This window comes from Giraffa tippelskirchi, chromosome 13 (genome assembly GCF_054371585.1).
Source record: "Giraffa tippelskirchi isolate mGirTip1 chromosome 13, T2T-mGirTip1v1.2.pri, whole genome shotgun sequence".
Classification (NCBI taxonomy): domain Eukaryota; kingdom Metazoa; phylum Chordata; class Mammalia; order Artiodactyla; family Giraffidae; genus Giraffa; species Giraffa tippelskirchi.
In genome coordinates, this window is record NC_137287.1 from 102,220,728 (window position 1) to 102,506,809 (window position 286,082).

General features: G+C 49.1%; 6 protein-coding genes and 3 long non-coding RNA genes across 17 annotated transcripts; 6 read left to right on the plus strand and 3 right to left on the minus strand.

Moving 5' to 3' along the window:
- The first annotated feature begins 3,936 nt into the window (after positions 1-3,936).
- On the plus strand, positions 3,937-50,585 carry ANGPT4 (angiopoietin 4). Of its 2 annotated transcripts, XM_081560628.1 has the most exons (9): positions 3,937-4,333; positions 27,192-27,347; positions 28,741-28,862; positions 31,611-31,843; positions 35,900-36,015; positions 37,967-38,068; positions 39,542-39,708; positions 45,153-45,283; positions 46,233-50,585. In XM_081560628.1, the coding sequence occupies exons 1-9, from the start codon at positions 4,025-4,027 to the stop codon at positions 46,391-46,393; spliced, it is 1,497 nt and encodes a 498-aa protein (XP_081416754.1). In that variant the 5' UTR covers positions 3,937-4,024; the 3' UTR covers positions 46,394-50,585. The 2 variants fall into 2 exon arrangements, with proteins under 2 accessions (XP_081416754.1, XP_081416756.1); XM_081560630.1 differs by lacking the exon at positions 45,153-45,283 and having other exon boundaries at positions 46,233-48,411.
- Positions 50,586-72,783: 22,198 nt separating this feature from the next.
- FAM110A (family with sequence similarity 110 member A) lies at positions 72,784-84,428 on the minus strand. 2 transcript variants are annotated; one of them, XM_081560634.1, is made up of 2 exons: positions 84,233-84,428; positions 72,784-74,240 (listed from the first exon to the last, which is right to left on the minus strand). In XM_081560634.1, exon 2 carries the CDS (start codon positions 74,201-74,203, stop codon positions 73,316-73,318), a length of 888 nt encoding a protein of 295 aa, XP_081416760.1. In that variant the 5' UTR covers positions 74,204-74,240; positions 84,233-84,428; the 3' UTR covers positions 72,784-73,315. The 2 variants fall into 2 exon arrangements, with proteins under 2 accessions (XP_081416760.1, XP_081416759.1); XM_081560633.1 differs by having other exon boundaries at positions 72,784-74,299.
- Positions 84,429-85,021: 593 nt separating this feature from the next.
- Positions 85,022-101,804, minus strand: LOC145533391 (uncharacterized). The gene is made up of 3 exons (XR_014074046.1): positions 100,528-101,804; positions 89,632-89,746; positions 85,022-88,041 (listed from the first exon to the last, which is right to left on the minus strand). It is a non-coding gene; the product is annotated as an uncharacterized LOC145533391 (long non-coding RNA).
- Positions 101,805-102,021: 217 nt separating this feature from the next.
- Positions 102,022-117,748, plus strand: SLC52A3 (solute carrier family 52 member 3). Of its 2 annotated transcripts, XM_081560632.1 has the most exons (6): positions 102,022-102,074; positions 104,188-104,247; positions 111,384-111,996; positions 113,678-114,177; positions 115,890-116,013; positions 116,861-117,748. In XM_081560632.1, exons 3-6 carry the CDS (start codon positions 111,430-111,432, stop codon positions 117,071-117,073), a joined length of 1,404 nt encoding a protein of 467 aa, XP_081416758.1. In that variant the 5' UTR covers positions 102,022-102,074; positions 104,188-104,247; positions 111,384-111,429; the 3' UTR covers positions 117,074-117,748. The 2 variants fall into 2 exon arrangements, with proteins under 2 accessions (XP_081416758.1, XP_081416757.1); XM_081560631.1 differs by lacking the exon at positions 104,188-104,247.
- A 1,015-nt stretch (positions 117,749-118,763) lies between these two features.
- Positions 118,764-211,580, minus strand: LOC145533390 (uncharacterized). Of its 6 annotated transcripts, none has more exons than XR_014074042.1 (4): positions 211,353-211,571; positions 210,678-210,720; positions 120,400-120,508; positions 118,764-120,051 (listed from the first exon to the last, which is right to left on the minus strand). It is a non-coding gene; the product is annotated as an uncharacterized LOC145533390 (long non-coding RNA). The 6 variants fall into 6 exon arrangements; XR_014074041.1 differs by lacking the exon at positions 211,353-211,571 and adding an exon at positions 211,243-211,345; XR_014074040.1 differs by lacking the exons at positions 118,764-120,051; positions 120,400-120,508 and adding an exon at positions 138,993-140,508 and having other exon boundaries at positions 211,353-211,580.
- LOC145532960 (uncharacterized) lies at positions 156,977-166,152 on the plus strand. Its single transcript, XR_014073727.1, has 4 exons — positions 156,977-159,993; positions 160,708-160,831; positions 162,445-162,711; positions 165,990-166,152. It is a non-coding gene; the product is annotated as an uncharacterized LOC145532960 (long non-coding RNA).
- Positions 187,793-199,786, plus strand: SCRT2 (scratch family transcriptional repressor 2). Its single transcript, XM_081554405.1, has 2 exons — positions 187,793-187,925; positions 199,002-199,786. The coding sequence occupies exons 1-2, from the start codon at positions 187,793-187,795 to the stop codon at positions 199,784-199,786; spliced, it is 918 nt and encodes a 305-aa protein (XP_081410531.1).
- Positions 211,581-211,625: 45 nt separating the features above from the next.
- On the plus strand, positions 211,626-218,528 carry SRXN1 (sulfiredoxin 1). Its single transcript, XM_081560635.1, has 2 exons — positions 211,626-211,872; positions 216,214-218,528. The coding sequence occupies exons 1-2, from the start codon at positions 211,660-211,662 to the stop codon at positions 216,415-216,417; spliced, it is 417 nt and encodes a 138-aa protein (XP_081416761.1). The 5' UTR covers positions 211,626-211,659; the 3' UTR covers positions 216,418-218,528.
- Positions 218,529-257,738: 39,210 nt separating this feature from the next.
- Positions 257,739-263,729, plus strand: TCF15 (transcription factor 15). Its single transcript, XM_081560637.1, has 2 exons — positions 257,739-258,326; positions 263,285-263,729. Exons 1-2 carry the CDS (start codon positions 257,808-257,810, stop codon positions 263,357-263,359), a joined length of 594 nt encoding a protein of 197 aa, XP_081416763.1. The 5' UTR covers positions 257,739-257,807; the 3' UTR covers positions 263,360-263,729.
- Positions 263,730-286,082: the final 22,353 nt, after the last annotated feature.

Below are 286,082 nucleotides of genomic sequence, written 5' to 3' on the forward strand. Positions count from 1 at the left end.
ATAAAGGGGTGCGGCTCCAAGAAGAGCGATTCTGGTTTGGACAGAGCTGAGCCGCCTAAGTGTCAGTTCTCTGACCTGTAGCTTTTCCCAGAGGCGGCTACTTCAGTGCACTTTCCTGTCCTGCAAGCTCATCGTATGACAATGATACTCCTCCATTGAGGGATGAGGTCCTGCCCTGAACCTGGGCAGACCCTGATCATATGGTAGAGCTTCCACTGAATGACTTCCCAGGCTAGGTCGTAAAAGGCGATGTAGGGACTTCCCTGGTGGTTCAGTGGTTAAGACTCCGGGCTCCCAATGCAGGGTGCACAGGTTCAATCTCTGGTCAGTGAACTAGATTCCGCATGCTGTGTTGTGGCCAAAAAAAAAAAAAAGTGATGTAACTTCCAACTGGCTCTCTGGGGACACGTGCCTTTGTAGCCTTGAGGGACTAGAAAGGAAGGCCAGCTGCCCGAAGTCACCGTGCTGGAGACATCATTGCAGGGAGGGGGGTGCTCACTCAGGTGCTGACAGGTGAGCGAAGCCTTCAAGATGACCCTGATTCAGCCAACAGTGAGGAACCGACTCATTGGAAAAGACCGTGATGCCAGGAAAGATAGAAGGAAGGAGGCGAAGGGGGTGACAGAGGATGAGATGGTTGGATGGCATCATTGACTCAATGGACATGAGCTTGAGCAATCTCCAGGAGATAGTGAAAGACGGGGAAGCCTGGTGTGCCTCAGTTCATGGGGTTGCAAAGAGCTGGACACGACTGAGCAACTGAACAACAACAGCCACCATCTAACTTCAACCTCATCAGAGACTGGAGCAGACTGCCCAGCTGAGATGCTGCTGAATTCCTGACCCACGGAAACCCTAAGATAATACATGGTTATTTTTTATTTAAACCACTAAGTGTTGAGGCCCTTTCCTGGCAGCCACAGTAACCGGAATGCTGATGAAAGGTGGAAGAGGTGAAGACATGTGGACAGTAGTTTCTGGACAGAGGAAGCAGCACATGCAAAAGACCTGATGTAAGAAGGAGGTGCTGAAATGAAGGTGTGAAGGCTGGCAAGCTTTCCAAAGCTCTTCTTTTGATTCTACCTGCATTTCTCCTGTGAATAGGTAATCCTATTTCCTCTCTGTGCAGAGCGCCATTCTGTGTTCGTGCAATTATGGAGCCCATGTCTACTTAATTAAGTTGGGGGGGGGTAGTTAACATTCATTCATTCTTTTAACCAATAAGATTAAATGCATTACCTGTGCCAGGAGCTTCCCTTCTCATCTCGATGCCTGTGTCTGTGTGTGCTAAGTCGTTTCAGTCGTGTCCAGCTCTTTGCGACCCTACGGACTATAGCCCGCCAGGCTCCTCTGTCCATGTGATTCTCCAGGTGAGAATACTGGAGTGGGTTGCCATGTGCTCCTCCAGGGGATCTTCACTACCAGCGATCAAACCCGTGTCTCTTAGGTCTCCTGCATTGGCAGGTGGGTTTTTTACCACTAGTGTCTCCTGGGAAGGTGTTAATGCTCCCTCCAGTGTGCAGATGAGGAGGCCGAGGCTGAGAGGCAGTGTCCTCATGCACTGCGTTGACAGGTAAGTGGAAGGAAGTGGAATGGGTCCTGGAGCCAGCGTGGCTGGCCATTTCCTAGTTGCCGGTCAAGTCCCTCCAGAGTTTTTTCGTTTGTTTTAGGGTTTTGTTGTTTTGTTTTTTTAATTGGGGTATAATTGCTTTACAATATTGTGTTAGTTTCTTCTGTCCAATGAAGTGAATCAGCTCTGTGTATACATATGTTCCCTCCCTCTTGAATCTCCCCTCTAAGCCCCCATCCCACTCCTCTACGTCAACACAGAGCACTGAGCTGAGCTCCCTGTGCTGTACAGCAGCTTCCCATAGCTATCTATTTTACCCAAGGTAGTGTGTGTATGTCAATCCTACTCTCTCAATTCCTCCTACCCTCTCCTTCTGCTGTTGTGTCTGTAAGTCCACTCTCTACATCCGTGTCTCTATTCCTGCCCTGCAAATAGGTTCATCTGTACCATTTTTCTAGATTCCATGTCTTGTGTGACTTTGGACAAATCACTTTCTTCTCTGGGTTTCAGTTTTCTCCTCTGTAAAATGGGGAGGATAATACTGCTGGCCTCATTGAGATTATCTCGAGTCTCAGCTGGCACAATCCTAACAGAAGTTGCCTTTACTCTGGGCTCATCTGTACAGGGCTCTGTGATAAACTCCTGAGATTTGAGTTAACACACTTCTTCCTTGCAAGGTCAGAGGTGGTGTGACCCCATTTACAGTGGAGACAGCGGAGGCAGTGGAGGCAGAAGTGGGCGAGCAGGGCTCTGTGAATGCTGGTGGCTGATGACCAGCTGCCTTGCCTTTTCCTGCCAAAGGAAATCACCCACCTGGTTTCATGTTCTTAGTCCCCCGGATGAGCCCCTAGTTTGCTGCCGTCCCAAGCTAGTCCAGTTCAAAATTCCGTCAGGATTTGGGAAAACAAAGGGGAAAAAAAAACAATACCAAACAGCCGGATAGGCCCCCACTCTGGGAAAACAGCAGAGAAAGGCAGCCCACACAGGAGGGGCCCAACCAACTCCTGGGCATCTTCTGCCCAGCGACCAGGTCTCCCAAGGACAAATCTTTGCCTTAGTTTATATTCCAGTAGGTTGGAGAAAGGGAGATACATAGTAACTATGACACTGACAACAACCAAAACATGTATTCTGTGCTCACCTTTTGCCAGCACTGCTTTGACTTATAATTTTCACACCCTGTGAAGTGGATGGTATTAATATTTCTCGGTTCAGCAAGAGGAAACAGAGGCACAGAGAGGTTAAGTGACTTGCCCAAACTCACACAGCTGATGAGTGGTGGAGCCTGGATTTGAATCAGTAAACAGGTAAACAAGTAAATCAAAAATTCCTCTGTCCCCATGCCAAGAACTCCTATACATTCCTCATGCATGAGATGAGGTTTCCGCTTCAGGGTATGGAGGTCGAGAGAGGTGAAGCTGCCCATACAAGGTCTCAGGGTCAGCAGCTGGGGAGTAGGATTTAGAGCCCACTGCCTCTAACTTGGGGGTTGGTCAAGACACTCACTGCTGTACCTCAAGCTCTTCTCCCCAAAATCTACTTGCCCACTCCAGCCAAAGGCAGCCCCAGCACAATCGGCCTCAAGACAAGAACACGCTCTCATTACTGTCACAGCACCAGAGCCAGGGCCACCCTAAGGTCCAACACCCCTCCAGGCCCCAAGGGAGAAGGGAGGATGGGAGCCTGGCGGGGGCGCCCACTTCCCTGGCCTTGCAAGGATTTTCTCTGTCTCTAGAAACAGATTGAACTGGCTGCCTCCTCCCCAGCCTCACCCCTCTACCCCCCTCCCTGTTGCTCTAAGGTCACTCCGCTATGTTCCAAGGCTAACACAAAATCAGAAGGGGTAGGTGGAGGGGGAGAAGGAGAAGGCGCTGGGGGCTGAAATTTGAGATCCAAGCCTTGCGAGGAGAGGTTGGAGAGAGACACGGAAAGACAGAGACAGAAAGAGAGAATTCAGTTGCCTTTGGTTTTCCGAAGCGGGCAGCTTGCGGGTTTGGTGTGTGTATGTGTGTGTGCGCGCGCGCGTGTGTGTGTGTTTGTGTGTGTCTTGTTTTCTTTCCTCCCCTCTGGCAGGGAGGCCAGGCCTCCACTGGATCATAAAAGGACTCAGAGGCGAGGCAGGCAGAGCAAGCCAGTGCAGGGACATGGCAGCAGTGTGTGGACACGCGTGAGGAGGCAGGAAGGGAAAGGGGGAAGAATAGAGGTGAGGGGGTGTCTGGGGGCGGGAGCGTGAGGCGGTGGGAGGAAGCAGAACAGCTGCGGTATTTGGAGCAATTATAAATAGCCGCCTGGCCGGAGCTTGGCCAAACAGGGCTTTGCAGCTGCGGCGGCTGTGCAGGCAAGCCTGGCCACTGTTGGCCAACAGCGGGTGCAAACAGAGCACGGAGATAGGTGGTGGACAGGCCCAGCCTCAGGGCTCTGACTTGGTACCCCTCACCATCGCCACATCTCTGGATGCCCTCCCGACCAGCCATGCTGCTGGGTGGCCTCCTTCTCATTGTGGCCACTACAACTGTGGCCCAGCGGAGGGGGCAGGAGGCCGCAGGCCGCCGCCGGGCCCACCGAGTCCAGCACGGCCAATGCAGCTACACCTTCGTGCTGCCAGAGCCTGAGCCCTGCCCGCCCGAGCCCGAGGCCTTCGGGGGCTCTAACAGTCTCCAGAGGGACTCCCCGGCGGCCGCACTGAACCTAGGAGACTGGCCGAGCCAACGGATGCGACAGATGGAAAAAATGTTGGAGAACAACACGCAGTGGCTGCAGAAGGTAAGGGCTGGGTCTGCAGGGGGTGAGGGCAGCGAACAGCAGGTGGAGCATCTACCCCAGAGCCCTGCCCTGGACACAGATGGCCAGGCTAACAGGGCCCTTGTCTCTGAATTGTACATATTGGAATGATAAGGCCCAGAGAAGGGCAGAGATGAGCCTGAGGCCACACAACAAGACTGGGAGAAGTCAGAACTGGAAACTTGACTCCCCAACTGCTATTCATTCATCCATTGTGGACCAGTTCCGTCCTAGGAACAGCAAATACAACAGGAAGCGGAAGAGTACATTCCCTTCTGGACCAGTGGAGGAAAGAGACAATAAAGGGATGAGCAATGTGTACCCTGTCAGAGGTAAAGCAAAATGAGAAAGGGAAAAAGGCAAGGAGGGACAAGAGGTGGCTACTTGAGGTCAGATAATCAGAGAGGATTTCTCAGAGGAGGTGACATTTGAGACCAGAGAACAAGCGAAGTGATGGAGCAACCTGGGAAGGTTTCTGGGGGGAGGCTATTTCCAGCCAAGGTGACCAGCAAGTGCAAAGGCTGTGTGGTGGGAATGTAGTTGGGGTACCTGGGGAACAGCAGCGTGGCTGGAGCAGAGAAGGAGGGTGACAGAGGGTTGAGGGACAAACTCCAAGAGGAGAGGGGAGGGCAGACCATGTCAGGCCTTGAGGGCCACTGGAAGAACTTTGGCTCTTGCTCTGAGCTTCACAGGAGCCATTGCAGGGTTTTGAGCAGGTGAGACACACCTGAGTTAGTTTTAACAGAATAGACTATAAGGGACAGATTTGATGCTGGGAGCCCAAGGAGGAGACCACTGTAGCCACCAGGCAAGAAGTGATGGAGGCGTGAAGCAGGACAGGACAGCAGGAGGGGGTGTGGCCAGTCAGATTCTGGTATATTCTGAAGCGGAAGCTAATGGGCTCTGCTGATGATATGGATATCATCTGGATATGGGGTGGCAGAGATGAGGGGGCTGAGGACCCCACTGCCATTTTGGCCCAATGCCAGGGCCACTCTAGGGTCCCCTGTCCTCATTCTTTCAGCAGATATTCTGAGCATCTGCTGTGTGCCAGGCCCTAGGCAAGAAACCGAGGTGAACAGAGCAGGTTGAGCCCTGGGTGGGGTGAAGAAAGCATCCTATGATGTCCAAGATGGGGAGAAGTCCCTCTTTGTCCTGTGGTTCAAATTGTTCAAATCGTTTGCCTGGTCAGCAAACAATGTTTTGCTACCCCAGTACATGCGTATTTATTTAGTATTTGTGCACCCTATTAATATAATATGTACAGGGTATGACACAAATGAAAATTTTAAGAAGATAACATGAAATCACATAAATTAGAGTTCTGGTGGCTTCCTCCTGTTTTCTAAAGGATGGCCTTCTGCATACCTTGGGTTGACCATCTCCCAGGTGGAGAGTTACACTTTTCTAACCAAGCTGATTTGTACACATACTCGAATACACAGTTAAACTCCTGTTTCATTCCTGCCCTGACCATCTATCTCCTCAGCCTCCTATTCACCATCTTCCCATAGTCCCTGTCTACTTGCCCCTCCTACCTTGCAACACTTACAGCCGCCACCATCTCACTCTTAGGTCCCCCCTCAAGGGAGCTCTTGGCCTCATACACTGGATCCCAGAGGGCTCCATGCTGCCTTGAAATCTGTGTGTCTTCAGGCAGCTGTTTCCAGTCCTGTAAGGGTCATGCCAAGCTGCGTCTCCTCCTCAGCCTCCATTTTCACCTTGTGCCCATCCTCTCACCAGACCATGGATCTCCTACTTCAAGGAGATGTGGGGCCTACCCGACACTTGCAGATTCACCTATGCACCCACTAGTCCCCAGGGCCTTTCTCTGGCTCAAAGGAAGGGTTCCTCCATGGACCAAAGTCACTCTTTCACACCTGTGGGTTGCATCCCCTGCAATCCCTGAAACTCCTCAAACCAACCATTCCTCCTGTGTCTTTAACAACTCCTCCCTCTAGGCTGTTCCTTCCCCTCAGTCTTGAATTGCATTTCCCATGTTAAAGAAAGAAAGAAAGAGGAAGAGGAGAAGGAGGAGGAGAGAGAACAAGATCCTTCTCCAGCCTATACCTACCGACTTCTGGCCTGGCTCTCAGAAGTCTACAAGCTCTGCCTCTACTTCCTCCTCCATCCCATCCTTTCCCTAAGTAGCCTCCCACTTCCCATTTCCTGTATCCAATGGCCACAATTCAGTCTTCATCTTACTTGACCTCTTGGCAAATTTAGTGTCGCTAACCAATATCATCCTTCCAGAAACGGTCTCCATCAGCCAGTCCTGATCTACCACTCTGACTGCTTTCCCTACCTCCATCCTGGACCAGCCACCTCCATCTCCTACTTGGATGGTCATCACAGCAGCTGCCTAGGCTCCATTTCCACCCAGACTCCAATAGTCCATTCTGTATTCAGCAGACAGAGGGGTCCTGTTAAAACCTAAACTAGGTTAGTTTCTCCTCAAAACCCTCCTGGGGCTCCCATTCTTTTTAGTTATTCTCTTATTAAGCAAAAATCCTTGCTAGCTGCAACACCCCTCACCCAGACATGTATGCGGCTCACTCCTGACCCACCTCAGGTCTGCTACTTAAACGTCACCTCCTCAGAAAGGCCCTTCCTGGCCACCACATTTAGAATAGCCACCCTCCTTATGGTCCATTTGCCCAGCTTTGGTTTTTTCCCTTAGCACCTACCACCACCTCTTCTTAAAAACATTCCTTTCGGTCTGTGAGCTCCAAGAAGATCGGGGCCAAGTCTGTTTTGTTTGCTACTGGGTTCTCAGGGCCTAGAACAATGCCTGGCACATAGTAGGCACTCAATACATGTCTGTTGAACGGATGGATGCACGATGATCCTCCCATCTCTCAGGCCATTCCTGCCCCTCCTCTTCTCCTGAAATGTTGCTGTTTCCCAGGGCAGAGTCTCTATTTATTATTTCCTCTCACACTTTGTGGCACAACCCCTAGGGCTGCCCCCCCCACCCAGCACTCCCGTAGCACCATCTCCTCCCGCCCCATGATGACACCAAACCAACATCTGAGGGGCTCCCGACCTCCCTTCTGAGGGCTCACAGTTTCTCAACTCCAAAGCTGCCTGAAACTAAGATCTTCCCTCCCACCACCACCTATTCCGCTGAAGGTAGTACCACCCAGCCAGCAGGTCATCTGTGGCCCTGGGGTGTCCTTAACCCCACCCCACTCCCAGGCAGCAGGTCCCATCCATCCTGTCCCCTCAGCTTCTCAGCTTATCCTCCTGTCTTCCTCACTGCCCTGACTCTTGTCACCTCTCTCCCGGACACTGCTCTGACCTTCCACCTGCTTTCTCTACCCCAAGCCTCACCCTCTCATCCATCTTCAACTCCCCTGGGTGCCTGGTGCTTGGATAACATTGGTTGAGCCAGATGATGGATTTAAACCAGTGGGTTTCAGGTTAGGAGGTCACCCAGCTCACCTCTTTATCTGGCAGTGGAGTGTCCTCTCTAGATATGTGTCCACATAGCCTGATAATCCCAGGCAGGGCTCACCATGGAGCACTATGGGGCTAAAGAGTTCCCATGTGGGAATCAGGTGGATCTGAGTTTACATCCCAGCCCCAGAACTTACTTGCCACGTGGCTGTGGATGAGCAAGGTTCAGTTTTCCCTTCCTCAAAGTGGAGACAACAACAGTATGGTAGAGGGTTGGCTGCGAGGATCAGTGAGACCGCTAACTCACCCTTCTCTGCTGCATGGGTAACTCACCTGGGCAAGGATACAGTAGCTCAACCGGCTATTACTTAATTCAGCACCATCTCTATAGGAGCCCTGCACCACTGGTCCTGGTAAAGTCAATCCAAGGGTGGCAGGTGACTTGGGGCAGGGAGTGTCACTTGTCTATGCTGATGTTCTCTGCAGGCCCCAGTCCTACCCGATCTCTACTGGGGTCCAAGAAGAGGTTTGTCCTGCCGTCTCCTGAGTATGCTTGGGTTGAGTGTTTCATTCAGGCCCTTTGGTCTTTGGGTTACTGCCAGGTCACCCTGTGCCAGCGGAGCCTGCCCCAAGGTCAGACCCCATCAGCAGTCACTTTTCTCTGGGTTCTGTCACCTCTTTAGAGAGCAGCATAGCCTGGAAGGTGAGAGCCCCAACTCTGGAGCCCAACTTTTTGAATTTGAGACTCATTCTGCTCTTTTCTGACTGTGTAACCTATGGCAAGTTGCTTCACCTCTCTGAATCGCCATTTCCTCACTGATAAAATACAGTGACAACACTACCTACCTCTATGAAGGTTTAATGAGATAATGCATATGAAGTCCTTGGCCCAGCACCTGTCATACAGTAAATTCTCAATCAATGTCGGCTGTTTCCATGAGGAACTCTCCCTGGAAAGAAATGCAAATCCTGCAATTCTTGAGTCCTCCCTTCCCCAGATAAGACACGGAGCCCCTGGTTCAGGGGTATGAGGCACCTGAACAGTCATCTCTCTCCCTCCAGTCGGGAGTATGTGCTCCCTTCTGTGACCGTGACCTTCCTCTGGCTCTTCTCTCATGCATTCTCTTGGTCTGGGCTTATCTGAGAGTCTTTGAAACTTGAGGGCCTCTTTTTGGCTTCTGCTACAATCTCTCAGAAGAGAAAAAAAAAGTGAGTTTTAAAATAGTCTCATCACCATTACCATTGGGGATGACTGGGGAAGACTGGCCTCCCAGACCGAGCTCTCAGCAAGTTTCATTCAGCTGGGAAGTTGCAGAGAAGAGCTTCGCTCCCTCATGCCCCAACCCCTCTCCCTGTTCCCTGTCTAGTGTACAGATGAGCAAACTGAGAGGCCAGAGAGGGGAAGGAACTTGCCAGAATGGCACAGCAGGGACACCCAAAGTCCACTTCTCCAAAGTCTGGGCTCCTCCTACAACTCTGGAGGGTGTGAAGGAGGTGGGGGAGGCCAGGTCTGAGACAATGGGGTGCTCCCTTCCAGAATCCCTAGTTCTCTAATACCCACTCTGTTCTTCCAGCTCTTCTGCCTGTGCTCAGGGTGCATGGGGGTGCCCCATCGCTGCTCCCTCTCCCCCTTCCTCACTCCCCTCCACACACCCCTCCCCTTCCCTTCCTCCCACTGGTCTTCTTTTCCTCCCCCTCCCCCTCCTCCTGGAAGCTTCTGCCCCAATGACTCATGTCTGGAGCCATCAGCTTGGGGGGCTGCACATCAGCTCTTGGCTCTGCTCCACTCCTTCATCTGGGTGAAGAGCTGCAGCAGGAATGTTGAGGGGAACAGGGAGTAGGGGGGTAGAGCCAGCTGGAGAGCAGGCATCCCTCGCTGGGTTGTGCAGCCCAGTGGTTAGTGCCTGGCTCCTGAGTCCACTGCAGACTCAGGAATACTTGCTGTGTGTGTGAGACAAGAGAGTGAAAACACCTACTCCTGAAATTTGATGTGGGGATAAGAGAGGCAGAGCCCGGAAAGCATCCGCCCAGAGCAGGTGCTTAATAAAGATCCACTCTTGTCCTGTCACCCCCCAGCGCCCCGGGCCTCTCAACCAGGAAGTGCCACACTTAGCCCTCGTTGCATGAGAAGGGGGCTCCTCTCCCACCCTCAGCGCCTGAGGGCAGCAGAGCTTCTGCTGAGTCTCCAGGGTCCCAGGAGCGGTGCAGACTCTGAACCCCCAAACCTGGGGGCCCTCTACTTTCTTGTCTGTACCAAGAACAGCTAGCCCTCTCTGCTTGTCTTCCTGTGCATCTCCGCCTCTCTCTTTTTGTCTCTGTGTCTCTCTGTCTCTCACGGTAGCCTGACTCACCTTCTCTAAGTCTGCGGGTGCCTGTCACTCGCATTCTCTCTCCTGTCTGGCTGGCGTCTCCCTAGCTTTCTCCCTGTCTCGCACTCAGGCTCCCCCTGGCCCGCCCACTTCTATGCCGTCCGTCTCTCCTGCCTTTACCTCCCAGGGTGTCTGCATGCTCCGTCCACAATGGAGGACATACCGTTGCTATAGCCAGGACCCCACTCCCAGCTAGGCTCAGCTGGGGCCTCCTTCTCTTCCCCTTCTGTGCCCAAAGCCAAGCAGGGAAGGGTCAGGGGCTGGACAGGAGCCCCCCAGCCTCTGCTGTTCTCTCTGGGACCCTGACGTCAAACCTCAGAATAACTCGGCCCCTCGGCCCAGTGGTCGTAAGGCCTTGCCTAGCTGGATGTGGGTCAGAAGCGTGTCCAGCGGGAGCACAGCGTGGGGTCCTGGCCCAGCCCAAGATCCTCCCAAACTGGCCAGGACTCCCAACTGCCCTGGCCTCCCCAGGCTGCCCGTAAATTCTTGGCATTTTCGGCCTTTGGTTATCCAAACAAGAAATGGATCTCGGTTGCCGAACAAAATGTCTTGGGGTTTGATTTCCTAACCTCATTGCTGGCTCCTCTAGACAGTTCGGGGCTGGGGATGGGGGTGGGGAGAACAGCATCTGCTTCTTGGAAGAATGTTTCTTCCTTTTCCAAGAAGGGAGCCTAGAAACAGCTGGCACCGATGCCCTGGGCCTAGGGATGACCAGGGAGCAGCGGCAGCACGGCCCCTCACACAGGATTCCCCAGAGGAACCAGCTGGCCCTGTATTTCTGACCCTCTCCTCCCGGTCCCCAGAGCTCAGCCGGGCTGGAAGATACACAGATCCTCTCTCCCCTTCACTCCTTGAGCGGGAAATGTGAGAAAACAGGCCCCAAGTCTGCCCTTAAGCCTGTACCTCTGCCTAGACTCTGGCCTCTGAGCATTTGCTTACCCCTGGAGCTGGGTCTGAAATGCCTGGAATGGAGCCTGAATCAGGGGCCACGTCCCAGGGAGCTGCCGACCAGCTGTGGGCCCTGGGGAAGCCACCTGCCTCAAGCAGTGCCTCTGCAAAGTGGAATTTAAAATACTGCCTCCCAGCCAGAGGGTAGGATAAGGAAACAGACCAGGAGTTATGGCTGGCATTTATGAAGCCCTTCCTGTGTGCCAGACACTGTCCTTTGTGCCTTGTGAGAATGATTGCATTGAATTCTCACAATGAGTCTATATAGGAAGATTGCTTGCCCATTCGCAGATGAAAAAACTGAGGTACCAAGAGGGTGACTTGCCCAAGGTCCCACGACCAGGAAAGGTGGGTCATGTTCACACTTAGACTGTCTAATGCCAGAAACCACAATCTCAGCACTTAGACCGGTTCCTGGCTAATTGACAAGACCCTCATTGTGTCCTGGTCCCTGGGTACCCAGCTGGGGCCTGGGGAGCAGAGGCCCCTGGCCGCCAGATGGGAAACTCACAGGGGCTAGATTTTCCCCTTCCCCCAGGAGGCCCTCAGCCAAGGGGAACTTCTGCCAGAGAAGATTCACATAGCACCTCAGTCTTCAGGGACAGCCCTTGAGAACTGAGTGAACTCCAAACCTCCATCTAGGCGTCCTCACTGTTACAACCTCCCTCCTTGTACCAGGGCCTGGGGTAAATCCGAGAGAAACTGAATGTGACCCTTGGGGTCCCACTGACTCAATCTGAATCCCATCTCTGCTGCTTGCTGGCTGTGTGTTCTCATTTTGCCAGTTTGTGCCTCAATTTTCTTGCCTGTGAAACAGGGATAATAGTAGAAGCCACTTTGCAGGTTGTCATGGAGATTAAATGAATTAATATACATGCAGGGCTGAAGACAGTGCCTGACAGAGCCCAGGAAAGCCAGCTGTTGTAAACACACTCGGGGAACTTCCCCAGCAGTCCAGTGGTTAAGACTTCGCCTTTCAGTGCCAGGGGTTCGGGTTCAATCCCTGGTCAGGAAACTAAAATCCCAGGTGTCTCGCTGCCAAAACACCACAACATAAAACAGAAACTATATTGCAACAAATTCAATAAAGACTTTAAAAATGGTCCACAATTTTTTTTTTTTTAATCTTTAAAAAGAAAGGAAGAAAGAAAGGAAAACATACTGAGGATGCTCGGCCCAGGAAAGGAATCCATCTTGGAATCAGCACAGGAATGCCAACTTTTCTGCATCCTGCCTATGCAATCTTGGGAAAGTCCCTTTTTATGTTCCCTGAGCCTCGGTTTCTTCTTCTTCAAAGTGGCGGGGGGGCATGAAACCAAGCATCTCAGGTGAGGACAAAATGAAGTAAAGCATGGAGAGACCTGGTGGGGTAGGCAGTCAGGTGAGGAGATGACTGGGGCTTGAGGCTGGTGCTGTCCCTTGGACAGAGGAACAGAGCCTCAGAAGCTTAGAATGGCGGAGACTTGTGGCCCTTTGCTCCTGACTCCAGTCCAGCCCTTGTTGGTCTGCTAAATGAGGCTGAAGGAAGGAAGGTGATTCCCAGGCAGCTGAGGGGAACCCCCACAGGAAAGCTCTGCAAAAGCTGTAAGTGGGCCCCCCAGGCAAAGAGATGAGCTGGAGAGAGGCTGCAGATGAGGGGCTGGGGCCTCTTCCTCCAGAGTCACACTGACCTGGGGTTCAATCCCAGCTCTACCTCTTGCCAACAGCCCTAGTTGCTTTCCTCAGCTTTTGACTAATTTTCAGCATGCAAAAATTGAGAAATATGGAATTGTGAGAAGACGCAGAGGGAAAAAAGAATCATTGTCATCACTATCCCCTGGTTATTTCCTTGCTGCTCATTCTGCACATTTTAAACGGTTACTGAAATGTTTCAGATGGAAGAAAAGGTAGAGAGAAAGATCAGATGAAATTTCTTGTCCCTACAACCCAGCTTACGTAACAAAACCTTACCAATCCCTTTAAGCCCCTACCCCGCTCCTGCCTCCCTCCCCCACCAGAGATAGCTGCTGTGAATTCTGTGTTGCTGATCCCTTACTCCAGGTCCCTCCCACATCCTGTATAAGTGGTCACACTGTCCATCTCTTTCTACAATTTGCTTTTGTTTGCTCAACCTTGATCTGTGAGATTTATAGCTCTGCAAATGCAGGAAAAGCCTGAGTCTCAGTTTTTCCATCTGTGAACTGGGGACAATGGGAAGCACGTGCCTGAGTTTGGTGTGAGGCCCAATAACCAGTGCCTGCTGAGGTCTGAGAGCGTGTCTGGCACCGCATATTCTTGTAGGGAAATCAGAAATTATGTTATCACCTCTTCTGTCTTCTGGAGCCACTGCATTGTTGTAGCGACTCCACACACTGTACTGTCTCTATGCCAGGCACTAGTACACGTGTTTTACAAACATGACTCATTAAACCTCATGATATCCTGAAAGGTGAGGATTGTTATGATCCCCACTTATTGTGGGGAAACTGAGGCCCAGAGAGTTTATACATCTGGGAAGTGAGGGAGGTGGGCTTGAACCCAGGCAAGCTGGTTCCAGACCTCACACTCTCAATCACTACACAGACTGTCTCTCCCTGCTGCACATTTTACAGATGGGTACACTCCCCTGGGTGGGGGGAGTGACTTGACTACATTCACCCCAGGGTCATTGTCAAGGACAACTTTGCTTCTCCTCCCTAGTGGTGAGAGGACACACAGCATGTCAGGAAACTCATGAAAAAGCCCTGTGTCCTTACAGTTAGGAAACTCTGGGATTGTGTGCATGCGCATGTGTGCACAGTTCTGAACTCAATTTGCCAGGTGGAGTGTTCATTCCTCCATGTGCTTAATCACCCCCTCCATTGATGTTAGGGCTTCGCTGGTGGCTCAGACAGTAAAGAATTAGCCTGCAATGCAGGAGACCTGGGTTCTAACCCTGGGTTGGGAAGATCCCCCGGAGGAGGGCATGGCAACCCACTCCAGTATTCTTGCCCGGAGCATCCCATGGACAGAGGAGCCTGACGGGCTACAGTCCATGGGATCGCAAAGAGTCAGACATGACTGTGCCACTAAGCATAAGCAGCAGCCATTGATGTTTAACACGAGCTTACACGCTAGTCACTGTGCAGATGATGAAAATTCAACAGTAAGCAAGGAAGACTTGGTCTTTTGCCTCCAGGAGCAGCGGAAGAGACACTAACCTGGTAATTTCTCATGTGTACTGATCAACCATGATATTAATACATGCTGTGAAGAAGGGGCTCACCTGTTCTAGGAGTAATAATAAGGGGCCCAACCTTGGAGAAATGGCTCCAGGAAGAAGGACAGAGCTGAGATCTAAAGTGTAGATTAGGGGTTCTTAGGCAAGGAAAAGAAGGGAAAAACATTTCAAGCACAGGGACCAGCAAGTGCAAAGGCCCTGAGGTGGAACAGAACAAAGGGATTTCGAGGAAGTGAAAAATGTTCACAGTGGCTGGAATGCAGAGAGTTAGGAGAATGTGGCCCAGATGAGACCAACCTCCCCAGATCTTACCCTGCTCTTGAGGCTCTGGGGTGCTGGAAACTGACATGGCCACTTTTCTGTCCCACCCCCAGTGATGGGCAGTGGCTATGGACATCTGGACCTGCTCTTCTCCTCCTTGCCTGACCTTGGTCCTATCCCTGTCACCCTGTCTTCAGGGTCAGCCTCGCCAACCAGTGATGAGTGAGTAGAAAGAGCTTAGCCATTGGATTCAGTTCCTTACTTACCAGCTGTGGATAATGCTTGGCCTCTCTGAGTCTCGGTTTAAATTCATTGTCAAGTGGGGAGCAATCGCTCTTTTCCTCCAGGCTGCAGAGGAGGAAGACCAGATGAGAGCAGAGTTACCCACCAGAGTTCCTCAGACAGGAAAGCCTGGTGCTACCTAGGGGAGATACTCCAGCAAGGCTTCCCTCCATCTTGAGCACGCTTGACTCCATTCCCCCAGGGGGAGCTGGGGCGATGGTAGAGGGGAAGTGCTGTCACGTGATCACTTCAGTCACGCCAGCTTTGAAGTATAGCCTAAGAGAATCATTCCCAGAGAGCCAGGACTTGCCCTGGTGAGCTGTTTGTCCTTGGACAAGTTGTTTAATCTCTCTGTGCCTCATCTGTAAAATAGGCTGATAGTATCTCCTACCACAGAGGGTGGCAACAGGCATTTAACACACATAGTGGCTAGAACAGTATCCAGCACATAATAAGCACTAAGTAGACATATGCCAAGCAAAATGGACACACCATCCCACTCCAGGTAAGGGCTGATGCCCAAGTGGCGGGGAGGTAAGCAACTGCAAGAAACATCACCCTGTTGTTTAAACTCCCGGCTCCTACACTTGGGAGAGTAAGAAGGACTCATCTGCTGGGCCTCATTGTTGACAGTCCTCCCAAGATCAAGGTTTGGACACAGACAACCATACAGGGACAGCTGAGACCTAGGCCCTGGCTGCCCTGCCCCAGCTGACGAGAAGCACCGACATCCAGGCGGCAGAGGGGCCCACGCCAGCCCCTCTGTGAAGAGGAATCAGTGAGCCCCATTTTCTGATGAGGCCACTGAGGCTCAGAGAAGCTCCGTCACTGGTCCAGAAAGGACACGGCAAAGCAGTGATGGAACCAGCGCCTGACTCTCAGTGCCGTGCGCCAGGCCCACACTAGACTCAATGCTGCAGCTGGAAGCTTGGCGGAGCCAGGCCTGTGCCGGGAATCCGGGAATTGCAACTTAAGCTAAGAGCTGAAAAGCGCATCCCTCCTCTACAGGCTGTTGGTCCATGATACTCTCCAGCCCTGGCTCCCTGCCCACTTGCTCCGCTGAGCCCTGACCCAGAAGGAAAGCAACAGAATCTTTTGCAGGGAAGAAAACAGCCGAGGAAGGCTGGGCCTGGCTGCTTGAAAAAAACAAGACAAATCCCCTCTGCCTTGAGCTCTGGGGTCAGAGCCTGTGTGGGCCCAAGGGGATGGGAGGGGCTGGAGATGGGCAGAGGAGGGGCCAACCTTGGCCGTCAAGCCCACAGATACAACGTTAGTTCCATTGGGAAAATGAAACTAGTTAGTTCCATTGGGAAACTGTAGCCTGGAGGTGACAGGGTGGGATGCGATGTGCCAGGCAAGGGGGCTGGGCCACCTGTGAGCAAGAGTGTCTGACCTCTGTGACCTCTGCAAAAGCAGTACAGTACTTATCTAGCATGGCATAACAAGTCACCCTAAGGTATTCAGCAAGTTGGGCTTCCCAGGTGGCTTGGGTAAAGAATCTGCCCGCAATGCAGGAGATCCAGGTTCGATCCCTGGGTTGGGAAGATCCCCTGGAGAAGGAAATGGCAACCCACTCCAGTATTCTTGCCTGGAGAATCCCATGGACAGAAGAGCCTGGCGGGCTACAGTCCATGGGGTTGCAAAGAGTCAGACACAACCAAACAACTAACACTTTCACTTTCACACTTTCATTCAGCAAGTTAATTGAACCCACAAACATCTATTATCTCTCACAGTCAGGAATCAGGAGCAGCTTAATAAGGTAGTTCTGACTTGGGTCTTTTTTCTAGGCAGCTATACTCGAGTGTCAGCTGGGGCTGTGGTCATCTGAAGGCTCGACTGGGACCGGAGGCTCAGCCTCTAAGGTGGCCCCAGCACAGGGCTGGGAGGGCAGTACTGGCCCGTGGTGGGAGGCCTCTGTTCCTCTCCAGATGGGTTCTCAGGGCTGCTTGAAGGTCCTCAGGACATGGTGGCCAACTTCCTCCAGAGCAAAAGATTCAGGAGGGACAAAGCAGAGGCCACGATGTGATGATGTCAGCACGGCTCACCACCACCATGTCTACAGTATCCTGCTGTTCACACTGGCCCGTCTGATGACACGCGGGCATGAGAACTGAGAGGGGAGGAGACCACTGGGGCTGCCTTGGAGTCCGGAGGCCACAAGCAGCCTACTGAAGTGGTGACAGCTGTGGTCTCGGGAGCCCGAAGGCCTGGTCCCGAGCCGGCCTCTGCCACTCACAAGCTGTGAGACTTGGGCAACAGGCTCGTCTTCCCTGTGCTCCTTTTCCTTGGCTGTGAAATGGGGGTGATGAGACAGCCAAGATCTAAACAGACCAAATAAGGCCCTCGGGGCCATGCCTGGCACCACCTCTGAAGCAGGAACGAGACTTCTCTGGTCACTGCTCTCCCCCCAGTGTCCCGCACGGGTCCCAGAGCTTCTGAATGAGTTTGCTCAACAGACAAATGAGCCCCAAGACTGTGTCAGGTTTCTGGAACTTTCTCCTTCAGATGCCCCAAGCTGGCTCTCTCCCTTACTATGAGCCTCCCTCTGCTCTTCCCCCCTCCCTCCAGCTTCCCCTTTTCTTCCTACCCTTGGACTAGTGGTCTCTCCAAACTCTCTGACCCCTCTGGCCAGCGTCTCACAGGGATCCAGGAGGCAGCTGGGGCTGAGTTAGTGTCCAAACTTACTTCTAGCACCCAAAATATTATTCCATGGAAATCTGGTGCCCTTTACATAGAACAGACCCATTTGTTTTTTTTTTTTAACAAATAGTTACTGAGCCCCTCTTATTTGTTACTGAGTTGGTATAGCTACTGGCACTGTTTGAAGCACAGAGGGTGTAGCCATGAACAGGGCACCCCCTGTGTTCCTGCAGCTGACATTCCTGTGGGGGGAGAGAAGCAAATAGGAAACGACTGCAGTGATTTCAGACATGTGACATGCTGTGACGAAACCACAGTCATGGCAGGTGTAGTAGGGCTGGGGGTGCACTTACCTTTCATGGGGTGACCATCAGAGGAGGTGACACTTGTGGGCAGACCTGAAAGTCAGAAGGGAGCTGACAGGAGAAGCTCTGGAAGCTCCTAAGGTTGGGGCATGTGGATGTGTGTTGGAGGATTTGAGTAGGTAACACCCTGGCTCCGTGGCCAGACCCCAGCATCCCTCTTCCAAACGCAGTGTGAGAACCACAGACACAACCCTCTGCCCAGAGCAGTTTGTCCAAATCTCAAATATCCTTATCCTTTAAAGCAGCTGCTATGGTTTGAGGGATTTATCCCCAAGCAGCCTTGCAGAAGGATTAGTGACAAGTGGGCAGGATGTTCCCAGCAGCCCTGATGTGATGGCAAAAGCCTGCAAATGACCTGCAGACCCAGCGATAGGGGACCAGAGGAGCAAACAGTGGGGCACTTCAAACAGCAAGGCAAGTTCCTCTGGATGAACGTAGAGCAATCTCCAAATTACATTAAGAAAAAAAGATGCAGGGTATGGAATGGTGAGCTGACATTGTTATAGACTAGAAGCAGGGGGTTAAGAGCATATTCATTGCTGGTATATGCTTAGAGTTTCTCTCTTGCCCACTGGACCTGACCCCCTGGCCTCCCAAATCAGCAGACCTGGATATGAATCCAGCAGCTGCCAACTTGATGGGTGACCTCGGGGAAGTGACTCTGTGTGTCTGAGCCTCCATTCATTCAGGCCCTTTTCTATGAGGTCCACATCTTCCCTCTTCACTCCAACCCCACGTAGTGGTACTGTTACCACCCCATCTACTGATGGCGAAATGGAGGCACAAAGGTGAAAAGCAGCAAGCCATGAGGCAGCTCAGGCTGGGGTTCCGTGGTTTTATAAAAGCACTTCTCTCCTTTCCTGTTGTTCTGTTTGCCAGTGGCTATACCGCAGATCTACATGTGGTAGTTTATTTCAGAGCTAATTCTTCCAGGAGGGGAGATGTCCAATCCATCCATTCACTCAGCTTAACAAATATTCATGGAACACCTAGAAACTGCCAGATATCCTTCCAGGCACCAGAAGAATTGCTAGCAAAGGCCCTGCCCCCAGAGTTAGTGGCCCACTGAGTGTCCACTCGTGCAGAGATGTGTGTGAGATGTGTGTGGGAGGGGTTTTCAGAGTCTCAGCCTTTCCTGTGCCCTGGGCACCTCTGGCATCTGGTAAAGATCTATAGCCTCTCTCAGAAGAATGTCTTTAAACATATATAATTATATGCTTCAGGATTTCCCTGGTTGTCCAGGTATTAAGAATCTGCCTGCCAATGCAGGGGACTTGGGTTTGAGCCCTGGTTCAGGAAGATTCCACATGCCTTGGAGCAGCGAAGCCCTTGTGCCATAACTACTGAAGCCTGTGAGCCTAGAGCCTGTGTTGCACAAGAGAAGCCACTGCAATGAGAAGCCCACACACCGCAACTAGAGAGTAGCCCCTACTCACCGCAGCTAGAGAAAGCCCGCAAGCAGTAATGAAGATAGCGCAGCCAAAAAAAAAAAAATTAACTGTGTATGCATAGATTTACAAAGGAAACAAATTGCCTTGAGATACAGATATCAAATATTTTTCAGAACTGACGTGTGATGAGAGAGTAGCACACACCACCGTGTGTAAAATAGATAGCTAGTGGGAAGCTGCTATACAGCACAGGGAGCTCAGCTCGGTGCTCTGTGACGACCTAATGGGCTGGAATGCAGGGGCGGAAGGGAGAGTAAGGAGGGAAGGGATATATGTATACATAGAGCTGATCTACATTGTTGTACAGCAGAAATTAACACAACATTCTAAAGCAATTATACTCCAATTAACAACTAAATTAAAAGAAAAAAGAGCAGATGTGTGATACAGTCATATAGTACGTCAGTATTAGTCTATTAAATAACAAGACCTCTGGTGGGTCTAGTACTTGCTGTTTTTATTTTGGCTGTGTTGGGTCTTGAGGCATGCAGGATCTGCATTGCAGCATTTGGGCTTCTCTAGTTGTGGTTTCCGGAGAAGGCAATGGCACCCCACTCCAGTATTCTTGCCTGGAGAATCCCATGGACGGAGGAGCCTGGTAGGCTACAGTCCATGGGGTCGCGAAGAGTCGGACATGACTGAGCGACTTCACTTTCATTTTTCACTTTCATGCATTGGAGAAGGAAATGGCAACCCACTCCAGTGTTCTTGTCTGGAGAATCCCAGGGACGGGAGAGCCTGGTGGGCTGCCGTCTATGGGGTCACACAGAGTCGGACACGACTGAAGCCACTTAGCAGTTGTGGTTCCAGAGCACGTGAGTTCAGAGGTTACCCTGTGAAGGCTTAGTTGCCCCGTGGCATGTGGGATCTTAGTTCCCTGACCACGGATCGAATCCACAGCCCCTGTCTTGGAAGATGGATTCTTAACCACTGGACTGCCAGGGAAGTCCCCCTTCCATCATTTTGAAGTTGTAATAAGTATAAACAGTATGTCGTAAATGCCCACAACTGCTGGAGTGAGACACGGGATTATCTGTGATGTCTACTGGTGACAGTCACACGCACTACCACCGCTGCAGTAATTTGTGGCCTACATTCATCACTGTAGGAAAAGCTCCTTTCAGTTAGAGATTAGCAAAATAAAAAAACAAACTGAACAAAACTATTTCCCATCCAAGTCCACAGATTTCCTGAATTCTAGTCACAGATCCCTCAGGGATCCAGGAATAGCTGTTAAGAACGCCTGGCTGACATACTGGCTTTTCAATATTATAGTAATTATATCTGTACAGGCAGACCTTGAAAATATTGAGAGTTTGGTTCCAAACTGCTGAAAATAAAGTGAATATTGCAATGAAGAGAATCACATGAATATTTTAGTTTCCCAGTGCACTGCAAAAGTTATTTTTACACTATATTGTAGTTCATTATGTGTACAATAGCATTATGTCTTTTTTTTTTAAGTACAGGCCTTAATTAAAATATACTTCATTGCTAAAAAATGCTAACCATCAGTGAGTCGTAATCTTTCATAGTAATTACATCAAAGATGACTGATCACAGATCACTATAAAAATATAATAGTAATGAAAAAGAAATACTGTGAGAATATGACACGGAGGCATGAAGTTAGTTAATGCTGTTGGGAAAATGAAACCAACAAACTTGCTTGGCACAGAGTTGCCACAAACCTTCAATTTGTTAAAAAAAAAAAAAAGGCAATATCTGCAAAGCATGATAAAATGAAGCATGCCTGTACACAATCTCATTCTGTTTTTTTAGAATCCAAACAATTTAGAGATACAGAATATAAAAAACAAAAACAAAACATTACCATCACTACCATTGTAATCGCCTTCCCTGAAGCAAAGCACCACGGTTACCAGTTTGTGTCTCCTAGACCTTTATCTGAGTACACATAAAAACACATTATCTGGGATTTCCTACTCACAAATGGGTCCATGCTGTAGGTAATGTTCTGTATCTTGCTTTTTTCTCTCAAGAGTATATCTGGGACATCTTTTCACGTCTGCTCCTGATGAAGGTCGACCTTGTTCTTTTCAACAGCTATTTGGTAACCCTTCATACAGACTTACAGACATACCAGAATTTTTCATGTGTCAATTATGTAATTGTGCTCTAGGCCCTTTAAATGGATCATGTCTGGAATCTTCCCTATCATCTGGAGATAGCAGCTACGATTATCTGCATTCTGGAGAAGTGGCCCAAACAGGTAGAGGTCACATAGCCCAAGGTCACAGAGCCATTAAGCTAAAGAGCTGTGATTCAAACCCACGCTCATCATATATAAGGCACTACTCTTTCTTTCTGCCTTGGCTTTTATCTGTAGTTGACGAAATGCTTTTCCCAAATCTGAACCGTTTCTACAAAAGAGACAGGCAGGACATATCGTTGTAATTGATCTTTTTGATTATCTGACACACCAGACACATTCCCACCTTAAGACCTTTGCACTGCCTTTCCCTCCTGGAATTCCCTTCCTCCTGACTTTTCCACAGCTGGCTTCTTCACGTTGGCTCAGCTCAGATGGCCCCCTCTGCTGAGCATTTCCCTGCCATTGTGGCTAAACATGCCCCTGACTCCACTCACTACCCCGTCTTATTTTCTTTGTAGCACTCATCACTATTGGAATTAACTGATAAAGTCAATGGAAGTGTCCTGGAATCAGAAAGCTTGCCAGTTTTGTTCATTCCTTATTCTTGAGTACCTAATACAGGATCTAGCATATAGTAGGTGCTCAGGAAATAATTTCTTGACTACATAAATGAAACTCAGAACGTGAGGGATTAGTTTGAGAAAACACGTTTATAACATACATTTCCCATGGACTGTATGCTGCCAGGCTCCTCTGTCCATGAGATTCTCCGGCAAGAATACTGGAGTGGGTTGCCCCGCCCTCTTTCAATGAATCTTTCCAACCCAGGGATGGAACCCAGGTCTCCTGCATTGCAGGCAGATTCTTTACCATCTGCGCCACCAGGGAAGCCCATATTTACATATAACACATATTATAACACATATTTTATATGGGACATTTTATAGAACCTTGTGTTGGTGGATTTGTTTTATATTGCGATATAGTTCACATACAGTAAAATCACCCTTTTAATGTACAGCTCTATGAGTTTTGACAAATGTATATCATCATACAACCACCGTCACACAATACAAAATATTGCCAACACCCCCAAAAAGTTCCCCTGTGTCCGTTTGCTGTGAATCCCCACCCCTGGGCCTCGGCCTCTAGCAACGATTCTGACTTTTCCAGAAAGTCATATGAATGGAATCCTAGTCTGTAGCCTTTAAAGTCTGGCTTTTTTCAATGCAGTCTAATTGGAGGTGCCTCCATGCTGTTGAATGCATCAGTAATTCATTCCTTTTTATTGCTGAGTAGAGTTTATTGGATGAGTGGGCCACAATTGCTTATCCATTTACCAGATGAAGTCTTTTTCATTTAGATAATGCAGGAAAAGAGCAGACTTCAGCAGATCTCCTTGGCCACTGAGACTCTCATGCCTATGTGCTCAGCTGTATTCTATCCAGAGTCCCCTCCTTCCTCCCCTAGGCTCTGCCTATCAAAACTCTTTCCTTTCCTTCAAGGCCCTGTTCAAACACTCCCTCCCACAAAAGAAGCAGGGTTTACTGTCTCTGTGTCATAGGTTGGTAAAGTGAAGCTCAGGGAAAGGCAGCCCTCAACTGCTAGAGGCCCACGCTAGAGCACAGCAGAGCCAGAACCACCAAGGGGAGAAGGGGGCAACTCAAGGGCCAAAGATCAGCCTCTTTGCAGGCTGGGGGCAGTGGGTGGGTGTAGGAGGGAGATGCAGGCCCCCTCCTTCCCATCTCAGCCCTAAGAGTTTACTAGCAGGAGGGTGACAGAGAATGGGCAGGTCCAGTCCTGAGTGGGGCTGGGGGGCCAGGGCAGATCCCATCCGGGGTCTGCCGCTCCATGAGGACTTTTCCCTTCCCACACTTCCAGCTGGTGCCTGAGCCCTGGGCTGGACCCAACCCCCACACACAGGCTGACATTACTCATCAGAGCTGCAGGCTGGCTGAACTGGGGCCCTACTTGCCCAGATTACCATCCTAGAGCCCACGAGTGGGCATGACAAGTTGGGTGATGGGCCCCAGGTGTGGGTGGCCTTTGCCTCACCCAGCCATTTGCAGCCACAGAACAAATAGGGAACTAATAAGAGTGCTTAGGGGGTTCCCATCACTAGAGAGGACCGCAAGCTACCCTGAGGCCCCAGCCCTGCTGTGCAGACCTGAGGAGCCCCCTGGGCAGGGAGTCTTAGAACCCAGGCCACCAGCTGGTGACCTTGGGCAAGTTTTCTAGGTCTCAGTTTGGGGACTTTGGCCTCTGGTCCTGGGTGGAGCTTATGGATACTTTTTCAGAATATTACGTAAAAAAAAATTTTTTTTTTAATGTATTTTTTTGGTTGCACTGTGTCTTCATGGCTGCCTGCAGGCTTTTTTTCTCTAGTTATGGAGAGCAGGAGCTACTTTCTAGTTGCAGTGTGTGGGCTTCTCATTATGGTAGCTTTTCTTGTTGCAGAGCACGGGCTCTAGATGCACAGGCTTCAGTAGTTGCAGCATGAGGGCTCAGTACTTGTGGCTTGTGGACGCTAGAGCTTGCAGGCTCAGTAGTTGTGGGACACGGGCTTAGTTGCTCCACAGCATGTGGAATCTTCCTGGGCCAGGGATCGAACCCGTGTTCCCTTTATTGGCAGGCGGATTCTTATCCACTCTACCACCAGAGAAGTCCAGAATATTGCTTTCAAATGCATAAAATAAGAATCCCTAGTGACACTGTGATTACAATGCGCTGTAGTTGTAACATTACCCAGTGGTGGGTTTGAGAATGTCCATTATTCTGAAGTTGTGATCGGTATTTTATGACACTGTAATATCTATGCTGTGATAGGAAATATTTGTGATTTCTGTTGGTAATGAAGTTGCAGGATCAGCTAACAGTGTTATGATTTGCAATCTCTGCTCATAATTGAAAGTGAAAGCCGCTCAGTTGTGTCCAACTTTTTGCGACCTCATGGACTACACAGTTCTTGGAATTCTCCAGGCCAGAATACTGGAGTGGGTAGCCTTTCCCTTCTCCAGGGGATCTTCCCAACCCAGGGATCGAACCCAGGTCTCCCACATTGCAGGTGGACTCTTACCATCTGAGCTACCATGGAAACCCAAGAATACTGAAGTGAGTAGCCTATTCCTTCTCCAGCAGATTTCCCAACCCAGGAATTGAACTGGGGTCTCCTGCATTGTAGGCAGATTCTTTACCAACTGAGCTACGGGGAAGCCCAGTTGCAGGATCAGCTAACAGTGTTATGATTTGGGACCTTGGCTCATAATTGAAGGAAATGCCAAATTTTTATTACAGGTTAGTGAACAAAAAAGAAAAATGTAATTATTCTTTCACCCAAGTTCATGGACCCCCTGAATTCTCTTCACAGGCCCTGTGGTCCTCCATTAGGCACCTGTGACCTACAGAGAGAATGCCCAGGACTAGGGCATGAGAGCCCCCTAAGAAGCCTGAAAAAGGAATCAGATAGGGGGTGATGGGAGGGGAGGGGGAAGGAATACAGAGGGGAGAAGGAAAACTAGGGGAGGGTATACCTGGGAAGTACTTCCAGAAAAAGGGAGTGGCCATATGGGTGACTGCTGCTGAGATGGAGGGTAAGCTGAGGACACAGAAGTGTCTGCTAACCACCCTTGTCAAAGACGGTTACAACAAGGTGTGTTAAAGAGTCTCTCCAGGGCTGAGGACAGGTCAGTGGTGCACAGGATTTAACCATATGGGTTGTATTTTTTTCTTTAGTGTAGTAAATACACAGATTTTATTATACTATTATTTATGCTGTGTGAATAATAATAATATTATTTTTTTAAAGGTAAGCATGGAGAGGGAGGAAAAAATGAAGATAATTTGTTCAAGAAGTTGTTTGGGGGTGAGCAGAGAAATTAGAGACACAGATAGAGGGAATCTGTGGAGTCAAGGATATTTTTTTCTTTAATTTTTAGCTAGGGACCCTTGGACACATTTGCCTGTTGCAGAGGTTGGGGCAGGAGAGGAAAGAAGGGGTCAAAGGGACAAAGGCTTGAGAAGTTCAGACACACTTATGTCCCTTTGTGACCTCTCCACTTGAGCGAGCATCAGTCTGCTGAGTCTCCCCCCAGAATTTCTGATTCTGTAGGTCTGGATCTGGGACCTAGACACTTGCATTTCTCACAAGCTTCCTGGTGATGCTTGCCCCAAGGACGCACTTTAAGAAGCACGGCTCTGATCGACAACATTTGCGCCCCTTCAGGATTTGACATTGCACTACAACGAACCATGCCCCTTGGCACAGAGGTGAGGGAGGCATGGGAGCAGACAGTTGAGATGGAAGAGAGGTGAAGAGACTAAGGAAGAAGCAGCTGAATCCTGACCCCCAGCCAAGGTCACCCCCTCTCCCTGGGAAGCACCAGTCTTCCCAGGGACCCTGGGAGCTGCCCTGTTGGACCTCCTGGAGGGCTGAGTGACAGGGGGTGGGAAGGAGCCAGAGCTGGGGGATCGAGATGGTGGCGAGAGGCCAGCAAATATGCCCAATGGAGAGCGAGTGGAGGAGGGGCACTGGCTGTCTGTCCTCAGGCACTGAGCCCTGAGAACACGCGGTTCACCTTTGCAATTTGATCCTGGTCTCATGCCAGACCAGCTTCTCCTGCTCTTGGGAAAAAGAGCAGCCCTGTCAAAGAAATGAACATTAGCTTGTCAGATCCCAAGATATCTGAGCTGGGAGGACCCTTGGAGACTGGCCAGTTCATCTCCATTTCACAGACAGAGGGGGCCAGAAAATAAAAGTCCGGTTTGATGGATGGACTTGCAAACTCCAGTGTAGGGAAAGATGTATCCCCTCTTCCCACTGTTGGCTCAGTCCTAGGAAACTGGGTCATGGGCATGATGTTGGGGACTATGATGACAATTGCTGCTTCCCCTCTTAGCGACTCATTAAACACATGTTTTGTTTTTTGTTTTTGGTTTTTTAATATTTATTTATTTATTTGACTGCACCAGCTCTTAGTTGCAAGCATGTGGGATTAGTTCCCTGACCCGAGATTGAACCCAGGCCCTCTGCATTGGGAGTGTGGAGTCTTAGCCACTGTACCACCAGGGAAATCCCTTTTTTTTTATTTTGAACACCCACTGTATGCTAAGCATTGTGCTAGATATGGAGATAAAGTGGAGAGCAAGACCAAGCTCCTGGCTTCATCGCATTGACATGTCAAGGGCAAGTTTTAAAAGGCAATAAACAAATAAATATGTAATACAAAGTTGGGGCGTGATAAGGGGTTGGAAGAGAACTGAAATGACATGAGGGAGTGAGCCTTGTAGATGGTGTGGGGTGGTAGGATCCAGGAGAGGGGAATAGCATGTGCAAAGGCCCTGAAGTAGGTGCATGCTTGCTGTGTTGGAAGGATGTCACAGAGGCAAGGTGTCTGGAGTGGAGTGAGGGAGACTAGGAGAGGAAACCAGAGTGGTAGCAGGAGGCCAGGTCATAAAAGCACCTGCAGTCAGGGAGGACTTTGGCTTTTCCTCCCTGACTTTTTCAGCAGGACTTTGGTGAGATAGGAACCCTGGGAGGGTTCTGAACTGAGAAGAAGTATGATCTGACTTCAGTTTACCAGGATCCCTCTGGCTGTGGAGTGGAGAATGGGCTGTGTGTAGGACAAGGATGGAGGCAGAGAGGTTGAGGAGAAAGCAACAAATAGAGTAGGCAAGAGGTGATGGCAGCCTGACCTGGCATCAAGTCCTCCCCCAGTTGCTCTATGTCCTTCCAGTGGACACATGGAAGGGACAGGAAGCTTCCCCTAGCCCTTACCCATGACCCCAGCACACCATCTATCTCCTCACAGCTGGAAAGGTACATCCAGATGAACCTGAGGTTGGAGCTGGCACAGGCCCAGCAGCACATGGTCCAGAACCAGACAGCCACCATGCTGGAGCTGGGCACTAGTCTCCTGACCCAGACCACCGCCCAGACCCGCAAGCTGACCGACGTGGAGGCTCAGGTACTAGAGGGTGAGGGGGTGGTACTGAGGGCACTGTTGCTGGCCAGGCTGGCTCATAGCCCTAGTCATTTTGCTTTGACCGTTGTCCTTGGAGAAGGTCAGAGCCACCTCTGACCTTGCAGCCCCTGATGACCCCATCACAGAACTGTCTCCCACCAGGCCATGAACCCAGGGTAGGAAGAGGGGGGACGGTAGACACTGGGTTTGGCTCTTCTGCCTCAGTGATTCCAGTGTCTGGTCCGAGCTGAGATACAGCAGCACACACACACCTGCCCTCAGGGGGCTCACAGCGCTTCAGGGAAATGTGGATAACAAATTACACCTATTTATTAGGCCTCAGGGGGACAACAACTCTGAAAGAGGAGGCCACAGGGAGCAGCAGAGAGGGAGGAAGGAAAGGGACAGGAATATAAGTGAGATCGTGAGTACATGAATGGCTGAAAAGACAGCTGACAAAAGGTCACATGTTTCTTAAACCTTACTATGTGCCAAGCACTGTTGGCGATGCCTGATTCTAGCTTACAGCAGTAAATAAAATAGGTATGCCTCCGTACCCCCCTGGAGTTTCCTTCTAATGAGCGCCAAGAAAACAAACAGGATAAATAACATGTGTATGAGACAGTGATAGTGCTAGGGAGAAAGTAGCAAGGACGAAATGACCGGTGGAGAGTATGTGCCAGGAGTGGCGAGAGGGACAAAGTTGCAAGCTTGCAATACAGCCAGGAAGGCACTACTGGGAAGGTAGGGTTGGGGCCAGGCTTACTGGAACAGCCTAACCAACAGGCAGAGCAGTACGTGCAAAGGCCTGGAGGTGGAACAGAGCTGGCAAGCTCCAGGAACATCAAGGAGGCCAGTATGGCTGGAGTGACCCAGGGAGACTGGTGGGCCAGCGTCAGAGGTGATGGGGGCAAATGGCATTACAGGATTTTGCTGGCCACCACCATGTGAGGTGGGAGCCACAGGAGGATTTTTGCAGAGGGTCCGCATTTTAAAAGTCTACCCCAGACTACCAAGCAGACAGTGGCCTATAGAAGACAAGGTCAGGGACAGGGAGCCCTATGAAGAGGCCAGTACAGGACACAGGGTGAGAGATGGAAGAATGGAACTGCCATGTACAGGAATGGGGAAGAGCAAGTTTAAGATAATCACAAGCCTAGTTAGGTGTCATGGTCTGTGTATGGGTTGGGAAACAATTTCCAGACACAAGGCAGAATGAAAGAAAGGACCACGATATTAGGGTCTATGAGTGAGTGAGTGAATGAAATACTTAGAGGGTGTAAATAGATCAGCAAGTTTCTAGAATGGCAGGGCCTGAGGTCATGTGTGTGGCTGCTGGGCAGGGCTCCTGCATGGCTTACAAAGCCCCCTATCCCCACCTCCTTTGTCGGGGTAGGTCCTGAACCAGACATCGCGAATGGAGATCCAGCTGCTAGAGACCTCACTGTCCACCAACAAGCTGGAGAAGCAGCTGCTGCTGCAGGGCCATGAGCTCCACCGGCTGCAGGGCCACAACAGGTGGGCATTGGCACCCTGACACAGGGCTGGGGCAGGGACCAGGGCTGAGGTCCAGGGCTGGGCTGAGACCCAAGTGGGCTGGGGATCCGGGGTGAGCACCAGCAGCAGCCTGAGCTGGGCTCTGGCAGGAGGGCAGGGGGCAAAATTAAAAGGTGGACTTGAGCTAGTGCCCAGGATGGGGGCTAGGGCCAGAGTTAGAGGCCTGAAGACTGGAGCGAGGGGGCACTAGTGCTGGAGCTAGAGCTGGGACGTGGCCAGGGCTAGGGCAAGGCCTGAAACCAGGGTAGGAAATCAGACTAAAGTTGAGAGTGAAGGTGGACACTGGGGCTGGGCTGAGGCTGAGGCTAGGGGCTAGGCAGGCATGGGGCCTGGCCACCCTGTCCTGAGTGGGGATAGGAGACAGGCATTTTCCTGGGACTTGGGACACCCTGATTCTTCCTCTCTTCTTTCTCTCTCTCTCTCTTTCTTTCCTTCTTTTTTATCTTCCTTTATTTATTTTCTAGATTTTAACTGCTTTTCTGAACCACCACTTACATACCATAAAATTCACCCTGTACATCTTAATTTTATTCACTTATCTGTAAATAAATAAATATAATCCCACCTACCAACTCCTGTCCTTCCCAGAAACAACCACAGTGATATGTTTCTTGTCTGTATTAGCAGAGAGTCTCAGCATTTATAAGCAAATAAACACAAAGGGAACACCCTTTAAATTACAAAGAAAGAGTCCTGGGGTACAGATAAGGCAGAGACATGGACCTCTGAAGCTGATTTCATCTCAGTTTCAAGCTGAGTGGAGAAAAAACTGCCAAGCTCAGGCTGGTGGAGAAAGCAAAAGACGCACAGGTAAGCAGCCACAGGCCTGTGTACAGAACGAGATGTTATTGTTGCTCATATGCTGAGTCAAGATAAGGACACAAGGATCCTCAAGCTCCCTGTGATCTGGGACCATTAATGATAGTTTCTGTACCTCCTTATTCTTACTCCCCACCCCAAGGGAAGGGGGAAGCACTGGGACACTACCAATCACTCTCAACTGAATTAAAGTGCCTAGAAACCAGTGAGCCACCAGTGGGCTTCCCTGGTGGCTCAAATTGTAAAGAGTTTGCCCACAATGCGGGAGACCCGGGTTCAACCCCTGGGTTGGGAAGATCCCCTGGAGAAGGAAATGGCAACCCACTCCAGTATTCTTGCCTGGAAAATCCCATGGATGGAGAAGCCTGACAGGCTACAGTCCATAGGGTCACAAAGAATTGGACACAACTAAGCGACCACCACACACAGAAACCAGTGAAGATGGAGGGTGTCACCAATACGCACTTGGCCCATGGAGACAGCTAAAATTCTAGAATCCAGGTGTGCCCAAATCCTCTCTCTTCCTGAGGCATAATCTGGGGTCCAGGGAAATTCCTCCAGCCCTGGCTGGACTCATTTTCTTACACTGGAGAATGGTTGGCATAGCCTTGTGCATAAGAAAATATCTCCCTCCTGCCTCATCTCTCAGCTACCCACCCACTGGCAGCAGAGGCAAATATGTATGCATAGTCCCCTTTTTAACCCTTTTTAAACCCAAGTGGAACATACTATTCTTTGGCATGATGGTATTTTCTTTTTTTTTTCCAGTTATCCTGGAGATGGTTCCATAACCACATGACACATTTGTGCATTCTTTTCTCCAGCTGCATAATGTTCCACTGGACGCCTGTCCCCAGATATATTTCCCAGTGCCCAATTAATGGGTATTGAGGTTGTTCCAGTCTCTTATGATTCCAACACGTGGTGCTATGAATAACGTTCCCATACCTTATTGAACACACATGTGAACACATCTGTAGGATAAAATGCCAGAAGTGCAAAAGCTGAGTAAAAAGTTTCTTTCTTTTTAAAAAAACTCATTACAAAAATGCCTCATGCTTATTATATCCTCAGACAATAGACACTTGTACAAAATGAAAGGGAAAGTTGGCCCCCTCCGCCCACCCCTTCCTTTTCATTTCCATCCGCTCAAACCTGCTCTGCAGAAGTACCAGCACTTAAGAGTATTTTCTTTCACATTCTCTATAAACACTGGTACCACCATGCCCTTCCATGTGTCTATCCACGCCTCTTCCTATAAGCTCCTGAGTATCCTTCTACATTTACATTAATACCTTTTTCTTTCTCTTTTAATTTCTCACATGCAGGGTTAGACTAGAGGCAGTGATGTGCCACTCCAAGTCCCTGGCCTCTTTTCCCTTCTGCACAACTCTGCTCAGCCTCCTTGCTCTTCAGAACCACTCCAGATCATTTCCAGGGAAACCAGAACAGAACAGCCTCAGCCACTCCTGGCTGTTGTGCATTTTGGCTGTTTTGTTTTTCCCTGTTACAACCGACTCCCCCAAAGGACATTCTTGCCCATGACCCCCGGAGGTTGTCTGTGGTGAGTGGACTGCTAGGTCAAAGGACACACATATTTGGGATTTGATCACGGCTACCTGGTTGCTGGTGTGTCCCTCCCACCCCACCCGTTTCCTCTACTGGACCCTAAGGCATTTTACTCCAGGGCCAGGTCTCTCTTTCCTCCCCTCCTCACTCTGCTCTCCGTGGGCACGGACCTCCCGGCTTTGGAACCCTAGGCAGGACTCTACCTCTCGGAGCCTCGGTATGATCTGAGCCTCACCCGAGGACCTAGGGGAAAGCCCTTGAGTGTGACTGCACGGTGGGAGCGGCGGGTTCACCCCTGTGCGCCCCCTCCCCTCCCCGCAGCGCGCTGGAGACTCGGGTGCAAGCCCTGGAGACACAGCAGCAGGCGGAGCTGGCCAGCCTCCGCGGGGAGAAGGAGCGGCTGAGGCGCCTGCTGGGCCGCCAGAGCGGCGCCCTCGCCGGCCTCGAGCGCACCCTGCGAGCCGCCAGCAGCAACTCCAGCCTCCTGCAGCGCCAGCAGCGCCAGCTGCTCGAGTCAGTGCAGCGCCTGGTGCGCGTCATGGCCCAGGGCCCGGGTGAGCGACGGGGCGCCCGGGGTGCGGGAAGAGGGCAGCAGAGGGGAGGGAGATCCTGCTTACCCTCCTGCCCTTTCACTGCTTGTTCTGGCAGCCACTGCAGGAAGGACCATCCCTGCTCCCACCCATGAGACAGAAACAACAAAGAGTAGTCATCATGGTGACAACAACCACAGTCCTAAGAGGAACCAATCCAGACTCTTTCTCCTGACTCCATGAGTGACCCTGAGCATGCCCCATCCCTCTCTTGGTCTCCCTCTCCCCATCTGTTCAATGGGGCTAAGAAGGACACCACCAGCCCAGACTGACAAGTTAGGGATTCCAGGATCCACCCTCCATCCCCGCATGCTTGGGCTTGCCCCCTCATCCCCAGGCCTCAGTTTGCCTGTCTACAGGATGGAGAGGTTGAATTCAGCCCCACCTCACCCCTCAAGGACTTCTCTCACCCCCTAACCCAAGAGGGCAAAACAGAAGTGGAGACCCATCTCTGGACCAGTTTCCTAAGAAAGGACAATAGCTGGGCCTGCTCCCCAGCCCCCTCTTCTAATGGGGCCGACTTCAATCACTCAGTTCCAGAGTCAGTCACTCAGTCAACAAGCACTTACTGAGCCAGCCCAGTGCTGGGTGCTGAGGGTACAGCAGTGAACAGCATAGTTCCACAACTGTCTCTTGCCCAAAAAAATAGCTAGCCTGCCTCTGTGGGTCTCTGAAGGAAGGAGGAGGAAATGCATATTTGTTAACTGCCTGGATGTGCTTAGGTGCCCTACTAGCAGTGTTCCTGAAGCTTCCAGACTTGTTTAGTCATTCAACTGTGTCTGATTCTTTGCCACACCATGGATTGCAGCACACCAGGCTTCCCTGTCCTTCACCATCCCTTGGAGTTTGCTCAAGCGCATATCCATTGAGTTGCTGATGCCATCCAACCATCTCATCCTCTGTCATCCCTTCTCCTCCTGCCTTCAATCTTTCCCAGCTTCAGGGTCTTTTCCAGACAATGGAAGGCCTAAAAGGCTGTGCAAAGGAGAGGAGACTTTAATCTGAGGGCTGCAGGGAGTCACAGGAGGCTTTTGAACAGGGTGGGACTAACTCATTTTCTAGGGATTAACTTTTAGGAAGCCTGATTGGAATCAGGGAGGGGAGAATGGCTTGGTGAGATAAAGACAGGGAAAGAGTTCCTACTGCTTCTGGGTCACCATAGGTGGAAGCTGGAAAGCCTTTAAGGCACAGGAGTTGAACAAGAGTGATGGATTCCAGATGCTGTGGCTGGCAGCAATGTGGAGACAGAAGACGGCACCATAGCGCCATCTAAGCTGGGCACCCCCACGAGGTGGAGGTTTGAAAAGGTCTGAGGTAGCCACAGGCAAGAGAGGTAGATACCGTCCATACCATGAGATTAAGAGTGACCCGAACTCATCACTGGCTTGTGCATAGAGCCGTGGCAATGAGGCTGCCTAAATTCATCCTGTAGCTCAGCCAAAGGCACAGGGCCTGGGGCCAACACCTCACCCCACAGGCTCACCGCCAACCCAGTCTCCAGTTGTGGCCCAATGTCTGCTTCCCTTCCCCAGGGACCAGGGGCCTAGCCAGTGAGACCATGGTGATTCTGTCCAGGGAATGTTTTTGCACAGACTGGGATGGATTGGGGGCTTTTGTCTCTTCATTTGCAATCTGGGAGTAATAGCCTCCTTTCAACAAGGCCTCAACTCCAAGATCCAGGATCCAGGTTCAAGTATGAAGCCAAAAACAGGAAGTCACACACTTAGTAGCTTCCTGGTTCATCCCTAGTCAGGATACCTACTCATCTGGAACTTTAGCCCTATCCTTGGATACCCACCTTAAACTTAATGTCTCAGACATTAAAGAGTCTCGCCGCAATGTGGGAGACCCGAGTTAGATCCCTGGGTCAGGAAGATCCCCCAGAGAAGGGAATGGCTACCCACTCCAATATTCTTGCCTGGAGAATTCCGTGGACGGAAGAGCCTGACAGGCTACAGTCCTTGGGGTCGCAAAGAGTCAGACAAGACTGAGCGACTACCATTATTAATTATTGGATACCCACCTACCCAAAGATTGGATTCTGGTGGATTTATAGCCCAAAGCTCTAACTGAATTCCACAAAAGAAGCCAGAGAGAGGATTTGAATAGTTTATTTACCAATAGTCCCTTTATTCATGCTAAGCCTGGAGGCCCCCAGAGCCCTGGTGGAATTTGGCCATTATGTTAATATTCTCCCTTAAGGCCAGTGGTCAGCTCCCAGGGAAAGCATAATGTGGGGGAAGGGCCCACCTAGGAGATGTGGGGAGAATGGACTGTGGAGGGGACCCTGGGCCACCTACCCCAAGGGAGCTCTAAGGACAGCTCCCCAATAAGACCCAGAGAGAAGGCAAGCCCTTCCAACCCCTTCGTACCCAACCAAGCTGTGTGCCCTTGCATCAGCTACCTCACTCTTGGGCCTCAGTTTTCTGGTCTGTGAAATGGAGAAGTACCTCAGTGGATTGGAGCCCCATTTACCTGTCCTGGAAGACTGTAACAGCCTCATCTCTGGCCTCCCTACTTTGAGTCTCACCCCTCCCCGTTTCTGTCCTACACGCTGGCCAGAGCACCCTTCCTTGCCGCAGTCTGGGCTCCTCAGCCCCGCATTTAAGACTTAAATCTCAGACTCATCTCTACTTCCTTGATGACAGTCTGTAATTCATCAAATAGCCAGAGGTCCGTCTGGCCTCAGGTCTGAGATCAGGGTGTGAGTCATCTCCTCTCCGTGGCCTCAGGCAAATTCCCCTTGTGTGTGTGTGTGTGTGTGTGTGTGTGTGTGTGTGTGTGCGCGCGCGCGCGCGTGCACGCTAAGTCAGTTCACTACTGTCCAACGCTTTGTAACCCCATGGACTGTAGCCTGCCAAGCTTCTCTGTCCATGGGATTCTTCAGGCAAGAATACTGGAGATCTTCCCACTCAGAGATTGAACCCACGTCTCTTATGTCTCCTGCATTGGCGGGCAGGTTCTTTACCACTAGTGCCATCTGGGAAGCCCCAAATTCCCCTCACCACACCCCAACCCCAGCACACACCAGTCCTGTTCCCATGCTGGAGCCTGTGCCTGTGCTATCCCCTCTGCCTGAGACAATCCTCCCTTCTACACCTGGGCAGTCCTTGCTCCTCGTCCAGGTCCCAGCTAACTGTCAGCTCCTCTAGGAAACCTTCCCGGACCCGATACATTCTGTGTCCCCAACATCTCCCAGCCCAGAACCTGGCACAGAGCAGACAGGAGTGCCCACCTGGCCCCTTCCCTCTCACCTTGTTATTTAATTGATCAGTCATGTCTGACTCTTTGCAACCCCATGGACTGTAGCCCGCCAGGCTCTTCTGTCCATGAGATTTTCCAGGCAGGAATACTGGAATGGGTTACCATAGCCTTCTTTTTTTAAAAAAATTTAATGTATATATTTTATTGAAGTATAGTTGACTTACAGTGTTTTAGGTATACAGCAAGAGGATTCAGTTATACGTATACACATATATAATTTTTCAGATTATTTCCCATTATAGATTATTACAAGATATTGATTATAGTTCCCTGTGCTATACAGTAAACCTTTGCTGCTCGTTGTGTGTCTATTTTCTTTTAAATTAGAAATATACCATTCTATTCATACTAAGTCAAATAAGTAGAATCAAAATTTGTCATAAATTTTTAGCTAGGCAAAATTTCATAAGTTTTCTAAAGGGATCTTCCTGATCCAAGGATTGAACCCACATATCCTGCATTGGCAGGTGAATTATTTATCACTAAGGCACACCCACCTTCATCAATGTACTTTCGTGCTCAGTCGTGTCCGACTCTTTGAGACATCATGGACTAATAGTCTGTAGGCTCCTCTGCCCATGGGATTTTCCAGACAAGAATACTGGAGTGGGTTGCCATTCTCCAGGGAATTTTCCCAGCCCAGGGATCGAACCTGAATCTCCTGTGTCTCTGCATTGGCAGGCAGATTCCTTGCCACTGAGCCACCTGGGAAGCGTTTTGCTCTCTGCTAATTGTTTTCACCTTGTCCCATTGCAGCCTCCATGAGGGCAGCTGAACAGGTGTTCCAGGACTGTGCAGAGATCCAGCGCTTTGGGGCCAATGCCAGTGGCATCTACACCATCCATGTGGCCAATGTGACAGAGCCCAGAAAGGTTAGGGGGCTCCTTGGGGACTGAGGCTATCAGAGGGTGCTGAGCCAAAGGACCCCCGCTCACCCCCACCTGCTCCCCATGTTCACTTCAGGCCTTGTCCAACATCTGAGATCCCAGAGAAGGTAGGAGTGACCCAATCAGGGGTCAGGTCATGCGGTTAAAGCAGATATTTTCTAGCTTGTTCCATGTGGGATATTAGGGGCTGGGGCTGATGGAGACCCTGAATTTTGAGGACCAGTTATCAAATCTGTGGGGGGGGCAGTCAAGGCAAAATGTGGATGTCAAGAGGGAGGGTTTGGGGGCCAAACCCAGAAGTGGAAGAGTTTAAGGAACAACTAGCCCATCACTTCATATTCCCTTTTCAATTTTCTTTCAACCTTGCTGAATATATCAAGAAGAATGGCTCAGATTATCTTTAACAGTTCTCACGCACCTGCTGAATCCCACTTTTAACAAAGAGAAATCAGGCCTTCAATTTCTAGCTAGAATTTTATAACACTATTTTGTTTTCATTATATATAGTTTTATAATTATCTGAATAAAGGCAAGTATTACTAGTTTTCCTTTCATGGTACTAATAAGATATCCTTTTTAAGATGCATTCAGTCTGAGTATTTACTTAAGTGAAAAAAGACACCACTTTTAAAGTAAATATTTTATATGAAATTAAGTAAATTCAGCTATGGTGGGATTTGGGAAGTGTGAATAGCTGAAATTTGGGAACACTGATAGGGAGGGAAGAGCTGGCCTGGGAGGTAAGAGATCTGGGCTCAAACTTGAGCTTTACTTTCGGCTCATTTGCCTTGAGCAAGTACTTTCCCCTCTTTGGACCTCAGTTTCCCTTCCTGCAGCCTCTGCTACCCTCACAACACATACCACAGTCTTCTCTCTTGAGCAGACCTTTAATATCTCAAAACCTCTATTCCAGCTACTCCCCTCCTCCACTGGAAATGCTGTTTCCACTTACCTCTATCTTGCAGGCACATCAACATCCAAAGCCTTGTTCCAATGCCATCTCCCCTAGGAAGCCTTCCAGGGCTGCCCCTGACTCTTTCTTGGGAACTCATCTTGTAGCTGCCCGGATGTTCATACTCAGTAGTCTGCCAGCTGTATCAGACCTGCTAGCCATATCAGTCTGCTAGCTTCCTCCAGATCAAACCAGCCCTGGGGGTTGTCTTATCTCTCATTTGTCTCTGATTTGTCTATTAATAGTATGGGACTAGACACCAAGTATTTCCTCATCAAGCATCGAAATCTACTGAACTGGCTGAAAAAATAATATGTAAACAAAAGTTAAACTGAAAGATGTGATTGCGATGGATGGTACGCTCTTCAAAAGAATGAACTCTTTGTCTTATCCATATTGGCATTCTCCATGCCTTGAATGGAGCCTGCTACCTAGTAAGTGCTCAGAAAACATTTGTCCACCAAATGTAATAAGCTTTTTTTTTTGATATCTTGTCCCGGCCACATGGCGTGCAGAATAGTCCCCCAACCAGGGATTGACCCCAGGCCTCCATAATAAAAGCACTGAATCCTAACCACTAGGCCACCAGGGAACCCCATAATAATATTTCCTAAGTCTATGCCATATATCAAGCACTTTACACCTCTTGGCATTTCAATCTTAAAGGAACCCTGCAATAATAGTGAATGAAAAGCCTCCGTTTACTGAGTTCTGTTCTTTAGATGGATGACTCATCTAATTCTCACAACAATTCCAGTGTGCAGATGAGAACCTAAGGCACAAAAAGATGAAGGTATTAGCATCCTCATTTGACAAATGAAGAAAGGAAGGGTTTGGACCTGGATCTGTGCAACGCCCTTGACCACCAAGCTCACTGGTTGCTTTGTGACATTCTGTCAGTCAGATGACCCTCAGGCTGGTCCAGACCTGGCTTCTGGCTGCATCCAGGGGCTTCCAACTCCCCACCTTCTCAATTCTCTCCAGGTGTTCTGTGACATGGAGGCCAGCGGAGGTGGGTGGACCCTCATTCAGCGCCGTGAGAATGGCAGCGTGAATTTCCAACGGAACTGGAAGGATTACAAACAGGTAACATTGCTGCCCTAGGGAGGATCTTGTCAGCCCTGAAACCTGGGGCAGGACGTGGGGTGTGGGCAGGCATCTAGTTTGCCCTCAACCCTTCTCAGAAAAAAATCAGCCCGCCTAAACCAACTCCCTTCAAACAGGTTTGGCCAGAGCACATTCACTGTCAGGGACTCAAACACCCAAAATTGAACCTTCTTTTTGCAAGTCCTGACATATATCCTAAAAACGAAAGTTTAGCTTTCATTTTATTTTAATTTTTGGAAAAGATACACATTGCTGGAAAAATTTTAAAAAATACCAAACAATGGAACAGAAAAAAGTAACCTCTGCTGCCCACCCCTGGATGCGCTGCTTAAATGAATGTCTTTGTCTTAACACACACACATGACTACATCTGCAGGAGAGATTTTTTTAATGCAGAATTGCTGGCTCAAAGACCCCATGCATTTTACAAGATGAGGGATAATGCCTAATTGTCTTCCAATTTTTTAATTAAATTTTGAGTAAAGGATTTTTGGCAAGCTGACTTAGAAGCTCTTAAAGTTTTTAAGAGCAAATGAAATAGAAGAAGATACTCACACAGAAATATAACAATACTATTTTTTGTGTGTCTGCTTGCTGTCCATTTGATAAATACTTGAAAATAAATACCAAATTAAGCTATGAGTGCTCTTGAACCAATTGGGTTTTAAAGAATCATTCAAATGGCAAAAAGAAATAGAGTGCTCAGAAGCAGAAATACACAAAAGAGAGCTGACTATAAGCCATTAGGCTGATCAGTGGTACTAAAATGGGGAGTGGGGCTTAGGTATGCCCTGTCCTTAGTGCTGAATTACTGTCCTGGCTAATGGTGTTGGATACTTATCACCCTGGGACACTTTCAATCTCAGTGCTCTTCGTTTTACATTTCTGTTACTGAAATTTTGCAGTGGCTGCCATGTCACTGAACAAAGTTTGCTCTACCATGTATGAAGCTGATTTAAGTTTTTAGTTAGTTTTTAATTGAGATTTAATATACATGCATTTCTGTGCACAAATCCTAAACGTAAGTAAGATTCAGTGACTTTTCAGTGACTATGTATTCACCCACGTGACCACCATTCAAAGATAGATATGCAACATTCCCAGCACCCCGGAAAACCTCCTTGTGTCCCCTCCAAGTCAAGACACCCCCAAAGTAGTGGTTATTCTGACTTCTACCACTACAGACTTTTTTTGGCCTGTTCTTGAACTTCATAGAAATATGATTTTAATTGCTTTTAACAGGTTTTTACATTACAAAAGTCTTAGTCTTTTTACTCTAGGAGTTGGGGAGCTCCACCCTTAGGCCTGCCCACACTATTCTTTATGAACTTGGTCATTTAGCAAAATGGCTTTGGGTGAGTGTCCCCAGAGCCCGGCCCAGCCCAGATCCTTAACCAGAGGCGTAGCCTCTGTCCTCTGCATGCAACCCATCCCCATTCTCCCCTTCCCTAGGGCTTTGGCAACCCAGCCGGAGAGCACTGGTTAGGCAATGAAGTGGTGCACCAGCTCACCAGCAGGGCAACCTACTCTCTGCGAGTGGAGCTGCAAGATTGGGAAGGCAACGAGGCCTACGCCCAGTATGAGCACTTCCAGCTGGGCAGCGAGGGGCAGCTGTACAGGTGGGCTTGGGGCCCAGGCTGGTGGGTGGGCGGGGGACCCTGGGCTAGTGGCTACGGAGTCTGTACCAGGGGTCGGTCCCTGGGCGTCTCCTGTTCCTGCCATCTGTCCCCCATCTGGCCGCGCGTCATGGGCTCTGGAGGTGGCTGGTTAGCACTCAGCACAGCCCGGTCACTGGGTGGGGTGGAAAGAATGCCGCTGACGCTGCCGTGCTGGGAGCAGGAAGGGGCCTTCCAAGGTCAGTCACCCCGAGTCGGTCATTTTGCAGAGGCCTGGAATTGGGGAGGTGATGTTCCCAGCCTGTACTTTGCTATGAGGTGAAGTGGAAAGGTCTCCAGGCTGGAAAGTAAGAGACCTAGGCTCGTTCTCGCTCTCTCTAGCTTGCTGTGTGAACTCAGGCGAGTCAAGTCAGCTTCTCGGTACCTCTGTACCACAGGATGGGCTTAAATATGAGCAACTTATAAAATCATCAAGGTCTCCCACCATCCCCCTCAGCCTGGGTTCCTGGTCCCATTCAGAAATAGAAATGAGTATTTCTTGAGCACCTATTATGTTCCAGGCACATAGCTCCCCATAAAGTTTTGAGGGCTTCCCTGGTGGCTCAGATGGTAAAGAATCTGCCTGCAATGCAGGAGACCTGGGTTTGATCCCTGGGGTCAGGAAGGTCCCCTGGAGGAAGGCATGGCAACCCACTCCAGTATTCTTGCCTAGAGACTCCTCATGGGCAGAGGAGCCTAACAGGCTACAGTCCATGGGGTCACAAAGAATCGGACACGACTGGGTGACTAAGCACACACACACACATAACCTTCTGAGGTAAGTGTTGCTATACCTGCTTTAATGATATAGGAACTGCCCAGAGTTACAAGGTAGGGAAGGCCTGGTTTTGAACTCGTTTTTGCTGCCAAAACTCATTGTGTTTCTCCTGCATCATGTTATATCTCTGAGGAACTCGAGGATACTAAAGATAAGCTATCTTGGAACCAGGACAGAATTGAATTCATAGACTCATGCTCCTGGGCCACAAGGGACCTCACATGTCATCTGGTTTTTCACATGATGCTAGAACCTCCTCCACAGCCATAGTCATCATCCAACCATGCTGGAATGTTTCCATTAATGGGAAGCCACTTCCTTCCAAAGAATCGCTGTTGACTCTGACCTCTTGCACTGTATGCCTAGTTCCCCTTCTGACGGCCTCTCAGCGATGTGCCCCCAAACCCTCTCTCTGTGAAATGTTCCTTGTTCCTCCAGTTGGCTTCTTCTGACATCCCTCTTTATGGGACTCAACCCAGTCTGATAATGCTCTTTCCTAAAGTGTAAGGTCTAGAGCTAAATGAAACATCCCCAGGTCTGGGCTAGGCTGGCTGAGCTGAATGCCCCCTGACTCCTCGAGCTGACCAGTGAGTAACCACAACACCCAGCTGACCTCTCTATAAGCCACTGACCACCAAAGCCAAGGCTTAAATCCTGGCTTTATCCTTCTCTCTATGAGGGACCCTGAGCAAGTCGCTCCCTCCACTGTCTCATCTGTGAAATGGGTGCCCAAAGTTTACCCACCTCAAAGTGCTGTGAAGCTTGAATGAGACACTACATATAGAGCATTAACACCGGCACTTAGTAAATATTCAACAAATAATACTATACTATTATATCACAATTATTGTTCCCAAGCCACCCCTTCACACACTTGACTGGCCTGCTCTATGCAAGTTCACTGCTGTTCTCATCCCCAATGCCTGGGACATAGTAAGTGCATAACAGGAACCGGGGGTGCCTCCCTTTCCTACACATGTAACAGTTAAATGTCATTTTATCTCCATGACCCAGTTCTGGGGCAGCAGCTTCTGTGGCCCCAAGTCCATGATCTGCCGTTTTTCTTAGGGAAGAAATGTCGGGAAAGTATTATATCTCATTGTGCTGAAGAACATGGCCCTAGAACCAGACTGCCCGGGGTATGAACCCTGACTCTTTCACTTGTTGGATTCATGACCTTAAACAAGTTACTTACCTCTCTGTGCCTCAGTAAAACACACTATCTATGTCATAATTGAGATTACTTGTGGGAAACTGCCTAGCATATGGTAAGTGTTAAGTAAATGTTAGCGATATATAAACAATATATCCAAAGACAGAAATACAGTATCTCTGCTGCTGCTACTGCTGCTGCTAAGTCGCTTCAGTCGTGTCCGACTCTGTGCGACCCCATAGACGGCAGCCCACCAGGCTCCCCCATCCCTGGGATTCTCCAGGCAAGAGTACTGGAGTAGGTTGCCATTGCCTTCTCCAACAGTATCTCTACATCTATGTATATCTCAGTTATTTATGTCCATTTATACAAACAAACACATTTATGTTAAATTTGGAACCACTTGCTGTGCTCTCTATGTGAATTTGATGTGCTGCCTCTGACTTTATCTGAGACCTAGAGAAGCTCCCTGCCCATTACTCTCAGGTCTCAAAGGGCCCACATCTATTTGACCCTTTGCAGACCCCCAAATAATAATAACAATATATTGAACACTTGCCCTGTGCTAAGTGTGAGCTGGCCTTGGTCATTTGGAGAAGAATCAGACCTGCGTTCTACCCCTCAAAGTTATTCACAGTCCAGTGTGTCATGTGTATCTTGGGGTGAGCGTGTCTTCCCACACCCCCAGGAGTACAGGAGTTGCCTAAGAGACCAGCACAGGAACACAAAGACATTTGTGCTATCAAGGAGTGCTCCCTGGAGGAGGTGATGCCTGTGAAGAGTAGGCGTTCTCCAGACAAAGAAGAATAGAGAGGACACGCCAGGCAGCAGGGATATTCTGGGGGTGGGGGGGGAAACAAGAGTTGCCATCTAACTGGCCACGGAAACCCTAAACTTAAGCAACACTCTTTCAAAGGCTGCTGGGATCCTAAAGAATAGGCCCTGCTCATTCAGGAACAGCTTGGAAGATCCTGGAAAACACAGAGGGGCCTGGAAACTGCCAGAGAAGGGCTAGGGGAAAGTGACAGAAACAGATGCTGGTACCTGGGCCCCCACTGTCCAGAGTCAGCTGCCTGGTAAGATGAGGAGGATCCTCTCAGGGAAGCCCAGAGGTGGGGAAGCCTGGCAGTCAGCAGCTGGGGCACAGGCAGGAGGGGCACCCTTATCTGTCAGATACAATGATGGGGACTCTCTGGAGCCCAGCTGGGGCGCATGAAGAAGCCCGCAGTGAAGTAGCCATGGAGCGGGGTGAGGGAGGCACAGACAAGGCACAGCACACATTGACACCAGGCACAGGCCTCCCTGAAGTGCCCACACACCCAGACCTGGCAACAGCTCAAGATACACACAGAGATACATAGGGACATGCACAGACACACATGTTTGTTTGGAGGGGCTCACCACACCCCTGGGGTATACACGTGGACCTTCAGAGCACAGAGACTCATACAAGTGCCATAGCTACCCAAACAAGCACAGACACACAACCAGGCACGTGTGCAAACATGCCTCAGAGAAGCCCTTGCAGATAAACACAATCCCAGCCACAAAGACAGATTTCAGAGCACACACTCAGACCCGCCATAGATATTGCTGCACAAACTCAAAACACCCGCACTCATACACACGCAGGCACAAAGATGCGTATCCAAATGCTCACGATCTCAGACACACAGACTCACACGCCTTCTGTATCTCACTTGGGGACGTCCAAGAACTCGTGTGTTTGTTTGGGTTCCCCAGGCCTCGGCCATGAATATATTCAAAGTGTATCTGAAAAATGGGTCAAGTGGGGTTTCCTGGCCCATGACGTGAGGGTCCCCTAGAGATTGCAGATCCCCCTTCTGGCTCCCAGAGGAGAGGGGAAGGGAGGCTGAGGACTTGGGCCCAGTAAGGGGCCGATGCTGCTGAATGACCTCATGAGATCATTTGGCTTTGTCCAACACTGATTTCATGCGGCCCCAGACTAAACATGACCCCCAACCTCAGCCTGAGTCCCAAGCCTGGCCTTGAACTGACATGTCTGAGCCCTTAAGGGGAGCTGTCAACAGCCACAAGAAGCCGGGACCATATGAGCAGGTGAGCCGGCCAGCCTATTCCCAACCCAGGGAGGCCCTGGCTAGGTGGGCCTCTTGGAGGGGGGTTTGCAACACCAGTCATGCGAGCCCAGGGTGATATATTTAAGGGCATAGTTGAGGCTTCGTGGCTGTCTGCCCTGAGCTGGCCCTGCCCTCTCTGCAGGCAGAGTCCATGGGTGGGAGGTACCGGGACTGAGCTAGGCCACATGCTCACCACATGCTCAGGCACCACTTTCCCTCTGGATCCCTCTGGGGGCATCTTGCAGGCCCTGTCCTAGGGAACCAGAGCTCCCCTGAACTGCCCTGGCTGTACTGGGTGTCCACTTGCCTCCACCCGGAAGACCTTCTTGATTGCTCTCAAAGTGGCTCCCGCCGCAGCTGTCAGTGGAGCCCCTCTCTCGCTACAAGCCCCCAGCACTGTCTAGCCAGGCTCAGTGGAAGCCTCTGCCAGCCGCGCGCCCTGGGCTGGGAACACATGGACAGGACAGGACAGATAACAACAAGCCCTGAACTGCTGGGCACTTAGCGCGTGCCAGCACTGCTCCACACTCGTCACACGATGAGGTCACCCCCTCACAATGCCAGTTAATATGCTATCATTACCGTTTTTTAAAAATGAAGAAACTGAAGCTGAGAGGCGAAGCAATCTGCCCAAGGGCACGCAGCTGGCGAGCAGCAGAGCTGGGATTTGAATCCAGGCATTTTGTCCCCAAAGCTCGTGGTTGTAATCACCACACAGACCTCAGGGTGCCCGCCAGGGTCTTATAGCCTGATAAACAGAAACCCTCCTCAGCTGGCTGCAACGGTAGAAGTTACAGGCGTTGGGATGTGTGGGCTGGTGTGGTCAAGGAAGTCTTGCTGGAAGTGGGGGCGGGGGGATGAGTGTGGGGGCGGGGGGATGAGTGTGAGGAGGTGTGACAAGGTTGGGGTTGCAGGATGGTCAGCTGGGGAGGGAAGGCACACAGCTCCCAAGTCAGGCCACTCGGGGCAGGCTTCTTTGACTCTGAGGAGCTCTGTTTCCTCTTCTGTAAAACAGGAGTTTTGGGGTATGGTGAGGATTAAGCAAGAATTTGTTAACTCATGTAAAGCACTTTAAACAATGCCTGGCACATGGTCAATGTTCAAAAAGTGTTAGCCATGGTCCTCATTAATATTATTATTATTATCATGATCACCCTCACGACTGTCCAAGACTCAGGTCCAGCTGAGAGGGTCCTGGTACACGTGGGGACTCTGTCCCTGGAGGCAGCAGGCAGGGAGGGTAATCCAGGAGGGGAGATGGCCCAGCATCCCAGGATGAGGCTCCCTTTCCAGGACAACCAGAGGGGAGCCCCTTCCTCAACCAACCCCAACCTGACTCTGTGCCCCTCTCCCATCACCACCTCCGGGTGGCCTCCAGGCTTTCTCTGAGTGGGTACAGCGGCTCAGCAGGGCGCCAGAGCAGCCTGGTCCTCCAGGGCACCAACTTCAGCACACGCGATGCAGACAATGACAACTGCCTCTGCAAGTGCGCCCAGATGCTGTCCGGAGGTGGGTGCAAGATGGGGTGAACCCACACCTCCGCACAGGTTCACCTGGCCAAACACCCTCATCCCCTCCCCACTTGGGTCTTTGTGCATCTAGGTGCCATCAAGAAGTGGGTACAGGTCAGGGTCTCACTCACCCGTGGGCTGGCCTGTCTGTACCTCATCCAAACTCCCCTGCCTCCACTGAGTCCTTAAGGTCCCCTCCAGGGTCTCACCGCCCCCTGAAGCTGGCACCTCCAGTTCTCCCCTGAGACCTTGGAGAAGCACTGATGGTGGGAACCTAGGTGCACCCTAGGGTGTTAAAATGCCTACTCTGCTCCAACCCCAGATTTGGGACTCCCCCCAACCCTCCTCTAGGCCAAGCAGGATCAGGAGGAGGGAGACCTGGGTGGGGGGCAGAGGAGCAGCTGCCCACCAACTCTGACTCAGGCAGTGTTACCTGCAGGGAACGACGTCAGAGAGCGGGAGATGGGGTGTGAGAGATGGAATGAGAGGGACAGAGATTGAAGGGGACCTCCGGAGACACAGAGAAAGGGACAGATGGAGATGAGAGAGACACCAGGATGGACAGACAGAGAGGTGGACACAGAGCTGCATGGGGACAGGGGCAGGTACAGAGGGAAAGGTGGAGAGAGAAACATAGACCACATTTCATCCACAAAAGATGGATGGAAACTGGGTGAGAGGCAGAGAGACCCAGAAAGGCAGAGTCACAGGGAGCAAAGAAAGACAAGAGACATCAGAGAGACAGACCCAAGCGCCCGGCCTCTGGAGGCCCCAGGCTGAGGAGAGGGTCTGGCAATCTCCCGCCCATTCCCACTCAACCCTATCCTCAGCAAGCTGGCTTCTCTCAGGGGCCAACAGCCCTGATTCATCTTAGGGGTAGGGGGCTGCCCTCACCCTATTGACTGCGTCCCCACCTCCCTAAAGCCTCTTCCTCTTGCCTCCACCAGGGTGGTGGTTTGACGCCTGTGGCCTCTCAAACCTCAACGGCATCTACTACCCGGCCCGCCACCACGTGCGCAAGCTCAATGGCATCCGCTGGCACTACTTCCAGGGCCCCAGCTACTCGCTGCGGGCCACTCGCATGATGGTGCGTCCCTCAGGCATCTAAGGGACAGCCACACCTGGAGGCTGGTCCCATGGGAGGACCTGGCCATGGTATCCCCTGGACAAGCTGGACTCGAACACAGGACACAATGCCATGACCTTGTCCCGGACAGCCTGGAGGTCCCCTGAGCCAGCCCTCCTTGCCCCAGGAGTCCAGAAGAGTCACCTCCGGCCCTTTTCCCCTTAAGTTGTGAAATGGTGGATGTTTGGGGGTTCTTGCCTCTGCAGTGTCCCTTTTTCCTCTTCCCTCCTGCCTCCTGCAGGGCCCTCCTGCCTGCCTGAGATTTGCAGTATCCTGAACGAGCGGAGAGCAGATTTATCTGGGCTCTGCAAAGGAATATGCAGCTAGTGGTAGAATCTCAGGCAGGTGGGAAGGTATTTACAGGAGGAAACCGCCCAGGTGGAGGCCCAGATTCTGTCCCCAGGTTGTTGGGAAGGCCATCTCTTGTTCCCAGCTTTCTCACGTCCTTGAACATCCTTGAGCTTTCTGTTCGAGACTGAAGGAGCTGTGTCCCCCTATAATGGGAATCGCCATTTGCACCCACACTGTCCATCACTCTTAGGCCCCAACATCTAAAGCTCAGCCACGGTTTCTCAGGGGCTCCAGGAGATCTAAGAGGTACTCCTTTACCCCTAGAATGTTCTAGAATATGTTCCAGAGAGAATAAAGGTACCTGTGGTCTAATGAGGGAGGGAAACACCAGGTTAAATCAAAGTAGACAAGCATTTTTAGCTGCAGGCCTTGTCAGAGCCATCAAGTATGGTCATGTGCTTTGTGACCACCCATGAAAGGGCTAGAGTAGGCCACTTTCCCCAAATTTACTTATTTGAAAATGGGACCTGATTATCCCAGAGCATCTCCTGGGGCTGTGGATGCCCTTGGAGAAAATTGGTTCTCCCGAGTCATGAGTTAAACCCCAGGCCCCATCCCCACCCCCAGCTGTTTTTACCATTTTCAGCGATGAGGGCTACCATGACATTTTCAGACAGCCTCTAAAAACAACTGGAAGGAGGCTTTGGGTTAAAACAGACATGCTGTCACTGAAGAAGAGTCTAGAACTAAGTCTCTGGTCTTAGAACTAAGCGCTCCAAGGCTTCTCTGACCCTAGGAAGCTAGTTTTCTGCCTGGGGCTGCCCTCCGGCCTTCTTGTGTCCCCAACTCATGTCAGCTCAAGTTTAGGGACTCTTGGGGACTCCCCACTCTGCCTTGAGCACGACACCAATTGCTGGGTCCAGATCCTTCCTGCCTCCAACCTAGAACTCCTAGTCTCCTCCTCTCTCATCCAAGAGCGATGCTGCAGTTATCCATGGAGACTGGGCTTTGCTGAGTCTGGGCAACCAGGGGTTCCTCATGTGCTTCTTTCAGAGGACAGGAGCAAAGAGGGGCCACAGCCACTCTGCCACCCACTCCCATTACTGTGTCACCCGCCTCAGTCCTGATGAGGCCACCATCATCCTGTCGTCCTCAGCCGACACCTGGGCCCAGCCGGGACCGACCTGCCCTCCTGCCTGGACACCCTCCTATCTTCAGACAGTTTTCTCCTGCATGAGGCTGTGCGGTGGAAATAGGGCACCTTCATCCCGCCTGGCTCTGCCCCAGCTCCTGAGTCCCACGTCCACCAATGCCCTGAGTCAATTCAGCACAGATTAATGCTAATCTCCTTCAGGGAAACCAAAGGGTGTGGTTGCTAATGGTGACATTTCAGGCAGGAGGGAAAAGTACCTAGGGGCAAGTTGCTGCCCAGAAGGCTGACACCACCTTATCCAGCATTTGCTAGAGGAGCCTTTATTTATGCAGCGTGGTGCCGTGGGTAGGACTTTGGAGTCAGACAGATCTGCTGCGGCTCTTGAACTTGAAACCAGTGGTCCGGCCTCTCAAGGTCTCGAATGTCTGGTCTGTGAGATGGAGATGGTGATTCTTCCTCCTCACTGTGCCAGGGCAGGAGGAAATGAGACCGTGTCTTTCAGCCTCTTAGCAGAACCCAGCAGGAAGCAGGTGCCTAATAAATGTTAGTTCCCAAAGAAGTGAATGGGGTGGAGAAATCGGCCGCTAGTAGTACATGCTACGGAGAAGGAAATGGCAACCCACTCCAGTAATCTTGCCGGGAAACTCCCATGGACGGAGGAGCCTGGTAGGCTGCAGTCCATGGGGTCGCTAAGGGTCAGACATGACTGAGCGACTTCACTTTCACTTTTCACTTTCATGCATTGGAGAAGGAAATGGCAACCCACTCCAGTGTTCTTGCCTGGAGAATCTCGGGGACGGGGGAGCCTGGGGGGCTACCGTCTATGGGGTCGCACAGAGTCGGACACGACTGAAGCGACTTAGCAGCAGCAGCAGTACATGCTACCCCTTCTCCTGGACCTAGGGAAGGTAAGTGCTTTATTTTTGTAGCTACAGCATTTTTTTTTTTTTTTACTGCAAGTGTATAGGTACTGCTGAGAGCCCCAGGAACAGAGCTCCTCTGAGTGGGGTGAAGGTTCCAATCCCTACCTGCACTCCAGTTGTCTAAAAACACCAAAAAGCCAATTGGGGTAACCCTCACATATCTGTTCTTTAAAATGTTCATCCTTCCTTTATAACTTTCCTTCCTTCTCTGTGCCAGGACTCTGAAGGGCAAGGGACAGAAAACTTATCCTGAGGAGTGGATTGACTCACATACAGGGAGTCTAGTGATAGATTCAGGTGTGGTTAGATCCAGGTGCTCAAATGATGTCACTCCTCACCTCTCAGGTCTGCCATCCATCATGCTGACCTCATTCTCCATCAGGTTCTCTCCTGACAGATGGCTCCAGCAACCACAGGCTTGTGTTCTGCCTGCTTAACATCCCTCAGCCAGAAAGCTCTCCTGTCCCAGTGATTCCAGCAAGGGCAGGATTTTTTCCAGCCAGGACTCGTTCTGTGTCCATCCTTGCACTTGCCACTGTGATTCTGGTTGACCGGACCTGGGTCACATGATCATGCCTGGAACCAGGGACTGAGGTCAGTCCCCTCCAAGGCATTGGATTGGCCTTGGAGAAAATGAGGAGCCACTTCAGGAAGCAGGGATGCTGGGCAGTCAAGAACAGGGGTTCACTTTTTCTCCTTCTGTCTTGCAGATTCCCATCTCTCATCTCTTATCCCTACCCCTTCTCCTAGCCTCCGTGCCCGCAACGCCTGTCCCTCGGGCTCCAGCTAATTCCTGGTTTGCCCCAGACTATCCAGGACACTGCTGTGTCCTGCCCAGAGGTGTCAGACCCTGGTTCGCAGTCCTGGCTCTGCCCCCAGAGCAGCACCCCTTGCCCTCTTTGAGCCTTTACAGTTCCCATCTGTGCTATAAGGACAGAGGACCTGCGGATGCCTAAAAGACAGTGACGCTGACTCACCACGGCTGCAGACATGAACAGCTAAAGGACTCTGGGTGCACAGGGTCCTGGGACCTGGCTGGAATGGCCTTGGCCTTGGCTGGGTCTCCTGAAGCCACTGCTTGCAGGAACTGCAAGGATACCTACATCTGCAGGTTCCTACGTAGAAGCCTTGTCACCTCTCTCTGCATCAGACCAGCATTCTCCCCATCTTAGTGATGAAGAAATTACAGCTCAGAGAGGGGAAAGAGTTTCATCCAAGCAGCTCAGCCACCACCACCTCCAGTGCACTTGCATCTATCAGTTGCCTCCCTTGTCCAGAGCTCTCTGGAGGCATCTTGGCACCAACCACAAAAAGGTTGGAGTGGTGTCCTCTCCACCTATATCAAGGGCTGAACGAACCTTCTGGAAAGTTTTCCAGGACTATTCTGTCTTTCCCACTGGTGACTGGTAAATCCCGGTGGAGCCAGGCAGGGAGAACACGTTGTTCCCAAGACCTCTGCATGTTTACAGCAAAGGCAGTTTCCACACCAGGGAAGAGAGTTCACTGTGCACAGCCCAGAGACAGCAACCATGGGTAGGGTATCAGGTGGCCCTTTGCAGGGGGCAGGGGAGTGGCCAGCAGCAGGATGGTTTGTCTCAGTAGAAAACAGTATTTATCCCCTTTTTCCAGACTGTCCCCCCTCCACAGTGTCCATGTGGGCCTCCACCTCTCTCATGAAAGATGCTTTGGAAAGCTAACAGTGTTGCCTTGGCAACAGCAGCATCAGCATCTTTCGATGGAGCAGCCCTTCAGAGAATGGAGTCTGATTCAGGCCACAGCCAGTATAAATGTGTTACTTCTTGTGTTAGATCAATGTGTAACGTATCCTGTATCCTGTGAGCTGCTGTTGGATGTGTCCAGAGGGCAGGGAAGTCCAATGGCCTTTAGCATCCCACACTCTCCTACCCTCCCCTGTAAGACCTCTCTGAGCCTCACTTTCCTCATCTGTACAATGGGGAGACTGTGATCTAGTCACAGGGAAGTCATGCAGGTTCAGGGCAGCGGTGAATGTTCAGGCTTGGCACAGTCACTCGGGTATTTATTCGTTATGCACATATCCATTCATTCATATAGCAAGGATGTACTGAGGACCTGCCTGGGCCAAGGCCTGCCTCAGTGATGAGAAGGGGGCAGCAACCAAGACAGATAGACAGCCACAGTCCAGAAATCATAGCGCTTAAGAGACTAAAGGGAAAGACTCACCAAAATCAAAATTTTTTTAATTTAAATTAACTGACTAGTTAATATATTATAAATGAAGAAAATAAATAGGAGTTACAGGTAAAAGATTTCAGAGGGTCCAAGGGTCCAACTGGGCAGGATGATCATGGAAAGACTCTGAAGAAAGTCACTTAGTCAAGGACAAAAAGTGAGAAACAGGCTGTCAGGTGAGGAGCTGTGGGAAGAGCTCTCCCACTAGAGGGAACAGCACGTGCCAAGGCCCTGGGGTGGTCATGAGGAACTGTAAAGAAGTTAGTGTGGAGGAGTGATGCCACTGAGCCAGTGCTGCCATGCCCCAGTGAGCTGGGGAGAGGGTGGGAGAAGGTGCCCCCAGCACCTTTATTGGAGATCAACTCCTTGCCCAGTGCCCACCAAAAACTGGATTCAGCATCACTCTGAATGGACCTGTGGAGCTGAGGCAAATCCCTGCCCCTCTCTGGACCTCAGTTTCTCAATCTGTAAAATGCAGGAGAGGGATCACCTCTATCTGAAAGTCTTTCAGATCCTGCGTCAAGGGCCCTGGAGGGCCCTGTGTCCACTGCCCTGAGCCCTGAGCCACCAAGGGAATCAGAAGGAGGAAGAGAAAATAAAAGGCTTGCCCTTGGGCTAAATGGGAGTTAGGGGGTCAGCCAAGGGGGCTTGTGTGGGAATGAGGGGCTTTAACCGCATGCCTCCTCCTTATTAGTTCTATACACATCATTTCTGAATCTTAGCAGGTTCTATTGTTGCCTCCAATTTACAGATGTGGAAATTAAGGCTCAGAGAAGTAAAGTGACAGACCTGAGGTCACACAGTGAGTTCTGGTTCCGGCTAAGTCGCTGTAACAGAAAGACCCTAAAATTCAGTGAGTTAAATATTTCTCTTTTGTGTGAGTCTGGAGTTGAGTAGTCTGTGTCTAGCGGGTGGCTCTGCCATCCTCGACCACAGCTGCCTTCTCAGGGACCAGGGCAGCTGTACTCAAAGGTGACACTTCCCAGCTGACAGGAAGGGAGGCAGGACATCCGGCACCGCTTCCCCTCCGGCACCTGCCCTCTCACCCCAGCCTCATGTTTTGCCTGGAAGATTCCAGCAGCCTCCTCATAGGGCCCCATCTCCAGGTGTGCTCCCTCCTGGCCTACAGTCATGTCACTTCCCCTGTCTAGAATCTTCAGTGGCTCCCAAGTACCCTGAGCTCAGCCTACGGCAGAACTCTATCACTCAGCTCAACCCTTCCGCAGCTCCACCGCTGCTCCAGGGGTTCTTACACTGAAGTTCAGAGGCTTCTGTTCAGAAGCATTCCTCCTGAAGAAAGGGTCCCAGATGGCCACTGGGTATCCTGGAAGAACTGTCCATTTCCACTTGACTAGGCAGGGCCCAACATACAGCGGCTGCTCTCTTTAAGTAACCCAGTTCATTGGTTCAGCCCTCTTGATTTCTGCAGGGAGCTGGGTCCCCGTCCCACTTCTGCCAAATTTCAAGCATCACTCTGGAGCCTCCAAAATCCCCATGAAGTCTTAGTAAATTGTGGACCCCTATAACTGGGCCTGTACATAGTAAGTTCCCTGTGATGCTGTCTCCAATTATTTCTCTATGCCAGGCACACCATGGAGAATTTCCCTTAGAATATCTGAGGAAGCCTGTAATGATCATGGAAGATAGGTACTATTATCATCTTCCCGTTTTACAGATGGGGAAAATGAGGCCCAGAGAAGCCAAGACATTTGGCCAAAGTCACATAGTGAGGAGACAGTTTTGGACCCAAATGACCTGCCCCAGAGCGTGTTCACCCTGTGACCAAGGTTAAAGGAAAATAAATATATACATAAGCAATTGCTGAGTTCAAGCTGGCCAGTGCTTGAAACACACAGGAAGACAAAGGCCCACTGTCGCAGCAGGATCCCCCTGGGGCAGGGATGTGAGCTTCCTTCCTGCTTCTGACTTCCTGACTCCCCTGCCCTGGCTTCAGAACACATGACCACAGCCCCGCCACCCCCAGCTCTTCTGCCAGTAGGACTTAGCTTTTTTCCTTGTCAATTTCCTTGGCCTTCTCCCCATCCCCTCGCCCCCTCCCCGACTTCCCCCTGCCCACCACATCCTGGGCAGGGGAGAGGCAGAGACAGGTCACACTTGCCAATTCTAATCTGGAGAGCAGAGGAGGGCTATGGGAAGCTGGGAAGCCCCCTGGCTGGCTGAGGCCCTTCCTCAGTCTGGGAGAGGTGTCAGGACCACGGTCACCCAGGCCTGGTTGGTCACAGGTCACAGGGGACTGGACCCCTTCCCTTGCTGGGCCTCACTCTCCTCATCCATAGAATGAGAGTGAACAGCCCAGCCCTGCTAGCTTCACAAAGTTGTTGTGAGACTCAAATAAGATGGTTCCTTCCCTCAACAAATGCTTACTGAAATACCAGCCGTGTGCCAACAACTAGACAATGCCAACACAGCCATGAACAAGACAGACACATCTGCTCTAAGCTACAGTCTAGGGTAGGTGGGAGGAGACAGAAACACAATAACCAAACAGCAAAAACAGCACAGTGACTGTGATAGGTGAACTACACGGTGCCATTGGAGCAAGCATGGCAACTTAAGGAAGGCATCCTTGAAGGACAAGGAGAAGTTAGGTGAAAGAGGAGAAAGAGGGTTCTAGGCAGAGGGAACAGCACGTGCAAAGGCCCAGGGGCTGGTTCAGGGGAAAGCTTCAGCATATTCAGGAAGGGAAGGAAGAGGCTGGAACTCTGACAGAGGCAGAGGTAGGAAGAGCCTTGGGTGCCAGACAGAGAAGACAGGAAGATGCGGTCTAAACCAAAGGAAGCCAGGGCTGTCAGGGAGCCCAGAGCCTCCAGCCTCTCCCATCCTCCAGTGTGAGCAAGGAACCTTGACCAAGTTACTTGCCCCCTCAGAGCTTGGATTTTCACTCCCTGTGACATAGGGATCACAGTACCTATTTTGCCAAGACTTTTGAAAATGAGAGAAAATCTACTATACATAAAAGGGCTTCCCAGGTGGCACTAGTGGTAAAGAACCCACCTGCCAATGCAGGAGACACAAGAGACATGGATTCAATCCCTGGGTCGGGAAGATCCCCTGGAGGTGGGCATGGCAACCCACTTCAGTATTCTTGCCTGAAGAATCCGATGGACAGAGGAGCCCGGAGGGCTGCAGTCCATGGAGTGGCAAAGAGTCGGACACGAGTGAAGCGACTTAGCACACACATACATAAAAGTCCTGTCCCAGTGCAAATGACTTCTCCACAGAGGATGACCGCTGTTAACTCTCTGTGCAGCTCATGGCATTTCTGGGTTTCCCCCTGTTTCTTGAACATCTGTCATTGTTAACACTTGGTGGCAGACAACTGGCAGTGAACCCCAAATGTTTTAGGGAAATGTTTGCATGTAGAAGAGCCAATCCATGCATTTGTTCTTTTTCCTGCCATTTGAGAAAGGACCCCAGGGTTCCACAGGAACCTAGTTTGAGAACAATAACCCAGCAGAATGGCAGAACCACAGAGGAGGATCTAACAAAGCTGACATCTGTGCAACAGGTTTTGATGACTATAATAAAAGCCAAAAAGCATAAAATGTATTAGCCCCTAACTGGAAACACCAAAAGGAAATCGGAAACCATGGAAGGGAGTATCTGCTGGGAAAGGGGACTAGGGCAGCTTTTAGGGAGCCATGAATGTTTGTTTCTTGACCTGAGTGAGGATTACACGCATATGTTTAGATTCACCAAGAATTTGTCAAGCTGTACCTCTATTTGTGCGTTTTTCTCTTTGTATGTTTCTCTGTAGGTATGTTGGAGAGGGAAATTATACATGTACAAATATATTGTAAACACAAAGGATGTTGTTTAGAGAGGAATTTGGCAATAGCTAACAAAATTGTGTATGCATTTTACCCTTTGACACAGTAAGCCTCATTTCTAGGAATCTAAATATACACAAACTATGCACAAAGTTATTCATTGCAGCTTCATTTGTATTAACAAAAGATTGGAATCAACCCGAATGAATAAACAAGGATACATTTCCTTCTGCATATCAAATGACCCCAATCTCTAGTGAAACACAACCACCATCGGTTTTAGTTTGCTCACGGATACTGTAGGGCAGGAACTCAGGCAGGGTATTGCAGGAATGACTTGTCTCTGTTCCATGAGGGGTGGGTGTCAGCTGGAAGACCCAGACAGGACGGAGGTGTCTGGAAATTAAACTGGGGCCAGGGGAGGGTTAGGAGAGGTGGGAATGCAACCATCTGGAGGCTTTATTTCTGTCACCTGGGCTGAGACACCCCAAAGGCTAGGCTTGGGCAGGACTACTGACTGGAGAACCTACACATGCTCTTCCCATACTGCTTGGGGTTCCTCCCAACATGGCAGCTGAGTTCTGAGAGGAAGAGTCCTGACAGCAAGCATTCCAAACAGGGCCAACAACATGATTTGCAGTGTGCTAAGTCGCTTCAGTTGTGCTTGACTCTTTGCAACCGCATGGACTGCAGCCCACCAGGATCCTCTGTCCATGGGATTCTCTGGGCAAGAATACTGGAGTGGATTACCATGCCCCCATCCAGATGACTTGCAGGGCTCAATGCAAAGTGAAAATGTGGGGTCCCTTGTTCAAAAACTAGAAAAAACATGCCAGTAGGGGTACCAAAATATAAAGCGTTTTCTTCTAGTCTCTCTCAACTTGTCATGGGGTTTTTTATTTGCTACTAAATATTGTTCCAAGTAAAGGAAAATTAAAATTTTATATTATTAGCATAAATTTTACCATTCATCTTTACATTGTGCAATGACGGTAAAGAATCTGCCAGCAATACAGGAGACCCAGGTTCAATCCCTGGGTCAGGAAGATCCCCTGGAGAAGGGAATGGCTATCCATTCCAATGTTCTTGCCTGGAGAATCCCATGGACAGAAGAGCCGGGCAGGCTACAGTCCATGGGGTCATAAAGAATCATACACAGCTGTGCAGCTCACTTTCACTTTACAGAAAACTCAACAGATTTTTAAAAGAAAGTGGCTTGCATAGCAGTTAGCTTTTGCTACATAATAAACTACCCCACAAGCTAGTGGCTTAAACTGACTACTGCTGTGCTCATGACCCCGTGGGTAGGCAGTGTGGCCCGGGTTCGGGGGGACAGCTCACCTCTGGGTCCGTCATTCATCTGCAGTCAGCTATGAATGAAAGCTTCCAGCATGTGGCTGTTACCTGGCTGTTGGCAAGGGTGGGCCAGGTGACTGGGCCACACCACTGCTCCTCCTCTGCAAGCAGCACCACTTTCTCACTTGGTGGTCTAGGGTCCTGAGTACAACAGCCCCAATGCACAAGACCCTTTCACGCCTTGGTCTCTTCCCATTGGCCAAAGCAAGTCACACGGCCCGGCCCGGCCTCCAGGGATCCAGAGAGAGGGCCAGGTCTTTCTTGATGCCAGAAGCTATAATAAAGTCACATTGTGAAGGCATGAGAATGGAGGAATGGGAGGAATTTGAAACCATTGTTGTGAAAAATCTGTCTCAGTTTGTTTTACTCAGGTGAAGAAGTCTGGGGAGCCAGCAGAACAGGATCCCAAAGACCAAAGATGGAACAATTTAAGCAAAAAAAATAAAATAAAATTGTACTGAATTATACCCCAAAGAATAAAATAAATATCCATGAGCCCATACAGATATAAATAAATAAATAGAAGAGATAACACGACTAAGAATTCCAAATATTTATGTAGATATTCCACCCTTAAGAAGGGAAAGTAACTCCCACTTCTTGAGTGTGGGTTGTGCATAGTGACATTAATCCAAAGAACACAGCATGGAAAGAGAGAGAAAAGGGTAACCTTGCAGAGAGAAGCTGACAGTGATCAAAGTTCACCTCCACACCAATAAGTAGTATTGACAGTGTCTACCCTTGACAGAAGTGAAGAGGCTTCCACTTCACCTCTGCGACCTCCCTCCCCAAACACATCACCCGTTCCAACTATAAGAAAATCATCAGACAAATCCCAATCGTGGGACATTTTACAAAATACCTGACAGAACTCTTCAAAATTATCAAGGTCATAAAAAAAAAAAGAAAAGTCTGAGAAACTGTCATAGCCAAGAGGAAGCCTCAGGAGACATGATGAAAAATGTCCTTGGTGTCCTGGGTGGGTACCTGGAATATAAAAGGGACATTTGAGGGAAACTGAGGAAATCTGAATGGAGTGAACTTTTTAGTTAATAATAAGGTAACAATATTGGTTCATTAATGGTGACAAATGTACCATACTAATATAAGATGTTAATAATAAGGGAAACTGGGTGTGGAGTATATAGGAGCTCTCTGTATTATCTTTGTAATAGACCTGTAAATCTAAAAGAATTATTTTTAGAAAGAAGTCTGAAAAGATCAACCTGAGCCAGAGCCAGTGCAGCCTCCACAGTGTTCATCAATGTCTCAGGTTCCTTCCAGCTTCATGTTGCTCATATTGTTCATGTTCATCCTTACTACGTATGGTTTCATCTTCCAGGTCCTTTCTGACCCAAGATGGCTGCTGGGGCTCCAGCCTCAATGCCTGATTTCCATGTAGGAAGATGAAAATAACACATTGTTTTCCTTCTCAGCAGCATCCGAGTCTTCTAAGGATATTTCTCATAAACCTCACTTAACAATTTCCACTCATTGGCTACAGGTAGCTGTAAGAGAGGCTAGGTAGCGTTTTGGCTGGGTACATTGCCACCAGAAATAAAATCAGGGTTTGGCCAACAAAGAAAAAGAAGAGAAGGGAATGGCATAGGAAACCAGCAGTCTATCAGGCACTATTACAGTTCCATTTTAGAGATGAGAACACTGAGGCTCAGAGAGGCTGAGTGACTTGCCCATAGTCTGAGGACAAGACAAGGAGGAAGATGGATTTGAACTCAGAAATCATGTCTCTTTAGCCCTAACCACTAAGTAATGCTGCCACAGCATCAATGTAACAACATTAATTTCAGTGATATAGACGACACTGCTTTGCTAAACCTGAATTATCACTAGCAGTGTGCGTGTGGGACACTCGTCATGTTGCCATTTCTTTTGGGTGCGTCACACACTTCCACCCACCCCTGGGTGCTGCTGACTATTCTCCCACCACTTGGCTCTATTTTTCCCATGGCAAAACCTCCTTCCCACTCTCTACCTTTGCATCATGTGGCTTAGCAGGAACTCATTATACATATCAAGGCTATATCTGCCCTTCTCTCACCCCTCCAAGCAGGTGACAGTGGTAAAGCGTTGTGGCCAAGATCACAGACTCTGAAGTCAGCCTGGGTTCAAATCTGGGCTGCACCCCATCACTCGCTGTTGATCATGTTGCAGTGTACTTAACCTCTCTTTGCCTCAACATTCTATGTGAAATGGGGGTGATAATAGTACCTACTGTGAGGGTTAAATGAATACTACATGAAAAATACAAAGCACAGTGCCTGGCCCATGGTTAGTTCTCAATAAATGTTATTCTTTCTTTAAAGATATTTTTCATGGGGACCATTTTTAAAGCCTTTATTGAATTTGTTACAGTATTGCTTCTGTTGTTTATGTTCTGATTTTTTGGCCAGGAGGCATGTGGGATCTTAGCTGCATGACCTGGGATTGAGCCAGCACTCCCTTCCCAGTGGACTGTCAGGGAAGTCCCAAATGTTATTCTTTGATGCCAGTGTGACCCCAGATCCAAATACGATCCCAAGTAGGCCTTATCTGTGGTTATGCAGATGGTTCAGAATATATTTGAATTACTTTTTTAAGATTACCATCAGAATAAAAGCAAGCAACTTAACAAGCCTTATGGGGAGCTCATTAACCACTACCCTCAATGCATTCCCAAATAGCAGCCTGGGAAACATTCACTTAGAACAAAAAGCCCAGACTTTTCAAATCTGGCTCAAACGGCAATGAACTTGGGGTGCGACCTTGGACAAGTCCATCTTGGGGCTCTCTGGGGTTCATTTGCTCAATCTTTGAGGTGACGTTGATAATATTGCCAGGACAAACGTGACAACTGGCTGGGAAAGGAATTTGTGATCTTCGAAGTGCTTGGGGCCTGAGGGTCATCTAGGGAAAACCGGTCCCACCACTAATTAGAGACACACTCCCTGCTCCAGGGACTGTCTCATCTCCAGAGCTGGGATTTTTAGCAGACACGGGAGCTCTCCAGGGTCTGTCCTAAACTTGCTGTGTGGCCTTAAGTAAAGTCCTCCTCTTTCTGGGCTTCATTTTCCCCATCAGCTCATTGAGGTCCCCTCTCGTCCCATCCCACAGGACCACACAAAAAGGCTGAGTGATTTGCCAAAGGTCTTTGTAGAGAACCAGAATTTGAGTCCAGTGCTCTTTCTGCCCAGAAGCATCCCCTAGCTGCCCGTGTGGACCAGAGGGTCACTGCTCCATCCCACAGTTGGTCCTTAACTCCTCACAATGTTCTGTCCCCCCAGTCACCATGTCAGCCTAGGTGAAGTGGGTGACTAACACCAAAAGTGACTAACCAAGAGTCTGGCAGTGGATTTATGGGAGGGCCCCTCCATCCAAGTTTCAAATTCCCGGGAGAGACTCTGGCCTGGCCAGCCTGCAGTCAGGTATCTGGAAACACCTGCGGGTTAGCTGTAGTCAGAGGATGGACACCATAGAGATGCCCACTCACGTTTTTGTCTATGATACACATCCCCGCCTCCAGCTGTTGGTACAAGCTACTGGCATCCCTCTAGAGAAAAGCAGGAGGCGGGTCTCAGAACTGGGAACAGAAATAAATGCATATTTTTGTTTCCCAAAGCCTACCTGTAGGGTTATCGTTTATAAGCACTGTGATCCTGGCTCTAGATGCACGCAGGACCTAATGGCTGGAGGAAAGTTTGGATTTCCCAGAAATGCTTATAGGCTCAACCCACAAACATTATCTCCAAGGAAACCGAACTTACCCACCCTGGGAGGCTCTGCCCTATTGCCCTTGTCTGTTGGCACTACCTAACTCATATGTTTGGAACTATGATAATGATGACAGTAATAAAACTAGCTGACATTTTTTGAGACACTAGACTAGGTATCTGACCTGCATTTCTCATATAATGATAGGTACTGCTTTTTTTTAATTGGAGTATAGTTGATTTGCAATGTTGTGTCAATGCTGTACAGCAAAGTGACCCAGTTGTACACATAGATCCATTCTTTTTTATACTCTTTTCCATTATGGTTTATCACAGGATATTGAATATCGTTCCCTGTGCTATACAGTAGGACCTAGTTGTTTATCCTGCCTAAATGTAATCGTTTGCATCTACCAACGCCAAACTCCCAGGCTCTCCCTCTCCCTACCTGCCTCCCCCTTGGCAACCACAAGTCTATTCTCTACATCTGTGAGTCTGATTCTGTTTTGTAGATAGGTTCATTTGTGTCATAGTTTAGACTTCACATATAAGTGATATCATATGATATTTGTTCTTTCTTTTTCTGACTTACTTCACTTAGTATGATGATCTGTAGTTACATGTTGCTGCAAATGGCATTGTTTCACTCTTTTTTGTGACTGAGTAGTATTCCATTGCAAATATGTACCACATCATTTTTATCCATTCATATGTCGATGTATGTTTCCATGTCCTGGCTATTGTGAACAGTGCTGCTACGAACATAGGGGTGCACATATTTTTTTGAATTATAGTTTTCTTCCAGGTATATTCTTGGATCATATGGTATTTCTATTTTTAGTTTTATTAAGGAACCTCCACACTCTTTTCCATAGTGGCTGTACCAACTTAAATTCCTACCAGCAATGTAGGAGGGTTCACTTTTCTCCACACCTTCTCTAGCACTTGTTATTTGTAGACTTTTTAATGATGGCCATTCTGAATGGTGTGAGTTGGTACCTCACTGTCATTTTGATTTATATTTCTGTAATAGTCAGTGATGTTGAGCATCTTTTCATGTGCTTACTTGCCATCTGTATGATTTTTTTGAAGAAACATTTATTAAGGTCTTCTGCCCATTTATCTTGGGTTGTTTGTTTCTTTGTTGTTGAGTTATATGAGCTGTTTGTATATTTTAGAGATTAAGCCCTTGTCTGATGCATCATTTGCAAATATTTTCTCCCATTCTGCAGGTGGCCTTTTCATATTTTTTAATAGTTTCTTTTGCTGTGCAAATGTTTATAAATTTGATTAGGTCCTACCTGTTTATTGCCTTGGGAGACTGATCTAAGAAAACATTGATAGGATCTATGTCAGAGAAAGTTTTGCCTATATGATAGGCATTATTAATAGCCCATTTTACAAATTAAGAAATGTAGGCTCAGAGAGACTAAATTATTTATCCAAAGTCGCACAGCTGATAACAAGCAGAGCCATAACCTGAATCCTAAAATGGTCAACTGTTAGAGCTAAAAGGACCCCCAAAGCATATCTAGAGCATGAGATCAATTAGCAGATGGGGAAACTGAGGCCCATATAAAGGAAAAGGTTGGGGATGTGCATTCGTGCATTTACAGAACTCCCACCAATAGTTTGATGTACCTGAGCTCACTGGCCACCTGGAGAACAGCAATCCTGCTCCCATTTCACAGATTTGACTCTACAGCTCAGCAAAAGGGTGTCCCTTGGCCAGAGTCCTACAGCCAGTGAGCAGTAGAGCTAGGATTCTAAGCACAGTCCCTCCTCGCTGGGCTCTCAGATTCAGGTGTGGCTCCTATGCCCTTGGGCCCTGCTCTGTTGTGGGGAGGAGGATGCTACCTCCCTCCTGGTCACTGGGCCTGGCCTAGTAGGGAAACTGCCCAAACTTGCTGGCCCAGGAGCTGAGGGTATTCAGTGGATACCCAGCAACTGGCTGTCTAGGGGACCAGTGCCCAGACAAAGGAGGGGTTGGCAGAGGAGCTGGTACTTCCTAGGAGATGAGGGGCTGGGCCTGGCAGGGCGTCTAGCTTCTGCCTGATGCTGCCTACCTGTTGGGACCAGGGTTCAAGGTCTGTCTTCTCTCTGTACCCTAGTTTCTCCAGCTGTAGAGGAGGAGGTTGGACTCAATTGTTGCCAAGGAACTCTTTAGTTCTGATGCTGTAGGATTCTAGGATGTCTGTATTACTCACCTATTGCTGAGTAAAACATTATCACAAACTTAGTGACTGAAAACCACCATCTGACAGTTACTATGGATCAGGCTCTGGGTGTGGCACAGCTGGGTTTTCTATTCAGGGTCTCACCAGGTTGAATCAAGCTCTTAGCTGGGCTGTGTTCCTTGGGGAGGTTCAGGGTCTTCTTCCAGGTTCATTCAGGTGATCCGCAGAATCCAGTTCCTTGGGGTTGCCAGCCTGAGGTACACATTACCTTGCTGGCTGTTGGCTGGGAGTCACTCTCAGCTCCTAGAGGCCACCTCAGGTCCTGGCCATCCTTCATATCTCTTTCCCTCGCCTCCCATGTCCAGTGCTTCCCCTCTGGCTCCACCTTCAGAATAGACCCAGAATCTGACACTCCTCACCCTCCACCACCTCAATCCCAGTCAGCTAGCTCCTGCATCTCCCACCAGGACCATCGCTGGCCTCCCTGCTCCCTGCCCAACACCCCATTCTCCATTTAGCAATCCAGGAGGCAGTTGTTAAAATACAAGCTCAATCCTGTCCCAGCTCTTGTTCAGAACCCTCCTGCAGCTTCGCAAAGTAAAAGCCAATGCCTTCACCATGACCTCAGGGCCGGACAGCATCCAGCCCTGTCACACACTGACCTCACCTCCTAGGCAGGCCTCTCCTGCTCACTCACTCTCATCCTGCCACATTGGCCTCCACGCTGTTCTGCTGACACCCCACCCCCCAATCCCCTCTGCCTAGAACACTCTTCCCCACAGACACTCTCCTTGCCTCCGTCTGGCCTCTGCTGAAACGTCGCCTGGTAGGTGAAGCCTGCTCTCACCACTCTATTTAGGAGCACAGTTCTCCTTTCTAATAAAATTACACATATACTTCCTACTAGGCCCAGCAACTCCACTCCTAGGCATTTACCCAAGAGAAATGAAAATATATATGCACACAGAGTTGTACATGAATGTCCATAGCGGGTTTATCTGTAATAGCCGAAAAGTGGAAACCACCACCCAGATGACCATCAACAGATTGGATAAATAAACAACATGGAGAACCACACCATGGGATGCAATTGAAAGGAACCAACACGCAACAGCATGCATGAATCACGAATGCATTACGCTGAGTGAAAGAAGCCAGATTTCACTTGTAGGAACTCCAGAAAAGACAGGTTCAATCCACAGTGGAGGGAGACTGATCAGCAGCTCTCCAGATGAGTAGTGGGGTGGGAGCAGGAAATTGACTGCCAAGGTACACGTGGGAACTTTACAGGATGCATGGAAATATCTGCAGTGGTCGGCACGCAGATGTATACAACTTCAACTCACTGAACCATTCACCTGAAATGGGATGATTTTATTGTACCTCTATTCTACACCCCTGGAGAAGGAAATGGCAACCCACTCCAGTATTCTCGCCTGAGAATTTCATGGACAGAGGAGCCTGGTGGGCTACAGTCCATGGGGTCACAAAGAGTCAGACACGACTGAGCAACTAACACAATTCTACATCAGTAAAAATGGAAAAACCCGAGAGCCCCACTCCCTTCCCCTCTTCTTCTTCCTCCACAGAACTTGCACTCCCTGGTAGGTATTGCCTGTCCCCACACCAGCAGGCATGAGGTTTTTATTTGGTTTGTTCCATGATGGCTCAGTAGTAAAGAATCCGCCTGCCAGTGCAGGAGATGCAGGTGCGATCCCTGGATAGGGAAGATCCCCTGGAGGAGGAAATAGCAACCCACTCCAGTATTCTTGCCTGGAAAATGCCATGGACAGAGAAGCCTGGCGGGCTACAGTCCATAGGGTCACAAGAGAGTTGGACATGGCTGAGCACACATGCACGCTGCTGTTTCTCTAGTGCCTAGGAGAGGATTTGGCACATGTTCTTGTTGTTGTTGTTTAGCCACTAAGTCGTGCCCAACTCTTGGCCAACCCCAAACCCACCAGGCTCCTCTGTCCATGGGATTCTCCGGAAGAGAATACTGGAGCGGGTTGCCATTTCCTTCTCCAATTTGGCACATGCTGCTACTGCTGCTAAGTCGCTTCAGTCGTGTCCGACTCTGTGCGACCCCATAGATGGCAGCCCACCAGGCTCCGCCGTCCCTGGGATTCTCCAGGCAAGAATACTGGAGTGGGTTGCCATTTCCTTCTCCAGTGCATGAAAGGGAAAAGTGAAAGTGAAGTCGCTCAGTCGTGTCTGACTCTTAGCGACCCCATGGACTGTAGCCTACCAGGCTCCTCCGTCCATGGGATTTTCCAGGCAAGAGTACTGGAGTGGGGTGCCATTGCCTTCTCCGAATTTGGCACATAGTAGGTGCTTAATGAATATTGGATGGATGGATGAATTCAGTCCCTAAAGGCTCAGAGCTAGTTAATGCAGATGGTTGTTTTGGCGTCCACACACCCACCTAGAGGTTGCAAGACAAACCCCAGACCAGCCAGGCCTGTGGGACTGTGGGAAGTGTTATCATTCCACTGGGGGCTGCGTCATCACTCAGGCACTTGGATGATGCCATTAACAGGGATGTGTCATGCCCACTACCAGGCGGTCCAGCCCAGAACCTGATACCCATTGGCTGGGGTTTCCTATGGGTGCTGTGCCTGTGGAAACCAAAATATTACCATAGAGGGTGGAACCACAAAACCAAGCTGGGCAGAGCCAGAATTTGGCCCCTGGTTACCTGCCCAAGGGGAGGTGGAGAGCCAGCTGAGCCTGCAAACCTGATGTCTGTCTGTCTGTCTCTTTTCAGGTTTCTTGCCATATATTATATGCTACTTTATTTTAAATTTATTTTTATTTTTTCTGCATAGATAATACATTCACAAGGTTCAACATCCAAAGGGTACAAAGAGGAGGAAGTGAGTTTCCCCCTCACCGCTGGCTCCAGCCAGCCAGTATCCACAGGCCATCACTGTGTCAGGGTCCCTGTGTAGCTCTCCAGGGAGACTGAAGGCTGGTACAAGAGGGTTTGGGCACAGGGCGCATAGTCTCACACCTTGCTCTGCTCATAGGACCAGGTGCCCTGACAGTCCACACCAGTGCCTGCAGGCCATTTTTCCAGTGCCATGTGCACTGCTGGTGCAAGGCTAGACTGAGATGATTTAACCACTTCTCAGAAGGCAATGGCACCCCACTCCAGTACTTTTGCCTGGAAAATCCCATGGACAGAGGAGCCTGGTTGGCTGCAGTCCATGGGGTCTCGAAGAGTCGGACACGACTGAGTGACTTCACTTTCACTTTTCACTTTCATGAATTGGAGAAGAAAATGGCAACCCACTCCAGTATTCTTGCCTGGAGAATGCCAGGGACAGGGGAGCCTGGTGGGCTGCCATCTATGGGGTCGCACAGAGTCGGACACGACTGAAGCGACTTAGCAGCAGCAGCAGCATTAAAGGACATTTTCAATTGTTTGCTATTACAAACTATGGCGTGATAAATATCTATAGCTTTTGTATGGGGTGTTTTTATATTTAAGTAATACTTTTATGTTTAAGGTATTTTTACAGTAAGCCCACCTGATGCAACTCATTGAAAAAGACTCTGATGCTGGGAAGGATTGAAGGCAGGAGGAGAAGGGGACAGCAAAGGATGAAGTAGATGGATCCATCAGCAACTCAATGGACATGAATTTGAGCAAACCCCAGGAGATGGCAAAGGACAGGAAAGCCTGGCATGCTGCAGTCCATGGAGACCTAAGGAGTCAGACACTACTAAGCAACTGAACAACAACAACAACATTAAGCTCACATTTAAATCACAAGAAAATAACATACTAAACATTTTTGAGGTCTCATTCTTCATGAGAACCCAGAAGCTTTGGGCCCGCCGAACTCCCGTTCTCAGGGGGAGGTGAGGCTGGGCCAGACCTGTGTCTCACCAGTAACTGCACTAGGTCCTGGCTATGTAACCTCCAATGAGACAGCTGTCCTCTCTGAGGCTTTATGTTCCCCTTGGTAATGCAGCTACCCTGCAGAGTGAAATTAGACACAGACCAAGGAAGAGTTTTGCAAGCTGCAAAGGCTGCAGGCATGTAGGGGATTAAGGGATTTACCTTGCCAACGGACACTGATAAAGGAGAGGGGAGTAGGGAGGGAAGTGGGGGGGCATCCAACCAGCCCAGTTTGCCCTTAAGAATCTCCCAGGGCTGCCTGGCCCAGCTGTCAGGAGGCCTGATTCCAGCCCAACGCCAGGCTGGCAGGCTCCAGACAGAGCCCCCTGGCTCCAGCTGAATGTCACAGTGAGGGTAGGGGGCCAACCCCGGGGTCTGGGCTAGGCTATTTTCATCCTCAGGAAGGCCAGGGAGAGGCCGCCAGCTCCCTTCCTCCCCAACAGGCCCTAACCTCCATAGCTTGGAGTCTTCCTTTCCAAACCCAGAACCAACCTAGAGGCCACAAATATCTCACAGCACAGCTAGGGAAACCAGGAATCAAAAGGTGAGTGGTTTATCTAGCTCACCCAGCTGGGGGCTTAAAGCTAGACCTCCTAATATTCAGAAGTCAGTTCTTCCCAGCATGCCATTCACTCGTTTTCACTCATTCCCTCATCCAACAAATGGTTATGAGATACCGCCTGTTCCCCAGGGGATGGGGACTGAGCCTAGACAAAGCAAACCCCCTGCCGCATGGTAGTGCATGCTAGTGAGAGATACACACAAGAGACACAATGTGGCCTTTGTTTACTGTAAGTGGTGACGGGAGGTGGGTGGCAGGAGTATTCTTCTAGCAAGAAAAATAAACCAAGGTAGAGAACTAATGGTTATTGGAGGCTGATGGTTTAGCAGGGAAAGGGCAGTGAGTGGGTGGGTCAGAGAAGGCCGCTCTGAGAAGGCGACATGTGGGCACAGACCTGAATGAAGAGAGGGAATGAGTCATGCAAATATCTGGGGTAGGATAGATACTGGCAGTGGAAATAGCAAGTACAAAGGCCCTGAGGTAGAAATGTGTCTAGTGTTTTTCTGGAATATCAAGGAAGCAGCAGGCTGTGTCAGAGTAGGTAAAGGGGAGGAGGAGAAAGAACAGGGATCCTGGTCAAGAGGGCTTGTAAAATACTGTTAGACCTTTGGTGTGTTTTTTTGTTGTTGTTGTTGTTTTTCTTTTTCAGGATGCCTGGCAAGATAGACCCTCACATTGTTCAAAGGTTCTGATAGCCTCACAGTCAGGCCCTTATGTTTCAGGTTCAGCCTCACCTACCCTCTTTGTTCCAATAATCTACTCCTCCCACCACAGGACCTTTGCACAGGCTGGTACTTCAATCTGGAATCCTTTTCCACTCTTAGGCCCACCTCTCCTGGTTAACTTCTACTTATCCTTCACATCTCAGCTCAGATATCTCAGGCTTCCCAGACCTCTTTGGTCAGGTCAAGAACCTCTCCTTCCTTTAGGATCTAATCTTAGTGATCATAAAATTATTGAGATGATCAAACAGTATCTAGACTAACTCTCCCAAGGGAAGTGTTTGGTTCATTTTGTTTGTTACAATCTCTCCAGGGTGTGCCTAGGACTCGGTATGCAGTAGACCCAAATAAATATATATTGTATGAATGAACACATGAATGGAACAAGCACTTACAAAGACCATAGCGTGTCATTCAGTTTTATCCAGTTTACAGAGCTCAGAGAGGTGAGGCAACTTGACTAAGATCAGACAACAGGTGGTAGCACCAAAAAATCAAAGTTTTTCTGATTTCAAAGCTGGGACATTTCCCCAGTACTTTACCTATCACACACACACGTGTGTGTGTATGTTAGTCGCTCCGAAAAAGTCATATCCGACTCTTTGCGACCCCATGGACTGTAACTTGCTGGGCTCCTCTGTCCATGGAATTCTCCAGGAAAGAATACTGGAGTGGGTTTCCCTTCCTTTCTCCAGGGTGTCTTCCCAACCCAATGATTGAACCCAGGTCTCCTGCATTACAGGCAGATTCTTTACTGTCTGAGCCACTAGGGAAGCCCATCCAGCACACAGACTGTTATAAACTGAAAACTGACTGCAAAAATTCCTCCATGCCTGTATTCATACCCTTTGCAATATGACTAAGAGATGGAGTCTATTTCTCTACCACTTACATCTGACTTGACGGCATCAATGTGGCCAATGGAACATTAGTAATCATGACCCAGTAAGAGGCTTTAAGAACACTTGTGCAATGGAGCTGAACACAAAACCTTAAGATCACCATGTGAATGAGCCCACGCTAGCCTCATGGAGGTGAACTGAAGCATCCTAGTAAACAGCTTGCCAACTGCCAGATAGTGAGCAAGGCCCTCCAAGACCACCCAGCCCCAGCTGACTGCAGCTATGTGAGTGAGCCTAAGTAAGATCAGAACTGCCCAGCTGAGCCCAAACCGGATTTCCAATTCACAGAATCATGAACTAATAATTTGTTGTTTAGGGTCTAGGGTGGCCTGTTACACAGCAAGGGCTTACTGACACATACACCTCGTGAACACACACTGTCAATGCCCACACACACAAGTACATGCACATAAATGCACACAGATGAGCTTTCATAGCAAGTTTATTGGCACACCCATAAACACTCACATGCCCCTACAGGTCTCACACACACACACACAGCCATCACCTAACCCCACACACACTCTCCTGGCTGCCAGTGTAATGTAATGCACAGTGTAAATGCCAATCTGGGAACAGATGGGTCAACACTGCCCAAGCTCTATGCTGCTGGCACTGCCCAGTACAGTTCCAAGGTGAATAGAAGTAGAATTTGGTTAAATGAATAAATGAATAAAGCCAAGGGCACAGGACAAGCCAGAGGTTGGCAGCAGTGAGCAGACATACTCAGTGGATAAATGGAGAAGCCTTTTATTCCTCTTAGCGACCCACGTGAGCAGGGACAGAGAGTGGATGCTCACAAGTGCTTATCTTACAAATTGTATTTGTGCTTAAAATTGCATTAAAAAAAAATCGATTCCATTGTTGTTTTTAAAGGGGTGTGAGAATTGTTATAAAGCCCTTGAAGGGTTTTGGGAAAAAAATTGGAACCGATAAATTATCCTCTATGTGTAACTATGGGGAAATTGAAGATGTCCGAGAATCAAATATGAGTAAAGAGGAAACTAAGCGAATGGAAAACAAAGCAGGTAATAACTCCAGGAAGAACAGAGTTGCAAAAAAAAAGAGGAAATCTAACTGTAATATGCAACTTGGCAAGAAAATATTTATGTGGTCACAATATAAACAATATTAATTAATCATTTAATGAAAAATTGTGATAAATGTTGATTTTGAAAGAAAAGGGGGTGAGAAAAGTTGTCTTCCTTGATAATAATAACTATAAAAAGAAACAGTTTTGACCACTTACTGGGTGATGTACCTTATTCTAGGCACTTCACATGCTGAATCCTCGTAATAGTCCAATATCTTCAATATTCTTATTACTCATTTTACAAATGAGGAAACTGAGGCACAAGGTAGTTAAGTCTTAAGGTGGTTAAGTCTAAGTTAAGAGGACTTGCCAGGTCATCTGGCCAGTAAAGGAAAGGGCTAGAATTCAAACACAGACAGTCAGGCTGCAGAAGCCACATTCTGGGGACATCAGACTTGAAAATCAACATATGCCTAAAATTAATCAAGAAAATGGCAGGAAAAGAATGTTACTTAGAAATATGGAGGAAAATGTCAGAAGAAATAGTTTTAAAAGTTGAATGTGTTTACTTTGAGGAGGAGAGTTGGGAAGGGAAGGGTAAGGGAATGTTGTTTTTAGTAATATTTAATTTATATAGATACATAGATACATCCGTGAGCAGGGGACAAGAACTGACTGGGAAGGAATGTGAAGGAATTGTTCATGGCTCTGTGTTCTGATTGGGGTTTGGGGTACAGTGTGTACTTGTCTAAATTCGGCAAATGGTACTTTTAAAATCTAGGCATTTCACTGTATATAAATTTTACCTCCCACCCCCAAGAATAACCATAAACAAATATTTAATATGAAACTCTAGTTAATGATATACATGCTGAAGTGTCTTTGAGGGGAAGGGTACCGACGCTTGCAGTTTACTTTGAAAAGTTTCAAAAAATAACCAATTGTCTTACTGGATGGATAGAGGAATGGATAGATGCCTGATAGAGCAAATATAGCAAAATATTAACAACTGTGCATCTAGTAGGTGATATATGTATTCACTGAATAATTCTATCAACTTTTAAGTTTGAACATTTTAATAAAATTTGGGGGGAAATATATAAATGTATCATCTGAAAAATAATATTAAATTTTTTAAAAACCTGGATGGGGCTTCTGTCTTGGGCCAGGATGGATCTGCAGACTCCCCTGGATACTGGCAGGATGGGGGGTCTCTTCCCGCTGGCTCCCTTCAGCAACTCATTAGCAAAGGCAGAACCATTTCATCAGGGCAAGGACAATACCCTCTCACTATATCCCTTCCTCTGTCAAGATAAACTGAGGTCCTGCAGGTGGGGATGGGTACTTTCCCAGGGGGCTCATCACACCTTCATGACAGAAGTGAGCAGCCAGGTTGCCAGTCTCCCAAGCCCAAGTGTGTATAATTAGCTGGTGAGAAATAGATCAGGGAGCAAATCTCATCTTTGCCTAATTAGGGGCTAGGCAGCTGGGGCCAGTCTGGCCTGGGGAAGCTGCTATGGAGGCCAGGCAGCCCCAGGGGACAAGGCAGCAGCTGCAGGCCCTCACAGGGGCTGAAACACAGAGGCTGCCAATCACTGCTCCTCACACTCCAACTGGAGGCGAAACAATAGAGGGCCTGTTTCTGTGGATCCCCAAGGCTTGGTAGGCTGAGGGTAAGGGGAATGGCAGAAGCCGCTAGCCTCTCCCTCCACGGAATCCTGGCCAAGGGGAACCCCTGTCAGAGAAGTCAAGGCTCAACCTGGCTCACCTTCCTCATTTCCAGGAATCCCTCCCTGCTCTCTTGCATCAGACCCTCCCAATGCCCCTCTCGGCTCCCCCCATTGCAGCTCCTAGGAACAGCTCTGGTCTTAGGGCAGAAGTCCCTGAGTGCATCTGTTCCACATTATATGCCTAGTTTCTGCTTAGCAGCTCCTTCCCTCCCCTGAGACCTGGAGGGGCCCATGGCTGTCTTGCCAACTGCTGGGCATCCAGTAGGTGTTCAGTAGTGACTAGGAGGGAAGGCTGCCAGGATGGGGAAGAGAGGTGAGGCATGTGTCGGGAGAATCGAGGAGCCAGAGAGCCGGTGACTGGGATGCCTAAGAGGCTAGGGTGTGACCCCAGGCTGGAGTACAGACCCACTTTGTCACAGCCCAAAAGCCACTACCCCTCCCTGCTCTAAGACAAGAGGTGATCTTCTCAGGTGACCCTCAAAAAGTCACCTTGAGGATTCAGTGACAGGTTTAGTATGAATGGTCTGAGTCCAGCACTTAAACTTCCTCCAGGAACAAGGGATCTCCCAGATCATCACCAGCAGTCCTGTGACCCAAACCTTGATTTCTTCGCATGTAAAATGCAACCACGTTCCCTCCTTGTGTTTCTAGAGAACTGACAGCTCACAGCAAGGGGCAACCCTTAGCACAGAATTCAGGCTGAGCTTCCTTGGAGGTAAAGGTTTTGACACCTCAAAAGACACCACTTCTGCAGAGCTGACACAGATTATACCCCCAATCCCATCACTCCTTTAACACGGGAACCAGGGCGCCCGGCTCCTGCATTGCCAAACCTGCTGGGAGCCTACAGCAGGTCATCCCCGGACTGTGCCTCAGTCTCCCGATCTGTATGATGAGGGGTGAATTCCATCCTCACGAATTTGAACACCATCCTCTCCTACAACCTGATTTCCCCTATTTCCCCAAATGGCTCAAGCCCAGTCAAGTCCCCTGGGGACTGGTGGTAGACTGTCAGACAGACAGCTGGGCTGACCTGGATGTTTGTCAACAGTGCAACGGAAATCTCCTCTTTATGCTTAAAATAAAACCTACATCAAACCTGTCACCAAGGGCCCCCATTAGAGCTTCCTGTTTCTGAGTGCTGCAGCCCAGGCAGCCTGCAGGAGAGGAAGCGCCTCCCAGCCCTACCCCCCTCCCTCGGGAAAGCAGGGATGCAGAGCCCATCCAGGTTCTCACCCTTTGTGTGCCCGGCCCTAGCTGCTTCATCAGCCAAGGGTGGGGTCTCCTAGCAGGTAACTAACCTGGAGTGAGACAGGAAAGAGCGGAGATCTCAAAGCCCAGTGCCAGCCACCTCCTTCCCTTTCCCTAAGCCCAAAAGACCATGCTGCCAACTCATCCACCAAGGCCCAGAGAGGGAGACTGGCCTGCCCAGGGTCACCCAGAGTTAGGGGCAAGGCCACTCATTTTTTTTCTATCCATCTCAAGTCCTGCTTCCTCTAAGAGTTCCACTTCCAATCTATGGATTGTGTGACCTCGAGTTCAGGACTTGCCCTCTCTGAGCTTCCTGCCCCCTTGGGAACTGGGCTGGGATGGGAAAGGGCACATCACTTATGGTTGGGGAGGGTCCATATCCCTGTCAGCCTTTCCCTGAAGGTCCCCTTCCCGGTACAAGGGAAAGTCCCCAGTCCTCTTCCCACTTCTATCCCAAATTCTATGAAGAAGGCCCATCAGTGAGCCTCCCAGAGGGATTTTGAGGATGCCCTGTGAGGCAAGTCTCAGGCCAGGCCAGCCACTGAACTCATGTTCCCCCAGATCCTGCAGTGTACAATCACTGATTTTTGAAGGCCCCATCCCAAGACTTCCCACCCTTTCCCCTTGTAAACACAGAAGAATCTGATGACCCAGCCTTTGAAAAACAAGCATTTGTGTTTATTAACCAAAAGGAGGGAAGTCAGAGCAGTGCAGACTCCTACCAGTCCCTTCTGTAGTCTACCCACCTAGGCCCAGGCTGCCAAGGCCACTCTTCCCTGCCCCACCCCAGGGTGAGTTCCCAGGTAACCAAGGCCCATGGGCTAAAAAAGAGGAAGTCAGTAAAGGACAGAGGCCAAGGAAGGAAAAAAAAACAGAGCTGCTGGGTAGACAGTTCTGATGAGATCCCTTGGCCCCCCACTCTCAGTGGGGAAGGGTAAGTGCCCTAAATCCAAGCCCACAAGTAGGGGACATTCATGTCAAAACCCTATATGTGAGGGCCAGGCAGTGGTCCAAGGTCAAGAGCCAACTCTCTCCTGGTCAGTCCTTGTCAGATGGGTGCTCTGAGCCTTTACCTCCACAGCAAGTTCACACAAGGCAGCGACCTTGGGTCTGCTCCAAGGCAGGGAATGGATGCAGGAGAGGTCAAGAGGCCAACAGCCTCTCTAAGATCCTGACTCCAGTGGACACCTAGCCTTCAGCTGCTGGAGTCTCCCGCGCCTGCCGCAACCCATACAGCCATTTGATTACGCGGGCGTTGCGCTCTATCACTGACACACCATAGGGTACACGCTCCCGAGCCCGCTCCTCGATGGTGACAGAGCTGCGGCGGGAGCAGCCCCCCTCGGAGCTGGCTGGCCCAGCACTGGGCCCCGCCAGGGACACGATGTCTGAGCTGGCCCGCGCTAGGTGGGCCACACCCAATCCCCGCGCCTCCTCTGGGTCCAGGCCACAGAAGTTAAAGAATCGCTCCAGGTCAGCTGCTGCCCGTGAGAAGCGCTCACTCAGGTCCGACTTGGAACGTTGCAAACCTGGGGGCCGGACTGGGCTAGAGGCGGCGGCAGGGCCTGGCGATGGGCAGGGCTGGACAGGTGACGCTGGCAGGGGCAGGACATCCACTCGTCGGACGGCTGCAATACTTGGTGGTGGGCGTGGGGGCGTGGCCGGGGGAGGCTGCCTGGCCCCCTCAGCCCGTCCGGGGGTACGGCTGGCCTCGCCAGGGGACACAGGACTATCACACAAGTTGATGAGGCTGCTAAGGATGTCCAAGTCCAACTGGGGCCGGCGGCCAGGGCCAGGCAGGGCTCGGCGGCTAGGTGTGAGCACGGTGCGGCGAGTTCCAGGGCTGAAGAGGGGCTGTTTGCACAGCAGGGGCTGCACAGGCTCCTGACGAGTGTTGGCCACATGCAGGCTCTTGACATACTTGGCCTTGTCGGCCTCCAGGCGCTCGACAGCACTAGGTTTCCGGGCTCCACCGTCCGCTGGCCGCCGTAGCAGGTAGCCAGGAACCTTGGTCCGTAGGCGGATAGGTAGGGCAGGGGTGTCCCGGGCTCCCGGAGTCAGCGTGTCCACAGGCATGGCTGTTACATTCCCCGAGGGCTTCTGTCTGAGGAGACTGGAGAAATGAGAAGACAGAGATCCAAGCAGAAAGCTGGCAGCTGGACTCCACAACGGCTGCAGGGGTGGAAAGCAAGCGGCGGAGCCCACTCAGACAAAGGCTCAGCAAAGACCAAGAGACCGAAGACGCCTTCCCTATTAAAAGGTAAAAGCCACGCCTCTGATTCACAGGGAGCCAATCAGCAGGCAGAAAGCCGGGCCTGTGGCCCCACCCTCTCCCCCTCCTTCGAGGAGGGCCCAGCCCAGTTGAAGCAGAAAGAAAAAAGGTACCAAAGAAGACAGACACGGGCTGCCTGGGCATAAAGGATGGGGATGGCATATTTTAAAGGAAGCAAAGTAGGCTCCAGGCTGAGTGCTGGACATCAGCCAGCTCAACCTCAGTGGGTCCTCTTCTCAACTCCATTTTGCACTTGGGGAAACTGAAGCCCAGGGAGGCAAGCTAATTCAACAAGTTGGTGGCTGTCCCTTGCCTCCCTTGCCCCCTTGCCGCGCAGGGGTCTTGGGGTTGAGTGGCCAAGAGAAAGGGCTCCAACCCCACACCCCACCTGGAATGCCCACAGGGAGCCTGGAACCACCTCCACCCCACACTCACCTAGGCAGGAAGCTGCCCTGTGCCATCCACCCGCCTGGACATGCCAGGCCCCAGGCAGGGCAGCAGAGCTTGTGGAGGAGGAACGCAGAAAGTCCCTACCCCACCCCTGCCCCAGTGGAGTCCAGACACCCATTAGCTTCCAGTATGAAATTCCAATGCCAGGCCCACGGTGATCCATGGATGCCTGTCAGGTGGAAACATCAGCCCTGAGCTATGCGGCCCCAGGAAAAGCTGGAAATGCCCAAGATCACAGCCCTGCTCAGGAGTATCCAGCTGACTCTGCATCTGCCAACAGCAGTAGTATGGACACCCATAGGCAGGAGGGCCTACATCTGGAGGCACAAGTCTCCATATGATCACCTAAGCGTCAGGGCCAGTACCCTGGCTGTCAGGCCAACCCTGTCTCTTTTTCCAGGGAAGAAGGGCTAGAGTCCCAAAGCGCTCCCCGAAGTCCCCTGGAGATAGGCCGGAAGAAAACCCATAGACCAAGTCCTGAACCTTTTCATGTATAAAATGGGGAAAGGGACTCCATCAAGATGATCTTCAAGAGGACCTTCAGGCCATCTAAACCAGTATTGTCTAATTCAATAGCCACTAGCCACATATGGCTACTCAGCCTTAACTTTATATTATAGTAAATACAATTCAGTTCCTGAATCACACTGGCCACATTTTAAGTGCTCGATAGTCACATGTGGCCAGTGGTCCCTATACTAGACAGCACGGATTGGAGCATTTCCATCTGCAGCAAAAAGCTATACTGGACAGCCCCACCACGACATCCAGAATGCCATGAGGGAAGAGTCTGGACTGGAGAGGGGAGAGAGGAATCTGTCTTCTAGACATCTGACATCATCCTCTCCTGTAATCTCGAAACAAGTCTGTGATACAGGTCTCTGTCATCCCATTTTCACAGATAGAGAAACTGAGACTCAAAGAAGTTGCCAACCTAGGTTCCAGAGCCAGTAAATAAGACACAAAGTCGTGTGAAGCCTAATTCACTCATCTAAAAAAAAGAGTAGTTTTACTCATTATTATTCACATTCTCCTAAGACAGCTGCGGGTGGTGGTGGGGGGAGGCGGCAAAGGAGGGTCTGTTTTGTTCCCCTATCTCAGTTTCAAGATATTGCTCTTTATGCATAACCAACAGTCAATGGATTTTTACTAAGATGAAATACCTGTGAGGGCCAAGTATAAGTAGGGAGATCTGGGATAAACTAGAGAGGGGGCACACCCACCCTACTGCAGGCACATGGTCCAAGATGGTAGGTATAGAATGTTCTAGGAAGCTGGGAATCCAGAGTGCATGGAAACTCTAGATTGTTAGTCTATTTGATAATAATAATATTAAAAACTGCACGGACAGGGGAAACAAAATGCCTGCAAACCTATCTGAGCCCCTCCCCTCCTGCCCCAGTTTGAGACCTTTGCAACCAAGCCAAGTTGACAACAGAAATTTGGGGGCTGTTGGCCCAGAGCCAGAGCTGCTCCAGAGGTAGAAGGGATGAAGTAAGTGGGAGAAGAAGGCTGCCCCACTCAGGACCAACCCCTAAGGAGACCTCAGGAGGGAAGGGTCACAAGAAAGGTAGCCATGCCAAGCCCCGTCAAGGTAGGTAGGCTCTGCCCCACGCCCCGGCCGCCACCTCCCAAACCAGTCCAACCCGTTGGTGGCATGAGTTCCCTCCCGGGCACCATCGGGGAAACAGAGGGAGGAAGGAGGTCAGATGGGAAGAGCTAGGGCATAAGTTCTACGACCCCCACCCCCACCCGGCTCGGGCTCCCACCGCCTCCAGTGGACCAGGCGCCCCAGGGGCTCTTCTGGCCGGACCAGGGCAGATTCTAGGAGCCAAGCTTGGCTATGGGGCCGCTGGCCAGCTCGCCAGGAACTCGCCCACTCGACCGCTGTGTGCCTTTCGCAAGCAGCTGCACCTCTTCCAGACTTGGGGTTTCCTTATCCGTGAAATGCTGTTAAAAATAGACCTTCCTCATCCTCCAGGTCACCGTGAAGATGGAGAGAGAAAAAACAAGTCGAGCACTTTCGTTCACTGCCTGAACTGGGCTCCTTGTTTCTATTAGGAATTGGACCCAACTCCTGAGACCGCTCCTCTCGCAGGGGTCTCTAAGCCCTCTCCAAAAGGGTCTGTCTGAGCCTAAGCCGCGGACAAAGGAGGTTAATCCGTGAACAAGACTCATTCCACAGGCGGGTGAAGCCCAAAGTGCTGCGGCTCCTGCGAGTTGAAGCCAGGGTCCCGGTCCCCAGGTGGGGCTCGTGCCCTCTCTGAGGCCTCCTCTCATCACCCAACGCCCCACCCACTGATTTCAAACACCCACAAACGACCCCAAATACGCCGGCCCCAGGCCCTTCTCCTTGGCATCCTCGGGCACGTAGCCTCACCACGCTCCCTCCCCAGCGGCTTCCCAGGCATTAGCCTCAGGCGGTGAGGGGCCGCGGGGGGCGGGGAGGGGGCAGTGGTAGGGGAGCCCGGATCCCCGGTCTAGCTTCTACCCTTGCCCTTCCTAGCCGAGGGCAATCTTGGGGACTCCTAGCGGCGGAGGAGGCCCAGAGCCCGGCGGCACGCTGTGTGACTCTAGTCTGCTAGCCGCCCCTCTCCGAGCTCGGGTAGTCCTGGCTCTTAAATGAGGGAGCAGACGGCACGATTCCTACAGCCTCGTCCAGGCCTGAAGGTGAGTTTCGGCCCGGTCCCCGCCTACCCGAAGGGGAGGGAGAGGTGCCCGGGCAGCCCCGACCCCGGCCGGGCTCTCAGGCTCCGGCCCGCACGTACCTGGCTGCGTCCTGGCCGCCGCTCTGCGCTCTCCAGCCCGGCCCACCTGGGCTCAGGTAACACAACGTTTGCGCAACTTCCGGCGGCCAGCCCCGGGCAAGTGAACCCGCCGGCCCAGGAATTACTCGAAAAGGGAGCAGGAAAGCCAGGCAGCGGGCCGGAACTGAGCCCAGGCTTGTTGTCCGCCAACTCGGCGCCGGGACCTGGTCTCAGGCCTACCCCAGGAAGCCCTTCCGCGAGAGGAGCCCGCCCATCCCCAGCTGCCCTGGCCCACACGTGGGGCCCAGTAGGGCAAGGGCACCCATCTTGCAGATGGAAAAAGTGAGTCCCCCTTGTTACTGCCACAATGACTGCCAGTTAATATATTAACCCATTTTAATCTTCCCAACAACCCTATGAAAGGAGCTCTATTATTATCCCCATTTGACTAATGGAAAACTGAGGCTGGGACAGGCTGAGTCAGTTGCCAAAGCACCCTGCAGAGTCCAACTTGGGCTCTTTCTCCTCAGACCAAACCTTAATTAACATCACCCCCCTTTCTGGCTGTGTGTCCCTGAGTAGGTTGCTGAACCTCTCTGGTCTTCCATTCTGACTAAAGGAGAGTCCCAGCTTCCAGGCCAGGTCAGTGTGAGTTCTTAGAGCTTGAGAGTGCCTACTGAAGCTTTGAGCAAACTGTAAACATTAGTAATTGACAGCAATAATAGCAATAATAATAACTAGAATTTCAGATTGTCAGACATGGTCCTTATTTAAATCTCTATACTACCCTGAGAGGTAGGAGCTATTTGATCCCCATTTTACAGATGAAGAGACAGTAGTAGCCCTGCCAGAAGGAATCCCTGGGAGGGAGGTGACCGTCTCTTCTGCCACCAAGCTCTATTACATCACTTAAGGTGGCACATTCGATGAAGCCAGTTTTCACTGGGATCCTGAGGTCCAAAAAAGGAAGTGCGCACTGGCCTCAGACATGAGCCCCAAGGAAGTGAAAGAGGACCCAGTTCCATGTCTGTGCCTGGTGGGGGCTGCACCGGCATTGGGGTGGAGGGCACAAGGGGACAGGAACTGATTCAAGGAACAACTCTCTTCCACCTGGGAGTGAATCAGCTCTGAGACCTCTTCCATCCCCTGGGTCCTGATTTTAGGAGGATAAGGGAGGTAACAAGACCATCATTGTCCACAGCAGACTGCTGGGTCCCTGCCCAACCCTCTACTAAGGCAACAGTGGGGAAGGAAGCTGTGTTCAGTTAGGCTCTAACAGTAGTAAAAGCAAGGCAATGATGATAAGTTTTATAAAACAGATAAGAACTTCTCCAAGTGCTTTCTTTGTACCTGGCATTTGTTCTAAACTCTTTCTAGGTATTAACTCATTTATTAATCCTCACATGTACACTGTAAGGTAGGTACTACTATTATGACCATTTTACAGTTGAGAAAACCAAGGCATGGAGAGTGAGGCCACATGTCTGAGGTCACATGGCTAATAAATGGCAGAGCCAGAACCTGAACCCAGGCCTGGGTCTGGAGGGCAGAAGTGTGGAGGAGACAGTCCCTAGTCTCCTGCTAGTCTTTGGCCACTCACCAGGGGACTCCTAGGGAATCTCTAGCCTCCCTCTCTGGGCCCCAGAGAGACAAGTCAACTTGGCTATGATTCTGCACCTCTTTCCTCAGCCATGAGGGCAGAAATGGCAATGTTTTCCCAACAGAAATCAGCTGTCATCACAGCTCTGCTTAAGTCACCCAAGCCCCAGCCCCTGAGACTCCCTATCGCCTGAGAACAAAATCCAAACCCTCCACTTGGCCCTCCTCTCAGTCCTCCTCCTCTCCCACCTCCTCTCCAGCCTTCCCTGCTCCAGCCTCTGAGTCCTCCCTGCTGTTCCTGAGCACACCACGGTTTCTCCTGCCTCAGGGCCTTTGCACCATCCTTTCTCTGCCTGGAACCTTCCATTTTCACTTCCTCAGAGAGGCTTCCCTGTCCACCCTGGGCCTCCTGCCAACTCTCTTACCCAGTTAGTTCCCTTCCAAGCATTTATCGCACCTTGTCATTTTAGATATTCACTACCACCTGAAAGTCCCTTGAACAGCATGGAGATCAAACCAATCAATCTTAAGGGAAATCAACCCTGAATACTCATTGGAGGGACTGATGCTGAAGTTGAAGCTCCAGTATTTTGGTCATCTGATGCAAACAGCCAACTCACTGAAAAAGTCCCTGATGCTGGGAAAGCCTGAAGGCAGAAGAAGAAGAAGGTGTCGGAGAATGAGATGGCTGGATGGCATCATCAATGCAATGGACATGAACTTGGGCAAACTTTGGGAGATGATGAGGAACAGAGAGGCCTGGCATGCTGCAGTCCATGGGGTCTCAAACAGTCGGATACGACTGGGTGACTGAACATCAACAACAACCACCTGTTTCCTATCTTTCCCACGGGCGAAGAACTCCATCCTCCGGGACAAAGCACAAAAGGGGACAACACAGACCAAGTGGCCAGGCCACCTGAAAGACCAAGGACCCTCAGCACCAAGCCTCCTCCCAACCCCCTACTCTGCCCAGGCCTTCCTCCACCAGTCCCACTCCTGCTCCAGCCTCCAGGAGCCCCTGCTCAAGCTGGGCTCCAGACATTTCTAGCTGAATCCTATTTTCCCTCCTAAGATGCCACATCTAAGTCTCTGCACACACTGCGTCCTCTGCTGGCAGTGCCCTTTTCCACTCCCTTTCCCTGGCCACCTCTGTAGCCTGGATTCTAGGACTAGCCTGAGTTCAAATCTCAGCACCACCAGTGATCAGCTATGAAACTTGGGTAAGATATTTAACTTCTCCATGCCTTGGTTTCCCCAACTGTAAAACAGGATCCCTAACAGTGCCTCCCTCCCAGCGTGAGGCCCATGCTTGACCAATGCCACCAAAATGTGAGCTGTGATAACTCTTCAACCAAATAGATGCTCCAGTGCCCAGCTCCTCTGTGAGGCTTTCATCAGCCCAGACAGAATGTTGACCACTTCTCTCAGAAGAATGCAGTCACTTGAATCGATATTTCTCCAAAGAAGGTATACAAGTGGCCAGTAAGCACAAGAAAAGACGCTCAGCATTGCTATGATTAGGGAAATGCAAATCAAAACCAGAATGAGATACCATACCACACCCACAAGACAGCCATTATCAGACAAACAAAAACAGAAAATAATAAATGTGGATGGAGAATGAGGTGAAATTAGAAACCTTGTGTACTGCTGGGGATATAAAATGGTACAGCCACTATGGAAAGAGTATGGCCATTAAGCAAAAATTTTTAATAGACTTACTATGGAACCCAGCAAACCTACTTCAGGTATATGACCAAAAAAACTAAAGGCAGAGACTTGAACAGATACTTGTACATCAGTGTTTATAGGAGCATTATTCACAATAGCCAAAAGGTGGAAACAACCCAAATGTCCACTGACAGATAAATACTCAAAATGCGGGGTATGGTATATACAGATAGTGGAATGTCATTTAGCCTTAAAAAGGAAGGAAATTCTGACACATGCTACACAACATGGGTGAATCTTGCAGTCATTATGCTAAGTGAAATAAGCCAGTCACAAAAGAACAAATACTGCCCGATTGCACTTATATGAGGTTCCTCGAGTAGTCGGATTCATAGAGGCAGAAAGAACGGTGACTGCCAGGGGTGGGAGAGAGAAGAGCACGAGGAGTCACTGGTCACTGGGTGTGGACTTTCCATTAGCAATGGTTGCACAACACTGTGAATGAACGTAATGCGGCTAGACTGTATACTTAAAAATGATTAAAATGGTAAACTGCATTTTATTAATACATACATTACAAAAAAAAAGAATAAGAAGGTTTAGAGCCTGAAGCCAGACTCCTTGGATTCCAATTCCAGCTCTAGGAGCAAGTTATTAAACATCTCTTGTGCTCAGTTTCCCTTCATAAGGAGGAAATAACAGCAGTAACTACCGTACATCACAGAATCGACAGAATTGAAGGAGTTCATACTTGTAAAGTACTTAGCACACAGTAAGGGATCAAGAGGCATCAGTGCTTTCTATTCTTTGCTGAGGGGGCAGGAGGTGTGGTTTCTGATGTTTATCATTTTTATGACATTGTGCACTTCCACCTCACCCTCCCATCCACCTGCTTCTCCTTTTCTTCAGCAGAAGTCCAGCCCAGACTTGGGTGGAGAGAGAGAGGCCCTCTCCTGCCCCAGAGGGATCCAGGAAGGCTCCAGGCAGCAGAGACTGCCAGCCAGTAGGACAGCCCAGCTCCATTTCAGCACAGCTGTCAGGGTCAGAGACACTCAGCTGGGCATCCTCCAGGCCCACGCCAGGCCCCACACTATTTCTGGAGTTTTCCCAGACGTTCGTGCCCTGGCCTGCCTGGAGTCAGCCTTGCCCAGGGCAACCTTGCACAAACCTCAGGAAGGGAGAGGTAAACAGGCTGCAGAAGGGGTGTGGGTGCAGTTGCCTAAGGCAGCAATCTCCTGTTTGGCCCACCAACCTCACACCTCCACCAACCCAGTCCTCTGGGCCTCAGGTCAGCACCTGAACTTGCCAAATGAGGACAAAGGGACTTGCAGTGGAGACTGAGAGAGATACTGCACGCAAAGCCTTAGGGAAGGGCCTGGCACACAGGATGAGGAAGGTGGAGTTGGGACAGACCCACAACCAAGCCCACTTCCTGTCCCGGACTGCCCTCTGCCTGGGCCGAAGCTCACCATCATGGCTTCTTTTCTCAGCCGAGATGTCAAGAACCTTGCCCAAAGTCACAAGAAAGTTAAAGACAGATCATAGACAGGGCAGTGGTCTCATGATTAGATAAATAATCTATAATACGTATATATTTTTTTCAACCAGGTGATACATGTGCATGGCTTAAAATTCATAAGCTATAAAGGAAATTAAAAAAAGAAAAACACCTCCCTTCACTCCTATCCCCAGCCACTCAGTTCCCCTCCCTGCAAGAATCATTATGATCAGATAGTTATATGTCCTTCCAGGGAGATTTCAGGCACATACAAGCAACAATGGACATATATTCTATTTTTTTTACACATAGCAACATGTTCTGTACATTGTTTTCATCTTACTCTTTCACTGAATAATATATGTTGTTCTTAATAACATGTGTTATTAGCATGTTATTAATTATAATGTTATTAATAAACTTAATAATATATGTTGTACTACATAAAGAGCCCATCAGTCCCTACCAATGGCCACTGAGCGTGTGTCTAGTCTCTATTAAAAACCACACTGTGGCCTCACTGCACCTAGATCATTCTGCCCAAAAGTGGGACAGATGCATGTGTAATTGTGACAGAGATGGGGGACTGTGATCCATGGAGTTGATCTCCTACCAGCAGAACACACAACAAATGATCAATAAATGTTAGCATTAGTCATTTTGATTCCTAGGGCTTTGGGCAGCCCTCAGTTTCACACTGGAGGCAATTACCTCATTTACCTCACCCTAGCCTCTCCCTGCATCACATTCCAGTCCGGGAAGATAATAAACTCGCTAATAAGTGAAATTATAGGACATTGGATGGGGTAAATGCCACTGAGAAAAACAAAACAGACAAGGCAGAGCATATGAAGTGAGTAAATATTTGTTGAAAGAATGAAGACTTGTTTTCTTTATGAATTTCCAGAGCTCCTCTCCCTTTAAAGCCAAGAGACTGGGTTTGGAGGAGAGAGGATAAATAATTCCCCTTGAAGAGATTCTAGACTCCCAGATGCTACAATCCTGAGTGTCTAGGATTCTAAGATGGAAGCCAGACAGATTGGGAACCAGCCCCAGAGATGCCAAGTCTGACCATGTGGTTTTGGGCAAAGGGGCTTAACTTCTTAGAACCTCAGTTTGCCCACCTACAAAAGGAAACTAATAGCAACCAGCAGGTGGGGAGGGGGTTCCCCAGGAGGCAAGGCCTGGTGTAGGTCAGATGCTCTACCAGGAGGGGTCCCAGGCCCAGGACCAACTCCAGAGTCTCTGGTGACTAGTGTCTTTGGTTGAGGGCTGTGCCTACCCTTTTGCCCAACCCAGAGTAGATTCCCAAGAGTCCTACAGCAATTCCAGGCCCAAAGCATCTGCTGCCCACCTGGCACCTAGCTCAGAAATGTCAGTCCTGCCTGAGCCACCTGTATCTTCTCTCTGAGAGGGAGAGCTCTGTAATTCAGAGCCCTGCAAGCAGAAGGATCTCAAGTGAGCCCTAAGTCCACCCCTGGCTTTCTGGAGAAATGAAGACAGATGGTGGGGAGAAGACCCCAGGCCGATGCTGGGGAGAGGCAGCCTGGAGGGGATGCAGCCAGGGCTCTCATGTTCCTGTTGATAAGAGGCTAAGAAAGCAACCACCAGTTACCCGTCTGGGTCTCTCAAAGCAAATCTAGATCTATTACACTAGAGACTGCGAGATGGAGTAGAAAGATCTGAATCAGAGTCTCTGCCAGACTTCGTCTTTCTGAGCCTCAGCGTTCTCATCTGTGAAATGGGGTACCAACACCTCTCCGCAGGTAGGACTCGGAGAGAACACGCACCGCAGGGGTAAATACAGCCCTCCTTAGATCCAGGTTCGCGCCGCGGACCACCCGTGCCCTCACAAGGAGCCTCACCTAGGCGAGTCCCGCTCCTCCAGTGAGGGTCTTGAGGAGGCTGACAGGTCGGACCCGTCAGGCGGAGAATGGCCGCACCCAACACGGCTCGGGAGGCCCAAGCTCCACGTGAGGACCCGCAGGGGCCTCTTCGGAGCTGTGCTCGGCACCCAAGATAACCCGGGGAACCTGACTGTCCCAAGGACCCAGCCACAGCGAAGGTCCGGGGGCACAGAGGGGAAGCGAAAGTCCTGGGGCGCAGGGGAAAGGGGAAATGAGCGCGTCGCTTCACCCCCCCCTCCGCGACACCAGAATGGTTTGCCCCGGACATCCTGATTGGTTTCTCGCTTCCGTTCGAACTCCGCGCCGCCCGCGTTGCCAGGCAACGGCTTAGCTTCGGCCTGGCGTGGGAGCGCCAGGTCTTCGCAGTCCCTCTCCGCCCCTCACCTTCCCGGTGGTCTCAGGTTCTTTGGGCAGCCGCTTTAGCTCAAGCGGCTAATTCTTTCTCTTGCTCACCCGGGACTTAGCTGATTCCTAGTCCTGACTTCAGCTGACAGGCTATGTGAACCAGTGCAAGCCGGTTTCCCTCTCTGTTCCTCTAACTGACCAATGCTGAGCAAGTTAGTGTGAAGATGGGCATGCCCAGCAGTCCCGAAATTTACTAAGGATATAACCAAAGATGTGAGCGAAAATTAATATAGCCCTGCGTTATTTATGATGGCAAAATAATGAAAATAACTTAAGGGTTATTTAGTGAAAGGAGAAAAGAGAAAGGCTCAGTGAAAGGAGATTGGTTATATAAATCCATCCTGCGGAAGAACTGAATTTATTGAGGTTTTTTTTATATACCAGAAAGTTTGCATGACAAAACTCTCATCACTGCTAATGGCATAACCCTCTGATAAGTACCTTTAAATATCCTCACTTTTTGATGAGGAATATTATACAGTCATTAAAAATGATGTGGTTAAAATATATTTAGCACTAAGAAAGTATTAAATTTTTCAAAAGTATGTTTCAAAGCACTATGTACAACATAAATATGCATTAAATACATAATGGTAATATCACATGTACCATATTTATGTATTGGATTTCCCAGGAGGCCCTCAGTTCAGTTCAGTTCAGTCGCTCAGTCGTGTCCGACTCTTTGTGACCCCATGAACCACAGCACGCCAGGCCTCCCTGTCCATCACCAGCTCTCGGAGTCCACCCAAACCCATGTCCGTTGAGTAGGTGATGCCATCCAACCATCTCATCCTCTGTCGTCCCCTTCTCCTCCTGCCCTCAATCTTTCCCAACATCAGGGTCTTTTCAAATGAGTCAGCTCTTCACATCAGGTGGCCAAAATATTGGCGTTTCAGCCTCAACATCAGTCCTTCCAATGAACACCCAGGACTGATTTCCCTTAGGATGGACTGGTTGGATCTCCTTGCAGTCCAAGGTACTTTCAAGAGTCTTCTCCAACACCACAGTTCAAAAGCATCAATTCTTCGGCGCTGAGCTTTCTTTATAGTCCAACTCTCACATCCATACATGACTACCGGAAAAACCATAGCCTTGACTAGACTCATATATTTATGTATAAACATTTATAATAACAGAAGTTAATTTCTTCTTTCTGCTGCTTCTTTCTTCTTTCTTTTTCCCCTTGACTGGTTTAACTATTGGAAATTTGGAAACATATTTCTGCTTTGGAAATAAGTTACCAAATTGCCAATAGTTAAACCAGTCAGGGGGAAAAACAAAGACACATTTGTAAAAAGAGAATTAGAAAAATTAACTCTAACAGCCCTTCCAGATGAGAGGGTGAGTCACTGTTTGGGTCTAGGGCATCGCTCCATTTGGAGTCAGCGTCTTTCTATCCCAGATGGTGTTTTTCATTCTTTTATTGGATTATCAGTGATCGAGCACTGACTGTGTACATACCTTGGAGAGGTGGGGGAGGAGAACTAATAGTATACCAATAGCTACCAATGATTGCACATTCTGGCATAGGCACCAACCAACCATATCAGAAAAGATACTATCATAAACAGGGAGTCTATGAGGATCAGCTAAATAACAGACCTGGCACTAACTGTGCCCTCTGCTAGACTGTGCTCAAACATACACACATTTTCTCATTTGACTTCATTACTGTCTGAGGAGATTCTACTAATATTACTATTTTATAGATTAGAAAACTAAAGTTTGTCTGGATCCAGCAGGAGTCCTCCAAACCATTCTGTTACATTCCCAGGTAACTGCAGTTGGACAGTGTCAGTGAGGAGAGGCAAGGAAGGTCTCTGATCCTGAAAGACACAGAGAAAACAGTAGGAGCAGATCCAGACTTTGTACTTCCTGAGGCTTAAACAATTTAAGGAGTGTTAGGGAGTGTTGTTTAAGAAAAGGACTACAAAATTACAAATTAAGTAATACAGAGATGATTTAGTTAGAAAGATAAAAGAAATCTTAGCAAATTTCAATTTCTACAGAGATTACAAAGTTCAGAAAAATAATATTCTTTTTGTGAATTACCTGTTCGACATATCTCCATATGTTCCACAAACAAGCTTCTGTATGCTACATTTCCATGTATACACACATTTCAAACCTCGCCTCTACTACGTCATACTGGTGGCATTCACACTGTAGGACCCTCCATGCATATGGAGGTATGACCTCTGACCCTTCACTTTCATGTCACAGGACCTGGTGAGTCACCTCAGTGTGCCAGGTAGGGGTATTCCTGGAAGACTTTCCTGTACTAGCGCAGCTGGAAATCATGTACTCACAAAAGTGACTGGAAACAACATAAATAAAACCACTAAACCCAAACTAAATGTCAAGGTCCTCTTAGCCAGATCCCTAAAATGCTCACACTCACTCCAACTTCATCTGACGCAAGGGGAAGTTGGAACAGAAGGAGATGGTGCTTTTAACAGAATGAGGTTAAATTACTTCACTTTGGAAAATTTTACACAAGCTTATGACCATGGGAACACGTTGCTAGAGTGCCTCCCAGACCTCGCCTTCCCTGTCATTAAAATGGGAACGACAACAATGGTGTCATGGTTGAATTCTTCTCTGAAATGTGTAGTTTCAATCATGTGTTGGGAGATATTTGAGATGCCTGGATAAAGGCCCCCTGCTGACTCTTGCATCTTCAAAGCTGCCTCTGACTGCATGCCCTGGAGCTTCAAACAAGCAGCACAAAAACCCTGAGCCTCATTTCCAGATTAAGAAAGTGAGGTAAACAGAGGCAGAAGGAACTACCCTGGGATTCCAAGTAAGGCCACACAAAGAGAGATTATTTGGACAGACTCAGATTCCAGGACTCTGAGCATCTTCATGTGTCAACAGCATGCTGGGGATGACCTCTATTTTCCAGGATTTGTTCAGCACCTGACGCCAGTTCAGAGTGATCGAAAGCGTCCTAGTTCTCCCCCTTCCCCACTGTGTGGCGTAGGGAAGGAGAACCTGTAAGAATAAGAAGATGGCCAAGCTGTCCTTAGTGTGCCCAGATCAGAGGGAGCTGGAGGATCCTTGTGTCCCTTGCGTCCTTATCTTGACCCAGCACGTGTGCAAGAATAACATCTCATCCTATACCCAGGCCTGTGGCTGTGCCTCCTCCAGCAGTCTGATCTTGGCAGCGTTTCCTTTACTCAACTCGAAACCAAGATGAAATCAGCCTCAGATGGCAGTTCTCAATCTCCTGAGCACCCTAGGGCTTATTTTGTTCTGTTTCATTCCGTTCAAAGGGTGTTCTCACTGTATACATTTGCTTGCCTCTGAACTTCTCTGGAAGGCTCACCAGAAACTGGTCCCAGTGGTGGCTGCTGGGCTGACTGAGGAACCAGGGAAAGAGAAAAGCTTTTCAGAAAATATTTTTTAAACCTTATAAATGTGCGAGCATGCTAAGTCACTTCAGTCATGTCTGACTCTTTGCAACCCTATGGCCTGTAGTCCACCAGGCTCTTCTGTCCATGGAATTCTCCAGGCAAGAATACTGGAGTGGGTGGCCATGCCCTCCTCCAGGGGCTCTTCCCAATCCAGGGATAGAACCCACATCTCCTGCATTGGCAGGTATGTTCTTTCCCACTAACACCACCTGGGAAGCCCACCTTATAAATGTATTATCTACTAAAAAGTAAATAACACTTCTAAGGCTATTCTTTGAGAGAGCAAAATAAGGTAATGACTGAAAAGTAAAACTGAAGTCGCTCAGTCGTGTCTGACTCTTTGCGACCTCATGGACTGTAGCCTACCAGGCTTCTCCGTCCATGGGATTTTCCAGGCAAGAATACTGGAGTGGGGTGCCATTTCCTTCTCCAGGGGATTTTCTCCACCCAGGGATTGAACCCGGGTCTCCCGCATTGTAGGCAGACGCTTTACTGTCTGAGCCACCAGGGAAGATAACCCAAATGTGTCCCTCCAAACATGATGGCTGAGAGGGTCAACTGAGGTGGCTGAGATATTCTTTCTGGAGGGTGACAGAGTCATTTTTCTCAAAAATTTTTGAGAAATTTTGAGCTGTGTCAATAGTTCTGTACTCTGTTTCTAAACTGCTTTTAAAAAGAAACTGTCTCTAACCAAAGAGATTCAGAAAGATTTAACAACAGGAATATTTCTAAATATTGTTTCTAAAAAGAAATTGACTCTAACCAAATAATTAAAGAAATTCAGAAACATTTAACAACAAGAATATTTACTATAGCATTGCTATTAATGCCCCCCACCACCAAAAAAGAAAAAACAATAACCCAATTTCCTGGCCACAGGACAATGCATGGTGAATGGGACTGGAACAAATACCACATAGCCATTAAAAATGGTGCTTTTGAAGAACAAGTGATAGGAAAGATAGAAAAAATATCTATGGAAAGATTTTTTTTTTAAATATTGTCTCTCAATTCACTTATTTGTTCCAGAAATGTCTTTGAGCACCTTTTTCTAAATCTCAGTTTCCTCACCTGTAAGATGGGTGTTAACCATGCCTACCTCCCAGGCTTGCAAGAGGTACAGTACCCTGACTACCCTCCACATTGTATGGCCACTGTTTCTGCTACTGCTCTTAAGAGGTTGTTTGATAGTACAAGCTCATGAGGCAGCATGTCCCAGGCATCACTCCTTGCCCAAACCATCCAAGGGCTCCCCAACAAGCTCTGAATATGGTGGCCTTTGGAGGCTGATCCCTGTCAACCCCATCTCCTACCACCTTCCCCATCAGCCCACCTTGCTCCAGCCACCGGCTCCTGTTGTTTCTCAAATACACTAAGTACCCTTCCTGCCTCAGGGCCTTTGCACATGCTGTTCCCACTGCCTGGGCCTCTCTCCCCCCAGACACAGCTGCCCCCTCACCCCCTCCCTCACTTCCTTCCAGGCTCTGCTCAAATGTCATCCTCCCAGGGAAACCGCCCCCCCCCCCCATTATTTACATTTCTCTTCATAGTTCTCCAACCTCCTGATATTCAGTTTGTTCCTGTGTCTGGATCTCCTCCACCAACTGTGAGCTCCCAGAAGGCAAGGTCCACACTTCTTCACCCACTTTTCCTGCAATTAGAGGTTGGCAATGCACTGAACTATGAGAAAGTCTTTGAGAAGGCCTGTAACAGAAACTCCTCTTTCCCTTTGCTTACTCCACTGTTTCCCAGACATTCTCAACCCTGGAGCCCTGTGTCCTCAAAACACGTCCTAAACAGCCTGTAGGAACAGTGAAAACACCATCTATAGAGGGTGGGTCTCCAGGATGTGACCAGGGGCCTCCTCTGCCAGTGCCCCTCCTAAATTACAGACTCTCTCCCCCAGCACCAGACTTCCCAGACCCAGGAACTGTCCTCGATCTCCAGTCCCCTCAGCACAAGTCTCTCACACCTCTTGCATGCCTCTAGGGGCCAGGTTCCACCTGCCAAAAACTCAGGTTCAGCTTCTGATGGGCATATTCCAAGACACACCCCGCTGGCTCAGCCAGGTCTCTGGTCCCTTTCTGTTGTGTCCAGGAGTGAGGGGTGGGTGCAGAGTCTTGTTTTTAACCTCTTGCCCCAGCAAAGGCTGAGAGTAAAGCCAACACCCGAACAGAGACAGGAAACCCAGGACCCCCTGCTCTGACACTAAGGTGACCCTCCCCCCGGGACAGTCTCCTGACTTTTCAGGCTGCAGGCTTTTATCAGGAAAATGGAGGTATGATAGCTCCCAGGACATAGTTTCTGAGAAAGAACTTGGGGAGTATAGAAACAGAGCTGTCCAGGTTGGTCTGTATCACTGAGCTGCTGCTGGGATTGAGCATACCTCTGCCTCTCCATCTTTCTGGGCCTCAGCTTTCTGTCTGGACCATTAGAAGGTGGCAGCTACCGGTTTGGAGAGAGGATTTGGGCACAAGCCTGACTGGTAGACCTTCCTCCTTGACCTCCCCTTGTCTTGTTTCAAGATGTATTCACACATTCAACAAATACTATCTGAGCCCCTAGTCCATGCCAGTTTCTAGAAAGAGAGATGAAAATACAATTCGTTGTGCTTTAGAATTGTATTCTAGTGGGTGAGACACAACAATGAATAACTGAACTAAGAAATGAGAAATGGTATAAATAAAAATGAAGCAGAGTAAAAAAGAAGGTGTGAAAAGAAAGGGGACCATGCTCACTCACCATGGTCAGTGAGCCAAGCCCTCTCCCCTGAGGTGAGACATGAAGGGTAAGAAAGAGGCAGTCACATGGAAACCTAGAGGAAGGAAGAGCAGAAGCAGCCTGTGCAAAGGTCCTGGGGCAAGAATGAGGTGACTCTATTTGAGCCTAAAGCCAGTGGCTGGACTGGAGGGAGAGGAAGAGACTGACATTAAATGGCTGAGAGTCTGTAGGCCACAGAGCAGAGTTTTGATTTTAAAGATTAAAAAGTAGCAGTTTAAGGTCAAGATTGGGAACTCTGGGATTAACCAGCCAAGGTTTCAAATCCAGCTCTACTACCTGCCAGCTGCCTGGGTTGGGGAAGTTCCTTAAAGTCTGAATTTTCAGTTTCCTCATCTATAATCAGAAGAATAATTTCACCTACATTGTAAAGTGTTACCCTAAGTACCCAAGATAATGCCAGCAAAACCCTGGCCAGAGCCAGGCTCAGTAAAACTGTGCTATTCTAATGGTAGCTCAGATAGTAAAGAATCCGCCTGCAAAGCAGGAGACCTGGGTTCGATCCCTGGGTTGTGAAGATTCCCCTGGAGGAGGGCATGGCAATGCACTCCAGTATTCTTGCCTGGAGAATCCCCATGGACAGAGGAGCCTGGAGGACTACAGTCAATGGGGTCGCAGAGTTGGACACGACTGAGGTGACTTAGCACATGCTAATGATGATATATAGAGATTATACATCACAACCACAGTGGCTCCTGACAGATCTTCACAAATCCTGGCAGAGAGCACACGCACTTGGGCCCTGGAGCCAGGAAGCCAGCTGTGCCAGGTGCCAGCATGAACAATAAGGGCATCCAACAGTCTTCGGAAGTTAGGGACAGGCCAGCAGCTGAGGGAAGCAGAGGCAGGAACAGACAAGCCTAAGGGTCAGGCTGGATTTGGCCCCGGCTGAGCCCCATCAGCTCGGTACTCCCAAATACTTCAGGTTTCAGGAGGTGGGACACATTTTAAACCTGAAAATCCCAGAATTTTAAAATCCTGAGGTTATCAAATCCTTAGAATCTCCTCAGTCTGAAGTCCTAGACGCGGACTTCCCTGGTGACACAGTGGATAAGAATCTGCCTGCCGCTGCAGGAGACACAAGAGACGTGGGTTCGATTCCTGGGTCGGGAAGATCCCCTGGAGGAGGGCATGGCAACCCACTCCAGCATTCTTGCCTGGAGAGCTCCATGGACAGAGGAGCCTGGTGGGCTGCAGTTCATGGGATTGCAAACAGTCGGACACGACTGAAGCGACTTAACACACAGCACAGACTGGAATGTAATAGAATTGTTTTGTTCCTATTCCATTATTTTTTTCCCCAATATTTTTCTGACTGTGGCAAATGATACTCACCCCATCCCACCTCTGCACGTGACACATGGGGAAACCGAGGCCCAGAAAGGGGAGGTGACTGGCTTGGGTCCCACTGAGCAGGCAGCAAAAGCATGAGGACCCCCCCCGTACTGACCAGGACAGACGGTGGAGGCTGGGAGGGGGGCTTGGGTCTCCTCGGGGCTGGGCCTGTGAGCCTGGAAGGTCAGGGCCTGACAGATGGGATTTTTCAGGGGAAAAGTGTTCTGAGAGTGAGGGGCCTTTGCCCTCTTAGCGTCCCAACCCCAGATGGCAGAGCCAGGCCAGAGTGCGGTTGGGGGGCGTAAGGCCCCCTCTCGAACTGGAAGGTCGTGGCCCCAGAAACAGAATCTTTGTGGAAACTTAACACCCAAGACCCTCCACCCAAGGGCCTGGCGCTGGACTTTTCAGCTTTCAACTTGAGCTCCTCAGGCCAGTCCCACATTCAATAACTCTGATCCCAACCTGGAAAGGCTGATTCCCTTTCTGAGTCCTTTTCAGGTCTCCTTGCATCAGTGCCTGAGTCTTCTCTGTGTTTAACACCAATGCCCACTAAGCTCCAGTGTAACAAGTAGAGAGCGGGCCTCAGGTACAGCTTGGCCACCGCATCGGCCTGAAACACAGTCTCTATTTCCAGAAGTATCGTCCCCATTTCTGAAGGCACATTCCATTTATGACAGAAGATACTTGCTCTTCATTTCATGTATCAAGAAGTTTCCTCTTACAAGAAATCCACGGTCAACTGTAACACACATTTTCGGGATAACCAGGGAAGTCAGTTGTGGACTAAATATTAGATATCAGAGAACTATGAATTTTAAGAAGTGCAACAGTGAGCCTGGAAATGGCCTTACTTTTTGGAGATGCAAACTAAAGTATTTGGGAACAAAAACTGAGGATGTCTACAATTCACATTAAGATATTTCAGGAAGAAATAGGTGAAGCAAATGTGGAAAATGCCAGTGTTAAATCTGAGTATTGGATATGTAGTTCATAATGTCATTCTGTATTTTTCTGTGTGTCTAAAATTATTCTAATTCAGTCTTATCTGGTTGACTTAGAGAAAAAAAAGTCATTAAGAAACAATCATCATGGCAGACCCTGCTGCTGCTGCTGCTGCTAAGTCGCTTCAGTCGTGTCCGACTCTGCGCGACCCCATAGACGGCAGCCTACCAGGCTCCGCCATCCATGGAATTTTCCAGGCAAGAGTACTGGAGTGGGGTGCCATTGCCTTCTCCGATGGCAGACCCTGGGTATAGCCAAAACTGTGAACATGCCATGAGAGTGAACGAAGCCAGGACAAGGCAGGAAGAACATTCTGGGTTGAGGAGAGCCAGCTCTCTATCTGGGAAGCTTGGCCCTCCTTCTCCAGGACCTCTTGATTCTCCCCTCAGCGCTGGCTTCTGGTTCTCTGAGCAGCTCCGTGGGCCTCACCACTGACTGTCCCCTCCCTGGGACATCTGCTCTCAGGTTTGAGGCCAGGCAGGAAGCCAACAGCTTTACTGTCCCCGGGGGCCCCCAGCCAGTCTGCCGGTGCCTGGAGTGGGGGAGCGGCAGGGGCCCAGCCCCTTCACACCAGACCATCCCCCACCTTGGGACATGGGCCTGGGCCCCTTTCTCTCGCTGTCTACCTCACTAGGCAAACGGGGAAACCGAGGCCCAGGCCTGACCCTGGCTCTTCCTAAAGGACCCAGGACACAGTCCTGCAGAGGAAGAGGTGGAGAGGTCTGTGGGCACAGAAAGGGTCAGAAGCCGACCTCTGACCCCCAGCCAGTCAGGGTCATGGGTGGGGGAGGGGACAGGATCCCAGAAGTGTGAGGAGGTGAAAGTGAGGGCTCAGTGCCCCCCCCCCGACAGGAGAGGATCCCACCTCCAGCAGTGGCAGCCAGGTTCCCCTTCACTTGTCACTCACACAGGGACCTGAAGGTCACTCTTACTCTGGGGCCCAGCTGTCCCTCCTCAAGGTCTCCTCTTTCACAGTCAACAGATATTTCCTGAGCTTATCTGTGTGTCAGGCACAAACTAGATACCAGGGCCTCAGGCAGGAACAAATCAGACACGGTCCCCACCCTGGTCAAGCTGAGGCTGGTGGGAGTCAGACGCCAGACAAGATACGTAAGAGGACAGGATGTAACCCAGCATCAAGGGCACGGTGAGGAAAATGGGAGCAGCACATGGAGAGAGACAGGGACAGCGACCGGGCGGTTTTAATAAGGGGTCACCTCTGAAGGCTGGGATTGAGCAGAGACCTGAATAAAGGGAGGGAGGGGCCTGGGGTTGCCTAAGGAAAGAGCACCGGGTTGAGAGAACAGCAAGGGCAAAGGCCCTAGGGCAGAGTTTGCCGTGTGAGAAACCGCAGGGAGGCCAGTGTGGCTGGAGTGGAGAGTGAGGGGAGGGAGGAAGCCAAGCTCGGTGAGATGCGTGCAGGGCAGGACTGCACATGGCAGGTCCACAAGGAGGAACCAAGCCGGAGCCAGGTGGGGAGAGTTCTGAGCAGAGGCAGGACAGGCTCTGAGTCATGATGTGAAGGGCGGAAGCGGGTGAAGTAGGATGGCCAGGGTAGAGACAACTGCAGAAGTTCAAGCAGGACACAAAGGAGACCAGATGGAATGGTGGCAGTGGAAGGTACAGAGTGGCCTGATCACGTATCCCACAGGATCTGCTAAGAGATTGGCTGTGGGGTGTGGCAAAAAAAACAGGAGTTGAGAGGGGAGAGAGCAGCTTCATTTCAGAGACTGTTCCATGCTGTACCCCTGGTGCAGGGGCAGAGTTAATCCCAATCAGCAGTCACGTGAAAGAGCAGATACAGAGAGGAAAGAGACCCCCCAGTCTCGGGTTCCCCAAGGGCATCACTGTGCCCTTGATGCCGGGTTACATCCTGTCCTCTTACGTATCTTGCCTGGCGTCTGACTCCCACCAGCCTCAGCTTGACCAGGGTGGGGACCATGTCTGATTTGTTCCTGGTTTTGTTTTGGTTTTTTCCCCAAGTCTGTCAGAAGGCGATCTCTGGTGGCTGATGATTGGAACTGCAAATCTTCAGGTTGAGGGCCAGAAAGAATTGCCGTTGTTGTTCAGTCCCTCGTGTTCTACCTTTGATTCCATGGACTGCAGCATGCCAGGCTTCCCTACTCTTCACTGTCTCCCAGAGTTTGTTCAAACTCGTCTCCATTGAGTCAATGATGCCATCCAACCATCTCATCCTCTGTTGCCCCCTTCATTGAGTATGACCCCTGGAATATCACTGACTAGAAAAAAAAAAAAATCAGACAGTGGAAGGTATAGAGTGGCCAGATTTCCACCCTTCACCCATTTTACAGATGAAGATACTGAGGACCACCTATGGTTGAGGTCTCATCTCCCTGTTGTTTTCCAAGTGGACATTGCACAAAATTCCCCACAGCCTCCCTAGATGCTGGGAGTCCATCCTTGACATTACTACATTCTTAGGAGGCATCATGCTGCTTCAGCTCGCATACATTCCAAATTAGCCCACACCTTCCCTACTTGGCTGGATGGAAAATCTCTATCACATCTGGGCTGGAATTTCCACCTCCCTTCACTCCCAAAATCCTGCACCAGGGTGTCCAGCAGAGGTCAGTCTGCAGTGACCCATTGGCCACATGCATGTGGGCTATGTCGCTTCAGCCGTGTCCAAGTCCCGTGGACTGTAGCCCACCAGGCTTCTCTGTCCATGGGGTTCTCCAGGCAAGAATACTGGAATGGGTTGCCATGCCCTCCTCCAGGGATTGAACCTGCATCTCTTAAGTCTCCTGCATTGTTCCCATTCCAGCTCAGTTCTTCCAACTTCAGTAGAGGGTATTCTCCCCTATCTGTACCCCATTCAGATGGTGCCACAATTCCCTCCACATTTAACCTCTGGTCCACCTTGAGCTGTCATTGCTCCCTGCACAGGACAGAGCCAAAGAGACGAAAGGAGGCCCTGGGAACACTCAGCAGAGCGGAGGAGGCTCTCACCTCCCCTGAGCTGTATGGAAGACATCTGTTGGTACACCACTAAGATGGCATTGGATGTTTCTTTTTTTCTTCTTCTCCATTGTTTTCTTAAGTAATTTATAATTTTAGGTTATGCAACTAACAGGGTTACAGATTCCTAGAAAAGTAAAATATTTCTGTTAACTCTGAAAGTCCTCTTTGATCATTTACCATTCCCCTTCCTATTCCTTGACCCCCTCTACACACATCCCAAAGATAACTCCTATTGTCAATTAATTTTTTTAAATTTTATTATGTTTTAAAATTTTTGGCTGCTCCCATGGCATGTGGGACCTTAGCTCGCCAACCAGGGATTGAACCCAAGCCTCCTGCATTGGAAGGCTGAGCCTTAACCCCTGGACCACTGAGGAAGTCCTCACTATTGTCAATTTAAAATTTATCTTTCCAGATTTTTTCCTATGGCTATATATGTGGTAAACACACACACAGCCCTAAGAATATGTAGTTTTTATTTGTGGGAAATATATATATATATATGTATACATATTGGCTTCCCTGGTAGCTCAGTTGGTAAAGAATCCGATTGCAATGCTGGAGACCTCGGTTCGATTCCTGGGCTCAGAAGATCCCCTGGAGAAGGGATAGGCTTCCCTGGTGGCTCAGATGGTGAAGAATCTGCCTGCAATGTGGGAGACCAGGGTTCAATCCCTGAGTTGGGAAGATCCCCTAGAGGAGAGCATGGCAATCCACTCCAGTATTCTTGCCCAGAGAATCCCCATGGACAGAGGAGCCCGGTGGGCTACAGTTCATGGGGTGGCAAAGAGTCGGACATGACTGAGCGACTAAGCACCGCATATATGTATATACACAAACGGAATCATCATACTGTACATATTTATCTTATGAATTTTTCTCCAGTCTGTTCTGCACTCCTGAGTTCAATTCAGGGCTATGAGATAGCGTTCATTTTTATGAGGGCTGCACCTGGTCGGCTGAGCGGGGAGCCAACAAATCCCTAACTGATCAGGAGACACCCTTGGAGGCCTCTTTCCCTAACCTTCTCCTCCCTCACCTCCTTTTCCTCTGATCTTTCTGCTTCTTCCCAATGTCCACCTTTTTCTCACCATGGCATTTAAGCCCCCCCGCCCAACACAGACACACAGACACACAGACACACACACACACACACACACACACACACACACAGACACACACACACACACACACACACACACACACACACACACACACACACACACACACACACACACACACACACACACACACACACACACACACACACACACACACACACCCAGTGAGAAGGTCCTAAACCTCAAGATGCCCTTTGCAAGGTACATCTCTGGAGTCTGGGGCTTCCTGCGCCCCCTCGTGGCTTTTCTGAGTAACGGCAGCGGCGCCTCCAACCCCTAATCCATTTGCCCATCAACCCGTCCGGAAAGCAACGCCCACTCCGAAAGAAACAACGAGTGAAACTCTGGGCGATCTGCCGTGAATTAGCTGAAGTCTGCCCTGGAAACTCTCCCGGTCGAATGTGAGCGACCTCTTGGCCTGCCAGAAGAGTCTACCTGTTTGAGATCACCCGGGGCTGCTCTTTGAGAGGGATTCATGGTCCTGGTACAGCATCCTTGGAGAGTAACTGGGTGATTGTTCTCAAGTATGTTGTAGTTAGCAGCCAGGGACTGATTCTACACATATTTCACACATGCGCAAAAAGACAGATTGCCACAGTGTTTGTTGCAGCGCTGTTCTTGATGGTAAATAATAGGCAACAAGCAATGGGGCTAGTTAAATTCATCCCGGTGCTTTTGGGTGATGGTACACCTCTAAGACCTGCCAGTTCCCTGGCCTGAGTGAGACTCCCTTGAAGTGGCTCTACAGGCGCCCTGCACACTGCAACCTGCCCTGTGCTGGGTCCTTTCCCACTCCACCTTCCCCTCATCTGCTCTCTGTTTTCTACAGAGCATACCCTCTAATGTACTGAATGATTTCCTTATTCCTTACTGTCCATCTTGCTCCATCAGAAGGAAAACCAGCTCTCCAAGACCAATGGCTTCATCTATTTTGTTCAATTTTATATCCCAAGCATCTCTCACAGTGACTGACATACAACTGACATTTAATAATTTGTTGAATGAATGAAGCCAATGAATGAAGGTCTGAATACTGGGGATATAGAAAGATTTCTAAGAGAGATTAATCCAAAAAAGCAAGCTTCAGAATGACATTGGTAATGTGCTCCATTATGTAAAGAATATTTTCCCATAAACTTAAAATGGCTAAAAAAAAAAACCCCTTTAATTAATTAAAGTCTATTATTTAAACAACAAAGGCTATAAAAATATCTGGAGATGACAAGGAAGGGGAGAACATTTTGGTTGGAGTTCATTCATTCACATATGCAATGAATATTTAAGTTCCCAGTGTATGTATACTGGTTATGTTAGACACAGACGTCAAGAAAATTTCTTTGGAGGAGGTAGTATTTGAGATTGGCTTTGAAATATGGATAGGATTGTGCCTGAAAAAGATGAGACAGAGTGTTTTTTTGTTTTGTTGTTGTTTGCTGCACTACATGACTTGTAGGACCTTTGTTCCCCAACCAGGGACTGAACCTGAGCCCTAAGCAGTGGAATTGCAGAGTCCTAACTACTGGATCACCAGGGAATTCCCAGAAAGGATATTATGATAGGAGGATCAGTAGGGAAATTTTGGTGACTTAGATGTACCGTGACTACTCAAAGAACGGTGAGCAGTTCTGGTTGTAAGCAGCAAAGGCTACAGATAAGAAAGAGCAAGTGATGGAGTTCTCATGGTCTATTAGTCCAGCTGAGAAAGGACATAAACATGAAGCCTGGTCCTCATTTGGTGAGCCACAAGGCAGTCTTTGAAGATGGATAATAAAGATGTATTTTAAAATTAAAATTAAAAATTACATGAAGAGCACCTGTGAGATGAGTGTGAGTCACACCTAAGACAGAACTTCCAGGGAGTCGGGAGGGGCCATCCCTGGGAAGGAGGACAGGCATTTCAGGCTCCTCCAGGGACCAAATTCTTGTGTCTGAAACCCAGAGTTGGATTCAATACTTCCTGAGCCCCTGCCAGCTGAGAGAAGGGTCCAGTCTCTTCCCCTGGGGTCTGCTCACCTCCCACCGCAAGCATTTGCTAGGGGAGTGATTACTTATCAAGTAATTATCTGTCTCAGAGAATAAGGCAGAAAGCAAGCCAGAATTATTTGTAGACATCTTCACGCAGTGAGCAGTTATTAGGTGCCATTTCGCATTGGGCCAGTTTGCATCTGGGCTTGAATCCTGACTCTGCACTTACTGACCTTGAGTGAGTCACTTAACCTCTTTGAGCATCAGTTTCTCCATCTACAATGTAGGGAATAAAAGTAGCACCTGCCTCGGATTACTGAAAGATTTAACTGGATGTGAACTATTACTGGGCTCAGTTGGTAAAGAATCCGCCTGCAATGCAGGAGACTCCGGTTCAATTCCTGGATAGGGAAGATCCCCTGAAGAAGGGATAGACTACCCACTCCAGTATTCTTGGGCTTCCCTGGTGGGTCAGATAGCAAAAGAATCTGCCTGCAATGCGGGAGACCTGGGTTCAGTCCCTGGGTTGGGAAGATTCCCCTGGAGGAGGGCATGGCCACCCACTCCAGTATTCTTGCCTGGAGAATCCCCATGGACAGAGGAGCCTGGCGGGCTACAGTCCATGGGGTTGCAAAGAGTCGGACACGACTGAGCGACTAAGCCCAGCACAGCACTCCTACCATCTGTCAGAGTAGCATTTGTCAGTGGGCATCAGATCCAGGCTCAGCCAGACTCTTGACCTCTCTGGGCCTCTGTTGCCTTATCTGTAGAGGGAAAGTAGTCATATCTCCTCAAAAGCCTGTGATGGAGATTAAACACATTAACCCATGTCAAGCTCAGGGCCTGGCACAGAGTCCTCTCAGCATACCCTGGCTGTTAGGATTTCTGTTCCACAAGGAGGACTGTTATGGTCTTCTTGACAGACTGGAACCTGGGGACAGGAGTCGATGAAAAGAAGGCAAAGAAAAGAAGGACGCAGGAGACCCAAGTCTCTAGTGGAACAAGGGTGCTTTAATCATGGCAGCATGTGCTCATATATTGTTATACAAGGAAGCTTCAGGCAGAAAATTAAGTTGAGCAAAAACACCAAAACCAAATGCATAGCTACAGTAACTAAGGGAATAGCAGTCATCATGGGGCCATAACAACAGTAACTAGGGGAATAACAGTCGTCACAGGGCCAGAAGACAATCCATGTATTGGAAATAGGAACATGACTAACTTGTTTTACAGAAAAGTAAAAGGTTACCGAAAGGAATCCACGTATGCGTTCCGTCTCACGAAGTCTCATGACTTCAGTCCTGAGAACTTCGTGCAACTCTGCTCGTTCCTGTTTTCCAGGAGCTGATAAGGAACAGAAGGCCCTTGAGAAACAGAAAACAACATATAGGATTCCTTAAAATTAAACATTCCCTGGCAGAAGACACTATTATTATCCCCACTTCCCAGGTGTCATCCTTAAGCACTGGTATTCCAACCCAGAATTTCTGGTTCAGGGAGTGCTATTCCTGCTTGTAGGGAATTTGTTGTTCAGCCGCTCAGTCGTGTCCAGCTCTTTGCGACCCCATGGACTGCAGCACGCCAGGCTTCCCTGTCTTTCACCATCTCCTGGAGTTTGCCCAAGTTCATGTCCATTGAATCGATGATGCCGTCCAACCACCTCATCCTCTGTTGCCCCCTTCTCCTCCTGTGTCTATCTTTCCCAGCATCAGGGTCTTTTCTAATGAGTCGGCTCTTCACATCAGGTGGCCAAAATATTGGAGATTCAGCTTCAGCATCAGTTCTTCCGAAGAATATTCAGGGTTGATTTCCTTTAGGATTGACTGGTTTGATCTCCTTGCAGTCCAAGGGACTCTCAAGAGTCTTCTCCAGCACTACAGTTGACCCTAAGGTGGGGCCAGAGCCAATGCCTGGGCAGGTCTTTTGTCTTTTGGGGTCAAAACGCTGGCTAATGTGAGCCTTTTATCGTTAAATTGACTCATCGGGGTCATCAGAATTGGCTGCTGGGCAGGTTCCAGACACACAGTAGGCTCTTGGTGAGCCCCGCCCAGCATCCCCCGCCTTCCCCCCTCCTTGGGGCGGGGACAGGTTAATACTAACCCAGCTGCCTCTGGCCCCTCCCATGCAGAGCCGCCTGAGAACAGGACCAGCAGGTAAGCCGGCAGAGTCCGGCAGGCAGCTCAGGCCTGCTAAGGGCAGAGCAGCAAGTACCAGGGACCAGTCACTGGCAAGGATCACTGGGCACCGAGGTGGGGGCACTAGTCTGGGGACAGCAGGTGCCCCACGGCCTTTCCCCTAATTTCAGCTGCTGGCTCAGAGGCCAAGGGATAGGAGGGAAGAAGGGCCTCCTCCCCTGTTGGAGTTGGTCCGGTTGGAGTTGGGGCAAGCTGAGCCGGCTGGGCGGACTCCAGAGCCCCCCTCCCCAGGCCAAACTAGTGGGCCCCTACAGACCTCTGCCTGGCTGCATCTCTACGCCACGGGGACATCTAGACAGCTGCTCCTGCCAGGTGGGGGCCAGAGTCTCCCCTGCCTGGCACCGGGAGTGGAGGTTGGGATGGGCACTGAGGGGAGGGGAACCCAGCCAAGGTCAGCCCCGTGGGAGGCCTGAAGCCCTTCCAGGCCTTGGGAGAAGGGTGAGGGAGGAAGGGAACTCATGGTCCACATTGGCTGGCTGCGCTCCCATTATCTTCTCACTTCCTCCCTGAAGCAAAGCCCTAAAAGCAGGGGCATCTTTAGACCCTTTGGATACACCAAGACCCAGAGAGCGCGAGCAGCTGCCTTGAGAACGCACAGCCGGTAAGCACAAGCCTGGCTGAGCAGGGGGTGGACAGGACGCAGGCAAGCACTGCTTCCTCTCTGGGCCTGGTTCCCCCACGTCTGCGAGACAGGAACGCCAAGATGGGATGAGGCTCAGGGGAGCTGGTGGAGAGGACAAGTGAAGGCCTCTGGATGCACGTGGACATGGGGCGCCAGGGCGGTGGCTGACCCAGGCCAGGCCTCCAGCGCAGCCGGGCCTCTCCCCTGCCTCCACCTCCTGCTCACTGCAACCCTTCCTTTTGCCCTGCCTCGTCTTTCTTTCTGCCTGCTTCTGCTTCTAGCTTTTGATTCTTTCTTTCCCTCTGTGTCTCAGTCTCTTTTTTTTCTCCACCTCTTCCTCTAGGTTTTTTTTTTAACCATCTCTGTCTCCCTGTTCTGTTCACTCACCATCTCACTCCTGCCTGGACCACATCCTCACCCCTCTAGTCTTATTAGGAGTCTGGAACCTGGGGTAATATTGACTCAGACCCTTGTCTGGGAGTGGTGTGTGGCCGGCGCCCATGCTGTCAGCTGGCACTGTCCGAGCCTCCCTGGCTGACTTAACCCCCACGGCTGAGGCAGGCTCGGTTGGGGGACCTGGCCTTTTGCAAACCAGGCAGCCATCTGGACACTGGGAGAGAGGGCAGGGCCAGGCTCACGTGGGAGAAAGCAGCACTCGACAGATAGACACAGATAAACTCCCGTCCCTAAGCTGATGCCCAGTGATGCCATAAAGAAGAAAGCAGAGAGCAGGTCAGTACAGGCTTAGAGGCTTGGGCTCTCTGATGGTCAAGGCTGGTGGACAAGGCCCTTCCTGCCAGTGGGGGAGGAGATGGACCAGCCCACACTCTGAGGGTGTGCTGGCCCCTCACCCCTCTTCCCTTCACTCCCTTGGGCCCAGGACACAGCTTTTCATGCAAGAATCTGAAGGAAAGAGACACCTTTGTCTCAGGCTGTCCTTCTGGCTTCCCTATCTGTTTGCCCACCTGCTGTAGGAGAATTTCAAGTGTCTCATTCAAAGCCTTAGGTTTCTGGTCTCCCATAGTCACCAAAGGGCCTGGGAAACAGATATGTTTGGAGTCTCTCCCAGGTTCTCCAGGGTCTGGATCGCATTTCTCTCCCTTTTCCAGCCCAAGCGCTTGGGGAGGCTGGAGGTGAGTGGAAAGGGATCCTGCTCGGCTTGGCCACTGAAGCTGCTTTCTAACCCTCTCCCCTCCAGGGCCCTTCTCAGGCTGGTTAAGAGGGTTGGATCCACAGATATACCTGGGCTCAGACCTCAGCTCCCAGATGACCAGCTGTGTGACCTCAGCAAATGACTTTCCCTCTCTGAGCCTCAGTTTCATCTATTATATTAAATGGAGACAAGTATCACGCTTATTCCAGGACTGTTGCAAGGATTTGACAGATAACATGTGTAAAGTGCTTAACATGGGGCCTGGCGAGACAAGCATTGTTGTATTTGTTACTACTGTTACTGTTTTGATCTTTTCCCCCTTCATAACTGCACCAGCTTTCTAAGGGGTTAACAGGTTTCATTCCTGATTCCACCCTGGGTTCCCCGTTACTCTCCTCACAACAGCCAGCATGATTCTATTTAAAATGAAATTAGAGCTGGCCCAGCAATGGAGATTTTGACTCAGAGAAAACCTCCAAACTCTTGCCTGCAGGGCCCCACGTGACCTTGCCAGTTCCTCCCCATGGGAACTGCGATAGCTGCATCAGCCTCCTGGCTGTTCTTTCCACACCAGGACCTGTTTCTGGCTGGGACAGGACAAATGAGGCCCCACCCCAGGGCCTTTGCACTTGCTGTCCCCTCCCCCCACTACTCTTTCCCCTGGCATGGCTCACTCCCAGGCTTCCTTCAGGTTCCCTCTGACAGCTGCCCTCCCTGACTGCCTGCTCCCCTTGACAGCTCCTTCCTCCACAGCCCTTATCACCAGCTGGCTAGCTCGATGTTCCTACTTTGTTTAGTGACAGTTTCATCCCGCACTTTCCTGAGAGCAGAGATTGTGTCCAGCACATAGAAAGTATCCAGTGAATACCGGGTAAATGAATGAACAAGAACTGCAAAGCCACTGTAAAACAGATAACAGAGATATGCACTTTTAAACAGTATCCCCAGCACTCTTTGAGCCACTCCTGAGATCTCTGAAGCCACCCGGCCTCTGCATTGGTAGGTACCTCTGTCCAGGACATCCACCGTCCACTTCCATTGATGGCTCCAGGAGCACATGGCACTTAGTGTGGCTGGCTGGGAATAAGGCAAGGCAGGGGAGCCATAAAGGAGATGGGTCATGCTGGGCCATAGCACCACTGTGACTTTTTTCCAAATAAAGAGAGACTTGCAGAGCCAAATCACTTCCCTCAAACTATACAGTTGCAGTTGTACCTGCCTGAGGACCCAGAGAACTCATCTCTGTGAGCCATGGGGATTTGGGCTCTCAGTGCACGTGACCCATTGCACATAGATAAAATTCAGGCTCCTTACCTCCCCGGTCTGCCCTCTGCTCCCCATTAAGCCCACTGTTTCAGCCACACTGGCCTAGGCTTGTGCCTGCCCCAGGACTTTTGCACAAGCTGTTCTTCTGTGTATATGTTCTTTGGAGTATTTTTATGATTTTTTAATTTGAAAAATATTTAAACATTTGATCCAGCTGAAATTGATTTTCTTTTGATGGGGCAGGGACTGGGTAAGAGATAAGAAAGAGATTCAGCTTTATTTATTTTTCCCAAATGACTACCCTATCTTATGTTCTTACTGGTTCTATGTAGGAAAACTACTTATTTGTAAATGTGTAACTGGCCAGCTTGCTGACCTCATAGTTTTATAGCTGTTCAGGTGATAAAAGGTAACCATCTTCTGCCAATTCCCCTCCTCCCTTTAATTATTTACTTATTCCTCCTTAATAGGCATACCACTTATTGCCTCCTCTATATCCTTGCTTATTTTATACTTTCTTCTGCTCTCAAGGCCTGAAACAGTGAGTCAAAACCCCACAATTAACTATTCTTCTGTCCGTCTCTCCTAGCATGTCTGAGGCTTCTGGAGAAAGTTATTCAGAACACAGATATTCACTACTGTTTTGACTCCATTATGAATCAGTCTTTATCAATATAAAATGACTCTGAGTCTCAGTTTACACTTTTGATTTTTGCCATCAGATTCCATAGTGAGAGTTACCGCTTCCTCCCTCCGTGTCTCTCTCTCTTTCCCTGCATTTTTTCTGGAAGACCTTCGCCCCACATTTACTCCTAACCTGTTCCTTTTGGTATCTCTTTAAGGTGTGTCTCAACAACTCATTTCGTTTGATTTTGGTTTTTGATCAGATCCTAATTGAGGCAGGACCTGAGTTTCTGAGTCAAGGCATTAATAGTAAATGAGATCAATGTATTCATTAGTTTTTGCTTACCATCACTGGTCAGTATACATTCTTGAACATGTATCTCTGCCCAATTAGCCAGTGTTTTGCTATTTAAAAAAAATAAGAGTGGCTTAAACAATGTAAAAGCTTATTGATAACAACATTAAACAAGCAAAATGGTATGGGCAAATGCCTTCACTGTTCACCTGAAACTATCAAAACATTGTTAATCAGCTATATCCCAATACAAAATAAAAGTTAAAAAAAAAAACAAACAAGCAAAATAGTCCAACAGGGGGCAAAACAGGGTTGGTATAGCAGTTCTGTGCCTGAGAGGGGGTCTAGTCTCCATCCAGCCCCAACGCCATCTCCCATTTGTGCAAAATGGCTGCTGGCATTCTGGCTATCACATCTAAATTCCAGACAGCAGGATGAAGGAAGAACAAAAGAGCACATTCCCTTTAAGGAGATTTCTTCAAAGTCTCTTACAACCTCATTGGCCTGGCCTTAATTCAAGAGCCATGTCCAGCTACAAAGGAAGCTGGAAAATGTAGTCCTTCAGTGCAGGGGCCATTTGTCCAAACAAAAATCTAGTCTTGGTAATAATGAAAGAAGGAAGAGTGGCTGATGGGAAGCAGCTAATAGCCTTGGCCTTGGAATATCAATGCTCCATCTTTTCTTTCCTTCCAAAGTGTTTCCCTCATCCTAGGCAGAACTCTACCTGAGCTGATGTGGGTCAGCTTTTTTTCAGTGAGATTCTGCCTGCTTTATAACAGGTTCTGGTCTCAGGTGGGAGTGAGCAGCCAGCACCTATTTCTGGGTCTTCTTGGACAGTACAGTGAGCTGCTGATAAGCTACGATGAACTGCTGGCTCTTGAAAGAGGTCTTTTCCCTCCTCCACTCCACTGATCCTCTGGGGCAAGACTGCCTCTGTTTTGCAGCCAGTGAGTTACCTGCCTTGGCCAACGTAGGGTGGGAACCTTGCTTTTCCATCCAGCCCCAGCCACTGCTCCCTCCCCTCTACCTGCAGCTCTGCCTCTGCTTTGGCCCATGATGCTTCTGGGTCCTGCCGCCCACTCACCTCTTCCTCACGCTTTTCTCTGGGGATAGCCCCTGTGTCTTTTCTGATTGCAGCCCTCACAGCACTGGGCACAAAGCAGGTGACTAAAAATCCCTGCTTGTTGATTGTTTAGGGGGAAGTGATGACAAAATTCTGCCTTCAGAAATGACGTGTACTGTGGTATCAGGAAGTGTTCAAGATAACTGTGTTTTTAAATGCAATTGCCACATTTTTTGAAATAGTAATCATGATCATTAACATGTATTGAACACGTATGATGTATCAGGCATCATGTGAGCATTTTGCAAGTTTCATGGTCATAACAACTCTGATGTTGGTACTGGGAGCCTCCCATTTTGCACAAGAGAAATCAGACAGCAGAAGTTAAGCCAATTAGTGCAAGGTTGAAGCCGGGATTTGAACCCAGACGTCTGCCTCTAGACACTAGTGCAGCAAGAGCAGTAAGGTGGCTGGAGGCAGTGACCTGAGTCCAGATCTGAGAGAGGCCCAAGGTTGGATCCCAGCCCACACCTTAGGTTGGATCCCAGCCCACACCTTATCCCCTACTAGGATGTGATCCAGGGCAAGCCACATCTTGCTTTCAAAAATGAGGGCTAGGCTTGATCAGGGTTTGCAGTGTAACAGGCTTGGAGGGTCCCAGGTGGGTGCCCTAAGTTAAAGAGGGCCAAGGGTGATTGTTGCCATGTAGGCATGCTGACCTGGTGTTGTCTTCCAGAATATTCCAGAGAAGCCAGAAATCCTGAATTTTGTACGCCAAATCCTTCCTGACTTGCAGATGTCAGTAACAAATTATTTACAACTCGCCCCACATCAAAATAACGCATCTGCTGCTTGCCTGCAGCCAGTGAGTTATCAGTTCACAAACTGGAGCTAGGTCATCTGTAAAGGCTCTTCCACCACTGTCAGAATGCGAGATTCCAAAGCAGCCCCTGCCCTCCAGGGGCTTCAGTCTCCCTGGCAAACGAACCAGGACACACCCACTCCAGGAGAACCCTGAACAGAGGGGCCTGGGGCCTGGGGCCAGCAGCCAGTAGAGGTTTCCTGAGGGTCAGAGTTCTGCAGAAAGCTGAGATGCGGATGGGTGCGAAGATGGTGCCCCAGCCAGGCTAAGACAGAAGTTTGCCCTCTCTCTATGGGTCCTCTGGGCATGCCCAGAGCCAGGGCTTGACCTGGGCTGTCAGTGGGGCCAGCTTTGCTGGTGAGGAAACAGAGCTTTAGTGACTCACCTAAGGCCCCCAGATGGGAGGTGGTGAAATGGGACTGAAAGCAGGTCTGGCTGCATTCCGCCTCCCAGAGAGGATTGGATTTCAGAGGAAGAGAGTCTGGGGTTGGAGAGTCAGCTCTATGTATGGGAACCTGGAGAGGAAATTCCACCTCACAGGGGCTGCCCTTGTATGCTCTAGAAGAGAGACAAGGAGTTAAAGGCTGACCGTGTGAGTTGAGCAGAACTGAGAGATCAGGGTCCTGGGGAGAGGTGGGTGAAGTCACCTGCTGCAGAGGACCCACTCCAATCCCATCACCAGCCTCTGGAGAGGCCCTCCACCCCCGCAGACCCCACCCCATTCCCCATCTGTAAAAAGGACATGATTGGACCAGTCAACATTTGTCTCCAAAATGGTAACTGTGCCAGCAGTGATTTCAGGCAGTACCTCCAGGGGAACTTTCTTTTTTCCTTTAGTAATTTTAATATTCATATGTTAATTTTCATGCAAATTAGAAAAAAATAATAACTATAACCGCAAACCCTTAGTGAGCGCTTTCTATACATCAGGTACCGTTAAGACAACATATACTCCTTAACATTGCATCTCATTACAAACCATGAGGTTGATTTACAAAGAGGGGAAATGAGGTAGAGGGAGGCAAACTCAGTCACCCCAAATCATTCAGTTAGCTAAGAGGCAGAGCTGCGTTCAAGTCCAGGCAGCTGCCTCCAGTCACTCACTCAAATCTGTGAACAAAGAATGTTGCCTGACATCCCAGCTCTACAAGGATTAAGTGGAACCCACAGCAGTTGACTGTCAGCGCTTCCTGAGGGGAATTCAGGATGGAAAAGCATTCAGCACGAAGCATTCTATTTCGGATATACAGCCCCCAGACAGTTAAGATGCAAACCAAAGGAAGAATTCCAGTGACCCAGACATCCTGTATCTTCCCTTACATTGAAAAGCACTAAAATCATTAACTTGAGCTAGCTGAGTTAGTGTCTGTGTGTGTGGGTGTGTGACTGGCATATAACTCCCAACAACAAATTCATATGTATCCTGGCTCCTCCCTTACCTCTTTGGAGCAGTTCCTCAGAACTGAGAGGCTGTCTCCCAGGCTATAATCCTCACAGTGCTCTTGTTCAGATGCTCAGTTGTTCCGACTCTGTGACCCCATGGACTGCAGCACGCCAGGCTTCCCAGTCCTTCACCATCTCCCAGAGTTTGCTCAAACTCGTGTCCATTGAGTCGTTGATGCCATTCAGCCATCTCATCCTCTGTCACCCCTTTTCCTCCTGCCTTCAGTCTTTCCTAGCATCAGGGTCTTTTCCAATGAGTTGGCTTTTTGCATCAGGTGGCCAGAGTGCTGGAGCTTCAGCTTAGCATCAGTCCTTCCAATGAATATTCAGGACTGATTTCCTTTAAGATTGACTGGTTTAATCTCCTTGCTGTCCAAGGGACTCTCAAGAGTCTTCTCCAACACCACAATTCGAAAGCATCAATTCTTCGGTGTTCAGCCTTCTTTGTGGTCCAACTCTAATATCCATATATGACTACTGGAAAACCATAGCTTGACTAGATGGACCTTTGCCAGCAAAGTGGTATCTCTGCTTTTTAATATGCTGTCTAAGTTGGTCATAGCTTTCCTTCATAGGGTCCCTGAATAAAGCAGAAACTCACTGCTCTTATGTTGTGAGATGCTGATTTTTTTTTCAGTTGACAAACCCTCTCCATTGTTTTTTCTTAGACTGAGGGTAACAGCACAGGTAGTGTGACACAGGTAATTGGGAAGGTGGTAAAAAGTGATAGGCTACCCACTCCAGTATTCTTGGGCTTCCCTAGTGGCTCAGTTGGTGAAGAATCCACCTGCAATGCAGGAGACCTGGGTTTGATTCCTGGGATGGGAAGATCCCCTGGAGAAGGGAACAGCTACCCACTCCAGTATTCTGGCCTGGAGAATCCCATAAACTGTATAGTCCATGGGGTTGCAATAAGTCAGACACGACTGAGTGACTTTCACTTCACTTCACTTAAACAGATCACAGCATGGCTCTAGAGGGCTACAGTCAGGTGGTCTCCAAGGGCCTGTCCAGAGATGGAGCTCTATAATTTGAGAAGAAAAACTCCAGACTGGAATTTTATATCAGATAACCATATTTTTGCAACAGATAGTGTGCTGTGTTTACATGGTTCACAAATCAAAATTATATAAAAAGATCTACACTGAGATGCTGCAAACATCCTGGCAGTTTCTATGTGTCCTTCAAAGTCTGCTTTGCGCAAATACAAGCAAAGAGAACATATTCTTCCTCCTCTTCCCCTAAGTCCAAAAGGTCATACACTGTCCACCTACCTTGATGTTGTTCATTTATCAACTCAGCCTTGAGGCCTGTTGCCATCCATCAGCCAGTGAGCTCTCCCACCTCCCTCTCTTTGTAACAGGTGTGTGCTATTCCAACAGGCCATCATCTCTTCCACTAGCCCCTCTTCTGTGGATAGCACAAAGGTTGTCTCTTATGTTTTGCTGTTGTCAACAAAACTGCAAGAAATAGTAACCTCGTGTATAACTCATGGCTTTGGAACAATCTCACAGTGAGAGATGGAGTCATTGTTGATTGACGTTTCCCATGGTGAATGAAGGGGACAGTCTAAGACTTACTTATATTTTTCCCTCTGAACTGTTCATATCCTATGTCGACTTCTCTATTGGGTCCTTTTGTTCTTAATCTGTAAAAACTCTTGACATATTAGGAAGATGAACCTTTTGTCTGTGCTTTACATTGCAGTATTTTCCCCCAGGATATCATCTGTCTTTTGATCTTCTTGTTGGTATTTTTTGGTCTTTTTTTGCAGAGGCTGTTTTATTTGCTTGCTTTTGTGCATTCTAATATTTATGTGGTAGACTGTATTGTTGTAGCCAGGGGTTCTGGGAAACCAAACTCACTCAGAAGGACTATGCAGATAATGGAGTGCAGTTTATTAAACCAGCGGGTCCAAGACAGAATCTCCTCTTAGCCAAGGACCCCGATCAGTTTTTGTGAGAACCTTATATACCCTAAGTGTACGTGCCCAAACCCACCTCCCCAAATTCCCTGAAACTAGTCTGAACAAAGGAAAAGAAAGACACAGTCAAAGTTAACCTGTCATTCATATGCCTTAGGCCTAGGTAGTTAACAGTGGACAATTATCAATAGAACTGTGGTCATACCCCAATAAGCATAATAGAATTTATGATTCTATTCGGTTACACAGACAATTAGGGTATTCTTTTAGGTGACAGAGAGTCTAGGTACGAGCCCTGGGGCTCTTCCCTCAGGGGGGGTCTGGTTTTCCAGTTGGTACGTCATTTCCATAGATACTGGGCATATAGCTCAAAGTCCACAGTCTGGCCCAAGATGGAGCCTGTTCTGTCTGTTTCCTCCTTCAGTATCAAATTTTTCTTTTGTGGACTCTGGATTTAGGAGTCATGATTAGGAAAGCTTTCCCTGCTGAAAGGTTAGTTATAAAGGAATTTGTCCATGTTTTCTGCTAATAAAAAGCCAACGTGTTCATGGAGAGGGGAATAATAAGAGAAAACCCTGGGCCCAGAAGCACAGTCTTTTGCTAGACGGTGAACCTGACATTGCTCAGCTGATATTCTTCTCTGTCAAACACACTGCAGGCTGATCTGGGGAGGGAGCTGCCTCCGGCCCAGGGCAGACATCACCATGGCCTTCCTGATACATCTGCTGGTCTGCACGTTCGGGATGGGCTCCTGGGTGGCCATCAATGGACTTTGGGTGGAGCTGCCCTTGCTGGTGACGGAGCTACCTGAGGGCTGGTATCTGCCCTCCTACCTCACAGTGATCATCCAGCTGGCCAACATCGGCCCCCTGCTGGTCACCCTGCTCCATCACTTCCGGCCTGGCTGCCTCTCCGAGGTGGCCGTTGTCTTCACCGTGCTGGGGGTGGGCACCATCGCCTGCACCCTCTTCGCCTTCCTCTGGAACGTCACCTCCTGGGTGCTGGGCAGCCACCACAGCATCGCCTTCCTAGTCCTCACCTTCTTCCTGGCCCTGGTGGACTGCACCTCCTCTGTCACCTTCTTGCCCTTCATGAGCAGGCTGCCCACCTACTACCTCACCACCTTCTTTGTGGGCGAAGGACTCAGCGGCCTCCTGCCAGCGCTGGTGGCTCTTGCCCAGGGCTCGGGTCTCACCACCTGCGTCAATGTCACAGAGATATCGGCCACCACCCTGAGCCCTGAGACTACCAGGAACGTGGACAGCCCACAGGTACCTGGCACCACCCAGGGCTGTTGCAGCTCTGTCCTTGGTCACAAGCAAGATCTTACCGAGGGCTGGTGCTTCCTAGATATTGTGTTCTTGACCTGACAGCACTTTCGATCACCTGGGGGCGCTGCTGAGACACACACATATCTAGGGCGGGGCTCCTCTGAAACCCTTGGGGTCAGGTGTGTTTTGGAATCTGGAGTTTCCGATTGTAGAGCACACTTACCCCAAGTCTGAGACAGGGCCTGTGATATGGCGATGGGCACGGCGATCCCCACAGCCCACAGCCCAGGGCATTCATGCCTCATAGGCAGATGAGGGCTATAAACAGCTTCATATCTAGTTCAAATGTTGCTGTCAACCAAGTCGCGAAAACATTCTGACTTTCAGAGCCTTTCGGATTTTAGAATTGCAGGTAAGGGATTGTGAACGTGTCTTTATTGAAAATTCCCCAGGTGCCACTAATGTACAACCAGGGCTGAGAACCACAGACTTTAGACATTGCTACACGTTTAGACGTTACCCCATGAGTTTACAGCATCAAACTTTCTCACGGGATATGGGACAATAGATACGTCTGATATTATCCAAACCACAGCACTGCGGCAGTTGTTGCGAACCAGTGGCCTGGGCTGCCATAGCAGGCAAGATTTTTTTTTTTTTTTTTGGAGAGTTTGAATTAGTTAATAACATTCAAATGTTTCGAAACTTCACATAAATCTAGATGCATGGTATCTCTTGAAAACAGTCGCCACAGGGCGCCTTTAGGTGGGGCTGTTCTTCTGTCTCAGGCTAGCCCCACCTCTGAATATGCATATTTTCAGTTGCTAGCCCTGGAGGGCTTTGAGGGGGCGGAGCTGTAGCTTCTGAGTCAGAAAGAACCCGGTGCACTGGCTTCGCCACAGACTCCCCTGTGACCCTCAGGTAAGATGAACTGTCCTGACACCTCCGTGCTCAGTAAAGTGGGGAGTGCACAGCACTGTCAGAAGAGGCACACAAGCTGATACAGGCCCAGTGCTGCTGCCCAGTGAGTGAGTCAGTGCGAGTATTTATTATCCTCACCGTAGTAGCTGTGCATATATTATCCATCACTTACATGATAATGCCTAATATTTATTGTATACACACAGACCTTGGAAACAATTGCAGATTTGGTTCCAGACCACCACGATAAAGCAAATATCTCAATAAAAAAGTCACACAAATTTTTTGTGTGCCTATAAACATTATGTTTACACTATATGTCATCTATTAAGTGTATAATAGCACTGTGTCTAAAAAAACAATGTATGTACTGTAATTTAAAAATGTTTTATTACTAAAAAGTGCTAACCATCTTGGAATTTCCTGGTGATCCAGAGTTTAGAACTCAGCTTCCACTTTAGGGGGTCTGGGTTCAATCCCTGGTTAGGCAATGAAGATCCCACAAGCTGTGCGGGGCAGCCCAAAAAAGAAAAAAGTCAACTATCATCTGAGCCTTCAAGGAGTCACAATCTTTTTGCTAGTGGAGGAAATAATTTAAGAATTACCAAAATGTGACCCAGAGGCAGGAAGTGAGCAAATGCTGTTGGAAAAAGTACCAATAGACTTGCTCGACATAAGGTTGCCACAAACCTTCAGTTTGTTAAAAGAAAAGAAAAAAATTACCCGGGGATCTGACTGGCCCTTGCTTTGTCTTTCCCAGGGAGCTAGCGGCACTTTGGTGTCTGAGCTCGCTGGGACAGCACCCTCCGTGACCCACCTGGAAAGCCGCTACCTGCCCGCCAACTTCTCGCCCCTGGTCTTCTTCCTCCTGCTTTCCTTCATGATGGCCTGCTGCTTCGTCGCCTTCTTTTTCCTCCAGCGTCAACCCAAGCGCTGGGAAGCCTCCATAGAAGACCTCCTCACCTCCCAGGTCACCCTCTACTCCATCCGGCCGCAGGAAGGGAAGGACCTGGGTCCCCCAGAGGACAGCGGCAAGCCCCAGGACCCTCTGGAGGAGAAGACGGCCCCCCGGCACCTGGCCCCCCTGACTTTCATCTACGTCCTGGTGGCCTTTGTGAACGCGCTCACCAATGGCGTGCTACCCTCGGTGCAGACCTACTCCTGCCTGTCCTACGGCCCTGTGGCCTACCACCTGTCTGCCACCCTCAGCTCCATGGCCAACCCCCTCGCCTGCTTCCTCTCCATGTTTCTGCCGAACAGGTCTGCCCTCACCTGGCCCTGGAGAGCTCGGGTTGGGGGTGCACTTCGTGTCAGAACCCAGAATCCACCGCGCCTACCTATCAGGCTGGAGGTGGGATAGTTAAGAACATGGTGTCTGGGGCTCAGCTGCCTGGGTTCAAGTCCTGGCTCTGCTACTTGCTAGCTCTGTGATATTGGACACCTCTCTGTGCCTCAGGAATCTAATCTGGAAAATGGGGAGAATGATAGCTCTTCTTAGGTCGCTGGGGGCTAATTTTGTAAAGCTTTGAGAGCATTGAGTGCCTGGCACATGTCAGGTCTACATTCACCACCACTGGCCCTTAAGGAGGAATAAGCAGGCAGGGAGCGAGGCTCCTATTTACAAATAGAAACCCTGAGGCTTGAAGAAAGCGCTTGCTCTGGTCTAATTCCCAGGATTTGAGTCCTGCCCTCCTGCCCCCAGCCCACGCTGGCCCTCTTACAGCTGTAATTCTAGAAGAATGGCTGGGCAAATTGATAAAATGCAAATTGAGTCAGCCTAGATCGAGACCTGGGGTTTCAAACTTTAATAAGCAACCTAAGTGGTTCTGATAAAGGGGCTTCAGATCCCCACAGGAGAAACACTCACCTTGGGGTCATGAAACTTTAGGTCCCCTCTGCCTCCCACCTGCTCCTCTGCCCTAGCTGCCCTCACTGCCTCTCAGCCCTGCCCATCCCCACCTGCCATCCCCACCTCCCCTAGTCCTGCCCACCCTACCCCCACCCCCTGCCAGAGGAGGAGGGATCATGAGGATGGGAGAGCTGGACAGATGTCAGTTTGCCAGAAAGCTGAGTTTTCTCCCTTGGGTTTGAAAACTGTGGAGTGAAGCTGGAGATCTCTGAGGGAACAGACCAGAGGCTGCAGATCTGTGGACTCTGAGATGCCCAGAATGTTAAAAATACAGAACCTGAGAGTCCCAGAATCCAAGAATCCTGGGACAGAAATTGTCCTTAGAGGTAGGCAGCCCTCCACTCTAACCTGTCAGAGTGGATGGGGAGATCCCAGGGAAAAGGCCTCAAATGAAGGATAGTGTCCTCAGTGATCAGACCAAGGGCCTACATGGAAGGCCACCAGTGCCTCTGAGCCGGCTACCAGGGCTCCCAGATCATGCAAATCTCACCTTGTGGACCAGGGAGCTGAGGCCGGAGGGAGGAAGAGTCACCCGAGGTTGCACAGCACACCCTACAGTCACGGCGCCATGATCCAAGCCTCCCACTCATCTGCCCAGCTTCCTGGAGTGGGTGGGAGGTGTTGCAGGAGGAAATAGCAACAGATGGTACCAGGTGGGCCCACAACCAGGGCCAGGCCCTGCACACTCTGCTACCCTGCGTTCTCCCAGCCACATAAGACTCATTTCACAGGTGAAGAAACTGAGGCTTAGGGCCCAGTCTTGCAGGAGAAACTGGGATTTGAACCAGGCTTGTGTAGCCCTAGAATCTGTTCTGTTTCTCCTGCTGGGATTATGGGCTCTGCTGTTAATACTCAGGATGACTTGTGCCAGTCTTGACCTCAGGAACCTCACTGGTGTGCTTGAACCGGGTAGCCTGGAAGTTTCCACATGGGTCTAACCTCTAAACCTGGAGAAGCTGACCACTCCATGTGGCCCCCTGGAGCTCAGGCCGGGTGGGGGAGTAGGGGCAGAGGTTCAGGCTTCTCACCTCCTCCAATCATGCCCCCCAAAACTCTGTCCTAGGTCTCTGCCATTCCTGGGGATCCTCGCAGTGCTCGGGACCAGCTTCGGAGCCTACAACATGGCCATGGCTGTGATGAGCCCCTGCCCCCTCATGCAGGGCCACTGGGGTGGAGAAGTCCTCATCGTGAGTGTCTGGACTGTGGCGCTATCCCTCTCTCACCCCTACCTAGCCAAGACCTAGGAGATCCAGAGTATAGCTCCTTTTATTGACCAAGTGCTTTGTGGTTACTCACTTAGGAAGCCTGAGGTGGGGGTGGAGAGGAGGAGGGATGCTTTCATTGGGGAACAGAGGCTTGAGAAGGTTAGTTGGCTGGTCCGAGGTGACAGTCCAGCCTCTCCCATGAACGCCATACTCTCCCCTCATGTGTATGTCAGCAGTAGCCTTCTCCCAGTTGCCCCTGACTTGATCATGCTGTGCTGTGCTTAGTTGCTCAGCTGTGTCTGACTCTTTGTGATCCCATGGACTGTAGCCCACCAGCCTCCTCTGTCCATGGGGATTCTCCAGGCAACTCTGGGTTGCCATACCCTCCTTCAGGGGATCTCCCCAACCCAGAGATCGAACCCAGGTCTCCCACATTGCAGGCAGATTATTTTACCATCTGACCCACCAGGGAAGCCCAAGAATACTGGAGTGGGTAGCCTATCCCTTTTCCAAGGGATCTTCCCTACCCAGGAATCGACCCGGGTTCTCTTGCATTGCAGGAGGACTCTTTACCAGCTGAGCTACCAGGGAAGCCCTGACTTGATCATGGGGGACAGAAAGCCATTGGGTTCTCCTTTGTCCTTGGGGAGGTCAACTCAGGGGGCCCCATTAGCCCAGCAGGGTCACCCTCAATAGGCTCTCCTTGCACTTAGAAGCTATTCCATGGGGTTCTCTTAGCCATGTTAGGTCACCCTAGAAGCGCCCTTTGCCCCTGGGGCTCACCTCAAAGTCACCTTCACTCAGCATCTCTCCCAACCTGTCTCTGCAGGTGGCTTCTTGGGTGCTGTTCATTGGCTGTCTGAGCTACGTCAAGGTGATGCTGGGTGTGATCCTGCGCGACCACAGCCGCAGCGCCCTCTTGTGGTGCGGGGCGGCGGTGCAGCTGGGCTCGCTCCTGGGGGCGGTTGTCATGTTCCCGCTGGTCAACGTGTTGAGGCTCTTCTCATCCGCTGACTTCTGCAGCCTGCGGTGCTCCGCCTAAGCCAGCTGAAGGGATGCGATCCTCATTACTAACTCCTGAAATCTGGGACACCTCGAGGCAAGGTGTGTGCCCAAGGTCACAGAGCCAGTGGTAGAGAGCAGGGAGGCAGAACCTGAGTCCTTTTGTGTACAACACAGACTCCTCTCGGGAAAGGTGGGGAATGGTATGGGCCTCCCAGGGGAGGTGGAAATGCAAAGCACAGCCCACCCCAACTCTTCACAGTGCCTGCAGTTCTAGCTTCTCAGATCTCCTTTTAGCTCCTGAGAGTTGACTGTGGAAAATGAGCTATTTTCTGCCATATCAATAAACAAAGGATATCAGCCACCAGTGATTGCAGGTGTCCAACATGAGCCAGTGAGCCCTGAGGAAACTCAGGATAGGAAAACACAGGATACTGGCCCCAGATAGCTGAGGTGCATATCAGAGGGATGATTTCAGTGAGCCCAGACTTGCTAAATACATAGAAAAGCGCTGGATTGCTTAACTCGCAGTTTCTGGTTTTCTTTTTCATTAACAGTAATCTATTGATGCTTCCATTACCTGCCCTTTGTTGCAAAACTCCCCTATCCAGCTCCTTCCCTAACCTCCTCGGAGCAGTTCTCTCTGGGTTACTTGAGAAGCTGCCTCCCAGGCCTAAAAATTCCCGCTGAATAAAACATAACTCTTTAACTTTTAGATTGTGAATATTTTTTACGTCGACAACGGTTCTGCAGCACCCAGCTGGATGGTGTTAGAAGGGGAACAGCTGGGAGGGTGAGCCACCTGTTATAAGCCATGGGACCTTGGGGAAGTCACTTGATTGCTATGTGCCTCTGTTTCCTCTTCCACAAAATGGGAATTATTAGCACCTATGTCATAGATTTGGCACAGGGATAAAAGGGAGAACCACCCAGAATGTCCTGATCTGATGACCAAGAGTAATAACAGGAGAGACAATCAACAAAGCCTAGAAGTGGCTAGAGGGGTTGAGAGATGTCCCCTTCTCCATATCCACCCCTGTTCTCACAGAGAAGCTTCTCGAAGACAGATGGCTAATGGTGGACTCTCTCTCGGGCATCTTGGCTTCCCAGTATGGAGGAACACTGCACCCCACGTACCCCTTCTTGTTACCCCTGCTGACCCAGGAAGCCTCGCTCCTTGGAGAGTAAATGACCTCCTAAGAGGCAGAAGGAGAGGTTTGGGGTGGAGGGGCCACAGCAAGACTGAACGTGAGTTCCCCCACCCCATTCGCTGGCTGACTCTGAGCTGGGAGGCGGTCCTCTGAACTGGAGGGAGGAGGAGAGTGGGGAGCAGTGTGTTAGCCACCTAATAGTTTTGGGGCTTTATCTTTTAAAAAAAAATAATAATAAAGGTATTCCTTGTTTTTACACTAAGGTCATCCTTCCAGAGAAAGTCCAACATGAATGCCAAAAAAATGTTTCAATACAATCAGCTTTCAGTTGGTTCTAAAGTGAAGGCTGAGCTCAGAAATAAACAGAATCAAGGGCTTAGAGAAGGTCTGATCCTGGGACTTCTTTTCTTCACAGGCTTGTTTTGTTTGTTTGCCACCACCCCTCCTTTTTGTTTTGAATAGATAATATAAAGTCACATATTTCAAAAATCATAAAATATAAAATGATATTTAGCCAAAGAGAAATTCCATCCCTCTCCACTTCCCCCTCTGTCCAGTTCGTCTTAACACGTACATGAGCACTTTTATTAGTTCCTTGTTTATTCTTCCAGAGATTATGCAAATGTAAACAAGTTCAAATATAGGATCTTTTTACATAAACAGTAGTAAATCACTATGTACTTTGCACTTTCGCCCAACAGTGAAAAGGTAGTCTTCACATTCTTTCTCATGACTGCATACTATTCCACTGTGTGGAGCTGCCAGATTTGTTTAACCAGTCTTCTGTAGAGAGGCATTTGAAGGTGTTGGAGACAAAATTTAAAAAATCTCCCACCAAACCCAAAAACCTCCCACAAAAGCAGAAAACATAGAAAACAGTTTGACTATTGAATATATGTTCAATATGATTGTGGTACACATCACAGACAGTCTGCTAGAGAGACTGCAGAGGTGGAAAGAAACTCCACCCTTTTATAAAACCCAACCTGTTAACATTACATCCAGGTTCTCAAATGACAACTTGTCCTCAAGAAAGAGAACTAGATAGTACGGTTGGTCATCCTGAACTCAGCTGGCATTTGGGGTGGCTGTATGTTAGCTAATTGTCCTTATCCACAGGAAAGAAGAATTCATATCTTTCTATGAAGATGGCATTGCAACTTGGAGCCAAACGTTCAAGTTAAGCTCCTCACCTGGCCCAGAGCATGGGTGAGGGGTGCGTGGCTTCCTGATATTTACATTGCAAACAGAGGGTTCCCCCATCCTTGATAAAAACATTCCTGGATAGTAAACTGACAAGAGGCTTATTCAGCTTTTTAAAAAGACTCATATACATGGGAAAAGGAGCCAAGAAAAAATTTACAAGTTTTCCAAAGTAAATGTTCTAAGAAAAAGGGGCAGGGATGTCTCTTTCCCTTTTTGGCACAAGGAAGAAATGTTTTTATTTGTTTTTGCCCTTCCAAGGGCATTTGGGTTGTTTCTAGTCATTCTGCCCACAAAAGATACTGGAACGGATGATGAGCACAAAGACCATCTCTCTGTACTGACGTGGGAAGATGCTGCAAGATTAATTACACACACAGGAAGCAGATGCAGAAGAGCAGGTAGCCTGCAGGGCTAGCCATACTAGTACATTCTGTCAAGGAAGAGGTGGGAGGGCAGTGACTTGGTATCTGGAAAAGGCACCTCCATCTGACAGCCCTCCCTGTGGTTTCGCTTCCACCCACCTCCTTGAGAGTCCTGTGACCTTGACAGCCTTTAAGTTTCCTTGCACAAGTCTGCTCTCCTTGGTCTCTTCCTCTGTACAATGGGGACAATAAAAGCCCCGCCCTTTCAGGGTTCTGGTGAGGATTAATTAGCTTCGCACCTGCAAACAGTGAGCGCTCAGTCATTTTCATTAAAAAGCTTCCACTTTGTGAGAATATCTTCTATAGACCCTGAATGCCCCTTAACCTCAGGCCTGCTCTGCAAGTCTGACCCAAGTCACATGATGTCTTTATGGTCCAACCAAGTCCGTTTCCCCGAAGAACGAGATCAGGACTCTGGACTCTGCCTAGGGTTGGCAGCGGGTGAGTATCCCTGAGGACGCCCCCTGATAGAATTAAGGTTATAGATCTTAAATAGGGTGGCTACTCTGGATTACTTGAATGGGCCCACTCTAAACACATAAGTCTTTAAAAAACAGAGAATCAGAAGAGATTCAGTGGGGACTCACATCGTGGTTCAGTGGCTGGGACTCTGCGCTTCCAATTCAGGGAGGTCCAGTTCCATCCCTGGTCAGGGAGCTAGATCTCACAGTCTGTAACTGAGTTCACATGTCATAACTACAAAAAAGAAGAAGAAAAGAAAAAAAATCCCACATGTCACAACAAAGGTCAAAGATCCTAAGAGCCACAACTAAGACTTGGTGCAACCAAATAAATAAATAAAAATAAACATTAAAAAAGAAGAGATTCAGTGAAAGAAATAAGAAAGATACAGCATCATACCCTTCAATAGGAAAAAACCCAAACAATCCTATTAAGAATGGACACAGGACCTGAGTATACGTTTTTCCAAAAAAGACATACAGATGACAAACAGGTACATGAAAAGGTGCTCAACATCACTAATCATTGTGTGCGTATGGTCAGTCATGTCCGACTTGTTGCAGCTCCATGGACTGTAGCTTGCCAGGCTCCTCTGTCCATGGGAGTCTCCAGGCAAGAACACCAGAGTGGGCTGCCATTTCCTACTCCAGGAGATCTTTCCGACCCAGGGATCAAACCCACATCTCTTGTGTCTCCTGCGTTGCCAGGTGGATTCTTTACCAATCGTGCCACATAGGAAGCCCAATCATTAGGGAAATGCAAATTAAAACCACAAGGCAATATATCATACAGCTGCTATCAAAAAGACAGGAGTTAAGTGTGGGTGTGTGGGAATGTGAAGAAAAGGCAAGCCTGCGTGCACTGTTGGTAGGTCTGTAAATTCACGCAACCACTACAGAAAACAGTATGGAGGTTCCTCGAAAAAATAAAAACAGAACTACTAGATGATCCTGCAATCCCACTTCTAGGTATATAACTGAAGGAAATAAAATAAATCTCAAAGAGATATCTGTACCTTCATGTTTATTGCAGCATTGTTTACAATAGCCAAAACATGGAAACAACCTGAGTGTCCATCGACAGATGACTAGATAAAGAAATGCATTATTATACACAATGGAATAATAATCGGCTTTTAAAAAAAATAAAGAAATCCTGCTATTTATGACAATATGGATGGACTTTGAGGGGCATTATGTTATGCGAAATAAGTCAGACAACGACAGTACTGTATATTCTCACTTATATGTGAAATCTTAAACTTGAACTATGTAGAAACAGAGCATTAGATTGGTGCAAAAGTAATTGTAGTTTTGCATTTTTGAACTTTGTCATTTGGTATTGGAATACATTCTTAAATGTGGTTATATAATGCATTTTTTTTTTTTGCTAATGGTTTATTACTTGCTATTTATTTTATACTTATTTTAGGCTAAGGGAATGACATTAAACAAAAAGCAAATTCAAGTGATTTTCTTATTTGAGTTCAAAATGGGCTGTAGGGCAGCAGAGAAAGCTCACAACGTGCACATTTGGCCCAGGAACTATTAATGAACATACAGCACAATGGCGGTTCAAGAAGTTTTGCAAAGGAGACGAGATCCTTGAAGATGAGGAGTGCGGTGGCTGGCGGTCGGAAGTTGACAACAACCAATCGAGAGCATCATCAAAGCTGATCCTCTTACAACTACATGAGAAGTTGCCGAAGAACTCAACGTTGACCGTTCTGTGGTTTTACGGCATTTGAAGCAAATTGAAAAGGTCAAAAAGCTCGACAAGTGGGTTCCTCATGACCTAACCGCAAATCGAAAAAATCATCATTTTGAAGTGTCATCTTCTCTTATTCTATACAACAACAAAGGACTGTTTCTCTATCAGATTGTGACATGTGGCGAAAAGTGGATTTTATATGACAACTGGCAATAACCAACTCAGTAATTAGACCAATAAGAATCTCCGAAGCACTTCCCAAAACCAATCTTGCACCAAAAGAAGGTCGTGGTCACTGTTTGGCAGTCTGCTGCTGGTCTGATCCACCTGATCCACTACAGCTTTGAGTCCCAGCGAAACCATTACATCTGAGCAAATTGATGAGATACACAGAAAACTGTAATGCCTGCAGCTCGCATTGGTCGACAGAAAGTGCCCAATTTTTCTCCACCACAATGCTCGACCACATGTCACACACCCAATGCTTCAAAAGTACAATGAATTGAGCTATGAAGTTTTGTTTCATCCACCATATTCATCTGACCTTTCGTTAACCAGCTATCACTTCTTCAAGCATCTCAACAACTTTTTTCAGGGAACATGCTTCCACCATCAGCAGGAGGCAAGAAATGCTTTCCAAGAGTTCATCAAATCCCGAAGCACAGATATTTGTGTTACAGGAATAAGCACAAAATTTAATGGTTCCTATTTTGATCTATAAAGATGTGTTTGAGCCTAGTTACAATGGTTTAAAATTCACAGCCTGAAACCTCAACTACATGCACCAACCTAATAGATTGGTGGTTGCCAGGGGCTGGAGGATGGAATAAATGTTAGTCAAAGGGTATGAAGTTCCAGTTACAAGATGAAAAAGTCCTGAAGAAGCAACGTATCGTCAACAATGGTACTGTATACTTGAGGACTTCCCTGGTTGTCCAGTGGTTAAGACTCCACACTTCCAATGCAGGGGACATAGTTTGATCCCTGGTTGGGGAATTAAGATCCCACATGCTGTGCAGCAAGGCAAAAAAACCCAAAACTGTATTATATGCTTGAACCTCAATAAAAGAGTGGATCTTAAGTATTATCACCACACACAAGATAGTAACTATTGGAGGTGATGAATGTGTTAACTAACCTTATTGAGGTAACCATTTTACAATATATACATGTATCAAGTCATCAGAGTCATACACCTTACACTTACACAGTGTTATATGTCAGTTGTGTCTCATTACAGCTGGAGAGAGAAAGGGAGGAAGGGGGAGGGGGGAAGGAAGGAACGAGGGAAGGGAAGAGAAAGGAAAATAAAAGAAAGAGAAAAGGAAAGAGGGAGAAAAAGAAGGAGGAGGAAGCAGGGAAAGAAGGAAGGAAGAGAAAGGAAAAAAGACCTGGCAGAAGTCAGAGAGATGCCAAGTGTCTTGGCTCTGAGATTCAGGAAAAACCTATATGCAAAGACCAAGAAGAGAGGCTCCGAGGAGCCAAGTACAGCCCTGGCTGACAGCCATCAAGGAAGCAGGAAGCTGTGACCACAAGGAACTTGATTCTGCTGACAACCTGAATGAGCACGGAAACGATTCTTCTCCTGTGTAAGGGCACAGCTCTGTGGACACTGTGATTTAGCTCTGTGAGACCTGTGTCCAACTTCTAACTTAAGAGTTGTGAGATAGTAAATTGGCATCATTTTAAGCTGCTGCTTAAGGTAACCAAGCAGCAACAGAAAACAGATCCAGTGGTATGCCCTCTTGCATCCTCACAGACTCTTTAAGTTTATAAGGTGCATGTATGTTTCTTATGACATCCTTTATAAAACAGCCCCCAGAATCCGACATCACACGGCAGATGTGAAAGCAGAGGTCCAGATGGAGGAATGAATGAGCCAGAGTTCCCCAGAAAACGGGCTGCAAAGTCAGGGCACAGACCCTGGCTCTGAATCCAGGGTTCTTTCTAATGAGCTGTTGGTTTAAATACTGAGGTACCATACTTCAGATTTATCCTGGAGGAAGGTGGTCCCAGGAACTTGGAAACATAATATCAGGACTGCTCTGAGGAGAGACCTGTGAAGTCATCCAAAACGGGATTGGTCATCAATGGAATCCCCGAAAAGGAAGTGTTCAGCCCCCCACCAATGTCCACCACAGTGACCTGTGCTTCCCGCTGCCGCCCTTCCTGGTGGGCCAGATGTCAGGGCACAGGGCCATTCCTGCGGTCATCTGCCACAGGTCTCCCCAAGCCCTGGGCTCTTCCTGAGTCTTTACTGATTTAATTCTCACAGAAGCACTACGAAATACGTCCTGTTATTATCGGTTCTATTTTGCAAATGAAGAAACTGAGGCACAGAAACGTTAAGTATCTTATGTGAAGTCACACAGCCGGTGACTGGGGGAACCAATACTTGAACCCAGAATGCCTAGGTTCTGTATTACATCGTCTTTCTGCATCAGAGACATGAGTCTCAAAGCATGCGAGCCAGACCAGAAAACCTTGGCTTCAGACAAGGGAACTGGGCCACAGAGAGATACACCGCCTTCTTGGTTCATTGTCATTGTCATCTGGTTTGAAATAGAAACGGAAAACTCCAGTCCACCCCTTGGCCTCAACTCCATCGCTCCACAGGACACACACACACACACACACACACACACACACACACACACACACACACAGACTCCTCTGGAAGTGAAATGAAGAGACGAGAAATTAGTGCTTTTGTAGGCAGAATATGCAGAGACTAGTGCTATCCCTTTAAGAATGAGTAGCTGAGGCCCTGGAACTTGCCAGAGCTGTGTATCACGTACATCAAGTTGTGTATCATGTATTACAATTCTGGTTTTGCAATGGCATGATCTTGCCTGATTCACTTCATGATGTTTATAGAGGTAAAACCTGGGGGAAGATGTGAGACATATAGAAAACATAAAGTAAAATGGCAGATGTAACTTTAGTTCTGATTGGACAAAAATACCACGCTCTAACAGGAGACACATTCTAGATTCAAAGATACAGATAGGTTGAGAGTTAAAGGATGAAAAAAAATATATATATATATATCATGCAAACAGCAATATCAGACGGTCAATCCATCAGGATGATATAAAAACTATAAATATATATGCACCCAGAATATATGAATTATAACAACAGAGCCCCAAAATATATGAAGCAAAAATGGACAGAATTAAAAAGAGAAATAGACAATTCAATAATAATAAGTGGGCCCTTTAATACCCCACTTTCAATAATGGATAGACAACTAGGCAGAAGATCAACAAGGAAATAGAAGACTTGGACAACACTATAAACCACTAGATCTAAAAGACATTTGTAGAATATTCCACCCCAAAACAGCAGAATACATTTTTCTCAAATGCACATGCGAAATTCTCTAGGATAGACAATATGTCAGGCTACAAGATGAATCTCAACAAATTTTTAAAAATTGAAATCACACAAATAGCTCCTTTTACCACCAACTCTAAGAAGTCTGTGGAATGGTTCTATGTGAAGATTTAGCCAGAGGATTTCACGGTGGCTGTTTGAAAGCTGAAAGCTTCTAGAAAACTTTAGGGCATCTATCTAAGCATTACCTCACGTCACGCTATAGTGAGCATTAAATTAGTTAACACTTGAGAAGCACTTACAAAAGTGTCTGGCATGTAGTAAGCATGTGATAAATTTTAGATGTTATAATTCTCAAAATAATACTATGGGGCAAGCTTCAATATTTCCCCTGTTTTGCAGCTGAGGAGATAGAGACTCAGAGATGCACAGTAAGTTGCCTAAGGTCACACAGCAAATAAGCAGGGCTCCCAGATCAGAAGTTAGTTAGACTTTAAAGCCCCATACGAACGCAGAGGGGCAGGTCTCAAGACTTTCATCACCATGTTGTTTTCAGTAGCTTAAAATTAGAAACTGCAGAGGTCCACCAACAGAGCTGTTCTGTAAACCGGCACTCCCAATCAGGCAGTGCTTTGCGCTGGTTACAAGAAACGAGGCCACCCTCTACGTAGGGACATGGAAACATCCCCACGGCATTTCATTCAGTAAAAAAGAACAACTGAAGAAAAGTTCCATAGCCCACAGGAAGCAAAGTCAAATCTTCTATAAAATCTAAGTTTGTATGTGTGTGTGACCTATGAAGGCTCCTATGAACAAATGAAGGTGATTTAAACAATAGGATCTATTTACAGGATGCTTCTTTCTTTAGACTTTTCTTTTTGTAGAGTTTTGAAATAACACATGCTCAAACAAAAAAATATCAGAGTACAGCAAATTGTCAAGAAGAAAAAAGAAATCATCAGAAATCACTTCCTCCAGAATTAATTAGGCTAACATTTTGGTATCTATCTTTTCAAGTCCTCTTTCTGTGTGACTGACTGTGAGTGTGTGTGAGTGAGTCTGTGTATATATATGTATATATATATATGGTTTTTCCAGTAGTCATGTATGGATGTGAGCGTTGGACTATAAAGAAAGCTAAGCACTGAAGAATTGATGCTTTTGAACTGTGGTGCTGGAGAAGACTCTTGAGAGTCCCTTGCACAGCAAGGAGATCAAACCAGTCAATTCTAAAGGAAATCAGTCCTGAATATTCATTGGAAGAACCGATGCTGAAGCTAAAGTTCCAATACTTTGGCCACCTGATGCGAGGAACTGACTCATTGGAAAAGACCCTGATGCTGGGAAAGATTGAAGGCAGGAGAAGAAGGGGACAACAGAAGATGAGATGGTTGGATGGCATCACCAACTCGATGGACATGAGTTTGAGCAAGCTCCGGGAGTTGGTGTTGGACAGAGAAGCCTGACGTGCTGCAGTCCATGGGGTTGCAAAGAGTCGGAACCAACTGAGCAACTGAACTGAACTGATATGTATGTGTGTATATATATATATATATATATATATATAAAATATGCTTACATAAGGAGAAACATACATATACAAATCTCTGGAGCAGGAATTGGCAACCCACTCCAGTATTCTTGCCTGGAGAATTTCATGGACAGAGAAGCCTGGCAGGCTACAGTCCATGGGATCGCAAAGGGTCAGACACGACTGAGCGACCAACACACACATATATACAAATATGAGAATTCCATTGTGTAACAAAATGTCCCCCACATTATAGAAGCTTAAGAAACATAGAAGTGTATTTCTCTATCACATTAAATCTGGATTCCAGGCAGAGTGTTTGCTCCACAATCATCATGGTTTCAGCCTCCTTCTATTTTCTTGCTGTATTACTCTCAACCTGTGGCCTCCCTTCAAATGGGTAGCACGACTGTCAAGTGTGTGGGCTCTGGTCCTAGACTTCCTGGTCTCAAGTCCAGGCTCGACCATCTACTAGCTGTGTGATCTTGGGTTAGTCACTTAACCTCTCAGCTCCTCAGTTAACTCAACTGTCATAATGCTGCTTCATAGTGTTACTGGGAGGATGATGTGAGTTAATGCAGATAAAGGTCTCAGAACAGTGCCTGCTCAATAAATGTTAGCTGTTTTTATTATGTAACTTCAGAAAGGCAACTGTGTGTCCAGAAAGAGAGAGAGGGAAGGGAGGATGCCTACACTGTACACAGTGGGGGCGGTTCTGCCTGGACATGAGCCCAGCTGTGAGCAAGATGCTGGGGGCGTGGACAGAATCCCACACAGCTGAGCGAGAGCGAATCTAAAATTATAGTGTGCAAACCAATGTAATGGCTACCACACTCCGCCACTCTTTATGTTCAGTGTATTTATTACTGCAAAGGACTCTATTCAGAAAACTGCCAATGCCTTATTTTATGAGAGATTGAAAGGATTTTTCAGTGTTTTTTTAAAATGTGTTTACTTTTAATTTTCTCCTCACCCACGTTAAATGCTCTCCCCCGCAGTAACTATGTTTTCAAAATGATAAGGGCTGGAACAAATGCTGGGGACTTTCCAAAGGTAGTTGAGCTGATGGTTGGGGAAGCCAGAGAGAGACTCCACCTTGAGGACTCACAGTCCACTGCTCTTTCTCCTTCGATCCGAGCCCCGGGAGACAGCCATGACATTCTCCCAAGGACCCCCGACCTCGGCTCCGGCTCCTTCATGAGTGGAGGCGAGGGAAAGTCCACATGCAGAACTTGAACACACTCTAGAAGGGTGTTTGGAGTGAGGAGAAAGGGGATATGGATTCGAATCCCACCCAGCTTCACAGCTGGCTCTGCGTGACCTCCCTGAGGTTGCTGCATGAAGGTGACACGCTAGAGGTTGACACCTACGTCGACGTATGTTTGCGTGCACACAGTTAAGAGCTCCAGTTTATTCCCTTCCCGCCGTGTAGACAGGGAACCCTGGATGCAATGTAGCTTTGCGCCAGCAGGTGGCGCTGCAACCCAAGAAGCAGGAGAAAGGGTAAGAAAAGGGTCTGTCTCGAGGGTTAATCAGTTGGGGTCCTGCTGACCGCAGGGCGGCGGCGGGGGCTCATCCAGAGGGAAGGTGTCCGCACGAGTGCCTGCCACGCCCACACGGGCAGACACACCCAGCATCTCGAGTAAGTGCCTAACCAACAACCAACCTTACATGAGAAAGAGGCCTTCCCGTATGAGATCTCCTTGAATTCTCACAAGGATTGGAGGATTGGAAGGACTGATGTTGAAGCTGAGACTCCAATATTTTGGCCACCTGATACGAAGAGCTGACCCATTTGAAAAGACCCTGATGTTGGGAAAGATTGAAGGCAGGAGGAGAAGGGGACGACAGAGGATGAGATGGTTAGAAGGCATCACCGACTCAGTGGACATGAGTTTGGATAGACTCTGGGAGTTGGTGATGGACAGGGAGGCCTGGCGTGCTGCGGTTCATGGGGTCGCTAAGAGTCAGACACGACTGAGTGACTGAACTGAACTGAACTGAATCTTCACAACTGCCCTATGGATAGTGCCAATGCGATCCCATTTTACAGGTGAGAAAACTGAGCCCAGAGAGGCAAAGTGAGCTGTGCTAGGTCGGAGAGCAAGTCCATGGCAGAGCAGGGATTTCAGCTATGCCCATAATAATATTAACAGCCAACCCTAGCAGAGCAGAAAATGTTCTGTTGGAACAGCTAACACTGTTTCAAGGCCTTCTGTACACATTAACTCAATAAACCATAACAGCCCTATGAAGTAGGTATTAGCATTTTCAGTTTCAGGTTACAAAGGAGAAGATGAAGGCACTGAGAGGTTGGGCAACTTGCCCAAGGTCACTCAGCCAGCGCATAAGAGCTGAGATTTTTAATTCCAGTGGCTCTGCTCTAAACTACTGCACTCCTTGGCCTTCTGAGGAAGGTATATGGGATGCATGGACACACCCCTTCTTGTGCTCACATGCTCAGCCAGGGTGGCTCCAAACTACTGAGTGCAAGGTCCCTCGGTGCTATGAAGGGAACAGAACCACAACACACCCCTCACTTGGCCCTGACACCACCCTCTCTGTCTGGCCATGTCAGGAGCCACTCCCCTGTGGGGAGGAGAGGAGACATCCCCTGGGAAGGCCCCTGCTAAATGCTGCCATTTCCCCCAAGGGAGTCTCCTACTTGAAGTCTTCCTGCAGCCCCCAGATGTCATGAGGTCACCCCTCCTGTCACAGCCCCACTTAGGCATGAAGGCAGGATCTCTCGGGCCGCCTAGGCAGTCCAGGAAGGAGTGAAGCAGGGAGACCAGTGCAGAGGCCGTGGCAATGGCCCAGGTGGTGATTGTGGAAGTGGAAGGAAGGACTTGGACTCTGGATATATTTTGAAGGATGAGCCCACAGAATTTGATGAATTTGATGTGTGGGTGTGAAAGAAATTGTTATGATATGTAATAAAATACATGACATACATTTGGTGAGAAGGTATTCGTTATCAAGCGCTGCACAGCAAACGAACTCAAAACTCAGTGGCTTAGGATGACAATAAACATTTATTATCTCAAACCGTTTCTGTGGGTCAGGAATTCAGGAGTGGCTTAGCTGGGTGGCTCTGGCTCAGAATTTTTCATGAGGCCGCAGTCATCTGAAGGCTTCGTGGGGCTGGAGAAGTCATACCCAAGGCAGATGGCTCACATGATGCAGGTTGTAACGGAAGAACCCTAGTTCCTCTCCATGGGCAGCTTGAGTGTCCTCATGACAAGATGGCCGCCGGCCCCCAGTCAGTGACCAAGTGAACAAAACGAAAGATGCCGTGCCTTTTATGGCCTCACCCAGGAGTCACCCTCTCATTCCTGCACTACCTGTTGGCTTCATAAGGCAGCCATCAGGGCATGAACAGCAGCAGGCATGGGTCCCTGGGCGCCATCTTGGAGCTGGCTCCCACGTTAGAGGAGAATTGTTCTCCTTTTTTTTTTTTGTCTTATTTTTAAAAATTTTGGTAAAATATATACAACATAGAAGTTACCATTTTAAGTATACAGTTCAGTGGCACTAAGCACATTTCCATTGGTGTGCAACCCACACTACCAGTTATCTGCAAAACTTTATCATCTTTCCAAACTGAAATTCTGTACCTGATCAACTACAATGCCCCATTTCCCCTTCCCCCGAGTTCCTAGCAACCACGATTCTACTTTTTATCTCTATGATTTTGATTACTCTAGGTAGCTCACATAAGTGAAATTATGTTTGTCCTTTTATGTAACACATTTCCGTCAGCATAGCATCGTCAATGTTCACCTATATTCCAGCGTATGTCAGAAATTCCTTCCTTTTTAAGGCTGAATAACATTCCATTATATATACCACATTTTGTTTATCCATTTATCTGTCAATGGACGCTGGAAATGCTGCCACCTTTTGGCTGTTTCGAATAACGCTGCTGTGAACACGGGCGTACAAATATCTGCTCAAGTCTCTGCTTCCAGTCCTCTAGCTATGTACCTGGAAGTGTAATTGCTGGATCATATGGTAATCAGGAAGACACCCTCGAGAAGGAAATGGCTACCCACTCCAGTATTCTTCCCTGGAAAATCCCACGGACAGAGGAGCCTGGCGGGCTACAGTCTGTGGGATGGCAAAGAGGTGGACACTTGAGTGACTAGCACTTTCACTTTCATGGCAGTTTTATGTTTATATTTTTGAGGAACTGCTATGCTCTTTTCCACAACAGCTGCACCATTTTGTATTCCAACCAGCAGTGAACAAGGATTATATTTTCTCCATATCCTCACCAACACTTACTCTTTTCTGTGTGTTTTTTAAACAATAACCATCCTAATGGGTGTGACATGCTCTCTCATTAATTGTGATTTTGATTTGCATTCCCTTAATGATCACTGGGCTTCCCAGGTGTTGCTAGTGATAAAGAACCTGTCTGGCAGGGCAGGAGACTTAAGAGATGCAGGTTTGATCCCTGGGTCAGGAAGATCGCCTGGAGAGGGCATGGCAATCCCCTCCAGTGTTCTGGCCTGGAGAATCCCATGGACAGAGGAGGCTACTGGGCTACGGTCCATAGGGTCGCAAAGAGACACAACTGAAGCGACTGAGCACGCATGCAATGATGACTAGTGTTGAGCACCTTTTTATTGGCTTATTGACCATTTGTATATTTTCTTTGCAAAAATGTCGACTCCATTTTTTTCATCGAGTTGTTTGGTTTTTTGTTGTTGTCTTGCCCTTTCTTGGCAAATACATACCCTGCAAGCAGCAGCAAATCACCCATTTTGGCTCTGCCTGTTTTCACTCAACTTCAGTTTCTGCCAAGCCTCGACCTATGGATGCTGTGGGGAGCATAACTCAAAGTTACCTGCCCTGTGGAGCTCACTCCATGGGGAACCGGGCGCTAATGAGAGGTCAGCTGGTGATAGAGAAGCTTTTATTTCAGGGGACAGCAACGGGCAGTCCCAGGCCCCTTTCAGCCTTTGTGCCTGGCATGTCAGCTCCTCACAATGTGTTCTAAAAGTCTGAAAGAGTTTCCAGTATTTTTAAAAATTGAAAGACTACATCAAAATGTAGATTTACTGCTACTTGGGAAAAATTGAAAGCTGTGACCACTGGGCCTGTCTTGCCCACTAGCCGACATCACCTGGATTGAAGTGCCAGCCCCCCCGCCCCTCCCAACCCCGTGCCTACAGTGTTGGCTGCTGACGGCTCGTATCCAGGAGCAGTCACTCCAAAGACTGGTCAGTGCAGAGCACAGTGGTCTGACCTGCCTGTCGCAGATCATGACATCTCTGAAGGCCTGTGCCCACTCCAGAGCTCCTGATGAAACTGCCCAAGGCCTCCTCTGTTGCAACTGCCTCAATATCTAAAGAGCGTTCCCTGGGAAACCACCTGCTCACAAATCTCCATCTCACAGTCTGTTTCCTGGGGACCCTGACCTTCCAGAAGGATATGTGCTTGCCCGCTCCCCAAAGCCCTGGCCTAGCCCACCAGGCACTTGAGTTCTCCAGCCTTGGTTATGTCCTGGCCTCCCCATAGTAATAACAAAAGGAGGACCTAACGCTTCTGAGGCAGAGACCACATGCTTATGTTATAAGCATTATTCCCAGCATTTAATGCCCACAACAACCTCACAACCCTGTGATCACTACATACTTATTGAAAGTCCAATTAAAAAAAAAAACTGACAATACTAAGTGCTGGTAGGAATGCCAAATGGTACAGTCAAGTTGGAAAACAGTTTGTCAGTTTCTTATAGAACTATAAATACAGTTGTAATATGATCCACTAATCACACTCCTAGATATATACCCTAGAGGAATGGGCTCATGTCCACTCAAAGGCCTGCATGCACATGTTCATAGCAGCCTTATTTATCATAATCACCAGTAATTGGAACAGGCCCAAATGCCTTTCAACTGGTGAATGAGAAATAAGTGGTGGTGTATCCATACAATGAAATACTACTTGGCAATAAAAAGGAACAGACTTCTGACAAATGGAACCACATGGGTGAATCTCAAATGTATTATGTTGAGTGAAAGAAACCAGACTCAAAGGGCTACATACGGTAGGATTCCATTTATCCAACATTCTTGCAAAGGCAAAACTCTACAGAAAATAGGTCATGGTTGTTGGGTGTATTCATTTCCTAGAACTACTGTAACAACGTACCACAAACTGGGTGGCTTAAAACAACAGAAACTGGTTCTCCTATAGCTCCAGGGCCAGAAGTCTGAAATGAAGGTGTTGGCAAGGCTGCACGCCCTCAGAAGTTTCCCAAGGACAAGCTGTTCCCTGCCTCTTCCAGCTTCTGTGGCTCTCTCCTTGGCTTGAGGCCACATCACTCCAATCTCTGCTTCTGTGGTCACATCAGCTCCTCCTCTGCATGTTTGCCTCTCTCTTATAAGGGATGTGATGGCATTTAGGGTCTGCCTGAATAATGTAGGGCAATCTTCAATTCAAGATCCCTAATTTAATCACATCTACAAAGATTTTTTTTCCAAGTAAGGTAACATATATGAAATTCAGGGTTAGAACTCAGCACTTTTGGGGGCGCCCTTATTCAACCTATTGTACCAGGGATTGAGGGAAAAGAAATGAACTACAAAGGGGCATGAGGGAATGTGGGGGTGATGGAAATGTTCTATATATCAATTGTGGTGACAGCCGCCTAACTTACACGTGTGTCATGCCTCCGGTGGAACTGGGGATGAAGGAGGCAGGCTTGGCACTGAGACTGTTCTCAAGATAGTCAATGCACTATTTATTATTTGGGGAGAAAAATGAGGTAAGGTGGGGGATTCTGTGTTCCACTGCTAATAATTAAGCACAAAAAGTTTGAAAATGACGGGAATGGATGAGCTTCCCGCCAGCAATGACATTTCACGATTCTCCAGTTCTTTGGCTTTCAGACTCCTTCCTTGAATTTCACAAGGCTGAAGATGCTGCCCACTCTGGAGCCAAGAGGGCAGTTGTCTGGGATGCAAGAGCTGGGTGGAGGCAGGGAGAAGATGCTAGGGCTGGATGGAAATAATAGCAGGGGGAGGGTTCTGACCCCTCTCCCCACAGAGCACTCACACCCTTTCTCTGGGGACAAGGCCTCTGTCCCCTCCATTCACTCACCCCAGCTGATACCACAACCCCCCCACCAGAGCCCCCCATGCCCACCTCCTCTCATTGTCTGAAGGGCTCAGATGGAGAGGCAGCCCATTAACCCCTTCCTGGCCTCATTGCTTCACTCCGCAGCTGTCACACCCGCAGCCTAAGGCCTGAGCAGGAAAGAGGACCCGATAGTTAATCACAATTACCACGCAGAGTGTCAGCTGTGAGGCTGGCCTCCTCCATCGACTGCCAGCCGGCCCAACCCGGGACAACCTGCACCAGCCACACAGTAGATTCTAAGACCCACAGAGGCAAAGAGAAGACAGTCTCTTCCTAGTTCATCTCTGGGGACTTCCCCAAAGACCTTGGCAAGGTGTCCTCCATGGTCAGGGCTGGAGCCAGTAGCCTACAAAAGCCCCAAGCTCGTCCCCTGCCCCCAGCACCTGATCATCACATGGTGGACTCCTCATCTAGAAATCTAGAAATATCACCTCCTCCAAGAGGCCTTCCTTGAGCATCCTGGCTGTTATGGGGCTGCTGCTCCCAGTCAGCTCTCTGTACATGCCCTGTTTACGAGCTGCTTTATTTTTCCAAAGCACTGTCACTACCTAGGATTGTCTCAGGTGTTGATTGGTTTAGCGTGAATATTAGTTTCCTGGGGCTGAAGTAAGAAATTACCACAAACTAGATGGCTTAAGGCAACAGAAATTTATTCTCTCACAGTTCTGAACACTTGAAATCCAATATCATGGTGTCAGCAAGGCCATGCTCTTTCTAAAGGCTCCAGGGAAGGAAAAAGATGCTTCTTTGCTCTCCCAGCTGTGGGGAGTTGCCTGCAATCCTTGGTGTCCCTTGGCTTGTAACCATATCACTCTATCTCAACCTCCATCTTCATATGGCCTTCTTCCCTCTGTGTCTGTACCCAAATTTCCTTCTTCTTATAAGGACGTGAGTCATTGGATTAGGGCTCACCCTAATCCAGTGTGACCTCATACTTGATTTCATCTGCAAAGACCCTATTTCCAAAGGAGGTTATCTTCACAAGGGCCAGGGGTCAGGATTTCAGATCACACAATGCCAAGAAATGTGTCTTCTCTACATGTCCAAAGAGAGCAGGGCTGTGTTGGCCTTGTCATGGGACAGATCCTCTATGCAGCTATCAGTTGATTTCAAAACATCACATTTATCAAGGCCTCTGCCCCAGGCCAGCAGCTCTAATGCAGTCTCTGGCAGGAGAAGCCTGCTGTCTAGAGGGAAACAGACATGGAAGCAGGTTCCTATCCATCTCCAGGAACCCTGCAGTCCAGCTCGCAGTAAACACCCAGTACACATGGCGGTCTGGACAGATGAGGAAGAAGGGAGGACCATGGAGGCTAGAGCAACCCACTCAGACTGGGGACTGGTGAGAACTTCACCAAGCAGCCAACCCTTGCAGGAAAGTGTGGCTGAGGTAAGAGCACAGGCACACAGGACTGAGAGAGCCCTGGCATTGAGCTGTCAGCAGGTAGGTGACAAGTACCTGGAAGGATGCTGCCTGGATGAGGCCGGACAAGGCAGAAACAGCTCAGAGTCTGAACTTTGCCCCAATGGTGTTGGGGAATCACTAAAGGATTTAAAGCAGGGACGTGTTGATGTCAGGGCTTCCCCGGTAGCTCAGCGGTAAAGAATCCGCCTGTAATGCAGGAGCCACAGGAGACATGGGTTTGATCCCTGGCTTGGGAAGATCCCGTGGAGAAGGGAAATGGCAACCCACGCCACTATTCATGCCTGGAGAATCCCATGGACAGAGTAGCCTGGCAGGCTACAGTCAATGGGGTCACAAAGAGTCAGACATGACTGAGCACATGTTGATGTCAAATTTGCATGTAACTGATCTCTTCATTTTTAATTTTTATTTAGGTAATATATTCAGCTATATAAGAGCTGAATTAAGAGTCAACAGGTGTAATAGGACATGGCAAAGATATTAAGAGTCAACAGGTGTAACAGGATGTGGCAAAGAAGTCTCCTTCTTCCCCATCCGGTTCCCACCCTGTAGGCAGCCACTGTTACCAGCCTCTCCCAGAGACAGTCCATGCAGATACAGGCAAGTTTCTTTCCTTTTTAAACATAAAGGACACATAATTTACACACTGTTCTGCACCTTGCCTTTTAAAGGAGAAAAGGCATCATTTAATACAGTGAAATGTATCTGTGTAAACAATATGCAATCATGAAACAAAACATTTCCAGCACCCCAAGAAGTTCTTTCACGTCCCTTCCCAGTCACTCCCTCCCCATGGCCTAGAGGAAGTCACTGATCTAATTTCTATCACCATCAATTGATTTATTTCAATTGTTCTAGAATTTCATATCAATAACATCATTAAGGCAAGTAATTTTCTTGTGTCCATCTTGGTTTTGCTCAGCTGTGTTCTGAGATTCTTCCAGGTTGTTGCACGTATCACTAGCTCACTCACTGGTGCCACAGTGTCGCATCCCACAATGTGGAGTCACTAGTTTGCTTAATCATCCCCTGGTTGACGGACACTAAGCTGCCTCCACTTATTGTCTATTACAAATGAAACTTATGGATGTTTGTGGACCAGTCCTTGTGGGAACATATGTTTCTTTGAGGCAAAAACCCAAGGGCAAAGTTGCTGGGTCATAGGGTAGGTGTATGTTTAACTTGATAAGAAACTGCCAAACTGTTTTCCAAGGTGGAATACCTGAAATGCTGTTTCATGTCAGTGTACCATGAATGTCATTTGTGTTTATGGCTGCGTAGTGCTCCAGTGCCTGGATGTCACCAAATGTGTTTAACCAGTCCCCTAGTAAGGTTGTTTCCAGTCCTTTGCTGTTACAGACAATGCTGCTGTGAATAACCTTTGTAGGTATGTCATGTGTCACATGGGTGAGTGCACCTGTAGGACACACTCCTTGAAGTGACAGAGACTAATGGTTCTAATAAGCCTCCACTATCCAGGCTTCACTTCTTCCTTTGAGACAGAACCTACTGTTTTCATCTGGATACAGGATGCCTGGAACACACACTGTGTTTCTCAGCCTGTTTTGTAGCTTACTGTGGCCATGCAATCAAGTTTTGGTCTATGAAATATAAGCAGAAGGATCACATGTGACTTCCAGAAAGGGTCTTTAAAGGGACTTGACCTCTTTCGAATGAGGAGAAGTCTCTCCCTCTAGGATGCAGATGTGATGGCTTGTGTGTGAGCAACCATTCTGGGCCATGAAGTAGAAGCCATATAAAGTCAACATACTAGAAAGATAGAAGGAATCTAGTTCTCCAAACTATGGAGTACAATGCCAGCCCTAGACTGCTAGTCACCAGACTTTATTTACATGAGAGAGAAATGCCTCTACTTTGTTTGAACCACTATCAACACGGGGTTTCTGTCACATACAGACACTGAGTTATAGATCCTGTGCATTTGTAAGTTTAAAAGGTAGTGCCACATAGCTTTGCTTTTAGAAAGGTCATTTTGGGGATTGGAGTACAGGTAGATTGAAAGGCTGAGGAAAACAAGGAGACATCAGGACAGTGGTAAAGGGGAAGAATGATAAGGCCTGGGCCCATATGGGAGCAATTAGATGGTGGGGGATGAAGAGAACAGCCAAATTCTCTCCAAATCTAAAGGAGAGAATGATAAACTAGAAATGACAGGACAGGTGCTCCCATCCCACTCCACCCACAGCCTGTGCTTTCATCTGACCCTTGCCCACTTGGCCACCCCCTGCACAGTAAGTGCCAGGCCCCTCCCCAGTGAGCCAGTCTTCCTGGGTACACCTTACTTGCTGTTACAGCAACCCTTTGTACCTGCCGACCCTTCTACCGACAAAGCCTTCCTCTGGCCAGTCCCTCCACCTCCTCAGGTGGCTAATTCCCTCTTGCCTCTCCGGCCTTATCTCAGACTAGGCCTCCTCCAGCCAGCCCTCTCAGGCTCCCTCCTCTGCAGAAGGTCCTGCTCTGAGCCCACGCCCTGTTGTTGCCCTTCGCTAGCGTTTGCCAGGCTGCGTTATGATTGTACAGAAATCAGCCTGCAGCACTAGAGAGCCTTTGGCTGGTGAGAGGGGAACCAAGAGGCGCCCAGCCCAGGACGCGGCATTTTTAAAATGTGACCCATTTGTCAGGCCCTGATCTGAGCACTTAACTCTTGACTAGCTCAAGCAATGCTTTGCAAAGCAACTCTGTGACTGGGCGAGTGAGTGAACGAATGAATGAGTGAATGAATGAATGAATGAATGAATGAACGAATGAATGAAGTACCCACCAGGGGGCGGTGGCGCTTTGCCTCTTCAGACTGCGAAAAGCCGCTTTCCTACTGCCCCTCCTCTTCGGGTCTCGACACACACACACACACACACACACACACACACACACACACACACACACACACACACACACACACACACACACACACACACACACACACACACACACACACACACACACACACACACACACACACACACACACACACACACACACACACACACACACACACACGGGAATCGCCTAGCCCCGCCCGCCCCCTCCCCGCCTCAGATAATTAACTCGAACCAATAAAACGCTGATTGCGGCGCCTTTGTACGCGCCTCCTCGGCATTGTCATGGAAAACGGGGGTCCCCTCCCCATCCCGGTTGCCCGCCCCTCCCCAACCCCCGCAGCTGGCCCAGAGTCGGCCCGAGCCACCTGGACGGGACCGGGGGACCCCGAGCCGTCCGGCGCCCCGTCCATCTGCTCCTGCTCCCCAGCCCCGCCCGCACCGTCAGCTGCGGACCTGACCCAGCCCCGGGCCGGCGAGGGCTGCCTACGAAGCCCGCACCTCTTTCCTCCGCCGCACCCCATGGGACCTGGAAGCAGGCGCCCCGATCCCCGCCTGCAAGCCTGGGGTTCTTCCTCACACACTGCTCGGGTGGAGATGCGTTCATGGTCAGAAATAATACTAGTGATGAGAAGCCCAAGAGTACAGAAGGGAACCAGTGGGAAAGCCCAGCCCGCCCCCCACCCTTAGTTCCCCAACAAAACCTTCCAGAAACCTTCCAACATATGTAAGTACATTTAGGAATATATTTTAATGAGGACACAAGTAACAAGGAAAAGAAACTGGAGCTAAGCAATTTAGAAACTGCCCTCGGTTTCACAAGACTGCTCCCCCTTGGTTCTCACCTCCCCCACGACTGTCAGTTTGGGGATATTTCTCCAGAGAGCCTTCTCTGCGTGCACATTCATAAATGTATCTGCATATACACACACATGTACCACCCTAAATGGAATCATGCTCTACCTATTATCTATGGGTCGCTTTATTTTACTTGACAAGGAATGTGGTGAGATCTCTTCGTGGATGGGTTGTTTGCAGAACAAGCCCCTCTGATGGCTCCCAGCCCCCTTCAGCCTGGGTGTGATCTGCTGCCTGGCCTGTGTGCCCTTCCCAATGTGCTCACCCTTAGGGGAAGGTTCTGTCCCCGTGTCCCTGCGTGAATATGGGGGCGGGGTGAGGTCTGTGTGTTTCTGGGCTTCTGGGAACCTATCAGGTCTGTGAGCTGCCTTTCAGCAGAGGGAATAGGAAAAAATAACAATAATAACAGCAGCAGCAGCTGCTGCAATGCAAATATATCCAAAACATAAGAAACAAGACAAAAGGAAGCCTGTGTGTCTTTTCAATGTCATCGTAAGCACTGTCTGATCAGCCCAGCATGGCACCTATTTCTCTAGATGATACATATATCTTTGTTTGACTTTGCTGTTGATTATTGATCCAAGTCCTTGCTCAGTGAAGTTACAAGTTACCTTATAAAAAGATACACAGTTGCAAATGATTTCTGTCCTATAGTAAAAATAATGGGAAAGCTTGTGATTTTGTTGCCCTGTAAGACTTTCACCTAACTTGGCCATCTTGTCCTTTACTGAACCACATTTACCATCCTTCTGTTTCCCCCATTAATGAGTTAAATAAACCTTTGACGTGTGCTTACTCTGTATTTGCATGAGCTTTATGTTTTCAGCTTTCTGAAAATAATACTTTGAACCAGTTAATTTTTCTTGAAGATTCACTTTGTGCCAGGTATTTCCTCTGGGCTTCACTTGGAAGAAGGAGCTTAGAGGGCCAACTCTAGGGTGACAGATCTGGGTGTGACTTCCCCTTTGGCCACTCACCAGCTGTGACATCTCAAGCAAGACTTTATTAAGCACTATCTCTGTGCCAGGCTCACCTACATTCTTATCTTTTACTCAACTCAAATTGCATGACATCCTTGCAAGAGGAGAACAGCTTTTACATTTTCCAGTTTGTACATGTCCTGTGTACATCCCTTCCCTCAAGACTCGGGCTTGTGGACTGTGAGGCGAGGTTGGTGATGGCTGCCTCCCAGAAAAATGTGAAGATATAGTGGGATAACGCTTGAAAAGGCAGCTCCATCAGAAGCACATCTTGGTACTTGTAGTTCAGCAGCCAGAAGCTCAGGGAGGGGACGTAACCTACCAACAGTCACAAGGTCCCAAAGCCTGGGCCGTCACACCTGCTGCCTCAGTCACGTAAAGTCTCAGAGCCTCCATTTCCACATCTGTAAAATGGGAATAACAAAAGCTGTTGCCAAAATGAAAGCAGATCCAGCCTGGCAAAGAAGTCAGCTCTCGTGGCAGCTGCAAACTTAGTTTCATTGTTGTGTGAAAGCTGGAAAGTGCTTATGTCACACCTCAGGTCACCTGTTGAGATGCCTTTTGACTCGTTTTTATTTGTTTATTTAAAATAAACAAATTTATTTTAAACAATAAATTTACTTGGTTCTGCCAGGTCTCAGTTGTGGCATTTGGGATCTAGTTACCTGACCAGGGATTGAACTTGGGCGTGCTGCATTGGGAGCTTGGAGTCTTAGCCAGTGGACCACCAGGGAAGTCTCTTGGCTCTTGTTTTTAGAACTAGCACCTAAAGGGAGGGGTATTTTTCTTTCTTCCACCCCAACAAGATGATTGCTTGTGTTCTGAGTTCCAGGCTCTTGTTAGGGGATCCTTGGCAGCCTCTTTGTTTGTCTAGGGTTTTCTTTCCTAAAATGGACCCTATCCAGATTTGGGGTCTAAAGTAGCAGCTCCCAAGACCTCAGGCTTGGAGACTGTATTGTTTTCTGAGACTTCTGTAACAAAGCAGCAAAACCAACTGAATAGCTTAAAACAACAGAAATAATAATAGTATTGTCTCATAGTTCTGGAGGCTAGACACTTAAAATCAAGGTATGAGCAGGGCCATCTTCCCTCTGGGGCTCTGGGGAAATATCTGCTCCGAGCCTCTCCTGACTTCTGGGTTTGTCCACAATCTGTGGCATTCCTGGACCTGTAGAAGCATCACTCCAATGTCTGCCTCCATCATCACATAGTGATCTCTCTATACCTATGGCTGTGTCCAAATTTCCCTCTTCTCATCAGGACACTAGGCATTGGCTTAAGGGCTTCCCTACTCCATTATTACAACACCTTAACTTGGTTACATCTGCAAAGGCCCTATTTCTAAATAAGGTCACATTCTGAGGTTGTGTGTGGACACGAATTTGGGGGAAGGGGATGTCATTCAACCCAGTACAGACAGCAAGTATCTCCCTGGTGATCCTGAAGGGACCCAACCCTCCCTACATTTTCTGGATTGCTAAAACCCCAGAATTCCTGTGAGACCCTCTGGATGAGCAGTATCAAGTGTCTGACCATCCTATCAACGGAGAGCTAAAAGTGGCATTTCCTCTGATAAATAAAGCATGAGCATGCGGGTGAGGACAGTACCTATGGCCCATGTCTCTTCACTTTAAACTGTGCACATAGTGCTTGGCTCTGAGTTGCCAGCAGGCATCTGGTCTATTTTTCCTCATCTGTCAAATGGGCACAATGAGAATACTTACACAAATTTTGAGAATACACAACATTCATGGTGATAAAAAATCAGAATAGTGGTCACCTGGGGATTGGGCAGGAGGCAGCCTGCTGGGTGGGGAAAACGTTCTATAGATGTGGATAGCAGTCACACGGGTGTATACTTACATAAAAATTCATTTAATTGCACACTTCAGATGTGTGTCCTCTAGCTACTTTAGTGTGTATTTTTTTTAAAAAAGATTATTTATTTATGGCTGTACTAGGTCTCTCTTGCTGCTCACGGGCTTTCTCTAGTTGCATCGAGCAGGAGCTACTCTCTAGTTGTGGTGCACAGGCTGCTCATTGCGGTGGCTTCTCTTGTTGTGGAGCACAGGCTCTAGGCTTGCTGATTCAGTATTTGTGGTACACGGGCTTAGTTGCCCCGTGGCACGTGGGATCTTCCTGGACCAAGGATTGAACCCATGTCCCCTGAACTGGCGGGCGGATTCTTAACCACTCGACTACCAGGGAATCCCTAGTTTGTATATTTTAAACCTTAATAAAAAGGTTAAAAAAAGAAGGAAGGAAAGGGGGAAAGAGGGAAAGGAAAGAGGAGAAAGGTGAGCACAATGACCTCTGCCAGGCCTGGCTTCCAGGACAAAGTGGAGAGGCCCACCACCAGGCCTTTCTGCAAATGGTGGGCAGAGGGGCGCTGAGTTGTAACCCTGGCAGCAGAAACTGGACAATGGGGTGGTGTTGAGCATGGCCTTCTTTCTTTGTCCTCTCACCCCAGGCCTGTCTATCTCCCAAGCCTCCCTCCTGGAAGATCGGAAGGACTTGGGAGTCACATCCACTGGCTGTGTGACCTTGAGCATATTGCTTGCCTTCTCTGAGCCTTAGGCACCTCACCTGAAAAATAAAGACAACACTCTCAAAGAAGTGTGGCAAGGACTGGGTCACTGGCTGCTGGTGGGCCTCTGGTCAGTGGTTCACTCTGCTGCTGCTCTGCTCACAGCTGCTCCTCCTAGCCCAGGCCCAGCGTGGGCAGGGACCCAGCCACACTGTTCTGTCGTGATTATAGGCAGGTGAGAAGCAGTGCTGGATTCCTGGGGTCAAGTCCTGATGTCTCCCACTCACCACCTAGGTGACTGTAGGTCAACCGCTTGTCTTGGTTTCCTCCTCAGTAAAATGCCTCCCCTCCTGAAGTTATCATTTCATCCACTCATTCAACCTGGGGCAGTTTCCCACACTTTTCTGTGGCTCAGTCTGTGTGTGTGATAGTCACTCAGTTGTGTCTGACTCTTTGTGACCCCATGGACTGTAGCCCACCAGGCTCCTCTGTCCATGGGAAAAAATCTAGCAAGAATACTGGAGCAGGTTGCCATTGCCTTCTCTGGGGGCTCTTCCCGACCCAGGGATCAAACCCACGTCTCCTGCACTGCAGGCAGATTCTTTACCATCTGAGCCATAGTGGCTCAGTCTGCTCATCTCTAAAACGGGGATTTAGAGAGGCAGAGGCAGAGGACTGATGTGATGATGAAAGAAATCTGCACTGAGAGCGTCGTTTGGCCCAAAGCAAGGCTGATATCACCCTCCGTGCCCACCCACTGATTGAACTCCTGCTGTGTGTGGGGGGGCGGGTACCAGGCTGGGCACTGGGAGGGTCCCTGTGAGGCCAGCCATCCAGCAAGTGGAGGAGAGGGGGGCTCTGGAGCACCCAGCCTTCCAAGGCTGCCGCCTCCCAGGCTGAGTGTTTCAGCTGTACCCAGGCCAGATGCACAGCTCTGCCAAGTAAGGTGCTGAGAGAGGCTGTCACCCCGCAGCACAAAGGCAGCTCCGCACGTCATGGGCGGGGCTGGGGAAGAGCTCCAGCCACCTGGCTCTGCAACTGCTCCAGGGGCAGCCTGGCCCCACGCCTGCGCTCCTGCTTCTCCTCTCTGGTCCAGGGAGAACGGGGCAGGGCAGGGCCTGGGCAGGAGGCAGGCCCAAGATCCAAGCAGAGAAGGGGCGAGAGCTGGAGCATAGGGCCTGCAGGCAGGAAGGAGAAAAGGAGGGGAGGGAAGAATATTAACGGAGGAGCAGATGCTCACTGAGCAGTGACTCCTCAACTACTCCTCATAACAACCTCAGTCACTGGTCTCAGTTACTCCTCATAACAACCTCAAGAGAAGTGCCCGTTGCTGAGCACTTCATTTTACAGTTCAGAAAACCAGAGCAGAGAGAGATTAAGTAACTTGTCTGAGGTCACACAGCCAGTACGTGGCAGAGCTGGAATCTGAACCCAAGACAGCCAGGGTCCACGCCGTTAATCTTTATGAAGATGAAGAGGAGGGTAAAGGAGAGGGGAAGAAGAATGACTAGAAAGGCAGAGAGAAGGACAGAAGGCAGAGGGAAGGGAGGAAGGAGAAAAAGAGGAAATGAAGGAAGGAATAACAAAGATGGAAGGAGAGAGAAGGAGAAAGAAGAGAGAAGTGGAAAGAGTGGAGGGGGGAGAAGCAAACATTCCGGAGGGAAGGGGGCCCCTCCTTGGGGGCCCGGGAGGGGGAGGCTGCCCTCTGCCTGTGCCACCCCTCCCCCTCCTCCTGCACCCCCAGTTGCTACCCACCCCACCTCCCCACCCTCCATCCCGCTTACTGAGCTGCTTCCTGAGTCACACACCAGGCTCCTGAGAAGGTGGAGAGTTGAAGCCGGAAATGGTGGCTTCCCTGAGAGAGGTGATGAGGCCAGCAGCTGCCCAGAGCCAGAGAGAGGAGGTCGAGGGCCAAAGAACCGGAGGGTCTGCCAGGCAAGGAGACCCCAGTGTGCCTGTCTGGAGGACTTATTTCTACCCCATGGCCCCCCTTCAGAGGGCTTGTCCCCAGTTCAAAGTTGAAGAAGCCAAAGTCAGAAGGTGAGGTTAAATCCCCCAGGGCCCAGGACTGGTAAAGCTCCACTGCAGAGCTGGAGCCCACGGTCCACCCAGAGGCTGCTACACCCCCCGCCTCCACACTCCCCCGCCTCCACACTCCCCAGCCTCCACACTCCCCAGCCTCCACACTCCCCAACCTCCACACTCCCCCGCCTCCACACTCCCCAGCCTCCATACTCCCCCGCCTCCACACTCCCCAGCCTCCACACTCCCCAACCTCCACACTCCCCAGCCTCCACACTCCCCAGCCTCCGGAGCCCACAAGGTGGAGGCTTGGGCCAAGTACCAGCTTCAGCAGCAGGCGGAGCTCAGCTGGAGACGCCGCTTGTACACAATCCATCGGGCACGCTCACCCTCTTCTCTCAAATGACCTACTCAGCACCCCAGACCCACCAGCCTCTCTGCAGGACAGTCCGCCAAGGGCACAGAGAAGAGAGCCCAGGCCACTCACATTTGACCTGGTCCAAGGTGAAGGCCCCCTGCCGTCAGCACAGGCTGTGTCATTACATAAACATCAGATCAAAGCTGAGGCCCTGCTTCCTCCTCACTGGGCTGATGTCCACTAGGGGCCAGATGGGGATTCTGGAGTCTGGAGGCCTAAGATTCTGTTTTGGATGGCCTGAGATCCCTTTGAAAGTGCACCCCAATTTAATTCTGTGTATAGGTGACCTTTTCTGGCCTTTGGTTTTCATCAGGCTCTCAAAAGGGGTTAAATCTCCCAAAAGGTTAGGAGTCACTCAGAGACATTCAGCTCAAACAATCAGTGACTTAATACGGATGAATTTAGAAAATCACAGTAAAATAGGAGGCCTGAATCTTGGAACTCTGAGGATAGGGGCCCGGTCTATTGTAACCTTTGTCTCCAATGCCTAGTTCACAGGAGGTGACCAATAAATGTTCGTGAATGAATGAGTGAACAATTTACAGAAGGCCACCAGAGCAACAAACAGGAGGAGCCAAGAAGGGGTGGGGAAAAGCTCTCATTGTTTGATGCTGCAAAACAAATCACCCCCAAACTCAGTGACTTACAACTACAACAACTATAAGTTAATGGGTTTCAGGAATTCTCTGGGTCAGGAATTTGGGACCAGCTTGGCTGGTGGTTCTGGGGCTGCACTTATCTGCAGGCTTGACTGGGGCGGGAAGATCTGCTTGCAAAGTGGTTCATTCATAGGACTGGAAAGATGGTAACAGCTGGAGGTGGGCCTTTCCACAGGCTGCTAGAGTGATTTCATACATGGCAGCTGGCCTCCCCAGGGTGACCAAAGACCCAGAGACCAAGACACTACATCTCAAGACCTAGCCTTGGAAGTCACATTTCACCATTTCCAGAAAATCCAACTGGTTACACAGGTCCACATTATTAGAATTCAAAGTTTATGTGAATTTCAGGAGAAGGGGATCCTTGGGGGCCACCTTAGTGGCTGGAGGCCACAGAGGAGTCTGAGGAAAGGTGAGATGAGTCAGGAGTCAGGTGAGAGGAAAATATGGAGAACTCAGAATCCTGAAGATCAGAAGTCTACTGCAGAGAGTAGTCCTACCTTGAACAGAGTCCGGTTCCAAAGCTTGACCACACTCCCCTGGCCAACATTCCACTCGGCCATACCTTACTTCTGGCCATACCTTCCTCCTCCCTCCACCCACTGTCTCAGCATTCCAGACTTGCTGGGTTTTAATCAACTTCCTAAAAGCAACAGGAATTCTCCCACCTCCACGTCTTTGTTTCTAGTCTTCGCTCTGCCTTGCATGCCCTTCCCACTTCTCCTTTCAAGCTATCTTCTCCAGGAAGCCTCCCTAAATGCAACCCTACCTGAGTCAGTCACCTTGCCCAGTCTTCAGTGCCTCCTCCATGGCTGCACAGACACCCTTGTACCATATCTACCTCTCCCACTCCAAGTGCCCTGGGTTGGAAGGCTGACCCACAGGTGCCCAATGCTGTATGCCAAATGCATGGATGATGGTAACACCCCACACAGCAAGCACAGAGAGGAACTGAGACATGGCTGATGACCTCCCTGGGCCTCAGGGTCCCCACTGGTCAAACCCCTTCCAGCCCCAAGATTCTGCTCTTACATCTTCCTATCAGTATCCAAGGGTAGCATTTGCAATTAGAAGAGATGGGTCAGAGCAGGGATCAAACATCAGAGCTTCCAATTACTTCATTTGCATAGTCAGGCAAGTTGTTGACCTCTCCACACCTCAGAGTCCCCAGATGTAAAAGGCATAGGTATTCTTCACCTCCCAGGTGGAGAAGAGTGAGTGCTATGACATGAGAGGGGTTCAAATCCTGGCTCCACCTCTGGGCAGATGACTTCAGCCCTCGGAGCCTCACTTTTCCCATCTGTTAAATAGGGACTTAGCTCAGTTGGTAAAGAATCTGCCTGCAATGTAGGAGACTCCGGTTCGATTTCTGTGTCGGGAAGATCTGCTGGAGAAGGGATAGGCTACCCACTCCAGTATTCTTGGGCTTCCCTTGTGGCTCAGCTGGTAAAGAATTCGCCTGCAATGAGGGAGACCTGGGTTCGATCCCTGGGTTGGGAAGATCCCCTGGAGAAGGGAAAGGCCACCCACTCCAGTATTCTGACCTGGAGAATTTTAGGATTGTATAGTCCATGGGATCACAAAGAGTTAGACACAACTGAGTGACTTTCACTTTCACTTTCTTTTAAATAGGGACAACTAGATTTGAGTTGTCAGATTGCTCTAGTTCTGCAACTGCACTCATCCAGGTGAATGTTCTACCCAGAGCCTGGCACGTGGCAGACACCACAGCAGGCTTGGCAGGGTGCTTGTTCTCCCTTTAAGGGAGAACTTGCCTTTTGGGTACCAGGAGAGCAGTGAGACGAGAGCCTCCAGCTGAAGCAACCTCAGCACCCACCTCAGCTTTTGAGCCAAGGTCACGGCTTTCCTGGGCAATCCCAGCCAATGTCCGAGCTGGCAGGAAAAGCTTCTGCCCAGCGTGGGGCTTCCCTGATGGGCGGACTCTCCTCCAGAGTACCCCATTGGGTTGGCAGTGCCAGACTGCTACATGGCAGTCTCAAGTTCTCTCTGTCCATTTCTGCTCCCCATGCCCCTGGTTTTGCATAGCCATCAAGCCCCAATAAACCTCTTACTCTCCTGGCTCCATCTCAGTGTCTGCACCTGAAGGACCCAAAATGACAGGGCACTCAGTGGAGCAGTGGTTCTCAGTGTATGTCACCAGAACCAGCAGCGTCACCATCACCCGGGAACTAGTAAGGCATGAACATTCTCTCCCTACCCCAGACCTGGGGGTGGGTTCCAGCAATCTCACGCAGCCTTGAGAACGGCCAGAAGAGAGGAGAGGTATTGTTTAGACACCACAGTAGCAGTGCGGTCGGGGGTGGGAGGCGGGGGTCGATCTGTGGGAAGGAGGGAATGTTTTATCACAGTCTCAGCAGTTGCCACCCACCAAGTCCCGCCCTCATTTATTCCCAGAATCCAGAGGGCTGAACTAACAAGCGTCCCTCTTCACCCCATTTGGGGAAGGGACCGGCCCAGCTTCCAGCCTGAGACATCACAGGTCCAGGGTTTGTGAGGCTGCACACAGCCCTGCCTCCTTCCCTCCTGCTCCTCGCCCCTCCTTCTTCCTTCCCTCCCCAGGGGCACCCCAGCCCCACCCGCCTGCCGCCCCTTTGTCTGCCAATCTGTCTCCATCCCAAGATGAGCCCCGGGCCTCTGCCAGCCAGTCTGTGCTCTACCTACAGGACACAGAGAGAGGCCTCTAAGCTCCCAACTGCTTCTCACTTACCGTGGGGAAAGCTCCAGGGGAATAGTTCATACTTCCCAGCCCAGGCTAACATTTGCCACCTCTTTACCGCCCGCACCCTCCGGGTCTGGAGTGTACTCTCCTATCTGAGCACTCAAAGCATCTCCACGTGACACATGAGGAAATGGGACAGAGAAGCACAGAGGTTTGCTCAAGGTCACAGAACAAGAAACAGGAACAACCAGAATTTGGACCTTGCTCTCTCTTCCCATCTCAGCCTCCCACTCCCAGGCCCCAGCAAGTGGCAGATGACAATTCTGAGATGGTCACACATGTGGCAGGGACATTGCTGGCCCTGGAAGATCAGAGGCCACACAAAAGCAGACACAGCCTATCCCTGTGGCATGGAGGGGCCGCATTCTTCTTTCTCCAGTGGGCGTGCTCCTCGTCATTCTTGCTCATGCCACAGCCCAGCGCATAAGGCTCAGAGACAGGCAGATACTGGCCAAAGGTCACACAGCCGCTCTCATCTTTCTAAACTGGAAGTAGGGTGATACTTTATGGATACCCAGCTTGTCCTCTGTCTAGCCCCACCTCAGAGAACCCTGGACTGTCAGAGCCAGAATAACAGAGGCAGTAAGGACAGGCATGGGCTTCTCAGGTGGCTGAGCAGTAAAGAATCCACCTGCAATGCAAGAGACTCAGGTTCGGTTCCTGGGTCAGGAAGATCCCCTGGAGAAGGAAATGGCAAATTCTTGCCTGGGAAATTCCATGGACAGAGGAGCCTGGCAAGCTACATTACAGTCCATGGATTTGCAAAAGAGTTGGATACGACTTAGAGACTGAACAACAAAGGATAGGCAGACTTACAGAGCACTCACTGTGTTGCCAGCATGGCTGGCATGTGCTCCACAGACTCTTGTCCTACATAATCCTCCACAGGAGCCCACGACAGGCACGCAGTTGTCAGCCCCACTCCACACATTCAGTCACGAGACTCGGAGAGGCTAATACCTTAACTCTAACTGCCCTAGACCAACCCCTCCATTTTATTTATTTCATTTTATTTATTTATTTATTCTGGCAGCTTGTGGGATCTTAGTTCCCCAACCAGGGAATGGACCTAAGGCCTCAGCAGTAAGAGTGTGGACTCCTAACCCCCCAGGGAATTCCCCAACACCCACCAACCCCCCCCTTCATTTTATAAATGGGGAGTTTGAGGGCCAGAGAGGTGATATGATTTCTTCAAGGACACATAACTAGTTAGTGTCAGGACCAGCCTTTCCCAGGCAGCTTACCTAATGAGACTAACCCTAGTCCACTCATACAGCACCTGATGGCTGCCAAGCTCTCATCCTCTGTCAGTAAGACAAGAGTTTCTTTTGCTTCAGTTCGGTTCAGTTCAGTCACTCAGTCGTGTCCAACTCTTTGCAGCCCCATGAACTGCAGCACACCAGGCCTCCCTGTCCAATATCAACTCCCAGAGTTTACTCAAACTCACATCCATTGAGTCAGTGATGCCACCCAACCATCTCATCCTCTGTCACCCAACCATCTCATCCTCTGTCGTCCCCGTCCTCCTGCCTTCAATCTCTCCCAGCATCAGGGTCTTTTCAAATGAGTCAGTTCGTCACATCACGTGGCCAAAGTATTGGAGTTTCAGCTTCAGCATCAGTCCTTCCAATGAATATTCAGGACTGATTTCCTTTAGGATAGACCGGTTGGATCTCCTTGCAGTCCAAGGGACTCTCAAGAGTCTTCTCCAACACCACAGTTCAAAAGCATCAATTCTTTGGCACTCAGCTTTCTTTATAGTCCAACTCTCACATCCACACAGGACTCCTGGGAAAACCACAGCTTTGACTAGATGGACCTTTGTTGGCAAAGTAATGTCTCTGCTTTTAAATATGCTGTCTAGGTTGATCATAGCTTTTCTTCCAAGGAGCAAGCATCTTTTATAGAAATATAAAAATCTATAGCATCCACCAAAGGTAAAATTCACAATGTCTGGCATCCAAATGAAGATTACAGGCATGCAAAGAGGCAAGAAAACATGGCCCATAGTGAGAACAATAATGAATCAGTTGAAACTGACCCAGAGCTGACACAAAAGTGGTGGATAAGAACATTAAAACAATTTTAAAAACTGTATCCTGTATGTTCCCAGGTGAAAGAGACATGTGGAAGATATGAAAAGATCCAAATCAAACTTTTAGAAATTAAAATTACAATATCAGAAATGAAAAATACGCTAGAATTAATGGCTGACTAATCGTCGTGAAGAGTCGGACACGACTGAGCAACTTCACTTTCACTTTTCACTTTCATGCATTGGAGAAGGAAATGGCAACCCACCCCAGTGTTCTTGCCTGGAGAATCCCAGGGACGGCGGAGCTTGGTGGGCTGCTATCTCTGGGGTCACACAGAGTCGGACACAACTGAAGCGACTTAGCAGCAGCAGTAGCAGCAAACACGGCAGAAGAAAAGATTAATGAATTTGCAGACACAGCAAAGAAAAATTATCCAAAATGGAACATGTAGAGGGGGAATAAATTCTTTAATAAAAACAAGAAAAGTATCAAGAAATATGGAACAACTTCAAATAGTCTAATATATGTGAAACTGAGTTCCCCAAAGGAAAGGAAAATTTGAAAAAGAATGGTTGAATATATTCCAAATCTGATATAAACTATGAACTCACAGATGCAAGAAGTTTAACAAACCTTAAGCACAAAAAAACAGAAAATTACCTATCATGATCAAATTGCTCAAAACTGGTGACAAAGAGGAAAATATTTTTAAAACTGTCAAAGAAAAAAGGTATGTTAAGTACAGAGGAACAAAGATAAGAATAATGGCAAATTTCTTATTGGACACACGGAAGGGAGAAAATAGTAGAGCCACATCTTAACTTACTGAAAGAAAAATAAACGGGTCAACATAGATTTCTGTTCCCTGTTAATATAGCTTTCAAACACGAAAGTGAAATAAGATGTCTTCAGACATACAAAAGCTAAAAGAATTCTTTACCAACAGATCTGCACTAAAAAAAATGATAAATGCACCTCTCTCCTGCACATGTCTTTTCAGGCAGAAGAAAAATGATACCAGACAGAAATCTGGATCTATGCAAAGGAATAAAGAGCAAAGGAAAAAATGTTAACTACATGAGTAAATATATAAGATTCTATATTATCATTTAGTTGTCCTTAAAAGGTAATTTGCTGTTTAAACAAAAATAATAATATTTGGTGGAGGTTGTAACATCTACATAAGTAAAATGCATGACAATAATAGCATTAAAGTCAGGAAGAGAGAAATGGAAGTATACTGTTATAAGGTTCTTACACTACGTATGAAGTGGTATAATATCACTTGACAGTATACTGTGACAAGTTAAAGACATACCATAAATTCTAATGCAACAACTGAAATACCAGAATGAGGAATTATAGATAATAAGCCAATAAAGGAGGGAAAATGGAATAATGAAAAGGGCTCAGTTAATCAGAAATGAGGCAGAAAGAGGGACTATCCTGACAGTCCATTGGTTAGGACTTCGCCTTCTAGTGCAGAAGGTGTGGGTTTGATCCCTGGTCAGGGAGCTAAGATCCCACATGCCTCAGGGCCAAAAAAAAAAAAAGAAAGAAAGAAAGGAATGAAGCAGAAAAAGAAGAAAAGGAAAGAGCAAATGGGACAGAGAAAGCAAATATAAGATAATAGGCTCAAATCGAATCATATCAATAATCACAGTAAATGTAAATGGTGTAAACACTCCCAATTAAAAAGCAGAGATTGTCAGATTGAATTTTTATAAAGACACAAATACATGTCACCTACCAAAACAAAAACAAAACCACACATCCACTTCAGATATAAAGATACAAGTTAAAAGTACAAGGATGGAAAAAGATATACTATACTAACACTAACACTAATTAAAAGAACACTAGAGTGGTTAGGTTAATATCAGACAAAGTTCATTTCAGAGCAAAGAATCTTACCAGGGATAGATAAGGTCATTTCATAACAAGTAAGGGATTGATTAATTAAGAGCATAAAACAATTTTAAATGTTTATACTCCTAATGGCAGAGACCTAAAATATGTACAGCAAAAGCTGGTAGACCTCCAAGGAGAAACAAATCCATAGTTACAGATTGAGATTTCAAATCTCAATAAATGAAAGAACAGATAGAAAATCAAATATTACCTTCTTATTATGTCCTACCTTGACCATCAGTTTGAATTGTGCTCCCTCACTCCCTACCCCTCTCTCCTGCACACGTCATCTTCTAACAAATTGTGTATTTGTCTATTTATTTATTAATATTTAAATTTATTTATTTGTATAATCCAAGAACAGTGTCTGGTACTTAAAAGTTTTAAACAACAACAACAAAAAGAACTGTTGAATAAAAGCATGATTGAAAGACTGTTAGTTGCTATCATTATGACAAATCATGTGACTCTGCATGCAGTCTTTCTCTTTTGTTACTTCAATGAGTAGACCCCAACAAAAATCAATATTGGGGACCCAGAATTCCAGAACACAAGGGCAGAAATCATAGACACCCAGAATGTTCATGTAAGATGCATAGGATTTTAATATTCTAGAATGTCAGAGTCTACAACTCTGAAGTCTTAGAATGTTTAGAGCCAGAACATTAGAATCAGGGACTAGAGCTGACAAGAGATCGAAACTTAGTCTGTACTGGGGAGAGGAGGGGTGGTGCATTCAGAGTCAAATAGTATTCTCTTTATTCCACTTGCTGGTTCTGGGTGTCTCCTAACTTAATACCCCTCAGTTCAGTTCAGTCGCTCAGTCATGTCTGACTCTTTGCATAGGGAGGTATATATACCCAGCTCACTGACTCAGCTTAGCAAGGCAAAAGGACTAAGACACTATTCACTCATGGCCTCAGGGGCTGTGGGAATGAGGGAAGTTGGGGCGGGGGGGGGGTGGGGGGAGGGAGGAGGGGAGGAAGGGGAGGCTGTATTTCTCCATTTTAATTCAGCTTCTGCTCACAGGGCCCCTTCTGGATTATAAACCCGTGAGGCCTTTCCGTCATGCAAGACTGGAGGCTGTCATTATCAGAAGGAACCCCCACCACCACCTGCACAGGAATAAGGGGGAGAGCCCACAGCAGTCTGAGCCTGCCCATCATCCCAGGGACCCTGCCCCTGGGATGGCCACAGAACTGGCTGGGGGGTCTAGGTCCCAGGGAGTAGAGAGATGGGTTGCAGAGAGTCAGGGCGGCCTAGGTCCCTATATTCCGGAGTGCAGAGTTCATTCCCCAGGCATCAGGGCATCCTGGTGGTGGTGGGGAGGGGTGTTCAGCAAGTGGGGCCCACACACCAACTCAGTTGTCCTGCTTTGTTTTTATCTCCAGCTCTATCATCTCATGACTTCTGTGTTTCTCTTCTTTCTCATCCATCTCTCAGACTAGATTGTGAGCCTGTGAGGACAACAAGCAGCTCTGCTTTGCTCATGCTGTCCTAGCATCTAGGGGTGCCCTTGTGAACTCTGCAAACAGTGAGTGTTCAGTCAGCATTGCTGGTGGATTACCCGGGTGAAGCTGCTTTGCCAGCCCTCTCCTCAGGGATTCTGTGCACACTGGGTCACACCCTTATTATGAGCACTAGTGAAGGCTAAGAATCCTTTACTCAAACAAAACTCGAACCCTTCACAAGCTGGTGCAGACACTTCCCAGGGAACACACACACACACACACCAGCCCTAAGCTCTGCACAGACCCTTCTCAGGGAACACACACACACACACACACACACACACACACCCCAGCCCTAAGCTCTGCACAGACCCTTCCCAGGGAACACACACACACACACACACACACACACACACACACACACACACCCCAGCCCTAAGCTCTGCACAGACTCTTCTCAGGGAACACACACACACACACACACACACACACACACACACACACACACCCCAGCCCTAAGCTCTGCACAGACCCTTCCCAGGGAACACACACACACACACACACACACACACACACACACACACACCCCAGCCCTAAGCTCTGCACAGACCCTTCCCAGGGAACACACACACACACACACACACACACACACACACACACACCCCAGCCCTAAGCTCTGCACAGACTCTTCTCAGGGAACACACACACACACACACACACACACACACACACACACACACCCCAGCCCTAAGCTCTGCACAGACCCTTCCCAGGGAACACACACACACACACACACACACACACACACACACACACACACACCCCAGCCCTAAGCTCTGCACAGACCCTTCCCAGGGAACACACACACACACACACACACCCCAGCCCTAAGCTCTGCACAGACCACAAGCTTTGCACCCATGCCCACTGGCCCTGGAGCAGAAGAGCCTGTTTCCAGCATCACCTTTCACCCATCAGCTTTCAGTCCCTGTCCTGTGCCGTCCAGGGAAGGCCAGAGAAAATCCCAAGAACCAATACCGGTGAGCACATGCTGGATGCTGAGCGCTGACAGCCCGTGGCCTCCACCACCCCTGGGCACAGAGCTGTTACCTGAAACGCAGCCTCCCACAGTGAGTGGGGAGCCCTTTCTGAACCACCTTGCTATTGGTCTCTACAATCGTCCTGCATTTAGCCTCCATTTAGGACCCGGGTTCTCAACACTCACTAATAACAGGCTGCCTTTTTGAGGCTGGGTCAACTGCTGGCAAAACACCAGAAAAAAATGCACAAAGAAGCATGACTTATCAGACCAATTCCCAGGGCCTCTCCTTCTCTCCTCCTACCCCAACCGCAGCCATCCGAGTCTGCAGAGCCCCAAGCCTGTAACCAGAGGTTACACACCCGGGTACAAGATGGGTGGCAGAGCCCCTTCTTTTTTTGGACACAGCTCGGAAACCCCTCCATTCCTTAGATTGCTGCTGTGCCTCGCGCCCCCCACTTCTTAATTACTACCGCGATGCTTAATTGGGCGCTGTGTGTGTGTGTGTGCGTGTGTGTGTTTCTCGGGGGCTGGGGGGCGTCACTCCTACACATGGAGCGACCGGGTGGAGGGGGTGCTGGCTTCCGGCCCGAGAGCGAGACCCCTCCCCCGCCAGGCCGCTGGAGGATTGCGCGGCTCAAACAGATGGACCGAGCCGAGGGGGCGGGGGCGCGCTGACGGGGTGCTAGACGGCAGCGACGGCCGCGCCTCCCCGCGCGCGGACAAAGGCGGGGGCCGGGCGGCGCGCGCGCCTTATCAGCGCTAGCAGACCTGGCGTCCGGGCGGGCGCCTGCGGCCCGCGTGCAGGCGCACAAAGGCCCGGGCCGGGCGAGGGGGGCTGGGGGGGCCGCGAAGATTAATTGCCCAATCAAGTTGTCGGCGCGGGGCGGGGGCGGGGCCGCGGCCCCGAGGGGACGCGGGGCGGCGCATAATGAAGTGTGCAAAAAGTTAATTTGCTCGGCGATTCGCTGCTAGCCGTAATCAAAGGCGGGCGGCGGGGAGGGCGAGAGTGGGGAGTATGCCCCCGCCCCGACCCCCGACCCAGACTGCGATCCCGGGGGGCGCCGGGGGAGGGGACCCAGGACAGCCCCCCAGCGCTGGAGCAGGGGTAGAGGTCTCCAGACTCGCGTTCCACTCCTGCACTTCCGCCGGCCGAGTGTCCCAAGCGCCGCTCGCCTTTCCTGCAAACACAAAGGTTGACATTTCTGGAGCGCTCACTCCGGCCAGGCTCTGCGCCAAGAGTTTCCGGGCGTGATCTCCCGTCTCAACCTGTGGAGGTAGGGCCGGTGATCACGTTTTACAGCAGAGGAGCCCGTAGCCCGGAGATGGTTAGGAAGTGATCTGAGGTCACACGCGGGGCTCTAAAAAGGCTCGGGAGCCTTAGCTGAAAGACGCCACAGTGGAAGTGTCAAAGACAAAATACACCAGACAATGGGAAAGGTGATTTTTTTCAAGCTCTTGCAATGGAGGAGCACCCGCGAGCCCAAGACCACGGTGTCTGGGCTGTGCCGGTTTGCCTGACTTTTATATGGGTGGGGTAGACAGGTTACAGGTGGGGGGATGTTTTAAAATCAGGGGAAGTCGTCTCAACCAGCTGAACAGGAAATGTTTATCTCTGTGTCTAGTTTCAGATGGCACAAACAGTTCTAAGCTCAGCTAATCAACCAGGAGACAAAGAATGGAAAGGTCTTTGTTTGACCTTAGCAGGCTCAGGCAAAAGGGAAAAGGTCACAGACAAACAAGGGGAGTCATCTCCAGTCTTAGGGGAGCCATGAGAAAGATGGACAGAGCCTTACCTAAGTATTATGGAGAAGGTGGTGGCTTGCAGTAGCCATTTACCAGAACAAAATGGATAGAGGGACTGCAAAAAACAAAAGGTTGAGGAGATTTCTTAACCATCCATATTTTCTATGGGCACAGGTAAAGTTTAACATTGTCAAAAGGTTGGCACATGGTAAGGTAGAAGCTCTGATTTTCTGTGACAGCAGCTTTGCTGAGTGGTTTAGAACCACTGCCTTGTGAGGCACTCATCCTCAATAAATATAAATGCCCCTTTAGTCAGCTCCCTTGGGGTTGTGACCTTGGGCAAGTTATTTGACCTCTCCTTCATACAATAGGAGCCATAATAAAAATCTCCACCCTATAAAACATAGTAAGTCCCCCACATACAAACGAGTTCCTTTCCAAGAGTGTGTTGTAAGTCCAGTTTGTTCGTTAAGTACAACAAAGTCAGCCTAGGTACCCAACTAACACACCTAGCTATATAATACTGTACTGTACTAAGTTTATAATACTTTTCACACAAATAATACAGTAAAAAAACACAAAAAATAAAACATTTTTAATCTTACAGTACAGTATCTTGAAAAGTACAGTGGTATAGTACAGCAACTGGCATACAGGGGCACGTTCGCGTCTTTGAAAGTGCCTAACTTAAGGTTTGTATGTGGGGGACTCACTGTATTATTATTAGTGAGAGCCTAAACAGTAAGCACCAAGCAAAGCACTTGGATCATGGTAGGTGCATCATTCCTGTTAGTATGAGTGCTAGCAGTTTCTCAGAAAGCAGAGGTGTCAGGATTTGAATTCAAGCAGCATGGTTTCAGAAACGGCGAGCTCACCCAGGTGCACAGCCAGATCTCTGTGTACTGCTTCAGTTCTCCAACACCAGATACATCCAAAACCTATGTCCCAGGTACTGGGTGTATAAGAAAAGGAGCAGGCCCTGCCCTCCTGGAGTGTGTCAGCCTGCAAGGCTGGCCAACCTCAGACAATAGCAGGAATACCACAGTGGCCATGGGAGCTCAGCAGAGGTGCCAAACCTGGGCTTAGGGCTGGCTTTGGCAAGGCATGGTGGACATGCCCCAGGTGCCCAGGACAACTGGCACAGAGGAGTGGCAGCCATGACCCAAGCCCCATCAGATTTCCACTCAGACTCCCTCCTCAAGAAGCAGCTTCCACGCCCTGGAGCTGACTGGTGGCTCCTGAAAACTGATTCTCTGATCCATTGCCCAGGCCTGTCCCGGAGCCCAGGCAGGACCAGGAGACTGAAGAGGAAGCCCTTGAGGGTGACAAGAGCCAGGCTTGCAGGCGAGAAGGGGCGGGATTACAGCCAAGCCAAGATTTATGGGCCCGATCATAATAATGAAAGAAAGAAAGAAAAAAGGGATGCGTGTTCGGCAATGCCCAGGGACCAGGGCTGCTGCCCTATTACCAAAAATGTCGTAGCTCTCGACTCTGCAAATTAGCATAAAACATGCTGTTTTGCATCTATTTGCATGTCATTTACATGCTAATAACTTGACGCCACAATGCACCCAGTCCCCTAAGTGGCTTCTGGTCCTTGCTTTTCTCCCAGCTCCTGTCCCTTGTCTTGCTTTGAGAAAACCAGGGGATCTGGGTTCTAGGCTAGGCTGAGCCACTCAATCTCTGTGGGACCTGGGCTGGTCCCTGTCCCTCTCTTGAGTCTCAGTTTCCCTGACTGTGAGCTGAAGGAAACAAACTGAGCAGGAGTTCTCAAATTATGCTCCAGTATCCCCCTTGAGGGCTGCAGACACAGAGACGGAGAAGCAGGTGGGGCAGGCACCCCCTCCCTCTATCCCCTTGAACAGCTGGGCCTCTGAGTAAAATTTCTCTTGAGCAATGCAGAGCCTCTTGTTAAAAACAAAGACCAAAAAGTTTGCAAACAAACAGACTCGGTTATCTTAGAGTCTTTCTAAGTCTTTTCAGTTCAATGTTCTCTAAAGATTTGAATAATAATACCAATCAGAGTTAAACATAGCACTTACCATGGGACAAGCAGTATTCTAAGCACCAGGCACGGTCTTCTAAGCACACATAACTCAGTCTTCAGACAACCCTTGAAACAGATGCTATTGTTATACTCCCATTTTATAGATGAGTAAACTGAGGCACTGAAAATAATTTACCTAGGTTCAAATAGCCACTACATGGTAAAGTGAAGATTCAGTCTATCTCTAGAGTCTACATTGAATTTAGTCAAGTCAACCCTTCCATTGTACAGGTGAGGATACTAGGCCCAGAGAGGGAGACAGAAAATTTCTAAGCATCACAGCTAAACTGGCACTTGAACCTTGCTTCCTGAATGAGCCCCAGGCTCTTTGCCATCTGGGGAAAGGTGAACAGAAAAGGGAAGTCTGGAGTTTCATAGGTGCTCAGGACTACTTCTCTCTGGGTCCGATAGGCTTACCAGGTTTAGACATGCTTTCTACCCGGGCCACTACCAGAGCCTGCTTCCTCCTCCTCAGCCAGCCTCATCCCAGCTGGTGGACCTTGGGGAACAGGCCCTGAAACCAGCCAGGATAAGGCCCTAAATCAGGACAGACAGCAGGCTAGTGAGAGCACCAGGTGTGCCTGTCAGAGCCAGCACACAATGCCCTGGCCGGCTGTGCAGGTGGAGCAACTGCCCAGGGGGGCTCCACTGCGGGGGGCTGTGGGGCTTTATCTCTGCAGAGGCAGACAGTGCCAGGCCAGCAGGTGCTCAGCGCTCCCCCTCAGGGGTCTGGCTGGGAAACCCCCAGATGTAGGGACGATTGGCCTGCCTGAGCGGTGCCCCCTGTGGGTCTAGTCATCCCTCTCTCGATTCAGTATCCCTCAATGGCACCCTGGTCCTTCTCGCGTCCCTGTCTGACCTGCCACCTCTCACCCTGCTCCAGCCACCTGACCTTCTCTCAGCTCTTCCCCACACCTCCAAGCTCAGTCCTACCTGGCCCCTTTGCACTTGCTGTTTCCTCCAACTGAAACACCCTGCTTGGCTGCTTCATGCCCTTCAGGTCTCAGCTCCAGCCCTCAAACCTTCCTTGACCACACCCTCGGAAGCTCTGCCTCCCCTCCCCCTCACTCTCACTCCCTAGCACTTAACCTTGATGTCTTCTCTGCCATTATTACAATCTGAATTTATCTTGTTTATTTATGTGTCTCCTCATTTAGTGCCTGTCTCCACCACTAGACCCTCACTCCAGGAGAGTCAGGACCATGTCTGTCTTACAGAAATATAGTTCTCAATAAATATTTGTTGAAGGGAAGAAATAAAGAGGGAAGACAGTAGCTGCTGAAGATTTATTTGGTTAGTTTCCACCACCTCCCCCTTCCTAACTCGTCCCCTAGAATGTTAGCTCCATGGTTGGGGGGCGGGGGCTGCTGCTGCTGCTGCTAAGTCGCTTCAGTTGTGTCCAACTCTGTGCGACCCCATGGACTGTAGCCCACCAGGCTTCTCAGTCCATGGGATTTTCCAGGCAAGAGTACTGGAGTGGGGTGCCATTGCCTTCTCTGGGGGGCGGGGGCAGGTACAGGCATTTATGCCTGTTTTTGTCATCTCTGTGATTCCCAGAGGCTAGCACTGTGCCTGGCACACAGTAGGTGTTCAATAAATATTTGTGCATGAATGAGCTGAGTGTGTAAGATCCCTGCACTGGAAGCCAGGAGACCTGGCTTCCTTGCCAGTAACGCCCTCAATGGTGGGTAGGATCCTGGGCAAGTTCCTTCCTTCTGGGGACCTCCGTCTCCACCTCCTCATCTGAAGCCTGGACTTTGGAATCCCTGCCACCTTCACCAGGACCACAAAAGGGAGAGTGCAGTCTGTCCTCACTCCTCCCTGGGGAGGCAAATGGGGCAGCTAGTGGAGCTCCAGGGAATAGGCCCTAAAATCGGCCAGGATGAGCTCCAGGAGGCAAGTGGCAGAGAAACCTGGGTTCCAATCAGGACATGGCTATTACCTGGCTGCGTGGCCTTGGGGGAGTCACTGTTCCTCTCTGAGCCTCCATTTCCTCATTTGCAAAAGGGGCACAGTAGCTGTGAGAATTGCCACAAGATGACAGAAGGGAGCATTGTATACCATGCCCACAGTTGTCATTTCTCATCAGCAAGGCAGTGCAGCAAGGAGATCATGACACGCCTCTACCCAGGTAAGGCATGGAAGTAAGTCCTAAGAGTACCAACCTCACAGGGCATTGAGGTTGGATTGAGATGGGAAAATGTTATGTATGTACCTGGCACATGGTAGGGACTTTACAACCACAGCCCTTAAAGGCTTTAACTGCCTCTGTGGCTGATCCTGATTATGGATTTCCCAAATCATCAGAGCACAGAGGAGACTCAGGGTGAGAGTGGGTGTGGGTATGGTTTGAGTTCAGTGTTGAGGGTGGGCTGGGAAGTATGAGGCAGCAGAGGTATAAGGTCAGGATAAGATCAGGCAGTCCTGAGAGCTGGATAAGGTGTTAGCCTTTATAGTGGGAGCCAGGGGGTGGGGGTGGGGTGGCTACAGGATGCTTTAAAGCAGGGAAATAAAATGATATGAGTTTAAAAACACTCACTCTGGCTGCCAGTTTTCGGGTATGGCTGGGGTTACTGGTTTCCAAGGCTATGGTCTCCCTTTCCCTTAGTATTAGGACCCTGAAGACATTGCTGAACACATGGACACTAGACTAGAGACCACACTTCCTAGCCTCTTACAGTTAGGTATGGCCATGTGTCTCCATCCTGGCCAAGAGGAGGAAAGTAGAATACCATGTGCAATTTCTGAGAGACGTCCTTAAAGAGAGGCAGAGCATTCTTTGCCTCTTCCTCTTCCCTCTGGCTGGAATGTCAATATGATGACTGAAGAATGAGCAGCTATTTTGGGCCATGAGGTGTTGAGGAGTGTGGAACAGTAAGATAGAAGGAATCTGGGTCCCTGTGGACCAAAGAGCCATCTTGCTAGCTTAGGACTGCCTGCCTCCTGACTGTTCATGAGAAAGAGAAATCAGTATTTGTCTCCTTTAAGGCACTCTTCTTTGGAGTTCTCTTCCACTCACAGCCAACTCCAAAACAGATGCAGCTGGCACAGGTGAACTTGGAGCACTGTGGCCCATCTTGAGGTGCATAGGGTAGAGAACTCACCTGGGTCTTTTTTCTGCTCATATTGGCCCTGAAGCCCATGGCCTTTGCAGCCAAGCTCTGCCTGTCCAAAGGCACAGCCCAGGTCAGCCCAACTGGTGGGCATCCCTGGCTGGGCCAAGCTCTGAGAAGTGCAGAGCTCATGAGGAACTAAGATCAGGACTCCTATTGAGTCCTTCTCAGAGCGTCACGGCTCTGAGAGGCAGGGCAGAGAGAAGATAGTAGACAATGGCAGGATGGCACTGCCCATCCCAGTGGCCACTTCAAGCCCCTTCTCAGCCTCTCAGCCTCTCCACATGGCACCCTCCTTAGTGCCCTTTCCCAAACGCACAGATTCCACCGCAGCACCCTCCTGTGGCCCTGCAAGGCCTTCAAATTGACATCTAATCCCCTTTCTGGCCCACCGAGTCCTTGAGGATGGTGCGCAGCTTTGAATGAGACTCATGAGGACAAATCCCCTCTCTTAGGTGCTCTGTGATTTTGAGGAACTCATTGAAGCATCTTGGGTTTAATTTCCTCCTCTGTGAAATAAAGATGATTGTAAAAACTACTTCCTGAGTCAGTGCAAGGGTTCCAATTATTGACTGTTGAGTAACAACCCACCCCAAATACAGTGTTGTTAACCAGTTTCTTAAGCTCACAGGTTCTTATGGGTCAAGAATTCAGACAGAGCACATGGGAGATGGCTTCCTCCCATTCTACAGTATCTGGGGCCTCAGCTGGAAAGAACTGAAGACCAGGCACCAGAATCATCAAAAGGAGTCTGCCCTTACATGTCTGGCAGCCAAGCCTAGCTTGGCTGTGGCTATTAGCTGGAACAGCTGTTTGTGGCCTCTCCCTGGGTCGTGAGCTTCCTCACAGCATGGCAGCTGGGTTCCAAGAGCGGGGGTCCCCCGAGACCCAAGAACAGGTGATTATGGCCACATCTAACCTATCCTCAGAAGTCACACAGTGTCACTTCAGCCACATTTTATTTCTAGAAACTATCACAGGAGGAGTCATAGACCCCACCCCTTGACAGGAAGAGAGCCAAGGAATTTGGAGCCATATTTTTTAAAATGCTTGAATAATGTGTAGCTCATCATAAGGACATATTAAATGTTAGCTGGAAGAAGTGGCAGTAGTAAAATAGTGGCACGGTTCAATCCTGTATATGCTGAAATAGCCATGAGACACTAGGCTTAAAAAAGTTAATGGAGGAGGCACAGAAACAGATCCCTGGAACCTAACATCCCCACTAGGCTGAAAGACAGAGTTTGGATAATAAGAGCTAATAGGTATTGAGTGCTTACTAGATGGCAGGCACAGAGCCAAGTACTTTCCACGCATGATCTTTTATAATCCGCACAGTGATCTAAGAGGCAGGTCTTAGCTTTCCATCCATTTATTGATGAATAGCCAGGGCTCAGAGAAGCGAGGGCTTCCTGGTGGTGCTAGTGGCAAAGAATCTGCCTGCCAATGCAGGAGCATGAGAGATGAAGGTTCAATCCCTGAGTCAGGAAGATTCACTGGAGAAGGGAATGGCAAGTCACTCCAGTATTCTTGCCTGGAAAATGCCATGGATAGAGGAGCCTGGCGGGCTACAGTCCATGGCATCCCAAAGAGTCGGACACAACTGAGCGACTAATATCTTCATACCAGACAAGTGAAGGGTCTTGCCCGAGCCCACACAGCTAGGAAGAGGCACAGTCAGGATTTGAACCTAGGCAGCAGGTTGTCAGAGCTGGGCAGCAGGTTGTCAGAGCTGGTCCTCGTTTCCCAAGACGAAGCTGGGCACTAGCCAGCCTGCCAGGTGGAACAAGCCATCCTGACTGTTTGGTGACAGACAGGGAGGGCTTGTGCTACTGGATGGAGAGCCAGGACCAGGAGGTTTGTCAGCTGCAAGCCCACAGTCACAGGCTGGGGGAAGGGGGCCAAGACCTCCGTCTGGAGGGATGGGGGAGGGGGGCAGTGAAGAGAGCCCAAAGAACAAGACAGAACCCCCGTCCAGAGGCAACAAAGCACTAAGGGATGAAGATAAAGCCTGGGTCACCAGAACTGAGCCCCAAGATCACAGAGGGGCTCTGACCTCTGTTCCCCGGAGCACCCAGCAGGTGGTCACTGGTCCCCCGCCTGGAGCAGGACTCAGCCTGCCACTGGAAGCCAGGAGGACTCGGTGTAGTGGGAGAAGCAGGAGGATGGGGAGGGAGCACCACTCCATACGCCAGCCAGGAGAGGACTCACCACAGTTCAGGTGCATAAGGGAGGCAGCACACTGCCGGTGGGGTGCTGCTGGCCTTGGCTCCTCTTCTCAACTGCTCTCTTTCCCTTCCTTCCCTCCTTATTTCCAGCCAGCCCTCCTTCCATGCTTCCTTCTTTCCTTCTATCCTTTCTTCCATGCCTTATTTCCATGCTTCCCTCTCTTCCTCTCTCCCTCCTTCTTGCCTTTCTGTCATTCCTTCCCCCTTATGAAATCTCACAGGGAGAAGCTACATTCCCCAAAGGCAAGGGTCAATCTGGTCCGAACCTGGTCATGACTATGGACTTCTTCATAAAATGAACCATGTCTGCTGAACCATCACAAAGCCAGTCCTAAGGGTGTCACGAATCTGTGATGAGCTCCTTCGATTCTCCCCAAATCAGATACTGTTGTATCTGCCAAGTCCTCTCTACCCCAGAGTCAGAGGGCATCTCCCAGAGCACATGAGTATCCCGAGTGTTACTAGGAGGCAGCTTCAAGGGCACTGGATTAATTGCTCAGTGCCTCTGAGCCCTGGTTTTCTTGGCTGAAACCACTTCACAGGTTAAGAAGAGGGTGGGACAGAACAACACAGTTTTGCCCAGTCCCAGGAGTACCTCTGTCTCCACCAGTCCCTTGCTGGCACAGGCCTCTGACCTTTCTCCCAGGCCCATGGGGCAGAGCCAACTCCCAGCTGACATTGGCAAGCAGCTAGGAGGGTGGACCGGCAGGCTGTCAGGGCCGGCCTTGTGCCCAGAGAACCTTCTGTGCCACTGTTCCTCGGCCAGGCAGGCGCAGCCCACCAGTCACTTCCCGTGCCCCTGGCAGGACAAGGCTGGAGGCCCCTCCTCTCTGCCTCTTGCTCAGTTGACCACGGTGGCCACCCTCCTCCTCCCAGGCCCTGGAAACAGAAGTCTCCAATATAAATGCAAATTCGCTGTGGTCCCTAGTCTCAGGCTGGCAGCTCCAGCCTGTACCACAGGCTGGGGACCTGAGCTGACACTGGCCCGGAGGCAATAAGCCCCTTCTGGGCCACCCCCGCCCCAGGCTCTGCCCACTCCTCAGCCTGTCAGCTCCACAAAGACCCCAGGGAGTCCCAGGCCTTCCCCTTCCCTGCCCCAGAATGCTTGTGATGAGCTTGCAAAGCCCCCCTCACCATAATCAAGGAGGACTGCAATCCTCAAATAGTGATGATATTCTACCTCTTGACCTCCTATTCTAGCCTCCTGGGCTGGCAGGGGCAAAGCCTCAAAGCAGAGAGAAGGGCAAGCCACGTGGGCCAATCTCTACCCTCATAACCCACCAAGCTCAGGGTCACCACTAGCCCACAGCATCCCTTTGTGTGAACTGGAAACAGCCACTCCCTCTTCCTAGTGCTAGGTGGCCTCTTAGCTTACCCTCTTAGCTGGGTACCCTTGAGCCCACACTTGCCCAACTGTAAGCATAGCCCATCTCCTCTTTGGGACTTGGTCACCTTTCTGGCCACAGGGATCTCCTGGAAGAGACCTCTGGGTATTGTACAACTCCTCGAACACAGAGGCCCTAGAACTGGACAGGGCAGCCCCATGGGTATGAGCTCTTCCGGCTCAGGTGTCTTATCATCCTTCCATTCCTAGGTCCCAGACACTCCTGCCCATAAGCCACAACTCTAGGACACTTAACAAGGGAGCCAGGTGACTCTGTCAGAAGCACCTGTGAGCCACCTGAGCCTGACGTGGCATAGGTCTGAGGTCATGAGTAGGGTTGGGTACAAATCCAGTTCATTCATGGCACCAGCTTCAATGTCACCTCCTCGGAGAAGCCTCTCCAGATGACCTCATGTGGCACAGCCCTTTCCTTACCTCCAGAAACCATATCTTTTTGCCCTGTTGGTTTTCTTCATAGCAGTTATCATTATGTGAAATTACCTCACTAATGTATGTCTTTCTGTGGTTGTTTTCTGCCCTACTTTTGCCTTCCTGGAATTCAAGTTTCTACAAGAGCAGGCACCATGAATTGATAACTTCTCCCTCGACACTTTCTGGGAAGTGATGGATCCGATGCCAGAGGGTGAGTGTAAAGTGTTCATGGAGACAGCCAAGGTTGCTTAGCAGAGAGCCAGCACACAACAGGCGCTCAATAAATGCTAATGGTTATTGTTGTTGTTGTTGTCATCAAAGGGTTGTGGGTGTACTGGCCCCAGAGGTCCAAGTCCTGATACACTTCTTCACAAATTCCAAAGCCACCACTAGAGCCAAGTCCTCCTCTCCCGTGTATTCATCCCATGAGCATGTGTGTGTGTGTGTGTGTGTGTGTGTGTGTGTGTGTTAGTCATTCAGTCATGTCCAACTCTTAGCGACCCCTTGGACTGTAGTCTGCCAGGCTCCTCTGTCCATGGGATTCTCCAGGCAAGAATACTGGAGTGGGTCGCCATTCCCTTTTCCAGGGGATCTTCCCTATCTTCCCAACCCAGGGATCGAACCTGGGTCTCCCACACTGCAGGCAGACTCTTACCATCTGAGCCACCAGGGAAGCCTGCTCACCCCATGAGCAGCACAAGCAGATTGCTTCTTCCCTCCAGGCCTCCATTCCTCTCTGTAAAGGAATGGGGTAATCTCCCCCATAGCCTGAAACTGCACAAAGTTGCTACAAGTATTAAGTGACAATGAAGAGAAAATGATACTTGTTAGTCCCTACATATGTTTTCAGTAACATAAAGAATGACTTGCCCCTCCTCTGAATAGGATGTCTCCATCTTCTGGAGCTGCCCAGAGTCCTCCCTAGAGTCCTGAGGCTTTGCTGTTCCCTGACCCAACCCAGACATGTCTTAGACTTCTTCAAAGGAGGGGGTTTCCATCAAGGCAGAGTTTCTCCAAGTTTTGACACAACTATACCACCTCCCCCCACCAACTCTTACTTTCTTTCTGTTTGTATTTCATATAATTTACTCAATATTTTTCTTCAAAGTGTCTCATTAAAAAAATTAATAAATAAAGCTAGTTCGCACTAGTGGAAAACTTTACACCACTGCCATAAACAAAATTTACTATCAATCAATAATTTTAAATGCCTATTGATATTTGCTAACATAAATACTTATCTATTAAAAGTTTGATACTCCTAGCAAGATGAGGGTCCTATTGTAAGGTTTTCAAGTTCTCAAGCTGAGTATTCTCTGGGGGACTTTTTTTTTTTTCGGTTCACTGGAAAAATATTTCATGAGAAACTTGCTTACCCAGTCGCAGCTGGCAGCAGCTGTAAGTGACACTATTACCAGCTCTCAACACACAGAAAGACTAGTTGGGGCAGCCACTCACACCGTTCAAAATACAATTAGTTAGAGACTTCTTTGGCAGTCCAGTGACTAGGAGGCCAAGCTTCCCCTGCAGAGGGTACAGGTTTGATCCCTGGTCGGGGAGTTAAGATCCCACAAGGCATGCAATGTGGTAAAAAAGAAAGAAAGAAATACAATTAGTTAGCAGAGAAGTAACACCCAGGCCAGTCTCAACAGGTATTTCTTGGCTCTTTTTGTTCAACACCACCTAATAAAGGCGTCTTACCTGTGAGGGGAGTGGGAAGGAGAGGGGTAAAGTCTTCCCGTGGAGGGACCATCTCCATGCCTGCAACCAAACTCACCTCCTAACTACTCTCAGCTCAAAACACAGTCTCCAGGACCCCCTCCCTGGTGCCATCCATCCACTTTGCTGATTCTAGACTCTTGGGAAGGGCAATTTAATACAGTATCATGTTGTTCTGGGAAGGGAATCAAGTTAGACCTCTGGCAAATTTGGTACAATGGATCAGAAATCTTTAATTGGAGGGGCAATTTCTCTCCTAGGACTTTATCTACGAGAAATCACCATGAATGTAGACCAAATAGCTGCAAGATGTTGTTAACAAATCTGTTGATAATAATGAAAAGCTGAAAACAACATAGGAGATGAAAACATGCATAGGGGATTCAGTAAATAATATGTTTCATGCAATAAAAAACTCTGCAACCATTTACCAATGATGCTGTAGAATTTTAGACATAGAAAAATGTTCATGTTATATTCTTAAGTAGAAAGTGTTAATCGCTCAGTCATGTCTGACTCTTTGCAACTCCATGGACCATAGCCTGCCAAGCTCCTTCATCCATGGGATTTTCCAGGCAAGAATACTGGAGTGGGTTGCCAATTGCTTCTCCATGGGATCTTCCCGGCCCAGGGATAGAACCTGTATCTCCTGCATTGCAAGCAGACTCTTTACCGTCTGAGCCACCAGGGAAGGCCCCATAAGTAGAAAAGTAGCTATAAAATAGGGCATACACTATGTCTCATTTTTAATATATGTACAAATGTACTGTAGAAAGATTAGGACGGATTTGTGTTGGAGAAAATTTCTCAAACAAGAAGCAAAAAGTCCAAACCATAAAAGGCAAATATTAATAAACTAATCTACATTAGAATTAAAACTGTTCAAAGTTCACCATAAACAATGAAAAGATAAGCCACAAACTGGGAAATGTTTGTAACAATCTGACAAAGATTAGTATTCAAAGTATATAAAGAGTTCCTACAAATCAACAAGACAATCAAAAAGAAAAATAAGCGGAAAAGTTGAACAAACACAGAAAATAGAAAACATGAACAGCCAGTGAGCATATGAAAAGATGCTCAACCTCTTAGTAATTCAGGAAATTCAAATTAAAAGTCATTTCATGTCTACTAGATCGGCAAAACCTAAAAGGCTGGACAAATACAAATGTGATCACTTGCATAGAATAAGGAAAGCTCCTTGACCCTGGTTTTAGGGGGGTCGATTTGTACAACTTTGGAGAACAACTTGTCATTATTCTGCACTTACTCTACGGCCCAGCAATCCCATTCCTGGATACATTCTAGAGAAATTTATACCTGTGCACAGGAAAGGTGAGCAATGATGTTCAGGTTGGCAGGACTGAGCCCTCAGCCTCCTGCCCTTCAAAGTGAAACTGTTAGTTGCTCAGTCATGTCCGACTCTTTGTGACCCCATGGCCTGTAACCTACCAGGCTCCTCTGTCCATGGGATTCTCCAGGCAAGACTACTGGGGCGGGTTGCCATTCCTTTCTCCTGGGGATCTTCCTGACTCAGGGATTGAACCTATATCTCCCACATTGCCGACAGATTGTTTACCATCTGAGCCAAAGATGCCTACAACACCTGATAAATTCACCTCCCTTCCACCTTGCCTTTTAGCTTTCTTTTGTTTCATTTGCCCTGGGGCTGGGGCCCTAACTCTTGCACAATTCTGGGTGGTGTGATTCAGCTTTCAGCCTCGTTGGGCAGCCATGAATGGGCAAGCAGATCTCAGACTCATCAACTGAGTGGAAGTAGTGAGATGAGCTGGAGCTTCAGTGACTCTCCCAGGGGCCAGGCAGAGGCCAAGAGTGCTTAGGGTGTTGGGAGAAGTGGTAGGTTTGCAGGCAGAGCTGGCTCACAGACCACTCCGCTGCTGTACAAAAGACCGGGCAGCTTGATATGAAGTCATCAGAAGCATCTCTAAGATACACTGCCAAGGGGAAGAAAGCAGGCAGAGCAGCTACCCTTGTCAAGTGTGTAAACGTGCATTCACTTGTGTGCAGAAAATACCTCTGAGCCCAGAAAACTGGCGTCCCAGGAGGAGGAGGAGTGGCTAGCCATCAACAGTAGGAGATTTCCTTTCATTCCATCCCCTTCTGTACCTTTTTATTTTCTATGCTGAATATGATCCTATGGGGAAATAAACCCAGTAATTAAAAAATGGAAACAAAATGCAATCACATTAAATATAACACCGATATAACTATTAGGTTTAACTATTAGGTGATTCCAATCTGTTGTTGATCACCAGTTGACAAAATGCTGCTTTGTATACACACAATTAAACTTTATTGCTTTGAATTTTAGAAAGTTTTCATTATTTTTTATTTGGCTGTGCTGGGTCTTAATTGTGGCATGTAGGATCTCAGCTGTGGCACGCAGGGTCTAGTTCCCTGACCAGGGATCAAACCCGGGCTCCTGCTTTGGAAGCTTGGAGTCTTAACCGCTGAACCAACAGGGAAGTCCCTGGGAAGTTTTGAAAATATTTTTCCAGTCAACTTTTATAGGTTTCGGGACCCCGTGGCTTCTTCCATTGCCCCTTCCAGGTCAAAGGCATAGAGCAGACCCCTTCATCACCCATGCCCAGCAGTGCACTGATTTCTCCAGGGCTACTTTAGGCCTGCATCCCTTTGATTTAAATCATCTTTTGGGTCGCACCTCAGGGTTGCTCTGTATTTCAAGTGATTCCATGGGGAACTGGCACGGCCCCCCGCCTTACTCAGGAGCAAAAATACCCAAGGTCACTTTCTAGGCCTCATTCTCCCAGTGGTTTCTATGGTATATGTGTGTCTCCCCACCTGAGATACTCAGCTGTCTCCCACCCCTCCTCCCCTTGCTCACTCTTGCACAGCCCCACTGGTTTCCTTGTTCCTCAACTCCCACTATGGCAGGAAGAATTCTAAGATGGCACCCAAGATTTCCAACCCCCTAGGTATGCCTGTCCAGCATAATCCCCTGGACTGTGACTATGATGGAGTTCACTCCCGTGATTAGGTTAGGTTATATGGCAGAGCTGACTGTGTGAGGAGATGGTTGGATGGCATCACCAACTCAATGGACATGAGTTTGAGTAAACTCCGAGAGTTGGTGATGGACAGGGAGGCCTGGTGTGCTGCAGTCCATGGGGTCACAAAGAGTCGGACGTGACTGAGCGACTGAACTGAACTGACTGTGCCAGACTTGGGACTCACAGAGGTGTGAGCTAAATGGATTTTGTTTTCAGCCACTAAATCAATCCCTGGGTCAGGAAGATCCCCAGGAGAAGGAAATGGTAACTCACTCCAGTATCCTTGCCTGGGAAATCCCATGCACAGAGCAGCCTAATAGGCTACAGTCCATGCGGTCGCAAAGCGTCGGACACGACTAAGTGACTTAGCACACACTCACGCCAGGTCTTAGTTGCAGCCTGTGGGATCCCCAGTTGTGGCATGCAGGATCTAGTTCCCTGACCAAGGATTGAACCAGGGCCCCCTGCTTTAGGAGCTTGGAGTCTTAGCCACTGGACCACCAGGGAAATCTCCATAGAACCCTATTTTTATCCACTGTGTCGTAATCATTTATTCACTGTCATCATTTTTTCTGATGCTCAAATCATCCCAGTAGCTCCTAGGCTCTGTTGACATGCCCCCAGCATTACTTGAGCACTTCTACTTATTTTATAGCACAAAGTAGATGTTCCAGGCTTACTGTGTACTTTCCTCGGCCCAGCTCTCGAGTCAGTCATTTTCCCAAGGATTCCTGGTTCCTTTCAGTGGACAATGCTACATTTAGCAACCAAGATTTGGTGTTACGAGTACTCACTGCTATGCGGGTATTAGTGCTCCTAGGCTCTCTTTGTGGATAGAACTGAGAACCACATGTATGGGGCACAGACACACACATTTACATCTATGCTTATCTGTCTGTACTTATCTAATGCCATTAGCTCACACTGATTACCCCAGCACCACTGGGTTCACACTAGCCTTTCCCATTTCCATATCTGTGCTTCCCTTCTCTGACCCATCCTCATTCAGCTGCTTTTCCATGACTGGTCCCATGTCCTGCCCACCACCTCCAATAAATATTGGAAAAGGGAAGGAGGAAAAGAGGAAGCTGAATTTAAAAAAATTTTTTGAACTAGTACAAAAATTAAAACTATAAAAAAGAACATAGTGAAAAATCTCCCTCCCACCCATCTCATTCTAATCCTGCTCCTGTCCACAGTTAACAAGTATTACTATTAGTTTGCTATATACACAAGCTGGTATTAAAATATTTTTTATTTCCCCCCTCTTTTACTCAAAGTATTCCTGACATTCCTTTTATTTGTCAATATATCTTGGAGATCTTTCTGTATCAGTACATAAAAAGTGACCTCACCCTTTTCATAGTTGTATAGTCTTCCTCTGGCTAGTCCATACTTCATTTAACCTCATTTAATTTCATTTAAATGATAGACATTTAGATTGCATCCGAGGTGAAATAAGACTAAACTGGGCTAAACAAGACTGCAATGAATAACCTTGAATGTATTCATTTGACATGTGTCCATACACATCCACAGAATACATTTTCAGAAGTGGGATCATTGGTGTGACCTTATATGTTTATGTGTTAAATGATGAAAGGTCTCCCCTCTTAGAATGTCAGCTCCAAGAGGAAAGGGACTCTATTCTCTTTTTTCCCCTGGCTGAGCTGGGTCTTCATTGCAGCCTCGGGCGTCCTCTAGTTGGGGCAGGCAGGACCTTCTGTGTGGTGCACGGGCTTCTCATTACAGTGGCTTCTCTTGTTGTAGAACATGGGCCCTAGAGCATGGGCTCAGTAGTTGTGGTTTGCAGGCTTAGTTGCTCCATTTAGTATGTGGCATCTTCCCAGACTAGGGATTGAACCCACGTCGCCTGCATTGGCAGGTGGATTCTTAACCACTGGACCACCAAAGAAGTCCATGGACTCTGTTCTATTCACTGCCGTTTTCCCAGCACCCAGAACCATCCGACTATGTCAGGCACTCAGTACATATGTATTCACTAAAGGAATGACCAATGCCCTCTGGTTGTGAACTTGACTCTCAAGCACGTATGGACCATTCACTGTGTGCTAGGTGCTAGGCATCATCTTGCTAATCCTCCAAACGCCCCTGTGAGGTAAGGACTGTTTGGACACCCTCACTTTACAGATGAGAGCCCTGAGGCCCAGAGAGGGAACACAATAGGCTGATGTCACACAGCTAATCAATGACAAAGCCACAGTTCCCACCCAGTGAGTCAGACTCTGGAGCCACCAACAACCTCATCTACTGTTCTCAGCACCTCTCTTCTCTCCCCACACACAGCTCAGTCTCCCAGCCCCACGTGGCCCCTTCATCTTGACTCATCTACTTTCCTGCTCCTAGCCACTTCTTCTTAGCCTCAACCCCAGCCAAAGGCACCGGCTCCGCACCCTCAGCCAATACAGGACAGATCCAAGGAGAGGCGCTGTCATTTCCATACAGCTGTCCCCAGAAGCCAGGCCCTGCCCAAGCCCCCCCATTTTCCCTGAAAAAGCTGAATTGTCTTGGCTGTTTGGGGGGCACCTCTCAGCACAGACTGGGCTGCCTGGGCAGGGCCTGGCTGAGCTATTATCCTACATTATCTCACTCCCCTGCTCCTGAAAAGAACCAGTGACTGCTCGCCCCCCTCAGCCCTCCCCTGCCTGCTCCTGTCTTTTACACTTAATTACCTCACTCATTACCCCGCAGCCTGCAGAGGCCGGACCACAACTGGGGCGTGAGTAATCCCCACATCACACACCCAGCCAGCCGGCCAGCAAGGAGCAAATTGCTCACGCAGCCCATAAATAAAGGAACAGGGCCCACTCAGGCCTTCGGAGCAGAAGGACCTTCGCGGAGGCTGCAGTGTGGGGCAGGCATGGGCCTCAGCTTCCCAGTTGGCCTTTGCCAGCCCTGGTGAGATGATGGTCCCAGCTCCCCCACCTCTGCTATCCCAGACGGTGACCTTGAACTTCCCCAGGCCACTGAAGTCACAGCTCATTGCCACTGAGAGATGGGGCAGCAGGGGCCCACACCCCTTCCTCGCCACAGCCAGGGAGCTGTCCGTGTGGCCTCCAGGCTTCCTGCGTGACCTCTCCAGCCATCTCTCATCACCTCCAACCCCCACACAGAATGCCCCTGTGTCCTCTTTCTTCCTCAGTTCCTCTGCACATGCTGCTGCCCCCGCTTCCTGAGAACCTTTCCTGAGCATCCAGAGACCTTGTTCATGTCTACTCACTTGAGAGACCACCTCCTCCAGAGAGCCTTCCCTAATCTCTCCGGCTGCACGGAATCCATCAAAACATCAAGCCTCTACGTTGTCACTGGCTTTGCTTGTGTCTTATGAAGGGAGGACTGAGCCGCACACACGTCCCTTTGCCTAGTGCCCAGCCTAGGACCTGGCACATTACCAGGTCACTTACATGAGTGAGTGAATGAATGAATAAGTGAATGAATGAGGTGACGACTGGTAAGCTGTCTGTGCTGCAGGAAGAGATTTGGACCCCCTTCCCCCTGTGACAAGGGCCTCCCCACTCCCAGGCTGTAGGTTCCTGCAGTCCAGGGCCTCTGAGCTCATAAGGGAGGATGATCTAGGACTTCTCTAAGGCTAAAACTTCCCTCCCCATCTAGAAGGTCAGGCTCAGGCTCCTTCCCTCGCATCACTTTGGCAAACACCAGCTTCTCCCCACTGAGACAAGATAGCCCAGCCTTGGCCCAGAAGTCGCCTGCACAACCTCTTGTCTTTCACTTCCTACATCACCTTGTACCACCTCAGCTGGTCCATCACCTCTCACAGCACCTCAGGGCGGCTGACCCAGGAGCTGGTTGTGTGGTCAGCTTCTCCTGGCCTGAAGAACTTCATCTCACCCTCCTGCTCCCCTCATAGACCCAGGATACCGGAGGGAACTCAGAAAGGTTCCCTTGGAAAGGCAGGGAGCTCCTAAAACCCGATGGGCCAGAGTTCATGAAACCCTTTGATATTTGGTGAAGCCTACGGACCGCTCTCAGAATAATGTCTTTAAATTCATAAAATATATAGTATTACAAAGGAAACCAATTATATTGAAAGTTATCAAAATATTAAAAATAAATCTACATTACAGTAATACATATGCTTCTTTATTATGCATTATAGCACAAGGATTTAGCAAAAAACTGTTCCAATTTCCCAGTCATGATGAGTGTAAATGGTATTTCAAGTTATCTGGAACATCTGTAATGTGACAAGAAAATATCTGTGATTTCTATTAGTGACAATGTTACAGGCCCTGTTAATGCCACTGTGATCTGTGGTCTGCATTCATTACGGAAGGAATGATAAATTTCAGAAAGAAGCTAGTGAAATTGAAGGCGCAATCCTTTTTCTGTCTCAGTTAATGGTGGGTCTCCTGTTTTATTTCTTTGGACCCCAGGTTAGGAGCATCTGTGATGGGGAATGACAAGTGTATCTCAAGTAAACTAACATTTCCATTCCTGTATCTTGGCAGACATCATTAATCAATTACAGCAGTCTCCCACACTGAGCCCAAACTCAGTTCCAGAATCTATCTCAACACTATGCTTTGGGCTACAGCTACCAACCAATCTACATGGGTTCTCAAGCTGTAGTCAATTTGCCATTCCTTGGGGTGGAGCGGGGGTAATGCCATTGTTAGAATGAGATTAAGGGCAAAGAGGCAGTAAAATGAGGTTGAGCAACAGTGCAGGACAGCACAGCAACAGCGTATTAAACAGAAACAGTGCATTAAAAAGCAGAGACATTACTTTGACAACAAAGGTCTGTCTGGTCAAAGCTATGGTTTCTCCAGCAGTCACGTATGGATGTGAGAGTTAGACAATAAAGAAGGTTGAGTGCCGAACAATTGATGCTTTCAAACTGTGGTGCTGGAGAAGACTCTCGAGAGTCCCTTGTACAGCAAGGAGATCAAACCAGTCAATCCTAAAGGAAATCAACCCTGAATATTCATTGAAAGGACTGGTGCTGAAGCTGAAGCTGAAGCTCCAATACTTTGGCCATCTGATGCGAAGAGCCAACTCATTGGAAAAGAACCCTGATGCTGGGAAAGATTGAAGGCCAAGAGGAGAAGGGAGGGGCAGAGGATGAAATGGTTGGACGGCACCATCGACTCAGTGGACGTGAGTTTGAGCAAACTCCAGGAGATAGTGAAGGACAGGGGAACCTGGTATGCTTCAATCCATGGGGTTGCAAAGAGTTGGACATGACTGAGTGACTGAACAACAACAACACAGTACAGGAAGGAGGCATATAAACCGAACAGCCTAATGGACATCAGCAGGGCAAACAGTCACCAAGAGCTTATGAAATATCTGGACAAGTTATTAGAAGTCCAATATCTAGAGGGAGGAAGGTGACAGTCCCTTTCTGCTCAGCGCTGCTCATATATTTTGGGGAGTTCTGTGTTCAGTTATAGGCCCCACACTTTCAGAAAAACATCAAAAAACTGGAACATCGTTCAGGGAAGCAACGAGGAAGGGCAGATATGTGGAAAGCATATCCTGTACCGCTAATTTGCTCACCGTGAACAGGTACTAAGACTTTCCTCTGAGTCACCCTATGCTGGGAGTTGGGAACACCAATAGGAGCAGCCCCAGGCCACTGCCCTTGGAGTAAACTTGGAAAGAACTGGTGTCTTCATTTCCCAGAGGAGCCATTCTGGACCAGAAGGATGGAACCTGTGGTATTCCACTCAATCTGGGAAAAATATTACTACTGGAGTTTCTGGCTTCCCAGGTGGCACTAGTGGTAACCCACCTGCCAATGCAGGAGACATAAGAGACTCAGAGTTAGATATCTGAGTCAGGAAGATCCCCTGGAGGAGGGCACAGCAATCCACTCCAATATTCTTACCTGGAAAATCCCATGGACAGAGGAGCCTGGTGGGCTACAGTCCATAGGGTCACAAAGAGTCAGACATAGTTGAAGCAACTTAGCATGCATGCTCGAAGCATGCACACTGGAGTTTCCAGACAATGGCTGCTGAGTCATCAAGGATCCATGGTAGCAAACACACCTTGAAGAATCTCCAAGAGGGTCAGACACCAGGATAAGAGGCTTCTTGTGCACCCCCCAAAAAAGAAGAAAAAAAAAAATAGGTCAAAGGCCTGGCCTGAGGGAGATGTCCCTGCTAAATGGGCCCCAAGGCCAACGCTGGAGGCTGAGTCCCTGACCTTTGTCCCTGGTGCTTTTGGACACTCAGTGTAGAGGCTGCCATACTCTAGCCAGTGTGTCATGGGCCTAGTGCTGACCACATGACTGTCCCTGGCTACAGAGGACGTGGGGGAGGCCAGTACCAACCCTGCTAGTAGGAGGAGGGGACTCATCAGACCAGGTAGTTGGAAGGCTCTGGGCAATTGAGAGGAAGGTCACCTGTCCACTCCAGTCACCAAGGGTTGGGTTCCTCTGCTGTGCTCGGCTCTGTGCTCAGCACTTTCCTTGGATTGTCTCTGTTAAGCATCTCCTCTCTCCCCAGTGTGTGATATGCTTATCAATGCACATTTGACAGGTAAGAAAAGTGAGACCCAGAGAAGTTAAGTCATTTGCCCTGTTCTTTTAACTACTCCACAGAGGTGGGCCAGCTGAAGTAGAAGGAATCACTATCCACTTTGAAGCCAATCCAGACAAGTGGGTTCTAGGTGCCCCCAGACCTGGGATCTCTAGGATTGCAGACTGCACCTGCCACAGCCAATGCAAATGTGGATTTCCTGTGTCCCAACCAAGCACCTGCTGCCTTCTGGACTCTGTGCAAAAGTCATCTCCTCAGAGAGGTTCCTTACCCACCCAATCTAAAACAGCCCCAGCCCAGTCTATCTCTGCCCCATGTCACTTGTCTTCTTGACGCTTTGTAAATAGGAAGCTGGCATATCTACCTGTTTATTACTATCTGTCGGCACAGTAGGATGGACATGAGCTGCCTGAGAGCAGGTCTTTGTTCTATCCACTGCTGCATCCTCAGTTCTCAGTGCAGTGCCTGGCACAGAGTAGATGCTCAGTAAATATCTGCAGGCTTACCAGCTGTGAGCCCTTGGGCAATTTCTTAACTTTTCTGTGCCTATGTGGTCCTTAATAACATGAGTGTCATCATACTACCTCCAAAAGCGGTCATGAAAATTCCATGAGTTCATGCTGTATCACAGCCAAGGAGGAAGAGAAGCTACTTAGGTTAGTTCAGTTGCTCAGTTGTGTCCGACTCTTTGCAACCCCATGGGAGTCGGACATGACTGAGCGACTTCACTTTCACTTTTCACTTTCATGCATTGGAGAAGGAAATGGCAACTCCAGTACTCTTGCCTGGAGAATCCCAGGGACGGGGGAGCCTGGTGGGCTGCCATCTATGGGGTCACACGGACTCAGACACGACTGAAGTGACTTAGCAGCAGCAGCAGCAGAACTGCAGCATGACAGGCCTCCCTGTCCATCACCAACTCCCGGAGTTTACCCAAACTCCTGTCCATTGAGTCGGTGATGCCATCCAACCATCTCATCCTCTGTCGCCCCCTTCTCCTCCTTCCCTCAATCTTTCCCAGCATCAGGGTCTTTTCAAATGAGTCAGCTCTTCGCATCAGGTGGCCAATGTATTGGAGTTTCAGCTTCAACATCAGTCCTTGCTCAGTCATGTCCAGTTCTTTGCGATCCCATGGACTGTAGCTCACCAGGCTCCTCTGTCCGTGGGATTGTCCAGGCAAGAATACTGGAGCAGGTTGCCATTTTCTTCTCCAGGGGATCTTGGTGACCCAGGGATCAAACCAGGTCTCCTGCATTGCAGGCAGATTCTTTACCATCTGAGCCACCAGGGAAGCTCCTGTATTACAGCCAAGAAGACCTTTTAATGAGCCCCTACCATGTGCCAGGCCAGTAGGATTTCACTTCAGGGCCTTGACTGTTAGAGCCTCAGGAGTCGAGAGGAAATACTCCTTGGGGCTGAAAGGTTTAAGAGGTCAACAGAGAGAGTGAACTCCACATTCAAAATGGCTGATGTTACTGAGTACCAACTGTGTGTGAACGAGCATCCTAAACATCTCACTGGATTCCCACCTGCTCTGTGAGAGAGGCACCATTAGCATCCTCCTTTGACAGCTGAAGAGATGGAGGTACAAAGAGGATAGGTAAGATGCCCAGGGTAGATAACTCATTAGTAAGCAGCAGAGGAGGGATCTGAACCCAGGCCATCCATGCTTTTAACCTCTCTGCTCCCCTGGCCCTCTACAGCCAGAGTGAGACAGAGGGGAGGCTGTGAAGGTGTGCACTTGGAGCCTGTGGGTGTTCTGACTTCTTAGGAGTCTGTCCAGTAGTCTGGGGTCAGGCACAGGTTAATATTGACAGCCCCCTGCCTCCATGCACCTGGGCCACCTCCTGACTTTCTCTGGAAGCTGATGGGTCCCAGCTGGTATATGAGCAGAGGCAGAAGCAGGAGGCAGAGCTAGAGGGTGCAGAGAAGGGTTGATTCCTCTGTGTCAGGAGCCCTGGGAGCCCGGAAATGCCAACTCTGCAGCTTCGACAGCCGCCTTAGCATCTGCCAGAGATGGTTCTCAGCTCAGCTGGTGGGGAAGAGATGGAGGCAGGATAGGCCACCATGGGGTGAAGGAGCCAGCCTTGATCTGGCAGGCAGCAGCCTGAAAGTCCCAAAGAAGGCACTTGCTTGTTCCGTGCCTCAGTTTCCCCAACTGCCAAACAGGGATAGGCAGGGAATGATGCTGATATCCTGAAGGCTGTTCAAGTAGAGCTTCTATTTATCAAGTGCTGATTATGCTCCAGGCCTCATAGAGCCCTATTTAGCCTCAGTTTACAAAGTTGACACAGAGGCACATAGAGGCAAAGTGACTTGCCTAAAATTACACAGCCTAAAGAGGCACAGCTGGGATTAACACTTGGCTCAGGGTGACCCAGGCCCAAACTCTGAACTATCTCACTTGCTTCAAAGTGAGGCTCTTGTGAGGGGCTGTTTAGCCTCTCCATCCCTGACACATGCTGAGAGCTTGTCCCAAGGCCCCCTGACCTGGCAGGGAGCCCAGTGATCAGATTCTTGCACCAGTCCTTTTCGGAGGTTTCAGGGAGTTGCTTAAAGGGTGACCTTGCCATGGTTCAGGAACATCTCAAACTTGGAAGGAAAGATACTTTAATGGGGGAAGGTTAAGGACTGTAGTAGTCAGGATAGGGACTCAATTATCCCCCAAAGGAGACGAAAACCTCGAGGGTTGATGAACTAACCCAAGCTCAGGCCAAAAAGGATCAAGGTGAGTTGGGGGAGATGGATCACAAGGAGGTTTTTCCAGTCAGTTTATTCATTCATTTAAGATACATATTTATTGAGCACTTATTATTTGCCCAGCACTATGTAGGTGATAGGGTCTGGCAGTGAATGGAACAGATATGGGCCCCTACCCCCATTAAGGAGCAATCAGCCTTGGGGGTGCGGGGGAGGGAGACTCTCTTTGGCACCTCTGGCCCTGTTAGAAAGAGGGACTGTATATTTAAGATCAGGGTTTGAATCCTGACATCTAGCTGGGTCTCTGTGGGCAAATCACTTTGCCTCTCTGAGTCTTGGTTTCTTCATCTGTAAAATAGGGATAGCTGTGGGCCCCCACTTCAAAGACTGTTGTGATGATTAAATGAGGCAATCCATAGAAAGGGTTAGATTTGGCTCCTGGCACATAATAAGTGCTCAATAAGTGTCAGCTAGCATTATTATCATCTGTGTCTTTAAAACACGGTCCTTCCCACTGCATATCATCTCTGACCTGGGCTAGATCTTGGAGTCAAGCAGGGCAGTGATGGAGGAGGGGTTAACTAGGCAAAGAGGGAGGGAAAGCATGCTCCGGGCAGCAGAAACAGTATCTGCAAAGGCCTTGAGGTGGGAGGCTTTGCAGGAACAGGGTAGAAGCTCCAGGAGCATGTGGGACCCTGCCACACCCTCAGCTGCACTAGTCAGGCCCTTTCCTGAAGTCTTTTGAGGCTCTGAGCTCCGGAGCCAATGAGGAATGAGAATGGAAAGGTTCTCAGGAGAGGAGGTGGCAAGGCAGAGTGGTGAGACCACAGCCTCTGGAGCAGGCTGTCTGGACTGGACCTGTGGCTCGCCACCTACTGGCCGTAAAGCCTTGGACGAGTTACTTAACCTCCCTGGGCTCAGTCTCCTCCCCTGAAAATGGGGCTCACGATACTGACGAGTCAGAAGGTGAGTGTGAGGATTAACTAAAGTGATATTTGTAAAGTGTGTAGATGAGTACCTGGCACATAGCCCAGAGCTGTGTTTATTAAATGAATCAAGAAAAACATGCAGCAGCCGAAAGGAGGTGCCTGCAGCTCTGGACTGCAGTCCCTGAGAGCCTCCCACTGCAGCACCCTCTCAGTGGGCCACAGCGTCTGAGCTGAGGCCACCCTCCTTCCGGGACACTCGGCTGATGACTGGGCACAGTGGGGAACCAGGGCCTGGTATTCCACCCAGCATGAGACTCCTCTGCACGAAGTCTTGGGCCCAGAGCTCCCTGTGGTTCTGGCCAGACTTGCTTCGAGCTGCAGAGCTGCACCGCTGCCTGGGGCTCCTCTTACCCAGTCTCCTTCTCTCCTTTCACAGATGTCAGACTTGCGCCCTAGTCTGAAGGCGCACCTCTTTTTCTTGCAGGTATTATCCCCATAAGTTGCATTTCCATATTGGTTTTCAAATCTGCTTCCGGGGACCAAATTGACCAGAGAGAGAATATAGCAGCAATCAGATTCCAGAGGCCCCGCCCCCATAAGGACTTGGGCCATTGTCTCCGAGTCTTGGCGTACAGAGCTGTGAAGAGTCAGTTTCAGGCTTCTCCCATCCTCTTTCCTTAGCCTCGGAAGAGGGAGGGCCTGGAGAAATACACTGGAGAAACAGGCAGACTAAGGAAGCTTACCAGAGAAAAAGCCCCATCAACATCAAGTGGATGCATTTGTAGCCACTCTCCTCCTTGGAATTCATACAGAATTCCATTATTGGCACTGGACAGCAGCTCAGGGACCAACTTGTCCCATGCTCATTTGACAGATCAGAAGGCTGGAGCCCAGAGGAGGAGCAGAGAGAGAAGAATCAGGGTCCCGACTCCCAGAGCAGTGCTCCTTTCTAATACCATGGAGTGATGCCTTAATATAATGCCTGGTCCCCTCTTTACAGGTGTCCAGAGTGAGGTTCAGGCAGCTCTGCCAGCTACCTGGGGTTACACAGCGCTGCAAGTCACACCCAGACACTAGTAGCTGCCCTCCTTCATGATGGGCAAGACAGGGTTGAAATCTGAAGGATATCAGAGCAGATTGGTAGGGCAGAAAGGGCAAAGCCTGCAGCCTTCACCAGGTAAACCAGTTATGGCAAGCCTGGGACTCCTGGAGAGGCAGGCCGTAGACCACAGGGATGTGAGACCCTCCCCAGCTCTTCCCCTCAATAACCATATGGCCTTGGGCCAGTCATTTCACCCTCACAGGTCAATAACAGAGCCTTCTCCCATGAGGACATGGTGAGGCTTCGATGAGAAATGGTATATAAACAAAAGTACAGTCAACAATTACCAAGTCAAGTTATTGTGTGCCAGGCACTGCTCTAAACCCTTTACAGATACATTATCATTTAATCCCCACTGCAACACTGGAGATGGGCTTCCCAGGTGGCTCAGCGGTAAAGAATCCACCTGCCAATGCAGGAGACACAGAAGATGCAGGTTTGATCCCTGGGAGAAGGAAATGGCAACCCACTCCAGTATTCTTGCCTAGGAAATCTCATGGACAGAGGAGCCTGGTGGGCTAAAGTCCATCGGATCACAGAGTCGGACATGATTGAGCAACTGAGCATGCAGGTACACAACACTGGGGATACTCCCTTTTAAAATCTCCATTTTACAGATGAGGAAATGGAGGTACAGAGGAGCAAAGCTGGGAAATGACAGAGCATGGATTAGAACTGAAAGCAGGCTGATTCCAAATCCCTCTACAGAAAGCCTCTGGCAAGGCCAGTTTCTGTGAAGGGTAGATGTTTAGAACAGTGCCAGGCACGTGAAGTCACTGTTGATATAGTAATAATTATTGTTGTCACTGGAGAAATTTGCCATAGGCAATGCTATCTTCTCAAAAGTCAGAAGAATGAGTTTCCTGACATGTTTTTTGAAATTTTATCATTTCTTCTCTTCAGAAGTAAGGGAGAAGTTAGCAAGTGCTCAAGATAAATGTTTCTTGAACCGAAACATTTTATAGTCTTTTTGGAAAACACAAAAAAGAAGGTGGAGAAACACCCATAGTTTCACCATCCTTCTTTCACTTTTCTGTGCATGTTTATCTTTATTTTGACCCATAGTTGCAAACATGCTGTAAGGGATTTCAAGATTTTGCATCTTTCATTGAAAGGCAAGGTCTTCCTCCATATGATAATTTTTAATGGCTGCAGCATATTCCATCAAGGGAATGTTTTCTTCACAGCTCCTCCCCATTTTCTCCAACTTGAGGGTTTTATTCCAGTCTCTGATGCTGTAGCAAGCATGCTTGGGATTAAAATTCTTTCCTTATTTGATGTGACTTGGAGAAATGAATTTCTAAAGATGGCTTTTCTGAAACCAGTGAGCCAGTATTGGGGGGAAGTTTGGGAGACAGAAGGCCCTCCATGGTGTCCTAGTGCTTAAACCATGCCAGAGGTTGTGTATTTCATCCTTGCTTAATGACACCCGACCCCGTGGGTATTTCTGAACTTCAGCTTCTGAGCTGAGGGTTTCTTCCATCTGCTAAAGGTTCCTGCCCGCCCATACCACCTACTAGCCAGAAGTCAGAGACTTGGGATCTGATCTTCAACCCAACAATAGTGAACTATGGACCTTGGATACATCACTTTTGTGGGCCTCTCTCTGTCAGTTCAAGGGGGGATTATCTCTCCACCCTGCCCCCGGAGAAGATCTGATGAGGGAGAGTCCAGTCTCAGTCCAGTTCCATGTCTAATTCACTGTGGACCCTCACTTTCCTGGGAAGCTCTCTGGGCTCAGTTTTACCATCTCTTATGTAAAAGGTTGGAGTGGTAGGATCGTCAGGCTGGTAGAAGTGAGCTCAAGGGTGCCCACTTGCATTATTTACTCCACTGTATTAAGCACCACTAAGGGACAGAGATCCCAGTACACAGTACAAACTCAAGAAAATATGACTACACCACCAATAACTATTAACAACTTCTATGTGAGCAGTGAAACGTTGTTCACCAACTTTAAAGATCTACCTTTGAATAGACCCACCTTTTAAGGCTGAATCTCACCCAAGAACCAGAAATCAAATTGCCAACAATTTTTGGATCATAGAGAAAGCAAGGGAATTTTAGAAAAACATCTACTTCTGTTTCATTGACTATGCTAAAGCCTTCCACTGTGTGGATCACAATAAACTGTAGAAAATTTTTAAAGAGATGGGAATACCAGACACCCTCAGCTGCCTCCTAAGAAACCTGTATGCAGGTCAAGAAGCAACAGTTAGAATCAGACATGGAACAATAGACTGGTTCAAAATTGAGAAAGGAGTTTCTCAAGGCTGTATATTGTCACTCTGCTTATTTAACTTATATGCAGAGTACATCATGTGAAATCCCAGGCTGGATGAATCACAAGCTGGAATCAAGATTGCTGGGAGAAATATCAACCTCAGATATGCAAATGATACCACTCTAATGACAGAGATTGAAGAGGAACTAAAGAGCCTGTCGATGAAGGTGAAAGAGAAGAGTGAAAAAACTGGCTTAAAACTCAACATTCAAAAAACTAAGGTCATGGCATCTGGTCCCATCACCTCATGACAAATAGAAGGGGAAAAAGTAGAAACAGTGACTGTCTTTATTTTCTTGGGCTCCAAAATCACTGCTGATGGTGACTGCAGCCATGAAATTAAAGACGCTTGCTCCTTGGAGGGGAAACTATGGCAAACCTAAACAGCATATTAAAAAGCAGAGACATCACTTTGCCGACAAAGGTCCGTATAGTCAGTACTATGGTTTTTTTCCAGTGGTCATGTATGGATGTGAGAGCTGGACCATAAAGAAGGCTGAGCACCAAAGAATTGTTTTTGAATCATGGTGCTGGAGAAGACTCTTGAAAGTCCCTTAGACTCCAAAGAGATCAAACCAGTCAATCCTAAAGGAAATCAACCCTGAATATTCATTGGAAGGACTGACGCTAAAGCTGAAGCTCCAATGTTTTGGCCATTTGATGCAAAGAGCAGACTCATTGGGAAAGACCCTGATGCTGGGAAAGATTGAGGGCAAAAGGATAGGGGGGTGAAAGAGGATGAGATGGTTGCATAGCATCATCGACCAATGGACATGACTTTGAACAAACTCTGGGAGATAGTGAAGGATAGGGGAGCCTAGCATGCTGCAGTCCATGGGGTCAAAAAGAGTCAGACATGACTTAGCAACTGAACAATAACAACAACTTACCCCATAGTCATTTACTCATGATTTATTGAACACCTTCTGGGTTCTGGCCCTGCCAACTTCCTGACCTCATCTCCTCCCACTCCTTGCTGTTTCTGAACTGGCCCAAGCTCATTTTTGCCTCAGAGTCTTTGAACTTGTGAAGCCTCTGCCTGGAGCTCTCTTTCTCTGGCTCCTTCCATGGTTGGCTCCATCTCATCACTCAAGTCTCTGCTTAGATGTCACCTCTTCCAGGAGACCTTTGCTGGCCACCCTGTCTAGGAACCAGCACCCTCCACTGCTCACCCAGTTTTATGTCCCTTGAATGTCACCTCCAAGGAGACCAGGGACTAGGACTGTTGAGGTTACCACTTATTATGTAGAACCCCACAAACATGTGTTAGATGAATCCTGGGTGCTCCAGGCACAACTGTACTTACAAAACACACAAAGAATGAGCATCTACTATAGGTAAGTGCTCATTAGCAGGCTTACATACCTACTATATGCAAGCCCATTTTATAAGATGGGAAACTGAGGCACAGAGATGTTGAATAACTTGCTTAAGATCTCATGGCTAGTTAGTAGAGGAGCTGGGATATTCTACTGCATGTTGCAAGGGTATGCTGAGCCAAACACAGGACAGAGTCACACAGCTCAGGGGCCAATGGGCAAGCTAGCCCAGTCTACCATGTAGGAAGTCAGGGACACTTCCCAGAAGAAGTGATGCCTCAGCTATGCCAATGCAGGGTTCCTCTGAACAGAAGAACCAGAGCAGAGGCCAAGGAGAGAGCAGTAAGTCTGCAAGATGAGAAGTCGGCTTGTGTGGCTGGAGTGTGGACTACTGAGTGTGTCATGAGTCCAGGGGTGTGGTCACCTCAACCCTCTGTGACTGAGGTTAAAAAAAGTCCCAGAGGGCAAAATGTGGGACAATATCTCTGAGAAGATAGGCAGGACCCCCCCATATCATTCAGGACCTTGGCAAGATCAGGGGTCCAAATTTTATTCTAACATTTCTAAGCAACACCTCAAAATTTGCGTGAGGTCCCAAAGGACCACAGGAGTCTCTGGAAATTTCTGCTGACTCCCTGTGGGACCCTGGGCACCTCTGTGGCCTCTCTTAGTCTTCAAGGGTCTTAGTCTCCCAACTGGTATTAGATGACTTAGTCCCAAAAGCACAACCCCACTCCATCAGTCTAGCATCCCATAAACAGAATGCTGTTAACCAATGAGATCTTGACATTCCTAGAGTCTGATTCCAGGACTCTGGTGCTCTGGCCATCACATACTTGCTAAGGCCAGCCCACCACCATGGCACTTTGCCAGGCAGCCTCTCTGGGCAGGGGGTTGCATTCTCCTGCTCCTTGGTCCTACCCAGATATGGGAGCTCCCCTAGGTTTTGGCTGGATTGGAGGGGGGGTTCTGCTGAGATCCTCCTGGAGACAAAGGAGCTGACCTGCGAAGAGTTCCAGCGGGAGCCCCGCTCCCCCTCCCTTCCCCCCTCTCCCTTCCCAGTCCACGTGTCTCTATTGTCTGCTCCCCGCTTCAGGGAAAGACACAGTCTCGGATGTGTCAAAACCACCACCACCACCACCCCCCCGCCCCAGCAGCAGGGAAATTAATTACTGGACGATTTTCACTTCCTCTTGCAGCGCCCGCCTGAGCTAGGCACCGGAACAGGACTGGCTGAGCTAGGCTGGGCATCAGCATGGGGGACTTGCTCCCCTCATCAGTTCTGGAAGAAGAAAGTTGAACCCCAAACCCAACAGGGAGCTTCAGTGCGAGGCCAAGATGGGGAGAGGGGATGACTTCCCCTAGTTAAAGCTGAGTGTCCAAACTGGCCCCTTCAAAACTAGGGGACAGGGAGGGGGCTGGAGGCAGGGGGGGTCCACTGCCGGCGAGCTCACACTCTTCTCTGCATTCCCTTCCTTGTGTCCCCATGTGCCTGAACCCTGCCTGCTCAGACCGTTCTACCTCCTCTCCTCTCTCCTTCTGCCTTGCACTTCTCTTCCCCTTTCTTTGCATCCCTGGGGTGCTTTCTTTTTGTGTATCTGGAGGTCTCTTTTTCTCCCGTGGGTGTGTGTTGTTACTTCTTTCCGTCTCTCCCTTTCTTCTCTCTCTCTCTCTCTCTCTCTCTCTCTCTCGTCTTTTTGTCCTTATCTTGGTCTCTGCTCCTATTTCTATCTCTTTCACTGTGTATATGTCTCTCTTTTTCTGTATGTCTCTTTCTGTCTTTCTCTGTGTATCTCATCTCCGCTCTTTCTCTCTCTCTCCCCCCCTTGCTCCCCCCCGCCCCCCTTTCTTCGTCTCTCTATATCTCTGCTTTTCTCGCCCTCACTTTCTCCCCTCCTGCCTGCCCGCTGCTCCCTGCGCCTGGCCTGCCCCCACCGCCGCCGGTTCAGGGGAACGTGTGCGGAGCGATTGTCCTGGGGGACATTTGATGGATTAGAGCGCTGAACAGTTCCATTGCTAGGGGACCACCTGATCTCCTCCAGCCTGCGTCCCATATAAAGCCGGCAGCCGGAGTGCTGAGCACAGCTCCAGTGATTGCCTGTCTGAGAGCCGCCGCCGCCGCCAAGCCCGAGCGGGAGCCAGAGCTACAGCCGGGGCCGCCGCCACCGGTGCCGGCTCCGCGCTGCCGCCCGCCCGCCCGCCCGCTGGGAGCTGTCCAGTGCTGAAACCCCGCGCAGACAGCCAATCGCGCCCGGGTGGCCTCCTCCCCCCCCGACCAGGGCCCCTCGCAAGTGCCCCCGCCGAGTCCCACGCCAGTCGCACCATGCCCCGCTCCTTCCTGGTAAAGAAGATCAAAGGCGACGGCTTCCAGTGCAGCGGGGTGCCGGCCCCCACCTATCACCCCTTGGAGACCGCCTACGTGCTGCCTGGAGCCCGGGGGCCTTCCGGGGACAACGGTGAGTGGGACCCGGCGAGGGGGAAGAAGAGGGGAGGGGAGTTCGGGCCCTCCCCAACTCGGGCCACGAGGAGGGGTGCGCGCGGCAGGGAACCCCGGGAGGAGATTTCCTTGGCTGTGTGCGCCTCCCGGGCTTCCCGAGGGCCAGGCAGGCGGGGCGAGGGCCAGGTCCGTACAAAGGGAAAGTCTCAGGGTCGGCCCATCCCGCCGCCGCCGAGCGAGCGTCAGCCTGGACTTTGAAAGTTGTGGCCCTAGATTGGTACTGGAGTGAGGGATGGTGAGAGAATGGAGAGAGAGAGAGTGGTGTCCATTAAGGGTTAGTGCTGGGGGGCTAATGCACAAGGCGTTCTAAGGGTCCCCTCTTCCTGGTTGAGGGAAGGAGGCTGGTTGTCCGAGAGTGCTCCCTTGATAGGGAAGGTAAACTGGCCTGGACCACCAATCCCTGGGGAGAGAGGGTTGGCTCCCTAGGAGTAGCTGGGGGCACCCCCTTTCCCTTCAAGCCTGCTCCCCCTGGTGATGCCAGACAAGTCTTCTCAGCCCCCTCTCTCAGCAACTCTTTTGTTACCCTCAGCCACATGCCTGCCAAAGGCTGGGCCTGTCCTGGGGACTGAGAGGAAGAGGGAATTTCTGGGAGGGGTTCCCCCAAGGTGGCTCTTGGTCTCCTGAGTAGCACCCCCTTCCCCCTCCAGCTTCTCACTCCCCTCTAGAGCCAGCCCTGCTGTTTCTCGTCAGTCCCCCACCCCCAACACACTCTATTTCTTTTCAGAGCAAGTTCCTATAGTGACAAGGGTTTGGGGGACAAGAGAGGTCATTCAGGCCCAAAAAGGGGTGATCTCTGGAGGTTGTGGGGAAAAATCAGAGACTGGTTCTGTGGACCCCATCCCCCACCAAGGGGATTACAAAAGGGTTCTCCTCTGATGGTCCCCACCAGGACAGGTGTCTAAAGAGGAGGCATCCCTTTGGCAGTAAGAAATCTGACATCACATGTGGCATCAGCTTTGGGGTGTGCATGTGTGTTGTGTGTGTGTGCGTGTGTGTGTGTGTAAGTGGGAGAGGAGGAAAAAGGAGAAAAGAAAGGGCTGAAGATGAGGGGGTAGTTGAGATGGCAAAGGCAGGAGGGTGGGAGCTTCTGCCTCAGGGATTTCCAAGCACTTCACCCACATTCCATCACTCCACCAAGCCAGGTAGCAAGAGGGCGCTGGGTAAAATGCTCTGTGACCTCATCAAGGTCAAAGAAATTAGGGAGTGAACAGAGATACATCTCCAGCCCCTCACCCCCTGACCTCCCCCAGATCCCCAAGAGAACCAACCCCCTTTTCTTTGCCCCACATGTTTCTTATTCTACTGTCCTCTTTCTTGACCCCAGGGTCTCTTGGGGTTGAGGACGGAATCCCAGGGATATGGCTGGGCTTATCTGAGTGCTGGCAGGACAGAGGGTGGACCTGGGGCCATGCCAGGGCTGGGGACCTCGGTAGAAACGGAAATGCCTGCAAGCCTGAGATGTGGATCCCTTGGAGGATGGACACAAAGCCCTGGGTTTCTGCCCACTGAGGGCCCCTTGGTCCTGTCCCAGGCCAGCTGAGGAAACCCAGAGAAGCCCAGAGAGTTTCTTGTGCACAGCCAAAACTGCAGACTGTTCCTCGGGAGGGAGGCAGGAATGCCTTGCCTTGAATTCAGTCCAAAACAGCTTTGAAAGGAGCCTCTGGGCAAATAGTGGGAAGCAAGGTAAGGGCCAAGCCATCAGCAGGGATGTTCTACTAGCTTTAACCCTCTAGAACCACCCTGTCCTTGGCCCTTTCCCTAAAGGGCTCCAGACCAGCTCCTTCTGGGGAATCATGAAGCTGTCCTGACAGTCTGATATCTGGCCTGGAACTCTGGGAGGCCTGGGCTGTAGGTCTCTGACTTGCTATGTGACCTTGGGCAAGTGCCTTTCCTTCTCTGATCCTCCATCTCCTCAACAGTGAAAGAATTTGGACGGCATGATCTAAGCATCCTTCCAACTTTGACAAGCTCAGTTTCTGTGAAGGTCAAGTGTGGGGTGGGAGGCATTGGAGATGACTGGATAAGGGTCTAACAGAATGCAGGGGGCCATTGTCAGGGTTTCTGTAGGGCTCTGTTTACCATCCGACCTCTGGCTGAGGGTGGCAGAGTTTCTGAGGCCAAGCACTTTTCTTGGCTTCAGTCTCTGCAGGCAGCCTCAGGCCGAGGACAGGTACTCTGCCCTGGCTGCCCTGGCAGTGTCTGCAGTAAATGGTTAGTGCCAGAGACCAAGGGATGACCCTTCAAGCCTGAATAGGGCTGGGAAACACAGAGGCTGCCTTATTCTGTCATGGGGCGGGCGGAGGGGGGTTGCTCTTCCATCCCTGGGGTGTGGCCAGACTGGGAAACGAAGGCTCCCTCATCCCACGGGTGGGTAGGGGTGCTGGGGGTCCTTGGAGAGCCTGCCGGCATCTAGTGGTCCGTTGTCTCCGCTCTGCCGGAAATAACCTTGCTGAGCGTTTGAGGGAAGTGTGAAAAATTGCTGAGCCGACGTTTTTCTCTCCCAGCGTGTGTAAGTGTGCTGGGTAAACAAGGAGAAAGAGAGGAGGGGGGGAGGTGAGGAGAGTGAGGGAGAGGAGGAGGGGGGGAAGGAGAAAGGAGGGAGGGAAAGGGGGAGAGCCTGGGGCTGGAGATAGTTCCAGTTATTAGAAAGATCCTCTTACAAGCCATTCCTGCAGCAACAACGGCTGCAGGGTCAGGATGAGACCAATGGGAGGGGAATCTGGGGTGGGGGTGGGGAGCAGGAAGGGAGCATGTGAATGTGGAGGTCAGAGGAACCACAGGCTCCTGACTGATGAAGATGCAAGACCCCAAATTCAAGAGTACCCTCAGCCCAGGGAAAGCTTGGGATTGCTGGAGAATTCCTGGAGGACTCCTCCTCCTACACATAAACACACACACACACACACACACACACACACACAACAGCAGCCTCCGTGGGCGCGGCAGAGGGTGTGGCAGGTACATCTGGGCTCCAGGCTCCCCCTGAATGCACCTAAACAGGGAAGAAGCCCCACAAATGGGGCAAGTTCCAGGTTTCTCTGCAGCGCTCCCCAAAGAAGAGAGAGCAGATCTAATTTCACCATCCCCTCCAACGTAATGCCTCTTTTCTCCCCCTCTTGCTTCTCCACTGCTTTCTGCCTCCGTGGAGCCCTCCCTTCCCCTCCTTTCCCCTGGGTGATTCTGAGCAGATTCAGTCCCTCAATGAGATGGCAATTCACATCCTCCCAACCCTCTCAGAACCTCATCCTCCAACTCCATCAAGCTTCCCCCTTCCGAGGCCTGGGCCCCATCCTGGGGAATGCTAGGGACTCATCCATCTCAGAGAAGGAAGCTGCCCACCCAGCTGCACACCAGTGGTCTCCATGGACCCGTGGACATCTTCACTGCCCCCGGAGTATCAACCTCTCCGCACACCCTAACTCTGAACTCCCGCTGGATGCCAGGTCCTCCATCCTCTTAACCCCCACCACGTCCTGCCCTCATACTCCTTCAGAGTGCATCCGACCCAGGCAGATGAGGGATCAATGCCAATCCAATAACGCAGTTGTCTGCCCTCTGCAGCTACATTAAGCCTCCCCAGCAGCTGAGGAAGCGCTCGTACTTCTGTCCATGGGCTTCTCTAGTTGACCACATTATACCAGCACCCGCTTCCGCTCACTCCCTCTGATGGCGCCAAGGAGTCGCCCCAGGCCAGGCCTGGGAATCTGCTCAAAGTCCCCAATTGCCACACGTCTATCCCACACTTTAGAAAGCCTATTTGGGGTGCAGGGATGCAAAAGGGTAGCCCTGGTCCCTTGGCAGAGTGAGCTCAGAGAGGGCCGTGGAGGTATCAGAGGACACACAGCAGGCCTGCCTGAGTGTTCTTTAACCACCTCTGACCCTGGCATCTTGGTCTTGGTCCAAGTCCAAGGTCAAGATTAAAGACATGGCAGAGGTTCAGGTTCAAAGTCCACGTCCAATCTTCAGTCTAGGACAAGGTCTGAAGTCTAGTTCCAAGGTCAATGTCCCAGGTTACAGGCTCACTCCAAAATTCAGAACAAATCCATATCCAAGTTCAAGTTTCAATCCATCTCCAAGTCAACATTCATGCTCCAGGATCCAGATCCAGATCCAATTTCTAGTCCAAGGTCATGTCCAGGTCCATTCTCAAGGCTGGCCAGTTCAAGTCTTAGAGCCAGCTTCCTCTGAATCTCTGAACTAATCTTCCCCTACCGGAACCTCAGCTTCCCTCTTACAAAAATAAGCAGTCAAACTTGATCTCTTTCAGCTCTGCCCTTCCAGGGATGCAAAACTCGATTTTATTAAAAATCTGTCAGTGGGAATGTGCAATAAAAGGGATGGGATACTAAGTATGGGATACTGAATCTGGGGCCCATGCCCCCCGTTAAGCCTGGGGTCACATGAAGGAACCAGGCTGAATGTCCACTCTTCAGACAGTCTCAGTTTTTGGCTCCTGATAGAGGTCAGGAGAGTATATCAAGTCCCTACGGCAGCATAGCAATTTATACATCCCAAACACACACGCACACACACACAGCGTGGGCACAGGGCAGCAAGTGCAGAGTGCAGGCGAAGGTTAGCTTCGACCTCCAGAGGCAAAGCTGAGATTGGAGAGGTGGCTTGCCTGAGATGACAAGGGCGTAAGTGGTACACTGCATCACACCTCCCAGGTGGGTGCTGCATACACATTCCCGGGACCCCCTCAGCTTAGAGACGCTCTCTGGGGGGCCTGTGAGATGCTGCTGGGGGAGATGAGGCCCCGGAACTCTTGGCTTCCTGCCAGCTGTGGTCTCCCCTGGGATAGAGTAGCCGCCTCCAGCCTTTGGCTAGGAAGGGAGGTTGGAATGGGCCTTCTGCCTCTTCTGGGGCACAGAGAGGGTAGGGCAGGAAGCAGGGGGTCCAGAGAGACAACGTACATTATACAAGACACCAGGTCTCCAGAAGGAGGCCCAGACAGGGCCCCAGAGATGCCCCGGAGGGAGCGGGAGGCTGCTCCACCAACCAGTGCTGGGCAACTCCAGACCCTCAGCCACCAGGCCTATTTCCACAACCCCTTGAAAAATCTTTCCTATTGATTCCTGCAGAGCTGTGGACCTCCCTGTGGGCCACAGGAATTGGGTCACAGTCAGGAGAAACCACAATATGGGGGATTTCAGAAGGCGGGGATAGTGGGGAGAGGCTCTGGAGTGTTCTCAACATTTCCTGGGTTTGAGTCAGTGGGCACGAGCCCCATACCCTACAGCCCTGGTCATGTTGGGCCAGACCCCACTCTGGCCCCCACTTGTCTGGACTCAGGGGCCCCCTCCCCAGTGGGCAGGTGTACCAGCTGCCAGGCCCTTGGAGGAGGTGGGTGTCATTTCTGGTCCAGTGCCCAGGGAACTGCGAACAAAGATGCTATAATAAGGGGAGGGGGAGGCACCAGCCCCTTTGCCCAGCTCTGTGAGCAGACAGGAGAAACTATTTTTATCCCGCTTTGCTGCTGACAGACCTGGCTTTCTGCTCAGCTGGCTGGAGCTGATTCTCAAGGCCCGAGGCCCTGGCACAGCAAGACGCAGCTCTAAATATATTCATGCAGCAGCCCCTCCAGCCCCCCACCTAGCAGGGCCCAGCCCTCCTCGGGAAAGTGGGCTACCTGGGAAGCTGGCCCATCACTAGGCCCCTCTCTTCTTCTATCCAACTAGAGACAGGGAAGTGGGATTTGGGCTGGAGATTCCCTGAAGGATGTCTGGGACACTGGGAACCTGAGGGAGACTGGGAAAAAGAGCACTGGCCTGGGAGACAGAAGGCCAGCCTAGCTCTGGTATGAACTTGCTTTGTGACCCGGTAAAGGCCCCTCTCTGGGCCTCAGCTTCCTTAGAAGTAGGGCACTGGAGCAAGTGACCACTACGTTCCCTTAGACACGAGCTAACGAACATAAAATACTGAGCAGGGTGCCTTGTACACAGTAAGTGCTCAAGCGGGGTTAGTCATTACTTTTATTAATTATTTACAAAGGTTTACAAAGGGCTGGTGCATTTTCTAGAAGAATAGCTTCTCCCCACCCCCAATACCCCATCATTACATCAGACACAGGCCAACTAGGTGGTGGTATTTGAAGAAACTCACCGCCCCTGCCTCCCACCAAGTGAAAATCTTCCCTCCCTCAACAGGTCTCCATGCTTGCTCAGGGGTTTGGGGAAAAAACACAGATTCTGGAGGATTTCAAGCCTTACTCCTCCTCCAGTGACCTTGAGCAACTCCTCTGCCCTCTCCAGGCCTCTGGGCTTAGTGCAGTGCCTGGCACAGGGGGTGGGCACAATGGTGGCTGGAAGCAGCAGTACTTCTCAGAGATTCCCCCACCCTCATCCCAGGGGGTCAGGCAATTGGAAGAGACAATGTTTGTGAAATGCCCAGCACCTGATTTCTCATAAAATTCCCTTGCAAATTTTTTAAAAAATATATCCTGGACCTTCAGTCTAAAATATCAAAACTCTTGAGCAGGGAAAATCAAAAGTCATTCTCGGGTGATGTACATGACATCTCCACTTCTCCTAAGTGTTTCTGAGCCTTCCTTATAGCCCCATGCGACTGGAGGGGCTCTGTTCTATCCCTCGAATGGGGCACTGGAGCCCAGAGAGGCTTTGTGACTTACCCATGGTCACACAGCTGGAATATGAGTAAAAGAGTCAGTCTTTTCTCCCTGGGTCCCTGGCCCTCCCTGCCTCTGCTGCTGCTGCTGCTGCTAAGTCGCTTCAGTAGTGTCCGACTCTGTGCGACCCCATAGACGGCAGCCCACCAGGCTCCCCCGTCCCTGGGATTTTCCAGGCAAGAGTACTGGAGTGGGGTGCCATTGCCTTCCCCGCCCTGCCTCTATCTGTTTCCAAACAAGAGAGGCCTATCTCACCCTGTTAGCAGGGAGACAGGTAACTCATCTTTCTATAGTCACCTGTAGGACAGGGGGAGGCATCTAAAACCTGTGTGAGTTCCATGCACAGAGTCAGAAAAGCACTGCCTATAGTGTCCTAAAGGATTCTCCAGGGTTGAGGTCCAGAGAAGTGAGGTGGTTTGCCCAAGGTAACACAGCAGCCTGAGATGACCCACGTGTGTCCCCTTTACTCTTTAGCAGATTAGAGGGTATCACTAGAAAATGTAGGAACAATAATAATGACAATTAAATAACAGCTTGAGAGGCTACTGTGTGCCAGGCATTGTACTAAGCATTGTACATCATTAATTCAGTCAGTCCTTTTATAAGTTCCTTTATCCAGATGCAGCACAAAAAGGTTTAATAACTTGCCCAAGGTCAGATGGGCCTCCCTGGTGGCTCAGCTGGTAAAGAATCCACCGGCAATGTGGGAGACTTGGGTTTGATCCCTGGGTTGGGAAGATCCCCTGGAGAAGGGAACAGCTACCCACTCCAGTATTCTGGCCTGGAGAATTCCATGAACTGTATAGTCCATGGGGTCACAAAGAGTTGGACATGACTAAGCGACTTTCACTTTCACTTTCAAGGTCACATAGCTAGGGAGAGGTCTGTGAGTCTGAGGAGAATGAGATGGAGCTGATAGGGATTGGGGGGTAGGGGACAGGACAGTGGGCATCACTGAGGGGTCGGTTCAGCCACGATGCAACAAGGGTCTTTCGAGCATCTCAGTCAACCATCTACAGGTAGAGACAGAGTCCAGAGAGGTTAGACAACCTGATTATGATCACAAAGCAAGTTAGAACCACCTCCACCAAGACGACCACATAAACTCTCATACAACCCTCCACCCCCACCCCACAACTCATGCCAAACTCCACAGCTGCTGGCCACCATGTCTGGCCCCACAATTCCTGACTGGAAGGCAATTCCACATCTGTCCCTAAGCAGAGGCTCAGCCTTTGAGGTGCCAGTATTTCTATATAGAGACCCCCAGCAACAGGAGTGAGTGCTGCAGTACTGCAAGCCACCACCAGAGGGCAACACAGAAAGAGAGTCCCGCTAGGGCGAGGACTGCCCAGACCATTGAGCTGCTACCAATTTTCTAGATCTCCAGTTTTCTCATCAGAGCGTGAGCCAGAACCTACACATCTTGGATGAGGAAACAGTGGCCCAGGTTGGAGGTGCAAGATGTGTCTGTGCAGATGCCAAAAAAATTGTGGGCTTCCAGCATAGAAACCCACCTGGGGAGATTGGTATTGTTCAGAGTAACAGCCGACATGTATCATGCCAGGCACTGGGTTGGAATCCTGGCTCGAAGTTACTAGCTGCACAACCCTGGGCATGTTGCTTAATAACTACTTTATGCCTCAGTTTCCTCATCTGTAAGATGGTACCAACCTCAGAGCCATGAGGGTGGGATGCATTCGTGTGTAAAACCTTTAAATAGTACCAGACACAAAAGTGCTCCGGGAATGTTATTATTTGTTCACTTTTCACTTATTGTTTGTTTATTCATGGACTCTGTACTACAAACTGTGTGAGTTAGGTGCTTTTATTGTCCCCTATCTCACAGTTGGGGAAACAGAGGCATAGAGAGGTCAAACACTTTGTTTCAGATCACACAGCCAGGAATAGTAAAGCTGGAACTCAATCCTGGTAGTCTGGTACCAAAATTGTGCTCTTAACCAATATGCCATCGTTCCTTCACAATAGCACATCCAAAGTCACATGATCAGTGACTCCCTCCAAATGGATTCTATACTATCCCCATACCCAGAGAACGGAGCAGAGACGCAGGAAGATGTACAACTTTCTCTAGGCCACCCAGCTAGAATCAGTGTCAGGAATCAAGTTGTCCCAAGATCTGGTAGACAGAATAGTCCTGGCAGACCCTGCTGCACCAGGGATTGAGGCTGGCCTAGCAAATCTTTATCACCCATTCACCACCCATTTCACAAAGACTTATCAAGTGCTCACTAGCTGGGGCTCTGCCAGTAGATGAACAACCCAGCCATGCCCCTTCCTCCCAGTGTGTGGAAGAGGAGCAGTCCAGTGGGTTCCAACTCTTGTCCCCTCCTCGAGCAAGTACCACCACCACTCTGCATCTCAGTTTCCTTAGCTGTAACAGGTATTTTTATGGTGATTCAGCAAGCTGAGGAGAGTGAAGCACTTAGCACAGAGCTTGGTATTTAGTAAGTGCTCAGTAAGTATCAGCTAGTAATATTACCATCAATAATCACAATGGGAAGAAACACAGAAGAAAGGGAGTCTAGGCATGCCTAACAGGTATTTGACTCAGTCTGAAACAACACTCTTTGAAAGTTTTGGGGGCTTTAGTACCAGGCCTGATTCCTGGAGTGGGAGGAAGGGGAACCTCCAGACCAAAGGCAGACAGGAGGGGAGAATGGGGTGCTGAGAGGCTGCACACCTGTCCCATTATAAAACTGCCACCACCACCGCCCTCTCTGCATCTGACCAGTGCCCTCTCTACTGAGTCTTCCACCTCTGCAACCCCCAGTCATTGTGTGTAGAGGTCCCCGTTGGGCAGCTGAAGGGATACGGTTAAAAATAACGGTGCACCTTCTGGGCCAGGGTGCCTTCTGCACAGACTTCACCCTGTGACCATCCCAAAGGCCAGATGAGAGGCAAAAGCACGAAGGCTGAATCAGGCAGGTTGTTTCAGGGGATGAAACCTCTGAATCCAGGTCCCTGCTTACAAAGCCCTCTTCCACCTGCTCATTTGAATCAAGGATGCTGGGGGTGGTGGAGGGTCGTATTTCCAGCTTTGCCACTTTGCGTAAAGAAGCCTAACCCCCATTGTTTTCTGCAATCAAAGGACAAGGAAAATACTTGGTATTTCAGTGCCAGGTTAGGAAGTTTGTGTAATATCTGCCAGAAACTCTCCTGGGAGCCCAGGCCCCAGGGCCCTCAGGGAGGGTGCTGGGACCAGGCAAGGCCCAGGGAGGCAGAGTCAAATCAGGGTGGTCCCTGCCCTTGGAAAGCCCCCGTAGAATGCCCTGAGAGGGTGCCAGCCCACCCACCCAACAGTCACTAGATCCCGAAATGGACAGGATTTCTGGTCCAACTCGAGAGAGGAAGGAGGGGCTCAGAAGGGGGATGAATCTCACAAGGGGACTCCAGAAGGCTTCCAGTGGAGCAGGTAACAAAATAGGCTTGGGAGCAAGTTACAAGGACATACCCCTTCTTGGAGCATTTATTACATGCCACGTACTTGACCTCTTTTAAATCCCCCAGCAACCCTGGGAGGTGGGTTTAACAGGACTGTGATTCATTCATGCAATGTCTATTCTTTGTACACCTCCTTTGAGCCAGGCACATGCTGGGCACACAGATCTCACCCTGGGAAGCTCACAGTCTGGTGGGGGGGAAGCAGACAATTAAATAATCTTCAGTGAAGTCGCTTTTTCAAGCAAGTAAAAAGCATAATTGTTAACAGCTAACATATACCAATTACTGTGTGCTCTTTCTTTACTTTCTTATATGTAAAATAGGAATTAAAACAGGATCTACTTCGTAGGGTCTGTGATGACTAAATGAGTTAACAAGGGTAAAGCGTGGAGGCGGAGCTTGGTGCACAGGAACAATTAATGCATGGCTCTTTTCAACACTTGACTCAGTCCTTCCAAAGACCCTGGGAAGGAGTGTCCGATCGTAAGCTCCATTTTGCAAATGAGGAAGCTGAGATTCAGATAAGTCAAAGGACTGGAATGGCAGAATGCTGCTGGAATAAAGAAAGCCTGGGCTTTGGCATCAGGCTGCCAAGGTTTGGATCCCGGCTCCACCAAATACTTGTGGGCTCAGACTATATACCTCAGTGTCTCTCCGTACAGATCACACAACAATACCTTCCCTGCGTGGCCTTGAGCACTTAAGAAGATAGTCAGCATCAAGTCAGTAGAATTCGACCTCACCGTGCTCCACAAGGATGGAGTTGGGTGATTTTTATTGCGGCCCACGGAGTTAGGATCTGAACCCGGGCATCCTGACCCCAGAAGCACAGAAGCAGGACAGCGACTGCTGCTATACAAGCAGACTTCAGTTCCCAAAGAGAGGCCACGGGGACGCCTCCTGGGCGCCTCACCTTCCCCGCCCTTGTCTCATCCCCTCCAGGTTACACCCCGCACTGCCTGCCCCACAGCAGCTACGATGCGGACCAGAAGCCAGGCCTGGAGCTGGCGCCGGCCGAGCCCGCGTACCCGCCGGCGGCCCCGGAAGAGTACAGCGACCCCGAGAGCCCTCAGTCCAGCCTGTCGGCGCGCTACTTCCGTGGGGAGGCGGCCGTGACCGACAGCTATTCCATGGACGCCTTCTTCATCTCGGATGGGCGCTCGCGGCGGCGGCGCGGCGGGGACGCGGGCGGCGCGGGGGACGCCGGGAGCGGCGGGGGGCGCGCGGGGCGCGCGGGGACGCCGGCGGGCGGCGGGCACCGGCACGCGTGCGCCGAGTGCGGCAAGACGTACGCCACGTCGTCGAACCTGAGCCGCCACAAGCAGACGCACCGCAGCCTGGACAGCCAGCTGGCACGCAAGTGCCCGACGTGCGGCAAGGCTTACGTGTCCATGCCCGCGCTGGCCATGCATGTGCTCACGCACAACCTGCGCCACAAGTGCGGCGTGTGCGGCAAGGCCTTCTCGCGGCCCTGGCTGCTGCAGGGCCACATGCGCTCGCACACGGGCGAGAAGCCGTTCGGTTGCGCGCACTGCGGCAAGGCCTTCGCCGACCGCTCCAACCTGCGCGCACACATGCAGACGCACTCGGCCTTCAAGCACTACCGCTGCCGCCAGTGCGACAAGAGCTTCGCGCTCAAGTCCTACCTCCACAAGCACTGCGAGGCTGCCTGCGTCAAGGGGGCCGAGCCACCCCCGCCGCCGCCGCCCGCCGGCCCCACCAGCTGAGCCGCCCACCGCGCCCCCGGGTCCCCCAGCTGCGTCCCCCTGCCCACGGCCCTCGTGGGGACCCTGCTCCCAGACCAGAACTTTTCTCTCCGACTCCCAAACCCAGAACTCGCTTCCGCCACTGTCTTCCCCAAGTACATCCCTACCCGCCTTGTCCTTACCGGCTACCAAGATTCGGACCTTGACCCGCTGTCCGCGCCCTCAAGGCTCCCAACTCAGGCACCAGGTCCGCACCTTTGCCGGGCCCCCTAGCCGGAATTTTCTCCCGTCCAGCTCCCTGCAGCTCTCCTCTTCTAACTTAAAGACCTTTCCTCTCCCTTTCCAACTGCGTTTCAGGCCGGTTCTCTACTGGAGCCCCAGACTCTTAAGGCCTAAATCTCCCCTTGACTCTCAAGCCTGCCATAGATTCCCCATCCACACCAGGACGCAGGCCGTAAGAACCTAATCTTCACTCTCATAGTCCCCAGTCTGTCCCAGATCCCCCTGCCCTTACCTTGGCCTTAGTCTAGCCATTCACACACCACCTTCCTCATCCTCTGGGGGACCTTCTCACGCATTCCCACCCTCTACTCTCTCCAGACCCCTCATCCCACTAGCAGCTCTCAACCCTCTTAAGTTCACCTGACCTGGGGCAGACATGAGGGCCAGCTCAGGGCTCGGCCCCTTAATGTAGCCCCTCTCTTACCCTGGGTCAACCCCTCCTTGGGCTTCCAGCCTCTCCCACAGATTCTCTGGGCACTTTCCCTACCCACAGTACTACAGGTACCCTCTTTATGTGTTGGGGGGAGGTCTGGGGCACCTCACAAATGTCCTTCTCCCCATCCGCTGGGCCTCTCCAGTGTATTTATTTGTGTATTTATTTATTTATCTATTTATTATTCTAATTAATCTCTTGCCCTCACCCAGTAATGGTCTGGCTTCCCCAGCTGGACTGGGAGGTCAGGGAGCCAGGCAAGGAGAGGGACAGCAAAGGCCATAGAGGGCTGTCCCCCCACCCCAACACACCCCATTTCGAGGAGTGGGGAGAAGCCCTATCCTCATCAGAGCCTGAACTTGCTGAGGCAGGGGGCGTGAGAATGGGAGGGATAGCCTGCTGACCCTCAACTGGGGGTGGGGAGACATCAGGAGGTCAGTCTTGGGGCAGGTCCCCGCCCTCCTGAGCCTTCTATTCCCACTGCAGGGAGACCGGAGAGAGGAGCCTCCCCGATATGTTTCCTATTCATTCCTCTTCTTGAGGAACCCCAAGTTCCAGGGACCGACTGAGCCCCGGACCCGCTGGGGCTTCCGGCCCGCTCCGCTCCGGGAGGAGCGCTCCCTCCCGCCACGTCTATGCAACTCTCCCGGGCAGAGGGGCCGGGGCTCCCAGCAGCCCCCCCATTGGCCGCCACTACCTCCCCCGCCGCGCTTTTGCATGCCCGGGCGAGGACCGAAGCACACACCTCCATGCTCGCGGGCCCTGGCCCCCTCTGCTTTAAGCACACTCCTCTGCCCCATCTCTAGGCGCCCAGCTGCGCGGGGGGGCGGGCAGGAGTCCCAGAATCTCTGACCCTCCCCCCTCTTCCCTAAGCCGCAAATGAGGGTGGAGCCTGGAGGCGCCCCCCTACCTCCCGGAGCAGGGGCACTTCTCTAGGGCTTCTCAGTTCCAGGCCCAGCTGGGAAGGGAGGCGGCAGGGATGAGGGGAGGGAGAGGGGATGCAGAAGCAATTATGGAGGGTGTTGATCCTGTAAATAGGAACTTCCGACAGCAATAATTTTCCATGCATGCTAAGCCTTTTGGCCATATTTTGTATGAGCGCTTGGCGCTCTCCCTCCCTTCTCCTCCCCCATCTCCCACCCTAGACTCCCATCCCTTCCTCACCTTCAGCAGTATTACTTGTAAGGCAATTCAGGGATATTAAAGGGACTTTGGCCACTCATCAGTGCCTCTAGACCTTGTGATGGGGACAGGTGGGGTGGGGGGACATATAAGAGGCAGCCAGATTTTTTTTCCACTCAATCCCTCCCCCCACCCCACCAGCCTGACCAGCCTGTAGCTGTCACCAGCAGTCACACAGCTCAAGGATTCCCTTGACATCCACAAGGTTCCAGGCATCCTCAGTCCTAAATGGTCCTCATATACTGGGATTGCAAACTGAAAGGGTTCAAAGTGAAAGTGAAGTTGCTCAGTCGTGTCTGACTCTCTGCAACCCATGGACTGTGGCCTACCACGCTCCTCCACCCATAGGATTTTCCAGGCAAGAATACTGGAGTGGGTTGCCATTTCCTTCTCCAGAGGATCTTCCCAACCCAGGGATTGAATCTGGGTCTCCTGCATTGTAGGCAGACGCTTTACCATCTGAGCCACCAGGGAAGGGTTCAAGACCCAGATTAATAACATAAGTGAATGAGGCAGGCTGCCCTAAGACATTAGGGGATGCTGGCACCTGAAAACGGCATGTCTCACCTTAAAGAACTGCAATTCAAATTAACTACACCTCTCAAACAAATACAACTGTGGACCAGATTTGTACCTTGACAGCCAGTTTACAACCCCTATATTCTTTCCCACTTTCACCCTTCTCTCTGGGGGGGAGGGGAGGAGGGGTTCTGGTCAGTCCTATTGGTCATACAAGTGGCAAATGCAGGCATGCAAAAAGGTTGACTTTGGCTCAGCAACGTTGTCCCAAAACTAGGAGCTGCCCCTAGAGCCTGTGGGCTACCTGTCACCAAAAGTGTTCAGTAAGCCGGTGGAGCACCAGTCCATCCCACTTACCAGCTGGCTTGGTGAGCTTTCAAAATGCAAATCTCTCCTTGCCTTACTAAACAACTTCACTGGGGACCACTAGCATTGTGCCATTTAACTCAACCCCCAGCACAGACTCACAGGGTGGGGGTGTGCTCTGAGGGCCCAATGCCAGGCTGGGGGCTTGGGAGTATAGGCTGGAACTGCATCTCCCTTTGAGTCACCTTTCAGTTTTCTTCCTTTTATAGACAGGGCACTCAAATTTTATACCCTTAACCTGGTGCCTGTCCACCTTTCCTTTCATACACCTCTGGACAGGCTGACTGCATCCTGAGCTATGTGCTAGGTGTCTCCAGCAATGACAGCAGTGTGGAAATCCCCCACAAAGTTTCCAAAGGGAGTCTGATGAGCCGAGGCACCTGACACCTTCCCGGGCCATCCACACTGCTCCTGATTGGTTACTGCATCAATTACACTTGTTTCAGGTCCAGGGACCAGAACCCGCTCTAGATAGCATTTTATATTAATAAACATCTAATGTATCATTTTGTGACCTTAAAGGGAACCAGCCCTACATGAAGCCCACAGCCTGGATATCAGAGCAGACATGGGAAAGCCCATGTCCCCATTATCTGCAGCCCAGAGCACTTCAATCAGCATATGTCCAGTCTGCTTTTCACAGTCCTCTCAAAGGAAGGCCTCTGGGATGCAACTCTGGCTCTCCTCTGGCCTGTCGGGCTGCTCCACTTGGCGACTTTGCAGACTCATCTTCCTGTGCCTAAGTAAGGAACCTACTTCCTGTTCCCTCTTCTGTCCTGTTCTGTGCTCCTCAAGGTCTCTCCCAGACTCCTCTTCTCACTGTGTATTCTCAGGAAGCAATCTCATCACACCCACTGGCTTCAATTTTCACCCACATGCAGATGACTTGCAAATTTACATTTTCAATTCTGACCTCCTCTCTGGGCTGCAAATCTACATCTCCCTGCAAACCACCTCCACGTGGATATCCCAAAAGTACCATAGACTAGCCCAAGTCTGAAGCCATGATGTGGTTCTCTCCTGCATCTGTCTCCTTTACACTTCCATCTAATCCATCAGGTCTGTTTATTTTTTTTCTCTTTGTCTTCTCAGTCTCCACCCTAGACCATAGCTACCATCATCTCTTACCTTCTTACTGGTGACCTTGGATCCATTCTACCTCCACCACCTCCCTTCCTCTCTCCATAGTGACCACAGGGATCTTTTTAAAAATGCAGATCTGATTATGTCACTTCTGTTCCTCTTCTATGTTTGAATGCCTCAATGATTTCTCACTGTGGAGGGTGGGGAGAGGAACCTGTTTTCAAAGACCTACCCAGTCTGACTCTTTCCATCACTCTAGCTGAATCTTCAGACATAAGCCCCTTTGCTGTTTGAGTTACAGCTACCTCTGTTTAGCAGTTTTGCTTTCCCCGCTGCCACAGGGCCTTTGCATAAGCTGTTCTGACCACCAGTAACATACTTCATTTGCAATGCCAACACCACCACTGTTGACTAGTTATTTCTTTTCAGTCTTCATCTCCCAGCTTGATGATCACTTCCTCAAGGACCACATGATCTTGGTTCACAGCACTTACAATAATGTACACTTTTCCATTAATTGCTGTGGTATCTGGTTATTCTCTGTCTCCCCCATTAGATTATAAGCTTCATGAGAAAGGGACTGACAGTCTTTTTGCTTGTCATTAAATTTCCTGGGTCTACCGCATTACCTAGCCAATAGCAGATAACCAGTAATTTTTTTTTTTTTTAATGAACTACAAACATTTTAAGTCATAATCAATAATGGTGGTTTATGCTTTAAAATTTAAAAAAAAGAGTCTTGTTCCCTCATGGCCATAGATGATTGGTTCAGATTTGGGCATCTGACTAGAACTTGGAAATTTCCTCTCTCCCTTTCTCCAAATCATAAGACCTGTAACTTGAGAGCTGTGGCTCAGATTGCTAGCTACTTATCAGTATCCACCCTCTCCTTCCTTAGTAAGAGAACGCCATTGTTAGCTGAGCACATTGCCACACTGAATGAAGACTACATATCCCAGCTGCCCTTGCCGCCAGCGGTGGCCATGTGATCAAGTTCTGGTCAATGACACACACAAGGGAGAGTGTTATTTGGAACTTCTGAGACAACACCTGAAAAAGGAGGGGCTCATATCCTTTGCCTTTCCATTTCTCCACCTTCTTCCAGGCTGGCACTGCAGAACACCCTTGAAACTCGGAGGTGACCCTACTCTAAAATGATGGAGTTGACAGATAGAAAGAGCCTGTACCCCTAGTGACAGTGGAGCAGCCACCCCAGTCCTGGACTTCCCACTTCCAGATTCTCTTTCATGAGAGGAAACATGTTAGGGCATTTTAAGCCTCTCTTGTCAGGTTTCTATTACTAAAAGCCAAAAATAATCTCTGTTGGTAGCCACGTTCCTATCACATGGAGGTAATCCCTCTGCCGAGTGAGAGACAGGAAAAAGTCTCTGAACCCACTTTTCTCTGAGGCCTAGTTTCACTCTACAGTCAAGGGAGTAGCCAAGTGTTCCATTTTCATTAAGCTGACTCACGCTGGCTTTCTACACCTAAAAACAAGAGCCTGGGCTAATACGTTGGGACTGGTCTAGAAGTGCAAACACAGAGAGACCTTTGAGATCTATTATTAATTTAAAATGTTAGCAAACATGTTTAATTTGATATTTGACAATATGATATTGACATATTATCATATTTATTGAGCACTTACAGTGCGTTGGGCACTGTTCTAAGGACCTTACTTATATCATCTCTTTATTCTCTCAACAACTCTACAAGTTAGGCACCATTATGAAGGCCATTTTGAAAGTTAAGAAACCAAGGCACAGACAGGTGCCTGGTCCAAGGTCATCTAACAAGACATGTATAATTTTAACACAGGCAAGGTTCAGAATTATTGAGGATGATCCATGAAATTCCCCCTTTGCCTTAGTTTTGACTTCCCAGTAGCAAAGTCTTGAGTGCAGGTAGTTTATTTGGGAGGTGATTTCAGGAAGGAGGAGTACAGGGGCAAGAAGAATGAGACAGAGGGTGTGTTAGTGGGGTTGTTGCTGTAGCAATGGGCTTGGTCCTGCTATTTTCTGAGAAGGATCCAAAAAAGGTCCAAATGGTCTGGAATGTTTCTCACAATTCTCCACCTGTGACAACATAAGACGCTTTTACTCACCAGCTCTGGTTGCCACTGGCAAACACCTCAACACCTCTAGGAGACTCCCACAGGGATGGAAAATATGGAATACACTGGAAGCCTTGGCTGGAAAGCCAGCAGTGCTAGGTGAGTCTGGGTTTGCACAATTCTTCCCACCACAATTTTAGCTGAGATCAAAGGTAGGCCAAGGGGATGTGCCACTGATATCCAGGTCTTTGGTCCACCCTTTCTTTGTCGACAAAGCTCACATTTGTTCAGATATGTATTCATCACTTAACCCATCCAGGGGGCTCAAAGTGGGCTGACCCCAGGGGTGTGGCTGATTGGTCTCCTCCAACCCAATCAGAGTCATCCCAGTGGGTGGTAGGTTTCAGCACCCATACTTAAGCAACTCAGCACATGGTACGTCCCTGGTGGTTGTTGTTCAGCCGCTCAGTCGTGTCTGACTCTTTGTGACCCCATGGACTACACCACACCAGGCTTTCTTGTCCTTCACTATCTCCCGGAGTTTGCTCAAACTCATGCCCACTGAGTCGGTGATGCCATCCAACCATCTCATCCTCTTCTCTTTTTGCCCTCAATCTTTCCCAGCATCAGGGTGTTTTCCAATCAGTCAGCTCTTTGCATCAGGTGGCCAAAGTACTGGAGCTTCAGCATCAGTCCTTCCAATGAATATTCAGGGTTGATTTCCTTTAGGATTGACTGGTTTGATCTCCTTGCTGTCCAAAGGACTCTCAAGAGTCTTCTCCAACACCACAGTTCAAAAGCATCAATTCTTCGGTGCTCAGCTTTCTTTATAGTCCAACTTTCACATCCACACGTGACTACTGGAAAAACCATAGCTTTGACTAGATGGACCTTTGTTGGCAAAGTAATGTCTCTGCTTTTTAATATGCTGTCTAGGTTGGTCATAGCTTTTCTTTCAAGGAGTAAGTGTCTTTTAATTTCATGGCTGCAATCACCATCTGCAGAGATTTTGGAGCCCCCCAAAATAAAATCTCTCACTGTTTCCATTGTTTCTCCATCTATTTGCCATGAAGTGATGGGACTGGATGCCATGATCTTAGTTTTCTGAATGTTGAGCTTTAAGCCAACTTTTTCACTCTCCTCTCTCACTTTCATCAAGAGGCTCTTTAGTTCCTCTTCACTTCCTGCCATAAGGGTGGTGTCATCTGCATATCTGAGGTTATTGATATTTCTCCTGGCAATCTTGATACCAGCTTGTGCTTCCTCCAGCCCAGCGTTTCTCATGATGTACTCTGCATATAAGTTAAATAAGCAGAGTGACAATATACAGCCTTGACATAAGCCTTTCCCGATTTGGAACCATTCTGTTATTCTATGTCCAGTTCTAACTGTTGCTTCCTGACTGAATGTTTATGTTCCCCAAAAGTCCATATGTTGAAGCCTAATCCCTAGTGTGCTGGTAGTTGGTGGTGGGACTTTGGGGAGGTGATTAGGTCTTGAGGGTGGGATGATTCTGATGCATGATGTTTCCTCACAGGGTCTCCAGCAGAAGTGACCCCAGTTAACCATTATGTTAACCTGCTTATCAGTGTCCTCTATACTGGCATTTCTCCCTTCCCCAGTCCTTCCTGGGATCCCTTCCTACAGCAGATTGTCTTCCAAAGATGGTCCCAACAATACTCTTTTGTGGGAACAAGCTCTTTTAGAACCTTGCTTCTCTTTCCATCAAGAGATGGAATCTCTGTCCCTTCCGTTGAGCCTGGTTGGGGGCAGGGTGGTGGTGTGACAGCTCCTACAAATAGACCACAGAAATGATGCCACGTGACTTCCAAGACTAGACTGGAAAAGGCCATGAAGCTTCTGCCAAGTTCTCTTGGGACACTCATTCCTGAAAGCCAGCTGCCATGTATGAGGAAGCCCAGGCCACATGGAAAGGCCCCATGGAGGTGTTCCGGCTGACAAGCAGGATGGTCCAGCGCATGTGTAAGTGAAGGCACCTCGAGAAGATTCTAGCCCCAGCCATCGAGTCACCCCCAGCCATTGAATCACCACTCAGCTGACAGCCCAGACATTGCAGAGAAGAGACAACCAGTGCCCACGGTGCCCTGTCTGAATTCTTGACCCACAGAATCTGTGAGGATAATAAAAATGGTCATTTTATGCCACTGCATTTTGCAGTGGTTTGTATTACAGTGATATAATAACTAGAGCAGCTCCCCAAGAAAGTACCTGCACACAAGTCCCAGTCTCAGAGTCTACTTTTGGGAGAACCCAAACTAAAACAAAAGAATATTGTTAGATCCCAGCATTTCTCCAGCTTCCAGTTGCACGCTTACATTAGCCTCAGTGGAAGGTACCTCATCTTAATCCCAACACAAGGGTCAAGTCTTCATGTCATTAGTTTATGGGTGGTGGTGTTGTTCAGTCACTCAGTCGTGTCTGACTCTTTGCAACCCCAAGGACTGCAGCATGCCAGGCTTCCCTGTCCCTCACCATCTCCCAAAGTTTGCCCAAGTTCATGTCCATTGCATCAGAGATGCCATGGATAGTTTAGGGATAGATGGGCCAAAATAATGGAACTGCTGATTGGCCAGGTCCTCTTCCCCCATCAATCCTCCTTTCTCATGGAGTCTTCCCCAAAACCACACAGGAAAATAAGGTTGAAGTACCAGGTCTTGCCAGTTCTGTTCAGGGATCAGAGGCCATGAACTTCAAGGGAGGTTAAACCTTCTTGAGCCCAGAGGTGAATGCCAATTAAGTTAAGGCTTCCGTGGTGGCCCAGGGGTAAAGAATCCAATGCAAGAGACTCAGGTTCAATCCCTGGGTCGGGAAGATCCCTCCTCCTGCCATCCCCTGGAGGAGGAAATGTTAACCAACTCCAGTATTCTTGCCTGGGAAATCCCACGGACAGAGGAGCCTGGTGGGCTATAGTCCACGGGATTGCAAAGGGTTGGACACGACTGAGCAACTGAGCATGCATGCACACAATCAGGGTAATTCCACTCTCCTTGCCAGGGACTGGTTTAGGAATGGAAGTATGATGAGACATGAGGAAAACACTCCTGGGCAGAAGGATGGGGAGGCAGAGGATGGTTACTAAACGTTTCTTCAGTCTTAAAAAGGGGGGCAAAGGGATGTCAATGTCCTAACTTCCACCTTTGAAAGCTGTTGTATGTGATGCTTGAAACTACAGCAAAACATCTTGGGACCATGAGGGGCAAGCATGAGGATAAAAACAAGAACACGGAGGATGATGATACCAAAAGCTGGAAAGAAACTGACATTGTTCAATTACCTCTTCACCAATCATGGATATACCTACCTCCAGAAATCTTAATTATGTGGAAATACAAGTCTTCTTAAGGCTTAAGCCATTTTGAGTTGAATCATAGGTATCTCAACATACAGAATTTGTTGCCAGGAGTTGGGGGTTCTCACTGGGCAAACTATGATGAAAGATTCAGGACAACTCTCCATTTTTCCATCCCAGAAGCTGTTCCCTCTTTTCTTCTTACTTTCTGAAAGAAGCAAGTGGTTCTAGAGGAATTTCTTGATGAAATTCTCTAATTATCAGTAATTCTGGGGCTGAGGGGGAGCCCAGGTGGCTCAGCAGTAAAGAATCCACCTACCAGTGTAGGAGACACAAGAGACTTGGCTTTGATCCCTGGGCTGGGAAGACCCCCTGGAGAAGGAAATGTCAACCCATTCCAGTATTCTTGCCTGGGAAATCCCATGGACAGAGGAGCCTGGCAGGCTACAGTTCATGGGGTCACAAAGTGTCAGACACGATTGAGTGAACACACACACATGTTCCAGATTCCTTTCTAAACACTATGTGTTATTTTCATTTGCTCTCCCTGGCAATTGAGAGAGGAAACCAAGACACAGAGAAGTTGAGTATCGCATCACACACACACACACATCATGCTGGCTAGTCGGTGGTGGAGCCAGGACTTAAATCCATCCCATTCAAGTGACTCCAGATGCTATACCCTAAACCATCACCTGCTTCTTCCCTGTCTTCCCTCTCCAGAACCGAGCCACTTTCCAGTATGAATACCCCCTCCTCCAGGAAGCCTTTCCTGGTTCTCCCTCAGCACTCTAGGTGTCCGTGATGAAATCAGTCACTTTCCTTGATTATCACTATGTAAGCACTGATTTGGGCTTCCCTGGTGGCTCAGTGGTAAAGAATCCCCCTGTAATGCAGAAGACGCAGGTTCGAACCCTGGGTCAGGAAGATCCCCTGGAGGAGGGCATGGCAACCCACTCCATTATTCTTGCCTGGAGAATCCCATGGACAGAGAGCCTGGCGGGCTACAGTCCATGGGGTCGCAAAGAGTTGGCCACGACTGTAGTGACTTAGCACGCACATTGCCCTCTAACACCCATTATCTCCAAATGTTTTCACAATCCCCTCACAATCATTTTACAAAAAAGAAGGCTGATGCTCAGAGAGGTTAAGCAACTTGACTGAGACCACACAGCCAGGGAGTGGCCATTTGGGATCTGAACCCAGGCCAGTCTGTGCCAAAGTCTTAATGTTGCCACAGATGCTATAAACACCAGAGATTAAAACCAGGAGTCTCTGCCTGCCTCCCTCTGGCTCCAAAGGACACTGGGTGCTGAACCTGGGATCAAGGAGATAGCTTTAAACAGAACAGAGTGGGTATAGCAGTCGGCATGTTTGGACCTAAGTCATGGGCTTCCCTGATAGCTCAGTTGGTAAAAAATCCACCTGCAATGCAGGAGACCTGGGTTCTATACCTGGGTTGGGAAGATCTCCTGGAGAAGGGAACAGCTACCTACTCCAGTATTCTGGCCTGCAGAATTCTGACTGTATAGTCCATGGGGTCAAACACAGTCGGACATGACTGAGCGATTTTCACTTCACTTCACATTACCACCACCCCTTGCAGCCCTGGTGTCCTCATCTGTAAGCAGGTGTTTAGTGGCCTAAGACTTTGAGCTCAGCGTTTCATTTCCAGCGGCCCTACCTTGGACGAGTGCTTCAACAACCATATCAACTTCTTAGAGGCGCTGTGAGGATGAAAGCAGACAGTTATTGTGGAGGTTCAGGGCAGTGCCCACACACTCAGCACCATTCCAAAAGGCTCCCTGGGACTTCCCGGGTGGTCCAGTGGCTAGGACTCCGCGGGCACAATGCAAGGGGCCTGGTTGGGCCATCCCTGATTGGGGAACTAAATTCCGCACGCTGCAACTAAGACCCAGAGCAATCAAATAAATATTTACAAACTGCTCCTTGGAACCCTGGTTCAGCCACTTACTAGCCCCATGACCTTGGGGGAAAATCACTTAAACCTCTCTGTGCCTCAGTTTCCTCATCTGTAAAATGGGAATAATAATCATACCTAGCTGGTGGGGTTGTTTGAGCTTTAAATAAGGTAATGTACATGCAAAGTGTTTAGAACAGTGCCTGACACAGCACCACATTCAGCAGATTCCTAGTATTACTGTCTTTGGTATTAGCATCACCTCCGCGGCTATCACCACTAGCGCTCCAAGGGCCAGGCAGCCAAGCACCGAGTTTTGCCGACTCACCCTTGCTGGGCACGTCCGGCCCCCTCTACCCCGTGCCCCCGCCATGGTCCTGAGTCACCCCGGAGTGTGCGTCACCCGCGTCCCTCCCACTCCACGACCTGCAGACTCACCCTGAGTCAGCCTGCCCGGCCGCTTCCACTCCCGGGACGCCGCGCGGCGGAGGGCAGGCGGCGAGGCGCCCCCCAGCGGAGGGCCGAAGCCCCGCGGGCGTTGGGCAGCCTGGGGCGAGCGGAGCAGAGGTCCCGCAGGGGCGCTCGGTGGTGGGCGGGACCATCCTGGGGCCAGGGGAGAGAGACGCTCCGCGCTGCCCGACTGCGCCCCCCTCCGCTAGCGCGGAATGGTACGGCCCGGCTGAGGTTAAAGCCAGAGGGTGGAGGTGGCGCGTCCCGCGACGGCCCAGGCGGCGGCGACCGGGGAATGATGGGTCTCCGCGCGGGAGGAGCGCTGGGCAGAGCCGGCACGGGCCGGGGGGCGCCTGAGGGACCTGGGCCGAGCGGCGGCGCGCTGGGCGGCAGCATCCACTCGGGCTGCATCACCGCCGTGCACAACGTGCCGCTGAGCGTGCTCATCCGGCCTCTGCCGTCTGTGCTGGACCAGGCCAAGGTGCAAAGCCTCGTGGACACAATCCGGGTGAGGCCCCGGGGAAGCCGGCCGCTGGGAAGGCTTCGGAGGAGGGAGGTCGAGCTGGACGCGAGAAGGGACTAGTTCAGTTTCAGTCGGAACTCAGCTTTTGCTCTGTGACCTTGAGCGAGAGTTTGGGCCTCTCTGGGCCTCTGTTTCGTCATGGAGCAAGGAGACTGGAGGAGGTCATTAAAATAACTATCTCTGACTCCTATAAAGATAGCACTTGATATGGGCTTCCCTAGTGGCTCCTGGTAAAGAATCTGCCTGCAATGCAGGAGACCTGGGTTGCATCTCTGGGTCGGGAAGACCCCCTGGAGGAGGACATGGCAACCCATTCCAGTATTTTGCCTGGAGAATCCCATGGACAGGGGAGCCTGGCAGGCTGCACTCCATAGGGTCACACAGAGTCCGAAATGACTGAAGCGACTAAGCAGCAGCAGCTTCTTCATACCAACCCTATAAGGTAGATACTACCTTACAGACAAGGAAATGTCTTACAGACAAAGAAATAAGGCCCAAGAGGATCCAAGCAGCTTGTACAAGGTCAGGCATTTTAGAAAATGGCACAGCCTGGCCCCAGTGCCCAGCTGCATGGCCACCACATAACCTGTGTGGTCACTTCTGGCTGTGGCAGTGGGACTGGGGGTGTCCTGTCTGCTGGGAAAACCTTGTTTAAACTGGAACTGGGAGAGAATGAGGTCAGCCACGTCTGAGAGAGAGAGCTGAGGAAGGTCAGGGTGATCCTGGAGGGAGGGAACATGAGTGTCAGGTTAGGCCTGTGCGGCATCATGTCCTCAGCCCCCAGACCCTCAGAAGTGGCCACAGGAGACCCCGAGGCCCCACCAAACCTCTCTACTGCTTGCCTGTTGTCTTTCAGTCCTAGAGTTTACACTGCTGCTTCCACTGTCTGGAACTGCTTCCCAGAGAGCCACAAGGACTGCTCCCTTGCTTGGGTCAGGTGCCTGCCTCCTGTAAGCCCCGGCTTCTATAGGTCTCCCATTAACCTGAGTAGTTCGTCTTGAAGCATAACTCAGCATAACGCCTGAGTTATGTTATCTGTGTGTTTGTTTGTGTTTTATTGTCTCCCCTCCTCATCTCATTTGAACTCCAAGGAGCTGGGGTTTTGTCTGGTCATAGCACAAGCACAGTGCCTGGCTGTTTGTGATAGATCTGTCCAGGGATACTCTCTCCTACCCCTGGGCCTTTGCACAAGCTTCCCCCAACCCCCCCACCGCCAGAAACACTCTTTCATCTCTTCTTTACTGTTTCTAACTCCTTCTTGGTACTCTGTCAGTGTCAGTGTCTTCCTTGACAGCCCCTGTAAGATTAGGGGCCTCCTGTGGGCCCCCCAGCCACCTCCATACCTGTCAGCACACCTCTGATCCCGTACAACTGGGGTGTAATGGCCTCAGACACCTGTCTTCCACACCAGCACCATACGTTCTGGGAGGCAAAAGCTAGGCCTGTCTTTGCTTATCGCATGTATTAGTTTTCTATGGCTACTGTAACAAATTCCAGCAACTTAGTGACTTAAAGCCAAGATCTTATTACTTTATAGTTCTATAGTTCAGAAATCCAGAATGGGTCTCATTGGGCTAAAATCAAGGTATCAGCAGGGCTGCATTCTTTTCTGGAGTCTCTAGGGGAGAATCCATTTCCTTGTCTTTTCCAGCTTCTAGAGGCCACCCACATTTTTGGCTCCTGACCTCTTTCCTCCACCTTGGAAGCCAGCAACATTAGATCTCCTCTTGCTCCTCTCTGTTCCACATTTAAGGTCTCTGGTGATTACTTTTGGCCCATCTGGACAACCCAGGGTAATATCCCCATCTCAAGATCTTTAACTTAATTCCATCTGGAAAGTTCCTATCCCATGGGAGTAACATAGTCACAGGTTCCAGGGATTAGGACGTGGCTATCTTTGGGGGCTGTTATCCTGCCCACCCATCATCACAACCCTGGCACCCAGCACAAGGCCTGCCTGGCACAACTCCCTCTCTTTGCTGCTGCACTGCCAGGCAGGCTGTGCTCCACACCTAACTTATATCAGCTTCCCAACTTCATCAGCAGCTTATAGGGTATCTGTTCCCATCTTACAGATGAGGAACAATACCCAGTGGCAAGGCTCCTTGCTTACATTCCCCTCCCTACCCAACTACCCCCCTCCCCCCGCCAGCTGCTTTAAACTTAGCTTTGCCTTGTGCAAGAGCCCCAGCTCATAACTGCTGGGCCTTACTGCTTAATATTAATTTCTGCAATAAATGGAATAATGAATCCATCAATGCAGCCTAACAAGAGACTGCCTAAGGGCCAGTGCGGGAGGCCTTCTAGCAACTCACTTAATTCCATCTCCCCCTACTCCATCCCACCCTGCCCCAGACTTTCCCTATGTAGAGGTCCACCCACTCTCCATCTGGCTACTCAGGCCCTTAACAGGAAGTCAACTTGGATTCTCTTCTTCCCCTTCTCCTCACATTCACCCCTCCCCTGGGCTCTGCCCCCTGAACATGTCTCAAACCTGTCTACCTCTCCCTTTCCTCTCAACACCCTCACCCAGAACAGCCTCTTCTGCTGAATACCTGCTGGGACTCGCCTCTGTCCTCCCTGCTTTTGTCTTTGTCCACTTCACCAAGGTTGCTTTCTCATCACACCTTTCTAGAATGTCCCTCGTATCATGTCACCCTCTCCATTTAAAACACTCCAGGACCTAAGAGGTATAAACTTCCATTTATAAAATAAATGAGTCGTGTATGAAATGTGCAGTGTGGGGAAGATAGTCAAAAACTATGTAATATCTTTGTATGTTGACAGATGGTAACTAGACTCAATCATGGTGATCATTTTGAAATGTATAGAAATATCCAATCACTGTGTTGTGTACCAGGAACTAACATAGTTGTGTACATCAATTACACTTCAAAAACAAACTCGTAGAATAAGAGGCCAGATTTGTGATTACTAGAGGTAGCGGTGGGAGGCGGAGAGTAAGGAGAAGGAAAATTGTATGCAGACGGTCACAAGGCACTAACTTCTATTATAAGATAAATAAGTACCAGGGATGATGTAAAGTACAACATGATAAATATAATAAACACTGTTGTGCATTATATATGAAAGTTGTTTAGAGAGTAAGTCCTAAGAGCTTTCGTCACAAGGAGTCTTCCCTGGTGGCTCAGATGGTAAAGAATCTGCCTGCAATGCAGGAGGCCTGGGTTCAATCCTTTGGTTGGGAAGATCCCCTGGAGAAGGGAGTGGTAACCCAGTATTCTTGCTGGGAGAATTCCATGGACAGAGGAGCCTGGCGGGCTACAGTCCATGGTGTTGCAAAGAGTCGTACACAACTGAGAGACTAACACTTTAGTCACAAGGAAAAAAGGTTTTTTATTTCTTTAATTTTGTACTTATATGAGATGATGGATGTTCACTGAACTTATTGTAGTCATCGTTTCATGATGTTTTAAGTCAAATCATTATATTTATACCTTTAGCTTATACAGTGCTGTACATCAATTATATCTCAATAAAACCTTTCTGGCCTCTTCTTTTCCGCAGGCCCCTGAGTCTATTCTGGTTACACTGGCCTCTTTGCTGTGCCTGCAGTACAGTGAGCTTGTTCTGGCCTCAGGCATTTTGCATTTGCTATTCCCTCTGCCTGGAACGCCCTTCCCATGGGTAATACACACTGTGTATTATTCAGCCTATTCCATGTGCCAAGTGTTGTTTGAAGCACTGTAAATCTGTTAACTCATTAAACCCAACAGTTCTATGAGGTGGTTGTGTCATCTTCATCCCCATCTGGGGCAACTGAGGCGTAAATATGAATTGTCCAAGGTCACAGAGCAATTAAGTAGCAGAGCTGAGATTTGAACTTGGCAGTCAGGCTCTTTCTCTAAAGATTCCACCTCTCTGTCTTCCCCTTCTCTGTGTTCAGGTCTCTGCTTTATTGTCACCCCCATTGTTGTCCTGACAACCTGTGTTACTGTCTTCATAGCATTTATCACTCTAGCATCCATGTGCCCCATGATGGCAGAGGCTGTGTCTGTACCTTATTCTCAGAGTCTAGAACAGTGCCAGGTAATATACATGTGGTGTGATAAATGGTTAACAACCTGGGGGTGAGAAGAAGCCCTGATTTGTAGTATCTGCCAATTTCCTTGGTGTAAATACTCTTACCATGACTGATTTTCATGCTACCAAGATCAGCCAGCTCACAAAACTGACCATGTAACTGTTGCCTCTCACAAACCAGCGTGAGCACCTGGAGGAGTTCAGCCCAGGTTAACAAAGTCTGCTTTGCAAACTGTCCAACACCGTGCCACGCTCATTCACCCTGTGTCCTCTTCTCGCCAGGAGAATCCAGACAGCGTTCCCCCGATCGACGTCCTCTGGATCAAAGGGGCCCAGGGCGGTGACTACTTCTACTCCTTTGGGGGCTGCCACCGGTATGCAGCCTACCAGCAGCTGCAGCGAGAGACCATCCCCGCCAAGCTTGTCCAATCCACCCTCTCGGACCTAAGGGTGTACTTGGGCGCTTCCACGCCGGACTTGCAGTAGCAGCCTCTTTGGCACCTGCCACCACTACCAGGAACCTGGAAGACACCTGGCCTCCAGTGGGCTAGGTCATGCAAAGGTGTAGCAGGAGTGCATTCTGTTTGTGCGTGGCAGGTGGGTCTGGATGGAAGCACCCTCTTAGCTAGCTGCAAGACCATGGACTCATGACTGAACAGTGTGGGAGCCCCATTTCCCACCTTGGGGAAAATGAAGTCCTGTGTTTGCTCTTGAGGGATTATTGAGAGCCTGAAATGAGAAAGGAGACGGATTTAGAGAGTCATATGCTACTGGCTCCAGATTCCCAAGGACAAAGATCCTTCTGCATTTCTATCCTTGTATTGTATCATGTGAATTCATTCATCTGCAAGTGAAGGAAAACCTAGGTTACAGTGACTTAAATGAAGAGAAGTTTGCTTTTCCACATAGCGTGAATTCTGGAGACAGTTGGCTAATGGTACTGCTTAAACCACTCAACAAAGTTAGGGCACACGTCTCTGATCCTTTCAGCCTTTCCCTCATTGCTTGTCACTTCACAGTCACAAGATGGCTGCTGTACCTCCAGCAATCATGGCTATGTCCAAGGAAGAAGGAAGTCAGGGAGGAGAAAGGGCCCAGCCAGCTGGACCCATCAGCTTCTATCATAAATTCAGGATTTTCCAGAGGCCTGTTTCCTGCTCTCTTGCCCTGTGTATTTCTACTTAGATCTCCTTCGCCCAAACCAGGTACAGTAGCCACCCCAGCTGCAAAGCAAGCTAAGACAGCAAGAACACAATTGTCACAGTTGAATAGATCAATCATATCCCATCTCCTAGAACTGTCACACAGCCTCCTAAAAAATATTGGAATCCCATTGCCAAGAGAGAAATGAGAAATTGTGTATCAGTTAGCCTTTGCTGAGAAACAAATAATTCCCTAACTTGGCAGCTAAAAACAAGTTGTTTATTTGTCTACAATTCTGTGGGTTATAAATTTGGGCTGGACTCATCTGGGCAATTCTACTGATCTTGCCTGAGGTCACTCGTGGGGTTGTATGCACATCAACTGTCACCCAAAATGGCCTGGATGATTTCAAATAGCCTGACTCCCTTGTCTGGGCAGTAGGTGGGCTGTTGGCTGGGTGACTTGGTTCTCCTTCAGGTGGCCACTCCAGCAGGTTAGTTCAGGTTTATTCACATGATGGCATCAGGGCTGAGAGAGAAAGAGAGAGCGAGAGGTGGGGGGTGCATGGGGGAGAGGAAGAGCGAGAAAGATGGAGAGAGAGGAGAAGCTGCAAGGCTTTTTTGAGTTCTAGGCCAGAACTGGTGTAACATCACTTCTGCTAAGTCCTTTTGGTCAAAGCAAATCAAAAGTTTGGCTCAGATTCAAGGGCTGGGGAAACAGACTATACCTCGTGGAGAAACTACAAATGATTTGTGGCATTTTTTCTATCTATCACAAATGACTTTGGATAGCGAATAACAGTGTTTCATTGTTTCTTTCTCTCTTGCACGGGGCCTTGCTCTGTCCAGGCTGAAGTCACTAAGACACTGTCCTAGGCCTGCAGAGGGGAAGAAGTGAGGGGCAGTGGATGGGTCTCTCCTAGGGCTGGGCCCACTCTGGGAGGGCCCTCAACATCTGTACACTGATAGGTTAGGGTGGGTGGGTAGGCCAAGTAGAGCACTCCAAAGGAGCTTCTGAAATCCTATAGTCCTGCGGGGAAGGGAAGAGGCAGAGGAAGGGTGCAGAGTGAGGTAGACCTCACTCTTACTGCACTGCTGAGGGAACTCCATCACTTGGCATTTTCAAACTTCATTTTCTCCAGCTCAGTAATGAAGACAACAGCTTTCCCACCCATTCTCTGTCCCAGGGATTGATGACTGAGGTGACTAATGGAATTTAAAAGGGATGTAGTCCTAAATGCAGTGTGATATCCTGGATTGGAACTTGAAACAACAGCAACAAAAGGACATTAGTGGAAAAACTGGCAATCTGAATAAGGTCTGGATTTTAGTTAATTTATACAAATGTTGATATTGGTGTAGGCTGGGTGCAGAGTATATGGGAACTCTGTACTGTATTTACAAATTTTCTGTTAATCAAAAATCACTTCCAAATAAAAGCTTATTTAATAAAAAGAGAGGGGTAATTGCGTTCAACCAATGGTTCTGGTTCACAAAACAGGTTTGCTAAATCACAGATGATCAGACTGCACCCCCAGAGTTGCTGATTCAGAAGGTGGAGCCTAGGAATTTGCTCTTCGAACAAGTTCCCAGGTGATGTTGATGCCGCTGACCAGGGACCGCAAGCTGAGAACCACTAATCTAGACTGTGTTGCTGTTTTTCAAGTATGGTGACAGCCCTTCACTTCCAATGGAGAAGAAAGAGTTGGGTCCCAGGAGATTCATGTTTTGGAACTAGCTTGTGCACCCACTCCATATGACATTGGACAAGCCCTTTCCTGGGGCTTTTTCCAAGTTGTCTAATGGACTGGCTACCCCTGAGGTTTGTAGTGGCGGTTGGGGGAGGGGCGGGGGGTAGCTGAGGACATGCTTTATGAGCTGCTGTCATGACTTGCTGCTTCTCATGTGAGACGCCTGCACCCACTTAGTAGCAGAGTGGTTACCCCTTCTTGGAAGGATTTCCCTTCCTACAGATAAGGCCCAAGCAGGCAGCGCTAGGGGTACTACTGGGCACTGAGAGGAAGCTGCAGAGCGGACTTGGAGCGGGAGGGACTGGTGGTTCTTAGGGAAGAGGTGCTGGGTTTTGAAGCGTGAAACCTGGTTGCTCTCAGTGGAGACTAAGAGCTGCATTTCCCGCTTGGGCCAGCAGATGGCGCTGCTTTCTGGCTGCCGGAGCGGGGTTGGGCCTCCGACCTACAGAATAACTGCTGTGGGAAGAGGAAAGATGGAGGGGTCTGACTGTGAGGGATGCCCAGAGATTGCCCAGAGAAGCCAGGGCTTCAGGCAGGAGAAGGAGATCTGGCTGGGAGTTTGGAGTTTCAGGTTTACTTACCCTTGTCGGATCTTGCTCTCTGGCCCTGCACACATCATGGCCTCTTCAGGCCTATCATAGGAGACTAGGGTCTCTACACTGGGTGTGCTGGGCCAACTTATCTCAAACTCACCTCCTCCAAGAAGCTTCCAGATCCTCCAGGCTGAGCTGCATGCCTCTTCTGGGCTCCCTCTGATCCAAAAGTGTGTCCCCTCTCCAAACAAACCACTGCCCCAGGGAACTTGGGTCCAGGGAAAGGCAGTGTATAAACAAAGTGAAGTCACTCAGTCGTGTCCAGCTCTTTGCAACTCCATGGACTGTAGCCTACCACGCTCCTCTGTCCATGGGATTTTCCAGGCAAGAGTACTGGAGTGGGGTGCTATTTCCTTCTCCAGAGGATTTTCCTGACCCAAGGATCGAACCCGAGTCTCCCGCATTATAGGCAGATGCTTTACCGTCTGAGCTACCAGGGAAGTCAGTAAGCACGTAGGGACCTCTTATTTCCTGTACTGCCCTGGGACGAACCCCTTTCACCATGGTAGACTTTTTAAATGTTTTATTTTCACAAGGTAAATGTGTGTATATTTACCTTTTAAACATTAAGATAGCAAAATGCTAAATAATATTAACAGAGTAAAATATGAGAGGCAAGGTGATATCCACCATGACTCCTAGTCCTGGTTGTCCCTTTGCCCTCTCTGTTTGTGGGGTAAACACCTTCATGAATTTGGCATATACCCTTCCAGACCTTTTTCTAATTTAGTAGGTGTGTGTGTGTGAGTATACAGTGTTTTTCTTTTCTACTTAATTTTGCAGGTCATATTTCTCCGCTGGTGATGTGCCTTAGTGCTCTACCCCATGATGCCTTTGTTCTTCTCCCAGAGTCTCCCTCATTCTAGTTGCTTCTTGAAAGTGAAAAAAAGCAAAGTGAAAATGTTAGTCACTCAGTTGTGTCTGACTCTTTGCAACCTCATGGACTGTAGCCCACCAGGCTTCTCTGTCCATAGAATTCTCCAGGCAAGAATACTGGAGTGGGTAGCTATTCCCTTCTAAGAGGGATCTTCCCAATCCAGGGATCGAACCTGGGTCTCTCATATTGAGGGCAGATTCTTCACCATCTGAGCCACCAGTGAAACCTCCTGGTTGATTCTCAGAGGGGCCTTTCTTATCACTGTTTAAGGCGTCCCCTCTCCCATCATTCTATCACCGCACTTGGTTTTATTTTCTTCATAGCATTTATCACACTTCCTGAAATTATCTTTTGTATCTGTTTATGACTGTCTCATCCTCTAGAATGTAAGTTCTTGAGGCAGGACTTGATCTGTCTTTTGACTGTAGGTCCAGTGCCAAGAACTGCCTGACAGGGACTTCCCTGGTGGTCCGGTGGTTGGGAGTCCAATGTGGGGGACTCAGGTTCAATTCCTGGTCATGGAACTATGATCCCTATGCTACAGGGCAACTAAGCCCCCTCGCCACAACTGGAGATGCCGCAACCAAGAGCTGACAGAGCCAAAAATAAATATTTTTTTAAAACTGCCTGACACATAAATGTTCAATAAAAATGCTAAATGAGTAAAGTCCATATAGGTCTAGCTCATTCTTTTCATTGCTGCATGGTGTTCCAGGGTCTGCATATAACCATGTATTAGTCATTCCGTTAATGACTTTGCGGGGTTACTGTTATTTTGCTGCTGTAAACGCTTTCTGCCATCATGCTCTGTGCTCAGTCAGCGTTGTACACAGGAGTGGCACAGTCTGGCCTATGCACGGGTGTTGGCCAGTTGCTCTCCAGAGTGGCTGTTCCAAGTGCCTTTCCCTGAGTTTGGGGTAGAGGTCAGGGGTCAGCTTTCTGTCCCTGCACTCCAGCTGGTGATTCTTAACCTGCTTTTGATGGTGAACACAGTTGGGAATCTGAAAGACAGCCACGAGCTCCTTCTCCAGAAATACACACAAATCTACTGAGGATTTCTGAGGATCCTGGTTTTAAAGGTCTTATCCCCCAGGCCCTGGATCCAGTGTTTAGAATCCTAGTTGTTTAATTGCATGGCCAGGAATGAATGAGGCGCACACAGGTAGGGGTGTGAACAAATGAATAAATGGGATCTAGTTTTGTGAGGGTAGATAAAAGTGCTCAGACCCTGATCTGTCTCCAGTCAGAAAAAAACAGCTATGTGGGAGGCGTTGTGGGGGGAGGGGTGTCCAGCCCTGCTCTATCCTGGACCCTGGGGTCTCCTGAGAACCAGATCCAAAGGCTCTCTAGACTAGGTCTGGGTGGCTCCACTTGTCAGCCCCGACAAGAGGTAGGCCAAGTCTGGCATCCAGGGTCAAAGCTGGGAACCAGGGAGAGGCCTTGACTCCCTTGGGCCAGATAAGGACACCGAAAGGCGTCCCTCCCTGCCTCCCACCCAAACCATATTTGCTCCAGTGTTCTCAGGCAGCCTTTGGGGTTCGAATCCTACCTCCAGCTCTTCCGCAGAGCAGGAACATAACGGGTGCTCATTACAGAAAGGCTCCACCGTCAGCACTTCCATACTTGATGCAGCCATCCCAAGAGCTGGACAGAGAGGAAATGATCTTCCCTGTTGGGCAGAGGGGTAAACTGAGGCCCGAAGCGGGAGGAGCCGGTTAGTCGACTGCACACAGGGACCCCCGCCCCATACCCGCCGGCCCATCCGCCCCGCCCTCCCCAGCGGCCCCTTCCCCGGGCCTGACCCCCGGCGCTGCCTGACAGATGACCTCAGCTGCCGCCAATCCATTGGTTCCAGCTCCCGGGGGGGAGCGCAGAACAAAGCGCGCTTTGTGGTGGGGCCGTCCCCTCCCCCGGCGCGCCGCCGCCGGGACCCCCTCCGGAACTCCGCGCGACGCCCCCCGGCCGACAGCCGTGTAATGTCTTCCAGGCCCGCGCGGCTCCTCGCAGAGCCCCCGGAGCCGCACTCGCCTCCCCCGCCCGCCCGGTGGGGCTCCCCGGCCGGCGGGATGGACGGGGAGGGGGGCGCCCTCAGCGGGAGGTCGCGAGGCCGCCCACCTGTCCCCGGGAAGGGAGCGGGAGGGCGCGAGGAACCAGCACCGGTGGCCCCGGCTGTGGGAGCCAAGCAGGTGCTGCCCGCTGACAACCTGAGCGCTGGCACACTGGGTGGAAAGTGTAGGTGACTGCGTTACTATTATTGTTATTGTTGCCATTACTATTATTGTTAACTATTTTGTGGTTGTGAGGGGGAGTCGCTTTCACAGACGTAGGTTTGCATCTTGGCTTTGCCACCTGCTGGCCATGGAACCTTCGTGAGCGTGTTCACCTCTCAGAACAACAGCAGTAATAGCCAGCATTTCTTGAGCACCCACTTTGTGCCAGACCCTAAGTGCAAAGGCTTTGTGCTGTGCTTAGTCGCTCAGTCGTGTCTGACTCTTTGCGACCTCATGGACTGTAACCTGCCCGACTCCTCTGTCCTTGGGATTCTCCAGGCAAGAATACTGGAATGGGCTGTCATTTCCTTCTTCAGGGGATCGAACCCAGGTCTCCCACATTGCAGGCAGATTCTTCACTGTCTGTGCCAATGAACTCATTTAATCCTCACCACAAATTTAGGAGAGAGGATTATCATCCCTCTTTCACAGAGAAAGGCACCCTGGCCCCAGCTTTCCTGGAGACACATTCAACTCCTGTGCCTCAGTTTCCTTGTCTGCAAAATAATTTCCCCAAGGGCTGTTCACTCTTATTGGTCTTACCTCTTTCCAGTTGAGGATGCAGGGCTGGGAATGGCTTGCTCCCTGGCTTGCTCAGGAGCACCCCAAATGGGTCTGCCCCCAAACCCTCTGTCTTTTGAGGACTCTCCCTAGAGGGCGATGCTCTTGCTGGTTCCTGTTGGGTTCATGGGGGAGGGAGGAGTTGGAGGAGGGTCTGCCTGCAGCTGGAAACCTTTCCCCTGAGAGATAAGCTTCCATGTCTTGTGCTGCCCTTGAGGGCTGAGGAGGTGAGGGCAGGGAGGTGGGGATGCCATGTCCAGAGAGGGGACCAAGGAGCCAGGAGGGGGCTGGGAGTGGCTGCCCCCACCCTTCACACACTCCCTGGATGTTCATTCTCCCGGGGACCTATGGGGCACCAGACACTGCTCCAGGTGCTGAGAATATCAGAGTACAAAACAGAAGGAAACTCTTGTCCTGTTTAAGTCCACTCTCGGGAGATGAGCAAGAAACACACGTGGAACATGTATAAAATGTAAACTGAAGTATCTGATAGTGTTAAGTGCTGCGAGGAAAAGCAGGGGAAGAAGAAAGAAAGAGATGGGAAATATCAGTTTCGTTAAAGTATTAGGCTTCTCCAAGGAGGGGGAATCAACCTGAACAGAGAGGAAAGAAGCCCTATGGATGTCAGAAGGAACAGTATGTGCAAAAGCCCTGAGGTGAGAGCCCCTTGAAATGTCCAGGAAACAGCAGGGCGGCCGGTGTGGCGGGGGCAGCCTGGATGGGACAAGGCTGGGCCGGGTAGCTGATGAGGTGGGAGAGGTGGGCACTGTCAGCCTGGCACTTTGGCTGGGAGCCATGTGAGGCTTGGAGCAGAGGAGGGAGCTGGTGGCTCTGGCTGCTGAGTCAAGCAGGATTGGAAAGGGGGTGAAGGGGAGCCTGCTGCTGTCACCAGGGCCCCAGGTTTTGGTCGGTGGATGGATCAGGGTGGAGAGAAGTGACCAGAATCTGGGTGTAATTTGAAGATAGAGCCCCAGAATTTTCCAATGGATGGAACTGGATCTGAGGGATGAGAGTGGGAGAAAGGACACTAGTGACCCCCAGATTTAAGAGTCCACCAGCCCTTTCCAGAAACTTCACTGCAGGCCAGAATGTAGACAGAGTCCCCGGGGAGAAACCTCTGTTCCCGGTGCCCTGAAGGACTCAGCCAAGCATGGGACACACATGAGGGCCTTCAGTTCCTCAAGAGCGCCAAGAGGAGGTGAAGTTAGAAACACATTTCCTAAAATCCCGTCAAGAGCCTCCGTCACAATTTGGGCCACTAGGGACAGGAGGGCTCAGTATCATCTATAGGAATCACTGTTTTTTGAATTGTTAAATCTATTTGCTTTTGTTTTACTTAAACAACAACAAAAAAAATTTAAAGAAACTTGAGATAGTTGGACTAAATGGAAAATCAGTAGCAGGTGACATAAAACTATGCGTCGATCAATGTAAACAATGTAAACATAACACTGTTACTTTGTCCAACCTCTCTCTCCCCCTCCCCCCCTTCCTCTCCACCCCCCTTCTCCTCTTTCCTTCCCTCTCTCTCCCACCCCCACCAATTCAGGACTTTCTCCTGGACTCAAAGAGATTGAAAAAAGATTAGTCATCTTGCTCTCTGTGTCCTCATCTTTTTGTTTTATTTAACAGACAAAAGCACTTATTATGTTATGTAAATGCTTCCCAAGTATAAAGGCATTTAATCCTCACAACAACCACATGCGGTGGACACACTTATGATCCCCACTTTGCAGATGAGGAAGCTGAGGCTCAGAGGGATGAGACCCCTTGCCCACAGTCACACAGCAGGGCCAAGGGGCAAACCTAGTCAGGCCCATTCTGAAAGCCACTCCTTGTCCCGTGAAGGCATATAATTATCACCATGAACATGTTGAACTACTGGAACTAGAAGAGTCTTCAGTTAATTTTAAGTCAGTACATATTTATTGAGTGTCTACTAAAATGAAAGTCATATCGTAACATCCTTTGCTTAACAGGATTTGAGGATCAACTTTAGAAAACAATTCCAGGCTCCTCGCCATCAATGCCTTGAATGACCGGCCCTTCCCCACCTCATCCCACTCCAGCCGGGCTGGCTGCCTCACAGTTTCCGATTGCTTTCTGACCTCAGGGCCTTTGCACTTGCTCTGGACTCTGTTTGGAATACTCTTCGTCTGGTTCTTCTGGCTCCCTCACATTCTCTAGGACTCAGCTCAAATATCAAATCCTTAGAGAAGCTTCCCTTGCTCTTTCATCTCTCCCATAGACTCCCCAATATTCTCACCCTACTTTTTTTCCTTCATGGCTTGTAACTGTTTTATTTACCTGTGTCCTTGTTCTTTATCTTGCTGCCCTGTTATGATATAAGCTGAACCACTAGGTTCAGCAACTAACCATCTGGGGTGAAGAGCCCAGAGAAGAGCAGACTGGGGAGGGGGGTGCACTTGGATTGTCCCCAGATAGGGAAGTAGATGTGTTTGTGGAGCCATAGAGGGCAGGGGGTCACCAGGAAGACCAATTTAATATGAGGAAAAGTCTTTCACGTAGTCCTAACATTTGGACATTAGAAAAGCCTATGTCATTGGGTAGTGAGCTCCCCATCACAGGGGCAATGCAAGTTGAGATAGGATAGTACCTGGTATGTTGGGGCTGTGTAGGATTACTATCAATGGGGTAGATATTCATTCACTTGCTCATTTATCCATTCATTATCTATCCACTTATTCATTGACTCCACTCAGTTGGTAAAGAATCCCCCTACAATGCAGGAGACCCTGGTTCGATTCCTGGGCTGGGAAGATCTGCTGGAGAAGGAATAGGCTACCCACTCCAGTATTCTTGGGTTTTCCTTGTGGCTCAGCTGGTAAAGAATCCACCTGCAATGTGGGAGACCTGGGTTCGATCCCTGGGTTGGAAAGAACCCCTGGAGAAGGGAAAGGCTACCCACTTCAGTATTCTGGTCTGGAGAATTCCATGGACTATATCCATGGGTCTCAAAGAGTCAGACGCAACTGAACGACTTCCACTTTCATGTTTCTTATTTTCCATGTTTCGTAAACTACTGTGTGACGGACAACCTTCATGACTTGGCCACACCCACAGGGCATCTGTGTTTAATATCTTAATATATATGTTATGTACATAATGTCTTCAGTCAGCGTTGGGAGGCTGACTGAAATTTAAATATATATGTGTTTTAAAATCAACTTTATTGAGGTATAATCTACACAGAATAAAATGCATCTATTTAAAGTGTACAGTGCAACATATTTTGACAAATATACACACCCATGTAACCACTACCTCAGTCAAAACAGAACATTCCATTACCATCACAAGTTCCCTCGTAACATCAGGCCCCCAGCACCAGCCTGATCCCAGACAATCACTCTTTCAGAAAATGCCAACACTTCTCCATAGCTTCCCAGGGCCACTTTGTACTCCCACCAGCAATATCCAAACATAAATAAAAAATCAGAATCCCTTACCACAAGTAGAAAGTAACTGACCAAAATGAGCAAAATGGAAACAAAACAATATTCTCAAATTCTAGCTGGATACCATTGCCTGTAGAAGTTCTGGGTCCAAGACCAGCTTTGTCCAGGTGAGAGAAAGAGCAAAAGAGACTGGGAGAGCTGCTGTTATCAGCATCCTTGGAGACTTTCTCTTTGGCCTATTGGAAAATCTGGAAGATACTGAAAAAAGAATGACTTTTTCATGGTATATTTGTTATTTAATACCTTGTTGTTCACCCACATCATCTTTGGTCCACTCCCACAATCACCCCACTGATACAGATTCCATATTCGGGAAACATGGCAGGTCCTTATATCCACTTTTCATCCACCTACTCATTCATTCATTTACAAAACAAGTGTTCGTAGCCATTCGGAGCCAGCTGCTGGGGCTAGGAGAGAAACTCTCAGCCTTGAGGATAGCATAGTGGCCAACACCTTTCTTAAGACTGGTATGGGGAGGGAGGTGGGAGGGGGGTTCAGAATGGGGAACACATGTAAACCCATGGCTGATTCATGTCAATGTATGGCAAAAACCACTACAATATTGTAAAGTAATTAGCCCCAAATAAAATAAATAAATTTATCAAAAAAAAAAAAAAGACTGTGAGCAAATACCTGTTGCACGGATCGTTGTGGGTTAAAAGACACAAACACTCACATTCTCCTTGATACTCTAAGCTGTTGCTCCAACAATGTCTTCCTAGGGCAATCAAGGAAAGCTGCCCTGAGAAGGTGGCCCTTGAGCAGAAACTTGACCACCATCTTCCATTCATTTGACAGATCAGGAAACGGGGGCACAGACAGGTAACTTTCTCAAGGTCACACAGGAAGAAGAGAAGAAATGAGGGATGGGCAGAGCCTAGAACTCAGGGCCCCAGCCCACCATTTATCCCAAGGGCTCGGCCAGGTCCCAGACTGGCAGACCAGAGAGCAGGGCTGGGGAGGGGGCCCCTAGGCCCTAAGTCTGGAATCCATTTGCTCTGGCCCAGTAATGTTTTCCCAGGGAGGAGTAGGAGGCCCTGGCCCTACCCCTCCCTGTCTCCCTTCCTCCCCGCCCCCTCACCCCCACCATCTGCTCCCTGTTTATTTATTTATACTTAAGTCTCACCTCCCAACCCTGCCGGGGGCACAAAACATACTGGCATCCCTGCTGAGAGGAGAATGAGGGGGAGAGAGGCACCCTCAGCCCCCATGGCCAGGGAGAGCCCAGATCCGAGAGCCCCACTACCCTACCCTGCAGGGTCCAGCCAGGATGCCTGAGTTCAAATCCCAGCTGTGGGGCCTCTGGGCTGTGCGAGTGCTCAGTGCCTCTGTCTCCTCATCTGTAAAATGGGGTTATTAATAGCAACCATTGGTTTTACCAGCACTTGATAGAGTCGCTAGTGAGATTCAGGAACGTGCTTTGGACAGGGTCTGGCACAGACAGGCTCCCAGGTGTTTATTTTGTACTGTGTGACCTTGCGTAGCACCCTACCCTCTCTGGCTCATTCTCTTGTTTCTGCAACGGTGGGTACTTCAGGATCTAAGGGATTCCAAGCCTAATGTTCTGAGATTTGCGAGGGCTAAAACCCTGGTCCCCTCCCCGGGACCCACATCCCTGGCCCTGGCCAAGATGGATAATTGATGCCAGCCCCCTGCCTCCAGTGGACTTTGCCCTCCAATATCCCCTAATCTGCAGGGGGTGGGACGGGAGCAAATCGACGCCTTCCCCAGCCCTGCACGAGGCAGGGGAGGCCCTTCTTGAGATCTTACCTTGGCTTCCAGAATCATCACCCCCTGGAAGGCCAGTCTGGCTGCCATCCACAGAGGTGCTGCTGCGCCTAATATCTGCAAATGCAAATCCTGGGAAATGGGGCCCAGCTGCTCATTAAAGACAATTAGCTCAGGGTCTGTCAGCTGGGAAGAAGCTTCAGGCAACTTCTCCCACTGGCTTTGTTCTGGGGCTGCGCTCCACGGACTCAGCCTCCTCCTCCTCCCTGAGCTTCAGGGGAACGGTGGGCACCCACTCCTCCCCAGACTGATGCTCCCCTATGTCCCCTGGCCTCCAGCCTGAGCCTTCATCCCCCTAGGCCCATTCTCCTCCCTGAGTCTACAGCACCCTCTCCTTCTGTCCCACCAGCCTCTTCTCTGTGCCCCCCAGCCTCTCTCTGAGTCCCTGTCACCAAGAGTCCCTCTCACCAAGTCTCGGTGTATTTCACTGAATCCTTGTTCCTGTCTCTGCTCTCACATCTCCCTTGAAGACCCTCTTCTCTCACTAAGCCCCACTCCTCTTCCCCCATCCCTCTCTCTGAGCCCATTTCTACCCCCAGTCTGGCCTCCCGAGCCCCCCAGCTCCTTGGACATTACACACTACCAGGCTGCATGTGCCATCTACAGGGCTTCTGGACTGGGGGGTCACAGGTCATCTAGACAGACCCCTCCACTCTGGGGTCCACATTGTCATTTGGTAGCCACAGGGGGGCAGGTTTCTGTGAAGAAGGGAGAGCAGGCAGGGTTGAGGAGCCACCTCACCAGGGAGTGAATGCCCATCACCCGAGCCCAGAGGCAGAGACCCACCCACGGCTGCGACTGGGCTCCTCGCAGTGCAAAGACATAGCGACCCCAGGAGACTCGTGCCAGGAACCTTCTTGGGTCAGCAGGCCCGGTTCAGTTCTACATCCCTTCTAGGGAAGGAGGGTGAGTTGGGGAAGATGGGTGGGGGCTTCCATAACTAGAGAGGGACGAGCAGTGGGAGTTTTGAGAGGCTGGTGGGAGGTCGTGGAGACAGTCACCAGCCTGCTTCACTGCCTGCTGGACCATGTGAAGCATGTTTGCTCCTCCTTATCCCGAGGAAACTGAAGCTCAGGAGGCGCTGTTGTCTTTCATAGAGGAGCCTGAGCTGCGACTGGACCAAGCCCGGCTCACTCCATATCCTACTTCACTACAGCCAAGCCTCCCAGGCCAGAGGGAGAGGAGAGGCTTTGGGTGAGCCCTGTCCCTGTCCCTGCTGGATGGCCCTGCCTGGCAAGAAGAGGCTGGGGGAGCAGTAACCCCAAGGAGGGCAGGATGATGGGGGAGGGAGAGAGGAGGCAGGTGTCTGTGGGATCTTCTCTCCTCTCCTCCTCAAGCCTCTCCCCCACCCAAGTGGGCCCCTGACCCCCCCAACCCCGTTCTCATCTGGCCTCCATGTGCTCGGCCTGCACCTGAATACACACTCGCTGACGATCCGTCTTGGGCTGTCAGAGGATCAATGGGGCTCCCAAGGCCTGGCCCAGCAGGGAGCTGCAGAGAAGTCCCTAACGAGAGCTAAGAAGGAGAACAGGGACCTGAGCCTGGCCCTGGCATCTCATAGGGAGCAGCCCCTGGAAGGCCTGGTTCCTCAGTGGGGAGATCCAGCCACTCTTTTGTGCCTGGGGCCCAGGCTGCTTTCCAAGTCTCCTTCTCCTTCCTACGTTGGGGACCTGTTCCTTCCCCACTCTGGGCCTCGGTTTCCTTATTTGTGAAAGGGAAGGGATTACATCTCAGGTGGAAATAAGGTTCTAAAATCAGCAGGAGATCTTTATGTGCAAGTATATCTCCAAACCGTTAAGTGAAATAAAGCAAGATGCAGAGCAATGTGTGTATTCAGCTACATTCCGTGTGCATATAGCTCTCAAAGAGGGACATGTGTGTATTAGTCTGCCTAGTGTATAACCTGCTAGAACACTTCTGGAAGGCCACAAAAAAGCAGCAGGAGTAGGAATGGCTCATGAAGGAGACCTGGTGGTGTCTGGAGATGGGATGGGAGAGAGACTCGTCTTTACACTCCTTTGTACTGTTGAATTCTTGGTCCACGTTTATGTATTCTGTAGTCAAATAGGAACTACATTTAATGCAAAAGATGTATGCGGGTAGGAAGTATGAAGAGAAGCAGAATATCTGCATTGTCTTAATGTATCTCCCTATCGGGAAGATCCCCTGGAGATGGAAATGGCAACCCACTCCAATATTCTTGCCTGGAGAATCTTATGGACAGACAGAGTCAGACACAACTGAAGCGACTTAGCACACACGCACAGATAATGACAAAGAGAAAAAGAGTAACTTTACTGTGGGCAAACTGGCAGACCCCACCTTAACCAAGTGATCAAAGTGGACATTAATAGTAATCAGGCAAAGTAAAATTGTGTGCCCCCCCATAAGTGATGTAAACAGCATCACTTCTGTGGTCTTCTTGCCTGAAGCACCTGATCTGAATCTATTCATAAGGAAAGATCAAAAAGATTCCAAATAAAGGGACAATTAGCTTATACAGACTCAAAAAATGTCAAGGTCATAAAAGTCAAAGAAAAAGGAGCTGTTCCAGATTAAAAAAAAAGAGTAAAGAGGCACAAAAACTAAATGGAACATATATCCTGGATTGGAGGTTGGGTCAGGAAAAAAAAAAAGTTTTTTGTTTGTTTGCTTTAAAGGGCAAGAGTGGAATAATTGGCAACATTTCAATAGGTCTAAATGTAGATAATAGTATTGTATCAATGTTAATTTCCTAATTTTTGCATCTGTTTTTTAGAAAATGTACATAAAACCATTTAGAGATAAAAGGGCGTCGTGTCTGCAATTCACTGCCAGCAGTTTAGACAAAATATATGCAGAGACAGAAGGATAAAGCAAGGTAGTAAACTGTTAACACTTGAGGAATCTGAATGAAGGGCATACAGGAATTCTTTTTACTATTTTTGCAAACTTTCTGTAAATCTGAAATTGTTTCAAAATATAAAGTCAAGTGTAGACTTGAAGAACCAACATCTCATGGGTGTCCAGGGGCTGAGCTTAGTGTTTGGCACACACAGTCAGATTTCATCCTCATAAGAACCCCATGAGACAGATGTAACTATTTCCTCTTTTGAGGAAATGAAGACCCCAGGTACAGGGTGAAGCAATTTGCCCAAGTTCACCCAGTTGGAAGAAGTGATGCCAGGGACTCTTCTTCAACAACATTCTAAAGATCTAGGAATGAAGGGCCTAGAGATCAGAATTCTAGGCTGTGAATTGTTTTCCTAGCACTGAGATTTTGCTGCTATTGGAAAAGCAGTCTTGATGTCATTACTCGCGCTTTCCACCAGGCATTCATTCATTCATTTATCTGTCCAACAACATGTATCAAGCACTTCCTCTCAACCAGCCACTGAAGCTAGAAAGGTGAAATGGGATGATCCCTGCCCTTGTGGAATGCCCGCCACGTACCAGGCTCCGGGTTTGGCGTGAGGACTAAAAGAGATGAGCTACATCCAGCTTCTGCCCTTCAGAGGCTCACTGGCCATTGAGGGAGACCCGCAGGGAAGCCAGCCACCAGGAAAGAGAACTGCAAAGGGCTGTGGGTAAAGGAGCGGAAGGCAGGAAGAAATTTCCCTGAGGAGAGAGGCTTTAGTGGGTTTGTCTGGTTGGTTGGTTGCACTGGGCCTTTGTTGCTGCACACGGGCTTTTTCTCTAGTTGTGGCGAGAAGGGGCTCCTCTAGTTCTGGCTCACAGGCTTCTCATTGTGGTGGCTTCTCTTGTTGCAGAGCACAGGCTCTAGGATGCACAGGCTTCAGTGGTTGCAGCTCACAGCCTCTAAGGCTCAGGCTCAGTATTTGTGGTACACTAGCAACCTAAGCCAGGACAAGACTTAGGTGCCTGGTCTGATGATGATTATACCTCAGGAGGCCAGCTAAAGACTTTTTCCCAGGGCTGGGGAGGGGGAGGGGGATGGGGGAGGGGTGGGAGCACCAATATAGGCAGGGAGGAGTGGGAGACACAAAACAATGGGTATAAGATAAACTACAAAGATGTATTGTACAACATGGGGGATATAGCCAATATTTTGTAATAACTGTAAATGGAGTGTAACCCTTAAAAATTGTATTAAAATTTTTAAAAATTTTAATAAAATAAAAAAAACTTTAATTAAAAAAGTAAAAATAAAATACTTTCCCCTTCTTCTTCCTCCTCTTTCTCCTCTGCCACTACCTCTCCTTCTTCATTCCCCTTCCCAAGTTGGCACCTTCTTCTCTTAATTTTTCTCCTGACTTACTTATTTTTCCTATTTTCTGTTACAAAGAGAGAGCACATTCCATAGGGGTCAGAATATTTGTCAGTTTTATCTCACTCATGGCTGTTTCCCCAGTGCCTGAACAGTGCCTGGCACACAGTAGGTCCTTGGTAAAGATTTGTTGAATGAATAAAAGGAAGGGTCAATGCCTGGAACCACATACAGTTTGAAAATAAATTGAAAAAGGGAGGAGATGGAAGACAGCTAGGCTGGCAAGCTGAGAAGTCACGCAAAAGAACACCAGAATCCTAAGTTGCCAGGGACCCTTCAGGACTCACATTCAGGAGCCTCCCTCCTAGTCCCTGGGGATGCTGCCCACCAGGGAGCAGGTACCATCCGGATCCAGGGCCCGCCCCCAATTCTGGACCAGAATCCCCTGAGGCTGAGACAGCTATGAGCTGCCTCACCCCAGCTCCACAACTCACCCTGGGGCCCTGGTGTCCAGAGAGACAGAAAGAAAGAAAATTAAGTCACTCAGTCATGTTTGACTCTTTGCAACCCCATGGACTGTAGCCTACCAAGCTTCTCTGTTCATGGGATTCTCCAGGCAAGAGTACTGGAGTGGGTTGCCATTTCCTTCTCCAGAGGATCCTCCCGACCCAGGGATCGAACCCGAGTCTCTCGCGTTGTAGGCAAACGCTTTACCATCTGAGCTACCAGGGAAGTCAGATGCCGTTTTAATTTTACCGTACTTCCCTCCTCTGATGTTCTTGGGGGAAGTACAAGATACTGACTCATTAGAAAAGACCCTGATGCTGGGGAAGATTGAGGGCAGGAGGAGAAGGGGACGACAGAGGATGAGATGGTTGGATGGCATCACCGACTCAATGGACATGAGTTTGAGCAAGCTCTGGGAGATGGTGAAGGACAGGGAAGCCTGGCGTGCTGCAGTCCATGGGGTCGCAGAGTTGGACACGATTGAGCAACTGAACAAGAACTGATTTGGAAAGACCCTCCTGTCCCGTCGCTGGAGCTGGGCTGTGACTCCAGACCCCAACTTCTGGGGTTTAGTGTCCAGACACCTGGAAGGAGATGCAGGGGGAGAGCTATGAACTGCTGAAGCACAGCAGGACCCTGCTGAGGCTTGGAGCTGGGCCAGGGAGCCAAATGGGGGGAGGCAGGATGTTTTAAAGCCATCAGGGCTGAGAGACAGGGGGCTGGAGAAATGACTGAGGACACTAGGATGCTCTCGCTGGCAGAGGCCTTCAGAAGAGTGACTGTCAGCCTTCTGTTTACCTTCCTCTCTGTCCTGACCTTCTCCGTCCTCCTCCTCTGCCCCCACCCTTCTCTAAAGCTGGGGTACCCCTGTGGCAGAGTGGGTTAGTGGTTAGACAATCGGCTCTGGAGCCAGTCTCTTCTGGCCCAAATCTCAATCCCTCATTTGCTAGTCCCACGACAAGTTACTTAGCCTCTCTTTGCCTTAGTTTACCTCTGTAGCAAGAGGAGAGTAATAGTGTCTACTTCTGAGGGCTAATGAGTAGCTGAAATGAGAAAATACCTGTGCCGGCTTAGAACATGCCTGTCATAGATAAATAGCAGGGGCTCAGTAAATGGTAGCTATTCCCTTGCAAACCAAATCTCCCATGGAGACCAAGCTAGGACATGGGGAAAGAGTGGGGGCTCTGCCGAAAGCTGAAGCATTCTCCTCTCTACCTTGCAGTGGCCACAGAAGCCCCTCTCAAAAGCTGAAAGTCACCCCAAAATTGATCTAACGTTTTTACCATGCAGATGGGGAAATTGAGGCCCGAAGTGAGGAAGCTATTCTCAGCCGTTTCTAATATACCATGTTTTTGTTGATGATCCACTGTGTTTCAGGCCCTAAGCTGGGTGTGTGGTGGGGGTGGGCAGAAAGGGGGAAAACTGGGAGGAAAGCCCTCCTCATGGAGTTACTATCTAGTTCAGGGAAAGGACCAAAGGACTGAAAGCTGACCAAGCACACTAGATACTGGAAGGAAAGGCCGAGGGAGCACCAATAGAGGCCAGCTTTGGGGAGCCCTAAAGAACCCGACAGCTAGGAGGGGTGATCAACGTTACATCACAGCTGAGATTTCAAACAAGAAGTTCCCATATGAAGAGGTGTAGAGGGTAACTAGATGTTACTGAGACTGTTGTTTGTAATAGCAAAACCCAGAAATGACCTGAATGTCCACCAACAAAGAGTTCTGGGTAATACACTGTGGTTTATTAATACAACGGGACGCTGTACAGCAGCCACAAGGACCTGCAGCTGCCTGCCTCAACACAGATGCATCCCGAAAGCGTGCCTGGGGTGCTTAGTCATGTATGACTCTTTTTGACCCCATGGACTCCAGCCTGCCAGGCTCCTCTGTCCATGGGAAAAATCTAGCAAGAATACTGGAGTGAGTTGCCGTATCCTACTCCAGGAGATCTTCCCAACCCAGGGATCGAACCCAGGTCTCCCACATTGCATCTTCTGTGTCTCGTGCATTGGCAGGCAGATTCTTTACCACTGCACCAACTGGGAAAGCCCCAAAACATACCATGGAAGAAAAGAAGGCAAGTGAGACAGGACACATATTATAAATACAAATGTATGCTTTATATCATGGGCACTTCTATACACTTTTGAGAATTAAATACAGTCCTATACATTGCATAATGATTTATATTGACACAGTGAAAGTTAAAACGTTCCTGGGAATAATAAATACCAATAGAGGAGTTTCTTTTGGTTGGAGAGGGAGACTGTTTATTGGGAAAGGATATCGGGGGCCTTCTGTATTAGCTACCTATTCTGTGTAACAAATAACCCCACAACATGATGTTTTAAAGCTATAATAGTCATTTATTATTTCTCACAGCTTTTGCAGGTCAGGAATTGGGGGGTGATTTAGCTGGTGGTTTTGGTCCTCAAGAGTTGGCATTCGGATGTCAAGTGGGGCTGCAGTCATCTGAAGACCTGACTGGGGCTGGAGAAGCTGCTGAAAAAGTGGCTCATGCACATGGCTGGCAAGTTGGTGCTGGTTGTTTGCGAGGCATGCAAGGGAGGCAGAGGAGAGAGACTCAGTTCCTCTCCATGTGATCTGAATCCCATCACAGCGTGGGGACTGGACTCCAAAAGGGAGCATTGACAGACATCTGGGCTGAAGTTGTATCCTTTTTAGGACTTGGCCTCAAATATTACTTCCACCCCATTCTCTTCATCAGAAGGGAGTCACTAAGCCCCACCCAATACTCAGAGGTAAGAGAAATTAGGGGCCCCCTTTGAAAGAAGGTGTTTCAAAGAATTTGTGGACGTATTTTAAAACCACTACATTCTCTTAGGGCTTCCCTTGGTGGTTCAGTGGTTAAGACTCAGCGCTTTCACTGCTGGGGGCATGGGTTTGACCCCTAGTCAGGGAATTATAGGTCCCACACACCACGCGCCCAAAAAAAACCAAAAACGCTATACTCTTCAATTGTGTTTGATATTTTCTTCCTTAAACTGGGTTTAAGAACGTGGAGCTTTGTTATATTAGTCTTTGTGTTTCTTACAGTGTTTAAAAACACAACAGGAGATGGGGAGTAGAGAAGGGAAGCCGTGATGGGTGAGTGGTAAGGAAGGCAAGGCGGGCAACCGGTGAGCAGTGCCCCCAACCATGCAGGGTCTTGTTGGCCAAGGTCCTGTCATGGATGTGACAGAGTCAGAACCCTGAGCAGGTCAGGATGGGGTCTGCTTTCCCTCTGAGCCTCTGCACCAGGCAAGCCTGCCTGGAGAAGATGATTCCAGTGTGGTGATGATTCTTTCTCTGAACACACCTCCTGGGTACCAGCTCTTCTGAAGTCTCCCATTCACTCCTGTCCCCTGACACTTGGCTCTTTTCCCCAGAAGCATCCACTAATATTAGTTTCTGTGACATTCTTACACAGAGATCCCATTTGTTTGTAAACATGAACACAAATACATACATTTTTATCCCCCCCCAACCGCCTCGGCCAATGGAGGTGTATTATACACACCTTTCTAAATCACTTTTTCACCTTTCCAGGGTACTTTGGCGATTCTTACAAATTTAATTAGTACATAGCAAGCTTCTCCATTCTTTTTCATGATTTTGTTGTCATGTGAAGGTGCTGTAATTTATTCAACAAACTCCTATTTATAGACATTTATTTTGTTTACCTTTATTACTACATTTTAAGCTTCAAATGTAGAGACCTAAGTTAAACAAACAACAAAGAAAAACACTCCTCAGTTCATGGCTGATTGTCAGTGTTGACCCCTGCATGCCCCTCCTTTGTTTTATTTCTCTCCCTCTATTCCTTTTTATCCTATCTCCCCTTCCCATTTTTGGGACCTCCATAGACCCATTCTGTTGGGTTCCACGTATGTTCTTTGCGGTGTAGGTCTCCTTGTAAAACATAATGAACACAGTGTGCTTGTATGTGTACTGTTGCTTTCTGTGTTACTGTGTTTTCTGCATTTTTAATTTATTTGTGCTCCAGTATTGATTCCCTGTTTAATACTGATATAGTTTGTGACTTGACCTGTGACTTCTAATTGCTAAGACTCCTTGGTTTGCATCCACCACATTCATTCTTCTCTCTTACTTTTCCGGTGATGAGCACTCGGTGGTCTCTAAGTCTACCACCATAACAGCACTGCTATGTCCTTGGATGGGATGGCATGAGAATTTTGTCTGGACAAATAGGTGTGTGATTACTGGTTCATCGGGTATATGTATTCTGGTTATCTTTTGTACAACAAAAATTGCCCTCAACTGAGAGGCGTAAAACAACACTTTGTTTTGTTTGTGATTTTGCAGGTCAAGAATTCACAAAGGTCTTGGCTAGGGAGCTCAGCTCTGAATCATGTGGTGTCAGCTGAGACAGCTGGGGCTGAAGGTTCCCTTCCAAGATGGCATCTTCACTCATGTCTGCAGCCTTGATGTGCCTGGCTGTGCTCTCTCTCTCTCTCTTTTTCTTTCTCTGCTTCCCCACCCTTGGCATCTCACCCTAAAGGACACTTCTCCATAGCTACCTGAACTTTCTTGCAGCATGGCAGTCTCACAGTGGTTGGATTTCTTTCTTGGCAGCTGGGTTCTCCCCAAGCAATCATTCCAAGAATGATTGGAAGCTGCTAGTCTCTTAAGATCTGGACCTAGAAACTGACACAGCATCCTTTCTGCCATAGTTGTTGGTCAAGATAGCTGTGGGCCAGCCCAGATTCAGACAGCAGGTGCATAGACCTCCCCTCTCTATGGGAGCAGTGTCAGAGAAGTGGTGGCCATCTTTTACACATTCTGATGTATATATTTAACACGACAGATTGTTCTCCAGATGGCAGCTCCAGCCCCCACTTCCCCAGCACTATCTCCACATCCCCACCCACACTTGGCTGAATCCAGCCTGTTCAGTTCTTCCTTTACATGCAGCTAACATTCTTGCATATGGGTCATTTCCCCATATGCAAGTGTGAATACAGGAAAAAGTCCCAGAAGCAGACGTGCTAGTCAAAGGATATGTGCACTTGCAATTTTGACAGATATTGCCAATCCTTCAATCAACCCTGAGCTCCATTTCTTCATGACAAATCCATGGCACTTCTCACCACCTCTGCCCTCACCACTCGGGTACCAGTCACCCTCCTGGTGACCCTGGGCTCCCAGCTTCCATTCCGGCCTCCACAGTGCATTCTCCACATGTAGCCAGATGCATTCCCTTAAAACCTGAGTCAGATCCTATCCCTCCTCTGCTCAGAAGCCTCCGCTGATCTCCCATATTACTCAGAGTAATATATTCTCTCGATGACTCTGAAACCCTGTATGTCTGACCCCGTGATCTCTCTCACCTGGTGCCTTCCATGTTCTCCTTCTCTGCCCCACGGGGTTTTCAACCCATTAGGCATCTCCGCATCCTGGGCTCCTGGCAAGAGTTTGAACCTCCCAGGCATGCTCCCATTCCAGGGCCTTTGCATTCAACGTTCCCTCTACCCAAAATGCTCTCTTTCTGCAGGTCTCCATGCTCCTCCCTACTCAATCTGTGCCTCAAATCAAATACCACCCCTCCCACTCAAGCTCTTCTCTTTATCCTGCTTTGGTTTCTTCATAGCAGTTCTTCCTCCAACACGCAGTATGTGGAGTTGTATGTTTGTTTATTGTCTGTCTCCTCTCCAGATCACAAGCTCGGGGCAGTGGCAGATCATCAGCCCTGCTCAGTACCTGGCATTGAGGAAGAGCTCTGCAAACATCTCTGGGATATTTGTGGAGTTCAACCACCCTCCACAGAGATTTGTGCCAATTCACTCCCCACCAGCAATGTCCAGACCTCAGGAACTGGAATCAACCCAAATGTATTCCCAGATGGAATCAGTCCAAATGTATTCTCAGATACACGTTGTTGTTGTTTAGTCACTAAGTCATGTCTGAATCTTTTGTGACCCCGTGGACTGTAGCCCACCAGGTTCCTCTGTCCATGAGATCTCCCAGGCAAGAATACTGGAGTGGGTTGCTATTTCATTCTCCAGGGGATATTCCCAATCCAGGGATGGAACCTGTGTTTCCTGGCGCAGGATTCCTCCTGTGCAGGATTCACACTGAATCCTCCTGGCAGGAAGATTATTTACCACTTAGTCACCTGGGAAGCTCCCCAGATACATAGCCTTTAAGTTAAATCTTCCCTTGCTCAAGAACCTTCAAGGACTGCCCATTACCTTGCTTGGCGTATCTCAAACTGGAACCCAAGACCTTTTAATACCAGTCCTAAGTGTTTCCCTAGCTCTCTGGAAAGAAGTGCATGGATGAGATATTTCTCAGTGTTGAGTTTTTCTCTTATCCATTCTTCTAATATTATTGGCACAGACTCCCACTTAGCTGGGAAAATCCTTGAGATAAAAGGAGACAACTCACAAACAATGAGTTCACTGGTTGTGGTTTCTAATGCTCTACTGAAGCTGATTCCCAACTCAGCCCCAATAAACATCACAACTGACATCTTGGACCAAGTGTGCTCTCCTGGCTGAGCCTCAGTTTACCCATTGGTGAAGTGAACGGAACGGCATTGTTCCATATGGTCTGCTTGCTGCTTGCCAGGCACAGGGCCAGGTACTGGGCACATTTTAACTCACTTGATCCTCATGGTCACTGTAAGAGGTACGTACTATAATTATTCTCCTTTCTCAGATGAAGAAACTGAGGCCTAAAGCAATTAAATAACATGTCTATATGTCCATAGCTGGGGAGTAGTGAGGCTTGGATATGAGCTCCCCACACCCCATGCCCAGGCTGGACACAAAGTCACATGACTGAAGTTGTGCTGTGTCAAGTCCACGGTTCTCTCTGGGGTGTGAAACAAGGCTTCTGGACTCCCAAATGGCTTTTCAATAACATTCCAATCTCTATCATTATTAGAATAATTACCATCAATAACAGCTAACAACTATTACATGTCTCCTGAGTGCTAAGAATTTCCTCTGCATTTTGAATCTCTCAACAACCCTAGAAGTTAATGACTCACTTAACCCCATTTTACGGGTGAAGAGGCTGAGCTCAGCAGTGGAGCTGGGATTTGGCCCCTGTGCCACTACCCACCATGAGTCCTTGGAGCACCTCAGTTTAGCAGGGATTTTCACGCCTTCATCTCATTGGACGTCGCAGCCATGCCCTGAAGTCCATTCTCCTCCTCTCATTCCCATTTTGCTGACAAGAATGTTGAGGGGCAGTGCCTTGCTCGAGGCCATGCACAGCTCTTTCCAACCAATCTGCCTGCCTCACCTCCCCCAGCAGCATCCAGGATGTCACAGCTGGAAGGGACCCGATTTATAGCGCAGGAAGGAGCAAGTCAAGGCCTCTGGGGTGTGGGGCAGCGTTCTCAGGCAGTTGCCCAGAAATCCTGTTTACTGGCAGGACCGGAGACACACCAGACCAGGAAGGAGGGAGGCCCAGGAGACGGCCCATGTGTGCATCTTCAAAGCCTTGCCCATCCTCAGGACTCCTCAGAGGGGCAGCAAGCTGTCACTTCCATGCAACGTCCCCCTGCCTGACCGCACTGACTCAGGCTGGCCTCTCCACCCCTGCACTTTCCTGAGCCCTGTCTGCTTCCCCACCCAGACAGCCCCCTATCTGGGCTTCGGCAGTTCATTCATTCACTCAGCAAACCACTCTTAAGTGGCAGCTACTATTTTATGCAAGGGGGATAGATACATTCATGAGTGAACAGTGATCCCTGCTCTGTATGCTGATATTCTAGGGTGAAGAAAATATGGTAAATACAAAACACACTAAATAAAATAGTTAGCATGTTTGCTATGCTTAGAGAGGACAACCAACAGGAACCTATTGTATAGCACATGGAACTCTGCTCAATGTTATGTGCCAGCCTGGATGGCATGGGGGGGGGGTCGGTGGTGTTGGGGGAGAATGGATACATGTTTATGTACGACTGAGTCCCTTTGCTTTTCACCCGAAACTATCTTAACATTGTTAATCAGCTGTACCCCAATACAAAATGTTTTGGTGTTAAAAAAATAATTTAATTAAATTAAAGAATATATAGATATAGCATGTTTGGCAGTTATAAGAATTGTGGCAAAATAAAAAAGAGAGCAAGGCAAGTGGTTTGGGAGTGGGGAGGGAGGGTCATGCTGTTAAATAAGGCAGGCCTCACCAAGAAGGTGACGTCTGAACAGAGACCTGAACCAGGCAACACCTGGAGGACGTGTTCCAGGCAGTGGAGCACTGTCCACAGCATGTGCAAGGGGCCTGAGGTGGAGTGTTTTGTGTATGAGGCAAGAGGCCAGTGTGGTTGGAGAGGAGTCAGTGAGGGGAGAGGGTAGGAGAGGGAACAGATCACCTGGGGCCGGTGGGTCATTGTATGCCTTCAGCTTTTGCTCTGAGTGAGCTGGGAGCCAAGGGTTTTGCGCAGGGGGAGGGAAGGGTCTCATTTGTGCTTTTTAGGACTAGTCTGGCTGCTATGTCAAGGGCACATGGCAGAGTGGAAAGGAGGGAACCAGGATGCTCATGAGGAGACCGTTGCAGTAATCCTGCCAAGAAATAAAGGTGACTTGTCCAGATTGGTAGCGTTATTCTAGCTACCAGTGCTACAGAACAAACTCCCCCCAAACTGCTTAAAGCAACTACTATTTTGTGATACTTATGAATTCAGAGCTGGTGTGGTGGGGATAGCTTGTCTCTGCGAAGTGGTATCTTGAGCCTTAACTGGGAAGACTCAGAGATCAATAGGAATTAACAACTGAGGGCTGACATCATCTGGAGGTCGCTGGACTGGAACGACTTGAAGACCAGGACTGCCAGCAGGAACACCTGCATGTGACCTCCCCACGTGGCCTGGGCTTCCTCACAGTATGGAGGTCTCAGAGCATTTGGACTTCTTGCTCAACAGCTCAGGGTGTTCCAGTAAACAAGCTGAAGCTGCCTTGCCTTTCATGATCCAGCTTCCACAGTCACATTGAGTCACTTCTGCCATGATCTATTGTTTAAAGCACTCACAAACCCACCCAGACTCAAGAAGAAAGGACGTGGACCCGACCTCTCAATGGGGCCATGTGTTAAAACCACCACGAACACTTAGCATCTGCATGGCAAATTGAAAGTTTCTTTTGTTGGCTGATGCAGGAGGCACAGGGGAGAGCCATATCAGAAGTGGTTTTGCACACGCAGGGCTCATAGCCCTGTGACCAAAACAGTTACTTCTCAAGGGTAGAGGCAGCCAGAGAGGAGCTCCAGTCCAGCTTGACAAATCAGGGCAGGCTTCCTGGAGAACGCAATGTATGAGCTGAGTCTTTAAAAAGTGAGAGGATCAACCAAGAGAAATGAGAGCGGGCATCCCAGGACAGGGAGAATTAGGGATGCTCACATTGAGAGGCAGGAGCGTGAATGCTTGAATGATGGAGTCTAGGTTTGAGTTCCCAGTTGCCATTCCTAGTCGGTGACATTGGGCAGAACACCTTGCCTCTCTGAGCCTCTGTTTATTGTAAAATAGGTGTGATAATAATTGCATTGTCTTCAAGGGAGAAAATGCAGCAAGGAGCCTTCTAGATGAAAAAAAAAAAACAAACCTCAAACTGTCAGCTCTGACCGGGAAGCCACAGGTAGAGGTGAGCGGCTCAGGCTCCCTGGGGGTCAGACGAGGAAATGGGCAGAGATTTGCCCACTGCCACCCAGCATCCAAGAGGAGGACATGGACCACAACCCCACTGACTTGCCACAGCCTGACCCCTGACCCCTCCCTGTCTGCTCTTACTCTTCACCTCCCACCTGCCCTCCCCGCCCCCCACCACAAGTTCACTAGAGGGAGGGGGTGTCACTTCTTCCCTGTATGTGCCCTCATCCAAGAAATCTTGTGGGCCTCCAAAGGGGATCACCTGATATAGAGATGACTCCTTGAAGAGGGGGGTGACTGCTGACCTGGTAAGGGCTCCCCCCTGCTGCCTTCTCTGCATCCCCGTTCAGCAGGAATTCCTCAGTCCAGCACGGAGTTCCGGCGGTTTTATGGGCCAGCCGCAACAGACAAATGGAGAAGAAAAGCTTCCCTCTGGAGCTCTGCTCAGCTCTCAAAATGTGATTTCCGCTCTGCTGGAAGGAGCCTGGGCTGCTTTAACCCTCTGTGGGAGGGGACCAAGGGGTCTGATTCAAGATCCTCCTAGCTGACTGCCCTGCCTGCCCACCCCACTCCCTTCCTTCCTCAGCAGCTCTTACTCTGGCCCCCACCCTGTCCTGGGCTCAGCTTCCCCTCCTCCCTTTGCAGAACTGCCTCAAAGCCCCCAGACCCCATTTAGGATCATCCGTGAAGCGTCCACTTGCCATGAGCATACCACATGCCCGGCATCTTGTAAACACCGGCTCATGAGAAGTCCGGAGTGAGGTGGGCTAGAACATGGGCATGGGACAGGAACAGAAATGGGTTTGAGATCAAGCTTTGCCAGTTCTAGTTTTCAAGATCTTGGACTAAGTCCCTTCACCTTGCTAGGTCACAGTTTCCTCATCTGTCAAATGCGCTTCATAATAGAATCTGTCTCATAAGAGTGTTGTGAGGAATCAGTGAGATCACGTATGTAAAGTGTTTAGCATGTAGCCTTCAATAAGTGATAGTTGTTATTATGACTAGCCCTCCCCTCCACAAACCCAACAGGGTAGGTATCATCACCCACATTTTACCACATGACAAAATCAAGGCTCTTGGGACTCGTTTTTACTTGCCCAATGCCTTACTTTCTACAATTATCAGTCAGGACCGCAAACCCTGAGCTTGTTAAATAATACAGTAGATCCTTATTATTTGGAGATTCCGTATTTGTGAATTTGCCTGCTCCCTGAAATTTATTTGTAACACCAAAATGAATACTTTTTAGTGGTTTCATGGTCATTCACGGATGTGCGCTGAGTGAAGAAAAATTTGAGTCACCAACACCTACCCACTTTTCCAGCTGAAGTGGATCATACTAACTCTGCCTTCTCGTCTTCACTCCCATGCTGTAAACAAGTGTCTTACTGGTGGTCTATTTAGTGCCACTCTGCACATTTTCATGCTTTTTGTAGGTGATTTCTCTGTTTAAAATGATCTCAGGCATAGTGCTGAAGTGCTGTCTGATGTCACCAAGCTCAAGAGGGGTGTGAGGTGTCTTACAGAGAAAACAATGTGTGTTAGATGAGCTTTGTTCAGGTGTGAGTTATAATGCTGTTGCCCATAATTTTAATGTGAATGAATCAACAGTATACAGTAGATAGTGCATGTGTACATGCTCAATCATGTCCGATTCTTTGTGACCTCGTGGACTATAGCCCGCCAGGCTCCTCTCTCCGTGGGATTTTCCAAGCAAGAATACTGGAGTGGGTTGCCATTTTCTTCTCCAGGGGATCTTCCCAATGCAGGGATCAAATCTGAGTCTCCTGTGTTTCCTGCATTGTAGGCAGATTCTTTACCGCTTGAGCCATCAGGGGGAAGCATCATATATAACAGATAAGGCGTCCTTATCTAATATAAAGCACAGCTAAAACAAGGCTATGTATTCATCAGTTGATGAAAATGTGGCTAGACTCTCACAGCAGATTACTTCTATATTTTTCCCTAGGAGTGATGTGTTCTGTATTTGCTAATTCAGTGTTGGTGGTAACTTTACAGACTATAATTACAGCAAATAATAAAAAAATCAATTAAATTTTCAGGGGTTTGGTACTTTCAGGTGTGAAGATAATACTTAGGAGGCATTGCAGTGAGCTGCAGTGACAATTAGCATTGCTATGGGACAAATTACCCTACAAGTTAGTGTCTTAAAATACCCATTTTCTTATGTTCACAGAGTCTATGGATCAGGATTCATAATAATCGACACAGCAGGGAATGCTTGCCACTGCTCTCTGATATCTGAGGCTTCAACTGGGAAGACCCAAAAGTAGGGGTGAGGGAAGAGGGAGGCTCAAGAGGGAGGGGATATACACATAGCTATAACTGATCTGCATTGTTATACTGCAGAAACCAACACAACGTTTAAAGCAATTATCCTCCAATTAAAAAAAAAAAGTGAAGATGTTTCAACAGCTAGGGATGGAATTATACGAAGGCATTTTCATTCACACATCTGTCCCCCGGGCTGGGAGGACAGGAAAAATATAGTATTAGCAATTAGAAGCACCATCATGTGGCCTGGGCTTCCTCACAGCATGGCAGTCTTTGGGAATTTGAACCTGTTACATGGCAACTCTGAGCTCTAAGTAAAGAGGGCTCCAGTGAACAAGGCAGAAGATGCGTCACCTTTAAGATCCTGCTTCAGAAGTCACAGAGGGTCACTTCTGTCAAATTCAACTGGTCAGGAGCTTTCCCCAGTGGTCCAATTGTTAAGAATCCACCCACCAATGCAGGGGACACTTATTTGATCCTTGGTCTGGGAACTAAGATCCCACATGCTGCAGGGCAACTAAGACTGTGTGCCACAACTACCGAGTCCTCTCGCCTAGAGCCCGTGCTCCACAGCAAGAGAAACCACGTCAATGAGAAGCTTGAACATCATAACAAAGAACAGCCACCGCCCCCCAACTTCTCCCACCACTCCCCACCCCCTACTCACTGCAACTAGAGAAAGCCTGCATGCAGCAATGAAGACCCAGCACAGCCAAAAATAAATAAACAATTTTTAAAATTCAACTGATCAAGCAGCCACCAGCCTGTCCAGACTCAAGGAGAGGGAACATAGCCCCTAGCTCTTGATAGAAAGAGTTGGGGGAAGGGTATGTTTTCAAACCACCACAGCCATTAACACCAACTTAATAAAATTAGAGACCCAGGTCCAAATCTTTGACTGTCCCCTTCTCCTGGTTGGGCAATTGTGGGCAAGTTCCTTAACCCCTCTTAACCCATCATTTCCCTTTCTGTTACATGATGGTAATTACAGGCCCCCACTTCTAGGTTGGTGAGGATGAAATGAGACAGTGGATGTGAGACTGTTCTTCAGTGCCTGACATGCAGTGCAGCATAGATGGTAACAGTATGAACACTACTCTTATGAGACCTGGATGGACTGATAACAGCTTGTATTTGACTGCATGGAAGAAAAATCCAATAGAGTAGCTTCACCAAATAGGAGTTTTGTTTTGTCTTTTTTTTTTTTTCTCCCAAGAGATTAGGAACTACTGTGGCTGCTCAAGGAAATTATCAAGGACCCAGCTATTCTGGCTTTCCACTGTCATCCTTAGCATATGACCTTTGTCCTCATGGCAGCAAGCTAGCTGCTACACCTCCAGGAACTGCATCTCCATTCCAAGCAGGAAGAAGGTGAAGGGTAAAGGACAAAAACTTCTTAGGAGACTCTGTCATTTCACTTAAGGAAGTAGGCCCTCCCTAGGAACTTCTGTCTTCATCTCACGGGCCAGAATGAAGCACATGGCCACCCCTAGCTGCAGTGGAACCTGAGAAGGGGATTATTAACAGGGAGCCTATTGACGCCCTAGACAAGCTGAGGTTCTGTCGATAGGGAGGGCGTAAATATTGTGTAAGCAGATAGAGAAGTCTACGTGCCAATCCAGGAGAATGACTCACAAATGCACCTGTTGTGCCAGCATCACCACTGACAACTGAGGTTAGAGGGAAATACAACTTCATCATGAGTGAGTGAGCGAGTGAGTGAAAGTCGCTCAGTCATGTCCGACTCTTTATGACCCCGTAGACTATGCAGTCTGTGGAATTCTCCAGGCCAGAATACTGGATTGGGTATCCTTTCCCTTCTCCAGGAGATGTTCCCAACCCAGGGATTGAACCCAGGTCTCCCACATTGCAGGCAGATTCTTTACCAGCTTAGCCACAAGGGAAGCCCACAACTTCACCATGGGGCTCCCTTATTTAAGGTAACTGAGATGCTCTAAACTGGATCCAGGCCACCTCCCTCAGAAAGCCTTTCCAGTCTTCACAAGGTCTCTGATTTCACTCTTCTCCGAAATCCTGTTGTCTGGCCTGGGCTGCCAAACCTGGAGCTGGGGATAGTATGATATGTCTATGCCAGAGTTCTCAGGGGCCCACTCCCCAACTTGCACCCCCTACACCGTGTAGAGTTCAAAGCGGAGTAGAGCTGTCCACAGGCACAGTCAGCCCCTGAGCTGGGAATGAGGTGTCTGCCCCTGACAATCAGTCTTGAGGATTTTTAATAGGACTCTGACTTTTCAAAGACTCCTTCAATGGTGGTTTCATTTAGCAAGTTTTGAACTTCTGTCTCATCTTAGTGACTGTGTCACCTGGCACTGGTATGAGCGCCAGCCTGAGCCAGGTTGGTAGCCAGGCAGGCTAAATTACTTAGTACTTTCTTCAACTTGATGGCCACTAAACATGAGACTGATGCTACTTGGAGGGATGGAGCTGAAGCCAGCTATAGCAGGAGCAGCCTCCTCTCTATTAGTGAGCAATTTCACCTTGGCCTCAGATTTGCATCCCTTACCCCACAAAATCAGAACACTGCAGTTAAAAGGACTTTTCTCCCTGGGGTAGAGTTTTGTGAGCATCCGAGTTTAAAATACCCTAAAGTGGGTCTCTTCCCTCTTCAACCTGGTCATAAACAATTTATCAAAGAATCCCTGTCACTCCCTAGCTGTATGACCTTAGGCAAGTTACTTAAACCTCTCTGTTCCTTACTCTACTCATCTGTTAAATGGGAATATTAGTAGTACTTAGCTCATGGGGCTGTTCTGAGGATTAATTGAGAAGATGCCTACAAATGTTTATAAGAGTGCCTGGCATATAGTAATCCCTCAATAATAGTATTCTTCCTATTTTCATTGCTCTTTCCCTGATGAAAGTACCAGGAAACACATTTTCCCCCCAACATTCTGTACTTCTAATGATGTTTTAGTGTCCTGTAGAGAGTGGGGCTCTGGGAAAATGCCCAGAATACATTTCTTAACCCAGCTCTGCCTGGTAACCAGCAGCCAGCTGCTCACTTCCCCTCACCCTTATCTAATGTACTCTCAAGAAAGAATGGGATACCCACTCATATCAAGATAACTGTCATTGACAACAGCTGGAGAAATGTCCTCTACAGTCTTTACTGAATGTCTGTGTGGGGTGGGGTGAGGGGCTTGCGGGGGAGAGTCTGTGATCAAATAAGCTTAGAAAATGACGACTGAAATGAAGTCTACGGACGTTATTTGTGCAGAATTTCTCAGAGATTTTAATAGGCTAATATCTGCAACTCTGTAGAAGGAAGATGCAAAATGCAGCTTCCCAGATTTTTTCTTATCATGAAATTCTGGGCATCTTCCAGAACAAAAGTTCCCAGGAATTCACTCTTAAAAATAATGGCCTGGAGGGACCTCAGAGGGACTGAGCTCTTGTGATGGAATCAAAGATACCAGCTCCTCACCGGAGGAACCACATGGGGTCAATGGTGCTTTCGTATTAAACAGAGCAACAAAACAAAACCTGGCATCTCTATGAAAAGACAATTAAAACATTTATTCGACAGATATTTCTGGACACATATTATGTGCAGGGTACTGCCCTAGGTCTTGACTTGCTCTCTAAGAATTTCAATGGGATGATGCAAGTGGGAAAAATTGCTCTCGGGCCAAATTCTGCTTCTACAGCTTACCAGTTGTGTGACTTTGAGAGAACCTCTTTCAAGGATTAAATGATGATAACAGCTAGTACTTCTGCCAAGTGCCAAGACTGTAACAAATGCTACGTATTTTGAGTCATTTAATACTTACAATAACCCTCTACAGGCAGGCTCTCTTAGAGCCCATGATTTACAGACAAGGAAACTGAGGCACAGAGAAATTTGGTAAATTTTTCAAGATCACAGGGATGGTAAGTGGCAGAGCTGAACACAGGCAGGCTCCCGGATCTCAAATTTAACCATTTGACACTGCATCATCTCCAGAGGTAACCTCTATGGCAGGCATCACTAGAGAGTCCCAGTATCTATTTTTCCTTTCTTCTATAGGAATAGAAACCCAGCAATGAAGACTACATTCCTTAGTCTCCTTTTCAGTAAAGTACCTTCAAAGGGCAAGGTCTGGCCAGTGGGATGTGAGCAGAAATGAAGTTGTAACTCCCAGACAAGTGTCCTCATCAGATGAAGCATTCCCTTCCTTCTTCTGCTTCGTTCTCTTTTTCCCAGTTGGAACGCAGACAGAATGGCTCCAGCAGCCATGCTGGTCCATGAGATGGCCTAGGGAGTGGAAGTTGCAGATGGTGGAGCCAAAAGACAGGAAGAACCTGGGTCCTTGATGTCATCTGCTTTAGTGAGTTAATGTTACGTAGCAAAATACCCTAAACTTAGGGGCTCAGTACATCAACGTATCTCTCCACAGGACAACTTGAATGTCTCATGACATGGTGGTTGCCATCCCCACAGTTAAGGATTCAAGAGAACAAGGCAGAAATTAAGTACAGGCAGAACTTACTTTATTGCACCTCATTTTATTGCACTTCATAGATAACATATTTTTTACGAATTGAAGGTTTATGGCAACCCTTCCTCAAGCAAGTCTATTGATGCCATTTTCCTAAAAGCTTTATTTCTAAACTAAGGTATGTTCTAGACATACTGCTATTGCACACTTAATAGACTACAATATAGTATAAACATGACTTTACATGCACTGGGAAACCAAAAAATTTGTGTGATTCACATTTTTTTGCAATACTCATTTTATTGATGTGGTCTGGAATGGAATCCGCAGTATCTCCGAGGTCTGTCTATATCTTTATCACCTCGATTCAGAGACCACATGCTGTCATTTCTGCCATAAAAGTCAGCTATGATTCAATGGGGGGAGGTGTCTACACAAGGGGGTGACAGGGGACAAGGATCATTGGAAGCTATATACACTATAGAATGCCAGACCAGCCCTACCTGCAAACGCCTTGAATGTGAAAGAGAAATACACTTCTATTTTGCCTAACTGAATTTAAGATTGTGATTAATATATCTATGAGTTCTTGGCACAAAGTAGGCCCTCATTGGGCTTCCCTGGTGGCACAGATGGTAAAGAATTCGCCTGCAATGCAGGAGACCTGGGTTCGATCCCTGGGTTGGGAAGATCCCCTGGAGAAGGGAATGGCTACCCATTCCAGTATTCTTGCCTGGAGAATTCCATGGATAGAGGAGGCTGGTGGGCTACAGTCCATGGGGTCATAAGAAGTTGGACATGACTGAGCAACTAACACTTTCACTTTCAATTTTCAGGCTCTCCTTAAATGCTAACTGCCATTAATCTTTTTTCCAAGTGGATTGAATTGTAGGACTTTGCCCTTGTTTGTGTGTCCGCTTGTTTGCACACGAACACTTGTACCACCACCATCAAGGTCAAGGTTTGGTACAAAGTAGATTTAGGAGGCTGTGTATTAGCCTTTTAACTAATTCATTCATTCAGACAATAAGCACTCACTAACACCCACAATGTCGGGGCTCTGGCCTAAGATTCTGGGGTAATTTCCCTGCCTGGAGAACTCATAGTCTAGTGGGAGAGGCAAGCACAGTGAAACAGAAAACAACCCACTTCTCTGTCATCAGAGAAATTCAGATTAAAACAGGAAGTCAGATAATTCCAAGTGCCAAGGATGACATGGGGGAAAGTGGTCCCTTGTGCCCTGTTGGGCATGTGGATGGCTGCACCCATCCTAGACTGCAGTCAAGACAGCACTTAGGCTATGTGTAATCTCTCCACTTCCGGGATCCTCCTCCTAGGTGTACAGGTCAGAGAAACATGCGTAGGAGTCCAGGAGAGCCATGCACCAAAGTTTGCCATAGCTTTGTTTGGGGAGGTGGGAGGTGGAGTTAGCCACAGTGCCCATCAGTCAGAGAGTGGAGAGAGGAGGCATGGTGGACACAGGCACACCACAAATACTAAGCAGTAGGAAGAAGCAATGGACTCCAGTTAGACTTCACACGGAGCTTGGGGTCAAGTAAACAAGACAACCTAGAAACGGACCTATGAAAACTTAACATCTGTGTAAGTTTAATAACAGGAGGGCATGGTAACCCACTCCAGGATTCTTGCCTGGAGAAACCCATGGTCAGAAGAGCCTGGTGGGCTACAGTCCATAGAGTCACAAAGAGTGGGACAAGACTGAAGCACTTAGCACACAGGCAATAACCCACTCACACAAATCAGCACCATATATTTGTATAAGGACACCCACATACTCAAAGACATGCATCAAAAACATTAGAGTAAATACAGAATATCCAACACAATATTAGAGGAGGATGTTGGAGGACTGACACCACCCAACTTGGAGACTTACAGAAAAGCTACAGTAATCAAGAGAGTGTGGAGCACAGATATTCTCTTCAACCAATGGTGCTGGAACAATAGACATCAACATGCAGGAAGATGAATCTAGACACAGACTTTTCCCCCTCACAAAAATTAACTCAGAATAGACCGTACGCCGAAATGTAAAACACAAAACTATAAAACTCCTGGAATATAACAGAGGAGAAAACCTAGATGACATCGGGTATGGTAATGACTTTTTAGATATGACACAATCCATGTAAGAAATAATTGAGAAGCTAGTCATCACTAAGATTATAAACTTTGGGGGGAAAAAAGATTATAAACTTCTGCTATGCAAAAGACAATGCCATGAGAATAAGACAAACAACAGACTGGGAGAAAATATTTTACAAAAGACACATCTGATAAAGGACTGTTACCCAAAATAATACAAAGAACTCAAATTCAACAATGAGAAAGAAATCCTAGTAAAAAATGAGCCAAGGACCTTAACAGACACTTCACTAAAGAATGTGTACAGATGGCAAATAAGTATATGAAAAGATGCTCTCCATCATACATCATAAGGGAATGCAAATTAAAATGACATATCACTACACACCTATGAGAATGGCCAAAACCTGGAACACTGACTATACCAAATGCTGATGAGAATGTGTAACAATAGGAACTCTCATCTATTTCTGGTGGGAATGCAAAATACTACAACCACTTTGGAAAATAGTTTGGCGGTTTCTCATAAAATTAAACATACTGTTTTCATATGATCCAGCAGTTGCTCTCCTTGGTATTTACCCAAAGGAACTGAACATTTACATCCACCCAAAACCTGCACATAGATGTTTATAGCAGCCTGACTGTTAATTGCAAAAACCTGGCAGCAACCAAGATATCCTTCAGTAGGTAATTGGATAGATAAATTATGGTACATCTCGACAGTGGAATATTATTCAATGCTTCAAATAATGAGCTATCAAGCCATGAAAAGAGGAACGTTAAGTACATTCTGCTAAATGAAAGAAGTAGATCTGAAAAGGCTACATACTATCTGATTGCAACTACATGACATTCTGGCAAAGGCAAAAACTATGGAGACAATAAAAAGATCAGTGGTTGCAGGAATTGTGGGTAGATGAACAAGCAAAACACAGAGGAATGTTAGGGTAGAAAAAATACTCTGTATGCTACCATAATCATGGATATAGGTCAGCATACATTTATCCAAAGTCATAGAATGTACAACATCAAGGGGAAAACTAAGGAAACTATGGACTCTGGGTGACCATGATATGTCAATGGAGGTTCATCAACTGTAACAGATGTATCACTCTCCTGGGAAGTGTTGATGACAGGGAGGCTATTCACTTGTGGGGACAAGGAGTCTATGGGAAATCTCTGAATTTCTCAAGTTTGTTTAAACCTAAAATTCCCCTTAAAAATTTGTCTTTAAAAATATAGAGTGGGGACTTTCCTGGTGTGTGTGTGCTTAGTCGTTCAGTTGTATCCAACTCTTTGAGACCCAGGCTCCTCTTGTAGCCGCCAGGCTCCTCTATCCATGGGATTCTCTAGGCAAGAACACTGGAGTGGGAAGCCAGTCCCTTCTCCAGGAGACCTTCCAGACCCAGGGATCAAACCTGGCTCTCCTGCATTGCAGGCAGCTTCTTTACTGTCTGGTCCAGTGGTTAAGAATCCACCTGTCAATGCAGGAGACATGGGTTCAATCCCTGGTCTGGGAAGATTCCACATGTCATGGAGCAACTAAGCTGGTGCAGCACAACAGCTGAAGCCCACACACTCTAGAGCCCGTGCTCTGCAACAAGAGAAGTCCCAGCTCACCACCACTGGAGAAAGCCTGCGTGCAGCAGTGAAGACCCAGTGCAGCCAAAAATAAATAAATGTATAAAAAGAAAAAATTTTTAAAATAGAGTGATTGCCATGTAGGGGGATTCCCTGATAACTCAGTTGGTAAAGAATCCGCCTGCAATGCAGGAGACCTGGGTTTGATCCCTGGGTTGGTTAAGATTCCCTGGAGAAGGGAAAGGCTACCCATTCCAGTATTCTGACTTGGAGAACTCTATGGACTGTATAGTCCATGGGATCGCAAAGAGTCGGACATGACTGAGCCATGTAGGGAGAGGGAAAAGGGAGTGGGGATCAGGGAGAGAAGTCAAAACGTGGTGTATCAACACAGGACTTTGCATCAAAGTGGGGGAGGAGCCACAAAGGGGGCTCCACTGAGAAGCTCCACTGAACTTTGATAGAGCAATAGAGCTGCCTGGTCAGACCCAACGGGGTGGGCACTCTAGAAGAGGTGGTTAGACGGGCAAAGCTGGGGCTGTAGAGGAACCGCAAGTGTTTCAGATGATTGAAGCCAGGGTGCCCTGGTAGGGAAGGCAGGGGCCATCCGTGGTGCTCTCAGCCCGTAAGACCCTCCTCCTCTAACCTGGCAGACCTCAGCCCTCACACGCCTCTGGGCTGCCTGAGAGGCCATGTGGCCGAGGAAGACTGAGCTGAGTTCCTCTGCTGGCCCCTGTGTGACCTTCTCACTGTTATTTAGTTGCTCCGTTGTGTCCTACTCTTTGTGACTCCATGGACTCTACCTGCCAGGCTCCTCTGTCCAGAGGATTTTTCCAGGCAAGAATACTGGAGTGGGTTACCATTTCCTTCTCCAGAGGATCTTCTTCACCCAGGGATCAAACCCGAGTCTCCTGCTTGGCAGGTGGATTCTTTACCACTACGCCACCTTGGCGAGAGCTGTTTTCCCCCTTGGAACTTCAGTTTCTTCATCTGTAATGCAGGAATAACAATACCTACCTCAGAAGGCTGTGATGGGCAAAGTACAAAATATAAAGTCCCTGCTGTAAGAAGCTGTCAGTAAGTCCCCTACATACAAACCTTCAAGTTGCAGACTTCCAAAGATGCAAACGTGCATCCCATCAACATCAGGGGTGAGTGAAACTGCAGCTTGTCCTCTGTCTCCTATTGTTGACAGTCCTTCAGCTCTACCATCTCCCACCTCCTCTCCCTGCCCAGTAACTCTTCTTTCCCTGCACTCGACGCCAGCCTCTGTATGCCAGCTGTTGTACCGTACTACTGTACTTTTCAAGGTGCTGTGCTATAAGATTAAAAATATTTCAGTTTTTGTTTTTTTTAAAGTATTATTTGTGTGAAAAGTATTATAAACCTATTAAAGTACAGTACTATATAGCCGATTGTGTTAGTCAGATACCTCAGCTAACTTTGTTCGACTTATGAACAAATTGGACTTTTGAACACCCTCTCGGGCTGGAACTCGTTCATATGCAGGGGACTTATCTTCCTGATGAAGGTAGACAGCTGGCAGCCAAGTATTCCCAGTACCCAGAACCACGCCTGACACAGAGTAGGTACTCAATTATTGTTTGTGGATGAACGAATTAATGAATGAGTGAAAGAAATGATAAATACTCTGGAAAAAAATACAACGTGGGAAGGGGAGAGGGGGAGCCAGAGAGGTGCTGGCGGGTAGGGAAGGCCTACCTGAGGAGATGAGATTTGAGGGAAGATGGGGAGGAAGGAAGGGAACTAGCATTGGGAATATTTGGGGACAGTTGGCGCCTGGCAGAAGTGTGCTCCAGGGATAGCAAGAAGCCCCACGTCGCTGGAGCAGGTTGAGGAACAGAAGAGGGAAGGGGCTGAAAGCCTAGTGTGGGTGGGCTGAGAATGTAGCAGGAGCCCCCTCCCCCTCCCAGGGAAAAGGCCTAAAAGAGTCCAAGCTGCTCACTGCCTTCCCAGGCAGAGTGCTCCTTGGCAGGGTCCAGCCCCTGACACGGCTAACGGCTAGCAGCAACCACCGCTCTCGGGTGTTGTACATTCCGTGTGCTAGGCCCCAGCTTTTTTGGCATCAACTCAGGGAACCACCAAAAGCTCTAGGAATGTGGAGGTGGTCATTCAGTCACTCAGTCCTGTCCAACTCTTGCGACCCCATGGACTGTAGCATGCCAGACTCCTCTGTCCATGGAATCCTCCAGGTGAGAATACTGGCATGGGTAGCCGTTTCCTTCTCCAGGGGATCTTCCTGACCCAGGGATCGAACCCTGATCTTCTGCATTGCATGCAGATTCTTTACCGACTGAGCCATCAGGGAAGCCCTAGGAATGAGTACTATTATTATTCCTCCGTTTTCAGAGCAGGAAGCTGAGACTCCAAGACGCAGCTAACCTTGGGCCGGAACTGGGTCTCTCTGATGCCAGGCCCTGGCTTGCACCGTCCACATTGTCCTGGAATTCTTTGTTTACAGCTTGCCTTCCCCTCTGGGCTGCAGAAGGCCTTGAGTCTCATTCATGGTTTTATTTTACTCCCAGGGTCCCCTGTGTCAAAACCTGCCTGAGGAGCGAATGAATGAATGCGCCTTCCAAGGAAGCCCCCCTCCCTGCCTTCCGGGCCCAGTTCACGCCCTATTTGGCTCCTCCGGGTAGTACTGGAAGGAGAGGGGGCTGGACAGAGGAATCTCAAGCTGCCTGAGGGTCCAGAGCAGAAGAGAGGGGGAGAAGGTAGGGGGGGAAGCGAAAGTGAAGGGAGCGGGAGCCCCTGTGAGGAGGCGCAGACAGGGAAGGAAATCTCCCGGTAATAATTCATCGGCTCAGGAAGCAGCAGCCTGGCCTGGGGCTGTGTGTGGAGCTGGCCCTGCAGGGAGGGGGCCGAGTAGACTCCTTCTCCTCCTCTCCTAAAGCCCAGCCTGGCTGGGGTCATGGTCAAATGAGGTGGGGGAAAGCCAGGTGTGGGAACAGACCTTCCCAAAGACCCTAGGGCCTGAAGACTTCAGGGACTGCTCTCTCAGCAGCCAAGGGAAACCCTCCAGCTCCCCACCTCTCCCCCATTCTGGCCTGGGTCCTGAGAGCCAGGGAAGCACAGCATGGCAGAGCTGGGAGGCATCGTTCAGAGAACTGACGCCCAGAAGGTGGATGGAGCCGAAATGCACCTAGAGCTCTTCCGACTTCACTCCCTGGGCTCTCTCTGCTTCACGGGCTGCCATGTGGGCCAAAGAGAAAGTTATTGTCAAGGCCAAGTGAATCCAGGCTAGGCCAGCCCCACAGAAGGGAGCTGGGAAAGGGACATGAGCAACCTGGGGACCCCAGCAACCATCATCAGCTCAGTAATTCTTCCGAGAGCCTCTGAGGAAGAGGACACGTCAGAAATCTGGCTGAACAATCTGAGGTTTCCAGAAGGAAGGAAGGCACAAGGGAAGATAGTTCCTCCCACCCCCTCGCTCTGTAAGCGCCTGTGTTTTGAGGGGGTGGTGTTGGCACTTCAAGCAGAAGGAAAGGGGAGGGTGTGGATTGGGAGCCAGGGCGGCCGCAGCAGCCGTACAGGATGGGACTGTGGGGAGTGAGGGAGAGAAGCTCTCCTTGTATTGGGGGTGGAGACAGAACGGGGGTGATCATGAAGACAAGCAGGCTGGGGCCAGTGCTCTCACTCACCCTGAAGGACAGAGCTCTTGTCTGTCAGTCAGGGGCACTTCCCCACAACTTCAGCAGAGGAGAGTAACCATCAGTAAAGCACGCAGCCTTGTGTCTGGCACAACCATTTTGGTGGCAGAACCTCAACCAAAACGCCAACTCTGTGAAAGCCAAGAATTCGTTTTGTTCACATTTCTCTTCTCACCTAAAACCATGCTTGGCATAGCCGGGTCCCAGTAAGTATGTGTTGAATGAATAAATGAATGAATAGAGCTACTGGCGTTTGGGTGTTTCGTTTTCGTTTTCTCTCTCTCTCTCTCTCCCCCTCTCCCTTCTAAGTTTGTTGTCAGGGACGTGACACCACTGAGTCCTTATTTGGAAAGATTATTAGTGTTTCTCCGATTGTTCTCCGTGAACACCACCATCCTGTAGAGAATGAAGATTCCTGGGTCTGCTGAATCAGATTGGGAGGAATATGGGAATTTATCAAGTTAAAAGCGCCCCCCCCTTCCCTTATTTGTCAGCACGTAAGTTGCAGCATCACAACAGCAGAATTTGAGGACAGAAAAACCCGAGTTGGTTTCTCTGCAACCCTCTTTCCAAACAAGGAAATCGAAGTCAAGAGAGAAGGGATTTGCCCGCAGTCTCCCGGGGGTCTAGGCTGAAGATGAGTCTGGATCTCGGCACAGTCCATCCCACCCTCGTCGACCCCCACGTTTACCCAGCTAGCCAGCGGGGACCTGGAGCCTTCAGGGCGGGCCACTAGCTCGCGGGCCGCTTTCAACCTGGGGGAACGGGGGCGGTGGGCGCCTAGCCATTGGCCGGGAGGCGGTGGGAGCCTCCCCATTGGTCAGGGCGGAGCCCCCCCCGCCCCGGCCGGGGCGGCCTCCGGACTGGCCCCTCCCACGGCTATAAGGCTGCGGCCGAAGGGGCCGTGGGAGCGCGCGGGAGCGCACGGCGGGGCGCGGCCGACACCAGGACGCTGCACATCCAGGGACGAGGCCGAGTACCCATGGCGTTCGCACTGCTGCGCCCCGTCGGCGCGCACGTGCTGTACCCGGACGTGAGGCTGTTGAGCGAGGACGAGGAGAACCGGAGCGAGAGCGACGCCTCCGATCAGTCATTCGGCTGCTGCGAGGGCCTGGAGGCGGCACGGCGCGGCCCGGGCCCCGGGGGCGGGCGGCGGGCGGCGGGCAGCGCGGGCCCGGTGGTGGTAGTGCGGCAGCGGCAGGCGGCCAACGCGCGGGAGCGGGACCGCACGCAGAGCGTGAACACGGCCTTCACGGCGCTGCGCACGCTCATCCCCACCGAGCCGGTGGACCGCAAGCTGTCCAAGATTGAGACGCTGCGCCTGGCGTCCAGCTACATCGCACATCTGGCTAACGTGCTGCTGCTGGGCGACGCGGCCGACGACGGGCAGCCGTGCTTCCGAGCTGCTGGCAGTGCCAAGAGCGCGGTCTCCGCCGCCGCAGACGGCGGCCGCCAGCCACGCTCCATCTGCACCTTCTGCCTCAGCAACCAGCGCAAGGGGGTGAGTGCGTGCAGCGCTCCAGCACTGCGCCCGTGGGGTCAGGGAGCTGGCCTCTTAGGTAGCAAGAGAGGAGCAGAGACCCCAGTGAAGAGAGGGGGGAAGCGACACAGAGTTGTCGAGGGTGCGGCCCTCCAAGTCCAGGGTTTGGTGTGGAGCACAACAACTCACAGTGTCCCCCAAACACGGGGTGCAGGGAAGGCCGGCGCTCAGGCGTGATTTAGAGGATGGAGATTGCTCATCCAGGGACACTCCCTCCAACTAGAGGTGTGCTGGGAAGAGCGCGTGGGGATATCATAACAAAGGCGTCGTTTATTGAGCTCTACCTACGTAGGGGCGCCTTTGTGGTCTTCTTTCTTTTTACTTTCGCAGGAACCTCCATCAGGCAGGTAGCTTTGCTGGTTTTATCACTGATGAGGATCTGAGGCTCAGGGGTGCCCTCATCACCCAGCTCGGAAGCCAGAATGCAGGCTCTGGGTCTGCTGGGTGTGTGTGCCCTGAACTGCCCATTTTGTTAAAGATTTGTCCTGCATCCTGAGACTGACCCAGGGGCAGGAGGCTAGAAGAAAAGGGGAGGCACACCCCCAGTCAAGAGCCCAAAGTGTTCAGTTCATGAGCAGTAAGCGTGAATGAGGGGGTCCCCTGAGGATACCCACCCCCTAAAGGGATGGAGTGTCCAGGAAAGGCACTGTTGAGTCATTGGTGCAGAGCTTGAGGTAGGCTCCCGTGGTCTGTCCTAGGTAAGGATGGGTACTAGGCTGGTAGGGACTGGGTGAGGGTGAGCAGCGGCAGAGGTCGCTGAGGGGCACTTGTGGCTGAAAGTTGGTTCTCCCTCTGCACTGGCCCCAGGGAACCTGCTTTACCCCTAGCCTTTCCTCTTCTTGCCTGGGCTTTTCTTAGCGTAAGGAGTCTTGTCTGTGGGACAGCTTTGCATCCCAGCAGCTTCCATTTACAGCTGCAGAAAAACTGAGGCTGAGAGAGTCCCTGACTGGCCCATGGCCTTTTGGAAAGTGACAGGGCATTGGGGGCACAGGGAACTCTGCAATAACCTAAATGGGAAAAGAATTTGAAAAATGATTGTTGTTGTTCAGTTGCTCAGTTGTGTCCAACTCTCTTTGACCCAACGGACTGCAGCGCGCCAGGCTTCCCTGTCCTTCACCAGCTCCCAGAGTTTGCTTAAGTTCATGTCCATTGGTGATGCCATCTGACCATCTCGTCCTCTGTCGTCCCCTTCTCCTAAAAAAGGATAGATACATATATATGTATAACTGAATCACTTTGCTGTACACCTGAAACTAACACAATGTTGTTAATCAACTCTAATATAAAATAAAAATTAAAAAAAGCATTGGGGATTGGAGTCAGGCCTCTGAGGGTCCCTCAGTCTTTGGTTCTCAAAGCTGCCCCAGCTCCCCTCTTCACTCTGTTTTAGGGAAGCCCCTGTGTCCTAGCCTCAGACCACCCCCTTCCAGCTCATCAGACTCCCATCCTGGCCTCTCATCCTGGTGGCTGCCCCTGTTTCCCTAAGTCAGTCTTGGTAGGCTCAGACTTGGACTCTCTCCAGGGTCCCTGATACTCAGCTGTGGGCCCTTGTCTGTGCTCCAAGCTGGACTGAGAAGTTAGGGTGTGCCGGTGGGCAATCCAGCCTAGGGTATGAAGAACTGACTGGGCCCTCAGCGATATTCCCTGACTGCCCTTCACCCATTCACTCAGTTCAGCAAACCTCAACTACCTGACAGCTGCTTTTTGTCGGCTCTGAGAACATTCCCAGAGAAGCAGGTTGTAGGTGCCCGTGCACTGCAATTGGGAACTCCCAGTTGTGGGGTCAGGGCAGGGCCTGGAGGTGAAAAGAGGGATGCTATGGTCTGATGGGGGTGCACAAAGGGACTGTCAGGGCCAGAGGAAGCCCCTGACCCAGGGGCTAAGTTCCTGATGATGCTTGAGGATGGAGGCAGGCAGGTTGAAGGGTAGGGGAACGTGTTCTAGGAGCAAGGCACAGCGAGAGCTGGGGTCAGAAACCATGACCTAAAGAAGGGACGATGTTGAAAGTGGCAACACACAAAGGGGAGGCGAAGACAGGCCAGTGACAGCAGTGTCAGCAGTCTTGATGAGCGCTGATCTCTCGTGCTAACCGCCCTCCATATGTTACCATTAAAATCCCCCACAGGGACTTCCCTGGAGGCCCAGTGATGAAGATTCCGAGTTTCCAATGCAGGGAACACAGGTTCCATCCCTGGTCGGAGAACTTAGATCCCACATGTCACATGGTGCGGAAAAGAAAAAAAAGATAAGACCCCCCAACAGCTGGGGAAGAAGGTGCTCTGGTTATCCCTACCTGCTTAGAAATGGCATCACTGGTTCAGAGACACTGCCCATGAAGAAGCCAGGATTCAAACTCAGGCCTGCTTTATTGGGAAATAGGAAAGGTTAGTGTGGGAAGGCCTGGTAACAGCAGGCCTGGGGGAGAGGGTGTGTCCATCATGTGCCCACCCACACAGCAGGTAGCCTGCGGGCTTCTCTGCTGGTCTCAGGGCCTCGCTTGGATCTGGCTCCTTCCCTGGGATATGTCTACAGGACCTAGAACCCAGCCAAATTTGGCTGCAGAAGCCATGCTCTCAAGTCCACAGACTCCTTTGGGAATAGGCAGAAGGGGCGATCCAGGCCGGCTCCGGCTCCTCAAAGACTTGAGGACTCAACTGGAAGAAAACTGGCTGCCTTGGGGAGCCCATGGGAGCCTTCCAGAGAGCTCTAAAGCCCTGGACCCTATCCCTTCACTGTGAGCTACCACCTCACCCCAAGCTGGCTGGTCAAGGGTTGGGATCACCTTGGAGATAGCTCCCTGCAGCATCTTGTTTAAGGAGGGGTTATTAGGTGTGGCTCTCTGTGGTAGAAATAGCAAGGGGAGGTAGGGGGTTCTTGTCTTTGCCCTTTTGTCACCTGAGGGTAGGGGTCACATAAGATCATCTTGTAAAGCCTTCCCCACTTGGGGTGCCAGCCCAGGAGCAGTGGGGCAAGGAGATGCCATCATCAGATGACGCTGATGCTAATACTTGTGAATGTTCATTGAACACTCGCTATGTTCCTGATTCTGCTAAAGGCTTTACCTGTGTTAATGTATATAATCCTCATGCTAACTACACATGGGGAAACCGAGGCTCCACTAGCTGAAGTCACTTGCCTGATATCTGACAGGTAGTCCAAGATAGAGCTGGAGTTGAACCCTGGGTCTGCTTTACTGTAACCACCTACTAACTACAGTGCTTCCCGGAGCCCTTGGCACTCAGGGGCAAAGGGACAAAGAATCTGGGGCCTAGTCAAGGCCTCTTCTAAATGTGTTTGGCAGTTTACAAGCCTTTTTCACAGCTGCACTTGCGTTTGATTGCACCCCTGCGGTGGCAAGTAGAATCATTTTGTCCCCATTTCAAAGATGAAGAGATTGAGGTTCAGGGAGGTGAACAGTCTCAGCATTCTCAGGGGAATGCCAGTCTCAAGATGACTGCCAGATGTAGGGTAGAGGCGGCTCTCCTGACCCTGAAAAGGTGGGAAGCTGGTTTTCTATCCTCCAACCTCAACATGACCCCACCCCCACCCCCATCCGCCCTTCTCAGCCACGGCTGCCAGAGTTTGTCTGAGAAGCCCAAGCCCCAGGCTCTGCTGGGACTATGGCCTCAGCCCTCAAAATAGCCTTGCCTGTGAATGAACACGCTGTCCCTGGGCCCAGAGAGCCTCAAGGGAGGCTGGGCTCGCATCTGGATGGATCTGCCCCAACCTGGGCCCAGGAGTGGAGGGGGGCAGGGGGCAGAGCTCCCAGATGGTCAGCTATTTCTCTAGATGGCTGAGAAAAAGGCCGGTCCCGCATCCCCTAGTCAGGCTCAGGAATGAGTGTTTACAGTGGGATTTCAGACCCTACCATGTCCTGGAAACTGGACAGACTGTGGACAACATGGATTTTCTAGCCCAGCCCTTTTTACCAACTGGCTGGGTGCCTTTGAGCCAGTCATGCAACGCTGGAGGCCGTGAAAGATGGGGTACTCTAATGTCTGTGACCTCGTTGGCTTACAGTGAGGCTGAAACCCTGGTGTCAGACCTCAGAATAGTGGGGAGAGACTGTCCCCACATGAGGGAAACAGGTGACCTCCAGGGCTGCCACCATTAGCTCGTCTTCCAGTGGACACCCTTGATCCAAGCAGCATTGGTTGGTAACTGCTCCATGCCACTTCCTAGGCTGGAACTGGGGCTACAGAGCGAAGGACTTTCCCCAGCCACCCCACTGAGTTCCCAGCCTGATGGGAGAGCAGAGAGATCCCACTTTTCCCTTCTGGGTTTTATCCTGGCCCCAGAAAGGCAAGGAGTGCCAGGCAATTGCAGGAATAGAGAAATCTTCCCAGGACAGGACCAGAGTGCATACTCCTGGGAACACCTTGAATGAAGGCAAGGAGGCCAGAATTCCAGAATCTACTTTTGAGGCTGATGAGGAGGCCACTGAGTCTACAGCCCCGGCAGTAGGAGATCCACTGTGGAAGGTGTTATGCCCTTGAGTGTAAAATTGTATGACTTGACCTGTATTGAATTTTTTTAAGCAACAGATTACATGGGGAAGAAATGAAAAAGGTAAAAAAGTATGCAGAGTTTTTAAAAAAGCCTCCCTCCCATCCTGTCTCCTCCTCATCACATTCTTCTTCTCTGAGGAAACTATTAGCAGTTTCCCATGTGCCCTTCCCTCTGGACATCTCAGCGCACAGGAACACACACTCAGTCCTCGGTCTTATCTTTAAATGATGTTATTGCAGTATCATCCCCTGTTAGTCCATATAGTGTCTTCTGCCTTCTGCTTCATGAACTTGACTGTGTGGCTAACTGATGTGTTTATCAAGTCCTCTATTGCTGAGCACAGACAGTAGTTCCAGTGTTCAAGGAGACCCAGTTGAACCCCCTAATACCTCTTTTTTCCCTTCCCACAGGGAAGCCGTCGTGACCTGGGGGGCAGCTGCTTGAAGGTGAGGGGGGTAGCCCCACTTCGAGTGCCACGGAGATGAGCCTGGATCCCTGTGTCATTTGCTCCAAGCAGGACCCTAAGAAGAAGGCCAGAGGCCAGCCACTGGGTGAACAGGAGAGAAGACCCCAGGAGCCAAACCTGGGTCCCCTCTTTGTGTAGGGACCAGAGGACAATGACCTGGGCCCATGACCCTCAGAGCAGGCCCCCTGGGACATCTCCGCCCCACCCTGGAGAGCCATGAGGACCCGTCCAGCCGGCCCCAGCCCTGGCTGGTCAGAGACAAGGCAGATCTTTTGGAAAAACATAGACTGTTGGTGACAGAGGATGTGTGCGTGTCTATGGATGAGTGTGGGTGTATGTGTGAGAGAGAGAATTGATGGGTTTAAAATAAAAGGTATTTTTAAGTAAAAGATGTTCCCAGCTGCAGAAGGGAGGGGCCTAGGGACATCAGAGGTCAGAGGTGGCCCTTCTCCTGGACCTTGGAAGGGACACAGGTGTCACAGATGCTGCCCTGTGCCCTGGAGGTGGTGGGACTGAAGGAAGATAGGGGTCTACCTCCCCAGAAATCGAGATAACCAGTCTTTCATCACTGTCTTCTTGAACAACTGTTGGGTATCTGGTGTGGTTGGTAAAAGAAAAATCTTAATTTTATTTATTTTTGAATGAGGAATATATTCATCCATGTGGTTCACAATTCAAAAGGTACAGAGGGTATGTGGTAAAAAGAGTCTCCCTCCCTCCTGTCCTCTGACCACAGTTCTCCCGCTGCAGACAGGCTCAGCCACTAGTTTTGTGTGACTTCTCTATTCCGTGTGAATAACCAAGGAAATACAGAAATACTCATGTATGTTTTCTTCCATCCCTTACATAGACAGTAGCCCATTGTTACCTTCTTTCTGCTCCATGCATTTTTTTTTTTTCCCTTTTAATCTAGTTTGGCTGTTATCCCAAGTCAGTACACAAAGGTAAAGGGTTCTCTTCATTTCTTTAGTAGCTGTTTGTTCCATCTTGTGAACATACCATACTTTAATCCATCCCTTATCCATGTCTTTACAAACAGGGTTGGGGAGGCATGTGGTTTTCCACATGTGCAAATGAGTGTGTGCTAACAGGGGGTACTCTTACCCCTGTTGTAACTGAGATGATTTGAAGAAATAATGACACCCAAAGGTGCATGGCTGACGCGTGGCAGAGTGACGATGTGAGGTCTGTCCACCTGTAAAGCCCAAAGTGAGCTCCTTCCCCTGCCCTGGAGATGCCCCAGTCGGGGTGCCAGCCCCTGTGACCCTTGTTATCCTCCCAGCAGCCCTGGGAGGTGGGAGATGGTGTTTCCCCATCTCACAGGTCCAGCCGAGAGGGTGATGGGAACAGCTGGTCAGTGGAGCCATTCTTGGCTCTCTCTGTGGGGCTCTGTCCCTGTGGGTTCAGAATCAGAGAAGCTGGGGAAGCTGGAGGCAGGGAACAAGGAGAGGGGCCAGGAGAGACGGCAGAGCCAGGCAGCCACCCTTTCCTCCAGGTACTTTCGTATGCCTATTTTTAAATTTATTTTTTTTAACAGACACTTTTTACCAGCTGAAGCCTGGCTCCAGATTCCATGCTGTACCTACTCTGTCACCCCCTGTATTTGGCCCTCAGACAGAGCCTGAAATGGGGCTGCCCACTTTGTGGATCAGCAATCAGTCCCCCTTCGGGAGCTAATTAGGAAAGCACATTGTACGCCCCACACCTACCCAGGTCCAGGCAGCCCCTGGCAAAGCCACGGGAAAAGGACTGTGACCTTGTCAATAGCAGGAAACCTGGGAGTGAGGACAGAGCAGATACTTGGATGCTCTGGGCTAGAGGCCCACTTCTGCCACCAGATTTGCTGGGTGACCCGGGAGGAGTTGCGTGACCCCTCCCAGTCTCCCTGGCCTAATCCCTAATCAGCGAGAACAGCTGAGACAGAATAATAATTATTTGTTTTGCCTTGTTAAATAGTTTTTAATAGGCCATTTATGCACTGGGTAAACAAGGCCAGTTGTATCCAGTAGATGCAGTGAAAAGTATGTACCTCCCTCAGGCTCCTCCCCAAAGGCAACTGCTGTTAGCAGTTTCCTGTGTGTCCTTCCAGAAATGCTCTCTACTGATTACTGGTTCTGAAAAAGTATTCATAGATTTCTCTGCTTATGTATTCATTGTGTGTGTGTGTATATATATACATATATATGTATATATATATATATGTGTGTATATATATATATATATATATATATATATATATATATAAAAACTCAAATACTGTAGGGTCTTAGAAATACCACCCATCCCAAAGACAACCATTGTTAACACTATAATAATCCTGCAGAGTTTTTGAAAACACATACACTTAAATAATCATTTACAACATACTAAGTTAAAACTTTTATTAAAGTGTAACATAAGTGCAGGACGGTCCCTGTGCCATTAAGTGTACTTTCACAGGCTGAGCACACCTGTGCACCCAGCATGCAGAGCAAGAAATGCGATTAGCATCATCCTAGGAACCCTTCACGCACACCTCCTCATACTGGGTTGCTTCCATCGTATTCCCCTTGAAATAGACAATGCACTTACAGAGCTCACACTTCAGAAGACACAGAATAAACTGACAATGAGTCTTCTCTCCCAGCCACTCACTTCCGGTTCTCAGAGGCAATTCTGTTAACCAGAGCTTAGGGATTCTTGTAGAGATAGTCTTTGCAGATACAGGCATATCACATGTATCTTGTTTTTCCACATGAGAGGTGACATTTCATACACTGATCTGCACTTGGGTTTTTTTTCCCTAAACAATACATCTTGGAGACACTTCAGTGTTGAAAGAGCTGCTTCAAGCTTTTTCACTACCTCATGCTTTTTTGTAGCTCCATAGTTCTCCATTCTGCACGTTTTGTTGCTTGTTGTCTTCCCTGGGCCTCATTCCTGGGTAGTGGACAGTTAATATCTTGGGGCCCATGTGAGCTACAAGGCCAGTGCAACACACGTGACTTGGGAGAGGCACAGCTGTGGACCAGTATCTCTGGGAGCCACTTGCCAAACATCCCTGCCCCCAACACACACTCTTCCTGCCTTTAGGATGGGACAACCCAGCCATTCCATGTTGCCTGAGTGAGGGCTTACTTAGGGCTAGAGGAGTTAAAGGAGTTCAGGGAGGAGAAACCCAGGGCTGAAGCAGGTGGGATGAGCAACTTCATCCAGGCCACCTGGGACCCTGAAGGGGCGGCCTAAATATCAGTTCGCACTTTCCACCCAAACCTTCTTAGCCACAAGGAGCATCAGTACAAGAATCTCAGAATGCATCATTTCAGCATGAGAAGTTGAGCCCATACAGACGAAGCAACCTGCCCAAGTTCCCCTAGCTAGTCCCTGGCCCTGCTGGGCCACCAGGAGCCCAGGTCTTCCTGGCCACCATTCAGGACTCTCTTCTCTAATTCCACAGTTGCAAGTTGGAAAGCCTCAGAGGCCACCCATGGCAATGGAGAAACAGGAACAGTGATGAGCCAGAGTTGCACAGCTTTAGGAGCTGAGAATGCAAAGTCCCTCTCTAGCCCAGGGCTCCTCCACCACTTTAAGTTCCCCTCAGTGGCCCAGACCACTTCCATTTTATGATGCTCCTATTAGATAAAAAAATAAACACACTACAGAATAGAATCCCCCAAACTCTAGCATATTTAGCAAGTTAACTCATTAAGCAACCATATACAATCACAAGAATGATGAATTATCATGAGAACATTAGAAGATTTACAAAATCATCAGTCTATGGGACACATATGTAAGGTTGACCATCTTTGTTCAACCCATCTTCATCTCTTGCTATTGCATATTTTACCTCCTGTGGGCTTGATATCTAAAGTCTAGACCTGGACAGGAAAATGCCACATGCCCCTGGGCTGAGTCCTGTCCTACAGGGAGGTGATGCTATAGAGGATGTTACTGGGCAGTTGACAAAACTGGAGTAAGAACAACAGATTAAGGTATCATATCAGTGTCACACTTGGGGCTTCTCAGGTTACTCAGTGGTAAAGAATCTGCCTGCCAGTGGAGGAGACACAGGAGACTCGGGTTTGATACCTGGGTCAGGAAGATCCCCTGGAGGAGGATACAGCAACCCGCTCCAGTGCCTGGAAAATCCCACAGACAAAGGGGCTTGGGAGGCTATAGTCCATGGGGTTGCAGAGTCGGACACGACTTAGCAACTGAGCACACACAGATACATCAACGTTACATTTACTGAATTTGCTAACAGTATGGTGATATAAGAAGATATTCTGGTGCTTCAGAAACACACTCTGAAATATTAAGGAGTAGAGGAACATAATGTAGGTGACATTCTATCAAATGGATCAGAAAAAAGTGCGAGAGAGCAAGACAAAGCAACTGTGGCAAACTGTTAAAACTCAGTGAATCCAGGTAGAGGGTATATTGGAGTTCTCTGCACTCCTTCTGTCACTTCTCTGCATGTTTGTAAATAACTCCAGAGTGAAAAGTTAAAACAGAGCTGAGATCTTGGCCGTCTAGGAGGTAAGGCCTGCCAATGGTCTCTTGGCCCGCTCTGACCTGCCCTGCTCCAGCTGCCCCAGCAGAGGACAGAAAAACCCCCAGTGGACCCAGGCATTTCTGCCCATGACTCTCAGGCTCCTGTACCCTTCAGGAGGCTAAGGTGGTCCCAGCCCCAGAGGCTCCTGCCACCATGATTTATATCCCTGTGAGCTTCAGCAGCTGTGAGCACGGGTCCCGCCAGTCAACCTGCTGGGGGGGCCTGGAGTTTGCTTACCAGCGTGTCTAATCCAGACCAGACTTGTAGACCCCATGAGCCTGGGATTGGGCTCCCAGGGGGACCAGGGTCAGAGGGTAGGCCACCAGGGCCTGGAAACTGAGGAGATCCTGAGGTTGAACTGGTTGGAAGATAGGAGACCTGGCTTGGTCTACCTTGGCCATTGTTCTTGTGTGACCTAGGGTGGGTGTCTGCCTCTCTCTGGGCCTTGATTTTCCTCATTTTAGCACAGCCTGCACAAAGTAGACCAGGAGGGCTATATGAACTAGGACAGACTGGCCCTGTGGAGGGAAGACTGGTAAAATTTAGAAATTGGGGTTTTCTGAATGCCCAGATCCTCTAGACTTGGAAAAGTGCCTGACTTTTTCTAAGGGCCTACTAGGTGTCAGGTCTTGGTCTACACACTTTACATAAGTTAATGTAACCTACTCAACAAGTTATGGCTCCATTTTATAGATTTGAGAACTGAGGCACAGGGAACATGCCCACCTTTACATGGCCCCTGGCAAGCAAGTGGATTTGAATCAGGTGTTTTGGCTGCAGACTCTCACTGAACTCTCACCGCTGGCTCACACGGCCTCACCAGGTATGTGCCCAGTCCTGTAAGGGCCTGGACTGAACCTGAGCTTGCAGAACAAGATCGAAAAGGTCATTCTGGCCAGAGAGTAAGACAGATGTGGTGCCTGCCCTCGTGGAGGCCAAGGTCTATCAGAAAAACAGGCTGTGAGCAAAGAACGAGTAAAATATGATGGGTGCTTCCAAGGTCTTTGGAGGTGTGTGAGTGGGAAAGAATAGAGGAAACATAAGGATGATGCCTCTGAGGCAAGAAAAGACTTTGCTGAGTGTGAAAAGGTCCTGCAAAGTTGTTCAGGCCACTCCTGCATGAGATGGAGTGCTTGGGGCTCTTGCGGGTCCCTGGACCTCCCCTGAACATAACCTGATAATCCCCGACACGTCTCCTCTGGGCACCCAGAGCTGCTCTGCAAAGTACTCAGAGCAAGGCAAGCCTCTGCAGACAGAGGAGAAAAGCATGCGGGAGCTCATGGAGCACCAGGTCTGCATCAGGCATGGTATGAACCCATAATTTATCTACTTCTCCCAACCCTGAGAGGCAGGGACTGTTAGCATCCTCATGGTCACTCAGCCACTGAATGACAGACCAGGATTTGGACCCAGGCATGAAGAGTCCCTGGAGAAGGGCATGGCAACCCACTCCAGCATTCTTGCCTGGAGAATCCCGTGGACAGAGAAGCCTGGTGGGCTACAGTCCATAGGATCACACAGAGTCGGACACGACTGAAGTGACAGCATACACGCAGAGTCCAGAGCCACCCCTTCATCTTCCCCCTCTGCTGTCCATGCACTCAGTGTCGAGGTTCCAAGGCAGGAGGCAACTCTCCCCAGGCCCCTGAGCTGGGCCAGAGCCTCTGCTCACAACACCTCTGGCTGCCACCATCACGCAGCAGCATCCCAGGGCTTCACACGGTGCCAGCACATAGTGGGTGCTTAGCGGAAACCTGCTGAAGGACCAAGAGGCTGGGCTTCCAGAACGAGACAGAAAAGTTCATCCCCTGAATCTGGGTCTTCTCCCCTGCCCAGAGTCCAGCCCGCACTGAGGGAACCAGAGTCTCAGAATCAGAGTCTCGTATCCACCCTGCAAGGCGGGTTTTACCCATTTCACAGATGGAGACCATAAAGGAGCAGTGGCTGACCTGAGGTTACACAATGAGGAGCACAGTGAGACCTTGAACCCGGCTCTGCAGTTCATCCCATCTGTAGAAACCCACGCCTGGAAGCTCAGAAGATACTCGCAACGGGCCTTTAGCCAGAGAGGAGAGAGGGATGGGCCCAGAGCTTAGGGAAGAGAGAAGGCGCTGACCAGCTGGGAACTCCGTGGGAACGAATCTTGCCCCCAACCCCACCCCACCCCAGTGCATCCCCCCAGGCAGCAGCCAGGGCAGCGGGAGGAAGGGGTCAGGGAGATGGGTCTCAGATTCCCAAGGAGCACGCCCCTCCTGTCCCCTGTGGGGTGGTTATGAAGCCACCCAGACGGAGCTGGGCCTGTCTGCAGCTCGCCCAGCCTTCACTCTTCTTCGATGCGGCCTCCCCCTCCTCACCACCCCTCACCTACCTTCCGCTGCCTCCCACTCTCCTCTCAGCCCAGGCCCACCACCTCCCCCGCCCCAGGCTCTCAGAAAGCCCTGGAAAGGCTGCTTTCTTTGAGACAGGAAGGTGTCCTCAAGTCTCAGGAAGGAAAAACAGTCAAGCTGAACCCACCAAGACCGTCTCCAAGGGGCCGGGGCTGGCACGGGACCAGGACTGACATCACCTGGGAACTGCCACGGCCCGCAGCTGCAACACGCCTCCTGGGGGGACGAGCTTTGGCTATTTAAAAAAATAATAATAATAAAAATAAAAAAAACATTTCCAGTCTGATGTTTTCAAATGTGCTTTTTATAGTGGGCCCTGGGGCGTGGGTGTTTTGGTGTCCACCGCCCCCCCCCCCCGCCCGCCGCTTTTTCCTCACGTCCTGACTTTCACACTACACAATGCAGTCTTTGACCAATTCCAGCTAATTCCCGGGGATGCTGGGTGGGACCTCCTTCCAGTCTCTGATCCCCTCAGATTATCTTTTATGTATCTGAATACACTTAATTTTAACTTTCAAAATATGCATCAATAATACATGCCCACAGGGACTTCCCTGACTGTCCGGTTGTTAAAACTTCGCCTTCCAATGCAAGGAATGCTGGTTGAAGAGCTAAGATCCTGCAAGCCTCATGGTCAAAAAACCAAAACATAAAAAACAGAAGCAATATTGTAATAGATTCCATAAAGAGTTTTTAAATGGTCCACGTAAATAATAAAAATAATAATAATAATATTTGCCCATGTTACCAAGTTGAAAAGTTGCCTGAGAGCATGAGATGAAATAAGTCTTTCCACCGCCTATCACCTCCTGTCTGCCCACTGTGGCAATTTCTCTTTTATTTTATTCGACAAAATTTCCTCTAGTACTTATGTGCCAGGCACTTTTCTAAACAATTATCTAATATTAACTCATTTAATCTTTATAAAAATCATATGAAGTAGGGTTTCCATTGTCTATATTATTGTGAATATTGCCAAAGACATTCTATGCATATAGAAACAAATCTAGATCTGTAATCTTACCCTCAACTGCCTTTTTAAAAACAGAAGCTTATTATACACCTTCGTCTGCACCTTCCTTCATTTACTTAAAAATGTATCTTAGAATCATTTCAGATTGGTGCTGAAAGAGATTCCTCATTCATCTTTACAGCTGCATGGTGTTCCCTTCTACGGAAGGATTACCATAAAATAATTAATGTGTCCATTCTTGGTGAACATTGAGGATATTTCAAATTTTTTCTCTTATGAATAATGCTGCAATGAATTGCCCAGGTGATCCTTCCAAAGCATAACTTGGAATTCATCAGTCCAATATTCAAAAATTCTCCACCTTTCTCTTGTATGCAGAAGAGCATCTTGAACATAGTGGTTATCAAGAACCCCTCTGAGACTCTGATGACAGCAATCAGCCTGCGCTCTGAAAACAGCTCATGAACAACTGAGCTTCATATAAAGTTCAGAGACTCCTGGAAACCCCACCATGGGCTCAATAATGCTATTAAAACCTCCCCTGGCTGTGTGATGTGCCCATGACTTTGAACTGGGCACTCTGAACTGTCAGCTCTGCTGCCAGCTCCACTGCTTCTAGGTTTCAGGGCTATGGGGAAATTGCTTAATCTCACCAAGCCTCAGTTTTCCCATCTCTAAAATGGGACTCATTATAGTAGCTTCCTCATAAGACTGTGAAAAAGAAATTAGATCCAGACTCTAAAGTATTTAGCTTGGCACATAACACATCCTTAAACCAAGTTAGCTATTGTTGTTTCTGCAAGATACATTCCAAACTCATTGATTTATTAAACAAATATTTATTGAGAACATACTATGGGCAGAGAACTAGCGGGTTCCAGGAGGTGAGGAGAGGCAGAGGTTTGGAAAAAATCAAACCAACCAAGCAGCCATGCATGACAGTGTCCTCTGGACTTCTGGTGGAAGAGGCGGGGGAACACAGAAGAGGAGTCAGCTAAGGTAGCCTGGGGTGGGGATAGTCAAGGAAGTCTCTGCAGAGAGTGATGCTGGGTTGACTCTTAAAGGATCATGGGGGAGATTCTCTAGGTAAAAAGGGACCTGTACAGAGGAGACGGTACATGCACCAGCCTTGAGGAGAGAGCCTGAGGCAGCAGGGGGACCTCCTGGGAGGCTCAGAGTGGCCAAGGTGTGGGGGGCGAGCGTGAGGGGAGACGAGACTGGAGGGCTGGACAGGGCTTAGCTGAAAAGTGGGAAGACACGGCTCTCACCAAGGGAAGGACTGGTCACAAGTGTAGGTAGAAAAAGCCTCCAGTGGACACAGTGGAGGCCCTATTAGCAGGAGGCCTGAAGGACGGCTGGAGGCTGCTTGTGTCATCCATCTTAAAAAACGATAAATTAGGTAGTGGTCATGAAGGTAAGCAGAAGAGGGCAGCAGCCCAGGAGAGATATCCAGGAAGCAGAGGTGAGATAACAGGCTCGATTAAGAGACAGTGCTGGAGAGAGAGGGAAAGTTGAACAGAAAGGGCCAACTCCTGCCTCTTCTCCTGCCCACACTTGCAAGGGTTCCCATCACTCTTACAACCAAATTCAAAGTTCTCTACCTGTGCTCCAGCTTCTGCCCCCTGTGTGGCCTCATCACCCTCTCTCCCTGTCCCCCTTGCTTTCTGCCTCCCCTCCTTGCCCTCTCGGCCCCAGGCACACCAGTTTCCTAGCAATTCTCACAACGCACCAGGCACACTCCAGCCTCCTGGATTTTGTTTGGGCAGTTCCCTCTGCCTAGACTGCTCTTCCTCCATGTATCCTCAAGGCTCACTGATTCCCATTTTTCATATCTTTGCTCAAATGTCACCTCCTCAAGGAGGTCTGCTCTGACTACCATCACTACAGTAGTGCTCCTCCACCTATCTATTTTTTTAATTCTGATAAAAGAGACATAACATAAAATTCACCATTTTAACCATTCTGAGTGTACAAATCAGTGACATTAAGTACTTTCATGTACACCATGTACACCATCACTGCCATCTGTTTTCAGAACATTTCATAATCCCAAACAGCTCTCCACCAATCTTCATCCACTTTGTTTGTCCTAGTTTTTCTTGTAAGTTATTACTATCTGACATTAGGATACTTATTTATCAATTTGTCATGTGTATTGCCTGTCTATTTAGACTAGAATGGAAGCTACAAGATAGCATGGCCTTTGGCTGTGTTGTTCACTGTTGCCTCACCAGCGCTTCAACAGCACCTGGCATGTAGATGCTGTTGTTCACTTGGTAAGTTGTGTCTGACTCTTTGCAACTCCATGGACTGCAGTATGCCAGGCTTCCCTGTCCTTCACCATCTCCTGGAGTTTGCTCAAATTCTTGTCCATTGAGTTGATGATGCCACCCAACCATCTAATCCTCTGTCACCCCCTCCTCCTCTTGCCTTCAGTCTTTCCCAGCATTAGGGTCTTTTCCAGTGAGTCAGTTCTTTGGATTTGATGGCCAAAGTATTGGAGCTTCAGCTTCAGCATCAGTCCTTCCAGTGAATAGTCAGGGTTGATTTCCTTTAGGATTGACTGGTGTGATCTCCTTGCTGTTCAAAGGACTCTCAAGAGTCCTCTCCAGCATCATAGTTCAAAAGCATCAATTCTTCAGTGCTCAGTCTTCTCTATGGTCCAATTCTCACAACTGTACATGGCACATAATAGGTGCTCATTAAATGGTTTATTGATGCTTTTGAAGTTTGATGTGGTGTTGGAGAAGACTCTTGAGAGTCCCTTGTACAGTAAGGTGATCAAACCAGTCAATCCTAAAGGAAATCAACCCTGAATATTCACTGGAAGGACTGATGCTGAAGCTGAAGCTCTAATACTTTGGCCACCTGATGTGAAGAGCTGACTCATCAGAAACGACCCTGATGCTGGGAAAGATTGAAGACAAGAGGAGAAGGGGATGACAGACAATGAGACGGTTAGATGGCATCAATGACTCAGTGGACATGAGTTTCAGCAAACTCCAGGAGATGCTGAAGGACAGGGAAGCCTGGCATGCTGCAGTCCATGGGGTCACAAAGAGTCGGATATGACTGAGAAGCTGAACAACAACAAAATGGTTGTGGGTAAATTAACTTCTCTTCCAGAGAAGGAAGACACAGGCAGAGAAGTAGACAATTTCTGCAAAATTCGAGGACATTCCTTCTTGTCAGCCCCTCTCCCACCACTTCTCTAGCCCACCTCCTCTCTCCAGCCACAACGGCTATGTGGTCCCAGCACTGTTCTACTGCCTGAGCTGCTCCCCTTACTGGAAAGATCTTTCCTTCTTCATGCATCAAAATCCTCTTCCGTTTTTCAAAACCCTGCTCAATCCCACCTCCACAAGAAAGGATTCCAGACAAATTTTCATCACTCCAACCTCTCTCTCTTTCTAACTTGCCCATGACATTGTGTTTCTGCCTGGAGTTGGCCGGTTCTCTTTTGATTGTAAGTGACAAAAATCCAGCTCAAAGTAATTGATGGGGAGAAAAAAAAAGTTAAGTTATTGGTTCCAGAACTGAGTTTAGGGCATTGATTTCATGGCTGGAATCCAGGTGAGGTTAGGGTATCATTAGCCCTGCTTTCCTGGATGTCAGCTTATCCTTTGCCCTTTTTTCCTCTCCATCTCTTAGCCCTGCTTTCCTGGATGTCAGCTTCATTTGCAGACAGCTTCTCCTCTTTTGGTAGCAAAGATGACTGCTAACAATGCTAGATCAGGACTCATCCTTTTATAAATCCCTTGGACTGGGCCCCTTTTCTAGTAGTTTCAGCAGAAGTCCAAGAGAAGACCCCCACTGGCCTGTCTTGGGTCACATTATCGACCTGTGCCAATCACTATGGCTAGAGGGACAAAGCGTTCTGATTGGCTAGACCTAATCCTATGATCATCTCTGAAATGGGTGTGGGGTTTGCCCGACCTGAGCTTGAGCTACAAAACCAAGAATGGGAGGAGGGGTGGTTTTCCCAAAAGAAATGGCTATTGGGGCAGGCAAAAGTCCCAGATGTCAGTAGTGATGGATGTAAAAGCTATGCCTCTGTTGGAGCACTGGCCACACTGCCACCAGGAAATTAAGCTATTTTTGTCTTCTCCTTGAATCTGTGAGTGCCCTTGGGGCAAGGTCTCAGCCCAGGGTCTAGCACATGGACTCTGCTTGAGGGACAGCATTGTGCTTCCCTCCTCTCCTTCACAACCCGAGCCCTCTTAACATTCAGTCTGTGTTTGGCCATCTTTGGAAAGACCCTGACCCTGGCTAGCGCAGTGGCCAGGCCCGCGAGAGTATTCATGGTCCCTGACTCCTGCCTATACCTCTGGCACGGCATGTCCCCACCACAAGGGGGTCAGGAGGTCCAAGTCTCAGTCCATGTCATCTGTGACTTTAGAAAAGTCCCTTCCCCTTGCCAAGCCTCAGAGGTCCTTTCTGTTCCACAGGGGCTGGCAAGACATTTGACCTAAGAGGCATTTCCTCCCTTTCAGCCCATCATGTCCCTCTTTTCAATTTTTTCCATGTCTGGGTACCACCTGTGCCATCAGTTACATAATATTTTTTTTCTTTAAATGAACCCTCTTTTAAAAACATAAATATATTCATTTCAAAAGGGAACTTTAGATCCCTCCATAAATGGAAAACCAGAATCTCATGCCATAAATAGAAGGTAACCATAAAAATAAGTACAATGAAAACAAAACAATGTCATTACATTCTTGCCAGATCCAGCTGCCTGCCGAAGGCTCGGAGGTAGAGGCCTGCTCTCTGTTAAAAAGGGAAGTAAGTGTTAAGAGAGGTGTTAAAAACACACCAGCATTCAACACAGACTTTCTCCTCAACAACAAGTTGAAGGAAAACGGGAAAGGGAGGAAAATTCCACTCTGGGCTCAGTTGTTCTTAAGCTGGGAGTGGCTCCACCTGGCAGCAGCTCAGGTGGGACCTGTCCCACTCCACCCACTCTTAGGAAGCCGTTTTTCCTGTGGAGGGGCCATGCCTCCCCTGCACACAGGCCAGGGTGGAGAGGGTCAGAGCCCCTGCCAGGATGGAGCTTGAGTTCGGAGCTCTGGTTCTTATACATGGACAGAGGAGTCTCCACCTGTTTAGTCCCAGCTACTCTCACCAAGCATGGCCTGGGGGTCAAGGATGTAGTTTTCATTTGCACAAATTTGAATGAAGAAACTCTGGAAAGATCAGAAGCGAATAAAAGTGGTCGGAAGGAGACAAACTGGGAATGAGACTCTTCACAGGATCCCTTTTTATACTTTTTGAACTGTGTGAATATATCACCCACTCAAATTTTAACAAATATTTATCAGCCCCTGTTATGTAAGCAGACTTTATGTTAGGCAGTGAGTTCATTCATTCATTCACTTATTCACTGTTTTATAACTGTGCTTCTGCCACTGGTCCCTTCACTATTCCTCGGATACACCAGACTCTTTTCTACCCCGTGGTCTTAGCACATCCTGTCCACTCTGCTTGGGATGCTAGCTTCTTCTCATTCTTCAGGCTTCATCTTAAATATCTTCTCAGGAAGCTCTTGTAAAACTGCATTATTTAAAGCAGAGATTACCAAACAATGGCCCATATTCCAAATCTGGCCCACCATTTGTTTTTATAAATAAAGTTTTATTGGAACACAGCCATATACATTTTTTTACATATTGTCTGTGGTTGCTTTCCTATTATAATTCAGAGCTAAGAATTGTGACAGAGACTAGATGTGCCTCAAAGCCTAAAATATTTACTATTTGGTCCCTTACAGAAAGAAGTTTGCTGCTGCTGCTAAGTCTCTTCAGTCGTGTCCGACTCTGTGTGACCCCACAGACAGCAGCCCACCAGGCTCCTCCATCCCTGGGATTCTCCAGGCAAGAACACTGGAGTGGGTTGCCATTTCCTTCTCCAATGCATGAAAGTGAAAAGTGAAAGTGAAGTCGCTCAGTTGTATCGGACTCTTTGCGACCCCATGGACTGCATCCTACCAGGCTCCTCTGTCCATGGGATTTTCCAGGCAAGAGTACTGGAGTGGGTTGACATTGCCTTCTCCAAAGTTTGCTGACCCCTTATCTAAAGCAATCTTTCCCCTCTTCTCAAGTTTTATTTTTCTTTTTAATTAAAGTATAGTTGATTTACAATGTTGTGTTAATTTAGAAAGAACTCAGTTGTACATTGTATACATTCATTTTCATATTCTTTTCCATTATGGTTTATCACAGGATATTGAATATAGTTCCCTGTGCTATACAATAGGATCTTGTTGTCCCCAGTTCATCTTGATTGTGTCACTACATTGATTTATTTCATGCACTTAGAACAGTGTATAATTATCCTGGTTGTTTGGCGTGTGTGAGTGTATGTAACTGTTAGTTGTCTCAAAGAAAACTTAGAGACAAGAGCAGTTAGAAGGCAAACAAAAATTTACCTGAGAAGAAGTTTTACAAGAGAGTCCAAGTTTAGAATGATAAATCACTGAATAAAAAATACAACAGTGGGGCTTCCACTGTTGTGGAAGCTCAATGGTAAAGAATCTGCCCATTAACGCAGGAGATGTGGGTTCAATCCCTAGTCTAGGAAGATCCCACATGGCACGGGACAACAAATCCCATGTGCCACAACTACTGAGTCTATGCTCCAGACCTGGGAGTCACAGCTACTGAAGTCCGAACACTCTAGAGCCTGTGCTCCACAACAAGAGAAGCAGCTGCAATGAGACGCCCCTGCACCACAACTAGAGAGTAGCCCTTGCCCTCCACAACTAGAGAAAAGCCTGCGCAGCAACAAAGACAACAGATACAATACAACAGATATTTGTATAAATAAAATAAAAATGCAACAGACACGTCAAGTGAAAAAAAATTACCAAGGATTAGTCTCTCCAAGTTAGAAAAAATGATTTTCTCATCTGATTATTATATCTGCAAAGGTAATCACTTATTTTTGGACATAGTTTTGCAGAAGTAAGAAATAAAGTTGTTTTTGTTAGAGAGGTGGAAATTCACAAGAAAGCCTCAAGGCTTTGCTTGTTTGGGGATTTAGAACTAGACAGAGGAGCCCTGGTTTTTCTCAGGCTATAAAGTGGTTTTATAAGCTGATCTGACTATTAGACAAAAATGGTAGAGACTTGGTCTGGCTTCCCAAAACTTTCTGTTTGCTAGCGCACTGCCCCACTATAAGAACTTAAGGGAACATTATAACATTCTTCTCCCTGTGGGAGATATTGTGTCTGTATGGTTTACCTCTGTATTACCAGTACCTAGTACAGATTTGACTCATATTAAGGAAAATTGTAAATGACTTCAAAATGGCAAAATGGAAAACAAAACAAGAACCACAAAGATCACCGGCTGTCCTACAGAATCTTATCCCTAGTCTTCACCTCATTTTGGGTTAACTGGTTCTATGGTAGTAGATCCCTTTCCTTTTCTTTGAGCTATGGCGCATCTCTGTGTAAGTTATAACAAGACTGGCAGTGACACAAATAATTCTTGCTCATAGGGAAGCAAGTAAGTTTTATCTGCTGGAGGTATACTCAATCCCCCCACCCACCTCCCCATCCCTCTTGGAAGAAAATAGTTTTGCAACTTAACAAATTAATTTCAGCATATATATGCTTTGGCTTCTCCTTTGATCTAGTTTCTAACACCTTATTGTTTCTCTCATTAATTAATCATTTAAATAAAAACTTTGACACATTTTCATTTTATGTTTGAACAAGGGGCATGATTTTTTCTTTTGAAAAAATTATTTTTAATATATATAAGCTCCCTTGCTAAATATTTGTATAATGAATGCTGGAGTGAAACGTGATTATGCTATCATAGCATTCTGTACTTGTTGTTTAGCCACTAAGTCGTGTTCGACTCTTTTGCAACCCCATGGACTGCAGCTTGCCAGCCTCCTCTGTCCATGGGATTTCCCAGACAAGAAAACTGGAGTGGGTTACCATTTCCTTCTCCAGGGGATCTTCCCAACCAGGGGTCGAACCCATGTCTCCTGCATTGGCAGAAGGATTCTTTACCACTGAGCCACCAGGGAAGCCACTGTACTGATTCAATAATTCAATTAACTTTGTAGCACTGATTTAATAATTTAATAATCATAGTTATTTGTGTATTCATTTGTTTATTATCTATCTCTCCTCACTGTACATTCCATGGGGAAAGGACTTCAACCTGTTCACCACTGTGTTCCTCAGAGACTAGCATAGTGGCTAGCACTGACAGAGTAGAGTAGATGATGATATACACATATATACATATGAGTGTGTCTGTGTATATGTATATATACACTTGTATATGAGATAGATAGATAGATAGATAGATAGAATGGGGTTCTGTGCTTCCCAGTTTAGAATAGACCTGGAGTCTTTAAAGCTCCCACTACAAGATGGAATCCTTCCAAATTTCTGAGATAAATTGAATAAATAAAAGGGGAAAGGAAGGAAGGAAAGAAGGGAGGGAGAGCAGGAGGGAGGTAAAGAGGGAGGGAGGAAAGTAGGGCTGGTTCTCTGATAGGAACAGGACAGGCTAGTGGCATTCAAGATGCACCTCACGTCCCCCACTCAAATTCAGGCACCATCTACCCTCACTGATAAGGTAGCAGAAGCCAAGAGGCTCTGTGGACTGCTGAGCATTTTATTGCAGAAGAGCTGTGATTACTGCACAGTCCCTTCTGCCCCCAACTCTGCCTCCTCCTTCCAAGATCTTCTCTGCCCCTTCACCCAATCCAGTCCTCCTGTAAGTCACCTTCCTGAGTCCCTCCACTATTGCTGGCTTTCTCCCAGATGCCCAGCCAGAACTTTAGTCCTCTCCAATTGATCATCACCAGGCAAAAGCCCTCTAACCCATTTGTTCTGATTCCATCATATCATCAAAACTCTATCCAAGGTCTGAGAGAGCCTCCTTCTTAAGTCTGAGCTAGAAGCTGCCAGAGATATCAGGGTGATGTAACATAGCCTTCTGCCCCTCGGGGAGCCTGCAGTCTAGTGGGAGAGACCATATCTGTCCCCACAGAGTCTTCACACCATAAAGAATACTGGTGCCCACACATAGGGTCCTCACTTGTGACAGAGACCACTGGTGGCCCTTCATACCCATTCTCCCCTTCTTGTACAGAAATAAAACCTCTGATCTTTAGCTGGACACCTAGCCACACAAAATAGACTCTATTTTGCAGCTTCTCCCTTGCAGCTAGTTCTAGCCATGTGACTAAATTCTGACCAATGGTACACAGAGTACCCTGCATGTCTTCTAAGTCATGACTGCCCCTTTCCTTCCCCCAACCCCACCCCTGCTGGCTGGCCGTGGTGTAGACATGGAGGAGCTATCTGAGACCATAAGGAGCCAGGCAACACCTTAGGGATGGCAGAGCTACAAGCTAAGAGAAGCCTGGGACCCCAACTTTATCAAGCTAGTCCTGAGTTATGTCCAGGCCTGAAACAAAGAAAATACTTTCTTCTTTATGCTATCATTACTTAGGATTTGTATTAGAACAAATGAGTCTATATGCTCTATATTCTAATTGGTCACCCATTTTCTTTGCAAAATAATTCAATCAAGGACTTCCCTCATGGCCCAGTAGTTAAGAATCTGCCTGCCAATGCAAGGGACATGGGTTTGATCCCTGGTCCAGGAAGATTCCACATGCCACAGGGCAGCTAAGCCCATGTACCACAACTACTGAAGCCCGAACACTCTAGAGCCTGAGCCCTGCAACAGGAGAGTAGCCCTTACTCGCCATAACTAGAGAAAACCTCATGGGCAGCAACAAAGACCCAGTGCAGCCAAAAACAAATAAATAAAATTTAAAAAAATAAAGACTGACCTTGTCCTAAGCTATCAGTCACATTTTAAAAAATAATAACAACAAAAATGCTGAAGAATTCAAGCAAAAACAAATATTTATTGTCTACTATGTGCCAGGCACCAGTTTGAAAGTCTGGGGATACAGAGATAATCTCCAATGTGATGGAGCACACGTTTTAGTGCACGAGTGACTTTGTCTAAGTCATGTATGATTCTCCTCTTCCCACTGCCCCACCTCCTTCCCTACTCACCTCTGATGCTCAGTGACCAGCACAACCATACACCATGCCCAAAGGACCATGAGAGGGAGGAAGTGGAGTGGGAAAGTCATGGAATTTATAGTCACATGAACTAGATTTAAATCCTAGCATTAACTTCTTTTATTCTTAACTCTTGTTCTTACCCCTGCTTGAACTGAGTCTTTTGTTTTGCACTGAAGATTTGGTTAGGTAGGCCCTAGCAGGGAAAAAAGGGCTTCTCTGTTGGCTCAGATGGTAAAGAATTCGCTTGCCATGTGGGAGACCTGGGTTTGATCCCTAGTTTGGGAAGATTCCCTGGAGGAAGGCATGGCAACCCACTCCAGTATTCTTGCCTAGAGAATCCCCGTGGACAGAGGAGCCTGGCAGGCTACAGTTCATGTGGTCACAAAGAGTCGGACACGAATGAGCAACTAAGCACAGAACATTAACTTCTCTGGGGAAGACTCTTGAGAGTCCCTTGGACTGCAAGGAGATCAAACCAGTCAATCCTAAAGGAAATCAATCTTGAATATTCCTCGAAAGAACTGATGCTGAAGTTGAAACTCCAATACTTTGGCTACCTGATACAAAGTGCCGACTCATTGCAAAAGACCCTGATGCTGGAAACGATTGAAGGCAAAAGGAGAAGGGGAAGGCAGAGGATGAGATGGTTAGATAGCATCACCAACTCAATGGATGTGAACTTGAGCAAACTCTGGGAGATAGTAGAGGACAGGGAAGCCTGGTGTGCTGCAGTCCATTGGGTCATAAAGAGTTGGACATGACTTAGCAACTGAATAACAACAATAAATTAATTTCTCAGAGACTCAGTTTCCTTATCTGTAAAACATAAATAAAAGAAGTAACTACTTCTTGGGCTTTCTGAGGGGTGGGGAACAAAATGAGATAATGCATGGAAACCTTAACACATAGTCTGTGATGAATAAAACGTGACTGTAGGAGTATAGCAATATTGTTAATAATTACCTGAGTAAAGATAACAAGGATATACTAGGTGTCTCTTTTCTGATCCATCTTCACCTAAGATGCTAAAGACTAAATGTTTTCACCTCACCTGCTCCCTGTCTCTTTCTTTCCTAACAAGGCCATTCTTTTCTTCTCTTTGTCAAATCCATGCCAGTTCCTTAGGCCTCTGCTGTTACCTCTCCATGAATGGAGAGCTGAGGTCTAAGGAAATCCTCTTCACCATCCCATCCTAAGCAGCCTCTCCCCTGCCTTGACATGGGTTTTTCTTCACTGACATGTTTGCCCAGATTTGGGAAGTGGAAATATTAGTCTAGGAGGCTGCGGGCACAGTTACAAGTCTCTACTTTGTAGCTCTCAGTAAGGTTGTGTGCTCAATTCCCTGCTTTAGGACTCAGTTTTCCCCCAACAAAAACACCAGTTGAACTTCTACTCATTCTTTAAAACCCAGTTTAATAGCCACCCCTCTTGATAATTCTTCCTTTGTTCCCTCAGACAGAGTTTATGGGCTGTCTTCTCTGTATTCTCCCCCACAGTGCTTGGTACAATTATTCTGCTATAATAGAAGCCATCACATTATGTTTAACTACTTTCCTGGCTTGTCAGTCTTTCTCTACTAGACTCTGAACTACTTGAGAACAGATTGTAGTTTACTTAGTCTGTATCCCTAGTGTAGATTATCCCTAGGTAACACGGAAAATGAAACATAAATGGATGGATGAAACACATCTGTATAGATGGATACAAATGGATGGTAAAATGTTTAGATTAATTGTATGTGGCTTCATAGATGTCTGTTGCATAGATGATGATAGATGTGCCTAATAAATGATAGATATTTAGTAAAAGAATGAAATATGGATAGTAGATGGAAGAGAAATAGGTGGAAACTAGATGTGTGACTTGATTAGTTTGTGAATGATGGATATGAAGAAATGAATGAAGAATACATGTTGAATGGATACCTGAGGTATGAGAAAGAGTGGAAAGATAAATGACAAGTGGAATAATGAATGGATGGATGGATGGGGGATAAATAGACATATAAAGAATGGATGGATGAGGAACTAATGAGTGTATGAAAGATGGTGGATGGCTATTAATGGCTAGTGAATGGTGAACAGATGAATGATAGTTGGATGGATGATAGATAAATAGATAGATGGAATTATGATGGCTGACTGGGTGGCTGGCCGAATGGAAGTACAGGTGATAAATAGATTGATGAAGGATGGGTATAGAATGGATGATAGGTAGATGGATAGTGGGTTGGTGGTGAATATACGATGATGGATAAGGAATAGATGGTGGGTGAAGTCTGAATAGACATTTGGCTAGATGGATGGTGGATGGGTGATAAATGAATTGTTGGTGTTTGAATGGATGTATGAAAAATGGATAAATGATAGCTTGGTAGATTGATGGATAATGTGCGAACAGTTCATGTATAGGCATGTGTGTCACCATATATATATTTTCGAGGGTCCTTCTTGCCTTGATACTGTGTGACTATCTCTTCCCTGGGAGATGAATGAAATTGATATTTGATATGTTTCCATGAACTAGGCCTCTTCATGGGTGCTTGACCTTGTCATCTCTAGTAATCATTGCAACAACACTGAAAGGCAGATATTGTTATGCTCACTTTACAAATAAGGAAAATAAAGTCCAGGGGAGGAAAAGATTTTCTCAAGCCTGGTTCCACCTTGTTTCTGTGTATCTTTTCTCCTTCTCCCTCTAGCAGTACCTTATCCCCTCTGCTCACCATTTTGCACATCCCTGCACCATTCATGGCTTGCCTTCCCACAACTCAACCCTCAAGGATCCTTCTGCTCTGCACTTGAGACCTCCTCCTCACCCTGCCCTTCTCTACATTTCACTGGTTCCTACCATGATTGACAGTTCTCAATCATTACAACAGACTCAATAAATACAACCATTTATTGAGTGCCCACCATGTGCTGAGCATTGAGCTTGGTGCTCTACACATATTACTTCATTTTCTGTCCATGGGAACCCTAAAGGTAGCTATTATTATTCTCATTTTAAATGTGAGAAAGTTAAAACTTGGAGAAGTACAGTGACTTGCCCAAAGTCATCAGCTATTTAGTGAAGAAGATGGGAGTGAAACTCTGGACTGTTCAGTTCCAAAGCCTGCATCTTAAACCTTGACACCCTATTTCCTCTTGGCTACTGTGATACTTGGTTATCCATGTTCATTTGTTTAAGTGTGTATATATGTGTATCCTCATTTCTTTGTGTCCAATTACTTCATGAATTCGAAGAAAGATACTTTGTCACACATTTCATAAGCCCTCTTCAGTATCAGATATAGAGAAGAGCCACGGAACACTAATGAATATAGAGTCACCTGGACAAACTGGAGTTCAACCTCTTTATGTTCCCAGTGAGATCACTCCAGGTCAGAGAAGTGATGCAATATGCTCAAGACCACACAGCACACTGATGGACTGGGCTGGGACCTAAACCTGAGCCTTGGTGCTCAGCCAAAAATGTATTGGGAAGGGGAGGAGGGGAAAAGAAGAAGAAAGAGGAAGAGAAAGAAGAGGACAAGAACAAAGAACAAGGAGGAGAAGAGAGGAGAGGAAGAAAAAGAAGAGAAGGAGAAGCAGGAGAAGAGGAAGAAAGAGAAGGAAGGAGGAGAAGTAAAGCAAATGTAACTCTTTGGCCACACCCAATGTAAATAGTCTCCATTCCACTGAGTGGTATAAACTTAATCTTGGTCAATTCTGGGTATCTTGTTTCACTTTCCCTGCTCAGATGACCTGCTCTCTCACCTCCTTGTATGTGCAGAAAGGGTCGTGGTCCAGGGGGCCTGCACACCTTCTCGGACATCTAGGCTCACAGCTTTCTTAGGTTTAACCCAGGATTAAGACCATAGTTCTGCTCTCTGATCCCTTAAGATTACCTGAGGTTTCTGTATTCTTTTCTTAGGATCACACACCAGTATGTACTCACTTTATAGCTTCCTGTATCCAACCTTCTGTATTACTTGGGATTCGAATTTATCCAGTGTAACACAGGCCAAACTATGTCCCATATAAGATAGAGTGATGCTAAGGCTAAAGCTCCAATACTTGGGCCACCTGGTGCAAAGAACTGACTCGCTGGAAAAGACCCTGATGCTGGGTAAGATTGAAGGCAGGAGAAGAAGGGGATGACAGAGGACGAGATGGTTGGATGGCATCACCGGCTTGATGGACATGAGTTTGAGCAAGCTCTGGAAGTTGGTGATGGATAGGGAGGCCTGGCATGCTGCAATCCATGGAGTCACAAACAGTTGGACACGACTGAGTGACCGAACTGAACTGATTCAAGATAGAAGTTGATTTCTCTCTCACTAACCAGTAGAGGGTAAGAAGTGCAGTTGATGTGGAGTCCCATGGTGTCACAGATCTTAGCTCCTTCCATGTTATTGCTCTGATATCCTTCTCACATGGCTTTCATCTTATGGTCTAAGACAGCAGCTCCAGCTTCTGCCACCATGTCAAACTCCAGCTGGCAGGAGTAGAAGAGGAGTGATGATAGAACGTCCCTTTTTTCTTTAAATACATAACCCAGAAGTTGCACACACCATTGGGTTCACATGTCCTTTGTCAGTACCTAGTTATGAGGCCACATCTGATTGCAAAGGATACTGGGAAATGTAGTCTTCGGCTGTGTGACCATCTGCAGCTACAGAAAGGGAAGTCTGATAATTGCCTGATGACTAAATATCTTTGCTACACTTCCTTTCTCCCCACTTCCCAGATAATCTTGATCTCATTTCCTACAGAGGAAAACCAATTTTGA

Excerpts from the sequence above, each read along its gene's own strand:
- ANGPT4 (XM_081560628.1), top strand. The coding sequence starts at position 4,025 with ATGCCCTCCCGACCAGCCATGCTGCTGGGTGGCCTCCTTCTCATTGTG. Across the intron at positions 27,348-28,740 it reads TGACCGACGTGGAGGCTCAG|GTCCTGAACCAGACATCGCG; the intron begins GTACTAGAGGGT and ends TTGTCGGGGTAG. Across the intron at positions 38,069-39,541 it reads ACTGGAAGGATTACAAACAG|GGCTTTGGCAACCCAGCCGG; the intron begins GTAACATTGCTG and ends CCCCTTCCCTAG.
- FAM110A (XM_081560634.1), bottom strand. The coding sequence starts at position 74,203 with ATGCCTGTGGACACGCTGACTCCGGGAGCCCGGGACACCCCTGCCCTA.
- SLC52A3 (XM_081560632.1), top strand. The coding sequence starts at position 111,430 with ATGGCCTTCCTGATACATCTGCTGGTCTGCACGTTCGGGATGGGCTCC. Across the intron at positions 111,997-113,677 it reads GGAACGTGGACAGCCCACAG|GGAGCTAGCGGCACTTTGGT; the intron begins GTACCTGGCACC and ends TGTCTTTCCCAG. Across the intron at positions 116,014-116,860 it reads GGGGTGGAGAAGTCCTCATC|GTGGCTTCTTGGGTGCTGTT; the intron begins GTGAGTGTCTGG and ends CTGTCTCTGCAG.
- SCRT2 (XM_081554405.1), top strand. The coding sequence starts at position 187,793 with ATGCCCCGCTCCTTCCTGGTAAAGAAGATCAAAGGCGACGGCTTCCAG. Across the intron at positions 187,926-199,001 it reads GGGGCCTTCCGGGGACAACG|GTTACACCCCGCACTGCCTG; the intron begins GTGAGTGGGACC and ends CATCCCCTCCAG.
- SRXN1 (XM_081560635.1), top strand. The coding sequence starts at position 211,660 with ATGATGGGTCTCCGCGCGGGAGGAGCGCTGGGCAGAGCCGGCACGGGC. Across the intron at positions 211,873-216,213 it reads GCCTCGTGGACACAATCCGG|GAGAATCCAGACAGCGTTCC; the intron begins GTGAGGCCCCGG and ends TCTTCTCGCCAG.
- TCF15 (XM_081560637.1), top strand. The coding sequence starts at position 257,808 with ATGGCGTTCGCACTGCTGCGCCCCGTCGGCGCGCACGTGCTGTACCCG. Across the intron at positions 258,327-263,284 it reads TCAGCAACCAGCGCAAGGGG|GGAAGCCGTCGTGACCTGGG; the intron begins GTGAGTGCGTGC and ends CCCTTCCCACAG.